General features: G+C 43.5%; 3 protein-coding genes across 13 annotated transcripts; 2 read left to right on the plus strand and 1 right to left on the minus strand.

The window, feature by feature from the left end:
• Positions 1-958: 958 nt before the first annotated feature.
• EXO5 (exonuclease 5) lies at positions 959-6,689 on the plus strand. The gene is made up of 5 exons (XM_067538164.1): positions 959-1,077; positions 1,930-2,198; positions 2,842-2,946; positions 3,621-3,793; positions 5,179-6,689. The coding sequence occupies exons 1-5, from the start codon at positions 959-961 to the stop codon at positions 5,644-5,646; spliced, it is 1,134 nt and encodes a 377-aa protein (XP_067394265.1). The 3' UTR covers positions 5,647-6,689.
• Positions 6,690-9,138: 2,449 nt separating this feature from the next.
• On the plus strand, positions 9,139-23,358 carry LOC137146439 (tapasin-related protein-like). Of its 4 annotated transcripts, XM_067537701.1 has the most exons (9): positions 9,139-9,248; positions 10,168-10,395; positions 16,596-16,871; positions 17,571-17,912; positions 18,926-19,252; positions 20,195-20,278; positions 20,822-20,838; positions 20,943-20,983; positions 21,233-21,338. In XM_067537701.1, exons 1-8 carry the CDS (start codon positions 9,203-9,205, stop codon positions 20,955-20,957), a joined length of 1,335 nt encoding a protein of 444 aa, XP_067393802.1. In that variant the 5' UTR covers positions 9,139-9,202; the 3' UTR covers positions 20,958-20,983; positions 21,233-21,338. The 4 variants fall into 4 exon arrangements, 3 of the variants coding, with proteins under 3 accessions (XP_067393802.1, XP_067393801.1, XP_067393799.1); XR_010917938.1 differs by having other exon boundaries at positions 20,195-20,838; positions 20,943-21,349; XM_067537700.1 differs by lacking the exons at positions 20,822-20,838; positions 20,943-20,983 and having other exon boundaries at positions 21,233-23,358.
• A 2,403-nt stretch (positions 23,359-25,761) lies between these two features.
• On the minus strand, positions 25,762-230,434 carry RAP1GAP2 (RAP1 GTPase activating protein 2). Of its 8 annotated transcripts, none has more exons than XR_010917989.1 (24): positions 136,108-136,300; positions 109,513-109,597; positions 72,870-72,905; positions 70,360-70,404; positions 69,018-69,050; positions 66,571-66,780; positions 64,643-64,746; positions 63,980-64,058; positions 62,593-62,646; positions 57,703-57,786; positions 54,404-54,504; positions 53,235-53,364; positions 52,024-52,179; positions 48,182-48,253; positions 46,507-46,593; positions 46,096-46,230; positions 39,786-39,923; positions 38,535-38,653; positions 37,226-37,339; positions 36,456-36,573; positions 34,823-34,949; positions 33,909-33,985; positions 32,887-32,959; positions 25,762-31,601 (listed from the first exon to the last, which is right to left on the minus strand). XR_010917989.1 is itself a non-coding variant. In XM_067538009.1 (24 exons), exons 1-23 carry the CDS (start codon positions 136,212-136,214, stop codon positions 32,796-32,798), a joined length of 2,220 nt encoding a protein of 739 aa, XP_067394110.1. In that variant the 5' UTR covers positions 136,215-136,300; the 3' UTR covers positions 25,762-31,601; positions 32,766-32,795. The 8 variants fall into 8 exon arrangements, 5 of the variants coding, with proteins under 5 accessions (XP_067394110.1, XP_067394109.1, XP_067394111.1 ...); XR_010917987.1 differs by having other exon boundaries at positions 32,766-32,959; XR_010917988.1 differs by having other exon boundaries at positions 25,762-31,907; positions 32,766-32,959.
• Between the last annotated feature and the right edge of the window lie 32,251 nt (positions 230,435-262,685).

Consider the following 262,685-nt stretch of genomic DNA (forward strand, 5'->3'; position numbering starts at 1 on the left):
CTGACACAACATCTTTATTTGGATTTGCTGTGTCACGACTTCGTAATAATGTGCTGCCTCTCTGCTTCCTTTGAGACTCATTCAGACCCTAGCTCCTGCTTTAACCTGACCCCCAGCGCATGCCAAGAGTGAAGAGGGGAGAACACCTTAAGTAACAATTCCTATTCTCCGAGCCTTGCTGAGAAAACATTGATTCGTAACCAAAGGGCAGGCGCAAAGCCCAGGAAATGTGTGTGCGCCCACAAAAGTTGCATAGTATTAGAATGCTGCCAAGCCTACGCATTCAAACATCAATGAGTCAGACGGCAAAATATCATGAAACTGGCTTACAAACAAAACAATCATATATTTTGGGTTCATTTTTTTTTTTGCCTTCTGCTTTCTGAGCCAGGAAGGCACGCTTGGATCCTGTTTTCAAGCTTTTCTTGGTCAAAAAAGAAAAAAAAATTTTTTTGAAAGATGCAACTCTCTTATGTATTCCCATGATCCCAGGAGCTGGGGCTTTACGGGAAGACACCAAACCCCAGTAGAATCACAGGCTGCCATGGTTAAGGCTGACTCAAGATTTGCTAAATGGGGGTTCTCTGTTTAATAAGACAGGGGGCTCCAGCCCAGGCTTCCTTTAAAGTGGCTCAACAACCTGTAGAGAGGGAAAGAAGCCAGAAACCTCTGGCCTGAGGCCAGGGCCGGGGGCTGGGCTTTCTCAGGGGGCTTGGGCTTTGACCCCCTCCATGCACTGGTCCTTAATGCCCGGTTCTGCGGCGCTGGGTCTTAAGAGAGAGGAGCGCAGAGCCGCTGGGCAGGAGGCAGAGGACGGGAGGGAGTAGACGGGGAGGAAGCAGGAGAAGAGGAGGGTGGGGACTGGCGCTGGCGGGAAGGGACTGGGGCGGGGAGATCCTGCCCTCGCCTCGCCGGGCTCCGGCAGCAGCAGCCGCCGCCAAGCCATTGCAGCGGGTCCATGGAGGGGCCGCCCCGCTCCGAGCCCGGCGCGCGCGGTGCCCCGGAGCCCAGCGACTCCGAGCTGCTGCAGCTGCTGCTGGAGGGGCCGGGGGAGGAGGCGCTGCTGCTGCGGCCGGGGTAAGCGCTGCCCCGCTGGGGTGCGCCTGCAAAACGCTTGGGGGGGGGGGCGGCAGCTGCCCCCGCCCTGGGAGCTCCCCCCGCCACGCTGGGGGGAGGGGGGAAGGCTCGGTCCCACCCACCCAGCCCCGCTGGGGGTGCCTGGCTTGCAATGGCTCTGCCCCGCAAGCCCCCCATGGCGTGGGGCGCTTCCACCCTCAGCCCCAGAAGCCGAGGCTGCCCCCCCGTGGAGAGAAACAGGGGCTGCTTTGGCTGCACCTCCCCCGGCCGCTGGGAGGCAAGCCCGCACTCGGGGCGCATCCTGGGTCTCTCCAAAGCAAGGTAGGGTCCTGTCCCGCCCCCCCTTTCGCGCCCGAAGTCAGGGCACCCACCGAGACCCAAGCAGCGGCACCGCCCTGGGAACAATGCGGGGAGCCTTGTAATCTCCCTCCCCCGCGCCCCCAGGAGTCCTGCAGATCAAATCCCCATCAGAGCAATTGGTCCCGGTTCCCACGCCCTTTATTACCCCAAGTTCTGCTTCCTCCCAGCAGGGCGGCTTTTCTTCTGCTCTGGGCTGAGCAGCACATCTGCAGGGCAGGGTGTGAAACTTGCCCTGGAAGGTAAATGACTGACTGCTCCTTGCTGGGGGCTTCGGAGTGGACAGTAGGAACAGCGCCAGTGTGTTCAACTGGGCATGGACTTAAAAGGGAGACGGATATTGCTAATAAGTTTACAGTTTAAACTTTCTGCTGGTGGTTTGCCGGATCAACTTAACTTTGCACACTGCAAAATAATCCATTGTGTTCTTAAAGCACTTTAGAGGCGAGGGAGGGGAAAAAACCCAAAACTGTTTGTTTATTTAATTAATTATAGAGACTCTGGAAAGCCAAGCTCCTCAAATGACCTGCCTCTGGAATCCTTCAATGAGGTGTTCACCGGCGACGGTGCCGCCCAGAAGGTGAAAAGAAAAAGAGCACAGACTCCCCTGGAAAAATACGACCTGAAGTACCTTTACGTGACTGATTTGTCCACTCAGAGTTGGTGCGAACAACAAATGGTGTATGGCAGGGAGCAACCGCAGCTGCAGGCGCCGGAGACCATCGTGTTATTAAACACGGGGAAGAGCATACATCTGGCGAGAGGTAACCCTACTAGGATGTTGCAGTAAAAACTTTCATTTTGTTTTCTTTCCTCCCCTATTATACAGCGTGGTGTTTTGGTATGTTTTCAGGAAGGATTTTGGAAAGCTTTAATTTGTTGATGTCAACGGGAATGCACAAGTATAGTCACATAAGAGTCTCATAAGAGCCTTCCAAAAGCATATACCTGCATTCAAGAGCAATATAACAAACACTGCATTCACTATCTTAATATAGACCCGCTTCTGGTCTATGTTTAACTTCTGGGTATCCCTGGAAAAATTAAAACGTTCCTTGTAACACTCAGTGGATCGATATTGTGTGCCAGGGTCAAGGAAAGAAGCCTAATTTTGTATCATTTCCTAACACTGGTGATTATTTTCACAGAGAGGGCACTGGCCTGGGGGGTGGGGAGACATGGGTTCTATTCCTGCCCCTCCCATTGACTTATTGAGTAACCTTGGGCAAATCATTTCACATCTCTGGGCCTGATTCCCTCCCATCCGTTGTCTATCTTATTTATTTACACTGAAGCTCTTATGCCATGCTTCACAGGGCCTAGCACAACGGGACCCAGAACTCAGTTGCGGCCTCAAGGCGGGACTGTGATAAACATTAATAATCATTTTTTCTCTTTTGAAATCAGAACTAGAAGTCCATGATGTAGTGAAAGTACAAACGACCAGCAAGGAAGATTCTTGGGCGATAAGAATACTGAATCTTCTTTCTGTGATTCCAGTTTTACAGGCAGGTATGGAGGCAGTCAAAAGGCATTTGTCTTTTTTTTTTATCTTTGTTGTATTCTGTGTGTGTCTTATGTATAAAAATCTGTTGTGATTTTTGTGGTAGCTTAAAAGGATGATAACAATTAGATCTTGTCAAGTCAAAAAATATTCATTTTAAACTCCCTTGCCTGAATTTCTCCTGGCCACCTTCGATTATTAAAACTGAAGCTCCATGGGGAGACGCGCAAACATTCTCCTAATCATGTGTCTAAATGCGAATGCCTCAAATGCAGCAAAGGGTATGTCTTCACTGATGGTGGCAAATTCGCCGCCGTCAGATTGATTTATCTGGATCGATTGAGCAGAAGTGAAGACCCGCTCAATCGATCCGGAAGTTGATTCAATAAAACCACCTCCAAAAAAAGCGTAGTGCTGTGTTGACGGGTACGCATTTCCCATCGGCGCAGCATAGTGGAGACGGCACGCCAAAGAGGATTTAGGAAGTTGACGTAAGTTACGCAAGCTACTCTATGTAGCTTGCATAACTCCTGTCGACTGCCGCCGAATTTCCCCGTAAGTATAGACCAGTGCAATACTACAATTCCAAGGGAGTTTGCAGTGTTACTTAAGGGTGCATTGTCTTCATTCAAAAGCCGTGCTAGCCTCATAAAATATATGGGTCTCCTATTTTGTATTCCAGGTGGTTGCGTGCGGGAGCTTCCTGTGTTTGGAGTAATAGAAGATGTCTTCTTGATTGGAATTATCGATGAGCTATGCTATAATGCCAATGGAGAGCTGGAGCTGAGGGAGCTAAAAACTCGAGGCCGACCTTCTATGCCTTCTGGAGCACAGAAAAAGAAAGATTATTTCCAGGTGGGCAATATATGTTCCAATCCATAGACTGGTGCATCCAGAAACAAATATTTGCCCAGAAACAATCAACTTATGGGTACAGAGGAGGGCGATTGAGCCTACTTTCTTAAGCTTAGCATTATGCTAACAAATAACTAAAGAAGTAGTACAGTGTAATGACCTTTTATATTTATATTGTCCCTCTTCTACCAAAAATATTCTACAGATTATTGTACCAATGATTTGTGAATGCAGCCCTCTCTGGAATGAAAGGGAGCAGCTTTTTGATAGTCAGCAGCCATGTTACATGACCGGTTAGGACAGGAAGTATTCAGCTGAAACTAGAAGGGGAACTCCATGTAGTTGGAGTATAATGAATGTCCCAACCTAGAATTCAGACCAGGCCTCAGAGTTAACAACCCTTCTCTTGGGAAAAGTCTTGTAGGATCTTAAGATGACAAGTTGTCAGGGCGCTGGTTCTACGTCTCCTCCAAAAGTTTGAACTCCAGCAGTCCTTTGCCCCCCAGGCCATTGGTTTCATACTGACTTGTAGAGACAAATGTTACCTATTGAATTATTGCCACCAAATCCCACAGCACTTGGCTTGATTGTGCAATATTACATTTATTTTAACTACAGGTGCATCCTGCTCATGTAATTTGAGATCTGTTTTATGCTGAGAGTCTCCTCAAAGCTGCCTAAAAAGATTTATTCAGATGCCCAATTCCCATTTAAAATTAGGGCAGCTGTGAAAATCCTATCTTTTAAAGTTCAGCGGATTAAGTCCCATTGTCTCAGACTCTCTGCTCAATTTTGAACATGCTTTAATTACACCTAAAAATGTACATGTAAGTAACTTCTATCACTAGATCCTCTATGGTTCAGTGAGTTGTCCCATTTTCACGGGCTACTAATTTATTCTGTGGTGATATATAACCTATGGAGATGCGCGTTCCTATGTATTATGTAATCAGTTTTCAAGGAAGTATCACACTGAGTAGCATTTATGGGTTAGGGTTGGGGTTTCCAATGAAGCGTGAGGCTGTGCCTACGCTACGAGCTAGGGGTGTGATTCCCAGCTCCTGCAGACATATACTCATGCTTGCTAAAAATAGTGTAGCATGGGCAGCAGCCGATTGGAGTAGCCGATCTTAGTACAAACCCCCCTTGGGCCTGGTGGGTACGTATTCAGGGTGGCTGCCCATGGTACATGACTATTTTTAGTGTGCTAGCTCAGAGGAGAGGTAATGGAGTATGTCTACGAAAGCTGGGAATCAAACCCCTAGCTCTTAATGTAGACCAGCCTAAAGGAGTTAATCCCATCTTGTAGCGCTCCTTAGTGCACTTTGCTATAGCAGATTCTTTGATCATCCGTTGATTTTTTTTTTTCCCTCCCTCCCTTTCAGGTCTGTTTGTATAAATACATGTTTGATGCCATGGTGCGGGGCCAACTGAAACCAGATGTTATCACTAGTCACGTCCATCTGAGGCCAGACCAGCCACTGGGATTGCCAATTCGGAAGCATGCTCAGAAGGCAGGATTCATGGTCACCTGCTTTGGGGACCTCCTGGAGCTGATGTATCTAAACCTGACGCTCTCAGACATCCCTAGCATTGACCTTTTGAAAATCGAATACAGCCACCAGGAAAGTCACACTCTTCTCGGGACAGAGGTGGTTCAATTTGCAGAAGAAAAGGTGAGAGAGAGAGCGCAGTACTACCTTGCTTACTGGAAAGGACAAAGGGAAGTACAGGGGGTGGAAATTGAGGAGGCGTGGAAATGCTACTCATGTGTCTACTCAGAGATCTGTGACTGGAGAAAGAAGAGGGCTGAAGGGCTCGTACAGAGAAGTGGACCAAAGAAGAGTAAATGAAGGCAATCTTGTCCTCCGGTGAGGAGGTTCCACCTTATTGAGAGATGTGAAAATATGTGACAGTTGTACATTCAGTGCAGGACGTTAACCAATCAGAATTGAGCGGATTATAAGAGCGAGCCAAACCCATCCCTTTACTATGCATAGATTGGTGCACCAGTTGTGATTCTGGCAGTGTGTTCGTAATGGATACTGTTTTTGATCATACTGGTTGATCCAGAGGTGTAGTCTAAGCACAAGGCAGATTGTGCAAGTTGCTTCACTTCTCTGGGCCTCCATTTCCCCATCTATGAAATGGAGGTAAATACCTATCTCATAGGGTTTTCTGGGGATTATTTAATTTTATCTTTGTGACATGGTTTGAACATGAAAAGCACAATAACTTTTTTTTATTTTCTACTGCTCTAAACAGTTATGTAGAGAAGGTTCCAAACTATAACCCCAGATCCTAACCCACCTAAACTTGATGGTTCATCTTTAGTTCCTTTGGAGTAACTCACCCCTCATCTCTCTCCTCTATCTGCTCTTCCAAAGATCCTATACCAGCGATTCTCTTTGTAAGACTGAAGCTGGACCCAGCTCTCTCCCAAAACCCACTAATGCTACACTAGGGGCAGAGTTACGTGAAGGCTGGAATTTTTCAAAGGATGCCTGAATTTGGCATCTGGCTTCCATAGGTTCCTTTGAAAATCTCAGCTGGAGGACACGCCCTGTAAGGTGCCTGCAGGATGCTAAGTACCCAGTGGTATCAGTGGGAGTTGAGGTCATTCATTGTCTTGCTGGGTCAGCCCCTTAACAGTTAATCTGATTCTATTGCTTATTTGAGCCTTTAATCTGTTTACATCTCGTCAAAATTACATCTTCTAGTAAGTAAGTCATTTAGAATGAGTTTACTATTTAACATATCACTTGATTGTCTGTATCAAGGAAAATGTATTGTTTTTAAAATGTTTTAAATGTTACTGAGTAATAACAAAGGTCGTAATTGTGGTGGTGGGGGAGGGAAGAAGGGGTTGTTTGGGAGTAATAAATAAAATAGAAATTTTCACGATCTGTGGTGGTGAAGCGGGAGCTGAGTTTACAGGTCAATCTACATCCCCATCCTCTCCTATGGTTATGAACTTTGGATAATGACCGAAAGAAGGAGATCATGGGTACAAGCCGTGGAAATGAAGTTTCTCCACGGGGTGGCTGGGCTGTCTCTCCGAGATAGGGTGAGGGGCTCGGCTATTCAGGAGAGCCTCGGAGTAGAGCTGTTACTCCTCTGGATCGCGAGGAGTCAGGTGACATGGTTTGGGCACCTGATAAGGAAGCCCCTTGGTCAGCTTCCTTTGGAACTCTACTGGGCACATCCCACTGGGAGGAGGCCCCGAGACCAACCCAGGACACACTGGAGGGATTATATCTCTCGGCTGGTCTAGGAACATCTGGGAATCCCCAGGAGGAGCTGAAACCTGTTGTGGAGGAAAGGGAGGTCTGGTCTTCCCTGCTGTGCATGCTGCTGCCGTGACCCTCACCAGGAAAAGCGGCATGAAGGAAAAGAAGAAGATGGAGAAATTTTCACTATTTCCACAGCAGGAAGTTATCCTCTTAATTGAAGTTTGAAGAGGGGAGGGAAATAAACCCGCTTCTCCTGTGTTGGAATAAAACCAGCCAATTCTAATTGTGTGTGGGGGGGGAGTTAATTAGAAAGGAAAGGTATAAGTACTGCAAAACTTGTGAAGTTAAAATATTAGGGCTAGAAAGGAATGTTCATACGTGATTAGCCATGTCCTCAATTGGTGTAAATCATAGATTGATTCTTTGGGTACTTAAAGCCTGTTATTCTGATCATTTAGTCTGATCTTTTGTGTAAGACAGGCCAGAGAACCTCACCCAGTAATTTCTGTATCCAGCATCACTTCCTGTGTGCGTTATAGTATATATTCTAGAAACCTATCCAATCTTGAGTGAAAGACTCCAAGTGACGGCGAATCCACCACCTCCCTGGGTAAGTTGTCCCCGTAGTTAATTATGTTCATTGTTCAAAACTTGTGCTTATTTTTCACCTCTGGGCTCATTGTAAAATGAGGATAAGATCTGCTGATGAAAAACACTATTAGGTATTATTTTTAATCTGAATTTGTCATTGTCATCCTCTGCCAGTTTAAAAAGCTATTACTATCAGAAAGCTCTTCCTCACTTACAGATTGTGTTCTAATCACTACTGAGCCTTCCCTTGCATACGTTAACTAGACGGAGCTTTCTTTAGTCTTTCACGGTAAGGCATCTTCCTAACTGAAAATGGTTCTCGTAGTTCTTTTCTGAATGCTTTCCAGTTTTTTAACATCCGTTTTGAAGTGTGGACACCAGAACTGGACACAGTATTCCAGTACGGGTGTCACTAATGGTGTATACCCAGGTGTTATCACCAATATTCCCTTGCTTATACATCCAAGGATCGCATTTGCTCTCCGTTACAGGATTTCACTGGGAGCGCATGTTCAATTTGTTGTCTGCCATGATCCCAAGATCCTCAGAGTTATAGCTTTCCAGGAAACAGTCCCCTATCTTACAAGTTTGACCTGCATTCTTTGGTTCTATTTGAGTGACTTTGCATTTGGCTGTGTTAAAATGCATGTTGTTCAGATGAGCCACAAGCAGGGTCAGTCTGCATGACTGACCTGTTCCCATTGTTTACCACGCCAGCGATTTTTGTCATCTGCAAATTTTACCAAGGATGATTTTATATTTTCTTCCAGATAATTGATAAAGAGATTGAATAGCTTTGGACTGAGAAGAGATTCCCATGGGGACCCTCCCCTGAAAACACCCCCATTAGATGGCAACTCCCTATTTCCAACTATTTTTTGCAGTTTTCTTAACATAGTTGAAAACCCTGGTAAGAAGCAGGGTAACGCAACTTAACAGGGCTTTTCAATCACGTTCCGCTCAGTTGAGCCAATGTGTTGAGGGAGAAAGACCTAAAACCGTGACCTTAAATGCATCACAAGGCAAATAAAAAGAACCAAACATCTATTATCTTATCTTTCATCATTTTAAAACCCGTTTTAAGATTTTTGAGCACTTGGGATTGGCAGCAAAGTACTGATAAGTGCCAGTCGTAGCACAGGAGAGGGGAACTCCTGCCTTTGCTTAGTGCTGCCTGTTGCTCTGCTCCTTGTGGGACAGCATTTATTACAGCTGATATTAACAAAGGTTGTGTGTGGAGCAATCCAGAAGCTCCTATCAGGTGTGACTGCAGCACATTGCTGTAAGCATGCTGCCCCCCAGTTTGCAACAGAGAAATGAACCTTAGCTGCTCTTTGGTAGCTACACCCACTCTTTTTACCTCTGACTGGGCACCATTCTCTGTTGGTGTAACTCAAATGATTATTGCCAGAAGGGAATTTGTCTCAGCTGTTATAAAGTTTGTTTGACTGGGAAATCCCGCCCTGCAGCGTCAAAGATTGCAACAGCCTCTGAGAGAAATGAAAGTGAAACGAAGATCAACCAAAAGCTATGGAGCCAGAAGAGACTCTGCAGAGGGTGGCTGTCTAACAAAAGCAACTCCACTATGAATTTTAGGATTTATATGGCAATTGGTTGCTTCCTATGCACTGGTATGTATAACTAATATTTTTGCATGCATTGTCCTGCTATGTAAAATGAGACCGAATCATTTTATATGCTAAATTCTTGTTGCCAGAGCCTGCTGGTTGCTGAGATGATTTCAATCCTGTTATAAAAGAGAATCCTTCTTGGCCTAATGGTGGCTTTAACTACAGAACACTGCTGAACCACATGGCCTTGTTTTTATGTCATAAAAATTAAGATTTTCAAGAGTGACTAGTGATTTTTGGATACCTCAATTTGGGTCATCCAGAATTCTATAAAATGCCCAGCTGTAAGATGGTGCTGAAGTGCTGACCATTATTAATATTTTATTAGCAGTCCTCCAGCATGTTGTTGTTTGCTCTCCTCATGCAGTGACTCTCCAGGCCTCTGAGTAGCCTGGCTCAATTTTCAGGATCGCTCTTTCTGCTTCTGTCATGCCCTGCATGCTGGTGGGTTGTTTGGGGGGTTGGTTTGTTTGGGTTTTTTGCTCCTTCTAGTCTAGTTCTTATAAAAATGTTGATTAGTGATTTTCTTCATAACAGCACAAAGTTCTATGACCAAAAAGCAAAATGTATTTGCTCAGGGAAAATTCAATATCTTCTGTTAAATCACCCCCACCCCCAAATAATTTTGTGGGTAAAGAGCCTGAATGTACGGTGGATTCAATGGAATTTCAAAATCTGAGGATTTCTGACTGTTTGTTGTACTCCTGTAATTCAGGAAAATGCCCCTTCACCCCCAAAAAAGTAATATTCCAGATGCTATGGACCTAATGGATCTATTAAAACTGCATAGAAAAGGTGATAGCTAAATGCATTAAATTCTTTCACATGGGAAAACAAAACTTAAGAGAGTATTTTTTTTATTGTTAAATGATCAGTGGTATATTTTTTTTAATGCATTTGTGCATGTTTTGCCTTTAAGGAATCCTAAAGCACCGTAATGGAATTGCAACAGCAGGTTCAACCTTTAGTAAAAGTAGGCAGCTTTCCTGCTTGTTTGAGACAAGTGAAACGATCCTGTTGTCAAATGAAGTCAAGTACATCAGACAGAATGCCTGGCTGCTGGTGAGTGGAACCGAATCAAAGGACACTGAGGGACCTCACCCAGAAAATCCTCCTGCTGGTGATACCATCACATTTATCATACAAGGTGAGTTAGCCGTTTAGACACTCAAGGCATATGAGCAAATTTGGCTCCCATTTGAGGTGTCGTAAAATAGGTGCAGACTGAGGCTTGAGGCGACCAAAACTGGGCAGACAAATCTCGCTTGCAGGGGGGTGTGGGGCGTGTCCTTCAGGTTGCTCAAGCAAATATTGGAGTGCCACACACAGATCATCCGTGAGTCTCACATTCCAGAACCTTCGTGGGACCTGGGGGTGATCTCAGAGTGTGGGGGCCTGGCGTGGTTGATGATGATGATCCACCATTGTCAGGAAGCCGGTAATACTTGGAGAGGTCTGAAAGCAATTAGCCAGTAAGAGTGCTCTTGCTTTCTCTTGGTTGGAGGCGCCCCTGCCCCCCCACCCCTCGCCCCCCAAAAAAAAGAGAACTGGTTTATTGCTATGCTTGCATTTTCTTCCTGTCACTGCGGGTGGGCTGGGTTGTCCAGAGTAGCAGCCTGAGTCATTCACTGACTGTGTAGCACAACAGCAGCCTTTCTGATCAAGGCAAATGCTTCCCTGTCTCTGAGGCCATACCTCTCAAAAGTTACCATTTCAGCCTGCTGAGGAATACAATTATACTTAGCGCTTCTGTAACTCTTTACACCCCCAAAGTCCTTTACAAACATTAATTCATCTGCCCAAGTATCATTACCCCCATTTTTCCAGTGGGGACTCTCCTGATCTTCCAAGCCCACGCAGCAAGTCAGGAGGGGGATTCAATGCGTATGCAGCTGGAATTCAAGTGTACAAATATATCTCACTCAGCCAGTCTGGAGCTAAAGCATCAGTGCACCTTGTTCTTTTCTTGTTCAATTACTATAAGCTCCAGTGTCCTCCCCTGGAAATCTAGCTTTCTGCTGCTGTTGACTGGCTGGATGGCAAATACAAAATGAAAGACCTGATATGAAGCAGCAGCCTGCATGTGTTGTCATAGATCCATCTTCTGGCAATGCCACAGACTGATAAGCAGAGGATGCCGCATGTGCATTTCTTTACTTAATGTGTGGGAAAGAGATCAACAGGCAAATAATTATTAAGATGCTATTAATCAATCATATACGTGAAGATAGATTCCTCCCTCGGCGCACGCATTAATAGATCATACAAAATAAGTCAAGGAATCTACAGAGCCATTCTTCATTCCATACATTCCTTCTCATTATGCCCAGCTTGCTTATTTGTGCAAATGAGGTTGCCAGTAAAATGTTGGGAGATTGTGGTTCAGGCAACGTAAGTGCATATGATCAAAGTATGGTTTTTTAATCCCTTATAATTGGGCCAAAGAAGAATGCATTTTCACTAGACAACCAAGAGGTGTGTGTCCCAATTTCAAGCTTTTCCCAAAAGGTATTAGAAATCTTTAAAAAAAAGATGGATCAAAACTATTTAATGGTAGGAGTGTATGTTTTCACTCCATTCATGATCAGAAATGGCTGAGCTGTTATTGTTCAAACTTAAAATTCATCCATGGCCAGAGACCAGAGCTGGAAAACCTCTCTGCAAAATGAAAGTTACAAGCAATTAAAATAAACCCTTTGGAATGGGAATGCTTGGTCAACTTTAATGATGACTATTACTGTGCACTCCAGCTACTGTATTTCTCTGTGTGCACTCACACTGGGTGCTCAGCCTATGGAACTCATTGCCACAAGATGAGATCAAGAACTTAGCAGGATTCAAAAGGGATTGAATAAATATGAATATCCAAAGTTGTAACAATAAATGTTTATATATATATATAAAACCCCGCATGCTTCAGGGCATAACACAAACTCTTACTGTTAGGGGTCAGGAAGAATCTTCCCTGAGGGGTAGGTTATCCCATAACTACTTACTGCAGGGTTTCTTGAACCTTTCTCTAAAGTATTTGGTGCTGGCTGTTGTTTGTGATGGGTAACTAGAAGGACCCCCTGATCTGTGGCTATTCTTACGTTTAACAACATTTTTATATATATTATAAACATGTAATACATGAATAGCAGTGTCCCCCGTTCTGAGCTGGGTTCCCCATTTCCCCACTGCAAGACACAAAGTAGGAGTTCTTGCATGTGTCCAGCTGTGGGGAAAATTGGGCCCCCTGCTAATTTATTAAATGAATAGATGCTGTGCTATATTATAAATTGGCCAGTAGATGTCAGCATAACATCCTACAACTAAGCATGGACTCGTTTGTTTACCGACAAGGGCGTGTTGATCTATGTCAGACTGTTTTCTGTGTGCCACTGCCAACGCACCCTGACTAGTTTCAGCAAATATTTTTACAAGAGAGAAATGTAACAGAAGGATGAGCCTTTCCTTCCGTGAAAGAATGACAGTGAATGGAGTGAAGATCTAAACAGTATGCGTTTGACATGACAGGGTCCGTTATTAGTGCATTTTACTGAAGAGTTTTCCATAAATTCCCTGATTTAGTCTCAGAATATCAAATGCAGCATTTTGAAAATATAGCAGCAGGAATGAAGAAGGTGTTCTGATTCCCACAGTGAGGAGGGCTGTGGATACAGCGGTCTGTAGGAAGGTAGATCTAAGGAAAGGGGGTTACCAAGTACATAGTTTTAGTCATATTATTTTGTAATACTTAATCGCTGTCATGACCCTGTTTTGTCACTCAAGGCAGCTGATCTGACTCCAAATTCAAACAGGGGGCCGGGTGGCTGTGTTGAGTAACTTTCACAATTCAGCATAGATCTATGTATCTGTTAAACTGTTCGGATGCTTAAAGTATTCTTGGTTCATCTCCTTTTCATGGGGGGCAAGAGGACTCCAGATGGGGGGGATTGGCAGTGGGACATGGAAACCTTTCACCTTTAGCCCACAGGTCCAGATCCAAGCCAGCTGATAGTGACTGTGACGTTTGACTCCCATCGGTAAAGGGTTCAGTCGGTGTTTGCCTTGTAACTCGGGATGTCTTGGGGCTCGCCGTGGAGCTATAGTTCAAAACTGACCCAACTGCCTGCCAGCAGCCCGCAAGCCGCACCCTGGCCTTGTCCAGCTTGCTTACTCCTTGCAGGCTGACTTTAGGACCCTTCCAGCCCTGAATTCACCCCAAAATCGTCCTCTTGGAGGGTCTGGTCCTTCTCACTCGACCCTCGGAGAAAAAAAGGCTGAGATTCGCTGCTTCTACGGGAACAGTAAAACACGCCAACCTGTCCGCTTACTAGTAGCTCACGCTTTACTGAACTTACCCAGCACTGATGATTTATAATGAAAGCAAGACAAGTTTATTCACAAAAGAGCATGGATTAGTGATACCAAGTAAAAGAAAGAAAGGTAGAGACGGTTACATGCAAATTAAATGTGTGCTTTCATTTTTCAAGTGTATAACTTTAATCGAGCAAGGTACACAGCCTCTGTTCAAGAAGGGTTCTCCCTTGCCCTCCCTTCTCCCCCACTCCACTGTCCTTTCCAGCTTTTTACTGGCCGGTGTGGCCAGGACCTCTCACAGAGATCAAATCGGTGTCTTTATCTTCTTGAAGTGGAGGATAACTTAGGGCTTCTCTCCCTGTCTCTTTATAGTTCAGGTTACCTTTGTAATTGATTCTTCTGACAGGCCACCTCCAGAAAAAGTTCATTAGTTCATGCTGATTAAAGGACCCCTGAGGTCTGAAAGATAAAGCTCCATGTTGGTTCCAAATTATTTCTTCCTGTTGCAACCTCTGGCACAAATCAATAACCCGTTGAATTTGGGCCACACCTGCTCTGAGGTGTCGGCCTCTTTCCTTTGTCTCGGAGGGGGGGAGAAAACCAGTTTATCAAGTCCCCTGCCACGCCTGGTTTAAATACCTTTTAATCACTGACTTCAAAGTGTAATATCAGTGAGTGTTCATAATTCACACCCAGCTTTGTTAGGTATATTTTACAATGATATTATTGACCAGTGGGTTGTTAGTTTTCAAATGATGCTTCCCAAGGCATATTTGGCACAAGAATCACTGCAGTAGTGTGTAGGACGTGACTCTGGCGGTGCCTAGGGTCACGTGACTGAAAGTTATCCGCGGGTGGCTGGCCAGCCTGAAACGAGTAGGCGGTTCTCGTCCCAGGCCCTAGTGGACAAGTGCCCGTGTCAGTGAGCCACTTTTATAAGTCTGGCAGAAGAGCTGAGTGAGCATGGACATTGGGAACCAGATCCTGAGTTATGGCTTAGCTATACTTGGTGCATTAGGATGGCAGGTGCTGTCAGCCCTCTTCTGGCACTGGGCCTTCTTGAGCACAGATGAATGCCAGACACAAAGCAGAGCAGCCCAAAGATTGAAATGTGAAACAACTCTGAAGGTTGATCAACCTTGTCCCAACTGCCCCACCTTGTCCTGACCGTGCTCCCCTTCTCCCCAGCCACATCTCTTGGTCGTGCTCCATATGCCAGGGCAGCTGGGATGAGAATGACATAAGTCACTACGGCAGTTCTGTGCCATGTCGGGACGGCACAGGCAGGGCTAATCCTCTGCTACTCAGCTTTGCTGGCTTTGCCCTATGGCAGGGAATGATCAGAACCTGACTTTCCTTTAGCGCCTGGTTGAGGCACATTAGTAGATCACTGTGGGTCGTGCTGCAGGTTGTGGCTAAACAGAAGACTTCAGGGCTTACCTACATGGGAAAAGACACACAATCACACTACACTGCAGCCTCAGAGTACCTTTGTGCACCTAGCTTAATACGCTTTGGAAGTATTCTAAGTTAAACCACAATAAGAATGTGCACATGGGGAGCTGAAGTGGAGTAGCTCGCACATTTTAAATTCACACCCTAGCTTAGTGCACACTAACTTCCCTGTGTAGACAAGTCCTCAATCTTCACCAGCATTAAATTCACGTAGTAGATGAATATTTAATCAGTTTGCAAGAGTGGGAAGACGAATCTGCCAGAGTTAATCCTCTTGGGAATGTTGTTAGCTTGCACTGTTCTATCATCACCAGATCAAGTTAATCACAACGTAGGGGGGATACGCAGAGTAAATTTTCCTCAAACTAGTCACAACAATGTAGGAGGATTCGGAGTAAAGATTGGCTTACTGGAGTCATTTCATGCAGTACTGTGCATGAAGGGAGGGGAATCTGAGCTGCAAAATTCAGATCTTGATCCAGGTTTCAAATTCCCCTGCATGTTTGGGTGTTTGCTTTGGGTTTATCTTTAGAAATAACATTTTGTGATTATGATGAAATGTCTCATTGTGTATATGGCAGGAGACGAAGAGTAGCAACGATATACTGCATAAAAAAAGAGACCTCAAGGGGCAAGAATAACCCTATGTTTGCAAAATGTATCTTACTAGAATGTAGTCCCCAAAGTATCCCATTATTCAGTCTGCTAAACTCTATGCTTTGCTAAATGCACTGGAGTGCTGTCAAATTCGTGGAGGATATTTTCATTCTCTGCTGGTGACTGGTAAAAATAAATCCTGACTAGATGAGCCCTGCAGCTGTCATGGATAGCAACCCCTCTAAAAATCAGGACATCTGTCTGTTTTCTTGGACTGATATGATTGTGTCTTTGGCTATTCTTTGAGGCAATACAAGGTCTGTGAACTGCTTAAGTGCTTCTTAAGCCTCTGTTCAGGGATGAGTTTCACTCTTTAAGTCCTTGGATGGGAATAAAAAAAGCAGTTAATATTCAGAGCCGACTACCAAAAATTCCTTAGAGTATACTGATAATATTTGACCGTCTGCCAGCTCAGTGATATTCGTTTCAAATATGCTGAAGACAGTAGATCTGATTCTGAACTCGCTTAAATCTTGTTTCTCTGGTGTAACTCCATTGATTTCTGCATAGTTTCTCCAGATTTGCACCAGGGTAACTGAGAGGAAAATCGGGCTCTGTAATGTCATTACCCTCATAAAGCAAGGGTAATTAGCAGTGAAGGAGAGGTGCATGTGGTATTCATTAACAAGCATATTTATCTTAGTCGTGAGAAGATGCAACCAAATTAGGTCCACAACTCTGCAACTGGGTCCAAAAACACAGACACTTGAGCCTATAAAGAGCATGTTGTAAGACTGAGGGGTTTAGGGAGAAGATTTCCATGCTATTTGTTTGTGTAAATGTGCTGAGAGTGGGTTGCAACTGAGATTGAATAGGGTTGCATAATACTTGCTGGTTTTGGCTGGTGTCCATCAATAGTTCAACTCTCTCTATGATATTTATTAACATGAACTGGGATTCTAACTGGTACATGTGTATTTTTTCATGCAGAGCCCTCACTGGATATCCTTCAACACGTGGATGAGGATGTAGACAAGCTTGAATGTAAGATTAGCAGATATTTTACAGATAACACCCAGATCCTGTGGCCTGGGATACAAACTCGAAGCGATAGAATAGATTCGTGGTTCACCGGCACCATAAAGCACCTGGCTGACACATTCACCGTTACAGTCTTTTTGGTACAATCAGGTGCCAGCACAGAGGCGGAGAACCGAATCCCTGGAGATGTTTCTCAAGGCAATGCAGAGAGATTTTATCTTTCAGGTAACAACAACGCTATCAAAGGATAATCCTAATTTGTACATCTACAGCGCCTTCCAAATGAGGACTTTAAATTTTACGATATCGGTGTGGCATTGTAACTACAATGGGAGTTAGTTGATGCAATAACTAACAGGCTATTTTTAAAGTATCTTATTGGTGGGTTTAAAATATGAAGAAGGTGCTTTGCTAAAGTTGTGTATAATAGAAATAATTAGCCTCATTCTTATTTACACTAGGGCGGTATTGCCAGTTCTTGCAGTTTTATTTTGGGTGTCCTGATATTCGGTGTTTTCCTTAAAACCCCAGTTCCTGTATCTATTTCTTTTTTAAATCTCATAATTTTTAAGCCAATTTCATGGTTTTGAGAAGCATGCCTCATGGTTTTTGAATGCTTAAGGTGGTCAATATAGCCAGGCCTCCGGACTCCATTGTAGCAATCTAAAGGGGCTTGAAAGTAAATGTAAATATAACTTGCGTTGCCAGAAAAGTGTAACATGGCCTTAGTCTAAATGAGAATTGCGGGGGCAGGTGTGCATGCATGCAAACACAATTACAAGCATTCGAGCTTACACAGAGTCTTCTTCAGTTCTGGGAAACTAACTCAGTGTCATAGTACTGATGGCAATCTGTACTATGACTGTGTTTAGCACCGTTCATCCAAAATCTGGTTACTCAGATGCTTTATCATCTGTATTGCAGGTGTGTTCTTGGTACGCACAGGACCCTCTCTAATCCAGTCTGGCTTGAATAAGGATGTACTCCTCAGCTGTGCTTTCTCAGTTGATCACCACACAGATGTCACCATCAAATGGGTATTACAGCAGAAAGGGGCACAAAAGAAGGTGGTATTTGCCTATAACGGATCTACCAGGCAGGTGGAACACAAGAATAAGCGGGCTGAGATGTTCCTAGCAGAGATCCCAAAGGGAAATGCTTCTCTCTTACTAAGAACAGTGGAAATAAGAGATGAAGGAATCTATTCTTGCTCCGTATTTGTGTCTTCGCTTCTTGGGACACAGGATATCCAGCTGGAAATAGTAGGTAATTGACTGATTGTTTTTAAGTATATTGGGCAACAGTCAACATTTTGTATTAGAAGGACGAGGCGTTTGACGGAATCGGCATGGGGAAAACATTGTAGGTGTTCTCATGTACCAAGATAAGAGGATACGTGCCTTGATATGGACAGGTGAGCACATGACAGTGGCTGTGTGGTGTTCTGCATTTATGAAGGGCTCAGCTGGAACTGAGCAGAGGAGGAGAATTTGTGAGGTGCTTTGTCAGGATCCAGTCTCCTTGTCATGTGATCACTATCTCCCACTGCAGTGCTTTTACCCATTGCCCTTCAATTTTGTTTCTGTGGGATAAACCACTGCTATGTCTAACCCCATCGGGGACGCAAGACCAGAGCGACAGGTTGGGACAGATCCAGCAACAAGGATCTGTGCTCTCCGGGGGCTGGAGATGTAAATATAACTTTAATTGCTTTGTCTTTCTATAACAAAGATAGGTCAGCTGACTTTTTAGCCAGTGGAGCATCTTTTGGGAAATCCTGCAGTGCCACTAGGTCATATACAGCAAGCACCTTCTTAAAAAAAGACAATCGCTACACTTAGAAAGGGAAATGACACAAGTACTATGGTAAACCCTAACTTCTGTGTGTGGTACCTGTCAAGGGTTTTTTAATGGTTCCATGCCATTCCTCTCAACCAGCCAGTGCTCAAATATGGATCACAATGGGTCAAAGACCCCCAAAATAAGTGGCGAGGGACACAAATGTTCTTGGTGTAGGAAGCTTTATAATGCTGTGGGATTCCTTCCTTTGGTGGAGTGAATCTGTCTTGTGATTCTGCATTTCTGGTGCAAACAGTTTTCAGCAATATAAGTGAGGGAAACCAAATTTGTGTGGACTGTAATTATGGGGCTAGAAAGAGTGATATCCTTTGAAATTAGGGCTGTTAAATGGTGCCATTTTAATAGCTTAATAAATGATATGGATAGAATTTATGGGCGAAGAGATGCAGCATTGTAATAACTTTTTTTTAATTCACCAGAAAAGCCCACAGTGACCCTCAATGCTGACATGCTGTCTCTGGTGGAAGGAGATGAACACAAGGTGATCTGTGACATCAGTCACTTTTACCCTCATGACGCAGAGGCTCAGTGGCTTCAGGAACCGAAGGAGCAGGGGTTGCTCCCCCATGTGGTGAATCATGTTGTCTTTAGCAGTCACAGGCAGAACAATGATGGGACTTACAGCTTCTCCAGTTACTTCCTGCTTAAGGCCTCCCTCAGAGACGATGGGTGTAGATACACCTGCCGGGTGGAGCATCAAAGCCTGAAGTATCCAATCAGGAAAAGCCTGACGGTGAAAGTGACAGGTACGCTGTTCTCCTGAGGAAACAGCATTGCCTTCTTGACTTCTTAGCCCATGGCAAATCCAGTCAGGAATTTTCTGCTGACATTTTTCCTGACCAGAAAATGGTTTTTCAATGACACAGAAGTTTTCATGACAAAATTTCCATTTCTGTCCAAAAAAAAAAAAAAAAAAAAAAAGTCATTTTGGTTTTTTTTGACAAAAAAAGTGTGTGTGTGTGTGGGGGGAGGGGGGTGTTGCAAAACAAACTTAATTTATAATCAGCTTTTAGGGGCTGGGTGGGGATGGAAATCCTTTCCTGACCAGCTCAACTCTGTGATGATAATTAATTTGTTAAAGAAAAACAGAGTGCCTGGTGCAGTAGAAAGCATGGGAACAAAGGCGGTCCCTACTCTCAAAAGCTTACTGGGAGGCAGGGGAAAAGCAGAGGTCAGAGGAACTCAATGGATGCCTGAGTTTCTCCTTTCCAATGGGCAACGGAGGAGGGGCTCTCTGGGAGGGATTTCAATGAGTGGTTTGGGGAGCCTAAATGCTACCACAACAGAAATTAGTAATAATAACCACCCCTAAAAACTTTGTTTCTGTGGGTTATCTCCCACCCTCTTGTTCAGCTATCAAATATCAATAATAACCTCTGTTCAGGGTACTTCCTGGGGATTAATAGCTAACTCCTCTCAACTTCAGGCCTTTAACGCCATGTGGTCATAAATCCCACCTCAGTCATTGTTACTTTCATCCCCGAAAGTTCCTTGAGGTATCCGCTGTTCTATTCATTTTATTTTGTTTTTAATCTTCTGCAACAGACTGTTTAACACGCACTGGTGTAATATGGCTTCGGCACTGTAGATCGTGTCTGTGTCCTTTAAGAAGTATCATGGGATTTATTTTTCTCTGCAGGTTGTTCTTCTAAAATTGTTCTTTTTCTTTTAAATTTATTTATGGACAGAATCTACCTCATCAACTTGGCTCCTTGTCATCCTGTTTGTCCTCGCTGCATGTCTGGTTGTGGCGTTGTATTGTCTTCACAAAGGTAAAACAAGAAAAAAGTGTGTGAAAACCAGACTTTGGGGTAGAAAGGAATTTGCTGCTGATGGCGTCACTGTCGTCATTATTATTATGATGTACTACATTATTATTATTATTTGTACTACTGTAGTGCGTAGGCGTGTTAGTCGTAGATCTGGACCCCACTGTGCTAAGCACTGTAAAAAGACAGTCCCTGCCCTAAGGAACTTACAACCTAAATACAAGACAAGAGACAACAGATGGATACAGACAGATAGAAGGGGGGGGAAGTACAAGGAAACAATAAGACCAGACTGGTCCGTGTGACAGGCAGTGGTCTCAGCACATCAGCAGCCTAACTGTTGTTCTATTGAAATACAGGGTAAGATCCCCAAGTGGTGTAAGTTGATATCGCTACATTTGAGTCAGTGGAGCCAGGGTGGTTTACACTGGCTGTGACTTTAAGCCCAAATCTTTAACTGTAACTGAGTTGTCTTGTTACGGCTGTGGAGTGGCGTCAGGAGTTCAACATTCTTACTTACCAGTCTCTCTTTCTTTTCTACCCTAGTGAGGCATGCCAGTAAGGTACGTTTGTGTTCTGTTTTCTATGTAGAATACACATTACCTTTACACGCTTTCCATTGTGCTGTTCTCTAATGTGTTTGTCTTTTTTTTTTTTTTAATTTCAGCCAAAACCTTACTAGAGCACAAGACCTTTTGGTCCAGTCAGGTAAGAGGCAGAGGATCCAGCTGGCAATATGAAATAACCCTGTAGTTAGTTCTAGGTTCTTCCCAGAAAATACTTACCATTTTTGACCAGCAGTAGTTTAATATTATCTACACACGCAGTCCAGTGGAGAGGAAGTACAGAAAAACAACGTGCTCTGTACTAAGAATGATGCTCCAATCAGGCAAGGCTTTCTGTGTGATCCTTTTATGAAATCAACATAAAATATCCTTTTCTCTCCCTTGCTTTTAGGACATGCTGTTCCCCATCTGAGAACCGAATCAGCACACAGAGAATGGAAAGAAAGACCATGTGCCTCTGTCTTCAGCCTGCTCTGTATTTGCACTGTTAGCCCTAGATTGTGTTTCTCCAAACATTGGGCCTGATTTTGTGTTGTCTTGCACACATCGTAGTCCTTTACACTGTAAAATGCTACTGCTGGTGGGAGTGGAGAATTCTGATTTGGGGGCATTACACACAAGGCGCAAAGGAATGAAAAACTGAATGAATTCATAAAATGAATGAATGAAGAAGTTGAGCCTGGGCTACACACACTGATTTCTTTTGTACTGCTATAAATGTTGGTTAGCGGCATGAATTTTTTTAAACGGATGCAGCCAGGAGTAGTAATACCAGTACATGCCCCAGGTGGATAGCTCTTCCCCTTATCATATGGTAATAAGAGATACTAAAAAAACTGCCTCAACACCAGCAGGGACTGTAATACTTTTTGGTGATATAGTTAAAGTATACCTTGTATGTAGACAAGGTCATAGATAAGATCCTTAAACGTTATGGCCCAAAATCTTTGTTGCCCTGCCCCTTGTGTAATCATTTACACTCGTGCAAATTGGGTGTGAAATATTCCCAGTCTGGTTTAGTAGCATTTTGCACTGACTTTGGCCAGGTTTACATGTTGTGGGGGGGCGACAGCAGCATCACTACCAGCAGTGTAGGAGTTTTTCCTGTCACTGTAAAACCACCGCCGCCCCACCTCCCCCATGGTAGCTAGGTTCACAGAAGCGTTCTTTTGTCAACCTGGCTCTGGGGCTCAGGGATGAGGATTTTTCACGCGCCCCCCCCCGAGCCCATGATCTAATCGACCGTGCCTTTGGTGTAAATAACTACACAAGGTGCAGGTCAGTGCAGGAGAATTTGGCTTTATAACATAATATAAGTGGACTGCAAGAGTTCTACTCTGTTCCCCCTGTCTTGCCTCTGTGCTGTTGTTTCACCACTGCTGCTCTGAGTCCCTTTGTCTCTGCAGTACTTGCCACCTGGAACAAACTTCCTGTATTTCTCTGGTTTTTCTGATGCTTTATCCTTCCGAATATCTTCAGACGTGTCTTTGCTCTGCTTAGTCCTGTTACTTTTTCTCTGGTAGCTGTAGAAATGTGTGTAATTTAATCTATGTAACATGCAGACAACACCTTTACACTGTTGCTTACTCTAACATGCGCCATCTGGTGCCTGCTCAGTGTCTCTCACGTCTGCCTTGGGGGTACAGTTTGTGTGAAAGAACTTACTCAAAAAGGGGTTGCTTCACACTGTACATGCCATTGCTGGGGTGCGGTTTTACAGTGGTGCTTCTTTCAATGTACTGCACCGCATGTGGGGCCCTGGCTGTCTTTTTATGTGCACAGCCAAGAATTCAGTTCTAGACCTGAAAACGATCCAGAAATTGAAGCTGTTGTCAGAATGTGGAAGCCTGGTAGGTAAGCAGAGAATATCTTACCTGTGCCCCGCCATCTCATGGACTGCTTGTTGGGTTGCCAGGTGATATTTAAGGTATTGGTTTTGACCTATAATGCTTAGGACCTGCCTACCAGAGACGCTGCCTCTGTCCTTGAGCCGTGTGGCTGAAGTTGAGATTAGCAGAGGTGTGGGAGTCCTGGAGGGCTACTGCCTGCATTCTGTGTGCGGACCCCACCGCTTTCTAATCAGCTCCCCACCCCAGTCTGATAAACGTCAGGGCCCATTGCACAACTCATTTTCCCCTCCAGGTATTTCAAAATGGTGGTTGTGGCCAGGCAGGTTGATTATAAGGGTGGGAAATTGTTGGAGAGAGAGGGTTGTTTTTTTTTAAGTTGTCTGCGTCCCTGGTGGTCTTTGACAGTGACTTCTTTGGCTGCACTTGGAATGTATCTTTAAGTCATGGTGACTAGAATGTATGGAAATGTGTGGAGCCCATTTGTACAAATCTAAAATCAATCTGCTTGCTGGTTTTCCTAGTTTTGTTAAATGCAAAGGAGTCCATTAAACAGCAATAAAGAGGCATAAGAGAAACTCCAAATAACTGCTGGTTTGTTTGATTGGATTCTTAAATCTCTGGCTGCTGGTATAGGCTCCATGGATTTGTTACCCCTCATGTCTCAATATTCCCAACCTGGTTTTTATTGTCTGGCTGGCTCAACAGGGGCCCAGAGTTCTGTCAAACACAACTGCAGGCTTTGGCACGTCCATGTGCTCTTCGTTTTCCATTTTGGTAGGTTTGCACCCTCCACACCACAGTTGCACTGTAAGGCCGTGTCTAGACTGAGCTTTTAGCCACAGGTGTCGCTGCATTTACTCCAGTGCAAATCACATTGGCACTTGTGCTAGTGGCTGAAATTCCAGAGTGAAATCCTGGCCCCATTGACTCAAATGGGGACAGGATTTCGCCCCTAATATAAGACAGACTCGGTTTGATATTCTGCTTGCATAGTGCCCTCAGTTTGTGCCTGGCTCCTGCGGGCGAAGAGCCTGCCCCAACCTTTTCCATCCTTGCCCTGAGGGAGAACAAGGACTGCTCCTGGCAGTTGAAGTGGCAGGTGAAAAGCATGCTGCATCATCTTTACAGATGGTATAGCCACAGGGTATAGCAGGATCTCCTGTCTGAGGTACAAAGCCCCCACATAGGACAATGCACTTCATTGTCCCTACTGTAGAATCTGGTGCAAAGCAACTATATCAGTTTGGCTGAGGGTGCAGAAGGGAGTGAGACACCAATCTCCGTTTGGCTTCTTCAAAAACCCCCGTGTTATAATCCTGTGGACCCTGCCTGCTGAATCATAAATGATGGAAGAGACACTGTAGTATAATTACTCCCCATGAAACTTACCACTGTATTATCTTTGAGGCATAAATGGAGGAAGATTTATTCTGCCTGCTGGTTTTGTTCCCCCCCTGAAGATATTAAAAAAACCCAGAAACATTGGAGTAATCCCTTTTTAAAAAATGCCTGAAGCTTGAGCCGCATGGGCTAATTTTCTTTGTTGTTTATTCAGCTGAAGATGTAGGAACAGTTTACTAACCATGTGGCTTCCAGACAACGTCAGATATTTTTCCTGAGAGCTCCAGAAGGAAAGGACCTGGGCACTATTGCCAAACGACAGGGATTTAAATGAGTTTCTGAAAAAAATCCAATTTCATACCTTGCACATGGAGAATGTTCGTATGGGCGCAAGGGCTGGGGAAATACAGGTAAGCTATGCTAGGTGGTTACTGTAATGCTCATGTTTTAGACTACTTGAATTGCTGCTTATTTCCCTTCCCACATGTGGTTTGATTAGTGGTAGGGAATCAATGTTGTTTAAAGCTATCGCCCTAAATTACTGATGATGAGCCTTGAAGGTAGTGGGCTCTGGTTCAAAAAAGTACTCTAAATTCACCTCTGCGGGGCGGGGGGACATAAGAGCCAGATTCTCAATTGGTATAAATTGGCAGAGTTCTAGCAAAGTCAAATGAACTTGAGTGATTTCCAGCAGCTGACGATCTGCCTTTCATGTTGATTTAGGCCCAGCCTACCCCTATAACTGGCCACATTAGGGGGCGAGTACCACTTTCATACCAGTACCCTTAGAAAATCTACATGGCACTGCTATTCAAAAGCTTGTTATTGCAGGAAATGGGGAAAAGGCTTCATTTTGGAGTCTGTCTTTCATCTTAAAGAAACAGTTGTCTGGAGCTTAATATTGTAACAAGACAGGATTCCTGGAAATGTCACTTTGTATTATTCAAGGCATTCATTTATGGATTTTTTTTAAAGCAAATAATTCACATTAAAACTGAGAGAACGCCAAATTTGAGACTGCTGGTTTGGAAAATATACTTGAGGTCAACTCCGCTTATGGAAAGCAAGGGCCCTCCATCCCTGTTTTAATTTTGAATTCTGACGGAACGGGCAGTTCATGTTTAGCACCAAAAATTGATATTTTATGATTAATATCTAGCTTCAGGGGCAGATTTTGAATGCCCAAATATACACATCAATCTGACCTTAACTTTAAGCATATGCTTATGTCCCATTGAATTTAATGGAACTTAATTCAGCAAACCATTTAAGCATGTTCTTGGTCCCAAATTCAGTTCTCTCTTGAAGTAAATCAGGAGTAACTCTATTGAAGTTATTTCAGATTTACACCAGTATAAATTAGCAGGATTTAACAGAATGTTGGATCAATTTTCCATTTTGAAAAGATGTCTTAAAGTGTACTCCACAGCACGGTAACTAGTAGGTTAAGAGCTTCATGTGATGGAAACTGACCCTTGCAATCAGTGGAAGTATACCAGTTTATCCAGATGAGGAGCTGCCTTATTGGTTGAGCCATGCATTAACGTGACTTTTCAGCTTTCTGTTAGGGCCTGATTCTGCTCTCCTACACTGCTGTGAAGCAGGAGTAATGCTAGTGTAGTCTATGGCATTAAACCAGCATGAAAACATGTAAGGGATATCACAAACAACCTTTGCAGGTTGCAGTTGAAGCCAAACGCTTTATCAGTGCACATAAATCCTAGTACGCTTACAGGCACAAAATATGTCATTTATTGTGAACTTTGCAAAGACACGGTTAAGCAACAAAATATACATTTTTTAACTTTTAGAATTAATTTTATACATAACAAATACAATATGCTACCATAGCAATAAATTAAATATACATTATTTACACAAACATAGGCAACCAGTAACTCTACCAAAAAAAAATAATTTTTTTGTCAGATATATCTCATTTTTTTCCCCACACTGTTACCTCTCTTCACATTCTACATTTTAGGAAATCCTTTGGAGGATTCTATACAGTGCTACATTCATGATTTAAAAAAAGATTGAAAGCATGCTTTAAGATTTGGAAAAAAAGAAACCTTTACCATTTAAAAAGGAAACAGAATTTTGAACCTAAATTAAAGCCCCATGAATTAAAGGTCTGATCGCCAGTGGGGCTGAGTCCCCACCATGGCAGTCATACGCACTGAGTGCCTCTCCCAAAGAGAACTAAAAAATCTTTTGCACAGACCCTCAGCTGGTGTTGATGTGTCCCTTTACACCAGCTAGCTATTTTGGTTTGGCCCTTCATTGCTACATTAACCAAGGCCCCAGTTCACAAAAACAGTTATATACGCGCTTCAGTACATCTCTTTTCAGCCAAACACTTTCAGGTCCGTGCTTTCCGTGGATAGCAGTGAGACTTATGCAGGAAAGCACTTACGTACACGTAAGTTTGTTTACACAGCTGCAAACCAATCCGCTTTCTGCTACTGAAACAGCAGCATAGTGAGAGGCAGGCCAGAATTCTCCATTTCAGTCGGCACTTGAGCTTTCCTAGCTGCAATGGGAGGATTGCCTGTTAGCTAGTTGAGGTAGGGTTTCCAGACACCCAGTGACTTAGGAGCACAAGTCCCATCGACTTTCAATTTGCTGTGCTGCTAACTCCCTTAGGAGCTTTTGAAAATCCCACTGTTGACGCTAGACTGAGAACCCCAGTGACGGCTGTGGAAGTTCTATGCAGGTAGTAAGTGCAGTCTGTGTGCTGCACATTAGAGAGGAGAACGGCTTCCCCTTAGTGCTGAAATAAGTGGTGGTAAAGTTAAAGCATAAAACAAAATGATTCCCAACTGAGGGCCAGGCCTTCAGTGATGTCAGTGGAGCTATGCCGATATATACCAGCTGAGGCTCTGGCCCTGAATCTCTTATTTGGAAATTAAAAATAAATATGCAGTGTTTGCACTTCCGTTATGCCCACGTTAATACAATAAAAGATCAGTGCAAGACAGACAGCAAAACACTGTCCTTGTAGCTACAGTTGGAGATTATGTCCCACAGAAATCCCTATATTTTGTTGTCCACATAAAGGATGACAAAAATAACCTTGTTTCTGAATCCCATTTTTCACTCAAACTGATAAAATGCACTGCCCTATTATTTAGTGTATTAACTAGAACTACTGAGGATTTCCTCCAGTGTCTGCAGTAGTTCTCGTCATCCCAGAGTATATACAGGAATCTCTTCACCCATTACTGATGTGCAGATGCCTCTAAGGCAGTGGTTCTTAACCTTTCCAAACTACTGTACCCCTGAAGCCTGAGTCCCACCCCCCAGAGGCATGTAACTTTGCCTGGAGCCACAGGGGCGCCATGAAACTATTACCTTTCTTGCCACCCCCAATACCAGCTCTGCACTTGCGACCCCTCTAAAACTCCAGGTTAAGAAACACTGCTCTAAGGTGTAGCATAGCACACAGGAGGTGAAGAAGAATACCATACCCACTTAAAATGTCAAAGGAATACAAGGCGACTATACTGGCATTGGGCTGGGACAGCAGCATTAAAACCCCTACTCTTATAAAATGTTCCAAAGTGGTGAGGGGTACAAGACGCAGCAGCCTTAAGCTCCTGAAATATTCTGGAAACTTTACCAGACGACCTTAATTCTCCATCTCATCTGAAATTCTGTGAGATTGTCATTTTGAAGAAACAGACACTTGGCTGTATTTAACTTCCTCATTTGCATTACTTAAAAGTCATTTGAATGTGATTTAACTGAGTGTCATAGTCTCTAATGAAATACCACAAGATACCACATCTTATGCTTAAAAGATCTCACAGAGATCAACACTTAAGCTAAAGATGACTTCTGTACATTCAAAGCAGCCCATTGAAATACCAAAAAGGCAAAAGGGGAAAAAAAAGGTGCTCCCACCAGGTGACATTTGAGTGCATGACTTAAAGAAATAGATGAACCAATATCTAAGGGACAGAGTGGAGAAAATATGTAAAAGTGCCACCTTAACATGCTGAAATATGAGCTCTGACCCTTAAAATGTTTTGAACCTGACATAGCTGTAGCTATTTATACCGCCTGCTGCAAAACTGGGCTTAAGAGATTGTTTAAATAAGGGAAAAGCACCACCAAAATATTCATTTAAATTCAATTCAGCGACATGAAAGTGGAAAACATTTTGACTTGGTTGTTTCTGTACAGAGCTGCATGCGTATAAGAGAGGAGAAACCCTCTGTTCTCAGAGAATAATTAATCAAATTTGGCTATTGCCCTTTGCTATGATAATTACAAGCTCTGGTATGGCAATTAGTTTTCTTTTAAATTGGCAAATTCTGTGTAGGCACTGGTAGCCCCTGTGCAACTGTAAGTAGCTGAGTTGTTAAACGGATATGTGGAGCGCTAGGGATTGAAACTGAACATTGGGTTCTACATAGTGTGTGTGTGCCACTTTGAAGTTAGAGCCTTCACTCAGTGTAGATCTAGCATTGGTCCAAAGGAGATACACTGAACTACGGCTGTGGCCCATTGCAGTCCTATTACAACTGCAGTCAGAACATCTCTACGATCTGCCTATCGGAAGCACTCCCCCTACAATGGGCTGCTTGAAAATACGGCACCGCAGGCCCACGGTCATTTGTGATGTACACCTGTATTTTAAACTCTTCTCTGTCACTTTATTTTCAAATGAGTGGGATTGGAGGGGTGTACAATTTTAATAGTAGGGTGCTTAGATGAGGGTGCCCAGTTCTGCATTTATTCCCACAAATTAGGCACCAATTTCAGAGCCCCAATGAGCTTCAAATGTAAAGCTGGATGCTCTAACATTGGACACCCACGTATGAAAATTTTCTTTCCAATTGCAGCTGCGGAACCTCCTTTAACAGTGTGTTTTTAGTGAATCAGCTGGATGAGTTTAAGGAAAAAAATGGTTTTCAGAAAGTCTCAAGTGCAAAATGACAAACTTCTTTTTAGAGAGCTAACAGAATGGCCCCATTGAGTTCATGAGTGGGCAGCTCCCCCCACCCCTGGGCTTTGGATGGGGCCTCCCTACTAACATAAAAGGACTCGGGCAACATTTTATGGCAATTGATAGAGGTATTTAGAGTTCCCAGTATCAAACTCACAACAATTACTTGCACCTCTTCCACCAACAATGAGGTTACCATCTCAGGCAGGGGCTGGAAAAAGGACCATAAAGAGCAGTGGATCCACCACCATGTCCATCTGAAAGGCCACTAAAGCATCTTTTATGGAAGAATCGTTTACTAACCCTTTGCCATCCGTCACAGAACTTACACGGCTCTTTCGCCCCATTTTCTGGATCAACAAGTCAGTTCATATTTTTTCAGTAAGAGTCGTCTGGCAGATGAAACTACAATTTAAAAAGTAGGGCCAGATGGTGTAAGTAAGTCAGCATAGCTCCATTGATGTCACTGGAGCTTCACTGCTGCCCCCAGCTGACGATCTGGCCCGAAAAATGCAGTGGGTGCTTTTGAGTTCTACTTACGATGCACCCTTACTACTCCCAGTTCAACATCAGGGCTCTGAGTGGCCTGTGCCTTGCAGAACACCTTCTTCAGGCAGTTAAACCACTGCAACGGGGCCAATCAGAATTATGCCATTTTACACTGTCTTTGCCCTGGTGTAAATGGTTGAACAAGGTGCAGGACAATGGCCATTCGGACCCCTGGGGTGTGATTAAACTGCTGCAGTTGTATTATGGAACTCCTCACGTCCAAGCAGTGGCCCCTTGAACAGGGACAGGTGAGCCAGGTGTTGGTCCTTAATAAGGCCCTAGATTACTGTAAGAGTGACACAGATTAATTGACCTGAGGGGGAAGTGGAATCTGTTGCCCTGAATCAATTATTAAAGTGGAAGGAAAAATATGGGGGCCTGATTCTTGTCCCATAGTACTGTAAATCTGTGAAAGCAAATGGGGCTGGGCTGAGACTCAACCCCATGTGAAGAAGACGAACAAGGAACTAGCTCCTCAGCTGTTTTAAATGAGTGATCTGGCTCAAGGTGCATATTTATACAGTTTGCTAAAAACATTTTTTTGTCCCTTTTCTAACAGTGTCGTCTACAAACTCTCTGGGGCTGTCTCACAAGAGCGTGTGTTGGGCTCAGGTTATTCTGCAGGCTCTTGTATACCCTCATGACACACACAAAGATACAAAGCACATTGGTACTGCCCAAGCAAAGGAGAACCTGGTTCAAGTACAAGCAAGCCCTGTTTCCAGAAATCAGCCTGGCCCCGGTGCCATGTATGATTATGGGCACATAGAACCCCTAGCCTGAGCGTTGTGGTTATGAGAGAGGGGAGTTTGCTCATGCATCACTCTCTATTCTTGGGGGGTTTTCCCAACTTTATTTTGACTTTGCACAGCCACTCCCCAAGAGCATGTCTGTAATCCATTACTCAGCAAAGAGGATGAACTGCCTCTCAGGCAGTGGGTTATGCAGTCCTGCCAAGCAAGTTTACACAAATACACACAAGCAGGTAAGAAGCTGACTGCTGTTAATTGGCTTGCCGGAGACAGATTCCAGCCAAGTGGATAGTCTCCAGCCCATATGTCCTTCTAAAGAGTGAAGGCCAAATTCTCTAATGTAAAATGGTGGCGCCTCCATTCTTCTTACTATTATTTCTATTATAGTAGTGCCTGGAGTTCCTGTTATGATAGGCACTGAACAAACACATAATAAGATAGTTCCTGCTCAAAGAGTGGGAAGGGAACGAACAAAGAAACGCACAAGTTACTGGCCCACGTTCACCCAGGGTCTTACCAACTAACTCTCAAGTCAATAGCGATCTACTGATTTACAGCAGCACAGAATTTTGCCCTTGATTTTCTCCAGAATTCCTTATCATTTAATGGAGCAGAACAAAATGAAGTAGAGGGGGAAATTCCTCCTGGCCAAGCTGAGAGTCAGGTGTAAGTGTGCATGTCTCCTGCCAAGTTCCCGCCACCCTTTAAAAAAATAAAAGCCTGACAAGTTGTTTTTCATTAAGTAACTAAAAATAAAGCACAGAGACATCCTGAAACAACAGAGGATGGCTGTCCTGCATACTTTCTGGACAAGGAAAATCATATGCTAGCTCACCTGGATAGACACAGAGTTGCAATATGAAAAAGCCTATAGGAAACAGGATTTGTTATTGAAATGTCTTCTTCCAGTCAAAGATCGACAAGATGAACTGCATTATCTTAAGACAAATAGCTACGGTACGTACAAGGAGCACAGGAGGTTAACACATTTCAGTGTACTGAGCAAGAGGATGAAGTTGCTTCAAGTACAGTGGATGCACTACGTGCTAGAAAATGCATCTCCCCCTGCAGTGCAAGAATGTGTTTTGTCAGACAGAATGGGAGTCGAGCAACTTGTTTACCAGTCTGAAATGATGGGTTCTTGTTAGAATATAGAAATTGCTGCTAGATGGCAGTTTCTTCTCGACCTAAAGGTACGGCTGCGTAGGTGACGATCTCACAATGCATCGTGGCAGTTGCTATTAGTGTAGCTAATATGGTTTCCCATTTGATGTTAGAAGAGAAGAACTTTCCCTTCGTTAGAACAGAAATTCACTGTGGGGGGAAAAAAAGAGAATAAAAACTTACTTCAGAGCTTGGTAAAAAAGAAAACTCACCCCAACAGAGAGCAGAGGTCTGTGAAAGTATGAATAAGATGTGCCACTTTTAGGTAAGAGTGAAGGCATGGTCTGATCCAAAGCCCATTGGAATCTTTCAGTTGAGGTCAGTGGTTTTTGGATCAGGCACTTGCCCAACCTATTGATAGCTCTAACAATGAAGGGCCCGATTTTTCACCGGTGCTGACCCCCTCCATCTCCCACTGAAGTCACAGGAGACCTAGAACTTGCAGCATTGCTAGCCCTAAGTATTAAAAAAAATTACATCAGCACAACACACACAAATCAGGAGATTGGCTTTAAGATTTTTTGGTTTTATTATACATTGTGGGATATTTCTGGAGTTTGAGTCTTTAGGACTCATGGTTTTAACCCTTCACCACCACTATGAGCACTATGGAAATGTTTACTGAATGAAAGCTGAGATTTTCATGGGGTAACATGACTCCAAGAAAAGCCACAAATATCACAAGACCGGCAATAAAACCTCTAGAATTTGCAAGATTGGATGGGGGCATCTAGGTGCTTCAACCCTGACTTGGAGGGGGCCCCCACTACGCCAGAAGAATATTCAGGCTCAAACCTGTTGGCCCCTCTGATGAAACAATTTCGATGGAGGCTTTTTCTGCTGTGGACATGCATCTATTCAGAACTGGACTGAGACCTCCAGCTTATTACAGCCAGTAGTTGCAAAACTGCTAAGGTTTGTACAACAGTTTCCATTACAAGTCCACGTTTTAAATGCTCATAAAGTACACCTTATGAGTTGAATGTTTCCTTGCATGAGCTCTGCCCAAATGTTTTGGGGTTTTGTTTTGCAGGGGGGGATTGTGAGGGGGCTTGTTTGAGCACCTATTATTTAGCCTGGGGTTTTTTTCAGTTATGAGAGTGAACAAAACAAAATATACCCTTATTCTCACTGTAAAAATTCAACCCACTCCTTTAAAAAACAAACTGACACAGTGAGATCCTATTAGACCACCGAACAGCCATTCCAAAAGGGAACTAATGGAGGCTCCCTTGGGACTCTAGCCAAAACCCAAGTAAATGCATTGTCAGCGGAATGGAGCCATCAGCAAAGAGCATATTACAAAACACTAACCTTGTACAAGTTCATGATGGCTCTTGCCTGTTAGTGACTCTATATAAAAAGAAAAAAAAGGCAGAACACAGATTTTTTTCAGTCATATAAAGGGACAACTGTGTGTAAAAGGTTTTTTTACCCTGCACCTCCTGAATTTCTTTACAACAGTCCCCAACAGGCCGGAAGGAAGGTCAGAAATTAGATTCACATTGCTAGAATCAGAATAGGTGAAAAAAACAACAGAAAAATGTTGATCAAATTTTTACAATGACAACTTCATCACAATTTTGAAGCAACTGGACCAGCTCTAACAGGCACCCCACTGATGTCGCCCAGGGACTAGCTGCTGGTTGTCAACAGAGCCTCTGCTTCTCCCAGTCCCTTTTTCTGCCCCCCCTCCCTTTTCTTTTCCATAAATGAAACATTGTATCCATTTGGCACAATTGAGCCACCTGACGAAACCAAGTCATCTAGTTGGGAATGTCATGTTTTGGTGACTGTCGCTGGCATTACCCCTGCCGGTGTATCTTAATTAAAAGGGCATTTAAGATGCTGACTGTGGGAACCCATGGTAAGAGACTGTAAACATGCTAGGAGCACATGTTATTTAGTGGGGGGTGGCCTGCGTGTAGATAAGAGGCCATATCTTTTGTTATGGTGCTTAGCCACAGACCCGTGCTCATTCTTATACCTCAACTCCTCTCCCCAGTGTGTGTGCTGGAGCACCAGTGAGTTGTCTCTCTGTGTGCTTGTTTTCTTGTGGGCTGATGTGAGCTATCCTGCCAAAGTTGGACCCTAGGGCTGCAGTCTCAGGTCGGCGAGAACCAGATTGTGCTATATAACTCTCCACTGCCTCCTACACTAGCTGTCCCTCCACGAGGGAGCGTGTCAAGGTATTCTAGGGAGTGGAGCTGCTTGACCTGATTCTTCACTGACATCACGTTGTTTACGGAGCTTATACCAGTGGCAAATGTTAGAGTAGGACCCCCACAGGCCTAAGGGCTGATGGATGCAGGTGACTAAGGATCAGGAAGCTCCCAGTGGCTGCTATTCTCCATCCAAGCACAGGTTGGACATAGTGGAGAATTGGTGCTATAACATGTCAAGTGAGTGAGCTGCCATGTTTAGTATGCTGGCTGAGTAACATATACATACACATACCGTGCTGGAACTGGAATGGCTAAGCTTATCAAAGCGAAACTTTAGATTTGACCTGGGCGAGTTTCTGCTCTTTATATCTGTCAGGAAAAATAAAACAATCATTTCATTCATTTTTTTCTGAAATTTTGGCAAAATCTCCATCTTAACTAATCATCTTTTATTGGTGCTAAATTATATCTCATAATATTTCTGCTAGAAATGCCACTGAAAAGACTATAATAAATGATTGAGCTCCGAAATGCATGGCATGGGTTCCAGCTTGCTAGGGAGGACCAATCTGAAACACAAATTTTAAATACAGGGAATGACTGTTTCAATGCACTCCCAGCAGCACTGCTATGACAGAGCTTCCACAGCTACTACAAGGGTGTATTTTTCTTCACAACAGGAAGATAATTTCCCAGGGCTGCTGGGGCCCTGGAAAGCAAAAGGCAGCATGTTTTGGAGAGACCAGTGGCTTGCCTTTGAAAAGCATGGGAAGATCAGTGCCATTCTGTTCCTCCATGCTAGTGCTGAATGGATTATGGCTTTTCTGGACGGGGGGGTCCAATGACAACCAGTTTGCTATCCCCTGTGGGGCAATTTCCATCCAGAGACCAAAGAACCCCCAAAACAAACCCTACCAAAACAAGACTCTTCACTGCACACGCGTCTCCCCCTGGCAAGAGGATGAGAGAATACACACCACATGACAGTTGTGTAGTCACACTGCTTAATGCACTATTGGTGCTCAGGCACGAGGGTGAAAGGGAAGTATAAGAACCTCTATAGAAAAAAACTGAAGTGGAGGCAGACACTTGGGTTTCTTTCCAAGGGAGCTGCTTAGTCTCTTGCCTTTCTAGAGAAATTGGTACATTTGCCCAACACATATAAGCATCCGTCCCGCTCATGCAATACTACCACGTCCTACAAACCTGTGGGACTTCTGCTCATGATCACTGGCGTAGCAGCCGCTGCCATGCTTGGATTCTCGCTGCTGGGAGAAGAGCCGTAGACAAACACGTCCTGTTTGAAAGGCGAGGCTGTGGATGGCTGGCTGCCCTGTAGGCAGAGATTGAGCAAAGACTCTTTTTTATGGAGAGCTTGCGTCAGGGCTGTTCTATTTCTATTACCCTGCATCTGTGCTCGGCCAAGGCCCCGGGCCGAGTGCCAAGGCGGAGATGGCAAGGTCCTTGGAAAAGGTTGTACTGATGAAGCAAACTCTCTCGGCTGCCTGCTGGTGCTTAGACCCGCTCAGCTGTCCCCAGTCTGCAATACGGACTGTTGTACACAGCACATCTAATTCTCCTCTCGCTTGTGTAAATCAAGTGTCAAGTCGATTGGTATCAGAGGGGTGGGGAGAAGATAAACCAATGCCAAGGAGATCCAATTCAGGTCCAGTCCTGCAGCCTTGAATGGTCCCATTAACCTCAACGGGAGGAAGGGCTGCAGGATTTGGCCCTTAGTTTTTAGTTTGAGTGCAATCTTTTGTAAACCCCGTTGAAGACACTAGGGAACAGCTGAGTCACCTGATAGAGCACACGCTCGCAACACCATGCAGCCAGAGACGCTGCCCCATCCTGCCATCAAGGTTCCCAGCACTGTGAACGTGCAGGAATGGGCCGAGTCAGGAGACCTCAGAACATTCTTGGCTCTGCCACAGATTCACCATGTGACATCAGAAAAGTCACTTCGCTTCTCTGTGCCTCAGTTTCCCCATCAATACAATTAAGGTAATGGTACTTCTAGGCACTGAAGGACCACAGTGATGAGTACCATGTAAATACGGAGGGAGAGACAAGAGCAACAGCTATTGCTTGATTAGATGGCCACTGTAAATGCTGTTACAGGCAAGATTTCCAGTTCTAGCTGCAACATGCAATCAGCTGCAAGGTATCAGACCTGAAAAGTCAGAATTTGTACACTTGATCGGTTCATTGGTTTTACTCCATCTCAGAGCATGTCTGCATGGCAATGCCAGGATGTGACTACAGCTCATGTTAACGTACCCGAGCCAGCTTTAACTCAGGTACTGGCGTTGTAAAGCTGTAGCTACAGAGGTTTCAGCGTTGGCTGTAAAGCCCACCCGGAACCCTTGGTAATTAGTCACACAGCTAGCCCGTGCTGAAATGCACGCTGCCATGGCTTCTCTGCTCCCAATAGCCAAAGTAGCTGGAGTCCGTCTAGCTCAGGTTGTCTACACTAGCTGCAATCGCACCCCATGCCTGCAATGTAAACATACCCTTCATCGCGGCTCACCATTTTACTGCCCGGGGGACCAGTGGACTCAGTCTCGGTGTTAGAATTGTTAGTTAATTGAGATGATAGAAACTCATTTAAAAAGAAGTGAAGGCTAAAGATAAATAAAAGCCTCACGGCGGTAAGATCATTGACATGAGGGTGTTTAGATAAATATCCACGTACCTACAAATATTATGGGCCTAATTCTGAACTTACACCAGTGTAAATTAAGTATAACTCCACTGGAGTCAATGGATTTAGTCAAGTGTAAGCAAGATCAGAAGCAGGCTCTACTGTATATAAGTGGGGTGGTATTTTAATGCCTACCACGCTATCGTATTCTTCCAAGGTTTCACTCTCCCCTGCTGTGCTGCTGAAGCTGCTAGTACTTGATGAAGAGCGTGAGATGTTTGATCTTCCATTCTCTTTCAATTTAATAAATGGCCTAGCAAGCAAACAAGAAGAAAACAGATGATTACAGCAGACAGCTTCATCCTTTTATATTAAGGCTAACGGGAGACATTCATCCTTGATGCAGTTCCTTGACTTTAACAGAATCACGTCAGGGATGAGTTTGGCCTGGTGTTTTTAAATCTACATAATTATTTAAAAAACCCTTGAAGTAAAGTGACTAGTGTATAAGACTAACAGAAACAAATGATCCAAGTCAATTCCCTAAATGCCGAAAAGAAAAATATTTCTGCTGATTTCCCTTCCGTTTTCTACAGCTTCCTACAAGCCTTGCCTTTTAGATATTCTGCAGTCACAGCCCTATGCAATGCTTTTATCGTAAATTCATGCTGTGGTGTTTTGAACAACATTTGCAAAATACTGGGGGGGTTTTATAATAAGCTGGTTCATGAGAGAATTGTAGGTATTTTCACAGAAGTAAGGGAGATGCCTGCATAGTTGTTTTTCCCTTAATACCAAATTGTAGTTAAAGAAAGATCCAATGGTAGATTTGGTGCCAGTGAGTCATATAATAACGTGGTTTTCCTCCCCCATTTGGTAGGCCATAGGCTCCGTACTGAACTGCATTGATACGAATTCCAGCATAAAGGATGACTGCTGCAATGACTCCAGCCTTTTCTATTTACCGTTCTTTGTTGGGGCATATTTCCGGAGAGCTAGGGTTAGATGAGGTTTCAGATTTCATGTCTTGAGAAGAATGTCCCCCATCTGGTGTCTTCTGTGTTCCTGAGACACTGTCACTGAGGGATGGAAAAAAACAGATTGGGCAGATTATACAAGAGACAAGAAACAGTTGGCCAAATTCTGCTCCCTGTTAGGCCAATGTAAATCCATCAGAGCAACAGCTGCTGACTCAGGACCAGAGCCTGACATGAAACCAGTTAAGTGGGATTCAGGATGCTGGCACCTGACATGTGGCAGGGGAGACTTTGCTATCCTGCTTAGAAAAGGACAAGAGTTTGCAAAGTCTCTAGCATCAAGCAATGGTTTTTATAGTATTGGTCAAACTTTTGCATAAATTTAGATGGGTGGAGCATCTTGGAAGGAGGTGTCTTCTGATACAAGCCCCAAGTTCCAACTCCCAAAAAACACTGGGGAAGTTCAGATCCTAACCTAAACTTTGTGTCTGGATCTTCTTTCTAGAACGGGCTGAATCAGTAACTTAGATCTAAAACACCCTGGAAATTTGCATATGTTTTGATGAAAATCTGGCCTGCCTCAGTCTCTGGGTTCTATAGTACAAATATATGGGAATTTTTGCAGTAGAGTTTACTTCTCGGAGAGGTGAAGAATTGTATTTAAAAACCTGCCCCTAACTTTAATTAGGCCAGCCCTGTGCTTGGATTCATTGTATTCTAAGCCCCTCTGTGTACAGTGCTTGTCATATCACTCACTCTGACACAGGGACCAATTTAGATTTACGGCCTAATGATCTTTTTTAAGCAACAGCATTCATACCACTTCCCCCTTTTTTTAAATCTCTCTCAAGCAAGTTTTTTCTTTCTTTCTTTGTTTTACTTTTTTTACTTTTAGCCAAACTTTGACAGCTCATCAGTAACTAGATGGACAACAGAAATGTTCCTTTAAGGGCTAGTAAGGTTGTGGAGGTTAGTGGGGAAGGCAGGAAGCCATTGCAATCTAAGGCCTTGTCTTGACTAGGAAAAAGGTCATGAATGATACTGTGTTTATCAGCTACCACAACCTCATTCATGACTTTGCGTCTAGAGGTAAACACTTCTTAATACACATTTAGCTGAATGTGGTCAACTGACGGGGGTAGCCCAGGGTCAGCCCTGATCCCCTAACATGAGTTAAAAAGTGTCTATGCTAAGGGCAAAGTCACGGTGAGGTTACTTGGTAACAGGCATGTTCTCTTTTCTAGTCAAGACAAGGCCTCAGACACAACAACGACTACTGGTGCACTATAGTGTTTACCATCTTGTCCTGCTTTCGGATTGGCTTTCTGAGCCTGTGTGCAGACGGGGGAACAACCCAGACCGTCGCTTAACAGGACTCCTTGACTGGTTCTTGACTGTTGCTGCTGCTACAGGAGGCTGAAAAACAAAATGTTCCAATTAAAAATATATATATATATTTTCCTCTCCAGGATCCTAGTCCTGCCAGAGCCCAAGAAGAAAATTACTCCAGACACTTATTGCCAGCTGTGTATTTTTCCCCTCTACAAAATATTTAATGCCACACCCCCACAAAAAGCTGGCAAGACAATCTTAAAGTGATAATTCCCCCAAACGCAATGGAATAAAATTTGGTCCAAAAGAAGCAAAGCATCTCAATCTGCCACTCAGATCTAGGCCTTAGTACACATAACTGTCTAGAGAATTATTGGCACCTAATGACTTATACCAGCCTTGCAATCGAAGTTCAGGTTCATTAATACACCTTTTCCATGACTACTTCTGTCTATACGCTTTTAGGTAGATGTATTGTTTGGATAACCAACCATTTAAAAAGGACAGGCTAACTCAGTGATAAAGGGATCTGAAGCATATACTGAAGGGAGAGGAATTTTTTAGGGTGGTTCAAGGGGGTATAACACAGACTAATCAGGTGACATATAGAAAAGGAAAGTATGCCTGAATAAGGAAAAGAAATCTTAATGAGGATGGCCAGACTGACCCAGGTATTTTGGCACCAAAAGCACCTATGGGAGTTAGGCATATCATTACACTATCACTGGGAATTAGGCACCTAACATTTGTAAATCGGGACCAAGATAAGATTTTTGCAACAGTCTCCCCAAGAGAGTGGTGGGTGGAGCCCTTTCACTTGAGATATTTAAACCTGAACTGAGTACAGCACTGGGAAATATACACATCACCTCCAAGCCGCAACTGATACCAGGATCCCATCGTACCAGGTGCTACACAAGCACATATTAAGAAATACTCCCTGCCCCAAGGAGCTTACAATCTAGTGACACAAGATGGACAAAGGGTGGGCGGGAAAACAAAGGTACAGAACGGTGAAGTGACTTGTCCAAGGTCACACAGCAAGCTGTGGATAGACTCCAGGTCTCTTGACTCCCAGTCCAGTGCCTTGTCCACACTGGAGCACACCTCCATGTGAGGGGAAAGGAAGGCTAGCCCAGACCATCTGCCGTTTCAGACCTCGTGCCTCTCTGAGCTATCAAGAGCGACTGTACCATAGCAGATGTGCTGCACTCACCGAGAAGGTGGCCTTTGTTATTTCACCACTGTTGTGTGTGATTCCTCCACTCAGGCTTCCTGGGATCCCTCCACTGTGATGTTTCTTCTGACTCCCCACCATGGTTTCCATTGAGTGACTGCGGACTCGAATGGCTCTCTGTAGACAAGTTAACAGGAAACAGCCTGTTGTTATTAGACCAGACTACTGTTTCCTTGCACTAGCTACCCTTCTGCATGTCCATGGTAGGTTGTTATATTTTTAAAAAATCAGAGCCAGTAGCTACTGAAACCCAGAGTTGAATTTATAAACATGAACATCTACCCCGGGAAACTGACTCTTATTCTAGGAGCAAATCCACCACGTGACCTACATATGCAATTAAATTGACCAACGTATCTCAAATGTCGATGGCTGAGTCCACACAATGAATTGCTCACAAAGGATTAAATTTCACAGTCTCTGCACCCACTAAGTCCTCAAAACAGAACTTAGGTGGATCACATGCTGGGTGTCTTGAATCACCCAAAACGGCATAAAGGCTTCTGCACCCACAACCAAGCCAAGTTCTACTAGACAACAAGAAAAAGGACAAGCAAGGTCATTAAATATTCTTATATCATGTATGCTGCTGGTTCTTAACCAATGAGTCACAACAGGCAATTGGGAGAGGTGCACGTCATTGAAAATTTTATTACACTTTACAGCAAAGAAAATCTCCTTTGGTCCCCGCAATACCCTTCCTGCCCCTTTAAAGATCAAATATTCTCTGACAACCTCTCAAAGCACACACACCAAATTACGTAAGATGATCATTGATACTCTAACTGTTATAATAAATGTCAGAGGGTTGCAGAAACTTTGAATAAGGGGTTGCCAACCTGAAAAGGTTGAGAAACACTAATATATGCCTAGCAGTTAGCCAGGGATCCCCAAAGGCCAAAAGTCCAGATCTTAAAGGTATTTAGGCACCTCACTCCCATTAATTTAAATGGAAATGAGGAGTTTAAATACCTTCAGGCTCTTGGCCGAAAAGGTTCTCCCTACCCACGTAAGCAATTGACCTAATGTAGCAAAATGAACAGCAATCGTGTTAAACATCCCAGCACTCAGTAGTACGCATGTAACTAAAGCATCTGGAAAGATGGATGCTTGTTTGCTGGGTATATTTGAGATGCTGTTTAGTAAACGGCTGGTTGAGCTACAAGTTACAATCCACCCTAAAATGCGTGAGCGACAAGGATATTGCTGTATGGAACATTTCACCTCGGAGAAGCGAGGAAAAGCCACATGACACTTTGTTTTAAATGAAGGTTCCATTTTTTTGTAAAAAAATTCTGAACTAGGTAAGAATATATTCACAGCTGGTCTGATCCTGGGAGGTACTGAACATCTGCAAATCCCATTGCTATCTGTGAGAGCTGCATCTGCCCAGCACCATCCAGAATCAGGACCACTACAAATAACTGTATTTAAGCACTGAATAATGATGGTTTGTTCCTCGCCTTTAGTGGAGCTCATGTAACAAGTAGCCACTGGAGTTAACGGAAAATCAGTTGCCTAAATACGTAGACAACGCCTGAAGCCGAGGTGGGAATACGAGACGTCCACCAACTGCCAGCTTGTTCTCCAGCAGCTCAGCTTTCATTTTAAAACAGAGCATGAGCCTCTCTACTTGTTGCAGTTGCAAAGGAAACCTGGAAAATGTGATTCAGGTGCAACTGATGCAGCGACAGCTGCCTGAGTTGGCAGAGAGACTGAAACGACAGCATTGCGGGACAAACTGCCCCATTCATCTCAGAGACGCAAACAACTTTAAATGGCAACATGGTTAACTATTTCACTGATCATCCAAGCATGCAAGACAGGATCGTTTTATGAAGAACTACACACCCTGCTCGGAGCGACTGCTCATTTTGGGATAGCAGGCGGACGTGCTCAGGAGATACTATGTTTTTTCACCAGTTGAGAAGGAGGCAGGCCCAAGGAGCCTCGCTGGGAACCCTAGCTCGCCCGAGGGGAAGCCGAGCAGTGCATGCAAACCCCAGCAAGCAGGAGCCAGGCCCAAAGAGTTTGCATGATCATTTTTTGAACATCTGCACAAACTCCTGTGAGGGGCAGCTCATTTCTTGGTGTTTCGGGGGAGGAGGGGCCAAGCATGCTTCCCCAAGTGTGCCAAACATGACGATCCAGCACTAAGACAACGGAGTATCTGAAAGCCCACACACCAGTGTCATCAGACCGTGTGGTATGCAAAGTGCTATCATAAAGGACACCTGCATGGCAAGCCATTCAACAAACAGGACGTACATTTTCCTCTTGCTATCGTTATGAGTTTTATGCACACAGCTTACGGACTGAGAACACGTCATTGTTGATCATGTGTCTCTGACAGGTAAGTTTTGGCTTAGACTGGGAGAGCCAGAAGTAAAACCTGAGAGTGTCAGCTGCCAGTCTCCTGGTACGGCAAGACCTAGAAATCCTGCTTCCCAAGCCCCATTCTAACCGTTAGACCACACTCCCCCTGAGAAACCTCACCAGAAACAATGACTTCTAGGAGCTGGGCACTGACCTGTCTTTGGAAATCCCACTAGGTGCCTACCTGCATCTTGAGCGATTTTACATACTGTTAGAAAATCAGCCCTTGGGCCTCAGTTAAAAAGACATATTACTATCAGTGCCACTCTCTGCTGATTGCTTTGAGCTAGAAATGGTATAACCCCAGGAGGCTGTGCATCCCCTCACCATAGCCGCTGCTGGAGTACTGAACTGGCTGAGGTTACTGTGTTTTTTAAACCAGTAGGTGTCAGCTCAGCCCAAGAAATGACCGTTCCAATACATCCCACACGATAATTTAACCCAGTTCCCCTTCCTTCAATCAAAATCAAGCAAGACAAAACATAAATCCATGTTTGGTTTATTATGATTGACGTGTGTACAGATTAACAATTCTCAAAAATACAATTAATTATTGTAACTGACTGTATCTTTGCTATCCATATCTACTCATGTACTGTACATTCAGATAAAGTGCTTTCTCCATTCATGCATTGTACTGGTTCACTCAGCTTCTCTTGTCAACAAAACGATAGCATTGCTTCCTGGCATTTGTTTAGGGATCAGAAATATTATAGCCTGAAACTTGCAAAGACTTACACACCCCCAAACTTAGCTTTGCACCTGTGAGTAGCCCCTGACTTCCGTGGGACTATTCACTTTGCATAAAGTTACGCATGTGATTAATACTTTGCAGATTTGGGGGGGGGGGGGGAAATCTATTGACAGGGCCTGTCCTCCTCTGAACTGGTGACTGTCACCTTGTTACCTCTGTGCATCAGAGTAAAAAATAGTTTCCCTTTATCTCAGCTAATAATGAATATTTATAACCCATATTTCCTAGAAATAAACAGGTTACACTTTACAATCTGAACTCTGCCTGATGTGCTTTTCACACGTGCCACTTGAATTCTAAGAGGACAGATCCCCAGTGTCCGACCTTGCACTCCTGCTGGTTGGTTTGTACTGACATGGAAGGCATCTCATGGCAAGCTGGGCTCTCAAGCGTGATTCAGGTCTCAGCTCCGCTCTGTGCCTGGCTTCCTTGCTGCTCCTGAGCTCCTGGGTGAGGTGGTGAGCAGCGTCTGGGAAAGGACCCGTGCTGGGTTCACAGCTGCGAGGGAGCCAGGAAAGATGCCTGTGGCAGGGCCAGGAAAAGCAGCTGAAAGGCAGGCTGGCAGGCGAGTCAGGGTAGGAAGTAGCTCCTGGGGTTGGTGAGTGATGTGAACTAATGGGGTAGGAGTGGATGGCTGCTTCCCTACATGGGCCCAAAGCTGGAGCCTGATGAAGAGGGAGGCACCAAGGCTCAGATTCTTAAAGGCATTGAGGTGCCTAACTCCCATTGAAATCACCTGATTACACCTAACTCCCATGGGTTTCAAGGGATTTGGGTCCAGCTCCTTTATACCTCAGCTACGCCACCTGGCCATGGTGAGCTGAAAGCCCTGCCGGGAAAGAAGTTTGAAATTCTGCCAGCTGGGGAGAGGGAGTGGGCATGCGTGAAAGGGTTTATTTGTTTTATCCAGGAAGGCGAGGACTTCGGCTTTGTGGTCGGGGCTAAAAGCACCCAGACACCAAATCACTAAAGCCACCAGGCTGAGGCAGCTGCAGAACGTGATGAGCACTAGGAAAGCAGGCCTGGTACAGGAGGCAAATAGAAATGAACATGTACAATTCCTTTCCACCCTCCCCTCTCCCCCCAAACCACTTTATTTACCATTTCTCCTCGCATTTTATATTTACACTGGAAACACACTGGGAAGGAAATAAGCTACCAGGCAGATCAGCAGTGCTGTCCAAAGGTAACAAGGCAAACGCAAAATTACTCTGCCAGCTGAATTCATGGCATGCACTGGGAGAGCCTGAAATGCCAAAAGAGCATAAAAGTCCACATTTTTATAGGCAAAAATATCATGCAACATGAATATCGCAGTAGCTCTCGAAAGAAACGTGTCTAACGAATGCGAGGTGTGAGTGATGTGCTGAAAAACTTGTAGTGGGTCTGCAGTAAAGTATTGCTAATTTTGGTTTGGAGAGTGTATCTAACGGAGTTGAGCCGAGGGACCCCGATAATTGGATTCCAGGGTCGCTGTGCGTTTTTTACATACAGTATTCTACATGAGTAAGAACACTTTGCACTTGCGCAGCTCTTCACCTCTTCTAAACACTGTACAACAGGGGTGTCAGACATCCGGCCCGCGGGCCAGATACAGCCCACCAACCTTTTTGGTCCGGCCCTTGGCAGAAGCCACCAGAGAGCACAACGCCATGATGTCGTGGCATCACACGTTGCCGCGAGATCTGTGTACTCTGGCGTCAGCGCGTGGAGTGCTGTGTGCACGAGACACGGCGCTCCAAAAGGCGGGAGAGAGACAGTGTGGTCTTGGGGCATCGCGGAGTACTATAATTCTTAATCATTGATTGATTCTTTCAATCGTAAAATAGTAGTAGTCGTAGAAGTGAATTTACTGCAGTTTTTATAGCGCTGATATCTAGCAAATAAAATATAATACTACATAAAAACGGTTGTGCCCAGTATTTCGATTTATGGTATGTATGGCCCACTTGAAGTACATTTAATTCAAATCTGGCCCGCCACAGCAAATGTGTTTGACACCCCTGCTGTACAACTATTAATGGATGAAATCTCACAATACCCTTAGGAGATAGGCGAGGAAGCATTATTACAGATGGGGAAAATGAGACCCTGTTGGATTCTGTTTTCAGCAGTTAATTCAATGAAGACAGTGGAGTTATGCCGGTGTAAAAATGGTGTGAAATCATAAACCAGCCAGCAGAGATGTTGCAGCCAAAAGTGTCCACTAATTTTGTGTCTCTTAATTTCTGGGTGACAAAGTGGGTGAGGTCATATCTTTTATTGGACCCACTTCTGTTGGGAAGAATTTCAAGCTTACACAGAGCTGCGCTTCACAGCTGGGAAAGGTACTCAGAGTGTAATAGCTAACTACAAGGTGGAACAGATGAAGAAAAGTTCCGGGACGCCAGCCCTGTTCGGCAAGTCTTATGTTTCTGAACAGCAACCAGGAAAACATCCAGCTTCCACGTAGTCCACAGCCCATGTGCCGGGGACTAACGGGAGACTCACTGTGTCTTATTAGAACAACCCAGCCAGCCAGTGGCGGGAATCAGATTGTCACCTGCGTGACCTAATGACTCAGCCATTTTGCAGCCCCCTCTTGTTTTGGGTGCCAGCATGGCAGCTCTTTGCTACAAGCGCTACGCTCTTCCCCACTTCACCCGCCCAGGCCTACCCGCATTCTCTGTGCCACAGTTCCAGCAAGAAAGGCATATGGAGACACGGCTAGTGCCACCTTCGCGCCTGTGCCCATCCCAGCCTTATTAGCCATTAGCCTTAGTCTAGACATAAGGAGTTGTGAATCTGGTTATCCCCGGCCATGCTTTGAATCCAGATCTGAATAGTGTGTGTGACCGATACTGCAACCCCATGCGGTATCTTTGGGATCCGTTGTTTTAAATGAGTGATTTGTGTGTGATTGCGTTCTACTCCATGCGGGAGGGCTACCACAGCCCCTCCAGGAACTCAGAACAGTGAGTGGTGATTAAGGCAAATCAGCCAACTTGTAAACCCCTCCACCCCCTACCCCGCCAACACAGGTACCACTACCTGGAAAGGATCACATACCCTGCTCCAGACTGGGTTCTCCAGAAACCAACAGACAAAGAAAGGATTTTTGGATAAACAGCCTAAGATTAAACGGATCCTGGGCCTTCTTTCTGATCCAGCTTTTCTTACCTTAAATGACTCCAAGAAACCTCCATGACCTCCATTCTCAAGCTTATCTTCCTCTGGCCCCAGCCCTAGCATTGCTTGTGTGTGTGTATGGAGCTCATCATGGAGATTGTCCAGCAATGCTGCTCGTGTCCGGTCCTGAAAGAATAAAAAAAAAGGACATAGTTGCTTGTGTGTGAGTTGATTTGACGGCCTCTTGGTACAGAGGAACAGGGTCATGTTGCTGCAGCAGTCCAGCCTAATAGCTCTGTGCGGTAGAAACAATCTCTTCAGTGCAGGACGTTCGGGGAGTCAGCATCTCATTGCAACAGCATCAGAATGCACCAAGAACATGGCTACAAACTACAGACCCAGCAAAACACGATGGCGGCTCTTCCATTGGCAGGAGAAAGAGAAAGAATCCACTTTCCTTACCTCCAGCTTTGCAAACTTGTCAGATTTGCAGCAAGCATTCTCAGCATTGATGAGCTTGGTAAGTAGGAACTCCCTGAACTCTGGGTTCTAGAATGGAATAAGAGAAGCAAGGTTAGTAAATCAAAGTCAGTTTAATACTCTTAGCTAGCTAAACCTTCCATAATCCTCCATGCTGTCAACTACATCTCAAAACATCACATCCTGGACACGTGAGCCTTAGCGACAAGTTACAAATCCATTGCAAAGGTCCATCCCCTGCTTTACTTTTTACTCCGGCACTTGATCAGAGACCTAACCAAATCAGCATTCCTTTCAGCATGGGTGAAGACCAGGCAGGAAGGAGGTATCTAACAACAACCCTCTTAAAGGAACAGCCACAGTTTCTTTAGGGACATGAGGTGGAGGGGTCAAAACTTTGGTTTTATGTCCCATCTGAAAAACAACACCTTGAGCATTGCAGTGTGGCCTAGTGGAAAGAGTACTGGGTTGGGACCCAGGAGACCTGCATTCAATTCCTGGGTCTGCCACTGGTCTCTTGAATGACCATGGGCAACTCACTTCATCTCTTTGTGCCTCAGTTTTCCCATCTGGAAAATGGAGACAATGACACCGACCTGCTTTGTAAAGTGCTTTGAGATCTATTGACGAAAAGTAATATACAAGAGCTAGGCATCATTAATGTTATGCTGGACATTAGTTCATTTGTGCCTCAGTGGAGGAGTGCATCGACTAGTGAATCATCAGAACCATTCATTTTATTTGCAAAAGTGTGTGCAATCGGGGTGAAATTCACCACTGTGCAGGGGGCCAGCACGAGGGCCATGTATGCACTTAAGCTTTTAATATAGGCCTTAAACTGGATTGAAGTGGAGACCAGGCCTTGAGCTGATCTTCTACTCAGGGACTAACTTCACTGTCAATTTATTTACACACACACACACACACACACAAATATAATGCAGACTCCACCCCCTTTGTATTAAGAGTTTCCTTAAACATGGGATATGCGCATATAAAAAAATCCTTTAAATATAGGTCTGATTTTACAGAGACAGAGTGGGTGGGATACAGTATATATCATGTTTAATTAGGAAATTGAACATACAGTACATCTAAATTAATTTGTTTTTCTTTAAAAAAAGGATTTGTGAGTGAATTCAGGTCTCATGAAAACAAAAGCTAAATAGCAATGACTACAGCCATTCAGGGTGGGCAGGCACTGGTTCAAGCTGGTCCAACCACCTCTGCCAATGCACTTGCTTCCATCCTAACCCTCCAACAGCTGCAGAATTCCGGTCCTTGGCATCTCTTGTACAGAAACAAATCATGCTCAATTGTGCCAAATTATGTGTTGGCTTGGACTAGATTGAGAACCTCCCACCAAATTCATTTTCATTTGCAACTCAGTTAGGATTTGCCCCAGATCCTTAGAGATCAAAGGTTAATAATTCACTGTTCCGCAGAATTGCCTAGATCCATCACCTGTACTGGCCAGATCATCTAACTGACTGATCTACACCAGCTGAGGATCTGGTGCTATAGTTTTATTCTAACTCTGACCTCAGTCCTACTATAATTTACATAACCAGGTGTGTTTTGAGACAGTTTGGTACTGTCATTTTAGGATTAGTTTTTAAAAAAAAGACTTTGTGGTGCTTTCTATTTCACTCCTTACTTTTTGGAATACTGGTGGGCTCGGCAGAGAAGGACCAAACGAAGGAACATCTTCCCGGGCAGTGACCGACACCTATTAGAACCAAAAGAAAGCAAGAATATACGAGTTACTTGAGCAACCAGGTGCAGCAACAACATATGAGCAATGCCCAGAGTATTCACTTCTCTTGGAGTACCTCATCAGCCATCAGACAAGGCTGCTAGCAAGACACCTTATAACACAGAGGTGCTACAAGGCAAAGTAATACGTTCATTATAATGCACTGTCCATTTACAGCCCCGCCTACTTAAAAAGGCACAAGGCTGTAATGGAGAGAAGCAGAGTGGTTGAGTGGATGGGGCACTCAACTGGGAGTCAGGAGACCCGGGTTCTATGCCAAACTCTGCTCCTGACCAGCTGTGTGAACTTGGGCAAGTCCTTCTGCCTCTTTTCTCCCCTTATCTATTTAGACTCTAAACTCTGTGGGGTAAGGGTAAGCTCTTATAGTGTGGGTATGTATGCAACGGGACTCTGGATTTCAACTGCAAGCCTCTAGGGTGTTACTGCAATACAAATCCTATCCAATAATCAACTCTTCTTATGAAGAAGCAGAAGTCAAACCCTCATTCTGAGATTTAATTCCACTTGTACTGAAGACTCACTGGATAGAAGGAAGTGTTTAGGCTAGTGGCATCATTAGGAGACCTGGGTCCAATTCCTGAGTCCCAATCATGTGCTCTTACCACTAGATCCCACTGCCTCATTATACTACTCACAGTCTAATCACTGATGCTTCATGCCTTCCCCCTTCCGTTTGTCATATCCACTTGTGCTTAGGGTGTAAGTTCCTCAGGGCATGGACCATCTTTTCCTTACACCCATTTACAGCGTCTAGCACAACTGGGGCCCTGATCTCTGACTGGGGCCTGTTGGAGCGACCCCACTGCAAACAATAAAGAATTCATAATAACCCTGTCTCGCTGGTCTGCAACATGTTACCTTTCACACCTTCTCCGTAGTGTAGCCCTGACCTAATCAACACACTGCGATGGCTAGTGTGCGCGTCTGACTTTACTTTTAGTGCCTCGGCTCCCGGTCACAAGCAACACACCCTGTACTCTCACCACGTGTGAACAGGCTGGTGTAACAATTGGGCTGATAATTTTAGCTCTTTATCTGACAAGTAACTTGACGTTGCTTGGTCAATACAGCGCCTACCCCTTTAATTCTCTGGCCTCCTGCTGATGGCTGCGGTGCTTTGGCAGTCACCCAGCTTGTTAGAAGGGTGAAACAGGCCATAAGGACGGATGCTAGTAAATTTCAGTGGGGATTTGCCATCAGATTGGAAGGGGCTCTTTGGAAATAGGAAAGAGAAAGTCAGAAAGTAATAAATCCAGCTTAGCTACTTGCAGACCTGCAGTCACAGAGGCAGAATAGCCTGCGAGAGCCTGATGTTGTGAAATGATGTTTCCAGTCAGATGATTTAATTTACGTGGCTGGCTTCTGTTGTCAAACATCCCTTTCAGTTCCAAGATATTTAACTCTCAAATGTTAAAAGCCAAAGAAAATCATCTGCTTAGCCAAGGAGCAGAAAGAGGGAAGCATGCGAGAACAGGCAGCGTAGTGCGCAAGGCAAGCATCCTTTGGACACAATTTGCAGGCATGTGCAGAAAGTGAAAGGAGCTGACAGTCCCTAGCATATGGGGTGGGGTGGAAACTATATTGCTCTGCAGAAGGTGCTGTAATAGACTCTTCCCATAAGAGGGGACTTAACTAGGGGGACTATTCTCATTTAGTCTGATAAGTACTAATCACAATAAGTACCAGGGCTGCAATTTGGCCTGCCAGGGTACTTTTGCAAGCCGTTCCCATCGTGAGCAGTTCTAACAATGCTCTCAGCCAGGATCTACTCAGAGCCCAATGACGTCAAGGGAAAGGCTGTAACAGAGGTACCGAAGTCCCATCCTGAGAGGTCTGAAGAGACAGGGCTGGATGTGAGGGATGTAAAGGGGATTCTTTAATGAGGCTGCTGGAGACAAACAGCCCCTGTGGTTTGCTCTGGCTTTCTAGATCCCAGACTGTCTAACGCAGCCTGTGTTGCCTAGCGTCACCACCCGGGCTCTCTCTGGAAAAGATTCCATGAAATATTATAGCTACAGGCTCAGGATCCTTTCTTGAACTACCATGTCTCAGCACAATTCCAGCAATGGATCCTGGTCTGTGTAATAATCCTGCTGCATGATCCCTGTCCTCTGGACAGAAAACTCTCAGGTTCTGTTGTAACAATACCAGTTCTATCCCCTTCACAAGCACAAATATTTACCAGAATGCTTAAGCTAAGGATATTCTAGACCCATTCCCACGGCTAATCATTTATTCCTGCATTAAATACATTAATGTTAGGGTTAACTGTAGGTCGCTTTTAATTTGTTTTCATAGGAATTCTATTTTTGTTCATGGCTTCAAGCAAGGTATTTTCAATTTTAAAAATTATACCTTCTAGTGTCTCTCAATAATTATCAGAGAAAATGATATATATAAATTTTGAATCTGTGTACATTTGAACACTGTGTACAGAAGGCTATAAAATGTTGTAAGACAAATTTGAAAATTAAATAGCATACTAATTTAATATCTTCCATTTATAATTAGGATACTTTTAGAGTTAAAACACTTATGTACTATGCATGTATCTACATACTAATTCATTTAAATATATGATGGTTATATATAACATTACTTATTTAAGGTAACTATTTGTGTACACAAAGTATAAATATGAATATGAAATATACATAAATAGTCCACAAAAAGGCAAACTGTTTGTGAACTACTTATTAATTGTCCTTAAATCTGAGGCATGTGCCAAATTGACAATGTGTCTCAGACTAACCATGATTTCACTGCAGGAAGGATTAATCGTTGATTGCCATGGTTGTCTCTTTTCAGATCGGCATAGAGGAAAGTACCTAAGCAAGTGCTTAAACTTTAAACATGCACTTAATTCCCATATGTTTTAAATTAAGTATGTGCTTAAGTGCTTTCTGGAATAGGAAAAAACTTTCTGATTTCGGATCATAGAGCACGTGGGCCAGATCAGCAGATGTAAATTGTCATAGCTCCAATGACATATATAGAGCTATTGACAATTTATTCCCGCTTCAGTCTACCCCCATATATATTCTTTCAGTCTCAGCGACTTTGGCTATTAGCCAAGATGGTCAGGGATTCAACCCCATGCTCTGTGTGTCACTAAACCTCTGATTGCCAGAAGCTAGGACTGGGATCACTTGATAATTACCCTGTTCTGTTAATTCCCTCTGAGGCATCTGGCACTGGCCACCATCAGAAGATACGATACCAGGCCCCCTAGACCATTGGTCTGACCCCACTATGGCCATTTTTATGTTCTTACTTTACATTAAGTCCCTTGTTCCTTCTGTGGGGTTTTGGGTGGGTCCAGAGGTCCAGTTTAGTGGAGAAACTAGCAGACTCAGGGCCCTAGATACACAGTAGCTTTTCCTTAGTATTTATAGTATTCAAGATATTTCCTACAGTCAATATAAGGAAGTACATGGGGATATTGTATATTCCCATTGACTTCAATGGGTTTTGGATTGGGCCCATAGCAAGGTAACCGAGGCCCTGAATCTTTCATAGATTTACATTCATAGTTAGCTTTATGTATTGTGAGTTGTCTTAATCCCGGTACATAAAATTAAGCACACAACCGTCTTTGCGGCCCTAAATTCTTGATCCAACGCTGGCCAGTTTTTAAAGGTGACAAGTGCACATCCATTGTCAGATCTCAGGTGGACTCTCAGAACCAAAAATCAGCCATTTAGCTTCCAGAATTCTCTTACCTTGTAGGATTCCGTGTCTGTTTCAGAACTCTCCACTTGTACAACAATATATGCATGCAGGAAATTGGACGCGATCATGTCTGGCACAAAAGGAGTGTTTTCTTCTTGAAATATAATTGCCACTATGTCGTTACCAATATGTCTCTTTCTCTGGAGCTGAGTGGAGAGCGTAAATATTTGATAGTTAAACCTAGGCATTCACATGTCTCTTGGAAATAAAACCTTAGACCAAACATTTCAAACTTGGATGCCCAAAGCTAGATCTAAAGATACAGTGGATATTCCATCACTTGAAGTCTTTAAATCAAGACATGGTATCTTTCTCAAAGAGATGCTATAGCTCAAACAAAAGTTATGGGCCTGATATAGAGATTATTGGTGAGGTTCTATAGAATGTGTTATACCAAAGGTCAGACTGTATGTTCATAATGGTCCCATCTGGCCCTTAAAATCTATTAATTTAATTCCCTAAATTCATATTTAGACCCATAAACAAGTAACCTGATTTGATCCTGAGCCTCCAACACCTCTAAAAATGAGGCCATTTAAGTGCCTAACTTCACGCTTAAGATTCAGGTATCCAACTTTAGGCATCCAAAAGTCAAAATGGTGACGTCATTAATTACACTGGTTTAAAACATGCTTGGATTTGTAGATTAAAATCAACACCTGTTAAATCTCCATTGCTCAATATTTAAGGAAAATCACTTAGGCCTGATCTACACACATTTGTACCAGGATAACTAGGTTACCTAGGGGTGAGATGGTTTACCAAATAGTTATATTGGTAGGACCCCTAGTGTGGACACAGATATACTAGTATAAAGGTGCCTTATACCAGTATAGTTTATTCCCTTTCCTGTGCAGAAATAATCTTATATAACTTCATCCACACTAGTGAGTTTGTGCCATTTTACCTATAACACAGTTAAAGGGATACAATTCTGTATGTAGACAAAGCTTTAACGTTCTTAGCCATGCCAGTCTCAGAGGGCTTGAATTTAGGGACTATAAAACACACAGTTTAAAATTTTCTATGTAGAACACACAAAAGTGAGAGGTGCCTAGTAGAAATGAATGGACAGTTCTGCATTCATTACAGATACACAATGTCCATTTAATAATTCCAAACTCATTTTCAGTTCTAATATTTAGCTTCTCCTTTCTGCTGACAAGTTTCTCTCTAAAGCAAGGTGAGCTCTCTCTCTTACCTGTTGTGCATCTCCTTCAGTAAAAGGCAACTTTGTGGAGACATGAAACATAATCTCTCTGTCCCTGAACACAGTGTACACAGACTCGGTACCAGTCTGACCATGCGTTACATCCAGACCTCCTCGGAAACTAGATATAAAAGGACAGGTTGGAAAGAACTGAAGAAATACTAACAAAATGTTGACCAAAAGCTATGGCTATTATTTAATGATATAGACTACTAACTCATGTCTCCATATGTACTTAGTCATCATCGTTGTAGATAATTAGCTGATGTATAGTTAGCAAGTGTCATTAGCAGCAATGTGGGCTCAGGATACGTGTTAGCTTAATTTTCAGTGGTTTGGACTTCAGAGAAGCATCTGACTCCAGATGTTTAGCCAAATTATCTGAAACTTCCAAGCCTACAAAACAGCCTTTCTTGGGGTACTTAATCATTTCCAGCCTTAGTCACAGGCCGCACCTGGAAGCCCCAAGCTGTGTGACAGCAGAGGGGGGAGACAAATTATCAGAATGGTTCAGAAACTCAAATGGAAAAAAATAAAAGGTCCACGGCTAGTAGTAAAAATGAACAAAAGTTTGGTTGGGTTCAGTCCCCCGGGGCTACTCAGTCTTTGGCTTCCTTGCAGAGACAGCCCACATGGCTAACAATGGATTCCAATTCGGGCAGTGTGCTGTGGGCATCTGCCCACTAGGAAATAGCCATTGAGGCCTGATCCTGCAATCCTTTATGCATGCATAACTCCTGTTGCAGCAAACAGGAAGGCTTGCTGGGTCAGACTTCAGGCCACCTCGATAGCTCCCCAACAACTCTGTGCCCATTGAAGAAGGTCTGAGCTCTCGAGTAGCCTCAGGGCTGCTCTAATTTGCACCCAGCTACCAACAGACACAAGGGGCCATCCAACAGCAGAGGTGTTTCAACCATGCCCTCTTCCTCCAGACATGCCTCCTGTGGCATGCGACTGGCTATTACATACCACCTGGGGGTTCTGCCATACCAGTGAAGCCAGCTTCACTCCCTTTTGCAATGATGGAGCGTTTGTTTCTGGTTTGTACAACGCAGTCCAGCAATGAAGTGATTTCTGTTTCTAAGCTGTTGGATGTTTTTACACCTTGAGTGGTCTTTTCTTAAATGTATTTATAAAACTTTTTCCTTTATTTTCCTCACCCTTTAAAATCCTGGAGTGTTATGGTATCTCCTAGCAAACACAAGAAGTTCTTGAAAGCAAGGCTCTCTTCATTATTTCCAAACAACTCTTCCTCTAAAGTCTGCAAAATACATCAGAGAAGTTACATGAGTATCAGCCTTCACTGTAGGGAGCTGGTTTCAGCTGGAATGAATTACTCTGTTAAGAGGGACAATGAAAGAAATGAGTGCCTGTGCCTCTGGGTATTGGGTTGGTTGGGGGCAGACGTAAGAAGAGGATATCTATACTGCTTATGAGAGCACTTTTTCATCTTTATTTCCCTGGGTGTTTTTCCTCAGAACTAGCGCTGGTTGGGAAATTTCCAACACAATATTTTTTCCATCGAAAAAACTCAATTCATCAAAACCAAAGCTGTTTGCAAGAAAGGACTGGTTCTGACCAATCTCCCAGTTCAAAATGCTTTTTGGAAAAATTTCAAAATGGTTGAAACAGGCCATTTTGACATCTAAATGAAGTTTTGTTTTTTAAATTCAAAATGACCTTTCATTTTGGAATTTTTAGTTTATACTAAAAAGGGGGGAGGGGGGTTAAAAAAAGGCAAAAATCAAAATGAAACGTTGGAACAAACATTTCAATCAGCCTGAGCCCCCCAAAATGGTCAAATGCTTGCAAACATTTTTGAGATTTCAACTTTTCGTTCCATTTCAGGTCAGGGAAAAAATTCACAATCTTGAAAACTCTCCTGGGACAGGATAGCCATTTCCCACCCAGTTCTACTCCCAACCACAGTGTATTAGCATGACCCAGTGAATTGGAAACAGGAACTGCCTAATTTTTAATCCCAGGCCCATCACTGCTGTGTGGCTAGGCCTGTCACTTGACGTCTTCGTGTTTCAGTTTCCGAATCTGTACAATGGGGTTAAAGATTCTTATATGCCCCACGTAAGTATTGGGAGGTTCACAATAGAAAGGGTATTACTGGACAATTTTTAAAGGCGCCACTTTTACAGCATCCTACATATTTAACTCAGAGACCAGAGGGAAACCTAAAATAAAAAAAAAAAAAAAAAATGCCTGAATCTGACCAGCCCCAAATGCTGCACATGGAAAAGGAAACCGTTGATGTTCAGAACCTGAAACCAGATTTCAAATTCATGCCTCCTGAACTCAAAAGGGCTTGAAATATGGGTCTGCATTTTAGAAGCTTTAACCTCCCTCTCAGAAATAAAAGTTTTTCCCAGCTGATTGTTTGAGGTTCAATGAGAGAGAACCAGTATCCCTGCGCTGCGTGGAAGGTACATTATATCCACACTAGGAAAGAATGACACATTAAAATACACTGACACATTAACTTTAGCTATTAACATTATTACACCCCATGGGCATAAGAGACCCCCCTGATCACTTTTTTTTCAGCAACCTTGGATCAAATTACTCCTCTTTACACTTCAGAGGTGAAAACGAGGCACATAGGTTAAGGGGATCCATGAAAGACGCTGCAACCCAGAGTCAACTCATTTTAGCCCCTTTGCAAAGTACACTGAAAAAGCATTTTCAGCTGCCTCTCTCAAAAAAATAAACCTCTTAAAAACGAGTCAACCAGCAATAGCTGACAGGCAAGTGAACACACAAGTCAGAAAACAATGGTCAAGTCGCTTTTCTTTGATTGTTTCTCTTCTTCTATTTGTGGCAGAGTCAGTAAAATGAATTTGCCTGCACATCATGTTGACTCAAGCAGTCAGCATTGATGGAAGCCTATAGATACTGACTCATCTTCTGCTTTCTAAAAAAACCAAAACCGGCTTGCCTGTCTTCAGCAATCAATCTGAATCAACTATGCTGCTGTTATCTATGTGTGGTCTATCTCCTCAGCATGCTGAAAGCCACTTGGCTGGAGTCATGTAGTACAGAAAGTCACAGGAAAAGGAAAAAGCTATGGTGTGATTAGAAACATCTGACATGGTGGTGACGTCTGCTGAAGTGTGGCCGTAGCTTCTAATTGACAATCTAACATTTATACTCTTCTTCGTCCTGAAGGATCCCACAAGTGCAGGAATCACTTCTCCCAGCACTGAAATGCAACCTGACAGTTGTTTATTACCACACTGTAGTATTAATGTTGCACAGGTCGGGAAGTACACCACCTTCGGCACTGAAACTGCAGGGGGAGGGAGGTTAGGAGAGCACAATTCAAATCTCTTCCTCAAAATCTACCTCTTTTGTGATGCCTACAAATCACTCCCACCTGGCATTAGTCTGGCAACCAGCAAGACAAAACTTTAATTTTTCTGCTAAACTCTTCATTTTGTTACCTCACTCTCCCTCGTTTCCATTTCTTTTTGTCCACCAGTTACATCCTCTCTGACACCTAGAGCACAAGCTTCTGGTGCAGGAACTAAGGCCCAGACCCTCAAAGGTTTAGGTGCTAAACTCCCATTAAAATCAATGGGAGTTAGGTGTCTACATACCTTTGAGGATCTGGACCTAACTTCTTTGTTACTTGTCTGTAGATTGCCTTGGACAATGAGGCCCTGATCCTTGATTTGGTTTCGTAGGTGCTACTTACTACAATCCAAAAAATAAATATTTATAACCCGTAGGCTCACAATATGCCTAAAACCCAAGACATTCTTACTAAAAGTTCCTGCAGGAAACTTTAGATCAAATAAAAGGAAGAGAAAGTATGGCTAATATTAAATACAGATCAATGCTTCATTGGAACACTGGGCTCTTAATCATCCCACACTTTAGTATATTTTATAACAAAGGCTCCTTAATTATGGTCTTTACGTAAGTTATTCAATACAAAATAAAATGAAATATGGAAAGATCATTCAAATGCCTGTCAGAATAATCTCTCCTAAATTCTAAGATTCATCTCTGTATTGCACATGCTAAACTCCTAAATTAATGAAAGCATTTTCAGTGAACACACATCTCCGTAGTCTTGAGTCTTCCAATACAAAATATAATTGTTTGGCCGTCTAAACATACATCTGATTAAAAAATCATGCTCACTAAAAATCCTTTTCAAATTAACTTAGCTTGGGGGATGATTCATATATTCATTTATTTTTCAATCATATCATTTGTTAACGAGCAAGGAACACGTGCAAGTAATAAGCAACACATTATTAGAATGGAAACACCACAACATAATATGTCGTACATTACAAAATTAACTAGGGGACCCAACTTTTAGAGCACCTACCGTTCCCATTGACTTCAGCTGGAGTTTTGGATGCCCAGCATTTGAAAACCAGATTCTCTAGCTACTTTCTAGAACATGCTTAATGACAATCCAGCGGGGGTTACTTACCTGTTTAAATTTTTGATAAATCACACCAAATTTAAATGTGTTATTAACGTCATGCTCATCATAAGACACAATCATCTGGGATGCCTGCAATAAAACATAATTTGAATGATTTAATTCAGTAATTTGTAGAACCGGAGTCTAAATGTTTCATAGATAAACAACGGCATTTTAGACTGGCAGGGTAAATAAGTCTTCCATCCCCACACAGTCTTATCAGTCATTTCTGATCAGTCATTTACGTAGTGTCACACTTGTTCTTGGCTCAGTAGAGTGGAGAGCCAGGGCGGAGGAGATTAGAGGTCACTAGGCTATGCCAATAACTAATTTTTTTATTCACTGGCTGAGCCAAATCTTTTTTAAAAAACAAATGCTTTGGGTAAACCCAAACCTTTTTTTTTTTTTTGGGACAAAACTATTTTGTTTTGGTTCAGATCAAATATTTCGTTCAACCTGAAACAAAATGTTTGTTTCGTCTTCAAGTTTTAATTTTTTTAAACGAGAATTTGAAAGCATAAAGTCATTGCAAATGGAAAAATCAAAACATTTCATTTCAAGAAGAGCAAAACAAAACATTTCTATTTTTCAGAATTTGTGTGAAACAATCTGGTTAATTTGATACGAATTTGCTAAATGTTTTGGTCACCCACAACGTGCATTTTCTGGCCAAAAATATTTCACCAGTTCTAGAGGTAACTGCCCCAAATGGCTTTCAATCTAGGGGCACCATAGTAGACAAAGAGTACAAACAAGAATGGATGGGATGTACATAGAGCGGATGTCACCAAATAGGGTTTCTTTTCCTGTATTTCTTGGAAGTGGAAATGGAAGGATTTTGGTGTATATGAGAGGGGAGGATATTCCAGGCACATGGGGGAGTGTAGAAAAAGACATGGAGATGGACCTGGCTGAAAAAGACAAAGGTGGTGGTCAGAGACACCAAATACAGGTAAATCACAGGACGCAGGAAGGGAGCCAGGAGAACACGAAGATATGGGCAGGGCCAAAATTCTTGAGAACTTTGAAGGCATGGAGCAGTAGAGACCAAGGCCAAGATGAAAATACAGGGACAGGTACAGAGTGGTGAGGAAAAACTGAACTGAAACTTCCATCAAGGGCCAAATTTTCAACAGCAGTCTCAAGTTTTTACGGACCAGCTTTACATTTGTCCCCAGGTCAGAGTAAATCCTCCTGAACTTCAATACACTAATTACACCAGTAGAGGATTTGGCCCATAGGGTCTGTTCATGAAAGGGGCTGAAAACCCACAGCTCCCACAGCCTTCAAATAAATCTGGCTTTGAACTTTCCAAATGTTTGGGGACTATTTGGATGGGAGATTTTGGTTCTCTACCACTGGGTGAATTCAAGGTTCCTCTCGGGTAACAGCAGTTGGAGCACTTTTATTTTTTAAAGGTTTGCATGTTTTTTTAAAGGAACAGAGTTAATTGGAGGCACTCGTCAAAGACATTCCTCTTATTGAACTGTGCAACGGATGTTCTCAACTTCCAAATTATGACAATAATAAAAAATCTTAATGAATAATAAAAAAAGCAAGAATCAAATAATTTGGGCCTCGTTTTACACCAAAAGGTGGTGAAAATGCCTTCCAACGTGCTCTGCCTCCAACATAAAAGATGCTTCAAAATGATGAATATGCTTTAACTACCCAAGAAGAGGTTTCTATGGCAGCACAATTGCATAAATTTATGGATAGTGACAGGGAAACAAACACATGGGATCCAGGTGCTAGATGTCTTTTGAAGAGCACATTGTGTTCCAACCCACATCCTGGGGCAAGTCCTCAGCAGGTGTAAATTGTCACAGCCCCGTGGAGCTAGGCTGAGCCAAAACATGGAGTGGCACCACCCATTTATTCATATTTTATACCAACTAAACCAGCTCAAATATTGAAAACCTGGACATGGGGCAGCCACATGTATATCTGCCTGTTAGGCCCATACGTGTACCCCCACACTCGTATACGGTGTGTCTTTGTCCCCCTCTAATGGTTGGTCCCTATAAGAGGATAGGAACCTACTTCAGCTATCTGCTAATAGAATTATTCCTTTAGTTTAATCAACAGAGACTCATGCTTTCCGCACTAATAGTCTCCAGTTCATTCTCTGCCAACGACTCAAGTGGGGTTATATATGTATCTTCCCACACACACTTCATTGGACTTCACTGCTGCTTTTAAAAGTGGTATTAATGTGGACCACCTACATATAGGCTGAGATTTTCCAAAGACCCAAGAGAGTTAAGTGTCCAAATCAGATAGGAGTTTAGCACCTAACTCCCTTAGACTCCTTTGAAAATCTCAGCCATGTTCAAGGACTGCCAAGGGACATTTCATGGTCACTGGAGAATCACAGCATGACCCACTGAGGTTTGTTTCATGAATGTTCTAACTACTAGGAGCCATAAAATGAGCAATAACCTTTTTCTCCCCTGCATTGGGATTGCAGGTACATCACTCCTTCAACTCTGTCTCCTATCGAGGAAAGTTTCATTGTTACATGAGAAGCACAATTCCAAGAAACTCACTATCCAGGTACGGTTTGTTTTGTTTGGTCTTGTTTTATTCTTTTTTTTTTTTTTTTTTAATTAAATCAAAAATAGACTATGTCATTAAAACATACTCATAACTGCCGTGCTTCTTCCAGTGTCTTGCAATCACGAATATGTCATTAAACCTCAAAGGTCCAAATTATGAATTGAAGAGTTACGTAGTGTTGTGAGAGCTCTCGGCAGCACAGAGAATTCTTCTGGGCAAAAGTGGGTGTGAACTCAGAATTCATAAGCACCTCCTCGCTCATATGCTATGTTTACAGCCCTACATGAACCACCCAAATAAGATATTCCACCCCAAACTGGAATGAACTACCTGCCTATGCATTTTTATAGCAGTTAAGTAGTTTAGGGGGTCACACCTCCACTCGTGCACTGGCATAAATTTGGCTTGAGGCTCGTGACAAGAATTTGATGACTGTCTAAGTGCATATTGTCACTGCATTTTTTGTGGGAAACCTCATTCTCACCATTAAACGCCAGAATTTGGCCCTAAGTCTGTAGAGTTCTGTAGATTCTGCAATCATCACTAGAGAGGTGAGAATTGATAGGACTGCAACGTCATCATTAGAAAGGTGCAACTCTCAAGGGGTTTCGCTTCAAAGCAGTTCAAGTGAACGTTTTCTATGGTTTCACCCTATGTGGGCTATCAAATCCGGAGTTTACCTTTACATTTTGGTTTCAAACAGACCCAAAAATATTTAAGTGAGCTCCACCAAGTTTTATACTGAAACCTACTAGTTCCACATGGTTTTGATACAACACCATGAACTGGCCCCAGGTTTGCTCAAATCTGGGCCCAGATTAGCACAAAAGCTTTGTAAAATCTTAGGCAATGTCTACACTGCAGTGTAAGAATGGGGCTCAAAATCAGGCTCAAGCCTAGCCCCCCTTCTGTCTACACACAAATCATGCTAACTGAAGGCTTGGACCCAGGGTCTCTGGACACTATGGGGGTGGAGGTTCCGAGCCTGAGTCAAGCCGGAACCCAGGGTTCAAGCCCTATTGCTTTGCAATGTAGATGCAACCACACTGGATTCGTGCTCTGCAAGCGTCCAAAGGATCCAACAATCCCACGGGCTGGCTTTTTTTGTCCTTTGGACAGTCAAATTTGGCAGACAATTAAGTTTTACTACATTGTACCATGAACAAAAGCCTTGAACAAAGAGCCAAGGAAGTCTGGGACATGGGTGTAAAAATGACTACAGACGCTCAAGCCCTAGGTTGACAAACCCAGGATCTGCTAACTCAAGACCTACTAACCCAGGCTTATACTGCAGTGTAGACATAGCCTTAGTGAACTTTTCAAGGGATGTAATCCACCTCTGGAGCTTGTACTGAAACCCCAAACCATGTCAGTTTCATGTAGTCACAGATCTACTTGCCAGCTATTTGCATAGCAAAATCATCACACGTCACAATGGCAAACGCTGTAAGTTTCCCCTTGTGCACACAATTTAATGTGTACAGACATTAATGCCAGAGTCTTACTAAAAATTACATACCATCTACAAATGAGATTGTGATGCACTGACTCAAAAGTGGCATAGAAATTAGGAAGTGTGGTGTTCCCCCAAAGATAGAAGCAGCTGTTTGCCATTAAACGTCTTTTTGGTCTGCAGTGGCTAACAGCCTCATCTGTTCTTCTAGCAGCAGAGGGGTTGGGATGTAATCCACAAGGTCAAACACTTCATCTTGAAGAAGGTCAATGTTATTTTAAGTTAAATTAATCAATTGGCATACAGTGCCTGGGATTGACTTGCTACTGCTGTCTACCTATTTTGAGGATTTCCAAATTCACATCCTGACTCATCTAATTAAAAAAACAGTATCTTAGAAACTGCATCTACACATGGTTCAGGCAGAAACTTCCTTAAAGAGATACAGCCACTAAAAGACAATGTTCACTTCTCTCTCTAGAAAAGTATCCATTAGTGTCAATGAACATGAACCCCACACAAATGATAGGGATATTGAACTTTTGTGTCTTTGACCCAGGTCAGGTGACTGAGGCTAGGAAACAAAGTTCAGTGTCTTACTAAAATTCCTGAGTCACACCCTTATTACACTCTCCCCTTCCTTCATCAGTAATAAAGAAAAATACGCTTGCATGCATGTCTCAAGAGTGCCAACCAAAAAAGTTACTTCTGGTTTTACTACTATTAGTCATGCAGCTAACTAGCTAATCATGTTCGCACAGACTCATTTTGCATATGTAAATGAGTGCACAAATTAGGTGTGCAACGACAGAAGCAGTTTTGAAAACTACGCCCTTCAAATTCAGCATCCCCGAGCCAAAGTATTTTATGGTCTTTATCCTCACCTTGGGATACAGGACTGGGTTAAACTTCAATCCCGAGGCATCATCACAGAAAGCCTACCACAAAGAAAAAAAAAATCAGCTTGAGCAAGTAGGACAGTGTTTATAAAAGCATTTGGCTTCTTTTTGCCTTTCAGCAGGGGAAAAAAATAAACATGTGTTGTCTTCACAGCTCCTTCTCTAATTCTAATTCGATCAGCAATGGCATGGTATTCTCAGACTTTTACAGGTGAAAACTATTCATAGGAGCTGACTTCTCACATTAAAAGGTTTGCCCAAATCAGAGCTAAGAGAAAAATGTTTCATTGACATTTAAGTGACATATATATATAATATTTTGCTTCAAAACACATTGACAGCTCTCTTCTCTTTTCACAAAGCTGCATGCAGGTAGACATTTATTCATGGGAATGATCATGGGCCAATGGGAAAGCAAAATTGGTTATAGTCACTTGTTTGTTAGATTAAGTCATCCAATCAAAAAATGGAAAAAAATACCATATCAGAAAGGCAACCAAATACACAGCTCAAATATGAAACTCATGAACATTGACTGTTGGCCGCAAGCTGTTTACAAGCCTGAAATTTGTTCACACAAAGCATTCAAACAAATTGTTAAAAATCACAGTCTGTTCTCAGATAATGTGTGAGCAGAATAAAGGGCAAAATTTGGTCAAATAAATTGCTTAGCAAAGTTTTTGCTTTGCTGAAGTAGGAGCCAAAATAAAGCTGCAGTATCACAACACAGTGCTCTCTGCAAAGAAAGATACCATAGTGCAGGCAAACTAAAACAGCATTTTGTCTATGAATGACACAGAGAGAGAGAGAGAGAAAGTGCATTTACTGCTCCTTATGCTGTGAGGCCAACACATACAATAATGGCGGAAACCTTCACTGCCTTTTCTTTATGGCTTTGTAGACCATTTACATCCCTCTCTTCTGAGTTCATTCTCTCCTCTCCGGCAGCAACAGATCACGGTTGTGCTCACATGTAACATGTAGTAGTAATAATAACCAATAACACCTTCCACTCCCGTACCACTATTCTGCCAAAGATCTCCAAGGTCTTTACAATTGTTAAGAGAACTATGACTCATGCCACTCCAGAGAGGTACATATTATATTACCCCCACTTTACAGATGTGGAAATTGAGGCACAAAGCAGTTAAGTGACTTGCCCAAAGTCATGCAGCAAGTAAGCAACAGTGCCGGGAATAGAGTCCTAAAATCTGGATACTGTTCTCTACTTTGACTATCTGAGAACACCACCTCCTGCCCCAAGACAAATGTGATAGCAGCTTAGTATTTGCATTTGCTCAGCTTTTCATTATGCTCCTGGAGCTTCCATGTCTCAGAAACCAGTTCTCTCCAGGTCATGTAGGCAGTTTACCTTTGCAATCTGTGGAATACTTGGAAACTTGCTAAGTCCTGCCAGGGGGATCCTTTCATGTAATGTTTTCACTTTGGACCTAAGAAAGGAAAAGAGAAGAACAGAGGGTATGAAATAAGTTATGCTAGTAGATATGCCTCTGGAGCTTTCATGCCTACTCACTGTGACTGGGAATGTGCAGTGAAATCACAGCAGGAATCTCTTCCAGATGTTTGGCAATGATACTCTGCTGTGTTTTTTTGGGTATGGCTAATAACGCTTGCCTCAATTTCTTTTACTGTCTCTGCAGCTCTGTTGTGTTAAAATATTCATATTTTGGTGGGGGAATAAGAAGATAATTCAGACACTGGGTCTCATCAGTTTACAGAAGGGATGGTGCTAAATATGATTGATATTATCCAATATCCTTGCAGAGATTTTTATACTCCGTTTCACTGGGCTTGGCTATACATCAAAGTCTAATGTTCATTACCAGAGCAATTTCAAGATACGGTATTTCAAATCCAGAGAAAGTAAAATAATACCTGTGCCTCCCCATGAGGGACATGTATTAAATCTACCAGTAACAGGTTCATCTACATCCGTTCAGGTGAAAAACAGATAAAGGGTATTTAAATAGTGATTATTTTTTTGTTTAACCTGTGGGGGAGAAGAGTCTCGTACCTTAGTATAATCCTTAAATATTCAGTACCATCTGCCTCTTCACACTTAATAGAAAGGATCAGATTTCCTAGGCTGCTGGCTGTACAATAAAAATTTAAATGATCCTAAAAATAGAAGAGATGTGTTAATGTGGTGTGGTAAGGCAACCTTATCTAATGGCAATAACCTGCATCCCTGTTACCAAGAATGCTTCTTAGACCCTTCTTCTAGTCCCTATGTTAAGAGAAAATTGAGGATGACGCATTACCGTCTTAAGATATTCTCCAACACCTCATTCACAAACTCTCCATGTCTCCATCCTTTGGGAAACTGAAAGGGCTTATTTATTTTTCAGCCTGTAGACTTTACTACTCTGTCCTTAGTTTGTTCAGAGGGACAAAGTGCATTACAATATATTGATCAGCAAAGGTAAATAAGGATTTTCCCCCTCAGAATGAGACAATAGATTAGAAACATAGAAATATGGGGTTGGAAGGGACCTCAAGAGGTCATCTAGTCCATCCCCCCATGCTGAGGCAGGACCAATTATACCTAGATCACCCCCAACAGGTGTTTTGTCTATCTTGTTTTTTAAAACCTCCAATGATGGGGATTCCACCACCTTCCTTAGAAGCTTGTTCCAGTACTTAACTATCCACATATTTAGAAAGTTTTCCTGATATCTAACCTAAATCTCTTTGGTTGCAGATTAAATCAAGTACTTCTTGTTCTACCTTCAGCATGTCTGAAAACTCAGACTCTTAGCCAATCAATGGAAGGGTCAGATGTGAATCAAATAATAATATTAATAATTTAACTCACATTTGATCTTGTGAATGTCTGAACACATGGGTCAGATCCAGAGAGCATTCAGCCCCTCAAAAAAAATTGGGGAAGCTTAGCTCTCAGTCCAAATGCTTGTGACTTAGGTTCATCACTAATTTTTTATCTTAACTCAATATAATCATCAAGCATCTCTTCCTAATACTGTAAAAAGCAACTGTATGAATATCAGGGACCAATAACAAATCTCACTAATGCCTAAATAGTACCAGGGTCAAAATCTATACAATTGAGCTAAACGTTTTGGTGGCGTAGAAACGGCTTTTTCCGATGGAAAACTGTTTCTGAGTTCTAGAGACTGGGATCTCAGGCGTTAGAACGCTGATCCAGGATGGGTGACTGGGGCCAGGAAAATCTTGAGACCCTTCCTAACCCTAGTCCTGTGTGATGGGGGGAAGGCACACAATTCCAAGTTAACCCGCTTCTCTGGGTTTCCCACAGTCCATCCTGTTTTCTCGCTGCCTGACAGTGCAAGAAAAACTTTTCAGAAGACGGACTATCTTCATTTATAGATTTCGTACTGCACTGAACAAGCTGTCAGCTCTTAACAGACAAACCAGCCTGAAGGCAAAATGACAGAGATAGCTGGACAAAGGGGCAACCACAGAAAAGTCAAGCAGTGAAACTGCCTGAATTCAGCTGCCATGTTGTCAGGGGAAGTGCTCTGTCTTGTCCGCACCCAAATGACTACATCTAGGTAAACACTAATTACTAGAGATGGCTGAAAAATGAAATGAGATTTTCCCTCAAAAAATTGTGGAAGGGGAATTTAATTCACTGTCATTTAAAATGTTGTTGAAAAATTGTGATTTATTTTCATCCGGCCCAACTAATTATCCTTCCTGAAGAATATTTGTTGGTTATACATGTAATGCCGATGCCTCAAGATATGTTCGCAGCAGTAGGGATCAAACCTATGAACTCTGGATCTTAACGTGTGAGCCTCTATTGTCTGAGCTAAAAGATATCCTTCCCTTAGCCACCACTGTAGCAGGCTCATCAATATGTAAATTAGCTTAGCCACCCCTAGCAGAGGACAGAATGCCACATTAAATAGACATTGCTTATAACAGACCGAGAAATGTAGATGCATATTGACCACTGACCTTCCCTAGAAAGTGTTTTCTGTATGCCCTGGCTTCACCTTTGCACTCTAATTTATATCCATACGTGCTAGGGCTAAGGTTTTCCTCTTCCTCTTCATAGATGCTGCTATCCGATGAGGTGGGCGTGCTGAGATTTTCTGGATCTTCGATCCAGTACCCTCCAAACTGGGGCAGAATGACCAAGGGATAAGGGCTTCCTTTCTCTAAAATCTGAAAAGGATTCCAATACAGTGCAGTGAGGATACAACACAGTGCAATGGGGATAGGATTAGCTGGGGTCTGATCCAGAGCATGCTGAATCGGTGGGGGCGTTTCCCATTGGCTTCGGATCAGGCCTTTAGAGTCTCCCATCACCAGTCAGGAGAAGCAGAGGAGTCAAGAGCTCAGTACCGCCAAGCCCAAACATTTAAAAATCATGAATCAGGTTCACAAAATGATGAGATTGGCTTAAAAATAATGAAGTATTTAAAAAATAATAATAATAAATTGGGGGTGGGGAGTTATTTGCCTTCTGAGTCTTTAAGGAAGCACTTGCGTCACATTTCCAAGCTTTTCTCTACAACTATGAGGGCTAGAAACTAAAACATGCTCTTTTTTAACATGAGAATCTCAGCTTTTGTTGAATCAAGCAGGATTTGAGGCTTTAAGAAACACACCAAATATCACGAGATTCATGATACCGTGGAGAGATTTGGCAACAATCAGATTTTCATGCTGACCACTAACGCTGGGAAACAATAGTTTGCGTTCCAAGCACTTGCTGATAAGTTCATTAGCAACTAATCAATACAGATAGGGACAAGGGGGTGGGGGTGGGGGGCCTTTATTCAACAGTTGCTCACTCTTTACTCCGGCAGAACTCTCAATGACTTTAATATGAGTTTGGCTCTGTTAGGAAGAGTACATCTATCTGTGTAGCTGCAGTAGAAGTTGGATTCATTCTTGACTACCATGGGCCTTTGATGCTTATCACATAATCTTATTGCTTAAAAGATGGGAGAGGAGTGTTGTGCAAAGTGTGCTTGCCATACAGCTGGTAAAAATCATACAACCAGCCACGTGCTTGTCAAATCAGCATTATGAACACTTCCTAGTCTTCTAGGAATCAATAATTGACAAACCGGAGTTTGTACTTCTCTCACTGTCACTAATCAATAGCCGTGCTATCACAGAGTCTGGGACAATACCCAGACTGCCGATGAAACGTCCTAGCTCAATAGCACCAAGTAATGGTGTAGAGTTACCTTTGTTTCATTATCAAAGGTTATTTTGGGGGTGGAGGAAAGCATAAAACACTCATCCTCAAGAGTGGGTCTCTAATGGGAGCAGAATCATGCCTTTAAAGTCAGTTGCATTGCCTTCAGTGAGGCAGAACTGGGCCCTAAAACCATATTATGAGCCAGTTGTTAATGACTTGTTTGCACAATGCCTTTCACCCAGTCTGATCACAAAACACTTTAGTAACTGATTGGATAACCTATTATCTGAAATGCAGCCCTCATCTGGGGTGGAATGAGGCAAGTAACTAATGCAGTGAAAAACAGGGCAGGAACAAGACATACATTTATATAGGACCCTCCATCCCAAGGGATCCAAAAGTGTGTTACAGACTGAATATCAACAAATACAATCATTTCACACACCACTGAAATGCAGCCACCTCTGGGGTGGGATGAAGCGGCAGTTGTTTAGCAGGAGTGCACAGCAACAGAGTGCAATGGTTCAAGACAAAGAGGACTCAGTTGTGATCTGCCTTATGTGTGCAGGCAGGGAGTAAAGAGGTGTCAGGAGCCCCCTTGTTCCCTGGTGCAAGCAAACCCACATCACTGCTACTCCCCATTTCATGATACTGGGCCGGGAGAGGATTCCCTTTCGCTCCACCCCTCACATATGTTGGCCAGCACAGCTGAGCTGCTGTGGAAGAGGAAGCAATCCGCACCAGTAATCTGCTGGTCTCCCGCAACCCCTAGGAAACGGGGAAATAAGATACTAGATAGACTTCTCGAGAGGGAGAATTCAGTCCCCTAGTCTTTTCTAAGGACAGCACAGCTATACACTGCCAGGTCTGGTGATAACTCCATGATCTGAAAAAAAAAATCACATCTACTGGGAACTGCCAGGGGACTTTAGGTAGACTAAATACAATTCCGCACAACGCAACTGAGCAGGACAGGACACTGAACTTATAATTTATTCTCCTCATTTACGAAAATGAGTTGTGGCCTCTAGGCTCATGTACAAAAACAATTATAAAACCACATAACTCCTTCCTACAGACAACTGCCGTTGCTCTAGAGAACAAATGGGATTTTAATAAGAAATGTGGCCAAGATCATGGTTCCACAGCTCCTCCATAAGACAGGAATGAATCTCTACAAATAACTTTCATTAACATTTTGAAACAGGCATCATCTTGCAGCCATCCAACCATCCTTTAAAGCACCTACCTCATCAATGCTGGGATACGGGATGTAATCTTCCTGCAAAACATCAAAACACCACAGGAATGATGGCTCATTCTCCATTAAGCATTTCTTACTTCCTTAACCCTTTTAACACAAACGTTTTGCACCTGCCCTATTACACAGAGAGTAAAATGATGTTTTTATGCTCTCAGTCCTGTGTGCATATACAGTACATTACTTCTGAGAATCAAAAAGTGCTTTTCAAACACAGATTTATCCTCACAACTCCCCTGTTTTGACAGAGGGGAAACTGCATCACGGAGCATTCTTGCCCATGGTCAAACAGAAAGGGCCAGCCAATTGGATCTGCTTGTAAATGGCCAGTGAAGAATTCACTTTGTGGAGTGGAAATCACTAATGTAAACCCATGGGGGAGTCCCAGGACGGTCCAGTGGTTAGGACTCAGGGGACGCCAGCTCAATTCCCTGCTCTGCCACAGACTCCCTGTGTGACCTTGGGCAAGTCACTTATTCTCTCTGTGGTGCAGTTCCCCATTCCAATGCACAGGCACTTCCTCCCTTAGCGGGTTTTGTGAGGATCAATATGCTAACATTCCAGAGGCGCTCAGACACATCAGTAACAAGGGTGATATAAGTACCTGAGAGAGCGCGGGTGGAGCAGGCTCTGGTGCCAGCCATAACCCCTCACCTCAATGCAGGAGATATGGCAGGGAACAGCCCCCCTAGACTAGTCTCACTCATGCAAGAGCCAGGCCAGCACGGATTCAAGGAACTATAACTGGCTCCCCAATGGCAACCTTTTCGTGCCAAGCAGAGCCCAGACACTGGGGAGAATTGAATGCGCAGTGAAGTGCTGTGGAGATACAGATCTCTTCACATCCTATTACCAATACCCTGTGCGTTTCTTTGTGTAGAGCAAGCTGTGCAAATCCTATGAATGAGAGCTGAGCAGAAAGGCAACCAGACCAGCAGTAGACCACAGGGACTGAACTACTGAATGGGGCTTAAAACCGGCCCTGAATTAATGAAGAGACAAGGCTGGGTGGCTTTTCCATTCTTCCTGTGCATCTTTGTTCCAAAATATCCCAGCGCATAAGGATGTCACGGAACCATTTTCCCATCATAAGCTTCTCCACAACGTTAAAAAGGACAAACCTTTTTACACAGATCACTGCAGAAAGACAAACAGGTCTGAGACATAAAAGCTATTTTATCTCTGCAATTCAGTCAGTCCCTTGTTTTTAGATAGCATTTAAATCCTTTCGTTTTTTTAGTCAGTGTCTTTACCAACATCCCCTACAGCCCCTAGTTCTAGAGACAGAAAATTATTTTGAGAGTTCTGCAACATCCATCCCAAAACCAACCTTATTTTTATGGCTTCCAGCTCTCTGGTCTTCAGGTTTCGGTGCCTGTTTTAAACAAAGAATAATACTATGTTAAATAATTAAGACGTTTGCGATGGTATTCCAGAAACAACAGTGATATTGTACTGCAGCGAAGTCTCTCTTAAATGACCACTCTGAGGGCGTGTCCACACTTGGAATGCTACAGCTGCACAGCTGTGCGGCTATAGTGCTTCGGGGTAGACATTACCTATACTGACAGGAAAACCCATCCCATTGGCACAGGTAATCCACCTCCCTGAGAGGCAGTAGCTAGGTCAATGGAAGAATTCTGTCTACACTGGGGGTTAGGTCGGCTTAACTACGCCACCCAGGAGAGTGGATTTTTCACACCCTTAGACAATATAGTTAAGTCAATCTAATGTTCTAGTGTAGACCAGGCCTCAGTGACCAACAAGGTCATCTTGGGCTCCCCACTGTGTTTTTTACCTTGATCTGGTAACACGTGTGAAAACTTTAAACTGCCTTGTCCACACAGGGATTTTACCACATTAGTTTCCACGGGCTGGCTAACATCTTCTAACAGCTAGAGCAAGGTGAAAATTTTTGGCAAAAAATGCAGGTTCGGCTCCACCAAAATGTTTTAGGAATTCATGTCAGTTTTACCACACTGTTTTGGTCAAAAAACACCTATATTAAATTCTTAAGAACATAAGACAGGCCATACTGGGTCAGACCAATGGTCAATCTAGCCCAGTATCCTGTCTTCCGACAACGGCCAATGCCAGGTGCTTCAGAGGGAATGAACGGAACAGCTAATCATCAAGTGATCCATCCTCTCAGCCATTCCCAGCTTCTGGCAAACAGCAATCCCTGCCCATTTGGCTAATAGCCATTGATGGACCTATCCTCCATGAACTTATCTAGTTCTTCTTTTGAACCCTGCTATAGTCTTGGACTTCACAACATCCTCTGGCAAGGAGTTCCACAGGTGGACTGTGCATTCTGAGAAGAAATACTTCCTTGTGTTCATTTTAAACCTGCTTCCTATTAATTTCATTCAGTGACTTCTAATTCTTATGTTATGAGAAAGAGTAAATAACACTTCCTTATTTACTTTCTACACACCAGTCACGATTTTATAGACCTCTATCATATTCCCCTAGTCATCTCTTTCTCAAGCTGAAAAGTCCCAGTCTTATTAACCCCTTTGTTTCCTATCTTTTAACCAGTTACTGATCCAAGAGAGGACCTTCCCTCTTCTCCCATGACCACTTACTTTGCTTAAGAGCCTTTGCTGAGGGACCTTGTCAAAGGCTTTCTGAAAATCTAAGAACACTATATCCACTGGATCACCCTTGTCCACATGCTTGCTGACTCCCTCCAAGAATTCTAGTAGATTGGTGAGACATGATTTCCTTTTACAAAAACCATGTTGACTCTTCCCCAACAAATTTTATTTATCTCCGTTTCTGATAATTCTGTTCTTTATTATAGTTTCAGCCAATTTGCTTGGTACTGAAGTTAGGCTTACCAGCCTGTAATTACCAGGATTGCCTCTGGAGCCTTTTTTGAAAATTGGAGTCACATTAGCTATCCTCCAGTTATCTGGTACAGAAGCTGGTTTAAATGATAGATTACATACCACAGTTAGTAGTTCTGCAATTTCACATTCAATTTCCTTCAGAACTCTTGGGTGAACACCATCTGATCCTGATGACTTATTACTGTTTAATTTATCAATTTGTTCCAAAACCTCCTCTAATGACACCTCAATCTGGGACAGTTTCTGAGATTTGTCACCTAAAAAGAATGGCTTTGGGAATCTCCCTCACTTCCTCAGCCATGAAGACCAATGCAAAGAATTCATTTAGTTTCTCCGCAATAACCTTATCTTCCTTGAGTGCTCCTTTAACATCTCGATCGTCCAGTGGCCCCACTGGTTGTTTAGCAGACTTTCTGCTTCTGATGTACTTAAAAATATTTTTACTGTTACTTTTTGAGTCTTTGGCTAACTGTTCTTCAAATTCTTTTCTGGCCTATTGATTCTAAACCGCATGCACCTGAAAATCATTGCGATCCGTTTCAGGCTGTGTGTGTTTCAGTGTTTGCTGACAGCCTAGAAAGATTGAAAGCCGGGGAGGTGCTTTCAAAGAATTTTTCAACAACAACGTGGGTTGATCACAAAGGGACAAGTCCCTAAGATCTCCTGCTGTTCACCAAGATTCTTCTGGGAAGTTATACATTTTCATCTAATTTCTGATGTTCAGTTTTAGTACCAAAGCATCCTCTGTTTTTTAATATTTTAACAACACGGGACAATATTTTTAATGACACAGTGATATGGAATATGTTTGTGTATTGTAAGATCGCCCTGCCATGTTAAATGTACTTCAAGATCACATTAGGAACTTGCTATACGCACAGCATGTGTCTATTGTCAGTCTGTACAGTTTTCCCAAGGAGAAATAATGCATAATTATAATGCATAATAATGTGTGGTATTGTAACACATCTGCCATGCGACTCACCTGCATTTTTTCCAGCATTTCAAAGAACTCGGCAGACTGAAAAACAAATGAAAGATAAATCACTTGCCTGTTTGGAACAGAAATGAAGTCAAGTTGCACAATTTAGATCTGGACATTGATTTCAAACATCTCCCCAGCTTTGGATATGGGGTTCTGGTTCTGACCCATCTCCAGGTTCAATGGGACCAGAGAGGAGAAAAGTAATTCACTGAGGGTTTTATAAAGAGCAGTTAATTTACACCAGAGATGAATGTTAGATCTTTTCTATTACAAGTGTGACAGTAAAAAAGAAAAAAACTTCATAAAAATTAAATAGCTGAGGTAGGCGGCTACCATTAGTGATGGTAACCCATGAAACCTTCATACTCATATAGTAATAGTCATAACAGCGTGCACACTCTAGTGCCTCCCATCTGAGGATCTCAAAGCATTTTATAGAACGATAGAAAGATAGAAATGTAGGGTTGGAAGCAACCTCAAGAAGTCATCAAGTCCAGCGACCTGTACTGAGACAGGGCCAACTAAGCCAAGTTTACTAACATCATTAATTAAATCTGACAACAGACCTGGAAGGCAGTGTTTTTATCCCCATTTACAAATATAAAGCTAGGGCAAAGAGAGTTGACGTGGCTTGCCCAAATTCACCCAGTAAGTCAGTAGCAGAGCCAGGGGTTAAAACCCTGAAGTCCTGATTCCTACCCCTGTGCTTTAGCCAAAAGAAAAACATTTCCCCTCTCCCAAAATTAGCACCGGTGGCTTTATACCCTCTATGGAGAGAAATATAGTCACACATTTTAGCAGCATCATTACTGTGGTTTGTGTTGTCTCATGAAGCAATCACAGGGCAATATAATTGCATGCACACACACACACAAGCAGATTTGACTTTCCATCTCGTAACGGATCAGTGGTTGACACACACCTTGTCAGAGGACAGGCCAAACTGACACATAACTTAGTGGGTAACAATGTATATGTACAGCGTACGAAGAGCTGCTTTAGGGCAAAAGAGCAGAGATTTTTCTTCCTCAGGTTCAATTTCACAGACTCCTTTCTGCGGGGATTCTGTGAGAACCTCTTGAATGAAGTAGCTCTCTTCCTCTCGCCAGCACAGCATAAGCTATTACCATAACCCACAGAGCTAATCAGCTAATTGCTGAGGAGAAAGATTTGATAAAACAACTGTTTTCTAACCGTGATGATTTAACAGTACCAGTCCTTGCCCTCTTTCGCATTGCATTCTGTCTAGAAACACACAACCTGGTATTTTAAACCTCTTCAATGGAGACAGGAACTACATTTGATCCCAGCTTCACGTAACGGGGCATAAAGACCCTGTTCAAATAGTTAAAACTCACTCCCCGAGCATAGAATCAACCTCTGGTTTGAACCCTCATGGCTACAACTGCCATGGGGCCTAGCTATGAAAGACCCAGTCAACATGAATTACTGTATCCCAAGTGACCATCAGAGGACTGAGCATCAGGGAATCTCGGGGTTGGATTGATCAAAGCCAGAGGAAACCTGGCTGTAAGAAGCCTTTGAGATTTCCTTTGGTTAACTCCAGCTGCAGAAAAGACCTTTTTCCTTCCAAGCACGTGGCTTAAGACCCAAGCACGTGGCTTGCTGGTCCTTTACCTAGCAGTAGGCTTTCCTCGACCTGTCAACCCCACTTCAGTTACCTCAGAACGGTGCTCAGATGCTATAGAGATGAGCACCAGACATGTAGGCAGACAGACCAACAGACAGAAATTTCTGAGTGGTACCTGGTGTACTGTTGAACAGATACGTGTCAAGCGCACCTGCCAGTCAGAGCTCAGATATGTGTACCAACAAGATTGAGTCCAAGGAGCTTTCCCAAGGACAAGTTACCTCTTTATACATAAATTATTCACTCCCTTCAATATCACTAAATTCATGAGATTAGCAGTAGGTGGCTAAATGCATCAAACACACCCCACGATGACGACTCTTTCTTTCCTTGTTTATTGTAATAAGGCCACTTCCCTTCAACTCCCTTCTGCAATTCATTTCATCGCATTACAGTCACTCTTGATATAACAACACTGAAAGTGCTTGGCTCACCACAGGAAGTGCCAGAACAGGGGTCAAAATAAGGCAGCAGGTGGAGCACTTACCCACCTTTATGGCAAAATAAATATAGGGAACATGACAACTCCATTAGCAGGTTAATAACCATCAGTTATTAAATCACTTTAGCATGACTCAGAGTTTGCTTTTCAGTTGTGCAATATAATATTTCACATGATAATCGCCCCTTGTTCAACTAAATACACTATAAAGTAATCTGTTGTCTCAGTTACCGGCCCCAATTTACATTCAGTTTTACAATTTTTTCTTATAACACTAGCAGTATTTGTATTAGTAAACCTAGTGTTCAAAAATCATGACATTAGTTAAAAATCATGAGACCATCAAAATATGTTTGGGGTTCTTTTCATTTACCTTCTGGGTTTTGCCCCTTTAGGGTTCATGTTTTCAGGATAGTTTCTTGGTTTAGTCCCACTTTTTTTTTTTTTTTTTTTTTACTACTTTAAAGAAGTTCCTTTTTAATGTCTGATGCTTTATATATATATATTAACCCAATCACAGGATAGAATGAGCGGTTCCAAAGGTTCACCACGCTGGGAAAATGGGACAGAGAGGGGCTGGGACCATTACTGCAGCCTCCCAGCCACCTCTGCATGCTGGCTGGTGGAAGCCCCCAAACTGGCGGATGGATTTCACCTCCCCAGGTCACCTCTGCATCTCATCTGCACTACCCAGGATTACTTTGGCTTTATGGGTGTGTCTACACTGCACACTGAGCATAGGTTCTGACTCAGGTTTGAGCCCAAGCCCTCCTTCCACACACACACATATCAGTCTGACTTGGATCAGCAAGCACTTAGGTCCCAGGACCCTGCTCTGGGGGTGAGTCAGAGCCCGAGTCCCATTGAGACTCAGATCCAAGGCCTGCCATTTTGCAGTGTGGACGCAGATCAAGCCGCAGGACCTGAGTCAGAAGGTCTGCAATATGTAGCATGGATGTATTAGCACGGCTGTGAGATCTGCGTCCGGCAACTGTAAACCCAGGTTTCCTATGCAGTGTGAACACTCCAGCGTTGAGCTTGGAAACACCACGTCCATTGAAGTGAAGGACCACATGCTCAATGCACCTTTTTATTTTCGTGTCTCCCCATTTGCATGTCAGAGGCCATTTTCGCCTGTTAAGATGGCGCACAGACACAACTGCCTGATCTGCACAAGCACTAGCTGAGAACTGAAAGGCTAAACGAGACAGACTTTGTAACAAAACATACAGATCCCTGCAGCCACAGCCCAATCCAGAACAAATACAGACATAGGCTATTAAATACACGAGTGGCAAGCTTCCAGCAAGCCAGCCCAGCTAAACTCGATTAATGCATCGCTTTGTGAATTTTCAGTCATTTGTAATTTCAGATCTTTTGATCAAACAATCCCAGGGTAATTCAACTGAATGCTCAGTTAGATCCCTATGGGGAAAGGGAGTGGGTGGGGGCTATCTCTTGTCTAAAAATAGAGACAGGCTACTCCTCTGCCCAAAATACACTTGGAAAATATTGGGACACGCCCAATAAACAAACATGTGGCTTTTCCAGAACCAAGCAGAGGAGGAAGCACTTTAAAGGCAGCTTCTGTCCTCCCTCCCTCCTCTCCCCCAGTCTTCTTCATTCCTTTGTTTGCTCACAATGGGCAGCGGTCAGAAAACAGCTCGAGCTCAGGTGCAGGTTACAAGAGGTGTGGGCTAAGGGCTATACAGCTGAGAGAAGGCAGGGATAGTAGCGGCAAGATACAAAGGAGGAGGTGTGGAAGATGGGATTAGCAGCCTTGATTCTGCTCGCTGCTCATTAATGGGTTGAAGAGGTCCCCTAAGCTTGGAGGGCACCAATACTAGAGAGGACGACACTGAAGGCAGCTTTTTAGTGGACTCTGCAGTAAATAACCAGATTTCCAAAAATCAGACAAAAGGATCTGTGTCTAAAAAAGAAAAACCAGAGAGAGGAGAAGAAAGCAGACAACCACTGTATGATCCTTTGGAGACAACATATTAGCCAGAGGATAATTTTCACTATAACAGTAGCCTAGGGGTTGCTCTAGTTTACTCCACACCATGAAGGCTGCAAGAAGCTATCAGCACAACCAAGGAATGGCACAACTTCATGGCAAACCCAGTCTTGCCTCTCTCCTTATGTCTTGCTTCTTTCTACAGTGCTGCACTGTCAGAGCCAGGTTATCAAAAGAATCCAGCGTCCACAACTGGTGCACATTGGGTGCTGAGCACTTCTGAAAATCTGGCTCCTATGGTCGGTGCTTTTGAGAATCTGGTCCCACATCACCTCTGTTCCAGTGGTGGCACGACCCACCCTGAGCTAGTTAAAACGGATTTAGGGCCAGAATACACCGGCAGGGCAATACAAAGCAGCCGATGCCATGTCGCGGGATCTGGCCCACTCTTTAAAGTGGTACAAGCAGACAGTACAATTTGTTAAAAAAAGAATCTATATAAAAAAAAATTCAAGTGGACAGTATTGCCTGTAGCTCCGAAGTACTTCTGCAACCTTAAGCTTGATCATATTATAGTGCACATAAAATCTTTCCATCTTTGACATTGTAGTCAAAACAAATGCGCTTTTCTGATTCTTATCAGCAGGTAACATTGCCTGCTGTAGCGTTAACTTGAGTAGCACAGGCAGTCTACTTTTCCCCAATTCTTGTGCCACTGGTGTTCCAAAACTGAAGTTACTGTATGCCCTTCTCAAATCCTACGGAAAACAAAATGCCACAGTGCAAAGTAATCTCCATTCTTAGTACAGACAAGCCAAACTGGTCTAGTAACTTGGGTTTATAAATGCAAAAATGCACAAGATGAAAATCATTTAGTCTGCATCTCTCGCTCCGTTTCAAATCCCCCCCCCACAGGTCAACATTTCAAGCTAAACTCCAAAAGCACAGAAAAGGTAAAGAGTGCAGAGAGAGTTAATCGTACGTTGTTAGGAAAAGGCATGTTTATTCTATTCACTCAGCATTAGACGCTGTATGTGGACTGTTTATAGCCAAATGGGCTACTGCCGCCCAATATTTATTTAACTCCCACACTACACACTCAGGTTGGTTTTAGTCAAAGTGTACCATGGGTTCGGAACGATTTAATGAAGAAGAAAAATGCAATTAGCATTTGAAATGAAATTCTCCTCGTAAATTATACCCCGAAGGAGTGCTACATGCTGGAAAAAGGCAGCTGACGATCCCACATGGAATGCGCTGGGGCACATAGGCAGTGCACACTTAGCACTCATCTCCCCCTTTTCAGTGCCACACTTACCACGAAGTTCCTTAAGAAATCCATCATCTTCGCAGCATTCCTCTCCTTGCGACTGCCGGGGCAAACTTTTTACACTTTGAAAGCTGCTGCTGCTGCTGAACTTCCTTATTGTGACCAAACAAGGAGCTCCTGAAGTTTGATGCCAGCCTGTCCATCCATGCAGAACTCCCTCTCGAATCCGTCACCTCCCTTTGTTAATGTTTCTCCAAGTAAGAGACATGACAAGACTGTTTTTTTTCTGAGTTAAAGGGTGGGTCAACTCAGAAGGCAGTGTGCCCGAAACAGGTTGTGCAGGAAGCATGCGATAGGGTTTTAAAAGAAAAATTCCTTGCCTCCAACTCACAACTTGGAATGGATTCAAAGTCCTTCTGTGATGTGATGCTGAGTTACAAGGCAACATGCAAACTGCAGTGAGATTTGACATTTAAAGAGCCAAGTAGCATTGTAGTAGAGCCACACAATCACAGGATTGTGAAGTGGGGGGGAGGGAAATAATTGGGGGGTGTGCAGTGCTGGTTGGCCACATGCTGATCTCACTGGCTCCACAATCCCACTGATTTCAACTGAGGTAACTCTGCATTTGTACAAGTGTAACTGAGAGCGGGATATGGGCCTTGGTGTGTCTGGAGCTAGTGCATGGCAGCTAGCATACAGCAGTGATAACAATAAAACCATTACCACTTACGTAGCAACTTTCATATGAGAATAGCATCCGTCTCCTAGTTGGGAGTAGTAGGGCAATGTCGTTACACACATTTCACAGGTGGATAAAGTAAGGCACACAGTTATATAACCTAGCCAGTCCATCTATCTGCTTTCAGAGTCACCATAGCACCCGTCACCATAGTATCTAAGTACCTCACATTTAAATTAAATCTGCACTGCAAGGACTCTCACGGACTTTAGGGTGTTTTCTCCTCATCTGTAACCAGGGTGATGATGGACTACACGACATCATCAGTCCCAGACTGCAAGTAAAATGGTACAGGCAGGGTCCTCTTGTCCCAAATTCCCTGCACTAAACTTTCGCCAATACCACTTTATGTGCTGGAGTGGGAGAATGCAGGCCTCATTTCTATGGATCCACAGGGCAGACTCTATGCTAAGTCTTGGAGACAGTAGCGCCAATGCTGGAAAGGTTTAGTTAGCTGGGGAGAAAAGAGCATCATCCTTGGTACTTGGCAAACACAAACTGTCCAGCCTTGTAATTCCTGGGAAAGGAAACTGAAGTGAAGAGGGGGTCAGCGCTAGAAAGCATAGACTCTGACAGATGTAATTACTCCGAATGAGTTAACTGCTACATCTGTTTCTTTGCTAGCAGCACACAGTGTATGTTGGATGACTAATGAGTTGGGAAACAGACTGTGCTAGAAAAAGTTTTAAAAGTCTGTACAGTCTGCAGCTGTTTTTCACAACTGCAAAGAATCGGAATGTTTGCACCGCTCAGAATAATTTTCAGATAATCCTATGGCACTTCCGCATCTGTCTATAGTCTTTCTATTACCATGGCATCTAAGCCCTAACTAAAGAGGTAAAATACATTCTAACCACTCCTAATCCACTCATCTCTATTCCACACAGTTCGCCATCTACCCAAAAAAGTAGCCATCACTCCCCACCTCTCAGCAAAGGTTTGGTAGCAAAGACAGTTGTGAGCTGCCATATTACTTTTACAAGATGCACTACAGGGCATTACTGCTGTCATAAATAATACCCAGCTACAGCATAACTGTCAAAGCAAATGAGCGAAGGACTTTGGTTCATGTTTTATCCTGGCTTTTCTTTTTACTGAGCTTATTCACTTCATATTTTGCAAAATTCAGAGTGGATCCTTCCATCACTGGGAAGTGTCATCAGTCCCTTGGATTAGAGGACAGCTGCCATTAGTTACTACTGTTCACAATTTAAGGGATGCTTTTAGACCCCCACCTGCTGTTTGATGAGCACATTACAGCCTGGACGTAGTCAGCTTTTTACCACCTGCATTCTAGCTAGGAGATTCGGATGTGGAGCTTGCCACAGTTAACCATGCCCTTGTCATCTCAAGATTAGACTATTGTAATGCGCTCTACACAGGCCTACTTCTCAAAACCATTCAGAGACGGAAGCTGGTGCAGAACTTAGTGGCTCGCTTACTGAGCAGAGCATCTCACAGGAAGCGTATGACTCCAGAGTGCCCTGGAACATGGCACTGGCTGCCCAGTGGAGTTCAAGATTTTGGTTATAATGACCTACAATTACAGTGTCTTCCCCCCCCGAGTTTATTAATTTCATGTTTTGAGGAGTTGTTTTTTTTTTCGCAATTTTCGAGTTCTATGTAGATATCAAAAAATCCGAGGTTTTCGAGCCTCTCTTTCTATATACATGCAGTCGTGTTCCAAACGGTACTACGTTAAAGTGCACTAGGGAACCTTTAATGCACGCCAGCAGGGTCTACACGGACTGATTAACGTGCAACACGTTAGTGCGCTTCAGCAATGACATCCGCGTAATCAAATTGAATTTACTGTATTTCAATTTGATTTGATTGAATTGGATTTATTGTAAAGTTAATGACGGTAGGATGCCTAAAGCCGTGGGCAGGTGTCTATTATTTTAAATACATAAATAAATAGTGCACATTAATGAGGTTCCAGTGTAATGGTGAAAAGATACTGCTAAACAGAACGAAAACTACAATTGCATGGGATGAATTCAGGAACTAGCAGCTCTGAAGGTCCCTTTGGGTACCATCGACAGGAACCCACATTTTGGCTGGCCAACTGCCTTTGGACTGCCTCAGAAGAGAGGTACTTCCGAGAAAACCAGCCAATTATGGTGGCATAATCAGTTATGACAAAGGTAGGTGGGAATTTAGATTAGATTGGGACCAATTAACGTTCTGAATGTTCACCTAGATCATGCGGTATTTAAAAAGTCATTCAGCAATTACTGCACATGCTAGTAATTAATAATTAGTCACCAAGGAGTGGTATCTTTTGATGCAGCAGTGTCATGTTGTTCCAGCTGGTGTTCTGGTAAAGCAATTTCCACATCCCATGTGTTCTGGTTTATTCATCAATATGTTCAGACGAGCAAGAGCCCACAACACATTTCTTCGACCCACTTTAATCAAGAGGAGTTATGCCCATGTCTAGTGGACAATCTGCTTAAATCTGGACTCTGCTTGTTTCCTAAATTCATGAGTCACCAGAAAGGAAAGTTCCTGCTCTTTAAGGATTTGAACCAATTCAGTGGGACTCCTTTATTTGACATAACAGGGGTTGTAGTGGGCTATTAGGAAACATCATCTAAAACAAATCGTTCCCATCTACAGACAATCGCTTCCTTTTGATGAAAAATCTCTCCTTCTGAAACAGTGGTAGTAGCTACCACGTGGTGTAGTTGTATCACAATAGTACCTAGAGACCCAACCAAGAGTGGGGCTCCATTGTGCTAGGCAATTTACAAACATACAGTGAAAGGCAGTCCCTCCCCAGAAGATTTTACAGCTCCATAACAAGAATACTATAGAAACTTACTCAATAAATGTCTTTTCCTTCTCTGCTCCCTTTCTTCAAATTGCCTCAATTGTAAAAGTCCAACTATACTCACATTCCGATACTTCAAGCTTCAGATAGTTCCGACAGTATTAATAGCAACAGCACATCATTTCCCCACTCTTTCTAGTCAACATCAAATTAAATCAATCCAGTCTCCCTTTGCTGGCAATCAAGAATGCATAACACTCAATGAAAGTGTAATTCTAGTCTGCATGAATCGTGCCCTGGATGTAGCAGATTGATAAACAAATACCCATAACATGCTGTTAAATGTGTTTGTATTCCCCATTTTGTTGTGAGGAAGATAATTATCATTTGTAATAGAAGTAATAATAATAATCATAAGAATTAACCACAATATAGAACAGTGGAAGATACAAAGCAAGTTCTGCGTGTTGATGATACACTGAAGAATTCAGTTTCTTACATTTATATGGCACCTTTCATCTCAAAGTGTCAGAATCAAAATACACAGGAACCCACTCACCCACTGCTGGAAGACAGCCGCTCCTGGGGTGGAATGCCTCATCGAGGCAAACAATAAACACACCACATGTTATTGGAAACAGGGAAATTTTGACCAACCGAGCAAAACCCCTGCTCTTACCAAAAAAGTACCTTGGGGATTAAAAAAAGAGGATTGGAAATGTATATGGATAACTGAAATATCCAGAGTTTGAATAGTAAATGTTTAAAAATAAACATAAGCTCTGGAAGAAATATAAACCCACACATTTCAGGGCATGCGTCAGTCACTACCCTTCTCTTTCTTTCCCATAACCAGTTATTGAGGAGTTTCCTCCTCCAATGCAATTGGTGACAGGTTTTTGGACTACATATACTACTAGAACGTACTCCAGCAGACAAAGCATCAATTTTTAAAGTTGTCTAGGAAAGACTCACTTCTATCCCATAACGCATATGGAATTCAGTGTACCTTACGTTTGAACACGTAATCACAGAGACTGAAGTAAATTCACATCTAGGGTGTTCCCTCCAGCTCTTGGCTGATTCACATTAGCTTGGATGCCATGAGAAAAGTTTCTGCCGCTACTAACCATACAGTGTATGGCCCTGATTCAGCAAAAGACTTAAGCACATACCTAAATTTATTTAGCATATTACTTAAGCATGTGTAAGTGGTTTGCTGAATCAATCCCTCTTTTCTGTGAACAAACAGATGACATCAGTTTTCAGTGCAATCAACCCATCATACTTCATCACCACTAATTTTTTTTTTAAGCATTTTTTAGGATGCTGTGACAGGGTCAGACTAGATGGCTACCGGAGAATGCTAGAAGGCCAATATATCAACCCCAGGCTCAGCAAGTCCCTTTTCCCCTGGGGGGAGAATAACCCTGCCCAAAGAGGGCAAAGGATCTTTCCCAGGCCTGGAGGCCTGAGGGAAAAGACCAAGCCAGAAGGGGAAGATAGAAGTGGATATTTGATTCGGCACTACCACGCCCAGTGGGGCTGGCAGAGATCAAGAGCCTCCCCTGGCAAGGAGTCCAGGAAGGGTGCCTGTCCGAGCAGGGTACGGACATTAAGTCAAGGGACACGGGGAAGTAACCCAGGGAAGCTAGCAGCTTTCCTGAAGCCACAGCATGAAGCTGCTACTTGTAGGGTCCCTGGGTTGGGGCCCGGAGTTGAGAGTTGGACCAGGTCCCCCCTACACCTTACTGGCCATTCACTGGAGGGGCAAGAGCCCCAGCGAAGAGGCAAGGGACTGTGAGAACCAGAGACAGGACCAGGAGCCAGCAGGGAGTGGCCATCTTAGAGCAGCTGTATTACCTTCCCCCATCACTAGAGGGTGGAAGAACATTAAGGGGTGAAGCAGTTCCCTGACCTACCGCTAGAAGGAAGCGCTGGACCCACCGAGGTAGAGGAGGGCTTTGTCACAATGCATAACCGGACTTCTTAAATGAATGTCTCTCACTTAAATCAAAGCGGGTGGGGGAGAAGTTTGAATAAAAAAAAATGAAACCACATTAGTAGTCACAATGTATTTTCAGTGTGCAAATGCATCCAAATCCGACTTGCTAATAATTGTTGTCTTGTCATTAGATTCCATTATGATGTAACTGAATTTGAAGGATGCATCCTCGAACTTGCGTCAGAACGATCATTCTGGTTTGTAATGATTGTGACTATTATGGAACAGATATTTTAGGGCCTTATTGCACAATGTATATCTGAATTACAGAGACTAATGGTGCCAGACAATGGTATGGACGGCATATGTACAGAACCTATAGAAACAAAGCCAGCAAAAAGATACAATAATATCCCAGTGACACTTCACTATTAATCACAAGAGTTGGCTGAAAATTTTCTAACAAAACCTTTCCCACTCAGAAAATGGGAGTTTGCCTAAATCAAAATTTTCTGCAAGAAAAGATCAATTTCAGCTGAATTTTCTGTCAGAAAAATCAAAAGACATTTCAGGCCAAGAAACCAAAACAAAATATTTTTTTATATTTTCCAAATGGACGTTTTTGTAAACATTTCAGCCTGTGAAAAGTTTCATCCTGCCGACATTTTGGATCCATCTGAGATGAAAACAAATGTTGAAATATATACATTTCCTGTGGGAAGGCAATTCTATTTTTCTATTAGCTCTGTTAAACACAAACTACAGCCACTCGTTATTGAAAGACCAGCAATATGAACAAATTCTAATGAAACATGAGCCTATTAAGTGCATGATACATAATATGGGCTGTGCCACAAAATAACCTTACTAAGACATTGGTACTCCTAAACCCCAAAGAATCATAGCCAGGGCTGAACTAAGGCAAATGGGATTGTAGTCACAACCCCACACTTTGCCATGATCTTTCCTTTCCTCTGGTTGGCAGCAGGTTTCAGTTAAGATGAATGGGGTAGTTCACATCCCTTGGAGCTACTGCAGACTCAGACAGGTATCAGTTACCATTGGGTCACGTCTTCAAGATTTTGAGTCCATGAGGGCTAGGAATCCTATTTCTTTTTAAAATGAAAGCCAAGAGTCTGGTCCCATCATATGACTACAAAGGACGGGCTCTAAGCATTCTACTATAGCGTTTGTGTCGACCTAGCCCTGATTTCGTTTCACCCAGGGGCACACACTGTGCGCCCTTTAAACCACAAAAGACTTTTAACCACGAAACAACTTCACCCTGATGTCTGTTCCAGTGTACAAAAAATTAGTCCTTCATTAATCAGGATCCTATAGTCAGTCTTCTCATTACCATAACGACCTTCTAAGAGAATGGTAATCAGTTACTAATCAATTTCTGATCTCTCTCTCCTCCCTCACCTTTTTAGATAATTCACACTCACGTGGAATTTGTACCGCCAATAATGCAGGCAGTGGAGAGCGATCTTTGAAGACAAATGTGCATGGCATTCTCTTTTCCACCCGGGGAGAGAGAGATTTTTGTTAGGGATATTGCTTCAGCAAGTTAGCAGAAAAGAACATGATGTTATGGTTATTAATTCTTTCTACAATGCTTCATAAATTTATGGAACATTACAATTGGGCAAAATGATCCTGGCTCTGAGGAGATTCTAAAGGTATGTCTTCACTTCAGATTTAACTCAGCCTTTTACTCAGTCCCTAACCCCGATCCTGTCCACACGCACAAAACTCTCACTTGAGTTTGGTGGTACTTTAAACCTGGGCTCACTGGCCCTGCTATGAATACAACCTGGGGCTGATACATTGCCCTTCTTGATCATGAGGATGCAGGCTAAATCACTTTTGTGTGCTGATAGTTGTCCGTTGCCTTCCCACAGGTCCCCCCATGTTCCTAGAGGGACAGACATTCTCCCACAGTGCACTAGGAAATTATCACAGAGTGGCTCAGGGTACTATAGCACAAAGCATCATGAGTTGTGACCCCAAAATCCCTAGGGACACACGTGGGGGAGCCCAGGAACAGTGAGGACACAGGAACTCATATATGGCTTTGCAGGTGGGTCTGCTCACGCAAGGGCTAGGTTAACCTGGGAGCCAGCCACCCGGGCTAACTCTGCTAACTGCAGAGAAGCAATCTGTTATTCACCTCAGTGCTTGGTGCTTTCATTTCAAGCTATCCTCTAGGGATCCGGTTACTGGCAACAACAACTTTCTTCCCCTCCCCGCCTTTAATTATTACCTAAATAAATACTTCAAGAACACAGCAACCCTGGCAGCAAACGGGGCACCCGCGGCTAACTGCCCTCGCTCAGCCTGATAGTTACGTTGCAAGCTTTGCGTTTCAGGCTAAACAGCTCTCTTTACCACAAGGTGGAGGTCACCAAAACACACAAATCTTTTCACGTGAAGAGGGGGACGACTGTGCCAGCCCGGGGAAGTTGAGACAGCTTCAATGTTTTCACAGGTGCTCAGGCAAAGCAGAGAGTTGGATTTCAAAAAACAGCTTTGTCAACATGTGCTGGAAGAATTCGAAGACCCAAGAGCCTGAGGAGTCGTAGAAGGAGCAGTGGGATCATGTAGTCTGACCTGCCCTATGAGGCAGGCTGTAGGACTGCCCCAAAACAATTCCTAGAGCAGAGCTTTTAGAGAAACATCCAATCTTGATTGAAAAATGGCCAGTGCTGGAGAATCCACCCCGACCCTTGATAAATTGTTCCAATGGTTAATTACCCTCACTGAACAATGTATATCTGGTTCTGGAAGGCAAATGACCTACATCCTGCAGCTGGAAATTACAGCTCCCCTCCCCCTCCACACGCACAAAAGAACACAGCGAGGTTGTAAACTCTGCTCAGTGAAAGGGCAGGCAGGGAGCAGTGAGTCCAAGACAGGGAGAACAGGGGAAACTGTGTCTTGCTAGGTGGTTTTGCTACCTCCAGACACTCTTCTGCTACCCAAAAGCAAACAGGTTTTGCAGAGAAGTTTGCAAATGCTCACTGCTCTCTATCCGGTGTTGTATAAATATAGGAATCACCAGACAGGATCAAACCTGTGCTCTGTATAATCCAGTATCCCATCTACAATGGTGGCCAGCACCAGATGTTTTAGAAGAAGAGGCAAGAACCACACAGGAGGCAGATGTGGGACAAACTGGACAGGTCTGTAGTTCACATGTGACAACAAAAGCCAGTTAAATATTATTGATGTCACTGCTGTATGTTGGTGCTGGTTCTGAACAGGTACAATCTGAACAGCAACTAAAAAGATTCCTGTACTTACTGGGCTTCACCTGGTTGTCTTTAGGCCAGCAGAACCTTGGGCCCACTTCATCTTTGCCCTGCACCACTGTGCAATCATTTATAGCAGTGCAACATGGATGAAAAAAGCTACAGATTCAGAATCGGAGCATTTTGTATTCACTTTGCACCGGTAAAAATGATCACACGCAAAGTGAAAGTCAGCTTCCCGGGTCTGACTTTCAGAGATTCAGAGCACCCAACACCTCCAAGCTGAAGTCAACAGCAGAGCTGGGCAGAAAAGTTTTGTTAAAACCCTTTTTTTAAAACAAAAAATGCCATTTTCGTCAAAATTGGAAGATTCTAAAGCCCACATTGATTTTGAGGGGGGAAAAAAAATCAAAACTTTTGTTGTTGTTTCAGAAAAATTTGCCATTTGCTTTCAAATTTTTGTTTCAAATGTTTGGAATTTCATTTCACATTTTATTTTCTGGCTGTTCTTATTTGTATTATATTTACATTTATTTTTAGTTACATTTATATTTTCATTATTTTATTTTCACATTATTTCATGATAGCTCAGTCATAATGTGACATAGCTGACATATTTTATTCTATTTTTAAAATCACCAAGGGCAGCTGCCACTTGGTGCTGATACAAACATCCTATCTTCTTTTCTAGATCAAAGTGTCTCCTGTTTGTGTTGTAATGAAACAGTCTGACACTTCTCTGGGAGATGTGCTTGCCCAAAGACTCCAGGAGCAGAACTCCAGGCTGTGCGGCAATGTGGGATTCTTGAAAAGAAAGGTGCTATGTAAATGTAAATATTACGGGCCAGCACTTCAGTGCATGTAAACCAAGACAGATCCACTGACATCAGGGAAGCTGTGATGTTTTACACTCGCTGAGGGTCTGGCTGTACTTCTGATGGTGTCTTTATTTTTTCATAATATCGACCTATTAAAGAAGGCCACAACACCACGGCTTTAATCAGAGGATTTCAAAACACTTTACATACATTAAGTCTCACGAGCTCCCTGTGAATAGATGAGCATACTTGTCCTTACTGATAGATACATAAATGGAGACAACATCAGGGATGACACAGTGAATGAGTGGCAGCACTGAGAACAGAACTTGTAATCCCGACTCCCGATCCCTCTCTAATGAGCAGACTGAAGCTGGAATTTGGTCAAGACCGTGAAGCTCTCACCTCTAGTCTTGTGCCATGACATTGCTAATAGGCACAGGTGACTAGGACTGCAGCTGAGATTTTCAAAAGCTCCTAGGGGAGCAAGGTGCCCAACTCTGATTAAAATTAAATGGAATTTGGACACAAAGGACCAGATTTTCAAAGGTATTTAGGAGCCTAAAAATGCAGATAGGCACCGACTGAGATTTTCAAAAGCATAGAACCAGGCTAGGCACCTGACTCCTACTGATTTCAAACTCATTTAGATGTTTTTGAAAATCACTCCAGGTGCCTATCTGCATCGTTAGGTGCCTAAATACCTGGGAAAATAACTCCTTTAGGCGTCTTTGGAAATCTCAGCTCTCATTTCTACATCTTATCCAAAAGAAGGATGACTCACAAAAATTCAGAACTAACCAGTCAATATCAGATCATGAATACAGCTTTTCCACAGACCATCATAAAGCAACAAGTGCTAAATGCAGAAGATCAGATTTAGCCTACTGGAAACTGCTTTCCATCTATCTACATTTAAAAAGGTCACACGTCTTCTGCTGGAGACAAATGAATTCCCAGCCTTAAACACCTGCAAAATCAGGGTTGGGCAACCCAAATCACAGAAGTTACAGATTATCTCTCAGGCAGCACAACCAATTTGCTTCTCGACAATACTGAAGTTTAAACATGTGGGTGCGTTTGCTGTCACAGTGAGCTTCTAATGTAGCCTTTTGCGTTTCAAGGCAACGTTAGCTCGGTAAATGAAGGAGGGCATTTCTATTAAAGCAATATCACGCCAAGCAGTACGTATATAAATGTTACATAGTTTATCCTTCACATGACTTAACTTGCTCTGAATTGAAGCACATACATTCTGGTTATAACAGTCCATTTACTCTCTAAGTGTGTCTGTGATGATCAGATAAATGGCCTGACACACTGTCTTAGACTGATAAGTCACAGTGTTGCATTGAAAAAATAGATTGCATTAGGGGAAAAATGGATTGTTGATATTATTCAAGCATGGAGAAGTCATACACTGTTGATATTCTAAAAGATATTGAGTTGATTTTGCACAGCTTTGACTTTCTAGGCCAAATTTCATCCCATTCACATCCTATTATAGATGGGCAACCATTGTACCTAAAAGCAAAGCTCCATGTGAATCTTCATCTCAAACACCCCCATGAAAAAGGTAGGTGGTGTAGCCCAGTGGAAAAAGCACTGGAGTGGAGTCACCTACAGAGTGTCCTGGGAGATTGGAGTGCTGTCTGACTGGTTTATGGATGTTATCATTTTTTATGTCTGATTTGTGTCCATTTATTCTTTTGCGTAGTGACAGTCCGGTTTGGCCAATGTACATGGCAGAGGGGCATTGCTGGCACATGATGGCATATATTACATTAGTAGATGTGCAGGTGACTCTGTACTACTCTGTAGCTGACTTGAAGTTGCCATACTTCTACAAAAAAAACCTTCAAAAACAGACTTCAGCGAGAAACTGCAGAGCTGGAACTCATCTGCAAACTTGACACAATCAAACTGGGTCTGAACAGGGACTTGGAATGGTTCTCTCATTACAAGAAGTAATTGTCACTGTTCACACACATTCTCACCTTCTAATCAATGGTTGTGAACAGGCCTCATCTACACTAACTGAATGGACTTTGCTAACACCTACCCTTCTCATTGTTGTTCCTCACCCTTGGATGTATATATATATACCCCCTATCTGATTTCTATTTCTTGCATCTGACAAAGTGGGTTGCAGTCCACGAAAGCTTATGCCTGCAGAAATTAAATTTGTTAGTCTTTAAAGTGCTATGGGACTCTCATTCTTTTTGCTTCATTTGAGTGATGACATTTAAAATTCCTAAAACCTTCCTCTAGGGCATTATGGGCTGTTCTCCATATTTGAACAAGAGCAAAAACAAAACAAAAAGCTTATAAATCCAAGGAGGAAAATGTGTGATGAGAACAATTCAGCAGCCCTTCTACATGAAACAGGTCATAATAAACACATCTTTTAAAAAAGCCCATAGAAACCTCTTTCAATTTAGGTTTGAAGAAAACATGCCTTTTGTTTTTATGAACACTTGGCATTTCTGAAGCTTTCTGGCACGCCAGCAAAAAATCAAATCAGACTACCACCTGCAGTTTGCTTAACAAATTGAATGCACTCACATGGTATGTTGTTTCCAGGATCCAGCGACCTTGATTACAATGCATAATTTAGACCAGACTCTGGAATTGTCACTTTCACTTTGGAGCAGATGAGTTTGAGTTTTAGATTTTCACCACATTCTGACTCACCTTTTTTAAAGGATAACCGCATGTTACGTAAAAGATTGTGGAATCCTTTAATCTCGTTGCAAAGCCGAGTAGGTCACTAATCGTCTTTTAATTGCCTTAATTACACAATGATAAAAATGAATAATCAGCAACGAAACAGGAACCCTCCAGTCTTGCCAGTAGGTCTGATCCTGTTTCTTAAACAGAACTGCTTGGTGATTTCTATGGGAATTTTGTCTAAATCACAAGAAGAGAGGATCAGCATTTAAGTTAATGAGAAAGGCTGTAGACGTTCATGTTTGTTTTAAGGCAGTTCACATTATTTCAGACCTATGGAGTAATGTCTTTATATTTTTTCCAGGCTGTTTTTTTAATAGTAACTAATAGAAACTTAGTACATAAGTTTAAAAAACTGTGGAAATCCAAATTTCAAAGTGGTAGAGGTCTGTGCTTCGGAGCTGGAAGTCCTTGACTGAATCCCCATGGATGACCCCTGGTTGAGGCAGCGTTGCCTATGCCACTACTGAAATGGAGTGCAGGCCTTCTGAGGCCCCCTAGAGTATGTCTACACTGTAGAGCCAGGTCTGTGGCTTTGTGGACTCTGCATTTCCAAGGCCACATTTGAGCATTCACATCACATTGTAAACCTGCTTGACTCAGGTCTCACAGACATGCCAACGCCTCCACACTGCACTACATGGATCATTCTGACTCGGGTCTGCAGCTTGAGCTGAGCTGCGTCCACACTGTGAAATGACAGATATTAGACCTGAGTCACAATGGGACTGGGGCTCTGACCCGTCCCCCCAACCAGGTTCTTGGTACCCTAGAGATTCCCCAGGCAACCACTTGATACTGTTTGTCCAAAAAGTCCATTCTTGTCTGGCACATTGTTCAATATAGTCCTTTGAAGTCCATAACCCTTCCCAGGGTTCACATCACATCTCCCCCCTACAGAAGTTACATGCCATCCCGGTCTACAATAATATATAATGGACTCCAAAGATACTTACACGTCATTCCATGAGATTTTTTAAGGCTACTGCAGGGTACTGCCATATCCGTCACAGTAAGCAATGAATTGGTTCAGCTTCTCTCAGCACTCACTTCCTTGTGCAGGAGGTGACACAGGAGCAGTTCCAAAAGCCCCAAGTTAAAGACAGTTCAGTTAACTCAGTCCTTACATACACGGAAAAACTCCTGTGTGCTTAAGAGAGGGCAAAACAAGGCCCCCGTTGTACTGTATGCTGTAGGGAATTCCTAAGAACAGTTTTAGTTGTGTGTCCCAACCATTCAGACAATATCTCACTAGCCCATGTAAACATCCTGCTACTGTTAAGAAAGGTATGCAAAGACGGCTATCCTCTTCAGACGCACAGGAGATGAGAATCTTGGCACTGTGTGCTGAGTGCGCTGTTTTTTATTACAAGCTTTTATATTCTCATCAAGATTTTATTGGGCCTATTAATGTCTCAGTACAAAATTCAAACATTTATTTCTTAGACTTATTGAAATATTGCATTAACTGGGGTAAAACTCTGGAACCTAAAGAATATGCTTCTTTAATTTGGTATGGATGACTTTAGCAAAGCCTTATGGAGAGCCCTGGGGGGCAAACAGAAAATTAGGAGTGTGAACTATAAAGAAATGCACAGTAAATGGGACAGAACTTATGCTACCAGAGAAAATGTGTCTGTGGCTAAATATAACCTGTCTTAAAGATACAGAGCCAAGTTCTGCCCTCATGCAAACCTATCACTAGGCTTGGACTATGTATGAATCTGGGAGAAAGGATGGTCTTGTACCTAACACACTGGACTGATTTTTCAGTTCACTGCCAATTCCAAAAAAAAATTTAAAAAAAATTTTAAATTATTTTGGGATGAAGGAAACATCTCATTCGACTCAAAACGAAACATTTCATTTCAATTCTAAGCTTTTTAAAAATAGTTTGGAAAGTTGCTAAATAAAATTAAGGGAAATCTTTAAAAATGCATTTTGAACCCCCCCAAAAAATCAAAATATTTCATTTAGAAAATGTCAGAATAAAACATTTAAATTTTTCCCCCTAAATAAATAACGTGGCAAAACTGACATGAATTTGTGAAATGTTTCGGTGACAATGAATCTGCATTTCTCATTGGAAAAAAGTTTGGCCAAAAAATGTTCACCAGTTCTATTAGACTTGGGGGGCTCAGGAAATCTGGGTTTAGTTCCTGGCTTCCTAGATGACCTTTGACAAACCTCTGTGACTCACTTCTCCTTCTGGGGATAATAAATAAGGATAAATAAAAAAATAGGAATAATAATGCTTCCTTTGTCTGTCTTATCTATCTAAGGACCGTCTCTTGCTATGTGTACTTACCACACATAGCACAAAAGGACCTTGATCTCTGGGCATTACTGCTGTACAAATAATAAATAATAAAATAATCCCATAAAGCCTATTATTCAAACAGCTGCAGTATTTTAAAACAAAATTAGCACCGGGATTTAGGTTCCACACCTAATCTAAGGCGAGATTTGGACAGGTAAAGCAGTCGTAGGAACAGAAGAGAAACAGTCAGACAAAACAGAGTCCCATTCAATTACATCACATGAAGGCAGACTAAATATTGACTAATTTTATAAGTGCTTGTATACAAAAGCAAGAAGTCTAAATACCAAGATAGGTGAACTTGAGTGCCTGGTATGAAATGAGAATATTGATATAATAAGCATCACAGAAACGTGGTAGAACTATGATAATCAATGGGACCTGGTAACATCAGGGTACAAAATATATAGAAATGAGTAGGTCACACTGGTGCGGGGGTGGCACTCTACGTGAAAGTCAAACATACAGAGTCAAATAGAGTAAAAACCTTAAATAAAACTGTACCACAGAATCTCCTTGCTTGAACAATAAAAGTGTAGAAATATACTACTGACCATCTGCCCTGGATGGTGACTGTGAAATGCGCAGGGAGATTAGAGAGAATACAAAAACAGAAAACCCTGTAATAATGGGGGATCTCAGGTATCCTCATATTGACTGGCAACGTATCACTGGGACGCTGGTAGACCAGGTGCCAGCTCATCGCCAAGACCCCAGGCCTCACTGAACACTTACAAATGCATAGCTGGAAACCAGTCTTGCTTACCTGTGAGTTAGCATTGTCAAAATAGATATTAGACATTAAGTTGATAAGAACGTGCTCTGGGGTCCCTAAACCTCTGACTGCCAGAAGCTGGGACTGGACAACAGGGGATGGATCACTCGATAAATTGCCCTGTTCTGTTTATTCCCGGCCACTGTCAGATGACAGAATACTGGGTTAGACAGACACCAGTATGGCCATTCTTATGTTCTTAAGACATTTACTTGACTAGCCATGAGCTGATTTCTTTCTTTCAGCGAGAAGAAAAGCAACATCAGCAAACTGAACCACGGACAGTGTCTTCTCTCCTGCAGCAGCATCAGCCATCATTTTTTGCTATTTCTGAATGAGGAGCGGCAGCAATCTTTAAGTCATTCTGGGTTTGCTAAGCTAATGCAGGAGGATATAGTCTGGAACTTCTGGACATTGTGTTCTAGAACCCCTCATTCTGGAACCTGATAGTAACCTGCAACGAGCAATCGCAGCCTTAGATGAGGCTAACCAGATGAAGTGACATATGGTAACACAAACCCTGCTGGACTGCTTTCCAGTTGAGAAAATCCTCCTGGGCATTGTACTGACACAAGCTCTCTCATTATTTGGGAAGAGACATTTTTTTTTTTAAATCAGAGATGATTAGGAGGTTATAATTAGACCTGCACAGACCATTCACACTGAGACCCAAAATTATGCGAAACTCTCCGGCTTTTAGGCTTCATTACAAACTGAAACTCAGCCTTGGTTTGTCTAACACTCCTTTGAGTAAGCATGGGCTCAGTTTCCAGAAAAGCCTGGTCTGATATCAATGCAAAATTAATGGTTTTCCAACATCAGGGTGAAATGTATTGGCTTTGGAGGTAGAATCTTAATTTGGAACAGAGAAAAAAAAGTAAAGGGGTTGTCACTTTAAATATGTGGAGTTTTGTAATAGTATTGCCAAGATTTTACATTGCAGATCCATTAAGTTTGTCATACACAAAGGCATACACACTCTGTGTACCATCTGCAGAGGTATCCCTGAAGCAATGTTCTTTCTCTGAAAAAATACTAATCAAGCATTGTTGATACCTATTGCAAAAGCCCATTTTGCATGTGCTCAGACATGCTTCCTAAGGATCCTGTCCAACCGCACTGGAGTTCCATTGACTTCGTTAGGAATTAGGTAAGTCCTATTCCGTAGGCTTCAGAAGTGACCACCTGGATGCCTTTCTCAGATGGAGTGAAATTAAAATCGTTACAGCCACTGAATCCCTCTAGCCACGTCCAGAACTTTAGATGCTTTGGATTTAGTTATGAAAAGCCCATCTGAGCACAGACAATGGTCACCTGGGCTTTTTCCAAAACCCAAATGAAGTGTTGAAAGCCAGACAATACCATGACTGGGGAAAGACACAAGAGGATGATGCAAGGAAATGCGGCAGAGACAAACCTAAAAGGCATACAAATCAAAAATTGACTATTAGTGGTATAAGATACTTATACGTGCCATGAAATTACACGGCACCCTTTGCACAAATAGTTCTCTGCCCTCGCCATCTTAAAATCTAAATAAACCAAGGTGAGAAAATATAGAATCTGATCAAAATTCAGGGGGAGAAAGAGAGAGAGAAATTATTGATAGAAAAGAACAGAGGAGGGATTGAAGATGTGAACTTGGAGGAGAATGAGAGAGTTTGCTTGATGGATGGGAGGGAAACAGGGAGTATGTTCCAGTTGAGGAAGCATGATATCTATCTACCTACCTTTCTATCTACTTAAGCACTTGCATAGCCCTCATCACCATAGTGTATGAGCACCTAGAAGCACCCAGCCAAGAGTGAAAGGAGGACAGAAATGGATCAATAAGGTGAGAGCATAGGGGGCAAGACTGGATGGAGAGAAAAATAAGAAAGGCTGAGAATGTAACCAGACCTTGTTTTACGCTTCCTGTGCTATTACTTACTTATGCCCACCGAGTTGATCTGCCTGGCCAAATCTGCAATGGTTGAAGTGGGTTATAGTTTTTCCTTGTGGCTCACTGATCATATGAACAAACTGGCCACTTTACCATATACATCACGCTTTATCCCTCTGACGTTTGTGATGATTCTCTCATCTGTTAATCAGAGATCATGGAACAACATAGAAAAGACTTGAAATGTTCCCACTCCAGGCAATCAGAAGGCACTGTTATTAGATATACTTTCATGAGCACTGCTCCCATTGCAACACTTCTTTCATTCCGAGATGGGCAGTAAGACGCCCTGTGCATGGCATTATCATCTTTTTATTTAGGAGGAATGGTAAATGCAGAGTAGCTCAGATTTACTGGGGTTCAGAATTCCCTCCTTGCAAATTCATTGAAGACAAAATTTCTGTCACAAACATCATTAAAACAACATCAACAGTGGAACATTTTTAGAGCACAGGCCATATAATAAAATGCACAGACATTCACAATCCACAGAGCTCTTGAGAACTCAGGAGGGAAATTCTCAAAAAGAAGATAATTTAATTGCAGGCAGAACAAACTCTTATGAGACTGTAGGGTTTGGAGAACACACACACACACACACACACACAAAAAATTGAATTTAAGCCAACTGTTACCAAACAATTTAATATCTTTCTGCATCATAAAATAAATTACTCCAACAATATGTTTCTTCTAGCGGAGACAGAGACACCTGATAGAAACCATTACAGTAACAAAGCTTGTCAATTTCAGCCCATGTGAGAAAAACAAACATTCTGTTCTTCACAGTGGGAGAAAGAAGCTATTCAGGACGCAGAAAGGCTTATGCTATGGTTTGCTGGTTTTGCAGTGGTTTGCGACTCAAAGATGAGGTTTGAGATGCCAGGAGGTCTCACTGAACATGATAAAGTTGCAGTTATGACAGAATATATAAGGCTTTCAGCTCAGTTCTCCAAACCTGACTTATGTTTTTCGAATCTGATTCTGGAAGGCTCTGAGCGGGGAATTTTATCACCCTCCTGCCAGTATAAAGTAACCTCAAGGCAGCCATGAGTCCCCCTGACGAATTCTCACTGGCATAGGGAGCTATATCAGCTCTGCTCCATCACCACGGAAGCATCCGCTGCAAGGGGTGAGTCAAGAGTATGTTGGGGGCAATCGGAAAGGGTCCGGGAGGGATCAAGTGCAGGAACTGGTGTGACCAAAGTGGTCCTGTTCTGCACCGATTCCCCACTGCGGCTATGACACTGCGGCTAAGGCAGCGGGAAGTGCAACTGAGAGTCCCAGGACCTCTGAATAGGGGAGACACGAGTCACCTCCCTTCAGTCCCCCCTGCATCAGCGCAGGGATGAATCTGGGCCTGAGTGGCCTCACCCCCCATTAGATATGATCCTGCTCCCACAGAAATCAAGGAGCATTCTGTCTTTAACTTCAGTAAGAGGAGGACCAGGTTCGATAAAATCAGTGGCTCAACCCTGAAGTGCACCAGAGTTGTGCTTTCAGGGGTTGGGGGGGGAAAGGGGTTGGTTTGGCTTATCTTACCTTACCACAGCCTCAAATCAGGCCCATAGCTCTCCTAATGCACTTTTCCGTCAGATTCCCAACTTGTAGCATACTCCATTTATTCCACAGGACAGGGCCTCTCAGGAACAGAGTCACTTGCCAGCATGCAGAATTGTGCCACCGTATGCTTACAAAGTGGCCAGGTCTACTAGTCACCGGGCCGTGACCCTCCCTGTCTCTCCCACTCCCTGTTATTTAAGACAGATTCATCCATGCCGTGAATCCCAGGGGCCTTCTTCAAAACAGAACTATGACCATACGCTCAGTCTGATCTATCAGGAAATTTAGCTCATGGATGGGACTTTATGATCTCAAAGCAAACAGTACACTTGCCAGTGAAGACGCTGGCCAGTTGACTAATACAGCATTTCAGGTTCCTAGTCACCCTGGATCTAGTGACTGACAGATTAGAAAAAATAAGCAGAGCCTGGTTTAAGGAAGAGGCTTAATTCCAGAAAGATTAGCCTAACCTCTGCAAATTGTTTGTAATTTCAATGTGCAAATATTAGTGCTGACACTTTATCTTCAGAGCTCATTTGGAAAAATAATCAGCCGCTCTATTCCATCTGCAGCAATCATCGCAAAGCCAGAAAGACAAGGTTTCTCCACCCCCCCACACTGGCCTGAGTTTTTTCCCTGTTGCAATAAAACCAGAACCTTGTCTTACTAACTCCTGACGTTTCACTTATTGTCATGTCACGATCTTCATTAAAAAGCTGGAATCAACGACCTGTCTTCTACAGGGCCCACTACCACGGAAATCAATGGGAGGTTTTCCCTTGACTGCTACGTGAACAGGATGGGTCCCACCTCCCCTATATCTGTCCTCTGAGGAAGGTCGCTAAGTTATGATGGGTAAATCCTCAAGAGCAACAAAAGTCACATTTTGAACCGGTTTGTAACCAAAAACATCTCTCCTTTACAGGAAGGAGAATCCCCTCCAGGGTCCCTGGACACCTAGACAGATAACCTGGTACGTGTGTGTATATTACAAACAACAGCCAGCAGAACTGAGGAGCATCTGAAGAGGACATTCACGGTGTTATTTTCCATTGTTTTATTTACTCTTGCTTTAAGAGGCAACCCTGCCTAATCAGGGACACTCTCTGCGGGTCAGCCGAATACGTACAGGTTGCCAGAGACGGATTAAGATGTATTGGGGCCCTGGGCACAAAGAACATTTGGGCCCCCTGCACTACCTTTGTCATGGGGCCCCGCCCCCTGCTCCTCCTCTTCCCCCAAGGCCCCGCACCCTGGCCAAGCCAGAAGCCGGGCCATGGTAAGAGCTGCCCAGGGAGCCTGGTGGCAGGGTCATGGTCCAGAAACTGCTTTCAGGTAGCCTGCCACCCCACCTAGAGCAGGTGGAGGGTCTGGGGCTCCCCACAGCCAGGCCAGGGGGTGGGGCCTCAGAGGATAGAGGTGGAACAGGAGGGTGGGGGTCCAGCACCGGTTCCAGTACTAGTGGTCCCCCCATTTCTGCACAGGTTCCGGCATTCCTACAGGGGCCCCCAAATTGGCCCTGGTTAATCTGCCACTGCAGGCTGCTGTACTGTGAAGACTGGATCCTGAGCTCCTGTAAATAAAGGTAGCTTCTCTGAAGTCAGTGGAGCTATCCCAGTTTATAGCAGCTCTGGACGTAGCCCAAAACATTTACCAGCTGCGTGATGGCTCTGCACGTTGCTGAACAGTGGATTGCAGCGAACGAGAAGAAATAGTGACCCAGAATGGAGTGGACCCAGACTCTAAATCGGCCTAAAACGCTTAGTTCTCTGGGTCAAGCAATTGAGAATCTCCTGGGCAAGCTACAGTATCTTGGGCAGAGAAGTGGAGACAGTTTCTTCCTAAGAAAGAAAGGAAGAAAGGTTCATTGCATTGGTTGATGACTGCCCTAACACAGAGCAGATTTGACACTCTGATAATCTGTAAGCATTTTATTACACGTATATTTTTCTGCTCACCTAATAATTCCTGATGACGGATACGCGACACAAAATGAAGTATCGATATGCCAGAACTGATGACTGCTGTAGGAAACGAAGCACCTTGCTGTTGTCAAATGCCATGATTTTAGAGTTAACTGGTGAGAGCTAGAGATGGGCGCAAGCGACTTCCTTAGCTCCAAAAACTTTAGCCTAATGGACAGAACACTGGACATGGACTCTGGAGACCTGTGTTACATTCCCATCTCTGCCGCTGGCTGCTGGGTGACCTTGGGCTAGACCAGTGGTTCCCAACCTGTGGGCCAAAAGTGGCCCGCTGGGTCTTTCAAAGTGGCCAACTGGCTCCCCTCCTGCTGGCTGCGGAAGGGAGCCGCCACCTAAGGAATCAGGCGGAGCGCGTTGCCGCAGGGCTACAAGATGGGTGCAGGCTCCTTGCTGCAGCCGAGGGGACGGGAGGTCAGCGCTCCCCTCCCCCTGGCTGTAGCAGGGAGCATGGCGAAGTGCTCTTCCCGGGTCCATAGGTGCTGGGGTCCCTGCTGGAGCCGGAGAGAGGGGATCACTGATTTCCCATCCCCCTGGCTGCAGAAGGGAGCCACTGCCTAGGGACCCACGTGGAGCGCACGGGGCTACAGGACATGTGCGGTTTCCCTGCTGCAGCCAGGGGGACGGGAGATCAGCAAGGAGGCAGCCTCCTCACCAAACTCCTTCTGTCTGGCTGCAGTGAGGGGGAAAGGGGAGCTGCTGGTGGAGTAGCCAGGATCTACCATGCTTAAGAAGGGGCAGGACTCTCAAAATCAGTGCCTTACAGCTTGGCCTGCACTTAGCAGGCCACCCACCGTGATTTAGCTGCCAGGCCATGTGCTTCAGCGTGCAGTGACAGTCACTCACCTACACTAGTGCTTTGTCTAGGAGTGTGTGAGCGTGTGACGTACTGTGAGTAATTTGTAGGTGTAAAATAGTGAATGTAAAAATGAGCACACTAGCATCAAAGTGTTTACCTTTTATATTTAGTGATTTGTAGTCCTCAATGGTGTATACATCAGTACATTTTTTATGAGTTAAGAGACTGGTGTCCCTCCAGGGTTGCAAAAATGATATTTGTGGCCCTCCAGCCAAAACGGTTGGGAACCACGGGGCTAGACAGTTGACCTATCTGTGCCTCAGTTTCCCTATCACTAAAACAGGGATAATGATGCTTTTTTGCTTTGAGAACTACCGACGAGATTTGGGCAAAATTTTGTTTAAAAACACTGGAACAAAAATCTGGATTTTTTAAAATTTTAAAACGTTTCATTTAAAATTCATTTTATATTGAGAAATGTATAAATGGCCAAAATCTAAACAAGACCTCCAGACCTATGGAGGTTTGCTCATCATCAATGCAATCAACTGAAACTTCCTGTCCTATGAATAAGGTAAACAAAGCGGGGGCGGCATTTGCTTCATTTCCTTGGATGACAGCCTGAATTCAGCCAGCAAATCTGCTTGATGTGTTTCTGTGTCTCTGGCAGCAACACCAGAGAGGGGGGAAAAAATCTGCCACTGGCACATAGTTGTCTTCCTGCAACCGGTTCAGCACACGGTTCTTTCGCAACATCAGTGGTACTCATGCCTGAATAACTGGTTTGGCCTGTCTCCATTCCTCCAAGCTTTCTTTCCATTAGGACGCCAGAATGTATTGCCTACTCTCCGTGCATGTTCTCTGTGCGCTCCATTTCCTCTGTGGTTCCACATAATTGTGGTCCAGAATTTCCCAGAATGCACTGCTTCATACAGTCAGTCAGAGTGGTTGGTGCAGACACAGACTCGATGGACACACGACTGTGCTGTTGAAGAGGCTACAGTGGGCAGACAGCTCAATGCGCTTGTCGCAGCTGGAGCCAGTCAGAAAACATTCCTGTGTGTGAAGATGCTGTTTCAACAAAACCAACATTTTTCATGAAACCATATAGATTTGGGCAAAATTTTGTTTAAAAACACTGGGACAAAATTTTGGATTTTTTTAAATTTTAAAACTTTTCATTTAAAATTTATTTTATATTGAGAAATGTATAAATGGCCAAAATCTAAACAAAATATTTCCATTTATGCAAAATGATTATTTTTTGGAATACTGTTTTTTTTGGGGTGGGGGGGAAATGAAATTCTTGGCTTTTTTTGTTAAATTGAGATTTAAAAGTAATTCACAATTTTTCACAGGGCAGGAAATCTGTTTTCCAGCCAACTCTAGTAATGACTGGATTGAGTGAGAGTGTCATGAACCATTTATTAAACCATGCGAAGAGAAGGCCTAACAAAAGCTTTGTAACTGTAATGCAAATGGTAGCCAAGCATGTTAATGGGACACTATGGGAAGGGAAATAGGGAAGAAAGCCCACCAGTTCAGCTGAGTTCCATACTAGTCCTTGACATTCTGAATGAATAGCAGAGCTCAATGAACATTTCAACAACAGCCCATGAATATTTAACGGGATTTTTTAATTAATTTCCTTCTGCTACACTTGTTGCCCCTTTTATCCTCCCTCTCTGCAAAGATCTTTGAGCTATTATTTCACCGGCATAAACATTCACAATAAACTAATTTCAAAATTCACACTGAAAGCGCTTGCAAGTTTACTGATTAGGGAATGGGGGGAGGGGGGAACATGATTTATCTGACCAATCACAGGAAAGCAATGCTTTGTAAATTTCAAACATATGCTATGAAGCCAAAGAGTAAAAATATTCTAAGAGATGTTAATCAAACGAGCTTGGGATGAGTCCTGCTTTGAGCAGGGGGTTGGACTAGATGACCTCCCGAGGTCCCTTCCAACCCTCATCTTCTATGATTCTATGAACCACAAATAAATGTGACAAAATCATGATCTGTTTCTGGATATGTCTCAAGCAAGAAAAGAGGCCAAATTAAACACACTTATACACAGTAGATTATTCCCTGCTCTAATTACCAGTAATATTGAATGTAGTATGCCGTATATTAAGGGCTCAGTTCAACTCTCACTGAAGTCAGTGGGCTCTTTCCACTGACTGCATTGGCAGTTGAATTGGGCCATAAATGTAAATTTCAGTACTATAAAGCATAGATGGAACTGAGACAGCTGCACACGCTGAAAAGGACCAGCCTTATCCAAAACTCTGAATAACTTGGTTCAGCGCTAGAGATGGTCAAACAAAATATTTCATTTTCATTTTCTGAGAATATTTTTGCAGAAAATTAAGTTTTCTATGAAAATCTGCACTGAAGTTTTTGAGTTTTGAACACTTTTGAACACTTCTGAACACGGCTTTATGGACAGTGTTAAAATAGTACATTTTTTTACTGCCTGTCTGTAGATGTTTGGATGGTTGGCAATCCTGGGCCCTGACTCAAGCAGTGAGGAGCTCCTTAGTCTGAGTCACTGCTCGTTTAGAGTTTGCCATCTCTGCTGATGCCATCTTAGATACCATACCAGGGATTGAACCGGGGACCTCCAGAGTAAATGCTCAAGCTGCTACAGCTGCAGCATATGCACCAAGGCTCTGTAGCTGGGACTAAGCAGACTCATAACCTCCATGGATCGGGCACAGAAAGGGACCTGTACCAGTCACTCACCAGTGAGTTATACTGAGCTTGCCAAAAGAAAAGGTGACTGAGTACATCCACACTGCAGAAAAGAAACTGCAGCAGCCAGAGCCACGGACAACAGACTGGGGCCCGTGGCGCTCACGCCACGGGGATAAACGTAGCAGTGTAGACATTGCTGCTCGGGCTGGAGCCTGGGCTCTGAGACTCTCCTGCTCGCTGGACTTCAGGAACTCTATGCTGCTATTTTTAACCTCATAGTAGGAGCCTGAATCAGTTGCCCCAGGCTCTGAGAGTCACTGCTGCGGTGGGGGCAGGGTAGTTCCAGGGTGTAGACGCACCCAGTGATGGTGCTTTTTGTGATCAACACACCTGTCTGCTGGGACCTAGGCTGAGACCGCACACTCACAGACCTCTGAGCAGCCAGCAGACAGTCACTTTTGTCAATTGCTCAAGCCACCTGCCATCCAAAAACTTCTCCAGGACCATGGTTTGACTTGAAGCTATGCGCTGAAGAATATTTGGTGCCATCTGCACTTTGCTTTAAAGAACAGTTGAGGGGGCGGGGGGAAAGTGATGCTAACCACCCATCCATAGTCTGACATGTTAAGCACTCTCTGATCAGGAGCAGCCTGAAGTTAAATAACAAGACTGAATTCTCTTTCCTTTCAGCTACCAGCCTTCCCCTTCTCCTTAAACTGCTTTAATTCTTAGCCCTCCTCTGCATTTTTTTTAAACTGCTGGGCGTCAACATAAAAAAATACTTACATCGCTTCATGCTCAGGGCACATAAACAAATAGACGTGTTTACAATCGGTTATAAATTTAACCAACAGAGGTCCCCCTCCAGAAGGCAGCTTGGCTCTCTGCAGAGCACAGAAACCATCTATCTTCATTCCCCTGGCAGCAGCTCAGCCTGTTGTTTTGATCTCCATGCCTGGTTGACCTCTTTCAGTTGAATCACTTCAGTTAAACAACACTTTGGCAAACTGGCATGTGAATATGTTATTTTACCACCAAAAAAATAAATATCCTGGGAGAGGCTTTGAAATGGCCGTGCCTTATTTTCAAAGGGTGAGATCTACCTCTCTAGAGAGGAAGGAATATGAAGTTGAGATGCCACCAAGTCCTTAAAATAAGGCTTATGTAAGACTTACTGGTGCGAGATTCTAGCTCTCTTCTCAGGGGTGAATTTCACCCGATGTGTCTTAGCTGGATGATGACAAGTTCTCATAACAATAGGAAAGGTGGGTCACATGACTGTGTCTTCCATGCTGTAGCTGTGCTATCCAGAGCATGGCTCTTTTAGAGTATGTTTCATCTCCAGACTATCTAATCAACTTGAAGTAATTTTCACAACACCCTCAAGTCAGGGCAGTGTTACATATCATCATCCTCATCTGCCACCCTGCCCCTAGGAGGCGCTCCAAAGAGCTTACACCTTGGCTAGGCACAAATTCTCCCAGACTTTTCAGCACCCACCAGGCGAGTACACGCTACACCATCCTTAACAAATGGAGCGTTTGGGGGTCATTGTGCTCCCCACATAAGAGACTGCTCTTGTGCGGCCATGGAAAGGTTTCCTGCATGGCTCCTTCCCCTCCCGTCTTGCATGGCCATCTCCATATGACCCTTTAGATCAGGCCCCAACCATCTCGTGTGACACTGACTGGAAGGGCTCAGCACTCGCAATGCAAGAAATGTTTGTGCTTCGCTGTGAAAAGAACTCCATCTGCACCAGCGAGTTCCCCCCGGGGTCCGAATCCCCCCTCTGGCTCCCGCCAACCTAGCACCCTTTCCATAGTGTTTAGTACCCCAGGAAACCTCTTCCTCTCCCCCACCCTGCTCCCACTCAAAATGAACGAAAGAGCCTCTCTTCCATTTTGTTCAACCTTCCTCGGCCAGCTGGAGCCTGGGAACCTTAATCTGTGCAAACACTCAGCTCTCCTGCTGCAATTGGAAACTGAATTCTGGTTACTCATTAACAGCTCGATGACACATCCAGGTCAGAACTATTGATTAATGGCAGCCCTCCTCCTCCTCAGTTCTATAAAAAATATATATCAATTGATTTTTAAAATGGCATATTTACAACGCAGCCTAGCGCTAGGGATGCTGTGGATGTGAACACCATCCTAATGAGGTGGGCCGTTATTGGCAACCAGAGAAGAAGATGGTTCTGTCTCTTAACTCAGTGGCATCTGGAAAAACTAAAGAGACGCCAGATTATCCCACTTCTAACTACTGTGGGGTTCTTGCACCTTCTTCTGAAGCATCTGGTGATGGCCACTGCCTGTGGCAGGACACTAGACTAAATGGACCATGGGACTGATCTTTAGATTGTAAACTCTTTGGGGTAGGGGTTATCTTTTGTTCTGTGTTTGTACAGCACCAAGCACAATTGTGATCCTGGTCTGTGACTCGGGTTCTTAGGTGCTAACTCAAAACAAATAGTAAATAATAATAATGATAATCCAATATGGTAACTCCTACGTTCCTAGTATCACAATAATCCATAGTGTGTTATTGATACTTTCTATGTCAATACTATCTCATGTATTTATATGGCCCCCTTTACCATAGTATCCGAGCACATCACAATCTTTAACGTAGTTATCCTTGTAACACCCCCTACAAGGCAGGGCATTGCAAGAATTGAGGGACAGAGAGATTAAGTGATTTACCAAAGGTCGCACAGGCAGTCTGTGCCAGAGAGGGACTTGAATTCAGATTTTCCAAGCCCTAGGTCAGCGCTCTAACCACTGGAACATCTTTCTTCTCATCTTCTGTTCTCTAGCCACTATTACACCCATTTCACAGTCAAGTAAATGGAGGCACTGTTTTCACTTGGAGATAATTGCTTCACTGACTGCAGTGGAGTTACACAGATATGGCACTTGTGGGGTTCAGATTGGATGGGCTCAGAGGAATTTGCAAGATGCATCCCCTGCCTGGGGCCTCAGAAATTATTTTCCCAGTGTCCCTTCTGCTTCAGGGCAGCTCTGCACTGCCCTCAGCTCAGGGATGTGCCATAAATGCCCCCTTCTAGGTTCTCATTTGCTCAAGGTCAAATGATCAGTCACTGGCAGAGTGAGAAACACCCACCAGAAAGCCTGGCACCCACTCCGCTGCCCTAACTACCAGGCAATACCAGGGAAAGAGTGACAAACGCTCACCTTCTAAAACCAACTCAAAATAACCAACAGATTCCCCTTATTCCCCAATATTCAGCATTGAGGACAGCGGACAAGCTCCCTTCTTAGTCTATTAAAATGCATCCACCCTGTATTCACAGCTCTGAATGGGTTGTGTCATTACTTTCCTTCTTGTTAACCTCTTCCAGGAAAGCAGAATGGCTTAACTTCAGTGGAAGTGCGTGCCGGTTCTTCAGGCAAGAAATCCTGGTAACCCACTAACCGCTGTTCCTTTGTGCTACGCGCAGCTGACTAAGTTACCACCTCTCTGCCCTCTTTCTGCCTTCAAAATAGACACAGCAAGATGGCCCTAAAACAACCGTAAGGCGATCACATGCCCCCTACCTTAATGTGATAAGAGCAGGGAGAAATCCAGGGGAAAAATTGCCTGGCAAAATGTGCCAACACGTCTAGGATTCATTTCCGTACGGTTACCTCGACTCTCAATCCTCTCCTAATTAGTAATTCATTATTATTTTACAGCTCCCAACTGGGCCTCTGCTCTCAATCTAGTTTGAGACAAGATGCAACAAAGAGACAATAAAATAAGTTGAGTTGGGAATGTATGAGGAGGATGGAGGGGGGAGAGGAAGATAAGATCAACAATATTACACAGTGAGGGCACACACCTAGCTCAAAGGAGGCGATGTTGCCCTGTGGACAGAACACTAGACTGGCACTCTGGAGACTGGGTTCAATTCCTGGCTCTGCCATTGTCCTGCTGGGTCACCTTGGTCAAGTCACTTCACCTCAGTTTCCCCATCTGTAAAATATCTACACCTGTTGTAAAGCACTTTGATATCTATGGATGAAAAGTGCTATATAAGAGCTAAGTCTGATTACTTCTTTTAATCAATGTCAAAATTCCCTGCAGAGGTGTAGGATTGTGCTCTAATGGACAACACAGCATCTTCAAAATATAGAGAGAGTTGCATAGAGATGTAGCTGCATACCTATAAATAATCTGGACGCACAAAATGTTCTCTTATGGCCATTCAAAATGGGTCTCAAGAAGAGGGCTGATTGAGGCAAATATACTAACTGAGCCAGATCCAATGGAATTACTCTGCTGTAAAGCAGCAGTGACATGGGAATCGGGCCATCTGGGTGTCTTTCTTCTGCCAAACTCAGGCTAAAAGTCATATTGTCTGAGCCTTCATTAACGCTTTGTTAGAAAAAAAGAACGCATTGTTCTTGAAACACAGCAAAACATTGGCCCAAACAGCTCATACAAAATTGCATGGCCCGGAAAATATTACTTGATAATTACAACGTAAAGAAAACACCACTCAAAGCTTGCCTGGCAGGAGTTCTCCTTGAAAATCATGTTAATCCCTCTCATAAGGATTACTCTGCAAGGGCTGAGAGTTACTCCACGGATCCTTCTGGGACAAATGGTTTCCTATGGGAAGGCAGGTCTTCTCTTTATTTATACATCAGGGCTCGTTCCTGTTATGAATATATCAAAACAAAGCAGGAGAGAAAGGCCCAGCTGTGCTAAGCAAAAGCAATAAATATTTTCTCTCTTTTCTTTTCTTTTTGAGGGGGCAAGGGGAAGGGGAAATTGTCATAAATATTGTCTTTCTTTTCAGGTCATCTTACAACCTAGAATTTCAAGGAAACAGCTCTTCTCCCTTAAAAAAATCAAGCAAAACTTTGGAACTGAAGAATTTGGGGATGCACATGGATATGCATTAAAAAAGGTTCAATGCCAAATCTCAAAAGCCTAGGGTCAAATGATCAGATGCTGTTAGCGGATACAGCTTCATTGACACAGGTAAAGTTTCATCCATTTACAAACAGCAGAGATTTGGCCCATTGTCTTTTTTTTTTTTTTTTTGCACAAAAGGATATCCCTTTTTAGAGAGAGAAACTTCAAAATTCAATTGCCCATGGGGGGTGGGAGCAGGGGGTTAAACACAAAACTGGACCATTCTGACAATTTAAAACAAAGCACGTAAGACTCCATTTTCAAGGTCTGACTTCAGTGTCACCCACCAGTGCTGGGAGAATCTGCCTTCCTTTTGCAGCCTGCCCTGCCCTTGGCATTTTCAGGTGGCTACCCTAGGCCCGGATGGGTCACAATAATAATGCTTAGCCCTTACATAGCACTTGACACATTCAAAGCTAATTATTCCTTGGGACATCTCTGGGAGCTAAGGGGGAGTGTGTACGCATGCGTGCGCACTCCTCCTGACGAATGTCTGAGGTTTAATTATTGAGGATTTCAGTGGCTGTCTGGGGAAGTCTTCTGCTGAAATGTGCCTTCCCTCCCACAAAAGCAGGAGAAAAGACAATAGCAGAATATTTCCTAACGGTCCCTCGCCACCTCTCTCTTACAATCTCCTTTTCACCTCCCCTTCCTCCTCCTTCTCTCTTTTGCTTCATACCTCTCCCTACTCTTTATCTCTCCCCAAATCCCTTGCCACTCTCTTCCTTCCCTTCATTTCCCCACTTGTTTGCTCCAGTCTTCTACAATTAAAAACAAGCACTCTCAATGCTTTGTAGGCATGCCCAGTAAGGAGCAGTGCCTTCCCCTCCCACCCCCGCCAATTACCAAATCTTCACCATCCCAGCCTCCTCCAGTGCATGAAAGCTGGTGGCTACCCTCAGCCAGCCCCCTCCTCCAACCTCCACTTCTGGGAGTTTCTGCGTCACCCTCCTAGGAATTCATCTGCTCACAGTTCCCTTGCTGACACGCTCTGGCTCAGTGCTGAGCTGAAACGCCATCCAAGAGTTTGTGGGGTCAGAAAGTGTGTGAAGAGAGAGGATGATGTAGGATGACTTGGACTATGCGTTCTGGCTGAATTTCATCACAGGTGATATCGGGCAATAATGCATCCCAGAGTGTGAGGAAATCTTGCATACTGCCACATTTAAGCCAAAAAAAGCAAACAAAGTCCTCCCCGCAGGAGGCCATGTGACATCCCGTCTCCTTGCTCCTGAAGCAACCGCTCGCTCTGCATTCAAATCCCTTCTCTGCTGCATAGCCCTTCAAGGACAACTCCCCCAAGTTTTGAATGCCGCTGGAGCTGACTCAGCAAGAATTCATCCCAGGGGAGCCGGGGCTGTGCACAGTAGCAGGACAGCATCCCCACTCGTGCAGAGGGGTGCAACATGTTTCATCTCCATTAACTGGTGCTGGATGGTGGTGATTGGAGGGTGTCCGGACAGGCACTCATTCTCTTTCCATCACTCCCCATTCCTTCTTTGGCTCCTTCTTAGCAAGGATGCTAAGAAAGAGCCAGACTTAAGTCCCCCAGCCGCTATAAAGGAGTATTAGGGATAGAGTCTCCTTCTGTCCTTGCTCCTTTACTCTGCAGCATGTGCAGTCACCCATGCAGAGGGGGCACCAAGTGCTATCATCCTTCTGATTTAGTATTGTTTTACAGCCACTTTGCATAGGTGTAAATGACTGCCTGAGGTGTAGGGCAATGTAAGGTCCATAGACTTTTGCAGCCACACTCCACCCTAACTCATGGTAGCTGAACAATCTTCAGGCTGAACTCCAGAATCCACTCACTTCTGCTCCACTCGGGAACGCCTGAGACACACAGCTGCTACTTTTAAACACTGATATTAACTGGCTTCAGTTTCAAAACGATCACCTTAAGCTGGGCTGTGTGTATGCAATACAATTCCTTTCACCAGTCCTCAAGAGATACTGCACCCGCACAACTGCAGACAGCATGCACTCTGCAAAGCAGAGCAGGAATAAAACCCAAAGGATGCAATCTGTGGGGTATCACGTAAATGACCTACCTTCATGGTTGCTGGGGCAGTGAATGGTGGCGATAAAGGCCGCTCTGGAATGGTCACATCTGTGTTGTTTAACAGGTCCTGTTTCCTGTAAAAATAAGAGGATCCATCTCAACACTTTTCCTAATTACCCAGCTTTTGAAGAAAGTAGTACAGTCTGGAGGGGAGAAAATTAGATGTGTCTGATTTTTTTCAATCCTGTAAACTTTTAAGTCAAGTTTTGTTTTTAAATATAAATATCTAACCTGCGACAAAACCATTTGATACAATTTTTTTTAAAATCTTGCAGCTTGGAAAAAGATTCTGACCTAACCCAATTATAAATACTTCACTCTACCATAAAGCGGGCCCCTTCTTTCCTTAGAAATCCAACTAAAGGAACCAAAACAGAACCCAGAACTACAGTCCATGCCGCAGGTAAATTTCATTTCAGGTGATTTACACTGCTGGGATAGCGAAAAGTTAAATAAACAGACTTGTGTTTCTATGACAACACCATTGCGACAATTTTTTCTCCATCTTCGCCATCTGGCGTTATCTATTGACTGAGCAGTGTTTGCTCATCTCTCTCTCTCTCTCTCGACAGCATGAACATTATGTACGGTGGAACAGATTTTGATTTTAATCGTACTGGAGTAAATCCGGAATAACTCCACCAAATGCTCTTAGCGCATATCGGCGTAACCAAGATGGAAATGTGGTCTGGTGTGTTTAGCATAGAAAGAAAGCCACATTCAGAGGACTGATCTCCATTAAAAAGTCAACATTTATCCACAAAGGAAAAGGAAATAACTGTAGCGCAGGATGTGGCAACACGTTGATGATCACTGTAGCTAGCCTGCACAGAGTGAGGTGTAGTCAGTGAATAACTTAAGTTGCAATCTGTCTTTTTTTCCTTAGGTGTAGCACCTGGTGCTAGCTCTTCACTGAGGCTGTCTATCCTGCTTTAAATCAGGCACTAGGTGATCTTTACCTGCAACTAAAAACTGGTTCTGCAGGTAGCCAGACATGTCATTTTCACTCCCTCAATTTCAGATGTTTCCACCCTCCACTGGAAACTCCCAGTGTGCAATGGATCTGGGCTGCTATTTTCAAATGTGAGTCCCTAAACCCATATTTAGTCACCTAAATAAAAGAGGAACGATTTTAAAGGTGTTGGGCACCCACACTATGGGTTATCCATAGTACGTTGATGGGACTGGACAATCAAACACTTCCATTTAGATGTCTAACTTTAGGGGCCCACGTTTGATTATTTTAGCACAAGGGTAGATTTTGTTAGGCACAGAGAGCAGGTAGGCATTTAATGCCTATTGACAGTCAATAGAAACGATCTGCTAACCTAATGTGGATCCAGATCTGTAGTATGTCTGATTTGCCATTCCTTTCTCTAGTTTAATACTAGTGTGATTCTCTTCAATTGTGTAAAACTAGCATAAGAGAGCAGAGAACCAAGCCCAGTGCATCCTTGGCTAACTTCTAGCATTTTTGCCCACGCAGTCTTGCATAAATTCAATTCATCAGGACCAGTGCTAAGGCAATGAATACCAAATGAAATGTTTGTGGGAGCACTCCAAATAAATGAGCTCTGTGGTTTCCAACCTGGGGGTCTGCAGACTATGTCTAAGATTTCCAAAGGGGTCCACACGGCCATTTGAAATTTTTAGAGGTCCACAAATGAAAAAAGGTGGAAAACCATTGAAATAACTGAAAAGCAGTTAATGGAATAGAGTTTGTAGGTTACATGGAGTGAGAGCAACAACCACCACCTTGAGAAGAGAGAGAAATTGTGTCTGCTAATTATCAGTCAGAGAAAATACGATAGTACAATTCTGTAACGGAAATCTTTTCAGAATCTTTAACCCACTCCTGCATCTCTGCTAAAGCTGGTTGAAAAATTTTCAGTGGGACAGTTTTCTGTGGAAACATACGGTTTCTGTGGAATTGAAATCTATAGAGGGAATGTGTCCATTTCAATGAAATTTTTGACCCAACTCTAAATGTGGATGATGATCATTCTTCTTTATCTCACAGGGCTGTTGTGAGAATATGCTCATCAATATTTGCTGGGGAGAAGGAACGGGACATAAAGTACTTAGACAGAAAGGTTGACTTGAAATATGTGTCCATAAAATCAATGGCTCACCGTTTATTCACTGCAGTCACTGCTTCAGATATTTGCAGTTTGGACTGTGTGATTGGCAGCTGGAGCGTCTGCACTTCAGTCAGAGGTGCAAATGCAGCACGTGCAGACATATCTTTAACGTAGCTAGCTTGAACAACAATAGCAGAGAAATCGCGGCAGCATAGGCTGTACAAGCTCGCCTGGGACCCTGGGTACATGCTCCAGCCACTAGGCTATGCTGCCGCAGATTCACGGCTATTGTTATTGGCGCTAGCTAGATCAAAGCCAGCTTTCCTAGTCTACACGTGCTGCAGTCACACCTCTGACACATGAGACTGCTTTTGGTGCCTGACTGAACGGTTCCAAAATCAACAGAAAGCTGGCCATGGAAACACAGTGAGAAAATTCACGTGAAAACACATGCTCACAAGTCGCTCCTTTGGATTAAATCCACCACCGTGCAGAGAGCCTGCTCTGGCCTACACAGCACTCAAGACCCTTTTATTACCACAAAGCAGGACTCCACCCTTAAAGAAAAGTTTGGGATAAAAATACCCTTGTACTTACATTTTGAGAGAACAAATAAAAGGGCTCGTGAATACTGAAAGGAAAACTACCCTTGCAGAATATTTCTGTAGTTAAAGTTCCAGCACTGAGACTCAGATCTGGGTTCAGTTCTCAGCTTTGTCACCGACTTCCCAGGTGACCTTGTCAAATCACTTAATCTCACTACATCTCAGTTTTCCATTCCATAGAACGGGCATAATAGCATTTCTTTCTGCTCCACCTCCTCCCCCCTCCCAGACCTATTTTTCCAACTTAGACTGCCAGCTTTCAGGGACAAGGATTGCCTCTCACTATGTGTTTATACAGCACCTGACACAATGGGACTCCAACAGAGGCTGGAGCCTCTGGGTGTTACTGTAACAAAAATATTTAATAATCACACTCAAAACATGGGTTTTATTCAAAGTAATGTTTGCTAATCTTTATCCCCCGCTGTATTCTCACAGCTTTGACCTTCAGCTAAATGGAAATTTAATAATATCAGCTATTGAAAGGAAGGATCATCCTATGGATAAGGTGCTAGCCTAGGACTTGAGAGACCTGGATTCAATTCCTTGCTCCTCTGTAGATCCCATGTGACCTTGAGCAAGTCACTCAGGCTACACCTACATGGAAAAAAACAAAAACAAAAACCTGCAGGAGCAAGTCTCAGAGCCTGGGGGAACTGATGGGCTCAGGCTAAAACTATTAGTGTAGACCACCCTCTTTATTGGGTTTCAGAACCTGGACTCCAGCCCAAGCAGGATATATTTATATATATATATAAATATTATACAAGTATACGTTGCTATTTTTAGCCCTGTGGTGGAGCACTGCAGAGATCTTTTTGCAGTGTGTCTTTGTGCCTCAGTTTCCCATCTGTGTAACGAGGATAACAGCACTGCCTGACCTCATAAAGGTGTTGGGAGGCTAACCTCACTAAAGGATGTGAGGCACTCGGCTACTGCAGTAATGAGTCTATACAGATGTAAGATACTACACCTCACATAATGTTTGTAAGGAAAAAAGCAGCTGCATTAGGAAGCTCTTCCCCCCGGAAAACAAAACCACGACAGCCATTCTGTATTTTTAAGATGCACAATGAGAAATCTATGGTAGATTACTTGATAAAAATACTCTGATTCTTTTTTTTTTTTTAAATCACTTTTAGTCAAACAATTAAATTGTCATGAACCCGTGATCATGCCAGATGCAAGTCCAGGGATCAGAAAATCTGAGATTTAATTCAGTTTACTCTCATCCCTGCCAGGTTAGTCCCAAAGTAACTGGGCCAAAATGTCCAACTGTTTATCTCGCAATAACAAGCCCTTTGTTTCTATGGTAACCTACCATAAGATGGCAAAGCGCAATAATATGCAGCTGACTGATACACCATGACAGATGCATCTAATGAGATTCAGGGGAAATCTAGGTAACAGGTCCTCCTGGGATGTGAACATTCAGTTATGTTAATTTCCAAAACTTTGAAAGGTTTCTATAACAGGAGTGGTGTCCTTCAGAGGGCCCTCGGTTCAGAAAAAGCCACCTTACAGCTATAAATAGATATAGATCTGTAAGACAACTTTTTGTACATACGTATACACAAACACACACGTCTATTTATCTGTCTGTCTGTCTAAAACATTCAGTTAAAAGATCTTTGGAGACTGTTTAAACCTTTCTCCTAATAAAAGAAAACAGGGCCTGATCCGAAGCCTGTCTGAGTGAGTTGAAAGGTTCCTATTGACGTCAATGGGCTTAGGATCAGGCCCACAATAATAATTTACTCTGCTTTTACAAAGGGATGTTATGTATGGAAAGGATAAAAAGAAGCGAAGAGACTATAAAGCAGCAGTTCTTCAGCCCCGTGAAATGAGGCACTGAATCTCATTTCCTGGCTCAAAAGACTGCACATGTTGGAGAAGGGGCTGTTTAAGGGATGGGGTGGGAGGGAGGATACCAACTAGTCTAGCTCTTGAAACTAATTTATAAGAAGCATCTACAATAGCTATGAAGTAGCCAGCCTGAGATATGTTATACAAAGTCGAGGCTGGATCGAAAGCCCATTGAAATCCATGCAAAGATTCCCATTGACTTCATGGGCTTTATATCAGGCCCTGATTAAGGAGGTAGATTGAATGAGTCTATGCCCCATTTTGCAGAGGGGACAGTCAATGAAAGTGAAAGGCAACACATTTAAAAACGGATTTAAAAAAACACTTTCAGCGCATAATTAACCCACGGAACTCACTGCCACTAGATATCACTGAGACCAGGAGCTTAGTAGGATTCAAAAAAACAAGATTAGACACTCATGTGAATAATCAGAACATCCTCCATTAGCCCAGGTAAGATTTTTTTAAAATGTATCCCAAAGTTATTCACTATGGTGGGGTTTTATTCACCTGCCTCTAAAGCAGCGGGTATTAGCCATCACTGGGTTAGTCTTATCTAGTCCGGTAATCACTATTTTCATCAGCTGTTAGCCGAGAGCAGTGGGTAGAGTAAAAGCATAAGTGGGAGGAGGCAGAATGGGGCCTGGAACCTGCAACCCCTTGAGCAGTACTTTCATGTAGACCAGTCCCACTGGGACACTGAGCCTGGGCCAAAATCTCAGCTGATGTAAATCAGCACGACTCCATTGGCTTCAAGGGAGCAAACAGAGATTTAGGCTAGCTGAGAATCAGGCCCAGGACTTTTATAGCAGTGCTCAAATTCCATCCACAAAGGCGCCAGCCGTCACAACCTGAACACGCCAACACGTCTGCTCTTGTAACAGCAGGTGTCTCCAGTGGTGACTTGCCTCGCATCTTATTGACACCAGCTAGGAGGTGTCGAGCCTGGAGATGGAGTGTGGTGTCTGTGCTGATAACACTTTCAAATGGTGAAAACTGAATCAGTACCAAGAAGCAGAGGAAAAAGTCATGTGTCCCCCCCCCCCCCCCCCGTCCTTTCTTCCCCCCAGAAAAGATACAAAGTATTCAAAGTTCCTTTAGCCTTTTGGATCCAAAGTCTATAAAAGGACTTGTGTTCCTGCCCTCTACTACGGACTGCAAATTGTTGCAAATCCTGGAAAATCTACCTAAAGATATGAACACGGTGGCTGATATTCCCAGATAAGCAGCAGTCCATCCTCCATCTCAGAGCCTAGGGTGACTTCCATTCAAGTCAATGGAGCTGCCCTTGTTTACAGCAGCAGAGAATTTGGTCCAGGGATCAGAACACTGTTTGGCTGTTGCGTGGCCACTTTATGGAGCTTGAGCTCTTTACCCCTTCCCGGATATATTGTCAACACAGGGAAATGGAAGACAGAATCTGGGTGAAATCCTGGTCTCATTAAAATTGCTAGCAAAACCCCCATTGACTTCAGCGGGACCGGGATTTTACCCCTGATATTTGCTACTCTTCTATCTTAAAATAACTGCTGCGAATAAACCAATCTAATACAACATAGTTCCAAGCCAGATACTGCTTAGTAGATTATGAATTTATATTAGGGGTCTATTACATGAGTGGGTGAGTGAAGTTCCGTGGCCTGCGTTGTGCAGGAGGTCAGGCTAGATGATCATAATGGTCCCTGCTGACCTTATAGTCTATGAGTCTAAGAAATACGCACTAGGAGAATACCAGACCATGCATTACAATATACTGTGGATGTGACCTACACAAGCCAGAGAGAGAATAGAGCTGCTTTCACAACAATCATTTGTGTCAAAACAAAAGGGAAACACCAGATCCAGAGACAGTAACCTGTCCCTAAGTTTGGTCATAATGGGTGAGGATTTTCCCCTTTCCTTCCAGTAGAACTAACCTAGCATTGTTGGCTTTATTTCTATTAACACTTGATTTTTCTTTTTAAGGCACAGGAGAACACGCATCATGGTGTGATCTGCTCTTTTTTTCCCCTTGTCCTAGTGTTAAGCGAAGCTGACATAACTTAAAGGATTTAAGGCCTAAATCATTTTGCTAAAACGGCGGAGAGAAAGCTTAACTTCAAAGCAATCATAAGGAGATGATTCTCTAGGACAGATCCTGTGCTCGTGTAAGCCCCATCGAAATCACTGAAGTGCTACGCACTGCACATTGAAGTCAACAAAGCTGTACTGATTTACTTCAGTGAGCGTCTGCCCTGCTGTCTCCCCATCAGATTTTCACTACATTCCATTAGTAGTTGTTTGTACCAGTACAAAACACAAATGTAAAACAGGTTCTCCTTGTTCTAGCCATTTCTCACTCCAGATGGCAAACATAAGGCAGGCTTTTCAGTACTGTAGGAAAAAGACATCTCAACCCTAGAAAATGATGGATTGCTAATGCAAAGTCCGGAAACCCAACTAGTAGGCCTAATTCAAAATTCTATCCACATGCAGAGCTCACTCATTGATTTGGGTGCAGAATCGCACCCTAAGATACAAATTCTGAAGCCCTTAATCAGACAAGACTCCCACTGAAGGCAGAGAGCATTGACCGAGTAAGGGATTCAAGATTTGGGCTCAATTTGCTGCCTACTACGGAATCAGCCATAGAGTTGTACTTCATAGCAGATGTTTCTGTATATGGAATGCGGAAGAAAACCGAGAAAAATCATTTTAAAAATAATATACCTGCATTACTTTGTAGTCATTTACAATTATTCAGGTCAACTGAGACAGTTATCCAATAAACATACTTCATGGATTTTCAGGGGACTAAGTGGTGTCACAATATTTAAAGATGATGTAAAGTCCTGGAAAGATCTTTTTCAGGAGATTTCAACAAATAAACAACTTCAGAGCATTGCTGCAGCTCCTAAATCATCTGTCCCAGCTTTTACTCAAAACCCAATTGTATGATAAACTTTGGCCAGTTTCAGTTAGATGTAAATAGCCAAGCTGGGATATACCCATGAACTTGACAGTGCTTTGCTTTAGTACTGTCGGATGAAATCCTGGACCCACTGAAGTCAAGCGATGTTTTCTCATACACCTGAGTTTTGGTGTATGAATTCAGAGTTCTTGGTAACAGGAGATCACAAGTGATTTTTATATTCTATTGTTTTACACATACATTCACAGATCTCTCTGATTTTTGTGTTATTTTTCATTAATTATTTGTATTCCCATAGCACTAGAGGCCTCATCCATATCAGAGCCCCATTGGGACAGGTGCTGTACAGACACCATAGTAGAAGATAGTACCTACCCTGAAGCATTTACAATCTAAACAGACAAGACAAAGAAAGATTGAGAGAAGATAGGTACTATTAACCTCATTTTACAGATGGTGAACCAAGACACGAGAGACTGAGTGACTTGTCCAAAATAAAACGGAAGTTTGTAGCAGAGCCAGAATTAGATTCCAGATTTTCGTAGTCCCTACCCTCTGCCTCAATTACAAGTCCATCCTTCCTCTCTTGCTATTTAGATTTTCTTCTTTGACCTTTGTGACGCAATTAAGTATGTTATGCAGTTTGCAGTGCTGCATCTGTTGTGCTCATTGACTAATTCACAGCTTTCATAAATCAGTATAGATCACAACCATATGGTTAGGCAAATATTTTATCTCCTCCTCAACTGGTTCAGGTGAAATTAAACAAGACCGAAGCCATTTCTGCAGGAAAATGGAGAAGAATAAATACAGGACCTGCTTTACCACTGAACTTACTGTTCTTTTTCACACAGACTGATGCGCTGCCTCAACTACCGTGAGCAATGTGGAGTGGACAGAGAAAGCCAGACTGCTCGGGGCTCCCCACCCTACCCTTTACAATTACACCTGCAGTTTGTCCGCATCTACAGCCCTAATCCTGCAAGCTGCTCCATGTGAGCATTTCCTTGCCTGTGCACAAACCCCCACTGGAGTCAACTGGGCTCCAGCTTCACGGAGCATCTTCTAAGATGGGGACCTCAATCTACGAATTGGAGCTACCCAGGCTCATGCAGAGGAAGAAATTTAGATGGCTCATAATGCTAATGGTTATAAGATCCATAGATCTTTCCATTGTCAAAGCATTTTATGCACATTACTGAATGAACATTTGACTCAGTACACTGTTCTGGTGCATTCTGGTGGGATTCTGATAAACTTACTCACCTTGGGTACTACCTTACATCTCGTTTGGTCCCATTGCAGCCAGTGGGAATTACTGAAAGAGTAAGATACTATCCAACATGAGTAAGGACATCAGAACCTGACCATTAGGATTTTAGTGGCACTCTGGAGCTTCCCCATAATTTACTTTTCGGCATGTCCCAAGAAACTACCAAACCCCCAGATTATGAAGCTGGAACATTACAGGATTACACGTTGTGACTCCTGCGAATACACAGACTAGTTCATGAACAGAGCTTTGCAAGTGACTGATTTTTTGAACCAAAACAAATCTTTAAAAAAAAAAAAAAAAATAGTTTCAAGTCGACCCAAAACAATTCAGCATTTCCAAAAAAAAAAAAAAAAGTAATAAAATTGAAATAAAACATCAAAAGCAAAACGCTATTTTGAATCAGAGGCAAAACATTTCATTTCGCAAATGTCAAAATGAAACGTTTCGACTGTTTCCGAATTTTTGTTTGTTTGTTTTCGACCAAACGATTTGATGAATTCAACACAAAAGTGGCAAAACGTTTCGGTTGACCTGAATCTGCACTTTTCGATGAGAAAGAGTTTTGCCTGAAATATTTCAACCAGCTCTGTGCCTAAATGGCGCCAGATGGACAGCTCTGGAGAATGAGCACGAATAAAAGTCAAGGGAAGGAAAAGGGAGTTAAAAACCGAAGAAGAATCAAGGTCCCAGCAGGCGAGAAGGCGGATAGTGACAATTGATTTCTGGGGAAATACCACTGCTCAACAGATTCTTTATTCAGGAGAAAGGCAGCATGGGGCTGGGGGGGAGGAGGTGCTGAGGCACTGCCAAGGAGGGATCCCTCTGGTGGTAGGATGGTGGGCATGTTAATTTGGATTCTCTTGAGCTCTCATGATTAGGACAAGACCCAAGCGACTCAAGAAATAACAGAGGCACTAAACCGATGCAATGCAGGAGATAAACCGTTGTCTCTCCCTGACCTTTGCCCAATAGCACAAAATAAGAGGAAGGAATTAAGCAGGATTAAAAGGGAATTTTTGTGGAGAAAATTGTTGAGGCAGCTGGCTAGCTCGCTAAGCCAAAGTTCTCATAGGCAGGGATGAGATTTATATTTTTAGAGGTAAGATGGGCTCATGAAGCCTTCCGGGCCACCACTGGATAGAACTATAGCCTTCCGCATCAATAGAAAGACTCCCACTGACTTCAGCTGGGCTTTGGATCAGGCGCCAAAAGAGAAAAGCCTTAAAGAGAATCCTTGAGACTGTTTGCTGAGATGCAGCTGGGCTTTCACGCGATGGGTTTTGATTACTCCAGGCTACAGTCAAACCACAGTGGGAATGTCTACCCTGCAAAAAAACCAAAACACCTGGGGCAGCGAGTCTCAGAGACCAGGTCTACAGACTTGGGCTCTCACGACAGTGCTAGAAATAGGCATGGAAACATTTCGGCTCAGGCTGGAGCCCGGGCTCCGAGACTCACTGCCCAGTCTTGATGCTCTCTGTTCTTCTCTTTGACTACTATCTTCCCACCCCCATGTTACATGATAAAGGATTCCTCTGTCAGTGGCCTTACTGATTTGCTAGCAGTGGTGGGTTCCAAGATCTTCTGTTTAACATCATTCTAAACAGTTCCAAGGGCAATCCATCTTCTGTGTTCTTATTATTATATATTTGGTACAGGGGCCAAGGTTCAAAGTCCAAAGCTGGATCCTAATCTGGCAAGTATGCAAGATGGTTTATAATGATCTGACCCAAAACTGCAGACATGAGCATGTGCCTATGCTGTTTAGGGTAGGAACCATCTTTTAGCTCTGTGTTTGTGTAGCACCTGGCACAATGGGGTCCTGGTTCATGACTGGAGCTCCGAAACACCACCACAATGCAAAAAATGATGGTAACAATCATATTCGGGATATCTGAAATCCTCATTCTAATTCTGCAATTTGACCCTCAGTTTAGGTAAAACAAACAAGCGACTTTATTATTCCCTCCTCAAATTTTCCTACTGATTGTCAACACAAAGACACTAGACTTTTCCTTTCCGCCAACAACACTTCTTTCAGATGACATGACAAACTCAAGTCCTGACTACTCACAGGCATTAAAGATGAGACAGAATTGTTGGTACAAGTGAGGATGTTAAAACCAGCATCAGGGCCAAATTGCAGCGGAGTTAATTACATTTCCTGACCCTAGATTCAGCACTATTAAGGACAGAAAGGGTCCATTTTGATCATACAGAAAATTCCCTCTGCAGTCTCATTTGGATGCAGCATTCTTTGCTTCCTCTCTTTCTGTCTGTGCACTGCTGCTGTGTGCTGTTAAACAGCTGTCATAGTTTATTTCCAGAAGGAGTTGCATTTCTGTGGTGGGCGATTTCTGTTTGTAGGTAGTTTATAGAGCGCTCCAGGACCATTTAGGAGGCTGAAAGGCACTATAAATATAATGGTATGTTTGCTTCCATTGTATCATTCAGCCAGTAGGAAGGGATTTTCAGAACTGCTCGGCAGTGGTTTAACTGTGCTCCCACTGGAGTCAGTGGAGCTCCCATTGATTTACATAAAGTTAGGCTACAGCTGAGTGACTTTTGAAAATCCAACCCTAGCTGTCCCTTTGTGCTGCACAGAGTTCCTAATAGTATGTGGTCCCTGGTAAACAAATGAGACTAAGATGGAATTCAATCAGTGTGGATTACTGCATGTTTATGTCTGCATCTTGTGACAGGGTTAGACCTGATGGCTACAGGAGGGTAGTAGAGGGGGTCTATATTAGCCCCAGAATGAGCAAATCCCTATTACCTGGGTGATCCAGCTGGGGCTACTCTGGGGCAATTAGGCCAATTAAGCCAGCTGAGGCCAATCAAGGAGCTTGCCCCCAGTAGTTAAAAGCCTCTCTGTCAGGCAGACAGGGGCAGCTGGAAGGGAGTTAGGAGAGGGAGCGGAGCTGAGCTGAGCTGAGCTGAGCTGAGCTGAGCTGAGCTGCTACAGGATTTGGAGCAACCACTGCCACATAGTACGGCCCCAAAGGTACCAGAGACGATCAGGGGGGTACCTGTCTGGCTGCGGCCGGGGACCCAAGACACAGGCCTGAGGGAGAACCCCTCCCCACCCAGTTCTGGGAAGCAGACGGCGAGCAGTGGGGCCAAGGAGAGGCGACCCAGGGAAGGAGTAAGTCACGGACGTTTGAAGACTACTCCACACAGGGTCCTTGGGTCGGGGCCCGGGGCGGGACCGGGCCCCCCCCCTGGTGTGCCGTGGTCGTGGCCGAAGAGGGCACCTTACCCACGAGAGGGCTAAACTAGCCACCCGTGCCACAAGCTGTAGTTGTTTTCTTTAATAAATGCGTTTAAGACAGCCTGTGATTGTATTTATTGTGACAACACAAATGTTCTACATTAGCTTCACCTGTATATCACACCACTGATGCAAGGCATTGTTTTCTCTTCACAATCAGTTTAGCCCATATTCTTTAATGGCATTGTTACCCATGTTGAATTAGCAAGACTGAGTTAATTTAACCAAGTCAAGATCTCTTTCATCTGGTAATTTTGCAATCTGAATGTTGCCAGATGAAAGAGATCTTGGAATTGGCACGTCTCCCTGTCGCTGCAGGGCTGACTTCAAAATACAGCAACTGAAAACTGCATGAGACTGCCGTACATTTATGAGTGCTGACCAAGATTAGAGTGTTCCCTTCTGATTTGATGCTAGTAGATGTGGCAGAGAGGCTGCCATTTGTGAGTGTGTTCTGTTAATATAGAGCATTAATGGACTTATCTTAATTACAATATTAACGACAAGAATGAGTCAATTGGAACAAAGCAAAACTAGTGACAACATTCTGAACCATTATTATTGTTTGACAAAACACCATTCTTGGTATTTTATCTACCCTTTTATCTTGTTACTGTATTTCTTCCTTACCATTAATGGCATCCGCTCCTGTCTGGAACTTTCCAGCCCCAGCAGGCTACTGCCATGCCACCATCTTACGCCTCTACATCCACAAAACATGCTGGAAAAATTAAAACACCATGACGAGGGTTACAGTGGATCAATCATGACCTACAAATTAACCTGGTGGTTGCAAGACGAAGTTCACTGCATACACCAGGGGCTTCTTTCATCCCTCCATGCCCCTCACATGTTCCCTGTGGGCCACACTCCCATTCCCCTCTATTTCAGGGACTTCCCAAACCCTCCACTATCCATCTCTCATGCCACAGGCTCTGTGTGCTCCCTCATCCCCCCTCTGTCACATGCCAGGGGCTCTGTGTATGCCCCTTATCCTTCTCCCAGCCTACCGTGCATGTCCCTTCATTTCCCACCATGGCGGGGCTCTGTGTGCCTCCGCATCTCCCCCTTTGCCACACCAGGGGCTGTAAAATATTCCCTGAAATTCTGGAGCTGATCAGACGCAGCATTCAGAAGTGAACGTGTTCTATCCAAATGGACGGACAAACACATGCCATCCAGTTGAGTGTAGGACGTTTTGCTCGGCCAACACTGCGTGGCTGTCACCAAAAGAAAAAAATGTGACCTAAGTCGAATGATAGGCCTAAACACCTTCAAACTTTGGCGACATTCATGGCTAGCTGCTCAGATGATATAAATCGATGCAGGTCCATTGAAGTGTGACGGAAGGTCCATTAGATTGCACTAACTTATCCAGTAGTTTGGGCAGGGGCTGGCCCAGGCACAGAATCTATGCAGGCTTCCTTGATGACTCTCTCCCCTCTGCTGTGTTGAATTCCGGGTTAGGAGAGCAGAGCATCTGGGCTAGCCCAGTTAAAAAACCCAGACAAATTGAAGGGAGCTCAAAGGAGAACAGCAACAATGATTAAAGGTTTGGCAAGTCAGTCCTATGAGGAAAGTTTGAGTGAAATGAGCATGTCGGGTTGTTTAGACAAAGAGGAATGAAGGGGACACATTGTAGCTGTCTATAAATAGATAAAAGCAGGGTATTAAGAAGACATGGATCAATAGTTCTCGTTAGTTAATGAGAAGAGTACAACAAATAATGGGCTTAAGCTTCAACAGGGGAAATGTAGGCTGGATATTAGGGAAAACTTCTGGGCCAAATTCAGGCCCATAAACTTGTCCCTGGAGATGTAATAATATCTCAAACAATGGAGCAAGCAACCAAAGGAGTTGTGGAATTGCAATCATTCAAGGCGAAGACTAGAGGCCTATCTATTAGGGGCGGTTTAGAAATAATGAAGTCCAGACTGACAACACACAGGGGAACGGGCTACATGACCCACTTGAGAGTCTAACTAACCCAAATAATCTGATGATTTTTAATTAAGTGCTGATTGGGGATGAAGTTTTAATTATTCTGGCATTCACAGAATAATAGATCTGTGTAACCAGGCACATGGAGTGCAGGCAGGTTGAATAACTATTACAAAATAATGAAAAGGAGCCCAATATCCTTTTCTGATTGTCAGATTAAACATATTGGGCCAGTTCCTCAACTGGTATAAAATGGCACAGCTCCACAGACATCAGTGGAGAGCCGACGATTTACGGCAGTTGTGGCTCTGGCCCTTGATATTAAGAAGCTTTCAGCTCTTGGAAGAAGAACAAGTACAAATATTCACAAGGAGGTCCATCAGAACAGTTAATCTTAACAAATATTTTATCTCCATCATGAAACCTCATGCAGCCACTGTGCTGCTCAGTAGCTTAACTCTTGAAATTACTGTACCTCTGCAAAACTATCATTTAAGCTAAAGTATTTGAATGTTGCTTAAATATCCTGGGCCCGATCTACTACACTGTTACTCCACTTTCACATCCATTATTATTATTGATAGCGTGATAGCACCTAGCGGCCACAATCACAGACCTGGGTCCCGTTGCGCTAGGGGCTGTACAAACATGTACCAAGAAAACAGTTCCTTCTCTGAGAAGCTTACACTCTAATTGTGAGACAAGAGACAACAGAGAGAGGCAACAAAGAGCCAGAGAGGAGACAATGAGACAAACCTGGACGGCATGAAAAGCACGGGGCACAGCACACAAGCTGTGTGACCTCTGTCAGCTCCATTGCGTAACCCAGCTGATCTCAGCAGAGTTACATCAGTGTCAAAACAGAGTGACCGAGTGGTAAATCACACACGATATTGGCCTATTTCCTGTCCAAATGAACTGAGGATATAGTAGACCAAAGAACTGGGCCAGATCTTCCGAGGGTGTAAATGGGTATGATTTCTACTGAGCTCAATGAAGCTCTATCACTATTCACCAGCTGAGGAACCCCAAACCACACTTTCCAAAGATGGCTTCAAGCAGGCGGTATCTATATCTGAATGAGCTTTTCTGGGGCATTGCTTCTTTTGTATATTTTTTATGGGTACCCAGCAAACAGGAAGTCCTTGATGTATGTAACCTGGAAACGGATGATTCTTCTGGGGTTTCTCTCTACAGTGCAACAGAGAAAGAAGAAGGCTGATGTGAGATCGAAAAATGGATCTTTCTACCTCCAGACCAACGGGGAGGCAGTGTGGAGAGCCAAGTGAAGTGTAAGAAAATCAAGTGGAAGATGCCTTCTGCATTGTGTGGCTGTTGGAAAGAGAGGGGATAATGGACATCTATAAAGTGCTCTAGGGATTGTTTCTTGTACGTGCAAAATAGCAACAGAATGAATGAGATCCGCTTGTCACAACATTTTTTTATGTCATAACCTGGAACGCTCTGAGCCCGATTCTCATTTATATTAAGGCCCCTTTACGCCACTCTGGCAGTGCAAAGTAGGCTTAAAGTGGGCGTAAATTGCATTCACACTGTCAGTCTGATGTAAAATGACCCGAGTGTCAATGAAAACTGGCTCCTTTGTTTCCAAACATTAGATTTATAATCCCTATTTATTAAAAATATCCATCCTCTTTTTTTTAATAAAAAAATCTGTTTTCATTTAATTTTTTCAGGTATTCTTTTAAAAAACTGATTTTTTTCAGTCTCGTGTTTGTTTTTTATGAGAACACAAGAAATTGTCAAAGGAAACACTGAAAATGTGGTCAAAATTATGTGTTGGGGGGAGGCGCATTCATATCCCCAAAAAAGCTCTATTATTTTTCCAGCTCTTTCATTTTCATCTATCAAGTGAGAGCTCACATCTGTCTACAGATGAAGAGAGCTAAATAAGAGCTAAGTAGTGTTCTTTGCTCTTTGATTTGCTGGGATGTTCTGTGTAAAAGCCCAGCCTGGTCTGGAGTAAACCACAAGTTCTTTGCTCCATTTCCTTTGAAGCCTGTGGTCCAACTTGATTGCTCTAATCTGTATTTGGATCACTCAACTGGCGCAGGCTGCTGAGGTTACACAATGTGCCCAAAAGCACAAAGTGTGTCCAATCCTGCTGCTCATAAGGATTGGAGTGGTAGAGACATGTGAGTCTTGAGTACGGGAAACACTGAAAAAACTTTCTTGTATTTCATGATCTCTGCAGCATGCAATAGTCAACAGCCAGCAACCTTCTGGACCACGTGCCAGTGCTTACAGCGCAGTCTACTACAAGAGGGACATGCATGGTTCTAAATACCAAATAGTTTGGATATCATGTTAACAAGAACTCTAGATGTCCAAGAATACCCTAGAGGAACATGAGATTCTTAATTTAATGACACCTGATTTCACAAGGTGAATAACGGCTGGGCTACTAAAAGAAGTCTCAGAGGCTAGCCTGGATACCATGCGAAATGAACGGTGTTTCATAATTTGGATGCCAACAAACACCCCAGAGAAGCATGAGATTTCAATGCGGGCAGGAGAACAGCTCAGCTACTATATGAAGATTTCTGTGTGTCCGAATGCCGGGGTGGAAGAGTTGCCATGGAGTAAGAAAGGGATGGGTATTTCTTGGGATTAAAGGGTGCAGGCCATGGAGTTGGTGTTTCTCAAGGAGAGAAGGGGCTGTGATAAATTACCTAAGCCGTCATCATGGGTTCAGGGAAACTTCAGCTGTGCATGATTTATGATAGTCCTGAGCCCTGGATTATATTGGTTATTCTTAAAAACATATATTTTTAATAAGAGTTCCAACTACATCAAAAACCTATCAGGAAGTTGTAATTTAAAACATGACCCAAGCACATTTTGTTCTCCATGCAAACCCAGTAATTTTCTGCCCACCTCTCACATATGAATTTGCTGAAGGAATTAACCTACTACGGTATTCCACAATCATGGCCACTTGCCAGACCCATCCCATCCCTAACCCCATGCCCAGAGTCCAGGCTAATTCAAGCATCCTGTTCACTTGAAATTGTCAAGGTCTGAAGCAAGCTCCAACCTTTGAGGAGTCTTCCTGGAAACCAACGCACATCATTTCAGTAATGTCATTTGTTCATTGTCCTAATTAGGAAGATTAGCAAAACGACATCAAAACCTACATTACTTAGTAAATCTAATTAAGGAAATACCTTAATGCAGTTACACCAAACCAACTTTATGCTTCTCAATCCACCCCACGACTTATTGTTCTTGAGTATCATGTAATTGAGCTCAGAGTCTCCATTGGGAAACCCTGCAGCCAAATATATCTTTATCATTCCCTTCTTCCCTCTCTCATCCCCTTAGCCCCAGTTTTACTCAATCCTCTAATGATTATCTTGTGCATCATCAATAGGGTGCGATGCCAAGGACCTTCAGTACTGAATACATGGCTCTACCACTAAGGGGTGGTAGCGCTTATGAGGTAGTGGAGCTCCACTAGCTCACAGCTGTAGTAGGCTTTTATCCCATCATTAGCTAGTATGTTTCAATTGTGGGAGGAAGGATGCGGCTTCTCGGCCCTAACGATGAGTTGCACACAGAGAAGCAGCAAGCAGAGGAGTGAGCACAACAGAAGAAAGAAATAAACAAGAGAGGAGATTGGAGCAGAGTACAAGAGGGAACAAAAGAAAGAAAGAAGGCTCAGGATCTAAGAAAAACATCCTACAAGCTACTTCCATCTCCAAGTCTGCTCCTGTATATTGAGAATCCATCAGAGACCGCTTAATAGAATTATGTTTTACCCTGCATTACATGGTAATAGCTTATCCATTGTTCTCTTTTATATATGGTAATGACTATGGGTGGGTGATAAAAGAAGTCTGGTTATGCAGGATGCATATTAAGGAGAGTATATGATGGGTGGGCTGCTTTTATTACTACACCATGATTGTTTAAGAAGCACTTCAAGAGATCTACTATTTTATACACCTTGAAAACTTTTTGGTGCTGACTGTGACTCTGTCTTTCAAAGCCATGCCTATTCTCTGGATTGATTATTGAACCAGAAGCCATTCAACACAAGGAGGCGGGCTATAAAGAAGAAAAGCCACTGGCACTACTAAACTGGAAGATTTTGGAGCTTGTAACTGATAGCACACACTGCTGAATAACGATGTAACACTCTGGCTGAGTATGTCCTACCTCCATCTAATTTCTAGTCCATGTAGAGGATAATAGTCTACTACTGCTACAAAATTCCTCCTTTAGCTCAAGTTGCACAGGCTTGTATTTTTTATAGTTTCAATCTCTGCTAATGACCTATGGTGAAGGTTGCTACAAGTAATGCTTGGAAAATGGTAAATATGTTTTGGGGCAGGGGGGCGGGGAATGAAAATGTTGGGGGAAGGTAATCATTTTCATGGATTTTATTTATTTTTTTTTAAAAAAAAGGAAGAACCAAATGCTGAACATTTGTCACTTTTCAAGCCCTCCAAAATTTTTAAAATGTTTCAGCTTTTGGCTGTTTTTAGTTTTTGAAAACTGAACATTTTTAGGGCTTCAACAATTTTTCATAGAAAAACTTGAACATTTTGAAAGAAACAAGAATTTCCCACTAAAGTTTTCATTTCCATAAAAGGCCATTTTTTGTTTTAAAAAAATGTATTGTTATCTTCCTCTGGTTGCTACATTAACAAGAAGGCTATCTGGAGAATGCATTCTTGTTCAGTTAACCTCTGATATAATGTACACAATGGTGAGTTCATGAAGCATAAAGGACCAATAACCCAATTAAGACAGTGTGAGGCTTTCCACTGTCTTCTGTAACTCTGGATCAGGCCCTAAAATAAAATAAGGACTATCTGAATTTAGTTTTGTAAGGTGATTATTTAAAAAAGGCAAGCTTAAAATATTGAAAGTCTGATAAAATTTCCTTGCTTTATACTATGTGCTGTCCCCTGACCTTTGTATTACACCAGTGGTTTTCAACCTTTTTTCATTTGTGGATCTCAAAAATATTTCAAATGGAGATACCAACTCCTTTGGAAATTTTAGACATAGTCTGCGGACCCTCCGGGGTCCGCGGACCACAGGTTGAAAACCACTGTGTTATACAATAACATAACCGCCTGCCAGCAGCTAAACAGATTGCTTTATTTTACTCTGAAGAGCGGGAATCAAGAACTTATAATGTAAAAATACAGGAATGGTTTTAAAGCAAGTTTTCAGTTAAACAGAGGCCTACAGAAAATGCAACAGCTTCATTGTAAGAAGCCCTGATTTAAAGAATAGATAATGGACCTCAAGTCATCCCTGGCACAACTCCACTGTTTCCAATGGAGTTACAATGGGGATGGATTTGGCTCTGTATGTCTCTGAAAAATCCACCTCACATGGGAAAAAACGTCACTCTTTCCAATAGGCGGTGCGTGAATCTTTCATTGGGGGAGGCTACACCCAGGAGTGCTGGAAGCTCCCTAGAAGTGGGCGGGTCACTAGCGCCCGGACTGTGGCACCACCCCTCCCACCGAGGCTCCACCCTGAGGCCCCACGCTCGCTCTTCTCCACACCCTCCCCGTGTTACTTGCCCTTAAGGCAGGAAAAAAGTAGGAGGGTTATCTTAACAGTAACAACAGGATGGGGCCAGACTCATCCCTGTTCTGACTTCATTGAAGTCAGTGCAGTTACACTAGCTATGGATGGATGTAGCCCTATACCATGTGCAGAGCTACACGTATAATTATAAGAATGTAAGAATGGCCATACTGGATCAAACCAATAGTCCATCTTGCCCAGCATCCTGTCTTCCAACAGTGGCCCATGCCTGGTGCTTCACAGGGAATGAACAGGACAGATAATCATGTAGTGATCCATCCTGTTGCCCATTTTCAGCTTCTGGCAAACAGCAATTCCTGCCCATCTGGCTAATAGCCATTGATAGACCTATCCTCCATCAATTTATCTAGTTCTTTTTGAAACCCATTATAGCCTTGGCCTTCACAAAATCCTCTGGCAAGGAGTTCCACAGACTGTGCATTGTGTGAAGAAATACTTCCTTTTGTTCATTTTAAACCTGCTGCCTATTAATTTTATTTGGTGACCCCAAGTTCGTGTGTTATGAGAAGGCGTATATAACACTTCCTTATTTACTTTCTCCACACCAGTCATCATTTTATAGACCTCTGTCATATTCCCCTGTCATATTCCCCCCTTTTCCAAGCTGAAAAGTCCCAGTCTTATTAATCTCTCCTCACATGGAAGCTTTTCCATACCCTTAATCATTTTTGTTGCCCTTTTCTGTACTTTTTCCATTTCTGATATATATCTTTTTTGAGATGAGGCAAACAGATCTGCATACACTATTCAAGATGTGGGCATACCATGGATTTATAAAGAGGCAATATGGTATCTTCTGTCTTATTATATAGCCCTTTCCCAATTATTCCCAACATCCTGCAGTATAGCAAAAATGTTAGGTTCTTGTTCCAGTATCTTGTGAATAGAGCTAGTCAAAAAACGCAGGAGAAAAAAGTGGGGGAAAATGCAAAATTTGTCAACATTTAAAAAACAAATTGACCATTCTGTATGATGATTGAACAAAAAGTTACAGTGATAACATTTTTGCTAAAAATTCCACAATTTGAAAATTTTTCTACCAGATCAGCTTGTGAAGCTTTTAACCCTAATGCCCAAATTATGCAGTCATGTATATTCAGAACTTTTGTCAATTAGATGGAATTGGAATAAAGAAATCACACACATAGGCACCTATACCATGGTGATGAGCGTAAGATCTAGGATAGACTAGAACAGAATAGAAGTGGAGGGCAGAAATTCTCCATAAATGCTTTTGCATGTAGGTCTTCCATAAAAGCCTAAACTTGAGCACCTGAGACCACACTTTTTTTTTTTTTTTTTTTGGGGGGGGGGGGGGGACGGGGGGACGGACGGACTTCAAAAGGATTATCTGGATAAGGACCTGAGTACTTGTCACGAGGAGATGCATACAGAACATGCACTGTGTCTGGAAGAGGAGGTGGAATTTGGTAGCTTTTCTCATACAGTGACCATCAAGAGAAGCGAAGGGTTTTCTTGAATGTGAACCAACAGATTTCCTGATATAGGATGAGCTTTGAATAAGCATCTGAAATGAAACCTGTGTTGCTTTGGGGATTCTCCCAGCACCATACAGGTTCTTTCTTGGACGGTGTGAACCAAAAATCTCTCTTAAAATACCATGAGCCCAGTTCAACAACCATTACTCACATGGAGTAGGATCTTGCTCCTTGAATAGCCCCTGTTGAAACCAATGGAACTACTCACATGGTGAAGTGCTACCCTGGAATTGGTTTGGGGAAGAAAGATTCTCATTGGCAGGGGTGGCAGAGTGACACTAGTTGAAATCCTAGCCCCATTAAAGTCAAAGGACGTTTTCCCATTGACTTCAACCGGGCTAGGATTCCACTATCACCAGATCCACTGCTCTTTTCTTCCATAACAGTAGTGCTCAAGAACCAGGGTTGCTAGGGCAAGCCAGAGGATCTAAGTGGCTGCAGAGCAGCTGCCCTCTGTGGGATGCTTCCCTCCATTGTTTGTGCAATACACAATCTATGCACAGGGCTCAGGATTTTGTCCTATCTTTAAGTAACTTGCACATACTGAAGCATGAGTCAGCAAAGACACAGAACGGTACCTTTCGGTCTAGACTTCCTTGCAATGAATTATGCATTTGCAAATTAACAGCTTGAATCTGTCTACACAAAGCTTTCTGCAAGGTATAATTCACAAAAGAAAGAACCAAAGCCCAAGTCGGAGCAAGGTGACATTTAACTGCAAATGAGTTAAGCTTTAATTACGCCTCTGTACCTAAGATAAATATTGTTCAGAACAGTTCACAGAGCCCTGCATTCAAACATGCACTGTTGCATATACTGCTGTTTTTATAGGTCACTGAATGCATCGCACACAATCAGATATTACTCCAAAGGTAACTTGAAAGTAGCTAACTTTCGCTTACACACACACTCTCCTAAGTAGTAAATCCTTAATAAATTAAGGATGGCTCACAGTCTTAGCATGTGGCTAATGGTGGGAATAGATTCCTATTGACAATTCTTGTTTTTATACTCTAACTTGAGAAGCAGTAAGAAGTCAAACTTTATAAGCATTAAGATGAAGCATTCACAGAATAATATATATTATGGCCAAAAGGATTCATTATGATCTTCTAGTCTGACCCCCTGGGTAACACAAGCCATGGAACCTCACTCAGTCGTTCCCCCATTGAGCCAATAACGTGAAATAAAGCATCTTTCAGAAAGATATGAAAGATGAAATCCTGGCCCCACTGAAGGCAATGGGAATTTTGCCATTAACTTCAGTGAGGCCAAGGTTGCCCTGCTCCAGTCTTGATTTAAAGACCTAGCATAATACAGAGTCAGTAGAGGGTAAAAGAAGGGTTGGATGACCCAAAACTAAATGACTGGGTGTCATACAAAAATATTTCATTAGCTAGGGAGTTTCTGAGGAATTGCTTCAAGACAGACTGAAAAGGAGAAGGACTTGAAGAGCCCATCCCAAATAAATGAGACCAAGACTAGATAGAAGGGGAGGCGACAGAAAATCTACCACATCCCTTCCTAAAACTATTCCAATGGGTAATTACCCTCACTGTTAAAAATGCGTGCCTCATTTCCAGTTTCCTAGCAAAAAAGAAAATCTAGGGCACAACCCTGGATTCTAGGGCACTGAGCAGAGGCAGTGGGAATTGTGGATGCACAAGGAGGAATAGTAATTAATGTGCTACTTGTTACGACACATTACTTACCTCTCGAGGTCCCTTCCAGCCCTGTGATTTACTTAGCATCAACAGTGACATCCAGGATAGTTTTCAAATGAACAAGGCTGGTGTGGATTGACTGATCAATTGATTGTTTAAGGAAGGAAGGCAGTGGGAACAAGGTAAGTATAAGCCTGGCTGATGGAAAGAAAGCTCAATGAAGTCAATTTGCAGTGCTATACTTTGGTGGGTTGCTAATAAGGACGCAGCATAGGCCACCAGGGAGTCAGCATCTGCTACCAAACCTGACGTACTTGCATACAGCTCATGTGGAGTGAAATTCAGTTCCATATGCAGAACAAAGACTGAATGTTTAAAAAAAAAAAAAAAAAAGTCATTTTAACACCAGGACTAAATCCCATTTTTCCCCCACAGCTATCATATCACTTGTATAGCACTGGAAACTTACATAAGTTTAAACAGTGCAACTAGAACACACCCACCAAAATACTTGCAGCTCCTCTCAAGAAAACAGTCCATAGCAGACAAGAAAAGAGCCAGAGAGGGTCTTGTTCTTCCTTTGAGACTCCTGCGTGACTCCTGTTAGCCTCAATAAACCCTCAGCAAGAACTCAGCTAGGAAAGAGAGTTTGTGCTAGACATGGTACTATAAAATCAGGGACACTCTTTCTGAACCGGATTTTCAGAAGAGCTCAGAGCCAGATTTTCAAGTGCCCAGCACCCACAGTTGAAGCCAGATTTCGCAGAGTGCTCAGTTCCCATCTTTTCCCTGGGACATTTTGGGCCTGATCCAGCAGTCATGACGTAGACAAATCTCACTTGATTTCAGTGTGGATTTCGGCATCAGCAGTTGGAGAACAGGCCGTTTGACATCACTTAACACCTGCTCAAGCATATGCTCTCTTGTTGTTTCCCAGTTTCCCAGCGGTTTGTAGCTGCACTCCTTGTAACCACCCCACCAAAAAATAAATCAACCTCATGATAAAACGCAACATGCTGAAGACCTGATCCTGCAAATACTGATGTAGGCGAATGACTTTATTCACTTGGGGCCCAATCCAGCCCCCATGAAATTCAATGGAAGCCTTTGCTGATTTCAGTGGGAGCTAGAGAGTGCCCATAGGTAGGCCCATGGAACACAAGACCTTAATTAATTTACACTGCACCGCGCAGGGTCTTAGCCCCTATGAGGATTAAGATCGTTTCGTTTATTTATATTTGTTTTCATTTAAAGGGCTGGATTTTGAAGAGAGCTCAGCACCCAGCAGCTCCCATTTAAACAGTTATCACGTATTCGTATGACAGTAGCCCCGAACGTGGCTACTAGAACAAAGCTTACATCTACTCTTGAGCAGGAGGGGTAATTTCCAGCTCAGGCAGACGTACATGCAGTAGCTTTCTTTGAGCTGGTGCGCTAAAAATAGCAGTGCCATCACAGAGGCAAAAGCAGCAGGACAGGCTAGCTGCCCCGAGTACGTTCCTGCCCTGGACCCTAAGCGGGTATTTGAGGGGGCCAGCCTGGGCCGCCACCCACGCTACGCTTCTATTTGTAGCATGCTAGCATGCGTCCATCTAGAAATTAAACCGCCAGCTCCAGTGGAAACATACTCTAAGACAGTGTTTCTCAACGACCGATCCGTGGACTGACGCCGGTCCCTGAGATCCTCCCTGACGCAATTTGACACAGTTTAGGAAGGCAGTAAGCCAGTCCCTGGCATCATAAAGGTTGAAAACACTACTCTAAGAGACAATCCCCGAGCAAAAAAGCTTACAGTCCAAGCCTAAGACAATGCACAACAGGAGGATAAAACAAACAGAAGTGGAGAGGGCAAGGTGACAGAGACACAATACCGGTCACCACGGCTGGCTAGCCACGGTCAAGTTTTTTGTAGGACTCATGGCAGAGGTATTTGAATGGGGGACACTGAGGTGGCTTTGGAGATGTTTCCAGGGAGCGACTCCCATGCAGGAGGAGCACTACCAATGTACTGAACTCTTTGGAAAATCTGGCCCTAAATGGCCAAGATACTAATAATTATTATTTGCTAAGTGCTTGGCACTATACAAGAGTAAAGAGAGTCTTTACCCCACTGGGGGCTATGGGAGACACTCAGCAACCTTTAGGTGACTCCCCTTATGGAAACTTCCTTTAGAATTTAAAATCGGGATTAAAAGGGAAGGATTGTAAAGTAATGTAATCAAGTTGTAAACAATAACCCTAAAAACCTACAGAATTGAATAGAGAATTGGATCTTTTTTATAGTCTGTTTCTACCCATGCTATGGAAGGGATAGACTCCTCGATTACATTCTATAGGATGGTTTTAAAAAACCAACCTGCAGAAAAAGGATCATTCTCTATTTAATTCTATGGGACTATTCCATAAAGTTATGGAGGAGCCCATTGTTATTGTTACAGGGCCAAAAAGAATGCAAGGTGCCTCAAAGGTGCCCTAAAATGGTTATAATCTATTATCCCAATCCTGCAAACACTGACTACTGGGAGAACTCCTATTTACTTTCCCGTTGTGCTCAGGGGCACAGTATGCAGCTGTGAGCCCATTTTAGATGTGATGAGTGCAGATAATAGAACAGTAGGGCGCGGACAGAGTGAAGAAGCATTAGGGCAATAAGATTACTCAGTTCAAGTGTGAGCACATCTTGATAATTTCCAGGCAAGAGCACTGAGTCACATATGTCTTAACTGTTGTTTTTAATGTTATACCCAGGGAAGCCCCAAGGAAAGGAAAATAACATTTCAGCAATACATAGGGTCTACCTTAAAATCCACAAAAGCAAAACTCTGTCCCTAAGTCAACCTGTTGTCTTTTGTGTCTGAGGCACCATATTGCAGGAATGTCCAAACAAAGCAAAACACTACCCAGACCAGGGGCCACACAACTTCGGGACATTGGGGTGAGCCCAGCCTTATCTCTGGATTGCCTTACTTTTGTGGATTTGTCATTTCTTAAATGTAGTTTTGAATAGTTCCATTCTGCCTTCATATGTTTTTCTGTATGAAATAACAATTTATTTTAAAAAGTGCGACCAAGTTGCAGTGATAATTGTCTTGCTACCCACTTTAGACTAAAAATTATATATATTACATAGATTTGGGAGCACATCTTATTATTTTAACAAGAAAGTTGCCAGAACAAACTGCATAAGAAGACAGAGCTTTCTGAATAAAGCCATAAAATAAATCAAATCAATGTAAACCTTTGAGGAAAACAGAAACTGCCATTAACATGCCAAAAATTCAGTAACTGTACCTATCAGATGTCAGCTAACACACTATTCAAAACACACTGTTTCCCCAAACCACAAAGTTGAACACAAAGTACAATCCATGGCTTAGTCAATCAATCTGAAAACCATTTGTCAATTGTTTTTCAGGAAAGAGACAAAGCCGTTAATCTGAGTCAAATCAGTTCTGCAAACACTGCAATCCTGGGAGGAAAAACAGTCTCTTGGTTTTGTACAGCAAAAGAATTGGATGCTTAGGGTCAGTCAGTAAACTTAGAGTGTCTAAGGGAGTCTCATCTCTCTCGCTTTCTCTATATATACACACGCACACATAAATCTTGAGCAATTATGAAAGGGCTTTGAGCATATACATGTTATCAGCAGGTCTATTGTTTTGCTTTGGAATAGTATTGTCAGCACATACAAATACACATTCCTATAATAATATGATCTATGAAATACAGTCATGGATACAATACAGACAGATTGCTGGCTCCACAATTCCCCTTCTTCCCCAGATTTCAGCCAGCATTTCAATACCAAAGTAGTGGCACTGATTGTTCTTTTTCTTTAATAAAGAGAGAAAATACTTAATAAACTTGTGCTTTACCTTTTTTCTTTATTTTGCTTTCTGGATTTGTGCAACAACCCTATAAGTACAACAGCTGCTCGGATCCCTGCCCTTTTAGAATGCATCCTGTCAGCCGGTTGTGACATAGTTAAGGTGACACTTCCACAGGCACGGCTGCCAATATTCCCAACCCTTGGCAAGAAACCTGCTTAAAAAAGTGCAAACTTCCCTCTCCTCACTTACACGCACACTTCTCCTTCTCTCCCCCTCTCTCTCTCCTCTGCCTCCTTACTCCTGCCTCATAGGTAAAGCTCTTGCCTGAATCAGGTGACTTCTCTTACTCCAGCGACCTTCAAGTCACCTGCCTCCCCTTCCTAGCTGACTACAGCCTCTGATTCTGCTGCTGCTCTTCTGCTCGGGGTTGCTAAGCTGCCAGCGCACAGACGGGTGGCATTTCCAAGTCAATTAAATCACTTAAAACTGTACCAGCCTCAGATGTGGTCATCAGCTTTTGACTATCTGTCATGCCTGCGTTCAGCCATCAACCACAATCCACCCCCTGCGTATCCCCAAAAGAACAGAAGTTGGAGGCTTCTCTTCGACGTTTTACAGTTAGCATTAAACCAAAGCAGATGCAGAAGTAACATACTGAGCATTTTCATCAAGCCCTGTAATTTGCTGGACGATACCTGCAAGCAAACTGAACGGAATTGCATGGAGCTGAGACCCACACATAGAGGAAAGCTTTCAAGTTTCTCCTCTGCTATTGCTTGTTAAAAATTTTCTGAACAAAGAGGAATTTTGTGTGTGAGAGCATATACCTGGTGTGTTTTATGAAGGCAGAGGGCATCATTGATTTTATGCTGGGGAAACAAAGATTACTAAAAAGGTGGGTGTAATTAATTACCAGTTTTTTGTAATTCTTCACTAGACTACGAAACCCAAACCTGTGGTCTAAGCCAAACTAAGTTTCCATGGGGTTTTGGATCGGTTGACTCTGTGGTTGTCAATTCACTGCACCAGCTTTAACCAATGGCTTTTAGACTAAATGTAAAGGATATCTTTTTCCCCCAGAGAATGTGATTTCCTGATTGCTGCTGGGGATTAGATGAATGTTAAGAACATTAAAAGAAACGGGGATTCAATTTTTTATGGTTGGGATCTAATGTTGCAACTAAAATAACTCCGTAATTCACACACTGAGGGTTTTATTCAAATACCCTGTATAGTTAAGGGTAAAATTCAGTTTTTATAAGAACCTCAATATGGTCAATTAAGTTAAAGCATCCTTAAATCTGAAAAGGATGAATTGGTTTTTTACATTGCAATTTTTTTTTCAAGACATTAAATTATTTATATACTGGGACAGATCCTCGGCTGGGATAAATTGGCATAATTCCAGAATCTAGCTCATTGTGTTATGTGTAAAATATGCCACACGAATAAATTTTCTACTCTGTCTTGAAGTGCTCTGAGCGGCATCTGTTAACAAGTGCTATAAAATGTAGCCCTCTAGTCTGCTACATACAGGACATGTCAGATTCCTTGTTCCAGTTTTTTTATTAAGTGGACTGTAAAAGATGTACCTCAGAGCATCAGCTTCAACACCTTCCCCTTTCAAAGTATGTTACCATGGAGATAAAACAAGGAAGTCTCTTCCTCCCTCTCTCCCTACCGTTTCCATCCTCCCATATCACTTACCGTTTGTGCTGGTTTAATTTTCACATTAGAAATAAACACAGGGCCAGCTAAATCACTGTAAACATGTTAACTGCAAGAGGAACTAAAACCCAGTCCTTTGGTTTAAGGCATGCACGGTAAGAAAGCAGGCAGGCAAAATTCTAACCTTCTACAAGTCTGGCCAAAGACAGCTATAGTTCTGAATCTCTACAGAGGCAGTATCTTAGTTATAATAAACCTATTAGATCATGTAGTCCGCCCGTGTCCTGAGGGTGTAGAACTGTCCCTATGGTATACGTTCCAAGTCTTTATCCAGTATCCACTGTATGAAGAGGAGGAACCCTTTGGTAATAATAGAAGAATCCGAACCATCCTCCTTGCTGAAGAGCATGCATTGATTGGATACTAAGGGCTTGTCTTATTTCCCAAGGTTCTTATGAGCACAAAGACAAGTGGAATGGCTGCCTACGCTGGTATCTTCCGCAAAGGATACCCAAAGCCATTCACAGACTGCTTCGCTTTGAATGTGGATATCAAGAATGGGCATTGGAGCATCTCTTGTCTTTACGGAGGGGATGTGGGGGAGGATAGGCAAATTTATGCCTATATCAGTCAACAAATGAACTCTTCAGTGTTATTTTGCCACAAAGAGGCAGTCTTTACTAGCAAAGAGCAGATGGGGAAATTGGTGGTATGAATGCATCAACGCAGTCGACCTATGCCATGGTCATCTTGAAGCCAGTTGCCTTCACATCCCCACGTGCTGAGGAACGTGTACACCCTAGCGAAATAGAACTCTACTAATTGCCAAGGAACACTAGAGTTGTGCTAGGCCACATGAGACTGAAATATGATCCTAAGCTACCTAGGAATCTTGTAAGTGGAAAGTCAATCATTAACAGAGTGTAGGGATTTCCTGGCAAAGTCCACAAGAAATATTTTTTGCTCAGGACCAAATAGTCTTCAAAAAGCAACACACAAAGTCTGATGCAGACAAGGAAACTCTTTTAAAAACCCATCTCCTGTGCCTGATACATCTCAACAGTCATTCAAGGACAGTTCATCCATGTGAAAATGTAACCTTGCTATATTGTCAGATTCACTGAGCCCATGCTGATCTTCTAAGTAAGTGACGGATGCACCTGGTCACTTCAACACAGCTTCAGTTTATGCACCCAGTTTTTCACAGATGTTGAGAATTTTTAAGGTGAGGGAATAAGTGCTTCTGACTCCTCTGAGCTGCCTTTGCCAGCATCTATTTTCCCGCAACATTCTTCAGACTGTTACTTTGACTCCCGCTGCTATAGAGTGCATTGTATTTAGTGCAGCAGAACAATCATACTTTATATCTACAACCACTGTGCTCCCATAGGAACATATGCTTCAATACTCTAGAGTCATGGTCCCCAAGTCATGGCTTACGATACTGCTGCTTCTGTGGTTGGGCCTCTCCATTATGAGCAGGGATTCATTCCAGTACAACTGAACAGCAGTCACCTCTGGTGTGGGACATCTATTTTGAACAATTTTATAAGAATCACATGGATATTATAAGTGCAACCATTAGGAGGGGGCATGGAAAGGAACATATATTCCTCAGCCCTACACATACACACCACAAATATTTATTACCCTGATATGCTCCTTATTGTGACTGCAGCTCTCCCATATTTAGTTATCCAAAAAATCACAATCATCCACAAGTACCATGCTTAAGGTTGTCTGTATAACCTTAACTCTGCCCTTTTGTGTACACACATTTTGATACAGTCTTTAGTTATATGATCACATATTTTTATTTCCGCAGTGCATCTCCAAAGAGAAGATACTATTTATCTTTGCTATAATGAATTCCAGTCTCTCAGCCTCTGTTTTAGTCAAATACCTAACTATACAAAGGAGATGTGTTCATCAATGCTCTGAACTAATTTTAACCCCAGAACACACTAGCCATGTAATAGTTCTTACTACCTCACTTGCACAAAAATTTATGCATGTGTGTAATTGTGTGCCTGTGTGTAGTCCCATTGAAGTTAATGTTAAGTTAAGCACAGGTGTAAAAGTCTGTGCAAGATCGTGGTTTAAATCAAGTGACTAATTCAAAGCCCACTGAAGTCAATGAGGAGATTTCAACAGGTTTTGGATCATATGCTAAAAACAAAGCAACAGGGTAAGCGTCGTTCAGAACTGATAACTTCAAATAGCTACTGAGGACACATTCATCTGAATTCACAAGCATCTGGCATAGTGAAAAATCCAGAGTCCCCGCCCCACTGAAAAATCAACCCTATTACAAGCTGGAAGGACTAACACTTCCTCAAAGCAGACATTAAAAGGAGTATTTCTGTCCCACTGGTGCAATGTAACACGACACCAGACTCTCTAAGGCAGCTAGGAGAACTTGGGGAAGCGAGGGGTGAAAAATATAATAAATCCTGATGGTGTCTTAATCATCAGCAGACAGCACTTAACTCCCATTCTGAAGCATTCTAATAAAGCATTTGTTGGACCAACTAATCCCTTTGTTCTTGCTGAAAATATCTGGCTGATCCCTTTTGAACAGGAAGCATCAGAGCCTGATGAATTTCTGAGAGGCAGTCGGAAAAAAAAATTAGAGTCCCTTTTCACGCCAAATTATATCAATTCTCTGGCCCCTCATTAGTTTTCATGGGCGTTCGGAAGTTGGATTTTAAGCCTTTTACCTCTCACTCTAAACAGGCAGCTTTGAATTTCATTGAGTCTCTCCCTCTGGAGCCACTTGCCCCCCCCCCCCCCCCAAGTGCACGCAGACAAGTTAAGTATCAATCTTCTCCTGTTTTCTGCTGAAGTGGGTTTGTATTGATTTCTAAAGATGTTCAATTCTCTCATGTTTGAAAACGGAGAATCACTGAGGTGGGCACACTTAGCCAATATTTTCCTTTCCACCTGCAAATGACAAATGGTCTCTTTTCTAATCCATTTATTTAGGCCTTAATTTTCAGCCTATTTGTAATTTATGTTAATTCAGCCTACTTGTAATTGACATGATCAAATCTAGCTAGAATGACACATTGGAGGAATTTTGGGCTTCTGGTCTGGCACTGGATTGGAAGGCAGGTGATCTGGGTTCAGGCTCCATCTTTGCCACAGACACACCTCCAGTTGCAGTGTAGACATACCCTCAATCTCTGCCTCAGTTGTCCCTGTGTAAAATGGAGCCCATAACGCTTATTTCCACCCTCTGTCTGCTTTTGTCTATTTAGATTGTCAGATCTTTGGAGCAGGGGCTGTCTCTTGTTATGTGCATGCGCAGCACCTAAAGCCATGGGACCCTGATCTCATCTGGGCTATAACACCTCTAGGCACTACTGGAAAAGAAATAAACCATAATATAATACTGCTTTGGAGGAAAATAACTCCACTGGTCCAATTGTTTCTCCTATTGCGGTTCAGACATTATGTCTGTGAAAACATTTGTAGCAAGGGAAGGGAAAGGCAGTAAGTGGGTTTTTTTTAGGGTTTTACTCTTCCTGGGGACATTTTTAAACAACTCACCGTTTGGTGCAATGTGTGAGGATACCAAGGGCAAGAAATATTTGCTCTTATGAGTCAGGGTTAAAAGGCATCTCAGACAGCAATGATCTGGCCATAGCCAAAGGGGAAAGATGATCTTTGCTGGGAAGAAGGGAATGCACCATAGCACAATGTGTTATGTGGGCCGCATCCAATACCATCTCTATGGTCCTGTCACATGGGCCGCAGCTGTGTGCTGGTTGGGCCGCAAGAGGCCCGTGGACCGCAGGTTGAGAACCACTAAACACTGGCCTGCACAATACATCTAATTTGGAAGATGCAAGCAATTCTTGGGTTTGGAAGATGTAGGAGTTTAATCAGCCAGGATAAGTGGCAACTCTCATATGGGAGTTGGTCGTATTCACGCCGCAAGAATTGCTTGCTTTAACAGAGGCTATGCCAGCAAATGTCAGAGCAGATGTCTTTAAGATCCATCCTTGTGTCCTTAGTCAGAGGCTAAAACATTAAAGAGAGAAAAGGAAGAACATGGACTCAACACAGACTCTGGTTGTAGCAGGGGTTTTGATTCATTGCCTCAGAATGGTCATTTATTTATTCCGTCACACAATAAATAGCACTTTACCTTAGCTGAGACTGATGCACTAAGCATGCTAGGCAGGTAACTGTTGGAGAAGTCAGGCTGGGGAGTCCACTAGATAGCTCTTACACAAAGCCAACATTTTACCTGGGGGGATTTTTGGTCAGAAAAGCCCCTCAGTGGTTGGGTTCATAGGTAGGTACCAGAGGAAGATGAGCTGCCGTTTTTGTTTGCTGCAGTCTGATGAAAGCCCTCTAGGCTAGCTAGGTACAGTAAGTCATTAAAGATGAGTGGCAGAGAGCATGCAGACTTATCTGTTGCTGGAATATCTGAATTATTTTCTGTCTCTTTGCTCTCTTTCCCAACAGAGGCGCATTGTGCGCCTCTCTAAGGCACACTCTTTGATCTCCTGCTCCCATTGTGAGTCATCTTCCCAAAGAAATGGCACATCATGCACACTGAGTAATGATTTCTGCTTGATAAATAGACTGTGAAATGGACTACTGGGTCCACAAAGAAAAGCCAGTGCATAAAAGAGAGGGTGTGTCAGGCTGCCGATGGCTCTAAAATGCAAGTCAAGTGTACGTTCTGGCAGAGGCCATACCAGAAAGAAACGTTGGGGGGGGGGGGACTCCATTTTCAGAAGCGGTCCGCATGGGGTTCCTCTCTGCTTAGAAGATGATTCCATATGCCCCAGCCCGCATCTCCTATAGTAACTTCCTCAAAGGACAGCAGTAAGAGTTGCTGGCGACAGCAATCTGTGCGACATATTGCCATGGAGGACAGTCTCCCTCATTTCTGCAGTAGAACATTCCACAGAAAGTGCCAAAATTAAAATGAGTTCTCTCCTCTCCCCAGTAAGAAGCACTTCAATAGACATGAAACATCCCCTGTGCAGAGGAACAGATCAAGGCCTTATGCTCCAATCAAATTCCACTTAAACCCTCAAAATAAGGCTTAAGTGGTTCATGGGCTTCTGTGCTGTGACCCTGTAGAGAGAGGAATTTCCACCATAGAGCCTTCGATATTAGGACCTAATGTGTTATGAGTGATTTAATATTGGCTGGGCAGCAGAGTTATCCCACCCAGCCAAGATAGGCAGAAGAAGGGAATTTATTTAAACATAGCCAAAGGACAGCACTTCTCACAGAGCCGCTCCTCTTTCTAGGTAATGTCTCTTGGTCCTAGCATTGAGCATGAGCCCAAAGGTCAGATTTACAAAAGTATTTAGGCACCTAAAGATGCAGATAGGTGCCTAGTGGGATTCACAAAGGTACATGAGTGCCTAACTCCCCTATCCAATGCCTTTGTAAATCTGGTTGCAAACCTTTATATGGAGAACCTATAAACTTTCAGCCTGGTATTTCGGGGAGTGGGACCAACTGAGCCATACTATAAAACAAATGCAATTATGTTTCTTCCCCTTGTAAACCAGAGAGACTAAAAGGAGCATTTTGGCAGTATTTTACACAACTGTTTTTCTGAATTTTCTGACGAGGCTTTTTTTTCTTTTTGGGGCGGGAAGGTTGGGGGGGAGGTTGGGTAAAAAAATGCCCAATTCATCAAAACCAAAACTGTCTGTGAAACGGGATCATGTTCAATGAATTTCGTGACTCAAAAAAAAATCATGAAGAAAGTTGTGAAAACGTTGAAACAAGACTCCTCAGCATTTTCAAAAGAAAACATTCTAGTTTTCCAGTTCAAAACAATTTTTGTTCCAAAATGTAAGCTAATTAGACAAAAAAAAGAGATCAGAATAGGGGAAAAAAAAAAAAAAAAGGTAAAAATAAAAGCAAAATACTTTGAAATTATTTAAACAAATTGTTTTGATTGACCCAAAAATAGTTTTTAAATCAGTTTTTGGTTCATGAATATTTAGGATTTTGACTTCATCCCAGTTCAAGCCAAGAAAAATTTTCAAACTCTCAAAAATGTTTACAGGCTGGCAAAACCATTTCCTGCCCAGCTATACCTTTAATGTATCTAGTAATGTATATAAGTCATAGATTTATATGCATGCCCATCATTTCCATTGTCACAGCAAAGCAGTTCACTCTTGTATCAAGAAGGATGAAGAAAATTTGAGCCTTTGGCAGAAGTTTAAGGCACAGTTGACTTGTGTCCTGCCTTCAAGTTCTCTAGTCCTCATATTCTGTTATCACTCACTCATGCCACGGTGGCACAGTATGCTCATGCAAGACCATTAGACAGAAAACTTTGAGCAACGCTGAATCTTAGCTATCAGCAATTTCCAGCTTGGTGATGATCAAGAAGAAATCATTCTGGACAGCACTGTAACGTTTGGGAGGAAAGGGATGGGATTATTTTAGCCACCCTGTCAATATTAGAAAAATCTTAATTAATCTTGGGAAATGGAACAGAAGTGGAATCTTGTCAAGATTGCTTCTATTTATGTAACATTGCACCTTAGGAACTGGATTTTCCTGTCTCCTGTCCCTTGTCCTTGACTGCTCATCACTCCACTAGTGAGTAAAATGATTTCCTTGCCATAGTTTGACTGTAGGATAAAGGTGGCTAACGAATGCAAATCAGAACACAACTTCATCCGTTTGAGGGCCTGATTCGAAGGTGAAAAGATGCTCACTGACGACAACGGCCATTGGATCAAAGCCTTCAAGGTGGTTTCAATCTGGATATAATGTCAATGGAACGAGCACAAAGCATCGAAGCATCGTTGCTCATTGGAATCCACAGGGGAGTTCTCTTTAAAAGTTGATGATACGGCCTCTATTGTTTATCTTTCAAGAGCGCACAAGAGAGATAGCATGAAAAGCAGCCCCCGTGCATTCAGCTTTGCCAGCACTGACCAAATCTGCATTGTGCTAAAAAATATCAATTCCGACCTGCAGCAACACTCTTAATCCATGCCAGAGTCTGCCGACTGTGCTAGATCTTCCCAGATTCTGCAGTGGCGTTGTGCTGTGATCCACTAAGAGATTCACTGAAAGTACCAGACTCTTTTCCCTTTTGTTTTTCAACTGAGTTCAGATCTCACAAACTAAAATGCTAGGAAAACTCTGCTGGGCCAGATTCCCCAATGAGGATAGGTTCCAATAAAATGACACTAAGTTCGGTCCAGTGGGTAGCACAATAAGCAGGGACTCAGGAGAATTGGTGGTTTCTATTCTCAGTTCTGCCAGCATCCTGGTGGGTGACCCTGGGCAAATCACTTTCTCAGTGCCTCAGCTTCCCTATCTGTAAAACGGGGCTCAAAAGACTTCCCTCCTTTGTAGAGACATTGAGTTCTACGCAGTGCTTGAGCCAATCCTTTGCATGGCCTGAGGGATGGGACTACCAGACCAAAACCCATTCACCAACAGATGTAGAGACTCATAGACTTTAAGGTCAGAAGGGACCATTATGACCATTTAACCTGACCTCCTGCACAACGCAGGCCACAGAACCTCACCCAACCACTCCTGTAATAGACCCCTAACCTAAGACTGAGTTACTGAAGTCCTCAAATAATGATTTAAAGACTTCAAGGTACAGAGAATCCACCAGAGAATCCACCAGCAAGTGACGCATGCCCCATGCTGCAGAGGAAGGTGAAAACCTTCCCGAGCCTTTGCCAATCTGCCCTGGAGGAAAATTCCCTCCCGACCCCAAATATGGCGATCAGCTAAACCCTGAGCATGCGGGCAAGACTCACCAGCCGGACACCCAGAAAGAATTCTCTGTAGTAACTCAGAACCCACCTCATCTAACATCCCGTCACAGGCCATTGGGCATATTTACCGCTAGTCGTCAAAGATCAGTCAATTGCCAAATTAGGCTGTCCCATCATACCATCCCCTCCATAAACTTATCAAGCTCAGTCTTGAAGCCAGCTAGGTTTCTTGCCCCCACTGCTCTCCTTGGAAGGCTGTTCCAGAACTTCACTCCCCTGATGGTTAGAAACCTACATCTAATTTCAAGTCTAAACTTCCTGATGGCCAGTTTATATCTATTTGTTCTTGTGTCCACATTGGTGCTGAACTTAAATAACTCCTCTCCTTCCCTAATATTTATCTCTCTGATGTATTTATAGAGAGCAATCATATCTCCCCTCAGCCTTCTTTTGGTTAGACTAAACAAGCCAAGCTCTGAGTCTCCTCTCATAAGGCAGGTTTTCCATTCCTCAGATCATCCTAGTCGCCCTTCTCTGCACCTGTTCCATGTTTAAGAAAGATTAATTCAAACTGGGAGACCAGATGCACAGAAAAGAACCAGTGGCACAAGCTTAGCGCTCAAACAGAGCCAGTCTATGAATTAAAATTTGTCTCTCATAAGAGGACAGCCTTGTGTATCCTTTTTCTTAAGTTCTTTTTTACAGTATTATCATTTTAATGATTAAATGACCTTTGAGGAAATACGGCTGCAATTGCTACACAAAAAGTCAACATCTGTTTAAAACTGCCCTGACATTTATGCTTCTGAGAAAACAGTTATGCAGCTAAACAACAATTTTAATTTAGAAGGGTTAGGGAGAACTCATTTTAGGTTTGGACAATTATGTGCCATTATTAATACATCATTTATTTGTATGCCAAACTCTTTTATGCAGAATTTGGTGTTTTCTTCCGAGCAGGAGTGCTGCTCTTTCCTGAGAAAGAAGTACTGGGAAATACCACTTTGTGACAAAGTCCAATCAAAACTTCACCCTTGGTATTACAGAAACACACACTGATTTTCATTTATTTCTAGGTGAGCCATGCATTTGTAGAATAACACAGGTCTTCATTTTAGCACTACAACGAGATTAAATCACAGTCCACTCGGAGCAGCCTACTGATGTCCTTACACTGCTTATGGAGGCGAGTTATGTACAAAGCATTAAACACAGAGCACTGTCAATTTAACTTAAATGGGGGAGGGAGTGATTAGAATAAATGAATCAGGACTTCCTTGGCCCAATTCTCAGCTGCTGTAACTGTAAATCCACTGACTCATTGTATGACTCTGGTTAAGTCACTTAACCTCTCTATGCCTGATTTTTCAGTCTCTATACAATGGATACACTTAGGATTAGGTAGCTCATGGGTGCAGAGGCATAAATATTTAAGATTGATTCAGCACCTTTTGATTCTCAGATGACAGGCTCAAAAAAAAGCAAAGTACAAGTACAGTCCCTAGTACAATAAGGCACAGACCCTTAACTGGAAACCCTAGGCATACCAGAGGAAGATGAAGTTATTGGGCCTAATCCCAAAATCCTTACTCAAAACTCCCACTTTCACCCTCACTCTCTGCTGTGTTTTACCACATGCAAAGAGCAAAACATGCATTTGTTTTAGTCCAAGTGATTTTATTTCAGATAAAAGGAAAGCAACCAACAAATAAAGAACAAATGTAAAGTCTGCCTGTGTATGTGTGTGTGTATGAACACAGTGACCAGGCCCAGATTCTCTAAGACAGTTAGGCACCTAACTTCCACTGAAATCAATGGAGTTAGGCAACTAAATACCTTTGAGGGTCTGGGCCTTGGTCTGTAACAATCTGCGTCTGAATTAAAACCATCCTCCTCCTCCAGCCATTTTTTGAAAGGCCAGAATTATCTGTGTCAAATTCACAACTAATTTCAGGTTGTCCAAAATGGCATTTTTTCTCAAATAAACTATTCATCTGAAAAATTTCACCCGGTTCTATCCAGACATCAACCCCTTACCTCCCCTTGCTCTGCAAGAGAATCTACCTCGCTTTGCATGCCTACACTTGGGTATTCTTTTGCAGACAGAATGATCCAAGGGGTAGAGATGGAGAAGAGAGGGACAAGAGAATGACAGAAGTGAGACAGAGAAAAATCAGTAAGTGGTTTTATGTAAGAGGAGCAGTCACATTCCTGTGTCTCTGGCAAAGGAGAAGGGGGATTCTAGGTAAACTACGGGAAAGGCGATTACCGTGCCTCAAACATGCAAGTACCACAAGAAGTACCACAAGAGACCTATTGCAGTGCTTTGGATTATGTTATATACAGCCCTAGGCAATCTGATTATAGATTTGATGGCCTCAGTTAGAAAAGCAGAGAGTAAAAATAGCAAGAATGCCCTAAACAGACATTTTCTCTTGAAATGAAATATTCCTATGCACCAGCAGACATGAACAAAACTAGGGAAACCACACGGACAAAGCTGTGCGAGTCAAGAATATGGTAGAGTATAGACAAAGTAGTATTTTAAAAAATAATAATTTGAAGGTGAATGCAGAACAAACTATTAAGGCCTGGTTTTCCAGGGTTTGCACCTGATACAGTGATTTACACTCTGATCTGGTAGTGTTCTGTACCCACTTGATTCAGGTGGAAATAATTATACAAAGTGCAAGGCAATGGAAAAATCAGGCCCTTCAATGGTGCAGTCTCAGGCTGACTTGCATGTTTCAGACAGCACCCGGTCCTCCAAAAACTTATGTACGGGGAATGGAATTTTTCAAATGAGTTTAAGGGAATTAGATAACCATGTCCCATTGAATTGGGTGCCTAACTCTCCGACGCTACGTCTTCTCTAAGAAAGAAAGACATGTTTTTAACTCAAGTTAGCTAACACAAGGTCAAAACCAATGAAGACAAGGCACCTTGTAGTGTTCCCACGAGCTAGCATAGCAAGTTAAAGACAATAGGGAAGACTAGGTATTACTGTGATCTGCTAACTTGTGCCCATATCTAGATGAGAATATGAATTTAATTCACATACTTCGAGCCTCAAATCTACTGGCTTGCTTGCAGAGTTGTATGAAAGTGATGGAAGGTTTTAGGGAAATATTCCCTTGAAAATTATTGTCATATTGGTTTGGGATATTTGGGATATGATTTTTTTTAATTTAGAAAAGGAATTTAACATATTGTGGCTGTTTTCAAGATCATGCCCACATATATTTGTTTAACTAAACAGTTCTGCATGCATGATCGTTATTTGCACAAAAATGCCACAAATGATGCGTGCACAACGATTCAGGAACATGTTTTCTTCTGTATTTGCACACTACCTAGCACAATGGGGTCCTGGTTTATGACTGAGGATCCTTGGTGCTACCCAATATAAATAATAGTAAGCTTTAGAGTCATTACTTACAATTTGTCCCATAAGGGTTTTAAATGCCAATCTTAGAAGCTTTGTTGGTTAACAAAATCAAAAATATGATAGTTTTTTTCTTAATATGGGGTAGTTTATAAAAACACATCAAATGTAGAGGAGAGATTGTAAATTATATGTTGTGTAAATCTGTTAAACTGAAAAGCAAATATTTTTATGGCTTAAATCTTGCAGCTCAAGATGTCCTGGCCCATGATTTGCTTCCATGTGGACCATAAAATGCACAAATTTAATATGTCAAGTTTTATTCCTCTGTGAAACTGTGGAAGACCAATGGCACAAGCCATTAGCAAGCTTAACATTTAATCACTTTATTATATTGCTTTGAAAATCCAGTTGACCACTTTCAAATGCTAGAACTAAGATCATGGGATAGCAATCCCCAGGGGGTGGCGTTGTGAACAGGTGTCAGAGAGTCACAATTGTCAAGCTCTCATTCTATTGTTAAATGGGACCAGGGTCACAGTCAAGTCCCAGCTGGGCTAGGAGGGGGCCTGAGACACAGAAAAAGGGGTCCAGGTAGGAAAAAGGATGAGAACCATTCATCTAAAGTAAGTTGGGTGGTTTCTGTACATCCTTCATTTGACAGGAGAGTAGATCCGCTAAATAAAGATGAGACGACCTCGACGTTTTGATTTGCATGGGCTCAAGGGAACATTTTACGCATCATTTTGGTTTGCATTAATTCTTGAGCCTGGAGTCCAGGGGAAATGTGGAACTCAACCAAACTCCCAAGCTTCACCCAGATTTGCATCACGAAAGCATGCAAATAGCACAAGTTATTCTTGACTGGGATGTGAGCCCCAGGTGCACTCAAAACTAGCCTCGCTTTTGCTCAAACTTAGCAACATTTTTTGTCAAACCTCCTTACAGGTGATGGGAGATCTAGGCTTTCCTTTGAAACATCTAGCAGTGGCCACTGTCAAAGAAAGGACGCCTTTGTGATTAAGGCACTGAACTGGGATGTAAGAGATCTGAGTTCATTTCACTTCTGCACTCCGCCACAGACTTCCAGTGTGACCTTGGACAATCACTTAGTCTCTCTGGGCCTCAGTTTCCCTTCTGTTAAAAAGGGGATAACGATACTTCCCTACCTCACAGCGGGTTAGGAGGACATATGCAGTAATGACTATGAGGTAGACATAAACTATGATAATAGAGGCCAGATAAGTACCTTGGTAGATAGAAATATGATGATCGACTAGGCAGACCAGTGGTCAGCTTCAGTAAGTCTGTTCCTGTTCCAAAGTTATTGGGTAATAAGCTACCTTGTTATAAAGCCCTACACTCATGTTCCAGGGCTGAATCAGCCCCCTTGTGTCTTATCTCCTTGGTACCATTACCCAGCTTCCTAGGAAACAAATGGGGAGAGCGATCAAAGTAGCTACAAAAAGGATAAAAATCTTTATGAACAACAACAACTGACCTTCTGTTTTGCAACAAACCCAAAGCTGGGTCAGTGAGTTTCCACTGCTGCTGAAAACAGAACAGGGCTGCATGTGAGTGCCAGGCATGTTTGAAGAGCAACAAAACTTAAGATAAGCCATCGCTAATTGCTGTGAAACAGACAGAACAGATGAACGGCTAATGACCTGGGCTATAATGTGTGCACCCATTTTGTGGTTAGAGAGGCTTAAAAAGATTCTCAGCAGTATGTTTTGGTTAATCACAAAGAAAAAATAACCAGAGGATTAGAATGGGCACAACACTGATATTGGATTTACCGAATATCTTTGTTTAGAAGCCACAGTTTCTATTAGAATATATTTCTTTCAGCATATTACCTGGCTTTCCCCTTTTTCAATTTGCGTGGCAAGGTGAGGCTAATGTTCTGAATGAGGACGATTGCTAACAAAGGCCAGTTTCTAAACCAATTTGATCAGATTTTCTTAAAAGACGGAGCCACAAATAATAGACTGAGTCATTAGTGGTTTTTAAAATCAGCTCTTAATCCTGGAAAAGGAACCACAACTCAGCACGGCGCTCATCTAATGTTTGGCTTACACTGAGATTCTCTCCCAATGATTTTGCCAGTCAGCTAGTGCAAAGGGTCTCTAAGTGCTGAGGGATCCAGCCAGCTGGCAATTGCCCTGGCGTGGGAAAGTCCCAGAGTAAAGAGGTGACATAGCTAGTTCCAATGCCGACCCCTTCTGTCTTCCTTCCATACCCCCTGGGTAGGGGACATGGCCAAGAAAAAGGGGGTGTGGGTAGAGTTTTGCTGCACTCCATCAATCTCCAGCTGATGCAGTGGCCCTGATGCAGTGGCCCTAGCTAGCACAGTTTAGAGCAACTTGAAGACCGACCCAAAATTATGCCAGGGACAGTGCCAGCACAGAACTGGCTTTTGGATCCGGGAGCTGCAATCAGCATCTTTGTGGGCTTCCACTAGCTATCCTTGGTGCATCCTGAACACAGCAGAAAACCTAGCCCGGATATATAAACTCATTTTGCCTAATTCGGAACCCACTCAGCATGGTGGATTCAAAAACTTGACCCAAAGTTTATTGGGTTCACGTGTCACTCGGGACTTTCACGGGACCTGAATTTGAGTAGGAGCTACTGTATCTCTTGCCAAGTGGCACCCTCTGACACCCACTATCATTTATAAAAGGAAGCAGCCCTATGGGACCAAGCATAGTCAATTTACCTATTTATAATGGGTAACATTTTCAAAAGCGACTGTGATTTAGGAGCCTGAGTCCCGTTGACTTTCAGTGAGCTCTGAGCTCCTAAGATGGATAAACGTTTATGAAGTTTTATCCGAACTCCCAGTGAAATCCCAGCCACCCTGGTGGATTTGCTCTGTCTGACAAGCAAATCTCTGCAGGTTTGAAGACGTTAAAACTCCAATTTTATTAGAACATCTAGCTTTAAATGTAAACAATGCTCACAGGACCCTGTCTGAATACAAAACAAAGTGACAAAAGCAACCGCAGGGACTCTCTCCTCAGACAAAACCAGCCCAAGGTGCAAGACAATCCTTGCGTTATGTCTGTAGTTTAGCCTGCTTCTTTTTCAATCCCACACACCACTTTAGCTATAGCTTTCAAATGGGCTTTAAGAAGAGAAGAAAGCCTTTAAGGCCTTGATCTTAGCCCACTGAAATGAATGAGAGCTTGTCATTAACCAGAATTCAGTTATTCAAAGTCAATGAAGCTACACCAATAAATACCAGCTGAGGATCTGCTCCTATAAACTGTATTACTACCAGGCTTCTGTACAGTACATTTCCACATGGGCAGATGTCCAAACTCAATACATATAGCTCCCTATCCCCTACTATAGCCCTTAAAAGTAGATAAGAAGCCATTCTAATTCTAGCAGCAAGTAGCAGATGCCATTTTACTTAAGTACAGGTGTGTAAATTGTTCCTATCAGAGAACAAAGATACCGCATGTGCATCCCTTCTATAGCCACTGCTTTCTACCTTGATTTCTACTGCACAGAAAACAGCTGGTCAAATTATCCACTATAAATAAATTATCCAATGTACTTAGCCCTTTTTTCTGCTTGTGAATTAATCCCGGTTTCTACAAGGGTCTTGTGGTTCATAAATACCGAGTGAACAGGATACGTGCCCAGCTTTCAGCCAACACAACTCACAAACTGCTTGCTTTGACTACTTGACTCCTATTCATTATTTGTGGCATGTGTTAGCACACTCCCAGAACCGAATGATTGAATAGTTAATGTCTGTACAGTCCTTTGAAGATGTAAAGCAGCACATAAGTGCTACATTATTAATTATGAGTAGTAAGACTTTAAAATACCCTTGAAATGCGCAGTCATTTTCAAGATCATTCAATTTAAGATAATAAAAGCTATAGGAAAATTACTAACCAACAATATCTGTACCCTTAGATGGGTTTTTATTGCCGATACAAAATACACTGAAAAGGCAAGTGGCTTTTGTAACAAAACCAGTTAGTTTTTTTTTTTTATAGAAGCGCCATTAGTCCCTTTGATGGTGCTATATATCATTGTAATATGTAAAGTACATAAGGAAGTTAATATCTATGTTAGTATAGCGATAAACATGAATTAGCATTTATCGTTTTGGTACTGAGCTTAGAACAAACACAGTAAGAAGTGATCAAGGCAGTGTAAATGGAGGGATTGAGGAGAGAACGGGACAGGAGAGGGCTCCAGGAGGAAAGAAGTACTGAGATGTGGAGAGGGTGGAGCTGTACCCAGCTTTGAAAGTGAAACCAAGAAATACAAACTTCATGCAAAATTAGACAGAACATCCTTGACTGGTTTCCAGAAAGGGTAGGTGGGTTATTTGGTTGGAATGCCAGCATGGTATTTGCTGGAGCATTTCGGCTGGAGATGGGAGAGGTGGGAAGCAAGGAACGATTTAAACTGTGCCATGTAAATTCTGGGATCTCAAAGTGTTGTAACAAAAAAATTATTTAACCTCGCTATACCCCTTTGAAGTGGGCACATAGTTTTAGCCTCATTTTACAGATAGGTAAGTTGAGGAAGCAAGAGGTGAAATGACATGATCAAAGTTATACGGCGAGTCTGTGAAAATGCCAGGAGAAGAACCCTGGTGTCTGAACTCCCATTTGCTCTTGCACTGGTGAAGGAGTTGCACCACGAAGGCACGAGTAGCTTTGTCTAACAATAGAGGGAAATCTATTCTTCTGTTCACAGCTTCATGCCGCAATGTTGGGGTATCTGATATGAGAGGCTTTAAAAGAGCCCGATATTAAGAAAATGCTGAGCACCTGCCCTCTGAAAAAGGGGCCCCTTTAAGGCGAGTCTAGGTGGGGTGCCCAAAATCACTAGTCACGTCTGAAAAATGTTGATCTGCATTTTCCCCTTCCCAAGCCTGATCCAAAGCCCACTGAAGTCAATAGGAGTCTTCCTACTGACTTCAACTAGCTTCAAATAAGGCTCTCTGGTTGCACGGAACCAAGCATATCTTCTGCGTTCAGGAAATAATAATGAAAGGTATCTCCAGTGTCCAAAGATTGTGATCTTACAATATCAACGAGTGAGGATGCCTTGAGTTTCTGTCATTTCTTATCCATGTTCCTCCCCTTATTATTATGAGAAATTGGGCCCACACTGTGATATCTCAACCTTTTAAATATTCTCACTCCAAATTATCTAGTTGTTCCTCTTCTCTATCCCATCTGCCTGCCTGATTCTGCTTTGCTCTCCCCTCTTACCCCCACCTGGTTACTCTGACCACAAAAGGAGAGACCAACCAATCAAAGCCCAGATCATTAAAAAGGTCGGAACGGCGCCACGTATCGTTGCCCGTCACAGAGCAGATGAGCTATTAGGAAGGAAAAGCCCTCGTTCTCGGTACCACAGGTCATAATGAGGACAGAAAGTGGGACTACATCAATCCATTCTCCTGGCAATGAGAGCGGAGAAAGCCTAATGAGAACGGGAAATGGCACTAATGTAACCCATTCTCATTAATGGCCCTTCTAGGATACCGTATGCAAGGCCCATGTCATTAATTCTGCTAAGGACGAAACATCAACCCTAGGCACATGTTTCAGCTTTCTTGGGACTCATTAGGCTAACACAGCTGTCGTCTCAGCCACAGAAAGCCTTAGCATCTCATGGTATTAAAGATTTATTTAGCCCAGGAAGATTACCAAAATAATAACCATTTTAAAAGAAAATCTTACAGCTTCCTGGACAATATAATGTAAATTATTCAAAAATGCTTTATCAATAGCTATTCAACTTGCAATTCATAGATTCATAGGTTTTTCAAGTCAGAAGGGACCAGTACTAGATCATCCAGTCTGATCTCCTGCATTATTTATTTGTTTGAAATCCTAAGCATTTAGATAGCTACATCTACCTTTATCTAAAAAATCACCACAACCTATCAACCAGAACTACATCCTCATTCTCATACGTTTCACAACTCTCACCCACTTTCGCAGCAGGAAGAAGTGAGCAGGAGATGCCATACAAACATGTGAAGCTGGTGGACTGTACCAACGCCACACAGCAAGGCAGCTTCCAGAGTGTTTCCTGTGATGCCCAGAACCTGAGACACCACCCCTGAAATGGTAGCGCTAACGTTGTGTAACCAAAGTGGCATGGTGGATGTGGGTATATGCGGGTACGCAGCATTATACCAATCTCCAGCACAGCACTCAGCGTAAATACGGGAAACATGCATGAGCATGTACACAGTCAACTCCTGAGCGCACACACAAGTGTCGAAATACTCCATGAGGTTCTTGTGATTTTCCCTCTTTAACAACTTCTTCAGCAGCCTCTTTAAAACACGGGATTGATAATAACTAAGGCTGCGAGTTGGTCACGGATTCCGTGACTTTCCACAACCTCCATGACTTCCACAGCTGCAGTGGCCTGAGCATCAGTCCGAGGTGGTGGGGGACAGCCCTGGGGACCACTGAGACAGCAGCAGTCCTGAGGCGACCTGAGCAGCAGCTGGAGCAACAGCCCCATGGGCGACTCCCAGAGGTCTTTGGAAAGCAGTCCCTGAGGGCGTCAGGGCAGTGGACAGCCAGGGACATTCAGCCTCCACCGCCAGAGCAGGGGCCAGCCGTCAGCCCCCGGGCAGACCCAGAGCAGCGGCATCCCCAATAGTAGCTAAGATTTCCTCAGGGAGTCCATGACTTTTACTAAAAATACCCATGAGCAAATCTTAGTGCCTTTCAGATCTCAAAGTGCTTTGCAAAGGAGATTGTATCCTCTTTGGAGCAGGAGCTAACTTTTTGTTCACCGCACAGCAAGCACCCTGATCTACCACTAGGGCTCACAGGCACTACAGCACTACAAATAAATAATAATGCTCATTAGCTCCATGTTATAGGTGGGGGGGAATGGAGGCACAGAGAGGTGAAGTGACTTGCCACCAGTAAGTCAGTGGCAGAGAGGGGAATAGAACTTGTACGGCAGCTTAGTGGCAGAACCTGGACTAGAACTCAGGTCTATTCTCCATGTCCCGTGTCCTAGACACTGTACCAGTCCACCTCCTTAAAATAGCACAACGTCTCTATTTGGTTATATGCGGTACACACTGTTCATGGGTATAAAAGCAGCAGCATAATTAAATGAAGTTATGTTCTTGTTCGTTTGGTGTTTTTTCCACCCATGAATAAGGCTTTCAGAAGAGACAAGTTCCAAGATTTCAGCATTAAATTAAATCAAATCAAATCTGTAGAGGAAATAAGTCTTTACAGTTTGAGCAGCTCCTTTGGATTTTACTAGCAAATCAGTGCGCTAAATGCAATCACTTATCATTAATGTCACTAATAAAACCTGATTTAGGATGCACAGTAAACTAGCATACAGTAAAGCTGTATATCTGATGGGGCCAGAACTACAGCAAGCTTCTTTACCCTTGATTCCTTCTCTGGCCTTCTGCATTAAAAAAGGCCCAAATCCTAAAACCATTATTCAGCCAAACTCCCACTGAAACCTCAGTAAAACTGAAATGGGAATATCAGGATTTAGCATATAGATTTTCTAGCCACCGTTTGAGAAGAAGCTGGCAACAGATTTGGGCGCTTTCTAGTATTCATGACATTGATTTACAGACTCAGACTATCGCAGAGAACCTGATGCTGGCTTGAAACACTCCACATAATCTGCCCATTAAAATCCAATGGTCTCTTCTGATTAGGAGGAAAATCTTCTCGGATTCTATTTCTTGTCGTCACCATGCCCAAGTATATAAGGGCTAGAGCTGTGATCCCTATCACCACAGCACAGTTTGCTACCGTATCATCCACTAGGAAACAGGATAGTGGGCTAGGCTGGGAGTCCATGGGGCCAGATATTCCAAAGAGCTCAGCTCCCATGTAGGCACCCAAGGAACAGAAAGGATTTCACACCTGCTCGAACGTACTGAGCTCATTTGATAATCTGACCCCTAGTTCGGTGCCTCAACGGGAGCGGAGTTCTTCTGAAATTCCGGGCGCTGAGTGATTCTGAACCTTCCAGCAGCAGCGCCCGGCCAGGCTGCAGTCCCAGTTCATGTTCTGAATAGGGCTGGTCGGGATTTGGTCATTGGAACGATTTTTGGGATGGAAAATGTCCTTTTTTTTTTTAAACAAAATGTTCTGTGGGGAAAATTCCAATTTTGTTAAAACCATTTGGTCTTCCCTTGGGAAAATCAAAATGACAGCTCCCCCACGTGAGGTCTTCACCTCCTCAGCTCTCTGCCTCCCCCCTCCTCAGCTGCGAGAGAGGCAAGCGGGCTGGGGAGGAGACAGGGAGACGAAGAGGCAGGAAGGAGAGCCAGGGTGCTTGGCCTCCAGCCGCCAGACTGGAAGGCGCTTGGGGAAACTGGCAAGAGACAGACAGACAGCTGAAAAATTCCATTTAGGTTCTCCCAAATTTGGAATTTTCTGGAAATCTTTTCCTTAAAAAAAGAAAAAAAAATTAAATTCACAATTTTGGTTTTTCTTCCTGATTTAGGGCACTCTTTTTTTTTTCTTTTTTGGTCAAAAACCTGAAATTTTTCATAGGAAAAATGCTTTCAAATGTTGTTCTTGGTTCTCAGGACAAGCAGATTCTGGGAGTCCTGCTGAAGCACTTTTCTCTGTCCCTGGAGAGACGGGAGAATTGGGGATGGAACAGGTTTCAGCTTTCCTCCAAAACAGAGGGACCAGCCATCACAGTGAAGGTTAAGGGGTGCCATCTCAGGGCTCGGAAAGGGTAGGAAACTAACTTTATATCAGTGCTGCAGTTTATGGAACCGTGTGAAACACTAGATTGATTTTTCTCCTGTGACACTTTGTACTTCTATGAAGAAATATCCCAGGTGAGATGAAAGCAAAGTTGAGCTTTTAAACGATCGCTGCTCTCCAAAATGTCTTTGTCCCCTACTGACATGACAGCAGACATCCATCATCCTCTAGCTCACTATACATAATGCCAGGCTACTCAGGATCTGAAGAACTCACAAGGACAAAGACACCGAGTAACAGCATAAGGGCCTGTAACTGGGGGTAGAGACTCTAAGCCACTGTTTGACAGAGAAGGGGTTAACCTTTGCCTTCTGCGAGTGAAAGGGCCACAGCCGCCTGCTCAGAGCACAGAGAACTACAGGGGAGCAGGTGTGGGGAAATGATTAACTCCCCAGCTCATTGCGGGTCTGATCCCAAACCCATTGAAATCAGTGATAGTTTTTCCACTGACTCGGACACGCTTTGGATCTGGCCTAAGAAGAAGAAAGGAAATGCTGTAGGGCTAGAGTTTTCCCCCTCCTTCTTCTCCCTCTCTAATACCAACCTGGACTGAGCTGTGCTTTAGATCTTTGTTTTAGCCTTTAGTTGAAGCAGGCAGTGCCTCTCACCTCTACGTTCTTGGTGGGAAAGCGTCTTGCATTTGTCATTGCCCCTCAAAGGAGCAGGACATTCTTGCCAGGTACTTTCTGATGTTACAATAAACTCCACTTATGCACCTAGATTCTTACCTCCAGTCACAGAGAAACAGAAGACAAAAGTACAAAAACGTCTGTGTGTCTCCCCCCCGCCCAGTGGTTTCCCTCACAATCCTGTGAAGCAGTAATGCTAGAGCTTAGGAGAAAGCCGCCTCTTTATTGCTGGAAACAAAAGCTGAGGCCTCACCTACGCTGGAATATGGCAGCCACAGAAACCAGCTACCAGTGTAGCTACATTAGTTCAAACGCTGACCGTAGATGGGCAAATCTGACCTGGCCCATGATTTGCACTGGTGCATCTCACACCAGTTTTACGCAGGGTAAGGCTGGCCGCCCATGACTGAAATCCCTAGTCCAGGATTGTTCCCCGGACAGGGTAACTCAAACCAAGGGAATAGCTAAATCCATTCATGTCCATTTGTAGAACCTGAGGAATCTCCCAAGGTTAGATGTTCCTGAACTATCAAGATTATCCTAGGGCCTTTCAGATTGTTTGTTCAGCCGTATCGCCATCTTGGCAATTCGTATGGCTTTTAGCCCACGGGCAGAAGGAAAACGAACTGTAGAACTTTGACCAGACAAGGGCACAAACCCTTTCTAGATGGCTCCAGGAGAACGGATGGAGTTTGAAGAGATCAAGCCCTAGAGAATTTGACAGTGCTGTGTAAATCTCTTAGGTTTCTCTTGAAACCAAAACACAGCCTGATGTGGTCAGCAAAGCCTTCGGAAGGAAACAGAAAGAGGTCCTCTGGGCTAAAGAAAGTATATAACCTTCTGGAAAAGGGATAGGGCTGGTCATCACCTGAACAAGAAAACAAAAGTGAAAAAAGCAGTAGTTGAACATGGAACCACTGACTATTCAGCTCTCTCAGTAAGGCTTTACTCTTCAGAAATATGCAAATAGCTTTATCTGAGCGGTAGTCATAAAGTCACATAAACTGCTTTAAATCAGGCTACAGGTCCTTGAGTCACTATCTCTGCCTGAGCCCCACAGCAGCAAAACAATGAAATAACTAATTCTGTCCCTCCAAAAATATCTGGAGAGGCAATTTGACCTAGTGACATACCCACAGACTGGGAGATGGGAATTCCCAATTTCTAATCCTGTCTCTGCCACTGATGCATGGGGGGATGCTGGGAAAATCACTTAACCACTCAGTCTTCATTTCCTGATCTGTCAAGTGCAGATAGTAATATTCAATGAAGCCAGGGAGACAAATATCTGTTTTGTACTCCTGTGTCTCTCATATACTCTGGATCTGCTTCTGCCCTCCACAAGGAGGGAGGCCTCATGAAATATGTAGTCACAGCTACACACTAAGGGCTTTATTAACAGAGCTATAAATCATCCCAATAATTTAACTTGTGCATTAGCACATTTTATAGCGAACTAAATGTGCATACAATTAAGTCGACCATGTTATAAATCAAACAGGGGCATGTTCAAGGCAATATATTTTGCAGACAGCAAGATACTGTATTTGTTATGCAAAATGACTTTGGAAACTCAGCACCCGTCTCTCTCATATACATGGAGAATGTTAGGAGCTAATTCTGCCCTGACCAACACCCGTTTTACGTGGGGTAACTCCATTGACTTCAGCAGGGTTACTCCTGATTTGCACCAGCGTAAGCGAGATGAGAATCAGGCCCAAGCAGATTGCAACACAGAGGCACAACATCTCCATTCAGGATGGCATGGCAGCCTTAACATAGAAGGAGCCTGAACATGTCTCAGGATCAGGAGGTTTTAAAACTAGACGCTGATGTGAGCAGGTTTGCTACCCAGATGGTTCTGACGGGCTCTGGACACTGGGGCGGATATCACCCAAGAAGGGCCTGACTCAAAAACCCCTTCCTCTCCCGTGCTTGCTCTCTGGATTCAGGATTCGGCTATGGGCCTAGATAGAAGATCAAGGCAGCTGGTGCTCTTCAGGCAGCCACACTCAGCTGCTTTATGTACCAGGCAGGGAAAGGAAGCTCCCATAAACAGTCACAGGATAAAGAGCCCGTGGTTCCGAATCCCAGAGCAAGGCAGACTGTTTATTCTGAGATCGTGCGTGGAGAGCCTTTGCTTTAGAGCTATAGTTGTACCAGTCAGGGCAGGCTAGGAAGGCAGACAGCAAAGATGGTCACTGGACAGACTCAGGGGGCCTGAGTTCAGTGCCTGGCTCAAGTCACTGACTTCCTGGGTGACTGAGCAAGGCATATACTCAGCCTGCATCCACATCACCACGTGTGAAGGGATCGTGCCCTCCCTATCTCCCAGGACTGGTGTCTGTTGCAATCTGTATGCAATCGATTAAGGAGTGTGAGGTGCTCACATACTATGCTGATGAGGGATGTGTAAGCAGATGGATGGGCCAGGACAGCAACTATGGGGGGTTGGAAGAAGCCTCCCTGTGATGAACTCAAAGAAGTCACTGGGACCAATATCAAGGAAGCAATACTTGTTACCTCGAACAACCTCTGATTGAAGAGCCGAACCCTGCTTTATTGAGCAGTCTGATTACAAACTACAATAAGCTTGTCATCTGTTTATGCAACAAAATGCCACACTTCCTTCTAGCAAAGGCAATTAGAAGATGACACATCACTTACTTCAAGGCTTCCGCTAGACAATGCTTTTGAATTGTCTGCTGCTCCCCTTCAAGAGCCTCAATTATTATCTGTCTTGCATAAATATGTTGTCTGATAGGAGTACATTCATAGAGCAAAAACACAGATTGTATCTCAATGACGCATTCTCACAAGAGGGAATTTGCCGCAGACCATCACTTTCAGAAATTGCTTTCACACATGTTCTCTTTGCCACTCTTTCTAGAGCGGAAAGGGGGAAAGGCAGTATTGCCTAGTGGTGAAAAGGAAGAACTGGACATTTTACCATCTAAATCCCCGCCCCCTCCTCCAGAATCTGGGGAACTCCCAAGCTCCTGCAAGAGAAACAAGAGACAAGAATCACTGCACAGAGGGCTTGTGCCTACATATACACACGCACCGCTCAAGCTCACAGGAACTGCATTTCCAAGGCTACTTCTATCACCTGCTGCCCACTCCCCTGTGCACATACATACGCTCACACACAGGATTTCACAGCGAAATGAATGCACTCCAACTGCAGTGATTTCCCCATGGATTCCCCCACGGGCAGTCTTCTCCAGGCTGCCCTGACCTCCATTGACTCCAGCCAGACCTGGGCTTTACACGGCCTGGGGCAGAGACAAGGCTGATGAAGCACCTTCCTCCCTCAAGCAGAGAATCTCAAGGGGAGCCAGGCAAGCCTTATTGCTCTGCACCAGCAGAGACTTGAGTATGTGTGGAAGTGGCTTCCCTAGTCACAACTGGAACACAGCTCCGGCCGCGCTGAGTACAATGCACTCTGCCCAATTCTGGCAGCAGCAGCACGTGGTGGTACAAAGTGAAAGGCAAAAGTAAAGGGAAAACTCTGTCCTCCTAGAACATCCTAGTCTTTTTTCTGCCATATTAACCTGGAGACGGCCACAAAAAGGAAGGAGAAAGGAACCCAGCTTCTCATTTCTCTTGCCTGTACACACACACACCCCCTGCACCTGTCCTCCTTCACACGCCCTCAGGGGGCAAACTACTCAGCAAGTGTCGTTTCACTGAAGTGAATGGAGCTATGTCAATTTACACCAGCTGAGGAGCTGGTCCTAAATGTTTTCTCTTCCTTCCTCTGACTGCTGGAGGCTCTAATACGGCTCTTCTAAATTATTAACAACATTAAAAACTTAGAGTAATTGCAAATATGTTAAGTTTCCCTTATCAGTGACAAGGATGCAGAGTTCTGCGTTCCAGTTAAGGGGAGACTGAGCCCACGTTACTTGTACAATGTAGGAGCTGTCTTAGTCCGTGGTCTGACACCAGTAACATTTCAGAGGAATATGAAGGGACGCTATATGAAAGGAATGACCTTTGAGTGTTCCTAGAGATTTCATAATACAACCATAACCTATTCAACTACCTGTCAACCATCTACATATAATTTTTGGGTCGGAGGCTGAACGGATCCAGAATTTTAAAGCGGTGAGCTTCTGAAATATCATGTGGACTCAGATAAAATGTTATCACTGTTTGCTCATTGCCTGTGAAGTCTGTAAACTCGTAGCCAGGTATTATAAAGTCTGCTGAAAGAAAATGCCAGAGATGTTTCTTGATGTGTCATCACAAGATTCTCCTCTGGCTTATACCAGCATAATTCCATTCAGGGAAGTTACTCCTGCGTTTTATCAGTGCAAGGGGGAGCAGAATAGGGCCCACATTGCATTTAGCTCCTCCAGAATGGTGGGCAAGACAGCAAGAGCTAATACCCTGTCCAAAACTGTCCCCCAAACTCTCCTTTATGAATCTAAATTCACCAAGAGATCAAACCTAAAGGCCTACTCGTCCTAAGGGCTTGTCTTCACTGCACTGTTAGCTCAAGCGCTACCTCTAATCAACCCCTCTTCGACCCCGGAAAATCTCGAGCTTGAGTTAAGTGGTGCTTTAAGCTCAAACGAGTTGGCCTGGCTGGGATGGGGGATTCATACTGAAGTGCTGCTGATGCTTGAGACAGCAATGCAGCGGGGATGCAGCAATTACCACAATTCGTCAGCAGCTGATCCAACGACTCTGACAATCCAATCACCCTCTGCAGCGCGAGCCTTGTTGCACAGAGCAATCGCTCACACGAGCTAGGTTAGCTGGAGCTGACTGTTGCAGTGAAGACAAGCCGTAACATAAGCAAATAGCCTCATTAACGTCTGTGGGATTTAAGCACCTTTTTAAGGTTTATCAGGCCTGAGAATGGGTTTGCTGGATCAGGCCATCAAGCCAGCATTATTATTTATTATAATGTTACAACAGTGCCTAGTGAGCTCAAATCCAGATCTGGGCCCCGTTGCGCTAGGTGCTGTACAAACACATAGAGGAAGAGTCCCTACCCCAACAAGTTTACAATTTCAACAGACAAGGCAGATAAAGTGAGTAGGGATGGGAAAGCAGGGAGCACTATTAGACCAATTTTATAGGTGGGGAACTAAGGCCATGTCTACACCAGGGGTGCTTTCCTAGTATAACTAGACCTGTAGACTATACTTGCAAAGCTCTCTTAGTGGGGATGCAGCTTATACTGGCAAAACTGGGCCTTACCAGGATAGTTTATTCCCCACCCCCAACGAAACAAACTACACTGGCAAACATGCAGTTTTGTGGGTATAGTTGCGTGTGCACAGGAACGTCGAGCAGGCATCACACCCTCACACACCCCTGACCAACACCACTATGCCGGCAGAAGTCCGTAGCGCGTACAAGGACTGAGGTGTAGAGAGATTAAGTGATTTACCAGCACAATCCCCTAGTGGCTTATTCTGCATCAGAAGATCTTTGTCGGTATAGATAAACCACCTCCCTGAACGACGTAAGCCATAGCTGTCTACATGCGGGTTTTTTTGCCAGCATATCTATGTTGGTCACAACCCGTAGCCAACACAGCTGTGCCTGCAAAACTTTGTGGTCTAGATCTAGCGTAGGTCACAGAGTACCCATCCAGTGTCTTAACCAGAAGGCCATAAAAAAAAAAGAATCCACGAACTTAGACAAAACTCTCACAGACCTGTGACTGGATAAGGACGTTAGAATTATACCTGCTGCACTCTGGCCCACATGCTGCTTGCTTTCCCATCTGAGGAAGCCTCCTGAATGCAATGAAACTATTCTGTTGAGCAAAGCAAAGAGGCTTTGGGTTCTGCACAAACTTTTAATTGCCACTGAGCCAGAAAAAAGAGTAATTTTGTAATCTACAATAAGATACGTCAGGACACTTGGCTAGACGTTCACTAGTTGCGTGCAGGGGAGAGAGTCATCATAAGGCATGTCTACATTGTAGCCAGGGGTGCGAATGGCAGTCGACGAAGAGGTATCCACACTAGCAATAGTCTAGAAGCTCGCCGAAAATAGAAGCAAGGACACTGTGGTGCAGCCTTCAGCCCGGCCTGACAAGCAAGTCCACACGCAGGGTGGTTTATGCAGCCTACGCTGAAGCCTGCACTGTGGCATCCACGCAAAGCGAATTAGAGCATGACTATTGCAGGTACATCCACATGAACTCTTAGTCACCTCCCTGGCTGCAATGTAGACGCACCCATTGTGCCAGCATGACATGTACTCATCTGCACTGAAGTGTGAACACACGTGTAGAGTGGACCCGTGAAATACCTATTCCTTTTCACTCCTTACTATGCTGGCTAACGAAGATTACAATTTAGCAGACAATACAACTCCCACTGAAGTTGGATCCTTCCCTAGAAAAATCAATTCCACAATTGTTTGGGTTTTTTTAGCCAGTTGTAGGAAGCCTTTGTCTTGTATGAAACAAGGGGGCTGGTCCGATATCCCTACCACTCATGCAAATCTTTTTTTTTTAAGAAAATGTTTCTCTCACTTATTTTCAATCTTCTGTTTCACCGTTGAAACTGACCATTTCTTTAAAATTGCCTCCAACATTGGATTATTCTGGACCGTTCGACACAGCAAAACATAAGTAAGCCACTGGTATCAATAGCTGGACGGAGCCTTAATTATTTTCCACTGAACTCAAAGCTTGACCTTTTCAATGTGTTGTTTTTAATACTGGCTTTATTAATCCCCCATGAACACTTCCCTTACATGAACCATGATGGAGCCTATATAATCCATAACAGATTGCATCCCTGTATATAGCACATCATGTCTAATTATATGATGGTTTCCTATGAAAAATATAGCTACCCACCCATCAGAAGACCATCTGAAACACCTTCCTCAACTATTTTACTTAGACTGTAAGCTCCTTGGGGCAGAGACCATCTTTTGTCTCGTGTTTGTACAGCACCTAGCATACTGGGGCCATGGTCCATTACTTGGTCTACTAGATGCTACAGACACACAAATAATAATGTGAACTATCAAAAGATCATGTATTTGTTCAATACAGGCTTGACCCACAACCCATTGAAGTCAGTAGAAATTGTAAGGCCCCTGGGGTTTGAACTGTCTTCTTTGTTAAATATCTGTATGGTGCCTCGTACAGTGTTATCATTTGCATTGCTATAGTGCATAGGAGCCCCAGTCATGCCCCAGGACCCCATGGTGCTAGGTGCTGTACAAACACAAACAAAGATATTTGCTGCCCCAAACAGCTTACTTTCTAATGAGGCCTTGATCGGGGTTCCTAGTCCCTACTATAAAACAATTAATTTATTATTGGACTTCTATTGACTTCAGTGGGTTTTGGATCAGGCCCTCTATTCTTGGGTCTGAATTTCTCTCACCCTCTTCTCCTGGATCTTGTTTCAATATCAAATTTTAAAATTCCTAAAGGTTAAACCAAAAACAAATTACCAAGCTTAAGCATTAAAATAGCCTGGGAGACACCTACTGGTATTTTAGGTGGGATAAAAAACTCGATATAATCTCATCTCTTTATGAAACGAAAGGGGAGCGGCTTACAAATATTAGGAATTCAGTTGTTTTCTTTTATTGATCATCCCCCATCACGCAGAACATTCTAAAGCATCCCATGTGGACTTTTGTTTTATAAGCTCCAGCTAACGCAATAACCTGTCTACATAAAAGCATTTTGTCCTCAAAACTGAGAGATTTGGGAGCAAATATCTATAACCATATGGTATCTTTATCTCTCTAGTCACCAAAAAAAAAAAGCCCTACAACTGATATGTGCTTTTATAAGGTTGTTATTCTTTTATGCAATCTCCCTTTGATTATCTGCAAACAGCACTTACTCTGACAAACTGTACATGGAGTGGGAGGGGTGAAAAAAGGGATATATAAACTAGGACAGTTTATGACTTGTGAAACACTTAAAAATAAACCCGAGTAGTGATGATAAGTAAACTGGGCAGATGTAATTGTGGATAATCTAGCTTTAAATATGTGAGGGCTGTTTAAAGAGCATCAGTAAATATTTTAACATATGGAACTTGGTAATCCATGGAAACAGAATGTTTCACAGAATGTCTTTTTTTAAAGCACAATTTGCATTGCCAGGATCCCAATGTATTGCTTTAAATCATGTATTTTGAATGTGACATTGTTAACAAACATCCACAGATGTTAGTAGCAAGTTACTGAGACGGAAGTAACTAAAATGGAGAACCTTTTTGCTATATTGATTTCAATGTAGCTGTCCCCCGTTTAACAAAGCAGAGAGATAGGCCCATGCTATTTAACACAAACAAACTGTACCACATGAAAGGTCTGAAACATAAATCTTTCAAACCAAGGGCATCTTTGTTTTCCTGCTTGTTCTGAAGAAACTTTCTTCATCCCAGAAGTGTGTTCAATGTGCTATCGCAATTCTTCCACACTGGTGATAATTTGCGGTTTCATGTCCCAGCTGTGACCACAGTAAGGGCCCCTTCCCTACACAGTAACTAGAGATAGGGGAAGAAATGAGGGCTGCAAAACCTCAGATGGGTTGGGGTTTGCCAGAGCATGGCTGCCTCAAAACCAGGTCTCATTTTAGCTGAAGCTCAAGCACATCAGATGAATGACCTACCTATTGTCTCATCTCCAATAGTGGCGTTCTGTGTCCCTCCGTACCCTACAGACTCCCAGATACAACCGTTTGGCACTTACTCAATTTTTACTCTGAAGCTAAATGCCCCCTTATCTTCCATCAGTGCACTTTGTGGTTTGTCCATTTGGTTTATCTTTCCCTCACCAGCTGTCACATTGCTATTGTGCCTCCATTCATCCCTATCCTAATACTTTGCCCTTCCCCCCGTGTCTTTCATCTGCAGCTCTCAAAGTGCTTTACAAACCCTAGTGCATTTTTATAGCACCCCTATGATGTGCAGTAAATCAGTTTTGCTCCCATTTTACAGACAGGGGCAGGAAATGGAGACAGAGAGGCCTAGAAAGGCTTATGGGAGCAAAGTGCCTAAATCCCTTTGAAAAAGTGGGCCTAAATGACTTGCCAAAGGTCACACAGTAAGTCAGTGGCAGAGAACTCCTGTCCCATGGCTCTAACCACTTTAAAGTTGCTCAGAGAAGGACCCACAGACATTTTGCCCTGACACAGTTCTCACCCATGGACTCCATGAACAAGACACGTGCTAGGTTAAAACAGGCAGAGACCCTTGTCTGATCAGCTTTAAGTCAGTAATAAATCATCGTTTTGCTACACCCTCTAGACTGGGCTGAATTTCCCTTTGGGGAGTCTGCACTCCCATTACATTTTAGTTTGTTTGGAGTTTGCTCCGTCCTTTAATGGGGAGGCTGCACATTTTTGAGAAACAAAAACCTCAGCAGGTGTAAATTATCATAGCTCCACTGAAAGGCTATGCCTGTTTACACCAGCTGAGGATGTGGTGCATCAACTGAGTTTCTCTGATGCCTCCTGCTCCATTATTTGGTTTTAAATGCAGGCTGTATGGGGATGGATTGATTTTTTTGGAACAGAGAGAGAGAACATTCCATGACGGGCCTGATCCTCAGCTTTTGCAGATGTGTGCAGCTCTTGTTTTCCAACGAAACCTATCCCATGATTGACCAATGAGACATTAGCAGAGGTGGGATTAGAACTCAGAACCCATCCTCAGATGCTGCAAACAGACAAATCTGTTGAAATCTACAGATTTATGTCCGTTTCCAACTGATTTATGCCTGTTTCCAGCATCTGAGGATCCGGCCCCATATTTGTAAAGACTTTCACCCATGCATCTCTGGTGTCTAATATGCCTAATTAAGACCATATCACAATTCCTAATATTTTCGACAGATCCTCCTCTGAGATAAATGGGTGTAGCTATGCTGACTTCAATAAAGGTATGTTGACTTACCCCAGCAGATGATCTGATCCATAGATACACTCTCAAAAGTCCTGGGGGAAATTAGAAGCTGCCATTTCTTTCCTTTTGCCCCTTCTCTTTACAAACAGCCCATGCAACCTATGCCAGACTAAGGGCTTGTAAACCTGACTCCACTCTGGTGGCTTTTGACTTTTCCAAAAGTAGCTTCAACGTGACATTTTCTTTTAAGATTACATGCCTCAGCAGAAAACTACCCGTTGTGCTTCCGAAGAGCCATTTTGTCCATGGGGAAAGTGGGATATTATTAACGGGCCCCTCTTTTATTTTTTCTGGCAAATAAGTGAGATTTTCAATGTTAGTTCTACACTTTCAGACCAACAATTAATATTTTTTCTAGCCAAGACATCTGCTGCACTACTTTGATCTCATTCGGCTCCTGCGCTGTCTGAGAAAACATTGTCCACAGTGTCTTACCACTGTTCGGATTTCTTCAATATTTCTGTGATAACATATTTGTGGGTCCAGCTGCAAAGACACATGTGGTATATCTTGTTGTTTTAAATTATATGACCCTCTAATATAGACAACCTAAAAATATCTTTGGATTACTCTCTCTTATGTAAGGCCTTTATTCATCATACTTATTTTACCTCCAGATTCCTGTCACCTTGGGTAATCACAGCCATGGTCTGAAAAATGGTAGCAATTTATTTTTTCTCATTTCACACATGTAGTGAGCCCTCTCAGTCTCCCCATTTATTCCTCCTTGTGCAGCTCGCTGCAGCAGTACCAGTGAACCACCTTGCAGGAAGTGAACGAATGGTTTGCAGAAATCCCCCTTAAATAGCCCACAAATACAGCCCCTTCATGATGTTTAGCAATGAACACTGGTTCATTAAACCCCATGAGAGCCCTGTCAAGTAAATATTACAATCCACACTTTAGAAATGGGGAAACTGAGGGAGAGAGGTCACGAAACCTGTCCCATAATTGACCAATGAGACATTAGCAGAGGTGGGATTAGAACTCAGTACCCATCTTACTCATTTAGACCTTACCCATCTCTCTGTTAAAAACTTAGCTATCACAACATTTCCCATGCTGATTTTATGGTATTTCTATCCAAAACTCTTGATTCAACAAAATTTGCCTGGAAACCTCCCGAGAACATTATAGGCCTGATTCTGATCTCACTGACACTGGGGTTAATCCACTGAAGTCAATGTATTACACAAGAATAAGTCAGATCACAATCACCCTGCATATCTGGGCTAATTTCTGGCACACTCAGTACTCAAGCCAGCCACCATGGACCTGAAACTAGAACGAGTTCTGCAATGGTATCTATCATCACACAGAGCCTCATTGAAGCCAATCGTGTTTCCTATTTGGGGGGAATAGGAGTCTGCCTACACAGAATTCATTGTGAGCTCAGGACCTTCGAAAGTCGCCTTTCTTACAGGTATTTTAGCACTTCCAGTTCTGGCAGAGTTTGGAATGGCAAATGCCTATGGAATTGAAAATATACAGAATGCAAACGTTTCAACACCTTAAAGCAAGCTCTGCTTTGATTCTAAAATAAAGATCATAGGCTTTTATTAGGCGCTGAGATACTAAATTGCTAAGTGCAGTATAAAAATACCTAGACTGGATAGCTTCCGTTATGTTATAGTGACATGACTGCTAACACACAGAAGTTGCACCAGTTTAACTAACGTCAGCTTAAGAACTGATTTAGTTAAACCTGTGCAATTTCTGTGGGGACACTCTCCTATTGGTTTAAAACTAGTTACATCAGTTTAGCTTGCACCTATACCTTTACCAAGGCAAGTTAAACGGAGATAGCCAGGTTTAAACCAATATATGGGTATACTCCAAAACAACCTGGTTTATACCATAACTTCGGTCCTACTAGCATATTTAGAGCAGCCCCAAAAATCACCCTCCTGGTTCGTTCATTCCAGCGTCACCCTCAAGACTAAACTTTTCCAAGACCAGAATATTTCTTAAATGATCGTCTCCCCCTGGAGTGTTGAAGTTATTTTGTGGAACTCCCCCGTCATATATAGCACCAGACAATCAAACGCTAGCTCTTGGCAGGTGTTATTTATCACACACGTCTCTTCTTTTCTTTTCTCTCTCAGAGTTCAGGTGTTTTTAGGAGTCACACTGACTCCCGCTCTCCTTCCACTCGCAAATAACTGACACCTCCTGGGCAGAATCATTATTTTTATGACATACACTGTATCACATAAATAATGTTGTGTCACCAGGAGACAAAAAAATCTCACGTAGACCAAGGTCGATGTCTACGGGATGAATAAAATGCTCAGCAGGAGGACTGCCCAAAGTACAGTGTGTTCTGTTTAAATACAATTCAATCCGCCTTCGCGCTGCCAAAACACATCTAGATTTGTTTTTACTCCAAACGTAGCTCCAGAAGTGAGAAGACAATTCAGTATTCAAATCTTAAGTCATTTCAACCTTCCCTGTATTGAAATACTAATTTATGTTACATCAGCCTTCCCAGGAGAGAGGCGGGATAGGCAAGGTCAAACACCAAAGTCCTCTGTTACGCCACAGGAAGGTTATAGCACCAGCAGCAGTACTGCAAGCCTTCATGACAAAGGGTCAGATTCACCAGAGGCCAATCCCATGACACTCAACTGAAAGCAATGAGACTGCAATTCACCTAGATCAGGTTCTGCGGAACCTTCCATTGAAATGGGAGCAGGATCCCTTGGACTGGAACAGTTTGTAGCAGGCACATTGAGCCAAATTCCTTGCTGATATAAATTGGTGCAACTTTCCTAATTCGCACCAACGGGGGAGCTCAGGAACTTGGATAACATTGTCAAATGTGTCTAAGTGATTTAGGAGCCTAAGTTTTCAAAAGTGATTTAGGCTCCCCATAAACTTCCGCAAAACTAACTTCTTATCCTCCTTCAAAACTCTCCTTAAAACTGAGGCCTACAGAAAACTTGATAATGGTTAGGCTACTAGTGTGCTGAGACCACAGCCTATCACGCTGTCCAATACTGTCTCAATGTTTTTTAATTCACCTTCATCTGCCTGTATCCATCTGTCGTCTCTTGTCTTATACTTAGATGGTAAACTCTTAGAGGAGGGACCATCTTTTTGTTATGTGTTTATACAGTGCTTAGCACAACAGAGTCTTGGTCCATGAAAGAAGCACCTAGGTGCTATGGTAATACAAACAACAAATATACAGATCCAGATGGTATTTATTGTATTTCTGGATATCCTAATGTTTTGAATGATATTTTGGGTAACCACACTAGGCGATGTTATCAGATTGTAAAAATCTCTTTGATGGAATATATATATTACAGTAGGTACTTAAGCCCTTGTGATTTATTTGTTATATTCCAGTGAAACCACAGGATTAATTCCTTAATATCCCTGTTTACATTCCCGTCTAGGAGAAAATAAAGAGGTCGGGAAATTGGCAGGACTCCAGAATTATCCATGCACTCACGGTTTCTCTCCTAACAAAACATATAATTCATGTTGCAAAATATTGCTTAGTCCAAAAGGTACAGACTACATCTGTGATTCAGCACAGATCCCAGTAGCTACCAGGCAGCATTTAACTGCAAATGTAAGCAGTGTACATATATTTCCACTTCCCTTTACCCTGGGATAGCTTTTGAAGAGAGGCTGCTAAGGACTACACCGGCTGGGTTTACAGAACACTGTGTCACATGCTCTTCACAAAGGAGCTAGAAAACATCCATTACTTTGCAGAGGAGCGGGAACAGCCAATTAACGCACGGATTTATGCAGCCAAGTGGTAAGTAGGTCCCCAGTTTTCAAAGCCCTTGGTCTGTCAATAAGCTACAGTAGAAATTTTCATCAACTTGCCTCCACCTTCACCAGAGGTTTGCAAACCTCTGCAGTACCACGACATATTACGTGTCTTCATGGAAAGAATTTATTTCTGTGTGAAAGCTGAATTCTTTCCTTTTACTCATGTTACGTTGAAGAACCTCATCCTGAAGACCTGAAGGTCAACTGCCTTAGCATATTGACAAGGGGACTAGGGAAATAACTCATGAATGCTAGGAAAGTACCTGAAGACAGAAACAGAATGACATATTACTACACCATTAATGAACCAGGTGTGCTACAGTTGTGTCTGTCTAGAATGGCCACAGATTAATGGGAGAATAATATAATCTGCCTCTATGGACTCAGGACACCTACTGTTGGAACATAAGAAGCGCCACACTGGGTCTGACCAATGGTCCATCTAGCCCAGATCCTGTCTTCTAACAGTGGTTGGTGCCAGATGCTCCAGAGGTAATCAACAGAACAGGGCAATTTATGGAGTGATCCAGCCTGTCATCCAGTCCCAGCTTTTGGCAGTCAGAGGTTTATGGACACCCAGAGCATGGGGCTGGCATCCCTGACCATGTTGGCTAATAGACATTGATGGACCTACCCTCCATAAACGTACTTAATTTAACTGATTCCGAACGGTAGCCGTGTTAGTTTGTTTTCAGCAAAACAACGAGAGTTCTGTGGCACCTTAAAGACTAACACATTTATTTAGGCCTAAACTTTCGTGGGCAGAAATCCACTTCGTCAGATGCCGCAGAACTCTCGTTGTTTTACGTTAACTGAGTTATACATTTGGCCTTCCCAGCAGAAGTCTAGCAGAATAAACCTCACTCATCTATACACCAGTGCAGTTGCAGGGCTTTTCCTAGACTTATAGCAGACCAGGTTCTCAGCTGGCATACACTGGAGTAGCTTCATTGAGGTCAATGGAACTACACTAATTTACACCCATTGAGAATTTAGCCCACCAGCCTGTTTCATAATTAATTTGTGATATTCTCATATACCCTGCCAGCAATACTTGGCAAACCTTTATGCTATACTGTACATGGTTTTCCACCACCATGCAAATCCCCAAGCAGATGACAGTCAAGGTTGGAAGTAAATAGAGATAACCAGACTAATTTAAATGCTTCCCAGCTTTTGGACATTTGCCCATTTCTAAAACCGACTTCAGCCAAACGTCTTTATGGGTCTGAAATGTTCTGGTCTGTTTTCTAGCTAAAGTATTACAAAATGAGACATTTTTTACTAGCATTTCATGCCCTTTCTATAGTATTTCAGGCTAAGATCAGAAACAAAGGCCCAGGTGGGAGTTAGGCACCTAAATATTTTTGCTGATCTGGTCCAAAGTGCTGAAAAAATCTCAAGAGTAAGCTGTGGTCGTGAGACATGCAATTCAGTGCTGTAGACTCTAGAAGCTTGAATGAAAATCTAAACTTTTGGGCACTCATCCACATTGAACCAAACATTCTGAAGTTCACCTACCGCCAAAAAGAAGGCCTCGGTGAGAAATCAGTTTCACAAGGCCAGACTGTAATCCCAACAAGACTGCTTCATGTGAGTAACTGCACACTAGTATGAGTAAGGGAAAGTCACAAACTAGCTGATGATAACTGCTAGCTAAGGACTCCCTGGGCAGCACAATCTCAGGGTCACTTCCTAGGAGACACAAAGCTGTTTAAATATGCATCCAATTAATTAAATAAAGAACTACGTCAAGTTGTTTTTTGGTTTTTTTTTTAAGAGTGGTACAAGATGTCTAATGAATTAAGCTCATCATGGCGTTTACAGTGAGCGGAGATCTTACTCAGCACTTAGCAGCACGAGAAAGAAGCCGTGTCCAACACCAGCCAGAAATTCGGTGGCACAAGAAATTCGGAGAGCAGGAATGTGGCTCACTGGGTTCATTGGCTAGTGAGGAGCACAGGAAGGGAAGAATCAAGCTGGCTTCAATTCGCTCTTCACTTAAGCTCTGAAAGTGCTGGCAACAGACCGGCTGCGGTCCGTGCCAACACTCTTGGAGTTCAAAAGGAGATTTGTTCTCCCACTTTAAGAAGGGCAAACAAGAGCGAGCCAAATGTAATGGCGCCCAACTGGATGGTGAAAAGATGCATGATATGATGTTCAGAGGGCCAGATTCTGATGCCCTCACTCAGGTCGGCCCAGATACTCAGCTGGTGTAAAAGGAACTACATTTACATATGTAAGCTGTGGGTGTAGCCTGTTGAGTAATTCCTGACACTGAAAGTGTTCGCACTGGAGCCAATGAGATTTGTTGTGGAGAAAGGGCCTATTAAGAATGAGTAAGAATATCAGAATCTGACCCACAGTGATCAGAAGACTAGGTCTGGGTCTGCTCCAGATTACACCACTGTAAATCAGGAGTAAGACCATTGGATCAGTAACATTACACAGTAAAACCAGGGAGATCAGACTGAATCCTGTACCATCCATCCACCACTAATGCACGGATGAATCTAACACTGGCTACTACGGTACAGTCCGGGTTCTGATCTCAGTTACAGCACGGCAAACCCAAAGTAACTCCATTGACTCCCTCAGCATAATTGAGATCAGAAGCTGGGCCATTCGCTGCTTTTAATTACATCGTTACCAATTCTCAATCCTTAAAAAAAATGAAAAATACTAAATAAATACCAAAATTGCTTCTTCCCCCATCTCTGCCACATGGCATTTTGTTAATTATTTACCTCAGTGTTCAAAGCTGAAGGGGTCAGGGCGTTTGACTGACAACTCAAGGTTCATGATTTACAACAGTTTGGCTATCAACCACCAAAAAAACCCTGGAAAAATAACCTTCTTCCCCTAGGGCTAATCAATTAAGTGACAGGAAAGAAACAATGTTATCACTGTTGCTTTGCCAACCCACTTATGAACCTTCAGCGACCTCCTTAGACAGCCGAGAAAAGTCAGGTTTTCCCAATGACACTGACCTCGAGGGCAAAAGCTGGTCAAGGTGACTCATCAAATAACCTTCCACAGACAAGAAGCGTCAAATGAAAGGCCTTCGATCCATGAGCGTAAGCTTTATCGACATCGGCTGGAATTCCAAAGCAGATCAAAGGAAGTCCAGGTCCCTCAGCGTTTGATAAATGGATGCGGGTATGTGCTTTGTAGTCCGAGTCGCATTCCTGCCTCCTCGCTCAATATTGTGCTTTGTCCTTTTGGGGCTTGGAACCAACTGCCATTTTTAAAAACTCCAGCACTGCTCCATGGTATCAATCACTCTTGGACGCTTTGGAACGGCCGGTAAACGAAGGTTGCAAAATAGACTAATAGATTGAGGGCTGTCAGTGTCTCCTGGTCTCTTTCATTCTTTGTATTTCAATTTATGGCTTGTGTCTCTTAGTGAGAGTTTCCTTCTCCCTGTGCTAATTGGGGAATAATTCAGCACAACTGAATGTGCCTGAAATGAAACACCTGGGATTGAAGGTGATCAGCAGCTTGCTGGATCGGGCCTAAAAACAAGGCCTGATCCTGGGGCATCTAGCTTCCAGTGGCAAAAGTCCCCTTGTTTCCAATGGAAGAAGGCTAAGGCCCATAATAAGTAACTGGATAAAGGGTCTTTATGATCTTTGTTGTACCTCCTTCCTACTTCCTGACAAAAAAAAAATACAGCATTGTACAAGTATGGTTGCAGTTATACCAAAGTTTCCAGAGACAGGCTGATAATACAGTCTTATCAAAAATCACATTTATTACAATAGTGTCAAGGGGCCACCCACATTGTGCTAGGAACTGCACATACACAGAGAGTAATGGATGGCCAGCCCTGTCCCTCTCCAGTCTAAATGCACAAGACAGATGAGGGAGTTGCGACAGGGATCCAGCATACATGCCCTTGGCTAAGGGAAGCAAGTCACTTCCCTGTCGGTGGTGTTTTGGTTTGATTTTTTTTAATTTATTGGATCTTATTTGTTTTGGTTCCAGTCTCTAAAACCAGACAAGGCCTATCTCAGGGTTATGGTGCCCTCAAGAAATAATCAAGGTCCCGATGCTGCAGCTGGATCACACAAGCGGGCCAATGAGACTAGGCGAGGCCCCAGTAACTTCAGTGAAGAGGGTCCTTCCTTGCAGATCTCATTGTAAAACTGGAGCTTTTCCGTGCCACCCAAAAGACACAGGGCAGTAGGGGCAACCCAACAACTCAGCTCCTCAGACAAGGAGTGTGAGAGTCAGACAGTGCTTAATTTGCGCCAGGGCTGAGCCCCGGCACCTCCGTGCTTGGCAGTTCGTAGCCCCGGCACCTCCGGGTTTGCTGCATCAGTTATGAACGTAAAAAAATTGTTTGAGCCCCGGCACCTCTTTCATAACAAATTAAGCACTGGAGTCAGAAAGAGAAATTCACCCTCCAGCATAACTCCGTTCACTTCACTGAAGAGATGAACTGAGCCCCAAGAAAGCATCCCACAAATTCTCAGCTCTAGGTGGAGTCCGCAGCACCGACCATTAGAAAAATCTCATACAAGGACGAGATTTGATCTGGACTTCACAGAGGGAGAATAGCCAACTGCTGCTGTTTCCACTGAGTCACTGTAGACCTGCATATTAAAGAAAGCCAAATGTTGGTCTGCCCACCGGTGGCCATAAATGAGAACACACAAGCAAACAGCCACACACCTGTGGATAAGCTAGCTGAATGTGTACCCAGGCCTTTACTGTGAGACCCGAATCAGGACTCCTGAGCATTACAAGCAGCCCCACCACGCAATGAGACAAGCCTAGCAGTGAAATGACTGGCGGCACCAAGCCATGCTAAGCGGTACACAATTGGAAGTCACCATGACCGGGAGAGTTAGTTATACGGCGTTGTTTAGGGCGAGCTTTATAAACCTTTGGATCAAAAGACACTGCATCAGATCGATTTTAGGACCAAGGGGGCAGATTCTCAGTGAGACTCTCAGTGAGTGCAAATCAAAATTGCTCCACTGACGTCAATGGAGCAATGCTGCCCGAGGATGGGGCCTGCAGGGTAGATTTTACAAAAGCTAAATCAATACCAATGTTTCGAGGAGGTGATTTTTTTTGTTTAATTCCAATTAATTTCATTTGCTTGCTGGTTCATTTGCCCAGATGAGTGTGTTCCTCTGCAGCGACTGTAACACTAAAACATGACATCTTTGTGCTAGTGCACAAGGAGCAGAAAGTCGAAGTGACGGGGGGGGAGAGGAGAAGCAGCAATGTGAAACTAACTACTCCATGTCCAGTGTTCATGCTGATTTTCACGCACAGAAGTTAACAGCACTAAAAGTGAGACGTGAACTTAGTATTTTTAGAATATCTGAGCTTGAATAATGTAAGTTATTGTTAATATCACAGATGAGGATTTTCCTTATCTCTATGGGCCATGCTCACCATTATTATTATGATTTATTTATGGTGGCAACCACAATGTGCTGATGTGAACAGCAGCATCAAGCCTGAACTGTTTTCAGAAGCTGAAGACCTGTTTCTCCACTGCCCTTAGCCTTTGTGCTGTCAGTAACCCCTGTGCAGAGCAGCTACCTACTGCACTCCCTTTGGGCAGGTGTACCTGACAATGTGCGGAGGGATCAGGCACTACCAGGAAGAACATGCTTTCATTTCCACCAATTACACCATCCTGTTTTATTTAATGAGATGTCGCCAGGGCTTGGTGCTTTCGTGATGCCCATTTCAATTGCTAGGAGACAAGTCAGCAGAGATTTGGGTATGGTCTGGTTAGAGCTGACTGGTGGCTGACAATTCTGTTTCACAGCAATTTGCAAGGATTTGCTACGTTTCCCTTCGGCACTGGAACGACACTCCACACCTTTTGAATCTTTTTGTGAAACTAGAAGTGTGTTGAAATGTCCATTTTCAGACTGAAAGTTGAGCATTTCCATTTGGGAAGGACAGGTGTCTGGGAGGCGCTAGCCTGAGATGTGGGCGGCCCAGGTTCACATCGATATCGGGCAGAGAGTTTTTCATCCCAGATCACTCTGAATCAGGCAGAGCAGGGACATCCCACATCCCAGGCCAGTGCCCTGATCACTGAGTGTCTCTCTCTCTCTCTCACACTCACACACACACACACACACACACACACACACACAGGATGAAGTTTTTGTCGAAACGGATATGTCAAAACAGCATATTCTGGCAAAATGAAATTCTGCCAGAATTTTCAACCAGCTCTAGTTCTGGTACCTTGCTGAACCAGGAACAGCTTAGTGAAATGTCTAGGATTGTGAGGTCTCCCCTTGTCTTCTCCAGCATTCCCTTAGCCTTCCTGATAATCTCCCAGTCCTCTTCTCAACATCACCAGCAAAGACCAGTCAGTGGTGTCCTTCCTACCTCCTATCATGCAACCAGGAGCCATTGTCCTCATTTTGTGTTATGATGGTGGCTGATTTTTATATATCATCTTTTACCCAAAAATCCCAAAGCCTCCAACTAGGGGTCATGTTAGTCATCACTGAAATACTCATCAAACCTAATTATAAGAGCTGAGGCGATCACAGCATGAATGGAGGGTCCATCTACCTTTCTGCCTATGCCTTTCCAAGATGCCCATCACCTGGTCAACAAACAATTAGGAATTGCACTAAAATATTCTGTTAAGGGCCCTTCTCTTCACCTGTCCTCACTTCAGCTGCTCGTCCTGTCCCCTTTGTCTACCGGCAGGAGACACGCTGCTGGGATTATTATTATTGCAAGATCTGTGGGGGCTTTGCATTGCGTTCTAGAAACATAAGGATTTGTTTCTCATCATGATCAGTTATTTGGGCTCAGGCCAGAATAGCCCGTCTGCATGGGCACATGTCCAAGAACTGCCCTTCTTGATGTTCTCACATCCCTTTTCCAAGCCCGCCCTCTCGTCAAGCAATTAGCTATGCTGTGAAGAAGAAAAAAAATCCCACACACACACACACCTTAGTGGTTTTGTTTAGGTAAGACACTTAGCTATGAGGCACTGTTAAGGACATAATTCATGTTTAAAGGCATGAACATACTAGCATTTACATGCAAACTGGAGGGCAGTTAAAATGTCATTTGACTCGGGCTCTGATGCAAATTGATAATGCAGGGTTGAAGCCTGTTATCCCAAGTATCATGTTGGTCTGAATTCAAGAGGAGGACTTCCAGGGCAAGGGGAAAGAACTGTGCATTCAACCTAAGTCACAGCCAGTGAAATCCTGGCCTCATTGAAGCCAGTGGGAGTTTAGCCATTGCTGTCAACAGGACCAGGAGTTCACCAGTTACCATAGGTGCTAGAAATCGGGGTGCAGGAGCACCCCTGGCTTGAAGTGGCTTCCATGATATACAGGGTTTACAGTTTGGTGCAATGGTTCTCAGCACCCCCATTACACAAACTGTTCCAGCTCCCCCCCCCCAGTCACTATATTCTGCAAATGTAAGTTGCTGCCTTAGGCTCGGCTTTTCCAAAGGGGCTCGTGGAACTAGGCACCCAATGACTTTCAATGAGATTGGGGCCCCCCAATCTCCCAGATCCCTTTGAAACTCTCCTCTTAATGATTTCTCCAAACGGGCTCTGGATCTATATGAAGTCATATCCATGGACACCGAACTATGGTGTAGGCTACCCATCTAGGTCCCGTGACGCCCCTACTCAGCTGGGCCAGGTGGCCCAGGCAAAGACCTCTGTTTTCCTTGTCAGGTCTGCAGGGTAGAATCAGGCAGGAGATTTGAGGCACCCCGTACTAGTAGCTCCAATTGTCATACATCTGGGGGGCGGGGAAGAGCGAGGAGAAGGAGAAAATGATGCTAAAAGGAATGGCCAGTTCTTTTCTGCCTGGGGATCCGAATGATCTGGGGACATCAGCAGGCTCTGGCTCTGAGAAGGAAGAGAAGCCACTGAGCAGTCACCCGTGACAGAAAGGCCCCGGTACTCAGATACTGCAAGTGACAAACTGGAAACAGACCATAAGTTACAAATAGGAACACACGTGATGCCCACAATACAGTGGGCCAAATCCCCAGGTGGGATAAAGCGAGCGAGCTCAATTGTCTTCGAGTGAAGCTAGGTCCTTGTGCACCACTTGACGATCTCGTCCAACATCCTAACTCAGCGTGACAGGTTTGGACTTATTCCACTCCAAAACGTCGGATTTTTGTCAATGGCTGGACCGGAGCAAAGTGGCACCAGCAGCCACGTTGTTGTAATGAGCCAGAGTCTTTGTGCGTGGTGTGGCGGAAAAGTAATGAACCGGAAATCTACCTCAAAGTCTACCAAAAACCAGTACGAAACATGGGCTCATAGCTGAAGCATGAGTCACTTAGCGCTCAGTGAAGGGAGGTGAAGTTAATGGTGGAAGAAGGAAAGCTGTTCTTAGGCGAGGTGATGTTAGGAGGCCCTACTGAGATACAATACATTCAGATGCCTAATAGGTGCCCTTACGGAAGTGACAATACATAACTTAGGCGTCCAACCGAAAAGCAGAGAGACTCCAGTGTGGCTATTAGAAACGTAATCTAAAAATCTCCCTTCGTCTTCTCATTATATTATTACAGAAATGTTCATTTAAAAATGGCACATTGAAACTGGTGCCGAGGTCCTGCACGTTCAGTTCCCAGCTACTGGGAGCCGGTTTGAATCCCCAAAGGCATCAATTACCAAGAGGTTTTTATGCACACATTTATCTCCTGAAATTATGGCTAGGCCCAAGGATTCTATCTCGGAAAAGCTTTTTAGATGCTTGTAAGAGTAGGGCAGAAAAACACATTGGTATCACTTTGACCTTCAGAAGCTACAAGCTCCCACAGGAGAAAAGAGGAATAATTGGAAGTGAATTCCTTATTGGCTTTGTAGTACAGGGATGGCATTACCTAATGAGAGAATACACACACCTCACTTTACCTACCACAGAAAGGCAGCTACCTCTGGGGTGAAACAGCAGATGTTCAAGACAGGAAGTAAAAAATACCATAGCCCGTTGGAAGTCAGGTGGTCAGAATGCAATTATCTGAGCTAAAATTTGTCCAAGGTACAATGACTGGCAATCCTACTATAGTAAAATGTACTATGGGATCATTAATGACTATAGGTAATCAATACCTACTTAGATTTAGATGTCAGCTATAAAATGGGCTAATAAAGGTAACAATCTGGTTCTGTGTTATCGCCATTCTTTACAGGGTAGTGACTCATTTTATTTTATTTTATTAGGAAATTGGGGCATAATTTTACAATGTAATCTTCTGCCTTCTCATCTATAGTTGTCTTTGCAAAAGCAATAGCCATAGGAGAGATACAGAAAATCAACCCAAACAAAAAATTGCATAGGAAAACGTGGCTCACTAATGACCCCAAATTACAGGTCGTTTCAGTTGCCTACAAAACATTATGGATTTATAGATGAGATTATAGTCAGCGGGACCAGGAAAGTTGACATATGTAAAGCTCAGAGGATTTTGCTGTGATTAAATGAACCACATGCACATCAACAGAAATTAGTATCATTGATGAAAGAAACATCAGACATGGAGAAATTTAGCTTAAGGGTGAGAAAAGCGTGCAAAACAGATGAAAATTATTTAACATGCATCATCTCTGTCTCAGTTGAATGTTCAATTAATTCTCCTCTGAGATTCAAAGTGAATTAAAGGATTCTGCACAGGATACAACTGGGAAATTTAAGAGTTCTTTGCAAATAACGTACTACCTTTTTCCCCCCCCTCAAGGCCCAACCGCTAATTTTTATTCAGATCACTGGCTCTGCCAAAGAAAATCATCTCTCTGATACCATCTCCTCCTTAATCATATGCTGTGGCCCATCGCAATATGCTCATTTGGATCCAAATTGTCTGTAGTCAGTCAGAAGCATAAGAGAAAAAGGGATAGTCTTGTGGTACTGGATTCTTAAGTCTACAGGGACTTAAGAAATCCAATTCAATTCCTGGGACAGCTGGCTGGGAAATGGGTTTTCTCCTGCAGAACATTCCAATTTTGTTGAAAAAACAAAAGGTTTTTGGAAGAAAAAATGAAAATTCAGTTTTCATTTTTTCAACAAAAAGTTTACATTTTCTACAGAAAGCAGAAAGTTTCTGCAGAAAATTTTGTTTAGTTGAAACCCAAATTTCCTTTAAAAACTCCAGCTTTAATAAGAAATATTTGACCAGCCCTAATTCCCTGCAGACTTCCTGTGCAGACAAGTCATTTGCTTCCTCTGTACCAAAATCTCCTATCTGTAAAACTGAGATAATACTACTTCCCTATTTCACAGGGTTGCAGGAGGACAAATCAACAGAGCCAGGATTTCACTTGGTTTAATTCCATGGCAAAATTCCCTTAGACTTCAAGGGGGCCAGGATTTCACTCATTATCTTTTCTGAGGGGTTCAGATACTGTGATAACACAGACCCTATAAGAACTCTGGTAAATAGCCACAGCAGGATCCTTTCCACAAATGTTTCTCCTTGTGGTATAGACTGTGAAATCTGTGGTCTTTATGTTACCACTGAGACTTTGATTGAATAGCATTTTAACAAACACCACTCCCTGGGCTAAGGGACCGGTCAGCAATTCATCTATTCCAAGACACGGGCCAAATTCTGTTCTCACATACCTTGGGTCAGCTGCAATCTGGCAACATGGAGGTAACGAAGAGCAGAATTTGACCCATTATCAAATGTGAAATGTGTCGCCTGACACAGGACACCAACCCGGTATTTGCCCTGCCAGTTCGGACCAATGGTCCACAACATAAAGACTATCAGTAGTGTATGCACAAAGCATCAGAGGAAAGTGAAAATAAATCCATGCATGTAGTCAGTTGTGCAACGCTGGAGGAGGAGGAAAAATCTCTTTTCCCATCACAGACTCCCTGATCAATAATACTTTGCATTTAGATAGAATTTTTACTCATCTACAGACCTCAGAGTGCGTCACAAAGGTAACTAAACATCATTACCCTTCCTTACGTGGTAAGCTCTTTGGAGAAGGGACTGTCTTTTTGTTCTATTTGTACAGCACCTAACACAACAAAACCATAACAGGAGTCCATGACTGGAGTCAAGTCCGTGACTGGAACTCCTAGATGCTACCCGAATACAAATGATAAATCATCATCATTCTCAAATGAAGCACAGAGATTAAGCTGTTTGCCTATAGCCACACAGAGAATCAGTCTGAGGCGGCAGGAATAGAAAGTAAGTCTTCTTACCTTGTTCTAATCTAATTGGATTGGAAGAGGTGCGAGTACAGATCACTACAGGAAGTAAAGAAAAAGACAATTCTACCATCGTAACTTGGGGAGCCCTAGTACCAGTTAGAAAATAGACTCAACAAGCAACAAATCGATGACTTTCATCATTTCCAGACTTGGTCCTAAGCCAAATCTTTACAAAGTTGAAACTGGCCTTTTCAAAAGATGATTATCTAGACACTCATATAGGGTGTCCGCTCACGCATTCTGGTACTTCCGGGAATGGCGGGGTCCCACCCCCGCCAGCGGGACCTCGCCCGCGCAGCACGTACGAGGTCATGCAGCACGGAGGATGCAGTTTTGAAGAGTGAACCACTCCCCCCGGCACCGACGTGACCTTGCATGCACCATGCCAGAGGGGACGCAGCAGCACACTCTTCAAAATCTGATACGGGACAAAATCATATTTGGTTTTGTCTCAGTACTGGACAGGGGACAAACCATTGAAAAAAATCGGACTGTCCGGCTTAAAACTAGACAAATGGCCTACTGACACTTACACGGCCTTGAGTGGAAAAGTCAATGGGAGTTCTCAGGTCCCTAAATGGCCCCCATGGCCTTTGTATCTGAGTAGCACATACCTTTCTGAATGTGCTCTCACAACACCCTGTGAGATAAGGAGGTAGTGTGCCTCAGTTCTCCATCTGTAAAATGGGGAACTGAAGCACAGATAGATTAAATGACTTGCCCAAGGTCACACAGGAAGTTAGTGGCAGAGCAGAGAATTGACCCCAGGTCACCTGAGTCCCAAGATCGTGTTCGAACCATTGGACCCTCCCTCCTCTCACCACAGTCCCTTAGGCATGTTGAGAGTCCCACTCCTCATTACCTCAGCCTCTGGGCACCTTACAAACATTGATGCATTTGTCCTTACGATGCGAGGAAGTGTCACTGTCCCCACATAACAGATGAGGAAATGGGCCACAGAGAGACTAAGCGACTTGCCAAAGGGCGCACACAGCCCGCCCGTCACAGAGCTCAGACCTGAATCCAGGCACTCCAGTGACCCAAGCAGTGCCTTAGCCCCAGAACTATCCTCTGTTCTCGGACACCCATTTTCCGGTCTGATACAAAACAGGAGTCACTCCACTAAAGTCAATGAAGGCACACGGGTGTTTAAAGGGGGGGGGCGGGGAGGGAGAAGATAAGTAGCAAGAGAACCAAGCCCCCTCTCTACATTGTTTTTGTCCTGCTCGGCTCATGGGTGGGAGGTTTATGCTGGGGGTGCAGAGATGGCGCGGGGAGGGGGTGGGAAGGAGGGAATTGGTCAAGGCTACTGGGGCAGGGTGGGGGCAGTGGGCGGACAGGGCCAATGCTGGGGGTGGCGATAGCCGGGCTGAGTAAGGGCATTGGTCCTGGTGGGGAGGCAGGATGTGGGGTAGGAAGAGCGGTGAGGGGCCTGGATTGGGACACGGAGTGAGCATGGTGTGGGGCGTCCGGTTGAGTGGGGCATTGGGTCCGGCAGGCAGATGGATGGGGACGTCAGGCCGGGCTTGTTCTCTTGCTCTAGGAATTGTTTCGGGGAAGTTCTCTGGCCTGTGTTGTGCAGCAGGTCAGACGGATGATCCCAATCAACCCTTCTGGCCTTGGAATCTAGGATTCTCCTCTACTAAAACCACCCGGTGCTCCTACCGATCAGTCCAGCAAAAGCACATCTAACGCCATCTCGTGGTATAAAATATTCTTACACACCAGCTTTTCTGATCTATTTCTTCCCTTGACAATGTTCACCCCTCACAATAGGCAGCACGATTTGACATTCTTTATACATTCTTTATACCAGGGTTCGGGCAGCCCATTTTATTGCCATAGTGCATAAACTCAGTCAGAAATAGAAATCAAACCAACAGAGTCACAGCAGTAGTTAATTTATAAATTGTACATGGCAAAAAGAAATCCTTAGGAACCTTTACAGCTTGGGGGGAGCGGGTGCACAATCCAAGACTGACCTTTTGTGGCAATTTGCATTTTTATTGTCTTTCAAACAACTTTCTGGGGGTGGTTTTCTGGAAGATTTTGAGGGGAAAGCAAGAATCCGCTAACTAACTGCCACTGTAATAGATATGGCTGGTTTTGTGTGCATTTACACGTCGTTCAAGAGTTTAAATTCCACTTCACTCACAGGGAGGGCCTCACCATTATTCAATGAAATACACCCTGCAAGGTAGGGGGGTCTCCGTCAGGACAGAGAGAAGCTGAAACTTGAGAACCAGATCAGTATATACAGGCCAAGCCTATCCCTGGTGTAATTTCACTGGAGAGGAAAGAAAAGAATTACACCCAGAATAAATCTGGTGAAACAGGTGACGATGTGGGAGGCTTTGAAGCTTCTACAGCTGCCAGTGTGGGGTGGTTGCATTACTTATTAGGGGTGCGGCAGCAAGTGAGTTATGCAGGATTTTCCAAACAGCTGTCGGTATAAACCTTCTAGCACCCCTCCCAGTACCGTGGATTTTGTCCACGCCGCCTGTCCCTGTTTTGTCCTTTTAATAGTCTCCATTCGCTGGTTCCCAGCTGAAACACAATATGTTGGTTACTATGGAAACAACAATGGTCAGGGCAAAGCTTAGCGGCATCTCAGATCAAAGCACTGAGAACATTAGTGTGCAGAACGGTTGTATCAAAGGTTGGTGAATAGGGTATTTACACAACGGTCCCCGTGCGGCGTATACAAGACACAGGAGACTGGATGTAGACAAGCAGGAGTAACTGGCACGCGTGCACACGATAGGCATACGTGCCCCTCGCTTAGAGCCACGTTAATAAAGAAAGTCTACCCCAGCGTGCCCCTATAAAACGGTATTTCAGTGCAGAGGTGATGCTCCTTATTTGTAGATGTCTCCCAGTGTGCTGCTGCTTTTTTTTGGTGGTGTCTAAGTAGTAACTGTACCACAGCACCATCTTGTGGACACTACAGGCGTCTAAAAGGAATAAGCAAGAAAGAGACCCAGACGAGAGAGAGAGAGAATTTAGGAGCTCTCTCACGAAGATGCTGAATCCAGTTTATCCACATAATAAAAGTGCTCAGGGATTCCTTGCTTTCTCAAGATCACTGCAGCAGGGAGTAATTCCTATAACCACCGCTGCCTCACCCCCTTAGAACCATCTCAAAAACTTGAGCCACCCCAGCAGCCTGAACCAACAAAGGTCAGTATCTGCATTTGCTCCTTTGCTTGGTATTTGCAGTGGTTCTTTATGCTTTCTGTGGGCCTGACAAGAGGGAGCAGCATCACTCACTCATACCAACTTCAGGCTGCACTACATGCACTTCACCGTGTCAAATATGGTGACTGAGCCATTCTGTGCCTGTAGAAAAGTTCAGTGTTCAGAGACTTCACCATTCAGTCTTCAAAACACACCTCCCCTGACCAAATTTAGCCAGAGCTACAGAAATACCCCCCCTATTGCTGCAAATTTCTACCCCCGGTTTGCAAATTAACAAGTAAATGAGGAAATGAGTTTGCTGTAACATTTCCCCGGTTTGCTGAGGTGCCGTTTAATCTAGCAGGGTGGAGTCCTTGATCGCTGTGGTTGAGACAGGACTGATGTGAAAACAGTTGGAGACTCAAACTGAAAGTACAAAAAAAATGTAACTTTTCAGTTTCACTTCCTGCATTTAGCACGTGTCCAGCAGTTAACACCAGTAATCCAGTCCATCCCCCTAGCCCTGGAAGCAACACCATGCCAGCCCGAATGCTGACATTACTCAACTTGCCATGTCGATGCATCCTCTCATTGCCAACGAAGCTGAGCAAAAACAAAACACAACAAATTTGGGCTTTTTGCCAGTTGCAAACCAAGAAATCAATTAATAAACAGTGGACCCATCATCACAGAAGTCAGATATGAGAGATGTATTAGTACTGATGTATTTAATACTCACGGGACTTCAGTTTTCACCATTAGATGCCCCATCCAGTACGCAGACAAGGTTTATCCCACTATTGTGATAGCAAGATGCAAGTTATTGCTCTTGTAACCCAATCCGTAGCTCAGATTTACTCTTCAAACCCTCCCAGCTCTCAGCCCTCATTCCTGAGCTATAAACACCAAGATATTGATAGATATTCAGCAGGTGTACACCAGCATACAGTAGAACCTCAGAGCTGCAAACACCTCGGGAACGGAGGTTGTTCGGAACTCTGAAACGTTCGTATCTCTGACCCAAACGTTATGGTGGTTCTTTCCAAAGTTTACAACTGAACATTGACTTGATACAGCTTTGAAACTTTACCATGCAGGAAAAAAAAATGCTGCTTTGCCTTTATTTTTATAGTAGTTTTATGTTCACTGCACTGTATTTGCTTTTTATTTTTTTGGTCTCTGCTGCTGCCTCCTTGCGTACTTCCGGTTCCAAATGAGGTGTGCATTGACCAGTCAGCTCATAACTCAGGTGTTTGTAACTGAGGTTCTACTGCATCTCCATTGACTCCAATGGAGAAATGCCAGTTTACATTAGCTGAAGATTAAGACCCAGAAGTCAGTGTTAAATAAAACCTTCTATGACCTCTTCTGCTTTATAAAGAGATTGCTAATAAATCTTTTCTCTCTTCTATTATACAGCAGATTCTGTTTTAAGAGACTACCCAAAGGAACAACAGAAACTGAATCCCGAGCAGAGGTGGGTCTTTATATACATATCAAACTAAAACGTACTGGAAATAATAGGAATGCTTTCCAGTGGTCTCAAGATAGGACAGTGTCTATTCAAGGTGGGCTGTATTATGAGCCTTGCTGTACAGGCTTGTCTAAGAAAAAATGTGTTCATACCATGCATGTGTGTGTAATTCTCTTACAATAGAAAGCAAAACTGTGCAACATCCATAACAAAACCCCAAACCACAAGAAACTCATCTGGTTTTGGAATCTGTTATATATGCGCAACAGCCCAGGTTTATCAAAGGCTCATGACCCTGTCAGCAAAACTCGGCAGAGTTTGAACAGAACATCGGGCAGATTCTTTTATGGCTGAGCACGCAAAAATCCATGCAAAATCCTTGGGCCACATCCTCAGTGGCCATAAAAGGGTATAGCTACATCCAGCTGAAGAGCTGGGCCTGGGTTATGATCCCAAACACAGATGAAACTCAAAGGGCCTGACTGAGTTTTGCTTTAAACTTTTGGCTTCTTTGGAGCCAGAAACTCAAAAAGAAAACTCGAGGGTCAAGAGATGGGGAGAAAGAGGGCGAACAATGAAATTGTTAGCACAGCCTCATACCAAAACCAATGTTTATTGCATACCCTAGACCGAAGTTCTCAAGCTGTAAAGTTCATATCTGAGTTTGGATCCATGTTTTCTGGGTATTTGTCGGTGGATGCGATGTGCTCAGTACATGGAGGATAGGGGTCTGTTACAGTTCTCAGCTAGAGAGCCTGGCTCTTCACTTCAAGGTGTGGCCATTCATGCTTACAGCTCTGGAAGTCAGCGGTTCAATCCCTGAGGGGTTGGCCAACATGGCAGTCATCACTTGAGGGATTTCGGGCAGTTGCAAGGCATGACTGAAACATGCAAAGGCTTTTTGCTGTGTTTGCAGAAATACAGAGCTGTTCTTCTGGTTCCCCCAGGGCCTTATGCAAGTCTCCATCCAGTATCATGATGAAGAAACACTGCTTATGTAGCAATCTACGGGACTAGATCCTAGCTGTCTCACACAAGCAACACGTGAACAGCTATTTTCCCCTCACTCCTATACCATGGCTTTAATAATTAATTGAACAACAGACCGGGTGGGGTGGAGGGATTTCTTCTAGAAATTTCACTCAACTGATTCCACAGCCAGAAACAAAACAAGAAAAACACCAATAAAGCCTGCCTGTCATCTGTCTGTTGGAGATCGATGCTTTGCAAGAGTTTTATGGTTCATGTATGTCTATTTTCCAGCCTTCAGTGTTTGAATAAAGATTAATTCTGATCCTCCTATAGCTTAATAAATCTAAGTCTCTCAATATTTTCCTTTAAAAACTTTAGTAATAAATGCCACCAGGTTCCAGGGTGAAATGTACCCCATGCAGAAGGCATGTGCACCACCTGAATCCTACTTTAGCCCAACCTTCGTGTTCACACACTTGCTGTGCTCATAACTATATTTTGGAGGAGGCGTGGGCATGGCAGGCTGCTATGGAAGCTGCAGAATGGATCATCTTTCACCAAATTTTTTTTCAGGTGGTGCTTAGAACTTTCTCCGGCTTTCCCCACAGAAATGAATGTCACCCATAATGCCTAATTCACCAGTCTCACCATCTCTAGTCTCTCTCATCCTGTGGCGTTCAAGAAGAACACATGGTAGTACATTTGCAGGAGTCTCTGGTAATATTGCACCAGCAAAATGTTTACATGCTAGACATGGGCCCAGGCTGCAAATTGGAGATCCAGATTGAGACGTGAATTTCCCCAAAGTTTGGACTTATATGGATCCAGGGTTTTGGTTCAGCCCACTGTAAATCAGCTACAATGTTCTGATCTCCATCCAGCCTGGATTCCACAATTCTCCAAAGTTTCAGGGTGTTTAGGTGTGGGCCAACCTTTAGTGCACACACTTATCCACAGGCAAGTGAACATGCAAAACACACATTTGCACAGGAATGGCAGAGACAGGCATATTTGCATATAATTCCCATTCTGAGAGGTGGCAATAAAAATCAGCAAAATTTGCTTGAAGACAATCCATTCTACAGACCCTGCCCCAAAGAACATAGACGTAAGTGCAGAAAGATTGCAACAACGTGTTAAGCTACATCATTCCCAAGTCTGACATTAGCTCTGCTCTTCCCCGTCAAATATTAAAAAGCCCTGAGACTGGGCACATTTCACTTTATAAAGGTTAAGCGAATCACTCAGTATTTCTCTGCTTCCATCTTCAGTGCTCTTGATCCCATTATCAGCAGCCATTCGCACTTGTATTTCATCTGAATTTTCACTTGCACACACATTAACGCTCTCGGTAATTTGATGTACAGAGCTCTTCCTTCTCACATGATCACTGCTATTTTTACAATACAGTATGTTCTCCACAGTTTTATAGGGAAAAAATTGGCTCTCTTTGCAGGTTATATTTTAAACCCTGTGATTTCTCTTTACACCCCACCTGTGGCTATGAGCAAATTCCCTATTCTGGCAATTCTCCCTTGCTATAGAATCAACAGGCAAGGACTTAACCCCCTGACTAAACTACGTGTCCATGCTCAAGCCAGTGGCAGAGCAAAGCTCCTTATTAACGGGAGAGGAGTCCATGCCTGGAATCCATGTGGATCTAGACACTGGGACCTAGGCACAGATCTAGCTGCTGAGTGCCAGTTAGTAAGGAAAAGCATTAGCAGCATGAAAGCAAAGCAAAAAGCCCAAGGAGATTGTGAAGGACAGTGTGGGCCAAAATCATTTGCATTTGTGCAGGTGTCAAGGGCATCATGCCAATGATGTCAGTGGAGCTACAGCAATTCACACCAGCTGAGAATCGAGCCAAGAATTTGGCCCTTTAAATTTAGCCCTTCTGGCTACAAACATCTTTGCTTTAAACCCATTTCACCTTTGAACTTTGACAACCCCAGCGCTCTGAGAAACACTTGTCCAGCCAGATTAGGTTACTCTCTGGTGGCTGGTAGTTCCACCCACCCGACACACCTCTAGATATCACCGGAGCAGATGACTCACCACATTCCATGTCACTCACTGCGCCTGAGCGGCAACAGTTAAGCTCTGAGAAATAAGGCTCCAACGTCAACCAAAAAATGACGAAAGCAAAAGACCGAGGAGCACAGGCGAAATGGGTCTGTACCAAAATCCCAGGTCCATGCATTTTAAGTTTAAAACTTGATCTGAATCTTTAAACCTCCCTAAACTGCCAGCAATACAGTTCTATGTAGGTCTCCCAATTTATTTTATTGCTTTCAATTTTTAAAATACAGCCAGACGGCCCCATTAAGTGTTCTGGGAACCCATCCCATACATTTAAAGTCACAATATTAAAAAAGGACTGCCCATAAATATATCCACCTCAGCTCACCCCTCTCCTACCTCAGCTGGCTTAGAGAAGAGGAAGAGAAAGACGGGCTTTGCAACGAGCCGGAGAGGTTCACAGATCTAACCTCTTGCATCGAGCAGAATGTGAAGTATAAAGGTAACAATCGTTCTGAGCCATCCCTGTGCATTGAGATGTTTGCAGAGTTGTGTTTGCAGGTGAAATAGGGGAGCACAGACACACACGCTGCAAAGATATCAGTGTGCTAAAATGTTTCCCATAAGAGAGTGCAACCTCCCAGTTCACCCAGCAAATTTTAAGACGATTAATTTTATCATGTACGAGGACACCATTTTGTTCTTGGTTTTTCATTCGTCATAACTCATCCAGTCCTTGTCTTCTTACATGAGACAGCAATTGGTGTCAACTTTGGTAATCATTTTTGTGATGTGGATACTTCTCTACTGAGAGCTATCAAACTCGTTTCACAGAGTCCACAAAGCAGCCATCAGATAGCATCATCATTAGGTTATTAGTGACGTGGGATGCTTTTGATCTGCCCACTTCGCAATGAAAGAAGATGGACGGCACAGCAGAGACTAAGTGCAATTTCTATGAGGGCCCAATTTTAGGGTTTGTCTATATATGGAGTTATTCCGGAATAAGTGTGTCCACACAGGGAGTCAGTCAGGAATAGCTACTGCGCTTAAATTCACACCCTACCTGAATCCGAATCAACTTTCAAGTGTAGACAAGCCCTTAGATCAAATGTAAAAATTCACATTGATGCGATGCGAAATATTTTCCTGTTTACAAAGAAGGAACATGAGCTGCCTTTTTCTCTCCCACAAACATTACTGACCTCAACAGCAAACCTTTAAAAGACAGTTTTTCCCCCTGGATCTATAAGGTAAAAGCCATCTGAGTCTTTGCAAGTATCCCATTGCAACCATAGATGCAGGAGTTCTCCCCTCCCCCAGTATCCCAAGGACGGCATCCCAGGATCATGAAGACTGTAACATCTAGAGCAAACTGTACAAGGCAATCATTAAGCCTCTGTGAATGCACCTTCAGAAAACAAAGGACATGATGCAGCAGTGTACTTAGCCACCGTCAGAGTCCTACCTAAAGCTTTATCGAGTGCCACAGCAGGCCACAGCAATAGAATACACTAAAAAAAGAACAACTCACCAGAGCTTCCTGTGCATTTTGACGGCTGAATGGGTAATATGACAGGTTATCCGTGCCTAGGGTGCTAGCAGGAGGCAGCAGCCAGAATACGCTCAGACTTCATACAGAGTGCCACGCGCGAATTGCCTCTCACGGTACGTCCCTATGCGTACTTTAATAAAATTAGGCCAACCAGATTGCTGCCGAAGACGCCAGCGGTATCAATCTGCTTTTTCTTCTCCAGCGCTCCCACTTCGTAATGTCTACTCATTTTCTCTAAGTTCAAATCCCTCACCAGGCATGTTCATGGTTACCATGGTAACTAATGAAAACCAAATTTGAAAAGGAAAAAAAAAAAGAGAGAGAGAGAGAGAGACAAAAAATGCTTTTAAGTCTGGTGCCACCTGTGTGTCTGAGCCTATTAATTCGAACGATAACAAAACATCTCTCAGGATAACAGATCAGGGCAATCCAAGATTTATGCTGTCTGCAGGCTCCTCATTTGGTGAGGGGGTTTTTAAACAACGCCCCGCTGGTAAACTTAGTTCTGCGGAGCACTGGTTTAGATTATGATCTAGCCTGAATTGCCTCATTTTTACTTACAGATCGTAAGGGGCAGCCACAGCCCACTGTTACTCATCCTCCTCGGAGCCCAATCCTCAGCGGAGGGACGTGTTTTCAAAAGGCACCAGTGCCGAAGAGGCCGCTAGTTAAGGGTGCCCAACCTGAAACACCTCAACAGGCCTGACTTTCAGGGGCTGGGGACTCAGCCCTTTCTGAAAAGGAGGCGGCTTTACAGGGGGTCTCAAATGGGGGACCCCAACACTGAGGCACACAAAATCACTAATAATTTTATTTAAATTTTGGCCTACTTAGTCCTTTAGCTCAAGAGGTTGAGGCTGAAGCTTTAGCTCCAGAGTTCCAGGGTTCAACAAGCAAGACGACAGTGGTGGTTTTGCACCCCACTGTCCGAGGAGCTGGGGTAACTGAATTACAAGAGCAGAACCCCATCGTAGTGGATCTTCTGAGGTCATAGAGCTGACATGCTGCCGCCCATGTTGGGGATATGGCTGGAGTAAAGGTATTATGGCTGAGGTCCTTCTATGCTGGAGCAATCCCCAGAGGCAGCTGATGTACCGTAGAGCAGCCCTCAAGCTCTAACTTACCCTTGTGCAGCTGGCAGCCTCAGAATTCGGAGAGGGAGCAAATGGGGGTAGGAGGCAGGGCCTTATGCCACCTTCGTACCAAAGCCCCCAATCTGCACTGCATGCTCTTTGCCTGCAGCCTAGGATTTGGCCTACCACTGCAGTTAAACATACACACACACACACCACACAATTGCGCAAGCTGATTTGATTTCTGAGTCCCAGGTCTGTGAGTCCAGCTCCAGTTGCTGGATGGAACATACTCGGTACAATTCACCCACATCTATTTCACTCAAGTTATCATTCTACTCACGCACTTCACATAAGCACTTCCTATGGACAATCAAAAGGCGACAACAAAAACGCAGTATTCTGGTACTACAGATCTGCAAACTCACAAAGCAAACATTATGAGAACTTTATCTGCGGAGCCTGCTACAGCAGACACTGCGTAATATTTCATCGTGAGTAAGCAATACATCTTGCAAAGACTTAGGTCATCCTGCTCTCCCATTGGTCCTCTCATTCTCCTCCCACTCACATGGGGTTAGCCCAGGGAAACTTCACCGCGGTGGGAGGGAACCCATTGTGTTCAAAGGGACTACTCACAAAAATAAGGATTTTACATGAATAAGAGGCCTCAAGTTTTTATTCCCATCATCCTGATACTGGTCTCCTTTAATGTAATTTCCTACTTACAGGAATGATAAAAGAACCACCAGGATAGGCTAGTTTAATCTTAAACTTTTATTTTATACATGCTGCAACAAATCCAAGTGTGATCTCCTTTGGAAGACAGAATGGCGCTGGAGATAGGCTCGAAATCTCATTACCTCTCCCCTTTAATCGGGCAATTCAAATCAATTCCACTTTGGTTTTGGCAGAAAGTTGCCAGCTGGTGGGTCCTGGGGGAAGTGAATTTGTGATCACAACCCAAGTTTCCCTAGCGTATTTGGCACTAATTGACAACACAATTGATAATCTAAGCAGAGCACCTGATTGGGGCCTTGGCATCTGACCTGCCTTTTCAGCATGGTCTCCCCAGGACAAGGCTGAAAAACAACATGGACTGGAAAAATATAGCAAGGTTTCCTGGCCGATAAGACAAGGTATAGGCCCCAACACGGCCCTTTTCCGTGTTTCAACCCAAAATGAATGGAATTCTGGGAGCTGTAGTTCCCAGGGCTGATGGAGTTGGTAGGGCTTTCAGTAGTGCATGCTGGGAAAAGGGGGCAGGAGATAAAAGGAGCTCAATTTTCTTCACTGCAAGAGAACTGGGGAAAGAGCAAGATGTGTTGCAGTGGGACCAAACTGTGCCCCCTCACCGACCATAGCAGGGAAAGAGAAATGTTAAAAGTGACCCTTCCATGTTTTTCCAGGACCAACTTAACTAGCCACCACAGTGAACTACTCCTGCTCCTGAATTCTAGTCATTCATAAAAGAATGAGGTAAAGATGCCGTCTATTCTGACTCCTAAACAAAGCTCTCGTTAGTTGTGCATGTAGTAATGAGAATATAAACAAAATTCAAAGGGAGACATATGAGGCGACAGGCCCTACAGTCTTGAACAGAGCTGGGATAGGATTGTGTCAGTCAAGCGTCAAGAACAAACCACATTCTGCAAACCACACACACACAAGGGAAACAGCGCCATATGTTGCGGCGAGATATCAGTGTGTCATGACTCAAATCATTCCATACAACCATTAGGCCACAATGAAACAAGGTTTGACTCTCCCCCATCCCACACACACATCAGTCCACAACTTGCTTTCCTGAAATTCATGTCACACAAACAGCTGTGTTCACATCTCTGGGCAATGAGCAAGATCAGGCTCCTCTGACATCTGCTAAAGTACATCACATATTCTGGTATCACAAGTAACATGGATATAGGACTTGATTCTGAACTTCTCTTGCTCAGCAACTGTCTTGGGCTCAGGATCTTAATAAGGCCCCATGCTAATTAATTTAATGGTGCATTGCGACCAGCATACTTTTAGAATTAACCAGACATGAGCTCTATTTATACAGTAAATATCAATCTCCAGTTTCTATTTTAGGTGTTTCTAAGATGCCCGTTGCTGCAGTATCCAAGCACCCAAAATTGGGTTGCGTGGTTTTTTTCAATGTTTCATGCAAGAACATGTGAATTCTGCCCACACAGAGAGGCAATTATGGCAGCTTTGTACCAGACCTGCCCCTGCCCATTTATTTCAACACTGACCAAGGTCGTAGGCTGGGATTATCATCAGGCAGCATAATTACAAAGCACAGAGGAGTCAGGCATACGTCCGAAGGCAACACAGCTGCCTTCAAAATTGAGTCTGTCAGACCCATGTGTGTCTTACCGTGGCTTGCACAGCGTAAGGACGCAAACCTGCCAACGCTTATCGTCTATGCTAATGGTCACGAGGAGTTCCATTACCGCTTGGTGGTAAACGTTAACAGGATTGGGCTCACGGACGGTGGAAGCAGGTGGGCCAATGGGAGGGGTGGGGTTAGCACCCTGCAATGGAAATACTGGGGGGTGAGGGCCAAGCAATGTTTCTGCCCCTGTGGGTCATTCCCCATAAACTGTGCATATGTGCAGGAGGTGGAGGTGTGAGCTGGCCCAGAAGGGCTGCACCAGTTGCCGCGGCACCAGGACCAGGCCAGGGAGCGGGTAGGAACCCACCCCCACCAACTTTCAACATCCTGCCCCCACGCCACCTCCTATCCCTGACACCCCAACCTCCCCCTGTGGCGAGCATGTCCACTCCCCACCCTGCTCATTCAAAGCGAGCTTCTGCCACCACTGATCAGGCCCTGTGTTTGGAGACTTTGCAGACTTTATTATAGGAAGCGGCCTTTGGGCCATGACATGCACTAAGGGCCTGGTCTGGCTCCCTTTGAAGTGAAGAGCAAAACTCCCTCTGACGTCCGTAAAAGCAGGACTGCTTTACTGAGGAACTGCACAGTGGGTGAAGTCTGCCAGTTACAGACTGCATTACTAACTGGGACTCCATGGCACCAAAGAACCACTGGGGTTGGGGACCCATTCGGAAAGGTGATGTATGAACATGTCTTAGTAACAAACAGCCCCTGTCCCAAAGGGCTGAGTGTGTAATGCCCCAGTCCTCAGCTGGATCCAGGCAGGCGACCCCGCTACTCACATGGCGTGCCAGTGACCTTTACCAGGGTTTCACGTGGGGGCTAGGATTGGCCGCATAGATGCAATTGCAGGACCAGGGCCAAAATTCGCAGCAGCCAAATGTTCATTCACTACCGCACCTTTGCAAACGCACACTGATGTGCTCTGTATCCTACAACTGACCCCTGCCTTCCATAAAGCAGCTTGTCATTTTATTAGCAAGATACAGAGGAAAAAATGCCTCATTTATTCACCTTTTTTAATGCAGGATGTTATTAGAAGCTTCATACATATATCTAATGTGGCTCAACCTGGGCACAAAGTAGAGAAGAACATGTAATGAGGCAATCTGCCCACAAACCAGCAGTATTGGGAATTTGAGAAATTCATTAGCTGCAAATAGCGTGGATAAAACTAACTTCTCTGGGTGTTCACCAAAACACACAGCGCCAAACCCGTCTCTGTGCAGAGGGGCAGGACTGGGCATACACACCGCACAAGAGGTGCGGGGGTTTGAACCGACCCTGTGCACCGAGATGACTAGCACCCACGCTGGGTCGGTGCACCGCCATGCTACCCCAACCCCAACCATTCCTCAGCAGGCTCTCCCAACACGGCCGTGTGCTGCCACTAGTCAACTGAGCCTTTCATTCTTCTTTGCTCCTTCAGTCCGGATTAGCCAAAATCCTGGTCGTCGAGATTGCGGAGTGCAAAGTGCAGAGCAGTCAGCGTGCAAACCATTGGCGAGTCTGTTACAGTCCCACCAAGAGGGTCTTTACCGCCATGCTTTTAGCTCTGGAACTCTCCAGCGGGCCAGCCAAGATGGCAGCCATCCCAGTAGCACCACTGCCAATGCTAGAAAACCCAAACGAGGGACACAAGGCAGTCTGAGGCCACGCTGGAGGGAAAAAGAACACAGGCTGGGTCCGTTGAAAGGCGTAGCAATTACGGCTTCACTACGAACTTCCTCCGCTGTCAGAATGCTTCTAGGAACTGCCGCCGGGATAGATCCCCTCTACAACTCATTATACAACCATGGTTTCTAACGCCACAAAACAGCCCTGGGTTTGCATTAAGGAGGGCAGGGCAAGAGGTTATGATACTATCCACTACATCTTCGGCTGAGGTGTCTGTGGAAGAAACCACAAAAACACTACCCACGGTCTCTCCTGTATCACAGGCAGCTCCATTTAATGGTTCCCTAGGAAACAAGGGCCAGATCCTTGGCTGGTGTATGTGGGAATAGCTCTGCTGGCATCAATTCCCACCACCGGAGAATTTGGCCCCAGGTCTCTAGTCTTGCTTGGAAATTATCTACAGTGTACAAGATCTCAGGGAAAGGGCTTTTGTTTGGTTTATACATCGGCGACCTGACAAGTCACCTTGCCCTTCCTCTGACAATTTGTCACACCGTATCACATCAGCTGGATGTCACACAACGCAGCTTTGAATGTGAGAGTCAACTTGAGTCTATGGGATGTGACACAGTCTAGACAGGGGGAGGGGAGAGAAAGGGCTTTTGTTGGGTTTCTTTTCTTTATTGTGTGTGAAAAACTTGCATTTTTTCTGTAGGAGGATCAAGTCATTCCCAGGAGCATCACAGTCCTCATACAAAAAGGAAAGTCATGCTCTGCCCCTGCACAAGTTGAAATGTAACTTTATACAAAGAGCAAGCATAGGCCTCTATAGCCCCACTGCTGGCTTTCTGCACACAGGTGAATTTTGTCTACCAGACATTGCACCACAGCTTATCCAAAAGCCTGCTTCCTTTAAAACAAATGGGAGGTTTCTAGGGCCCGGCCTACACACAGATTTTGTATCAGCTCAGCTAAGGATGTGATATTTCACCCAATTAGTTACAATGGGACAATCCCTAGTGCGGAGTCAGCTCTGTCAGTGAAAGCAACGCCCCCCCCAGTCAACATAGATATGCTGGCAAAGTCCCCACTGTAGATGCAACTATGCCGACAGAAGAGTGTTTGTCACCATAGCGAATCTTGTTCAGGGAAGCAGCGTTACTGTGCCAGTATAATTCCTTCTTCTGTCAGCATCTGCTGTGTCTACACGAAGGGGCTATGCCACATTGCCAGAGTGGCCCCAGTTCAGTAGCATAGACATGGCTGATATTGTTAGAGTAGCACAACGTTTGCATTTAGACAAGGTCTAAGACATTTGGTAAGCCGGGTTTGGGTTGCTTATGATCCTGAAAAAAGGAACGGACTCTAAAATGGACTGTTTCAAGACAGAAGCCAACAACATATATGATTCCTACAGGGAAACTCTGGGAGCTTCAGGCAACCAAGGCATGCTCGTCTACATTAGCCCACTACAAGAGCAATTAAAAAAATCCTTGCTTTAATAGCTGATCTCCTCCGCAGGTCATAATTCAAATGCACCTTGGGTGATATTTCACAAGTGTTTAAAAGATCATTTCTTAGCTACCGCCTGTGAGGTGATTGTTTTCATTTCTCTGTCATGACTCGATAAGCTTCATAGGCCCACGGAGTCAATTTCCTTCCAGCATCTCCGCAGGCTGTTTGAGGGAACAAGCATGGCCGATGTGACACTCTCATTCACCCCAGCAGCAGACAGACAATCTGATTGCTGACATAAATGAAGCTAATAATGCCAGAGAAGAAGAAAAGCGGCGCAATCCCCTGATTTCTGAGTGCAGAAGAAGAAGAGAGGTCTCCTGCTCTGTCTGGTCTCTGTTATGTCATGTGAGTGCACATGTGTGTGTATACATGTGAGAGAGAGAAAGCACTCACACAATCAAATAATTTTGCTGGGATTAAACATGTATTTTGAAAAAAGAATGCCAGATATTTGCGTGCTCCGAAGAGGGAGCGAAGTCAGAAGTGACACGCAGATGTGATGCTGACAAGTGATGCAAACTGAAAATGATGATTGACAGTTCAACGTAACTAGCCCTCAGAACTGATGCCGGGGCTTTGTTATAATAAACAACCTTAAGCAGGAGGAACAAGAATGAAATTTCACTTGGGCAACCCCTGGAGGTGAATGAATATCATCTGGATGGTCCATCCAGAAGACAATCATGAAAAGCACACTTACCCCTCATAAAAAACTGCAGAGGTCAGTGGAAAATTGAAGCTGATATCCGCAATTTATTATGGGCCTGATCCAAAGCCAATTGTAGACCATGAAAAAAGGATTCCTATTATCTTTCATGGGCTTCACATCAGGCCCTAATTTTTCACAATGACGGAAACTGAAGCTGTCATCATCCAATATTTACAGCCCTGTGAGTTTCCTCTGTGTGGTAAGAGTGAGGGGGAGGAAGAGGTGGAGGGAACCTTAACTTTTCAAGTCTCAGAAAAGAGAGGGGGAAAAGACTAGAGGTGTTTGAAAATCTTCCATCCAAAAAAAAAAAAAAATTGTGACAGATAATGGCTTTTTGAGTGAACTAATTTTCACAAAAATATTTCCATTTTCATTTAAATTCTCAAGGTTTCAATGAAAAAAAACAAACCTAAAAACTTGACTTTTTCACCCATCAAAACCTGGGAAAAATTGGTTGTTTGGGGAGGTATGAAATCCTGGAAAATATCAAAGAAAAATGTCAGGAAACAACAAAAAAATTAAATTTCATCGACATTTTTCATAGGAAAAATAAACTCTTTCTAACTAGCCCTTGGCAAGACACATCCAATCCACACTGTTGGTCTCCAGATCTTCTCTAATGTTCTGTACAGTGTTTTCTGCTGCTTTGTCCATTCTGGTCTTCAATAATTAGCTTCACAAGGCTTCCACCACTTGCCTTGTGATGCTCTTTCACAATCTAACAGTTTCCTCCATTAGGATTTTCTTTTCTGATATTCACTCTGGGCTTGATTCTGCACAGTGCTGAGCACTCTGATGCTGAACCAGCAAAGCCTATGAGTAGTCCCACTGGCTTCATCTTCTTACAATGACAGATGATTAATATTTAAAATTACAGACATTTGAATGCTTCGCAGTCCTGTACAGCAGGCAGACCCGAAGTTCTCAACGCCTTGTGAGATCCAGACTTATTCACTTGAAAGTTTTCTTTCGCCTAACTTCATCCAGTGACTCCTAATCATACGCCTTCACACCACTTAGCCAGCTCCTCCGTCTGGCTTTTACACTCCTCACTCACGGGGTAAGTCCACAAAGCAATCGGGAGCCACAACTGCGTCACGTGCAGTTAGACCTGAGCTAGCTTTGATCAAGGGAGAATGCTAAAAATAGCACAGTTGGGCAGCCAGAGGGACCAGGCATCCCGAGTACAATCCTGTCTGAAAACCTAAGCACACCGGGGTCAAGCTATAAAATAGACCCTTACTGTTACAGGGACTACTTCACTCTTTTCCTTTGCCATGCAGTCACATTCTCAGGAGGTTTTGGAAGCCCAGGGTAGCTGATGTTCTGATCACTAACAGTGTCACCTGCAACATGGGTCTGGTGCAATAAAAATAATAATAGTGAGCACGCACACAGCCTAGTGAACACAGCGTTGTACAGCCATTCAGGGAAATGGCGTTCTTGGAGAGAGAAGGTTAAACCCGAGTCAGTGGCAAATGAACAATTGACACAGCCCCTACAAATGCAACATTGCACCATGCAGCACAAGAGAAACAATTAAATCACTCTTGGCACCATAGGAAAAACTCCATAGGGATCTTTATTTTTCAAAGCTATAAACATTGGATCCTGATTTAAACTCCCCATTAATTCTGCAAAAAAACACTAGTGTTGAGCTAATTAATTCAATTTCTGTTGGGCCATTTATGGTGGGCATTGCAGGCTCAAACAGTAGGTTCCCAAAGGGGCTTGTGCATATTTTTGCATTAAATAAAGAATAACTCTGCAAGTAATGATTTTAGGGGAAATACTTTGCACTCAATGTGAGTATTATTGCATATTATAGTACTGCATAGAGGCACCCATTGAGAGTGCAGTCCTATTGTACAATCCCGACCTCAAACAGCTTACAAGCAAATAGATGGGACAAACAGTGGGAAGGAAAAACAGAGGCACAGAAAGGTTAAGTGACTTGCCCTAGGCCACTCAGCAGGCCAATGGCAGTGTCAGAATTAGAACCCAGATCGTCTGACTTTTACTCCAGTGCCCTCCCCACTAGACCTCATCATCTGAATAAGGAAAGGGTATCAGATCCCTTTGCCAGAATTAGGACCTGAGGAAAAGCCTCAGGGTTTGGCCTGCATCGAACACATTATACATGCACCAGAAGTATTCGCTATTACTAAACCCTCAATAGCACTAGTTTTTCATTCTCCAGAAACATATCCAGCAAGACAGAAAGGGCAAAGTCCACAGAAATCACAGTGCATAGAGAAAACACTCTCCGTTTCAGGGTGTGAGGCAGAACTTGTGATTTGAGGTCAGGAACTTCACACTAGTTAATGCCATGACCACCTCTGGGCTGGCCCAGCTAAAAGGAAAGGGGCTGATGCTCTGTTTCTGTCTAATGGGTGAGAGCTATTTTAGAGTAGATTCAATTCAGGCTGGCAGATTTGGGATACTTAACAAGAGAGTAAATAATATGAGTTAGGTAAACTCTGGGCAATTGATATAATTTGCATCTGACTCAGTGTGCTATTCTTTTTGCAGGTGGTAATCAGCCCTTTGCAGTTCAGGCCCTGTATTTCCAGCCATTGCTCTTCTGTTCTAAACTCATATTTCACGTTATTATTACGTGAAGTGTGATGCTTTCTTTGGTCCATTTCCTGAGGGGCTTCCCTGTACACGAAAGGTCACATTGTCTTGGTGATGTCAATGGACCTAAACACAAAGAGCTTATAATGTCCTCAGACATGGGGAGAGGCAACTGTTTACTTTAACTAACAAACTTCCAGAGTAACACTGACAAAATGTTATCAGAATACAGTTCTGACAATGCAGCAATCACACTGGGAAGATTTCCCGTGACTTCAACTGGCTTTGGATCAGGCCCTAAGCTGTGCAGATACTTAGATTTAAAAAGCAGATGTAACGGTAGCTGCTATAGGGCTAAACAAGTAACAAGCATAACCGTGGATAGATCTAAAGCAAAACTTACTGGGAGAATTCATGGACTAGCCAATGACCATCAGTGTTACTCAGCAAGGCAATTGGACAAAACTTGTTCAAATTTTTCCAAAATAAGAAGGTCTCCAATTCATAGACAGTGAAGTGGACACATTAGTGAGGGTAGCTGGAAAGCGTGCTCAAAACCTAGCTACCAAGAACAAGGTGAAAATCTGTGAGCCGAGATAAGCAGCAATAGCCTGAAGTTGGCAATGCTATGAATCAGTAAGCTAAAGCAATGTGGCAAATGTCCAGGATGTGATGAATCTATCCATAACAACACAGAAATCCAAGAAGTCATCAAAAGTTTACCAGGAGGAAGTGGCTGTCCGTCAACTTAACAAGGGTGATTGGACAATCTGTCAAGGCAAGATGCCACGGATCCATGAGCAAGTGTCCCACAAAGTGTTGCGGATCCAAATTTGGCCAAGGATCGTTGTCATGGAAGAGGGCCGTGAAATACATTTTGTAACATTTGTAGTAATAGCACTAGGTTTTTACCCTGTGTATTCATCATCCACAAAATAAATTGACAATGCCACTTTTACACCTTTTCATTGCACTCTGTGGCTGTGTCATTATTAGCCTCTTTTCCATAAGACTTCCCAACATTGCTACTGCCAGTACAGCTCCACCAACAGCAGTTTCAGGGAAACGTTCTCGTAGACCAGGCAACACTGTCACACCTAACTTGGCTCTGAGTAGATTTAGCTCACCCAATGACTACAAGACCAGATGTTGCCGTTGCCTGGTTTCCCTAATGTTCCCACTCTATCACCACCAATAATAGCCATGATGGGAAGGGATAGCATCGACAGGGACAAACAGTCACAAGAGTAGACTGAAAAAGAGCAGTTGTACTGGAGTTTTGATTCGTTTCAAGGCCCTGCCTACATGACAACAACTGTGGTAGCTACTTGTTTACTGATGGCAGAATTCTAGCCCAGTTTCCCCAGCCAGTGTGGAAAGGGGGCTGGATTCCGGTTTCCTTTTGCAGGGAGGTAGCTCCTAAGTAAAGTCAATGGAGTGACACGGATATCAGAAGGTGGTCCAGGGATTCTTTTCTGAGAACCATGCAAGCCAAGCAGTGCTTTTGGTTTCCTGGTTGAGCTGAATATGGCACATCATTTTATAACACAGTACTAACATGTATCAGACACAAAATACCCTGTCCACGCTATCAGACTGGATCGAAGGTTAGAAACAATTGTATTTACATACATTTGCACCTACCATGGTTCTGTACCCAACAGATACAGCATGGGGCGAGGGATGAATTTTTGTCCAGCATAACGGGATCAATACCAAGTTCTTCCATGTATAAATAACATTATTTCCAATGCAATGCAAAAAGCTGTAGAAAGAGTTGCTAGATACCATCACATTTCAACTGGGATTTTCCAAGAAGCCTCAGGGATTTGTGGAGTCCAGTGGGATGTAGGCATCTTTGAAAAAGCCCATCCCTAGTGCATTTAAAATAAAGAACTTGTGCCTAGAAATAGAAGGCTGAAGAAGCTAAGCAACCCAACGACATCATATCCCCATTGAGGGGCACATCTTTTAAAGGCAGGCCCATTTTATTCTGCGGTACAACAAAACATAGCACATAAAGATGTAGAAATTACACACTATAAGTGCCACTTCAATAGATTTATGCCAGAAAGATCAGTGATGGTCAATGCAGTTGCTTTCCCCCCGTCCCCCGCTCAAAGCAAAATTGACAGATTATAAATTATACAGTACCTGCCTTAAAGCAACTTAAAAGACAGTAATTGTATTTATTATAATCACTTAGTACATGAATCACCTTGAACTTCAAAGAAAAATAAGCAGTGGGCTGTGCATAAAAATAGCACTGTGAAAGGAAGAAGGATACCACAGAAAATAGAGATGGAAAAGACCGATTATTCATCTTACCTAAGCATTCCCGCTCCAGCAGCTAGTGACTACAGTATACTGAGATCAAACTAGATCATGGTAATGGTCTTTACTGGCCTTAAAGTCTATGAGTAAAATCCTGGCTCCATGGAAATCAATGGACCAAGGATTTCACCCTATGAACCTATATACTCCAGTGCTTCGTCTAGCTTTAAGTCATTCAAATGAGTGAGCTGCCACCCCTTCCCTTCGGAGACCTTTCACCGGTCTAGTAGATCTCACTGGTAAGGTCATTGTTCCTAAAATTCACTCCTGTGCAGAAGTCTGGGCCACACTCAAGCGCTGTTATGAGGGTTTAAATGGGATTTAAAGTCATGCTTATGTCTTGTAACAGGGCTTTTGCATAGAGGTCAGTTTCACCCTAATCGAGCAAGGACTGCAGTTTATTTGTAAATGGATAACAGCTACAAAAGTCACGTTAGGCCAAACTTGGTATTGTTTTTTAAAGTCCTGAATGCTTAGGACCGGAGACGCCAACTGTCTCCCTGAACCATACAGCCATAGCTGAGATCAGCAGAAGCACTCAAGCTAGAGTGCCATTGGTCTAAACCAGAAGGGACTACACTGCATTTCTATACATCTAAATAAACTAACCCTATTCAGATAAATCAGGAAGAACCAGATTCTGCCACCTTTACTCACATAAGTAGCATATTACTCTGCAAGCAGTCTCCTTGCAATCAATGGGATGACTCATGGAGTAAGATGCCATTTAACAGGAGTACATGTGGCACAGTATGATCCTGCATGATTTTCACTAACCTCTGACATCTTATCCAGCCAGTCCAACTCCTTATATTACACAAGAACACACTGCTCAGCAAACCAGTATTACTGACCTTAAGTTAAAAGGGAGCAAATGAATCAGTTTGCATGGGCTTCCAAATCAAGGATTTTTATGTCTTATTCTACAAACATATGCAAAATGCACCAAAAGGCTGGATCATGGACTGGAGGGGACATAATCAAAGGAAAGATAGTGGTTGGGAAAAAATGAACTGACAATAGTTTGTTGGGGAGAGCTGGTATTCTCTTTTTTAACTAAATATTGCACATGCTAGTGTTACACATACAACTTTCCAGAATGGAATTTTTTAGGCCACCTTCGTTTATCTAATGAAACCTGGTTTTGCCAATCTAAGATTTACGAGTCACAGTAAGCTTCTTCCAAGCTTGCATACACAGCAGGCGAGATTCTGATTTGAATTACACTACTGTAAACCCACTGGCGTTAACCAAGTTGCTTGTAATTTACACCAGAATCTGGTCCACAGATTGTAAACAAGAGGGGAAAAGTTGATCAGAAACCCCAGTTCTCTGGATCTGCAGGTCTGGTCCCTATTTAGGAGTTTTACAAAAATTTGGCTTTATAGCAGAGAAAATTCTGATTACTTACTTGATCTTCAGACTGGCGAGCATTTTTTTGTCAATCCTGAAAAAAAGAAGAGAGTATTACTAAGCATCCAATGGTTTTCGATCTGTTAGACATTCTAGATTTCTTTTTCCTCGTGCACTTTGTGTCTTAGATGACCCATGGGCTGCTGATAAAATTGACTACACCGCCATTCTCCTTCTGAAGTTTCATTTATCTGACCTGGTGTCTAGTCTAGTCATGAAACAGCTCATTAAAATCCCAAAACAGAGAGTGTGCTGCTCGATTACACCATAAAGCAAGTAACCCAATATCCCATGAATTGTTTACTGATTGTACTCAATTCAAAAGCACCATCAGATCATTTAACGTACTAAACACCACATACAGCACCAGGGAACAGAACATCCTTTGGCAACACAACTCAGAGCCTTAAACAAATCCTTCCAGCAGTAACAGACAGTAGTAAATTGTGCATCCACAACTCAATAGTAAAGATGGATTCTCTCTATACTACTATGGAGAATGAAGGTCCCTGTAGCGGATGCCCCTAGCCTATGATTGATTGTCATTCACACACTGACCAGTAATGATCCACTTAAGTCCACCTCATTCAATCTATATTGATATATATACACAAACACAGAGTAAAGTAGCTCTTCTCATCTGCAAGTCTCAAAGCTCTTTAAAAAGGAGGAAAGCATCATTTTATAGGTGGGAAAGTTGAGGTACAAGGAAGTAAAGTGTTTGTACTAAGTCAGCAGCCTAGTGGCAGAGGCAGGAATGGAACCCAGTTCAGGGCCCGGTCTGCTGGACCGGGAGCCGCCCACAATGTACGTTTTCTCAGATACTGACTACAACCAACACACATGCACTGTGCGACAAATTCAGACTCATAATTGAATGATGAAAGGCAGTGACTATATCCTATAGGAGAGCCAATCTAGAAAGGTTTATGCTTTCCCCCCCACCCAAAAAAAAAAAACAAAACCATGTGCACTCTATGGCTTTATTTTGTGTGAGGATTAAAATATAGGTAGGAAAAAGTTCTGGCAAAATTGAACATACCAAGAAAATTCTATCAAATCCTACAAACTCGGACCTGCAACTCTCCAACTACCATGAACAGGTAGCTAGAGAATACGGAGACAGCAATACTCCTGAATTTTATACCAATTTGCTGTGTTTCCTTGGGATCGTCATTGCTCTGCGCTTCAAGAAATACACCTCAGCATGGCTGTTTGTAAGGTGTAATTAATGTTTGCAAAGTGCTTTGAGGTCCACAGACAAAGGTGACACATTGTATACCCACAACATAGGATTGTCAAGTTGTAGCTTGAGTCTGATAATTAGTGGTTTATGAGATCCCAAGCCATTATTTATTTATTTGCCACTTTTAATAAGCGCTTATCTCCACAGAACACGTATTAAAATAATATTTATATGAATCAAGGCAACTTGTATTAATATCTCAAAATGTAAAATGAGGTCTATTGGCAGTGACTGCAAATGCAAAATTATCTGTCATGTGGAATTAAATCCATATATCCAAAAATCACTCTCTCTAACAACATGAACACAGAAAATAGTGAATGCTGATGAAATGCAGTTTCCCACCTACAGTAACCTTTACAGAAGTTCTCTCCAACGACTGAACTGCCCCGGTGAATGCACCCTGCATGGGCTAATTATGTAACACCAGTCTAGATTCTGATTGCAGTTATATTCCTATAATTCTAGTACAGGTCGGTTGAAGTTGATAGCGTTAACAACAGAGGAGCACTGGGATGAGATTAGACTCGTTTCCATACTTTACATCTCACATCAAAAAAATAGGGCAACGTAAAGCCACATTTCCATCCCACATGTTAGCTATTGCACAATGTCCCACTGCCAGTTATGCTAAATTTAACCTTCCCCTGAACTATGTGGATAAACTTTTTGCATTTCCTCCCTTCCTCCAGAGAAGATTTCACAAGTGTAATAAGAGCATAGTGCAAGTTTATTCTTTTCCGTCACACAAACTACAATAATCTTTCAAATCTCCAGATTTAGATTGTTTTCAGAACTCAGGATAAACCAATCTGCAGTCTGTGTGACAGTCATCCAGGCAGGGCCTGACTGATGCAAAGTCTATTCAATTCAATTTCAAACCTCCCACACTAACTTTGATGCGCTTTGGATCACACCCATCAAGTCCACATGTATTGTAAGACTGTGCAATAAGGTTTCTCTAACGATTTTTAAGTTCATTTCTTCCCCCTTGTTCGTAGCATCAAAAATGGCTGGGACTCGGTAGATTTGGATTCTATTTCCCAGACACTGGTTCATTCCGTGCCTCACTTTCCCTACCTGAAAGCGGAAAATGATACACACCCGCCTTTGTAAAATATTTTGAGAGCCCAGACAAGAGGTGCAACATAAGTGCAAAGTGGTGGTGTGAGTCCATGGGTCCCCTACAGTTCAGTCAAAATCCCCCCTTTACAAGGCGCATTTCATTATAGCACATAGAGGCCTTAGGGTCCTAAGAAAAGTGTGTTACCGAGCTGTATAAAACACAGGGACAAGTTATGCCTGTATTCTGTGTCAAGGGGCTAGTGGAGGGAGTTTCTTGTATCCCCTCTGAGGGGGTCTCTCTGGATGAAGTGCGGCAAGGCAACAGCTCTCCCCACCCAGGCCTACATTGTACACGTGGTAGAAGTTGTAGCAAGAGCCGCTATTCATCCCCTCCTGCCCAAGTCAGACTTAAACCTCTCCCCACACTTCAGGTTAGCCCTGTCAGCCTCTCCCGTCGCAGACTCACACAGCTTGTGCGAACCCCTGCACTAGTGGGCTGGGTACCACAGGGCCCAATCTCTTGACGCTAATGGAGCTACTCCCCTGAGTAAGGCCTACTCTCATGAGTCTGGCTTGCAGGATATGACCCATCATCTGGAATCTCAAGAGCCCTGGCTCCAGGTCTCCCTGAAGTTAATGGACATCTCCCCTAGGTTTTAAAGGGCTTATCAGTCATTTAAACTATTTCCCCTTAACATCTACTCATACTCTCGGCTCCCAAAGAATGGGCATATTACTGTTTCTAAAAATAAGCCTGCCATGAGCTGTATACTCCTGAATTAGCTCCATGCAAGGCAGATTTAAAAGCATGATTAGTTATTACATGATAAAGCTGTTCTCAGGTCCGGGTAAATCAAGTCGAACCTTAAAGCGTATTTTTGGGCTCAAATTTCTCTTGCCTAAACTTCTTTACTACTGCAAACGAGCGAAGTGGATTGTGGGTACATGAGACTGTTAGCCCCTCCAGGATCTGTGCTGAAATATTTATAGACAACGCAGCAGAGCTGCAGCAAATGGATTTCATAGCAATGCAAATGCAAGAAGGAAAACGTCTGTTGCTGTTGTTTTGCTTCATAGAAAAAAACAAATGCACTTAAGGAAACCACAGTTTCAAGATAACTAAAACTGGGACCTGTTTTAATCAGTAGCCTTCACACTGCTTGCACTAGCCCACGTGTGGTGTGGGACCGCAGACTCCCCACCAGGGCCCAAGCATAATTTTTTCAGGCCCAGTACAAACTTGAAACACAGGCCCCCTTCCACACACATACCCATGGGGGCTGCAGCCTGGGCTGGGCCGGGTTCCAGTAAAGTATGCAGCAAATACTCAGTGGTTCTATTGCCAATAGGTCCTTACACAACCACGGAGGCAGAAGCAAGGATTTGCCTCCCACTGAAGACACACTGCCCTCTCATTCACTCAGAAGGTTGGCAGCTGCACTCACTTTCATGGTGCAAGAGAAACAGGCTTGAGAAAAAAAAATGTGGGTCATTCACTTCTAGGCCAGCCTCCATTGGCATCAGCCTGCAGAAAGATCACAGAGATAGTGCTTTGTTCAGAGCCAGCTCTTGGAAGTGCAGGGCAGGGAAGAGAATGAAAGGGCGTCAGAACATATCAGGAGTCCATCATATGAACCCTGGCGTTTTGGGGCCAGATGTGTAACCAATGCATGGAGATTGAGTGCTTGTGTTTTGGTTCTAATTCCGGTTACAAAAAGGTAACGTCATCTTGCACAGCTTTGCTCGACAACTGGACCGTGGACCAGTGCCGGTGCCGGAGATCTCCCTGACATGGGTTAGGAAGGCAGCGAGCTGGTCCCTGGTATCAAAAAGGTTGAGAAACACTGAAGCAGACTGACACTCAGGAACTTTTGAGTACTAATCCTGGCTCTGCTGCTAACTCACTGACTAGCCCACTTTCCTGGTCTGCGACTCAGTTTCCCTTTCAGAGAAATGGAAAAATAATAATTAACTAAATCCTGTGAGGTGAGGAATTAAGATTTGTCCAGCATATTGACTATGTATCACCAACAGAAACAGACCCGAAAGCTGTGGTGTAAACGCAAAGGGTCCTGAATCTGGCCAATGGGCACATTTATTCTGTGCAAAAAAGATTGCAGACAGAAAAGAAAACTGCATCTCTGCTGGGCCCAGTGCTGGAAGATGAGTTCAGGTCTGGCTGAATGCTCCGCAGTGGCCAACGGTAAATCTCATTCACATGGTTCCCACAGAAAGGGTGTGTCTGTTGTTACCAACAAGTCAAGATCTACAGATATACCACTGTGGTAAGATAAATAAGTACAGGTGCCGGGTGAATTAGCAGATCACTTCCTTTCTAGTAAACAGACACAGAGATGGCTCTTCCCAGGGTTGTCTTTTTAATTTAACACTCAGCCAAATGTCAGCTTTGGAAACCAATAGTATCACATAGGAATAATTCTTTGATCTACGGTGGCTATAGAGCGCCCAATCCTGCGCTACTTACTCCCATTGGCTTCAGAAGCTACTAAATTTCTCCTGCCACAGTAAACCCTAAAGGCAGATTTTCACACGTGAGTTTCAGAAGACAGCACCTACATCCATGTACACTGTCATGTGTGTGGATAACAAGAATATCCAGGGTTAATAATAATAAATACTAGGAAAACAAACAAGGTTTTGGGAGGGATTATAAAGCCTTGTGATTCACTGCTTAAGGCAATGCCAAAGCTATTGTGGATTAGGAGGAATCGTCCCTGTAGAAGATTCCCATAACAGCATAGCTGCTATCTGCAGCACTTTTAGCGTCCTCCTCTGCAACACCTGCTACCGGCTACTCTCAGGGACAAAATACTAGGCTAGACAGCCCCCTGGATTGATCCAGGACGCCCACTCCCATGTTCTTACACACCCGTCTTTCTAACAATGGCCTGATTTGGGGAAGAGCTGTGCATCCACAGCTCCCACAGACTTCAGCGCGTGCAGAGCCACTTTCATTTCTGACCCGAGTGACTGCAATGGCATTAGAGGCGTTCAGGCTGGCACACCAAATTCACACCGCTGCTCCTCCGTATGCGCAATCTGTTGTAAGAACAGAAGAAGCTCACCATCACCTCAGGACAGATCAACAAGGTTACCACAAACAGAGGGCAGCAGGAGACACATCACACTGCAAACCTTATTCTCAGGTCTCATGATTCGCAAAACTTCCTATTTGATCAGAGGGCTCGATTATAATATACACGCCTGCGCATCTATATTCAAGGTGCTGTTTACCACCCTTACTCACCTGATTAACCCTTTACTCCAGGAGTCCCATTAGAATCCAGCCTTAACCTTCCCCCATGCTTTATGGAGTATGTGGATCAGCTACGGATCAGCTCCAGTAATGAAGTTATATAACCTCCTGCCCTTCGAACAAGCGCTCTGTTATGCAACAGATACCATGAGAGAGCCAGATTCTGCAGGCCGAGTCGTGCATACTCGCACATGGTCACATGGACTTCAATGAGACGCGAGTAAGCACAACTCCGCGGGAGAGCGAGGGGAGACCGGAGAAAGAGGCGGCAATGGACCTGACATGCTACACTCAGGTCTAATCCAGCATGGCCTAAGCGTGAGAAAGATGCTCTGCCTAAGCCAAGGATTAGTATTACTGATGTCTTAATTCTGAACAGCTGCCAACAAGTCATTAACCTTCCCTGCTAAATCTCCCAGTGATTTATGGATCAGTGGTGTTTCTCCCATCTACTTCATTTGGGACCTTTCCTATGGGTCTATTCTCCCCGCCTCCCAAAAAACCCAAAACTTGTGGCCCACATGTCACTGTCTGCTAATCAGTATTATAGCACATATCCCACATGGACTGTGCCCAGATAAGTTTGCAGACTTTCCCCTACTTCTGACAATCTCAGAACAAAGGAGACATGGATCCTCATAGAGAAACCACAATCCATAACCCTGTTTAAAAAGAACCAGCATTCAGATGGCACCACAAGCCAGATGGAGGCAGGAAACTCAGAGTTACAGCTGATGCTTTGTCCTGCATTACATCCTGCGGTGAAAGAAAATGCAAAGGTGCAGTGACTACCTGTTGTTCAGTTCCACGCTTTGTATTTTATCCATTCATAGCATCAACCAAGGTTCAAAAGGAATGCAATCTGAATAAGGACTGGATGATTCAGAAAACCAGTGAGGAAACAGATCTTTCAACTCATGGAGCTGCTTTGAGTTTGAGCTAGCTTATCAATGATTGAAATGGTTAACGTCTGATAGCCTACGTCAGATGGTGGGATCTTGATCTAGTTGTCTGTGGGTAAGTGCCTGGCCATCTTAAAACTAGAGCCGGTCAAAACCCTGGTTCCACAGGAAATTCTGACCTCTCTAAGTTTCCTCCAGAATCAGAACAAGAAGTCAACATTTCCTGCAAAAACAAAAATTCTAAACACTTTTGGCTTGGAAATATCTAAATGACCTTCTCAAAGCACTTCATTTCAACTTTTATTGTCTATATAACATACAAGTCTAACCAATCAAATCAAAATGAAGCACGTCAGTAACTTTTCGTCAATTTTTTTTTTTTTTTTTTTTTTTTTAAACTAAAAGGAACATTTCTCGGAACATCCTGGTTTCGTCTAGTTAGCATTTTCTGACCAGCTCTACTTAAAACCAGAATCACAACTGGCACAAGTTTAACAGGCCCCCTTGCCATCTCAAGAGCGAGGCTCAGGACTGAATGTGCAATGGAAAGTGAATTATGCTCTCATCCCTACAAATTAGAATGAATGACATTTGCAGGGTGGCCTGAAGGGAACCTTCTTCTGCCCAAGCTGTACCTGTCCAGTGGACAAAGACAGACCGTAATGACTGGTTAGATGATAAAATTGCTGATACGTCCGTTAACTGCTATGGCCTGATCCCAACATACCACAGGCAGACTTCTTAGAAGCAGAGAAGAGGGTAATAAATTGTCAGCTGGTAAGAAATGTCAATCAATCCCTTATAGAGCAACGTGTCCCTGGGAAAAGAGATGTGCTTCTTTAAATCAGGAGACACATGACAAGTCCAGCACTAGCTAGTAAAGATAAAAGGTAGAGCAATGAATCAAGGAGTCATTCACAATCCATCCTGGACTCAGAGGCCATGGTGAATCAGGCAAGACTCCTGGATGCACATCATAAGGTTTAGGAGAAAGATTTGAAGCTTATCTCTTGGTGGGAAGTGCAATAAACTCCTTGTATACTGTATAGTATACGTGTATACTGTTAGCACAGTGCTCTATTAAAAGAAGAACAAGAAAGGGGAAGAGACAGAGAGACTACATGGCTAGGTTAACTATAGCATTACACACCTAATGAGGAGTTACTGGAAGTTCATGCAGATCTCTCTTTGCCATTTTGCATCTAAGTGAACCTGCTCGTGCCAAGGCGAACGGACTGTAAAGCATCAAAGCAATAAGCTAAGAGAGGTTTCCCCTTTCAAATCTCAGAAGGAGAAGAAAAAAGAAAACCAATTCCCTAAATGAAAGGCATTCAGCTACTTCCCTTCTCACAGTGCACCAGGATGACACTTTCCTTTGCAGGTTCTACTTCAAAGCGGGACATTGCCAACGCCAAAGGGTTTCCCCCTTTAAATTACCACAGAGAAACCGAAGATGGAAACAAACAAAAAAACCAGAACCTCTCCCCGTTACTCCACAAAGTGAATGATAAAAGTCACCCACCATCCGTAACCTCCAAACGAGACGCTGCGTTTCCTCTGAAACATCGTGGGCTGCTCAGCCGTTCTCACTCTTCCTAGTGTCGCTGGCAACGTCCTCTGCACTTACACCTGGGATCCAGTGCGCGCAGCCGGGTGGAAAGACGCGGCACTTCTGCGAGTGGGCACCGGCCGTGCACAAAGTGATCTGCCCCCCAGCTGTTCAGCGCCTCTAGTTCAAGCTCCGGGTGAGGAAAGCCACCCTGACCACTTCCTCTAAGCGTGCGCTCAAGTTCTGTGCGAGAGCTGATTATAGCAGGAGCTTATCCTCTGGGTCAGTTGTTGTTGACTTGTCTTCTTTTAAAAAGCGCTATAAAACTTGAGTTTCCTTTTTCTCACGCTTTTCAAGACAGCAGGCAGCGAGTATCGTATGTCTCCTAGTACAGGAGCATACGTTTTTGGACCGCCTGAGGTGAAGCCAGGGTTCACGTGCCACCCGTTGAGTGAGACATTTCCCATGCCAACTGGTCCGCAGCATCGCATTGAAATCAAAAGCTTGTTGTTCAGATAAGGCCTGTTGGCTGATGACAGACTCCTCTCGTGGAAGAGCCCTATCGAATTGAAACGGTCACCTTGCTGGTGGTTTTCTTAGTCTTCATATGGAATTTAATAAAATTCCAGCCTTTTTCATAGCTATAAACACTTTAAAAAAACCTATAGAAAGGATCTCACTCACTAACATCTCAGTTAGGGCCAGATCCTCAGCTAGTGTGACCAACTGAAGATCTGGCTCTACAGATTTTTAAAGATTTAATGGAACCCAATTAAATTTCCATAGAACCCTATTAATTTCATGCCTATTAAGTTCTATAGGATTTTTGCATAAAAGCCTCTGGTCTTATTTTCCAATGGAAAAAGACCCTCATTGACTACAGTGGCCTTTGGATTAGGCCCATATGAATGGACAATATTTATTACACCTTCTCTTATTACACTTTCATATTTCTCATCCCCAATTCCGTTGGGTTATACTTCTTTGTGCAATCCTAAATAATCCGTCTCCTTTCTTCTGCTTTCATCCTCTAATCAAGATACTGCAGGCGGTCTAACAAGAGCATAGCATTGAACATGTTTGTCACTCTTCTGGGGGCTGCCGCATGCATTCCTGGCAAAATTTCTTCCCAACAGCTTTAAATGACAGGGCATCAAAAATATCACTCCAAAACCAGGACATGGCAGTTTCCCCACCTGTACTGAGCAGCTGCAACCAGTTCAGTTCTCTCTTTCCAAGTTCCTGTTCCCAGCCCCAGTGAAAGAAGAAGTGCGTAGCGTCAACCTGCAACGATTTTAAAAACAAAAGTCTATGGCCCTTTTGTGATCTGATTTCAAAACTCTCTTTAAATGTAAATGTTGACCTTTAGCTGCATATGAAAGTCTAAATTACCAAATGGCGGCAGCAGCAGCAAGAAAATCACACCGAAGCCAATGTTTCCCTACCACCACTCTTTTCTCTGCATCTCTGCTTTTGGTCACCATTTACATATTGCAAGGTACAATAGAATCTCTCCTGACCTGTGCTTTGAAGCAAGCTCAATATTCAAAACAATAGGATGTTTCATCAGCAAATGACTGTGTCCCTTCTCCATATTCATCATGTAAAAAGCTAGGGCTGTTCACATCATGCTTTCCTCTTTTGGGGTCCATGCGCAAGCAAAGTACTGAAACTTACGCATCTCAGACAATAATATTTGCCACCCATGTCCATGTTACAAAGGACAAAGCTATTTTTTGGCAAGTTTAAACAGGAGAGGAAACACTGTAGGGGCAGGAATGCATTGCCCGGGTCAGTATCCAGACAGTATCTGCTTTCAAATCAGGTGAATTTTCATTGCATCATTAAATGTTCCAGCCTACAGAGAATGAATTGAGAAGGCAAAGTAACCCTTTTGCCTTCCTCACAAGGCGTTGTGCTGGGCCAGAGTCTCTGATGTCATGCTAATAGAGTAAAAGCAAGACGTCGTACTAAATATATTGGGCAGATCTTCAGCTGGTGTAAATTAGTACCATCCCAGTGACTTCACCAGAGGTGTGCTCATTTATACAGGCTGAGGGTCTGGCACCCTTGGAGTGCCATTACAGATATGTACATATGTATATTTTGTGTGCGCGCCCAGGCGTGTGTGCATGTATTTAACACACATAGACAAAACATGCTGACAAAAAAACTACTCATGCAGATTCGTTCAAAACACTGGCATCATTTATTCCACTTAATCATGCCTCTCAGGTAAATGCCTAAACGCCAAATTCTGCTCTCAGTTACACTGATGTAAATCCAGAGTACCTCCATTGAGGTCAGTTACTCTAGATTTTTACCAGTTAACCAGAGCTTTTAGTTTAGCCCTGAGTAAATAGATTAACCTTATATATGAAATTGCACCCTCTTTGTGCTAGGTATCTTAAATTGATCAGCTTAAACTCCTTAATTCCAAATATCCACATTTCCCAACACTATTCCTCATGCAAGTAAAACTGCCACTGAAGTTAATGGAACTACATAATTTGGCCCAGTTGACCTCTACATGAGATTTTTATTAGCTGGGCCTTTGAACTTGGTTGCTAAAATTGACAGCAAAAGAGTCTAATTCAGATCTCAGTGGCCCCAGTGAGAATCCAGAATAACTCACTGATTCGGAGTTGCATTGGATTTACACCAGTGTAGCCGAGTGGAGTCTGGCCCTATGACTTTCAATGCCAGATATCCATCCTCTCCAAGAATGCTAAATTCTCCTCCAGAGGTTAGCAGTGCCGGCATATCCAGACAGCAGGAATAGTGTCACAATTGCCTTGAAAGTGTTACAGCTTTAGTACACTAATGGAAAAAGAAAACAGAACACTAGCATCCTCAAGAAGAAAATTCTTCCTCCTCCTAGGTTCAAGACCCTGAAGATAAGTCTGAGGGCTGGACATACCAGCAATGTCTGAATGAACGAGTGAATCCAGCCTGGTTCTCAGGGGGTGTAAACTGGCATCGCTCCCTCATTGGCTTCACCAGCTACGAATCTGGCCGAACATCTATGTGCACCATAGGAATTTATATTTTTCGCACTGCTGCAACGTAACCACTTGTTATTTTATCTACCAAAGCAGCAGCAAGCACCAATAGATACCTAGCAACCTCGCCAGAAACAGCTCACTGAATTAAAAAAACAAGCAGTTTTGTTCTAAGAATTGAAGCTTACGGGGTTTTAAGATGCAATTATTATTGTTTTACCCTGAACTCCAATCTTTACATTTACAATTATGTCATGTATAAATAGAGAGTAAGAGGACAGGTAAGTGAAGTCACTGCCAATTTAGGGCCTGATCCAAAACCCACTGAAGTCAGTGTGGTTTAGGGACTACACCAGGCTGGGACGCAGGAGATCTGGAATCTGTTCCTGGCTCCATCACAACCTGCTGTGTGACCTTGGCAAGTCACTTCCCCTCCCTGTGCCTCCATCTGCTGTCCCATCCTTTGTCGGTCTTGTCTATCTTGATTGTAAATTCTTTGGATTAGGGCGCGTCTCTTAACGTGTTTGCATAGCACCTAGCACAATGGATCTATCAAAACAAAAACAGGAGCCTTTCCGTCAACCAGGTCAGGGTGATCCAATCAGAGCCCAAAACAGAAATTTCATGTGTGTCTTCAAGACACCACTGCCTGACTTTCTCAACGGATGAATTCCAATGGACACAGAATTATGCAGTACAACCAACAGAAATCTGGATAGCCACAGGCTTACAGCTTTCCAAACAAAAACCAAAAGCAAAGGACATCCGAATGGCACATGCTAGCAATATACCACCCTACCGGACACAATGGCTGTGCAGAATTTCTTCAAACTCTGTCTGTATCACTGGACCTTAATTCACCGAGATGCTATTTAATTTGCCAGTCATCAAACATCCTCCTAATTCAAGGCTATCACCATCGGTCAATCGAAATGCCTTTGCTGTGAAAGATGATGATTATGTCTTGTTCGCCGTACAGCTTTTCTGATGGAAAAGAATAATCCGAAAAATAGCTTTGAAACCATGACAAAAAGTCTAGAGTTATAATCACACACAGGGCCTGATCCTAACCCCATTAAAGTCAATGAGAGCCTTTTGACTGATTTCACTGGGCTTTGGATCAGGCCCACAGGACATGTGTTTCCCCAGCACTGTTCAGGCAACACACCTCAATCCTGACCAGAATTAATTGGTCTGCTGGGACATTTTCCTGCCCCAGGAGTATTTTGCATGACTGCAACCAAGGTGGGGGAAAAAACGTTCCCTTCAAAATGGTAATCGCCAAATCATTGTAATCAATCAACTAAAATTAAGAAATGCAAAAGCTCCAGGGAAGATGAATCCTTGGCACCATCTGCGATATCCAAAATTAACTACTCCTCTGGGGTTCGGTAACGAAAGCACCGGGGAAGGAAATGTCAGACCATTCTGTACTGAGTATGTGAGAGGCTGATCCTGCAAACGCCTGAGCCCTCTCCTCTTTCATTAGCTTCAGCCAGGGTGCTCAGATTCTTGCCGGATTGGGGCCGAGCGTTTGACTTTGGAATGGGTTTATGCCTTGTGCTATCCGGGCCAGACCCTGCCTGGCTGAAGTCAGTGGGAGTTTCGCCAGTGCATTCCAATGGAGCAGGTCCTGTAGGTATGCCTAAAGAAGCAAAATAATTAAATAACCTTAGGACACCAATATGCTGCCGGGACCAAATCTCCAGATGAAGTGTTGCCAACAAAAAAAAACAAAAAACCTAGTGCTGGTAGAATAACATCACTCCCTGAAAAATCCATCCCCAGAAATACATTTTTAAAAGCTCCTGTTCAAGAAAATAGGGGAAAAAAAAGGGTCAAGTTCTCCTGGAATTCTTCTTTGTCTCTTGTCTCTACTGTGCTTCAAACAAGGCGGCTCTGGATCTTTGATTGGCGTGCCTAAATGCCACCATAATTTGAATAATTGTACAAACTATCCCGGATCAAATTCATCCCGGGAGTAACTCCAATGGTGTTGGATTTGGGGAGGGAGGGGGAGATATACCTTGCACCCCTATGTAGGCATGCAGGGGTAAGATGGCCCTTTAGATCCAGACATGCAGGAGTAAGAGACTCTATGCATACATCTACTCCTCTCCAGGGCAGGTATGGAGGGCAAACGGACAAATCCCTGGCTACCCCCCACTCCCATTCAATGGCCGGCACAGCTCAGCTGACTGGGGGCTGTATCATTATCAGCTACTGATATAGGCCAGCAGAAAATTGCTACACCAGCTCCACCTACAGGAAGAAGGGGAAGAATTGTGACGTAGGGGGTCACAGTGCACCCGAGAGCTATTTCTGGGATGGTACAACTCCCGTGGGCTCCTCCTTGCTCAGGCTGTGCTGAAAGTCACACTCCATCCCCCTGTGAGGTTGTGAAACTCCACTGATGGCAACGGAGAAAGAAAGTCCGCCGTTGTTCCGCTACATTGCAATCTGCAGATCGCACGCCCAGTTGCCACTCAACATCAGTTCTAAGCAGAAGGTTTTGCATGGTGAAAGAAAGATGCCCCCACTCTAAGAAGGTTCCATTATTAAGATACATAATAAAGAAGTGACAGAGAGAGGGCGACTATAATAATAGGAAGGTACTGATCAATGTACAGTATTACATTTGAATGGGAACAAACTGTTGAGTTCAGATTTTGTTTACCAAGACATGCCAACTCTATCTGGAGTCACGTGTTGCCATGGACAATAGGCATTTGATTGGTCTACTTTTTTGTACTCGTGGGTTACGTAGTCAGGTTTTATCAGGGTTCTTCAAAGCATAAAACCCACAGCTGACACGGAACTACAAACATGCAAATGAAACTTACATAAAGAGATTAATGAGGCTTCCACTGACGTACAGGCAGATCCTCAGCTGGTGTAGATCAGCATAGCTTCATTGAAGTCAATGGAGCACTATCAGCTAAGGATCCCTTGAGCCCGAACTGCATTTGAAAAGCTCATCTGCCACGTTTCTACCCATGTCGAAGGAAATAGCAAGTCAGGTAGCTTACATGTTAGTGGGATTTACAGATGAGGTCCCTTCTGCATTTAGGGTTAAGCTAAAATGCTCAATATGGCTCCAAACAAGAATTAACCCAACTGTGATACTAGAGGGTCACCCACTTCATTGCTGATTCATGCAGAGATGGCAGGTGTCAGGAAAGGCAGGAACACAGCCTGTATGCCTGAAGCTGTAGCGATTTCACAGGATTCTGCCAATAAACCTACATTTTATTGTTAAATCTAAGCTACTCCGCTCCCGTTCTTCTCTTCCTTCTTGCATTGATTTCCCAGCCACAACCTCCTCTCGACTGGGGCCAAGTGATGCTGCAGGCAGAGGGACCTGAGCAGCAGTATTGTGACTCAACCACTAACCTCTCTGCTTGCCATACCAAACAGGCCCTATGAGCTACGACGGTTTTTCCGGGACAGAGGCAAATGATCCTGCCTGAGCCAAGCAAGGAGGGAGCCACAGGGGAAATCTCCAGCCCTGCCCTACTCAGCCAATGTAGCTCCTGCTCCAAATCAGCCCCAGATATTCCAGTCCTAAACCCCACACAGCCCCAAACCTGTCAGAGCACCTCTAGTCCCGACCTGCGTTCATTTGCCAACTCATTTCAACCCGGGGGATTGAAGCATGAAAAGAACCGGAGGGAGAGGATGACGACTGGCTGAGTTACCTCTGACGTCACGAGGCCCCTTTCGCCTGCCGCACCAGGTGGGCATGCGCGTGGTCAGGTTTTTCGGTCCTCACCGCGATCGATGGGGTTCTGCTCCAGGGAGGCCGTAGAGCTTTCCTTGAAATCCTGGAACTGATCGGAGCTGGTATTTCAAAGTCCATGCAGACGAGACCAAGAAATGCCATCAGGAGCGAGGCCTCACTTCGCTCCGCCTGTGGGCGACGCGTGCGGCGTGGCTTTTGTCTTGTGGAGACTCGTTTGGTAGGAACTAGACCGCCCGCCCATTTCACAGCGGCTGTCGGATGGTAAAGTGCTTTTCCATCACTAGCACCCGGGGCTAATTTCAAACCAATGAAAGGTTCCTGAGCCCACTATTAGCCCCCACCGCCATTCAGGTGGTTAAGGCACTGGAGTACATTCAGGATATCTGGGATCAGTCCCTAACCTCCCCATGTGACCCTGGCCCAGAAAACCTCTACGGCTGAAATTCGGCCCTGCGCAGAGAGCCAGCCAAGCATGCGAGCCCGTAAGCGACGCGTGTGTCTGGTGCCGCCTAGGCGAGTGGGTACGGAGATGAAGCACGAGCAGCGTCTTTGGTCTCTGTTGAATCGGCTCTTGCTCCCACCTTCTACTCGTCTTAATTCGATGCCCCGCTGCTGTCAGCGGCAGGGACCGCCACCCACACAGCGTCCCTCTCTGCATCTCAGATTGGGGGGGGGGGGAGAGAGAGAGACATGCTGGGAAAGAGCCGTAAATGAATCTGTGGGTGTGAAGGAGAAATCAAAGACGGATGGATGCACCAATGCAACGTGACACAAAGAGGAAGGGAACAGAGAGGCTCCATGGCAGAGCATCGTCTGGCAAAATGCAGCGGTCCGCGAAGAGGCGTGGCACGGAATTCTCTCTGCTATCCAGCGGGGAAGTTGTGTCACCCAGTGGATAGGGCAGGGAAGCGGAAGCCAAGAGATCATCTTAGATTCCCAGCTGGCCTCCAAGGTAATTTGGGCAAGTTATAATCAATTCCTTCTCTCTGGGATTCAGTTCGAACTCCCCAGCAGTAAAATGAGGGCATTGGCACTGAACCTCCTTCGTGAAGCACTTTCAGATCTGCCAGTGAGGAGCATTAAGTGTTATTAATGAGCCACCGTGGTCCCCTCCCATTTATACTGACCACGGAATGCCACCGTCCCGCGGGAGTGAGATTTACCACTCGGCTGTCCGCTCTCCTGGATAGACTCTAGCAGCCGTAACCGCCCTGCCAATTATGCCCCCAGCAACGACCAACGTATCTGAAGTCAACGTATCTTGCAAGTTGGTGTTCATTGCCTTGAGCAATTTGAGTGCAAAACGAGAGGATTGAATCATGGAGATGTCTATTGCAGATGGGTTTTCTCCCCCCCCCCCCCCCATCTCTTTCTCTATTTTCTGCACATAGTTGTGGGCCACGAAGACTCCAGCTCTCCAGCTACCTAAAGTGAGCGTTTACATCTGATTTACACCAGTCTGAGAGCCTTCAATGCAAAGGTTCTGTCTGAGCAAAGGGCCAGCGCGCATGGCTGCACTAAATAACCTACGACGAAGCTGTGTGAGAAACGTGAGACTCTGAGATACCAAACTCACCAGCAGCCGCTGCCTGATAACTGTGAATCACGTGCGGTTTCCTGCAGAAAACGAGGCTGCAGTTTCCATTCAGGACAGATAAAGAATTTCTAGTCACCCATCCCATCTTCTCATTCACCCTCCCTCCGTCTCACACATTCATTTACACACCGGCAGAGCAAACCAACCTTTGTAAACATGCATTACCACCTTGCTGCAATCTCCAGTGTAGAGATGGCCTTAATGGCCTGATCCTGCAAGGTGCCAATTGCCTCCAGCGAGGTGCTGAGCACCCTCAGTTCCCATCTTCCGTGAAATAATGGCAACTGAGGGCACTCAAGGTCTTGCAGGATTGAACCTTACTTCCTGGCTGTAGTTCTGTGCAACTAAAGAGAGAGAGAGAGTCAGCTGATCATTTCAAAATAAGGGTTTTTTTAAATGAATACTTAACCCATTACAAGATGGTAAGTGTATGCAGGGCAAGGGGAAATAATACATTTTTCCAAATTAATATATGCACAGTATAAGCTGCATACACAATCCATTAAACCTAGAGGGGTCCAGTCTAGTAGACTGATCAGAGGAATGGCAGCCAGGAAGTCCTGAGTTCTAATCCCAACTCTCATTAGGACCAATGGAAACTTCAGCACTCTGGCCCAGTTTTCCTTGTTCTATAACTGGAGGTGATAATATTGCTTGCCTCACAAGAGGGCTGTGAGGAAAAGCTAGCTAGTATTGGCCCAGATTCTGCACCGAGATCCTATGTACGCCCTTTGAAGTCACTGAAGTGCCCACTGGGCTCCAAGCCAACACAGAATTTAACTGCACATTGGTAAACAATTTGAAAATGAAAAGAAATATAGTCCTGGTTCTTCCCCTACTTACACTGGAGGGACTCAGAAGTGACTCCATTTAAACATACGAAACAATATCAGTACAGAACGGGTGTATGAAAAAAATCAGGCTGGCACATAACTTTTCCCCACCTGGATTTAAAGGAGATGGGGAGAAGATATAGGGTGTGGGCTGAACAGTCTTGAGGGAGGAGCCCTAGGAGCAGCCAAGCCTGGCAAAGCATCAGCTGAACTTTATTATCTTATTGCTGTTTAGTGTGTTAATAAATCAAGGTCAGGAAGTGGCATAAGTTTGCATTTTACATAGCGTATGAACTGTGTTTCTAAAGCAGGTTAGGATGGGTCTCCGGTTTTAGTGTACTAAATATTACGTTGTTTCCAAGTTTAGCCAAATCCAAGGACAGCATTTCCATCAGACGACTGCACCTTGCACAGATTTGTACTAATGAACCTATTAAAGAGGATCTATCAAAAACTGGGGTAAAATGACTGTCATTTGTTTTCTAAGGGAGCAAAATAATCCTCTCACAGCTGCAGCCAGCCCAGGCTAGAATTAGCCAGACCTTGTGCTGTGTTAAGCCAGATCACTTAGTGTTATTGTAACATAGTTTGCACATGAATAACACAGCATCATGTTGAGTTAGCAGTGTAATCAGCTAATTAATGTGCTGCAGATCAGTGGCTGTGTCATGCAAACAACGCCCCCTGCTGGCTGAGATTGCAGCAGCTGTGTATCCTGGCTTCCCCTTGGTTCAAGTGATAGAAGAAGGGTGGAAATGTGCTACAGAGAAAAAGAACAGACATGGGAACATGAGCCCGCACCTCAGGCAGGAAGAGACAGGGTTTGAACCCTGGGTAACACCTGCAGGGTGTTGAGTGCCTTTAACTCGCATTGAATTCAGTGAGAGCTCAGCACCATCCACAATGAGGCGTGTATAGATGCAAATCACAGACACTTCCCAAACCTAATGCTGTAAGTGAAGCATGGATGCTCCCAATGCAGTGTGAGCGAAACGCAATAGGACTGATTCTCTGTGATTTAGGGCTCTTGGATGGGCTTTTCAAAAGCCGTTGCAACCTCCAATGACATTTCTAGCTTCGTGTTCCTGCAAATATGATGAATCCCAGGTAGACAGATTTGTAGACAGATTTTAATGGAGATTTGAATTGACTTCAGAGTAGAGCTGGATGGGGCACTATTTTTCCATCTACAAAAATCAGAGGTGTCAACATTTTCCCATCCTCAATCAGAACAGCAGTTCAACTTGGGGTTTTTAAAATCAGAAATCTGAATAAAAGGTTTGCTTCCGAACAAAATGTTGTACTGCAACAATTTCAAAATGTTTTGTTTCAATTTTGACTCTTTTCTTTCTTTTTTAACCTTTTACTCCAAATCTACTAAAATTTAATTTTGTCTCAAAAAAATCAAAATATTTTCTGAAGTATTAGAATGGGGCATGTTGACAACTTAAACGTTTTTTTAATAATTTGAGTCAGGAGATTAATCAAAACCGTTTCGTGAACACTTTTCATTCTGACAAATCACTATTTTTTTTGGCAAATGGAGAGTTCATCAAAAATTCTTGACAAACTCTACATCAGAGATGCATCCACTTACACAAGGTCTGAGCTTGATTCATTGTATTGAACAAAACCACACTGGCCCCACTGTGAACTCTTCGCCCTTTGCTCAGCCTCTTCCAAGACGTCTATGGAAGTAATTTGTCCTACAACAAGGCCAAAATTTTCAGAAGCGTTCTCTAATTTCAGATGTCCAACTTGAGAACATGTCAAAGCCATCGCAGGACACCCAAAATTACAGTCCTCCTTAGCATTTTGTTACCAAGTCTTTTCCATCTCAAAATTTCTACCATTGCCAAAATGCTGGCAAGTATCACCCTACTGGAATTCATCAGGAGGAAAACGCAGATTTATTTTTTCCCCAAAGTGATTCTTCGCAAGCCGTGCATTTATTTCTGATTTTCAAAGAACACTTGGCATATATCTTACCCACCTACTTGTATATGGAAAGGTCTGTGCTAGATCATATTAAATACAGGCAAGGGGGGAGATGGGGATGTTAGCTAAAGTCTGGGAGTATCTTTACTGATAAGCAGTCCGCACAGCTGGTGCTGAAATTATGTCTAGGAAGGACAGTATGATTCTTTCCTTTACTACCTTAGCTGCAGAAGACAGATTGCATCCTTAATGGTATAATACCTCATGCACTGCAGTAGCATTATTCATCTTTTTATTACGATTATATATAAAAAGGTAGTGTACATGCAGGAATGTGATTAGATCAGATCATGGCAGCTACAAGACACACTACATTCCAGCCCTATCGAAAAGGTAAAGGAAGCCAGCATAGAAATGAATTGTGTATCAAATGAGGCTGCCTGCTATTTTTCCCCATGCTACTGCTACAGGGGAATCAGGCTGGAAATCTGCTAACATGCCTTGAGCAGTGGGTTCCTGGGGATAAAAAACAATGATCTAAAGCCTGTTTTTTGCAGGTTGCTCTTTGTGACGCATTGCTCATTAACAGGACATATTATGTGAGATTAATTAGAAGACACGATGCTTTCTCAGGTCTAGTGAAACCTATCTCAGGCAACCACCAAAGGCGATCACAAACACACTTAGTTGCCCAACAGGTGATTATTAGCTAAACATCGAACAAAAATAGTGCATGTTTCTGAGAGCCCTTAATATGGTTTATATAAGTCAGAGGACCACCTAGTTGTGGAGATTTTCATTACGAGCCCCCCTGCAATGCATTTCTGTAATCCTGTTCACACTTTTTATTGGAATGTTGTGTAGGAGACAGAGGAGGAATATATAGCAACTCACAGTACATCCCACCTACCCAACTCAACTGGGAAGGTTCCCTCCATGTCGGAAGTTTACCCCTGGGACTCAGGATACAAGAAGATAAAAGGGTTGCCAATGTGCACATATAATACTGAAGATCCAATTCCCCTATATAAATGTTAGATTGACCAAAGGAAGAAAAATACGATAAGACGTGCAGGCATTTATTTGCATTAGCACCTACTATGTGCCAGGCACTTTCCTTGCTCCGAGAGCTCAGAATTTAAGAACACGGGAGAAACAAAACACAATGCAAACGCTTCTAGGCTTTTCCCCTGGGTACTTCCATTTTAATCACGCTAATGCCCAGATCCACTAGGCTGCGCTCATTTAAACAAGCTGCACAAACCCATGCTGCTGCAGTTTCACTGTTCTGGTACCCAGGATAGCTAGTTTAAAGCTAGCACAGGTACACACGCTGCAATCACACCCCATGTGTTTACGCATACCATTAAGTACAGAAAGGTCAACTGACTTACCAGTGGTCGCACACAGGGAAGTCAAAACCTCAGCTCAGAATGGCCTTTGTGTTTATCCAGGCTCCCAACTGTTTTGCTCTAACTGCCCGTCCAAACAGCCTCTTTTCACCGTCACTTATTGCAAGTCTGCATACCAACAAATTGAATGGAAGAGTGAATGGAAGCTGAAGGCGTGGGCTATGGGGTCACTTTAGAACCAGACTGAGTTGGAGATTGAAACGCTTCATTTTTCCTGAGATCACCCAATAAGAGGCATATGAACAATACAATACAACCCAAGGTTACACTGGATTTAGTCCAAAATCATTAGATGTGGCCAAAAGAACACTCTGCTGATTACAGAAATTGATTTGTCCTACAGTGTTGGAAGCCTTTATAGGTTACTCTACTGTTTGAAAAACCAAACTCAATCAGGAGATTAACTATTATTTCCATTTGTGACTTGTGACTTTTTCCTTTTTAATTTAAATTGCTGCTGGAAACATTCCAGTTAACGTATCTCAGTCCAGCAGGGATATAAAAAAGAGGGGGGGACATACATGAACCAGGATGCGACCCCAATAAATGTGCAGGTGGCTTTTTAATATTGTTGATCACAATATATTGACTGTGAAGTTACACTGTAAATACAACCAAGACACTAGAGAGGTTTGATTTATTTCTGCCAGGTACAGTGGAGTATCAGTGCGATGATTTGGGGAACATAAGTAAAAGTTCTGAATTCAGGTTGATATGACATTAAGCAGTTGTTGATATGAAAACAGTTGATCATGAATGGCCCTCTGTCTCTCTGTAGCCACCCTTGCCAACAGGCTTTATAAACAGGTACACACCAGACTGAGGACAATGGGAAATACCAAACTATAATGATTGTTCCTTGACGAGCCAATAGATATACTAAGAGGGATTAACCCAAACTGGGAGATTATTGCACTTGGCATTGGCCATAGTCTGAAGACAGGAGACTGGGCTTGATGGACCATTGGTCTGACCCAGTATGGCCATTCTTAAAATACTTATTCTTCTTCTCTAAAGGCAGGAGCAAAGTGGAGAGAGTGTAAATTCTCCAAGGAGGCCAAAGAGACGGAAGTGATTAAGCAGGAGTTAACAAAAGGACTTGTAGGGGGATGACTCACAGAGCAGACAGACAGACACACAAAGTTTGGGCAGGAGAGGGGAAGGGGACAGACCAGCCACGGTCAAAGGAGGCTGAGGGAGAAGTCTCCGTGTTTCAGAACCCAACCCATGCACTACAACAGAAGGATGCTGGACAGCCCCAGATGATCCTGACCCCAGCTCAAAGACTACTCTTGGGTGGTGAGGAAACTGAGGCAGGGAAAAGCACATAGGATTTATTATTTGTGTATATCTGTGTATTTCTTATGCTACTGAAGAACAATGCTGGGTGTTTGACTCCTGTGCAGCATGTGTGTGTGTTTAACCCTCTCAGGTGGCATGTGATTAGATGTATCTGTAATCCAGGAGGGTCACATCATTGGTGGGTTCTGGGAGAGGATGTGTTTAAGATAGGGAAGAACCTGCGGGGTTAGCATGGATTCAAGGGTCCTGAGAAATGGGCTGCATTGTGCACACACTCCGAATGGGGTGCTAGATCTGCACCCCAAGAGTTTGTCTAGGATCTCCCCAGACAGACACTGTGCATGACACACACCAGATCCATCAGTTTACTGAGTGACCAAGAAGGGGCACTCAACATCCTTACAGATGTGAAGACATCCTTACAATCTATCTTTTTGGGACATACCATAAAACCTTCCATTAAACAGCTAACTCAGAAGCAGGGCAGATCCTTAACCGGTGTAATTCACCCTGACTCCCTCCATTGACTTCAAGGCAGCCAGGCAAATTTACACAAGGTGGGAATCTGGCTATATATGTCAGGAGTGAGAGAGAGTTGGTTATGTACACAGATGATGCAGTGATAAAATAGCATAGATTCAGCTGAAGCTGTTGAAAGTGACAGGACAAAGGACTTTGCTCAACTGGACGTGTGGTCACAGAAAAAAATCAGCTTTTATTGAATGCCTAGAGTATTTGTACTTCTGCTAACCTCATTCTTAGCAGAAGATAAGGCAAAACAATTTAAAGCCTGAATTTCTCCGGGGCCATAGCCAACAGGATTGTAGTGAAGATCAATATGTTTAACTATTTCAGCACTTAAAGTCAATTGAGGCTAATCTGTCTTCTCAATACAGTATTGATCTCATTTTTTACCTAGGAGCTTTTTAAGAGGGTGAAAGACTGTCTTCAAGCTGCAGAAGGGGTGCCAAATCCGGAAGCTCTGTTCTCCTTCCACACAATACAAGTAACTAGTTACTCTCACACCCTGGGAGCAGAAGCATGGAGTTCTCTCGGGCAACAGTCCCAAGTAAATTCAGGGCAGAAGAGGCTTCTCCCACTCTGAATACAGAGATCCTGCACATCAGGCAGGGCCACGGAGATATTCTAACACACTGTGTAAAAAGTTAGCTTGGTTCATGTCACCATGCAAGCCAGGTACACAACACTAGCACGCTATACTGGGCTCTCCCTCGCTGCCAGGAGAAAGGGGCTTTCTCCAACATTTTCACACTAGGGAGGCCCAAAACCAGGCACCTACATCAGTGACCTGATTTTTCCAGGGGTTCTGAGTACCTGCAGCACCCTTTGAAGCTGAAGGATGCTCAGCATTTTTCAAGTCGGGCTACTTAGGATCTTACCTCTAGGCGCCCACGTTTGAGTGTTGGCTGTTGGGGCCCTCCCCCTTTATAGAAAGTGCTGGGATAAACAGGTGCCCCATTACTAGTCTTCCCACTTCACCGAAAATATGATCTACCCTCAAACAGCTACTTGCAACGTAGCAGTCAAGAGCCTTTTAGACACCCAGCAACGCCAGGGACTGTGGGTGCTCGAGTAACAGACGGCAGAGCAATGTGGCGATGCTGAATGTGCAGTTTTCCACAATGCAGTTGTTTAAACAAAAGGTCTTCTTTGGTTTAACGAGTGTTTAGTCCACATTAGAGATGGGCCCTAACCTAAACCCACGTCCGAACACTCCTCAACTTTGAGAAAGTTTGGAACCACGGGAGTGCTTAAAAATATTTTTAAAAGTTACAGACCATTATTATTAGACCGGGTTTTTTTAAGTACCAGGCACTGGAGTGACTGTCCTGTGTTTATTAGCACTGCACTTTTTTCCGACTAGTAATGACGACAGTAAGAGATCCCAGGGTACCTGACACAGTCTTGACTTTAATTTGGTTACTCAGAAGATGAAAGCGATACTGGGAGGCCATCTCTCTTGAATGTACCGTGCACAGCCCTTACACCCAAGTTAATCTATTTAAAATACAAACATTTGAGTTTATAAACCATGCATGTTTTCATTCAGCATGCACAAGATTCACCCTAATGCAGGCACATCATGCAATATTTAAATCCAACTACTTACGCCACTTACATGGGGCTTCATTGGTGCCTAGGAGGAAATTCACTTGTCATGGGGATGACCAGCAGGAGATGTATACCTGAAGCAGCAGCTGACACACTCTGCCAGCAGGTGCACCCACGACCTTGATTTCTTACCCATCAAGAAAAACTCCCACACCCAGCACTTTTGAATTGCCACGCCCCTTCTGGGGTTTGGTTTATGCACATAAAGGAAGCTTCACTGAAAGCAAGTCGTCTCACCCCTTTCCCCCAGCTCACTAGCTCTTTCTAGCCCTTCCCAAAATCCTTTCAGACCTCCACTGCCCTTATCCTTCTCTCCAGATCTTCACAACCCTAGATCACCTTTCCAAGCTGAGGCTTACCCCCACCATTGCTTGCTTCCTGCAGGTCTATCAGCTCAGATTCCCACCAACAAACTCCTGCATCCCTCTCTGCTTTTCTGAGCAACAGGCTTCCTTTATATAGTGTGGCAGGTCACATGATTGTCACCTGCTGTTTCCTTCCCTCCCCCCAGCTCCCTCGGGGAACTACACATCCCAGCATGCCTTGCTCTTAAAGGGGCTGAGACTTGGAACATAGTTGTCTGGCCCTGAGACATCACTATCCTTAAACAGGGTACAACCCAGAGCTTAATTTGTGCCATAGGCTTGGAAGTTCATAGCCCCAGCACCTCTGGGTTTGCTATATCAGTTATGAAAGTAAAAAAAAAAATTGCTTGAGCCCGGGCACTTTTTTCACTACAAATTAAACACTGGATACACCAGAATACTGAATCTGTGTAATTCAATGGCTGTGCTCTCTATAGGGTCAAGGGTCTTATCTGATCTTAACAGATGATACATCAGGAAAATTTCACAGCCTTCTACTCTCTCATTAAATGTATTCTTTGACCGTTATTAACATGAACCCATTTAACATGCAGCACTACTCTGCGTTTTATGGCCATAGTGCAAACCACATTCGAATCCCATCCCTTCAACCATGATTAAAGAGCAGCTGTAATTTCCTAGAGGACCATACTCTTTAGAAAGAATCTCTTCAGACATCGCAGATTTTCTGTATTTCTTTCCTCCCAGTCTTTGTTACTGAGGGTATCTCGTTCTCGGTGCCTCCTGCTCTCCCTCCTATGTGAATGTAGTTCAGAAAGGATGCACCAAAACTCTGATGGCACTTGAAAGGAGCAGTGCGTGCACACACAGGCACACACCCTCGCACACTGCATCTCCAGAAGATTCCGATTGCAGTGGGGGCACACACACGAGCACTCATGTGCACACGCATTCAGGCACACACACAAACTCCAGACAATCCAGTGTGCAGCGCACACACACGCAGTACACACTCAGAAGCAACACACAAACACACACCAATTTATCCCCAGAGGGCAGCTTCGCCCACAAAATGCCGAGTCCAGAGCACACCACCCCTTCTCCTATGCAGGTAAACAGACTAGTACCACTGCAGGACATAATCATAGACCATGACTCCCTCTGACACTACCATCACCATAGCTACCTATATTTCAGGACGATTCCATCCTTGGCTATGGTCACTTAGCTACTGCTGCTCAGAGTACTGTTAACTACCCAGATGCTAGGACTGGACATCAGGGGATGGATCACTTGATAATTGCCCTGTTCTGTCCATTGCCCCCAAAGCCCCCGGCATTGGCCACTGTCAGAAGACAGGACACTGGGCTAGATGGACCATTGGTCTGACCCAGAATGGCCGTTCTTATGTTAAATTGCAGTGCATGTTTGCCTGTATTTTATAGAAGACAACAGCTGAAGCAGAAAGGGCTTGTACGGACTCCTTTCCTTTCTATCTGACCATTCCCCTACAAACCCACTTAATGGTCCTGCTGCACTGTTGCCTTAAGATCTGTGTCTTTTTATGGGTGATGGCCAAGTAAGCATTTTTCCACTCATGCAAGTGGATTTCTGGTCACTTTTCTTATTAAGCTGTAACATTAGGTCTATCCTCACTCCGCACCCTTTAACCAAGGGGAGTATATAGCCAGAAAGAGATGGGTCAAGTGAGACATGTTCTGGATCACAATTAGGTTTAGGCAGGGTTCAGGGTTCAGAGTTCTGATTCAAGGCCAAATCAGGGCTACTCTTTGATTTTGTATTGGGTTATATCGAAATCATGTACTTGCAAAATTTTAGCCCCTGATGTCAGAAATCTCAGTAAATCAGCCTATTTCGCAAGATCTTGAATGTTCCTGTGAGATTTCAGCTACATCCAAACCAGAACCAGAAAACAACAGCCCTTTCTGGTTTAGCCTCCAACTTGGAACCAAGGGGGTAGGCTTGGATCCGTCACCCACATGAAATTGGAAGGGGTTCAAATTTGCAGCCCTAGTTTTCGCCAATCTCTAGCTCCTCATGGCTCACGTTGCTCTGTTTCTATCACAGCCAATAGTCTGACTTCAGGTGCAGAATACGCAGCAGAAGCAGATGGACTCTCTTTAAAAAAACCTCACCATTCTATTTTCACGCAAATAGCCTTAGCGAAAAAGAATGAGGGAGGAAAGATACAGAAAATATCTGGTATAGAAGCAGAGCATTTTTATTCCTCAGGTACCCGTTAAGAAACATGTACTGTGAAGGAAGAAAAGGAATAATTAAACCTGCTTCATGCAAGTTATGCTGTCTGGATCCCACTTCTTGTTGAGTCTGAATTTAGAATCAGTGGCTGATTTCCAATCCTGAATATAATGTGCTGTGTGGGCAGATACTATGTCTCTTGCGATACTATAACAACAAGACAGGCAGTGCCTGGAATACACAAAATCAGGCTACAAGACAGAACCTGGCAGGATTTTCTCTCATTCTCCTTTTACACCTGGGATGCAAATGACCCTTTCTCTCAGCCCTTATCACTGCGGTGGTATAGCTCATGAACTCGGTTCATCACTTGCACTGTGCCCACCGAGATGCGAATGACAAGAGAGATGCAGTGCACTGTATATGCTTTATGAGCAGGCATTATACCCTGTCTTCACAAGATAAGCTAGAGATCTTCCACAAACGCACCAAAGAGAAAGGGGTCTCTACTGAAAACATTATGCTGTGATAGTAGAGAGAGATATATTCAGAAAAAGCTTCTCCATTGTCCTATTTATGTCAAGCATATAGTACTTAGAGCTGCATGGTAGCAGAGGAGGTGTTTTTCTGTAGGCAGAATGTCCCCTTACACAATTCCAGTAAAAAGCCATTTGAAAAGAGCCCCAACAATCAAGAATTCCCCGTTGATATATCTGAGCAGAGCACTGAAAAGACCTTTTGAAGTTGCCTCCCTTGAATTTTCAAATTTCCACATAAGCCTTGGAATCATTCGCTGTTCCAAATAAACGTGGCACGCGACGGTAGTTTAGACATAGATCACAAATTCATATCAAGAAGGATATTTTTCTTGATGTACACACTCCTCTAATGTATAAAGCCTTCATGTTCAACAGTAGTCACATTTACCACAGACATTGAAATTGATATCTGTCAGGCACTGAAACAATAGCCCTTCCGGACGTGCCTTAATTTATATGCATACAACCATACAGTATACAGACAAGGACAATTATGTATTTTATACAGGATGTGTACACATTTTCCATTTAGGAGCTGCTATGTATACATTTTCTATTTCACATATGGATAGCCACATGCTCCTCAGATACTGCTATATATATTGACTACAGATCAAATTTAGCAAGACTCAAATGGTATCTTACCTTGATTTCCTTGCTGTTCTCTCTATGCAAAATGTACACTTACTGTTACCATCAGGGCAAAATAAATGCAGAGAAATGTAAATGTTCCAGCCACACAGTACTCCTGAAGTGGAGCTGCAGCTATTGCATTGTTGATTTTAGTAGATTATGTGTCTGGCTTTGCTAACCTGCTGTTTTAATGCTCCACGGGCTTTTGGCAAAATACCAGCGATATTCACCACCACAAGGGGGCTTTAACAGCTCTGGTTTACTGTTGATCAATCCTTCTATGTTTTTAAAAGGAAACAAAGAGTTGTTTTTAAGTGTTTTGACTGCATTAGGGCAAGAGTTGTTGGATGCAAAAGAATATGTTTTTAAAATATATCTGTGCCAATCCCATCTATTTCACCCATGTGGACTCAGCCAGCATGGTGTTTTGATTCAGAAAAATTGGAATAAAGGATGTGCATTTTAAAGGCCGGTGGCAGGCTGCAGATCTGGGTCTTTGTTATTAGGGACGGTTGCGCCGGAGTGGGGGAACAGGGGCATTGGATTATGGGGCCAGATCCCCAGCTCGTGTAAATTGATGTTGACGTCAATGGAGCAACACCAATTTACAAAAGCTGAGGCTCCAGCCCACTGAATCGTTTTGTTTTTCTCTAGAAAGGAAGAGTTCAGCCTTTATTAAAAAACAATACCCTCTCATTGAATCTGGAAAGCAGACTGATATTGTACATGCACCGTTTTAGGGATGGGACGTTATGACTGAAATTACGAGAGACATGGATCATGACCAGATTTCAAATAAAAGCCCTTAGGGCCAAGGCTTGGTCCCGCTAAAATAAATGGCAAACATATTGGCCTCATTAAGAACAAGACTTTCTAAATCTCAGCACAGTTTACGCAGCATCCCCTCTGTTGGCTGTCCAAATTAGGCGGACAGAGTAAAGCTAATAGTGTAACACTGTCATGTTAATCCTGGTCTAGACAGAAATTGCACCAATTTAATCAAACTGGTTTATAAATGGATTTAGCTACGTCAGTGCAGCCCCCTTGTGGGGTTGCTCTTAAATCAGTTTAAAAGTGGCTTAATTCGGTTAGCAGAGCTATACCAATTTACACCAGCAAAGGATCTGGCCTCTCGAGCATTAGCCTGCCCTCTGGAGGTCGGTTTAGGCAGCTTTCTGGCATTTTGCAGAATATATAAAGCCTCTACAGTGGATAGTGGATTAGAACTATTCATCCTAAATTTAGCACCATGTTTAAAGCCCCCACACTATAATCCATTTCACCTAGTCCCCAAACAGGCACTGGATGGTAACTACTTCCTGTCATTACTTAGCTGAAATGGTGATTTACAGATGAAAGGCTTGTGTGTCTCATTCCTAGTTCCTCAGGCATATTTATTCCTGAATTTGACCCTTTTCTTTTGCATTTAATGTGTTTCAATGCCTCTATAAAGAAGACTCTGGATAAAATCAATATCTGACCAAACATTTGAGAGCTATGTAATACATTTATGTACGAATAGAAAACATTTCAGACTATATGATCACATGGCAAATATCATGATGTCATCATCTTTCTCTGCAGTTGTATTGGTTTCATTATTCATTTCCATACAAAGAAACAGCCTGCCTAGAGATAGCAATGGGTAAAGAAACAGTCAGCACAAGTTATATGAAACAGACAAACACTAGCTAGGTAAGGAAAGCAAGAAGTTGACACAATTTTTAAAAAGAAACGAACTTGGTTTTATGCAGTCCCCCAATAACCTACAGGGAGAAAGGCCACTGGTACACTAAACAAATAAAAGGTGTTGTGCATTCTTGAATATTAAGGATTTGGAAGACAAATGGGATCTCAGCATCTCACTGCTATGCCCCCTGGGTAGTTGTTTATAGTGGTGAAAAGTAGTCCTTAACTACCAAACCAGAATTCTCCCATCACTCACTCATACAGGTGGCAGCTTTTTATACCCACTTTGTACAGGTGGAAGTGAACACAACAACAGCACAAGGCTCTGGAGCATCAGGCCTAAGCCAGCTTTTCCATCTCAGCTATGGTGGACAACTTACTCAGCTAGTTTGTCTATATTTATTATAGTCAGGTAGTACCGCAAGACCCCAACCAGAATAGAGACCTCATTAATCTAGAACCTATGCAAACACAGAATAGAAGCCGTCCCTGCCCCAAAGAGCTTACAATCTAAATATACAAGCCACAGTAAGCAACACTGTAAACACCACTGAGAGCAGCGAAAAAGGAAAATGGGTCTGATTGTCCTCTCATGCCAGCTTTATTCTAGGAAAGTGCATTCGCTTTACATCTGTTTGACAGCAGAATTAGACTCGATGCGAGTCCACAAGAAACCAGTTTTATAAGGTAATCTTCTGCCTCAGGATTCCCAATTCTGTGGAATATAATTCTGTTCTACCTTTATTAGAGACTCCTCTAAGCAACAGCTGGTTATTTGAGTGGTCACTTAAGATGGGTTTCACTTTATTTTGTTTACATGCCTCTTAGGTTGGGATGCATGGTATATTTTGTCTCCTTTTCTCTTCCCCCTTGTTGTTTTATCCTTGCCCTATAATACAAGAAATTATAGATTTCTGAAAGCATGCCGTACACTCATGCCAAATGAAAAACAGGCTGTACACACAGGAGAACATAAATACATATTTGTGCATGAAATTCAGATAACCTGGGGAGTTTGCTGGCCTTAATTGCTTTTGAAAGCCTCCTGGGTTAGTAAAAGTTTCGCTCACGCTAAATTCGATGTGGTGTATTGATTTCACTTCCATTAGCTTATTTTCAGAGATGTTGTGGGCATCATCCAAACCCTTAACTTAGAGTCTGCATTGTTCTCCCCTTGCCATTGCAGTGATGCTGAATCCTGATACTTCAAAAGGCATGTCTTCCCAGAAGCCCTTTACCACCCAGATTGGCTGGAGTCTGATGTAATAATTCCCATGAGGACCGCCTCTAGATTTTGTGGCCCAGATCATGAGGTGACGTCAACTGATGCATAGCCAACAAAGTCAGTGGCGCTGTACCAATTCACACGAGCTGAGGATGTGGTCTGAATTTCCAAGCAGAACATTACAAGACAGGGAGCTACTTAGCTACTTGTGGGAGCACAAGCAGAGAAATTTGAAACATTTCGATAACCAGGTGATGTGAAATCCATAAGCAACGATATCCATGTTCTTATTACCAGATGGCCAAGATGGTTTTTCTTGAATAGGACCATTAAGTGAATTTATATAAAGCATACCTGCTATTAATCCGTCTGCCAAATTGCACATCCTCTTTTCAGGACCATGTCAGCTATCATTATGCAAAGAAAGCAATGGCAATACAGAGGCTCTGGTATTATTACTGTGACAGATGATCAGTGTGACAGCCCAGAACTCCTTACAGCATCTTGGGACTGTGATGCCACTTGAAGCACTTAAAATGTTCTTTAATTGAAGCCCTGTAAACATCACATTTTGGCCAAGAGTGTTATTATGCAGAAGAAGTGTCACTGCAGAGGTATGTGTGATTGTCAGCTCTTCATGACTGCTTTTTCCATCAAAGGGAAATCAAGCCCTGTCAGGACTCCATGGTGTCTGGAAATTGCAAAGAGCCTTGCTGTGAAGAGAGATAAAAAACCCGCAATGCGATATTCAGAAGTGGCCATTACCTTGTCAACACCAATTCATCCCCTTGCCTTAATAATGCAAAGTGACATAATTTGCACCCTTATCAGCAAGTATGTTGCATACTCTACAGAGAGAGAGAGATTGGCAGGAACCACTGAAATAATGATCAGCAGACTGACTTTCTGGAGGATGGGCCTTCCTCACTTCTGGCTTTCTTTGAAGCTGGGAGAAGAGATAAGAAGATCTCAACGCATCTGTGGCAGTGGCCACCAGCCCCTGATGTAGCACTGGGAGACTGGGGGAGGGATAGCTGTTTTCCTTCTCATCCCTGTACTGATTTTACTGAGGTAATGGACCAAGCGGCACATTCATTTAGGGTGTCTGACTTGTTTTAGCAGGGCTTTGGGGCAATACATCGACCTTATGCTGGCTCTCTGCACAGGGATGGATTCCACCATCCGTTTTTAGTTACTGAGATGGGCTTGAGTCACAAAGTCTGGATCCAGCTAAGAGCTTCTCCAAAATTCAGGGTTGTTGTGAACCGCGAGTTTCAGTTCAGTTCCAGCACTGTTTTCTTTACCGTCAATGACTGACTCTTCCTCTGACAAAGAGAACATATGATTGCCCGTTTGACTCACTGTTCTGTAGCTTATTCCTACTCACTTCTTCCCTATATGATGTTATAATGTTTGAGGGATGCTGAACCTTTTAGAACAGGAAGGGACCAGAAGTGGTGGCCAGAAGAAGCCAATGGGCAAAAGCACTAGAAAATGTACCATCGTGAGCAATGCTGTACTCGTCCCTGAGATAGGGATGACAAGACCTAAAAGGTCATTTTCACCTCTAACTTCTTGGATTCTATTGTAGGATTTAATCTCGCTTCCTCCCAGCGCGTTCTGCACAGTGTTATCCCTTACACCGACGCAGTCAAAGCTTCTGCTTCACATTACCCAGAGAAAGTCTCGGTTTAATGATGAGGAATTTACCAATGAGCATCCCATTTCTGATGGAAGTTCTGGCCCATTCATGTACCATCCTAAGTCTTTCAAAACTTGTTTAAGTAGCAGACTTGATCCTTTACCATGAGCATATTGCAAACTAATTGTAGCGATAGAAAGGAAAATTATGTTACAAAAGATGTACTAGCTTTCTAGATTCTATGTAGGCTTTTCCTGGCAGTAGCTGTTTTCCTATGTGTTTCTAGAGCATCAAGCACAGTGGAGCCTGATCTTGATAGGGATCTGTGAGCCCTACTTCCACACAAATAATAGATCATATTAAGAAATACATACTACAAGCCTGCAGCAATCTTAACCTTAATTTGACTGGGTGTCAAATGGGGATAGAAACATTTAACCATCTTTAAAAAGCGTTTTGAGGTCTATAAGTGATGTGGGTTATATGTGTTAGCACTGATTGTGCTCTGGCTATTTTGGTCAGACAACTGGAGGTTAAGTCCATCGAGACTCTCTTAACCCCTTCAAACGACTCCTAAACCAAAGGAGCAAAGTGGTCCTAGTTATGGAATCTGTCTACACCTTCAGTATAGAGGCAATAAATGAACTGAGATCTCGCCCCCCGGCTAATCTCTCAGAGCTTTATTGATTAGAATCCTGCTTTGAAATGTGATTATGTCCCTAGTCGGGGGGAAAGGCACACACCATTCCACCCCAGAGGCAGCTGCCTGGTGTGTCACACATACAGAGCCCAGCCCAACAGACCTGCTAAATGTGTCGATGTCTAGAATTGCAGCAAGAAGCAGCATTTTCGCCCTTCTACGTACTCACGCACAGTGCTTTCCATGCAAGGCTCTCAGAGCACAGAGAGGTTCTGACTTACACCAGGTCATAGACTGCACCTGCGGCAGCATCAGCACTAGAACTTGGTTTTTCAGATGCATCATCCTGCACTCTAATGCCTAGCACCTGCTGTATCTACACTGTCAATAATCTGCAAAGGCAGACATGAAAACAAAATATGCTCTCTGCTACAGCAGTTGGGTGCAATTAGCTATAGAGATGCAGCCGTGCATTAATAAACCGACCAGCAAAGACCAAAAATAAACAAGGAGTCACTTCCTCATAGGAAACACGAAGCCCAGGAAATTAAAACTTTGGCATCACAGAGTACATGGTATAAAGTGTTTCTTTGAAGCATGATTTGAATTGCGGGTACACAGGCATGGATACAACACACCAGCACTACTCCCAAACTAACTTCTTACTCTCCAGAGTCCCAGCTTTCATTTTAAAAAAAAGGTAAGTCTCTAAATGCCATGGTTATAAAGAAACCTTTGAAAATGTGAACTAACTGCAGCCAGTCCAGGGACGACAGCCTGAGTTTTCAGGGAGCCTGACGCAACAGGTCCAAGGTTTGCACTGTCCTATTCATTTCCATGGGTGCTAGTTCACGACGATATTTTCAATGTCAACATTGCTAACTATTTCATTGCTGTTTCATTGCTCAAGCATGTAAAAAGGGAGAAAATGTTGTACTACGAAGACCTCCACAATCGAATGTGAGTGCAAATTTTGGCATGGGTGGACCCTAGTCAAGAAGGAGCCAAGCAGACGAAGCCTAGCAAGGGATCTGAGCCCCACCAAGAAGAAGCAGACCCCAGAGAGCATCTGCAATCATATATTGAACAGCTGCACAATCTATTGAGGGCAGCAGCTCAGTACTGGCATTTTGAGCAGGCAAAGCTTATTTTATGGGCGGAGTCTGGAAGAGGATCATCGTCTTTTATTCTATTTCAACCCCTGCTTTGGATGCACTGGTTTCTGCAGTCTCCACTGCACTCCATTAACCATCATTATGTTGATCTCTGCATCACATCACGTCACACAACTCACCACACAACATTCCAAAATGGATTTTACAGAGACACATGCATCACTTAATTTGGCCGTTGACTTTCTACATCTTTGATTAGATTTTCCAGGTAGCATCCCAGCCCACCAGGAAATCAAATCATCTAGCGGAATTAACTCTAACGGTACTGAACATTAATTATGGATTACATTTCTTGCACTTAAGTTCTGCATTCATCAGGGTAACAATGCATCAACAGCAAGATTAATGGAAGCAGGGGTAGTGATTTGCAAAGATCAGTTAAAATTAACAAGCAGCTTGGGAATTTAAATAAAATAAGCACTGTTTACCAAGTGCAAGATCATATGGGGGCAATTGCAAAGTCCTTCTGGATGGTCCCTTGCTGAGAAATCACCATTTGAAGAAAACCAGTTGTCAGTCAAACGACGTGTATTCCAATTCATGTCTGATCTTAAAACAATAAGGGAAACTGTTACGGCTCATACACAAAAGAGAGACGTTGGAGCAGCCCTCTTGTTACTAAGACTTGAGAGAGAATTTCTTTTTGAAGAGGTCAGCTTTCTAGGTGCTGGTCTCTTTCGAAAATCTGACCCCAAGAGGAGGTGCTGAGCATTTTTGGAGGAGATTTTCTAAGGTGTAAAGGGCTCCCAAAGTCAATGGGAATTGGGAGGTCTCACTCTGCCTATGAAAAGCTCCCTTCTTGACCATCAGGCCCCAAGCTACTGTGCAAATTTGGCCCTTAGTGCTAAATCTCGCCTTCTCTCCACATCATCATACCCCTCTCCATGGTATTTTCCTTCTCCACTGAGGGGAGATAAGGTATAACAGGCCTGATTTTGCGGTCACTTCACTCCTTGGCCTTCCTGCTGAGCGACACACGTATAACCAAGATCCGAATGAGGCCCAGCCTGTCTGGTACTGGGACTTAATGCTGCTCCTGAAATTCCTCCCCAAAAGTTCGCACAAAGCGATTAAAAAAAAACCTCGCCGCACACAGGGAGCCCTTCACCAGCACCCAATGGGCTCACACAAGGGCTATGCACCAAGTCCCAGAGGAGCCGTATCTGGAGGGCCTATGAATGGCTTATGCTGGCTCTTTGTCTCGCTTATGCTGGCTCTTTAATTATAGTCCTCTCCTCCCCAGTTAGAATGGGATCTCTCTTTCTGAACATCCAATTCAATTACATTCTCTTCCTTTTCAGCTCTTCTTCGCCTGCCTTGATATTTCTGTATATGTGAATCCATGAAGGTAAATACTTCAGATCTCTTAAGGGTGCTTGGAGCAAAACTGCTCCAGAAATAAAGAAGGAAAAGCCTTGAGCCATGTATCTATGCAGAGATGTTCTTCAAGGCTCTTGAAAAGCAGGAAAATAGGTTCTGCGCTGGGTGTTGCTTGAGGCTTTTATGTTCATTGGTGTTTTATCACAAAACACTCAAATTAAAATGACAGCCATGCATATGCATTGTGGACAAAGAAAGCTATAGCACCCATCAGATCAGCAGCTCAGAGATGTACTTTCAGTGACTTTGAAGGAAAGAATGTAGGCGTTGAATGAAATCTCTGTATTGGAACAAATATTCTTCAGATATTTCACGTATCTTGACACTCAACAGTTCAGTCTGTGCGATCTCATAGACTTTAAGGTCAGAAGGGACCATTATGATCATCTAGTCCTGCACAACACAGGCCACAGAACCTCATCCACCCATGCCTGCTGCATTTCATTTTTAATATGTACCGCAATTGTGCAAAAATCATGAGTCACATCCTGAAAAATCATGACTGGATTAAAATCATGAGACTTAATAATCTGGGATTCTTTTTATTTAACTTCCAGCTTTTAGCCATTAGGGTGCACTTGTGTTATGTTTTTAAAGCTTTTCTCTGCAACCATAAGGGCTAGAAACCTACTTTTTTAAAAAAATGGAACTTGAGATTCTCGTGTATTCACATGACTTCAGGAGCTGGGACATTAACCAACCAAATATCATGAGACTCAAAACAAAATCCTGAGCGTTGGCAAAACTGCATATATGTGTATATGTAATAGAACTGGTTGAACTGCTTGGTGGAATTTTCAAAAGCTTTTAATGGGATTTGGGCACCTAAGTCACTTAACAGCTTTTGAAAATCCCACCCATTATGAATAACAGGCAAAGCACTCTGTTAGAATGAAGTCAATGGAGTTAAAGCAGTTCCACCAGCAGAGACTTTGACCCAATATTTATTAGAGCTGGTTGTATCTCTGTTCTTTTTGACAGACTGTAAAACTGACTAAGAACTTTGGCTGGGATTTTCAAATGAAATCCCCCTGGGGTGCCTAGCTCTGTAAATTCCAGCCTTCGTCCATACAGAGTTACGTGAATTTACTTCAGCAGAGGATCTGGCCCTCAAAGTTCCATCGTTGCAGGTCCCTTTGGTGCATTCCAGAATCTTGGATGATTTGGATTTAGGGTCCATTTATCTGTACGAATACTGTGGGATTCTCAAAGGGAAGGTGCTAGAGAAGCTCTGAGGGCTTCTCAAATAAGAATTTAGCCCCTCTGTGCGGTAGAGAAGTATTTTTAACCTCAGATGAAGGAACAAAGAGATAAAGGACTGATTCTCCATTACCTTGTACTATGTGTCACCCTCACACCTTTGCTGTGTGGGAACAAAATACTAGCATCTGAATGAGTGGAGAATTCTGATTTACTAGTGTTTTAGTAGGGGTGATACAGAACCTCTGTGGCAAACAGAAATAGAACCTGGATTTCTCATCTTCGATTCCAGGGCTTTACCTGCAAGAAAAGATTTCCTCCCAGATAAATGGCTCTGTTTTTTAATCAAGTTCCCACACACATTGGCCCTGATTCTCCTCTCCCAACTATCTTGGTCTTCCGTGTAGTTACTCCTGATTTACGCTAGCGTGAGTGACAAAAAATTCAGACCTCTTGTATCTGCTTTTCCTTCATTATTTATGACCATAACTTGTGAAACTTGTATATCCCCAAGAAGCAAGTATAAAAACCAGCATGTCCCTGCTGCCATGGAGGATTTGCAGCAGCAGAGATTCCTATGAGTGATGCAGGCTTCCCATCTCAAGGCAACTTGTCTTGGCTCCTACATACAGCAATGCAACTGGAACCCAACCTTCCCAAGCAGATGACTTGTCATTTGAACAGATGGGCCTCTAACTGAAATCAGCTGCAAAGGCAGCGTAGGAGCGGCTAATGTGTTTGCTGAGCGCAAGACTCCAGGGCAAGGATGTTGAAACAGCCATCTGCGAGGAGTGAAGGGGTTTTCATGGTTGTGCTGTTTGCTGCTACTTCTGGGCTAGCTGATTCTCATTCCACCAAGGTCCCTTTACACCGTTCTAGAACCACAAAAGGGTCTTTGAAGGGGATGTAAATTACATTTGCACTCACCTTAACACCTCTGTACATTACCAGAGCAGTGTAAACAGGCCTTAGTGTAGCAGAGAATCGGGCCCAGCGCGTGGTCTCTCTCTGCACCTCTCTCGCAGCACCCATTCTATGCAATGCTATGTTATTTTATTTCGCTTTTTTCTTACAACCTGTACCCCAAAATAGTTTGGGCGAAATCCTGCCCCAGTCAGTGCAATGGGAGGAAGCAGGAACATGGATTTCCAATGCAACTCCATTTACAATGTAACCTCTACGAAAGGATACTTGCCAACCAGGGTCAGATTGCTCATGGTAAGCCAAAAGGCAGGCCAGTTTTGGGGGGCACTTTTCTTCTCCTTGAAGTGGAAGCAGCATGTTAGTGCTCCTTGGCGAATCCTGGCCACTTGCCATCCAGGGGCTAAGTCCACCCCGCATCCTGTAAACCATGCTTCCGTGGGGATATGCTGAAGAAGCTACCCTGTCAATCTGCCATCATAATGGTGGGACCCTGGTCTGGGAAAAGAAGCTTCCTATTTCCTCTTCTTTCCTCATTCACGCTTGGGCAGGATTTTCCACTGGACAGTTCAATAAAGCAACAGCAGTGATAAATAAAACATTGCAGCCGAGGGAGCAAGGCGCTCGGAGGCATCAGAAGGGGTTGGACTCGGAATAGATGTGAAAGCAGCGGGAGAGTCAGGAAGGTGGAGACCTGCCTGAAGCTGTTCCGAACTGTAAGAACTGCAGAGGAGATGCCTCTGGCACCTGCGGCAGAGAGGAGATGGATGCTAAGTGAGTGGAAGGAAGGGAGTAGAGAGAGATAGGGTCGGTGAGACTGGCTAGAATGAGTCTCAGGAGGGTTTTGAATACTGAACTCGACTCCTGAAACGACTGAGGAATAAGCCGAGTTGAAAACTTTTGGTCAAAACTGGGTTTTGACAGAAAATTGGGTCTTCAACTAAACATTATGAAAAGCAGACTGCGAGAAATATTCAGGGGCTTTTGGTTGAAAAGCTGAACGGCCAAAACTCAAAATATTTCAGCTGTAAACCAAAATATTTGATTTGGATATCCCGCTACTGTCCTTATGGGAGCTGAAGATCGGTTTTCTCAGGGCCCTGTTCTCTTCTGCGGGCCAGTCTCCATTTCCCAGGTTGGCAGTGATTGCCACAGTGCAACCACTTCCTTTCGCCATGATGGGAGAATTGTGGTGCATTATGAGAGATGCATCCAGGGAGCTCCGCCAATAGACAAGACGGAGTATATGACTCGCATGAGGCACTGAGGCAGCCTTTCTGAATCTAAATATTACATTTTTTTGGCCAAAAGAATCATTTTTTTGGCTGAAATTTTTCAATTTTTGGCTGAAAAGTCAAAACATTTTGCTGGGGGGAAAAAAAAAAAAAAAAAGCCCATTTTCCAGCCAGTTCTAATGAGGAGGCAGTAGAGCTGCATGATGAGTAGGCTGCCATGGTCGGACGTGCTTGTAGGTGTGAGATGAAGGCAGTTTGCAGCCCTTTGCACCTGATAGAGCCTGAAGAGCTGGGGCTTGTGGGATCCGCAGAGCAGAGAGCTGCAGCGCCCGATTGGTAGTACTAAAACAGCTTCCTGAACACCCCCAGCCTCAGAGCTTCCGCCAGGCCCGCGGAGATCAACTCATAATGCCCTGCTGGGGACGGGGAGTCAGAGACCAGAAAGATTTCCCTGAAGAATGCCCTCTCACCCATGGCACACGTTGCAACTGCTTCTCCTTTTTGTGCTCATGAAAGAATGGTTTTGCTTTGTTTGTTTACCCGCTTGGGGATTCCAGATCAGCTCGGATGACCATGCCATGCTGCTGCAGGGAGTACAGCCACTGGGAAGCCATCAGCGTTCTCGCCTCGAGCCGAAACTGGCCTTCCTTGACATGCCTAAACAGAACAAGGAGAAGTACCCGGCACGGAACTATTTATTAGGGAAGAGCTGTCGAGAAGAAGAGCGAGGTAGACACGAGATCAAAAGAACGGCTGGCTCAGGGAAGCTGCTGAGAGTTACAAGGTCACGTAGAAATGTCATCGTTGGAATTACCGTACAATCCCACCTCCTCCTCGGGTGGCCCTTTTCCGTTTATTAGTGGAGGTTTGCCAGGGCCTCTTGTCCTACTTACATCGCTGCTCACGCTGTGCTCATACATGAAGAAGCCCAAGAAGGCACCCCCAGGAGAGCGCTGAGGGTTCTCGCCTCCAGCGCTGTCAGTAGAGCAGGCCCCTGGCTCAGCAGCAGACGAGACAACCCAATATTTTGCAAAGCCATAGTGCCTCAGATCTCAGACCCGCTGTAATTCAGCCAGATGGGCAGGCACTGCTGGCCCTCTTTGACAGGTGGGGAGAGAGGAAGGTACAGGGAAGTTACAGAACTTACCCAAAGTCCCAGACATAAGGGGTAGAACTGTGGCTCACGCCCCAAAGTCCCGACTAAGGGTAATGTCTATGCTGTAATCACAGGGGGCAGGTACAGCTCGCACCAACACACCCCCAGCTAGCGTTAATCTCACCAGCTCACCCCCCCCCAGAACGGCAAAGTCATGGCAGCATGAGTGTGTCATGGGCTAGTCCCCTGGGTGATTGCCCAGGGTTACGGGCGGGTTTGTGCAGCCCGCGCTGAAGTTTGCACCGCGGTGGGTGCACTGGCCCGCGACTCAGGCGAGTGAGATCAAAGCTCGCTCCCTGCGTGTCAGCTCGAGTTGCAGTCACAGCCGGTCACTGCAGTATAGATGCACTGTAAGAGTGTGAAATTCAGAGCCAGGTGTGACAGTGAAACCTGTCCCCAAATACGGACTACAATAGAGCTGGGGTGAGGTCTGGACCCCATTGCAATCAATGGGAGTTTGGCATTGACTTCAGTGAGACCAGGATTTGCCCATGGAGTTGGGATTTCTGGGTTCTGTTCATGGCTTTGTACCTGATTCTCAGCTACAGTAAGGCCCCTTCTCAGTGCTGGCCTTAAAGTGAATACAAATATAATTTGTGTGTCCAATTTATATGCCCTGGTGCCAGGAGGCCTTAGTATAAATAAGAATCAGACCCTCCGTGACTAACTTACTCTGAGACCTCAGGCAAGTCAGTCAACCATGGAGTGCCTCAGTTTTCCCATCTATATAAGGGGGATAAGCATAGTTTTCTGCCAAGAAAGCTGAAGTGGTGGATATCTGCTTTGGTATCTTTGGTTGGACAGTGCTACAGAAGTGCAAAGTCTTTTATAGTAAAAAAAGATACTTCTATCGGGCACAGTATTTTGTGTTCATTTCCAGAGCATTCTGCATTCACCTGAAATCACAAGTATTTCAGGGAACTGCTAGGATGAGCTCCTATGGATGATCGAGAACTACCTATGCCCTCTAGTGGCACTGGATGCTCCCTGGCTGCTATAAAACATCCATTACTCTTAAATACAAGTCACATTTGTAAAGTTATATTTTCAAACTTACTTGTTTTATAAAAAATTCACACCACACAGCTCCTTAAACGGTTCACGGTCACACCCTCCCGACTATCCCCAGTGCGTTTGCTTTCAATGCCGAACACATAGGGCCCAATTCTGGTGTAATTCCATTTCAGAGCAATTGCTCCTGATGTCCACGGATGTAAATGAGTGCAGGATCAGGCCCAACGATCATCCGGACAATCTGTGAAATTGGCTAAAACAGCAAATTGTCCAAGGTGCTCTGCTGGATGACATGGAAAGGGTCTCCAATGCAGCCCTGCGTAAGGTGGGGGCAGAAAGCCCACAATGGGATCAGATCGAGGTGGGCAGGGGAAAGGGAGATGGAAGTGGTCTTTGCATGGATCCAGTGCACAACTGTCCATGCAAGATGTGAGATGGGGCTGCTCACGGCTCTCCAGCCCCAGGTGTGAGGGCATATGTCATCTCTGCACTCAGGCTCTGTGCAGGGCAGGCGGATTTCACTCAGAGTAGGGACCCACCTCTGGATGGACATTGTCAAATTAAGTAAGATCCAGACCAGTTACCGATGCTATAGCAGACAGCATGATTTCTGAATATCAATGATTTATAACAAACCCGTCCTGACCCCCATGAAAACCATTTGAACAGCCCAGGATTCATGCTGGTTTAGTTTCTTTGCTGTCCCTACTGTTTGTACAGGTCCCAGTTAATTTAGGGGAGCTATGCGCCAGATTCTCAGCTGATGTAAAATCAGCATTTACAGCAGCTATAGATCCAGCCCTATGGCTTGAAGAGACATGCTGCTTAAATTAATTTCTTTGTATCTGCATCCTGTGCAAACTGCTCTTTAAAAAAGAGAGTCCTGGTGTTTACTGGGGGATAAAAAAGAGTGAATGTATTTAAATATTCTGCACCATAAAATCAGTGCATATGCACAGAAGACACCTAAGATATAGATGCATCTACAGTACACACTGACTGCTGCCAGTGATGGAGAATGGCTCTCTTTACATTCCACCCGTGCCTTCCATTCAAGGATCTCAAAGCATTTTACAAACATTAAATTAGTTACGCTTCAGTGCATTCTTTTCCAGCAGCTGAGCATGACCAGAACCTCAGCTGGTGTAAATAAGCAGAACTCTTTGGACTTCAGTGGAGTTCCAGCGATTAACAGCAGCTGAGGATCTGGTTCATTATAGATATATCAATCCTTTGGGGTGCAGAAACATCAGGTGGCTTGTCCAAAGTAATTCCGCAAGTCCTGTGCAGAGCCAGCAATAGAATCCAAGGGTCCAAGATCATCCTAATCTCAATCACAGGAGTTTTACACCAATGTAACACCACTGGCTTCGGAGAAGTTAATCCTGGTTTATACCCATGTAAGCAAGATCAGAAGCAGCCTCTGCCTGCTCTCGAAAGCATTGGAGCATCTGCTTTCCAATCAAATGCTAACTCAGATGCACAAGGAATTAGTATCCATCAAATGTTTGGTGCCTGATTCTGATCTCACTTACACGGATGTAAATCATGAGCATTTCCACTGAAGTCATTCAACCCGATGCATGGGATCAGATTCAAGCCTTTTGGTTCTGTCCAATTATATCCTGGAAAGGAAGGAAATGAACTTGTATTTGGCTGCTGATCCTACATATACCTGAGAAACGGTCACTTGATCTTGTTTTGTTTCCCAGTAACGTGTTTTAAAAACCTTTCCACAGCACGTCTATGCAGGGCTGGATTTGCAACTACTCAGCAAGGGCCTTCGCCACCAATGTGCCAACAAATATTAATCTTAGTCTAGATGGGAATAGGATATAAATGCCACACAAATTGTTCTCACCATCCAATCAGTTGCCTCCACCTTCCAAAGATGCAGATGTGGGGCCCACTCCTGCATCTCTTTCACATCCAAAACTACCTGTGAAGGGCCAGAGTTTGCTGTCCATTACATCAGTGTAACTCTGGAATAATTCCATTAATTTCTCTAGCCAGATCCTTCCCTGGGTTAAATCAGCATAGTTCTACGGATTCCAGTTTGCACCAGTGAAAAATCTGGTCCATCACCTTCTTCCACATTTACATCTATGTAATTGTGCATAATCTGGTTTCTTAATGGGAGATTTGGGTGTGCAAAGAATTCAGGACTGGGCCCTAGATTAGGAAAATAGACATTTGGGTTTGTTTATGGAAACCTAAAGTTGATTCCAAGCCTGAATATATATAATCCATACTCTGAGTTTATCTTCTCCACCTCAAATAGATAACATTACTGAACTGTTATCTCTTCTGTTATAATAAATTTTGCATTTCTGATCCATTGAACCCAAGGATCTCACAGTTCTTTACATCATTTAAGGCTCACAAAGCTCCTATAATTATTTTATAGCAGTTTTATACATAATAAACTGAAGCCCAAAGAGCAAGGTTTCCAAAGCAGTCAAGGGGATTTAGACACATCTCTTCCATTCAAATTGAAACTGATGCAAGAGATGTGCCTAAATCCCCTCCATTGCTTTGAAAAATCACAGCCAAGTGATGTGCCCAAGATCACAAGCAAGTCAGTGGAAGAGCTGTGAACAGAACCCAGGAGTCCTGATTCCCAGTGCCTTAAACTCTGTGCTGTATCCCACACTTGATACCACTTCAGTAAAAGGGACATGAGAAACAAATCTCCCACTTGCAAAGTGACTCCTCCCCGTCCATGCTATAGCACTTTGTACCAGGTAATTTCCCACGTGGCAGGATGCTTGCATTCTTCTTCTCAGGCAGAGGAATTGAACAAAGAGCTGAATGTAACAAACCATCTTTTATTCACAATAGAGTTTCCATTTCTTTTAAGTTTTGCTGTGAGAATTCCATGCATCAACCCTGTCCCCAGTTTTATTATTGGCTCCACAGCCAGGCTAATGTCCCTGATACATTATTTAGGATGTCAAGCCAGATGTTGAAGCTTATTTAATAATGTTCAAGTGATGAATCATGGGTTATTATTGCAATTACAGTTGTGCACATTCTTCAATGCCTGAGCAAAATATCTGTAATTACAGTTGTTCCCTTCTTTTAGAAAAAAAAAATCTGCTGTCTAACTTGTTCCAGATAATCAGCGGCACTTAATATGCCCTCATTTGAATATGAAATTTCACCATTGAGTGTAATTATTAAAGCATCTGTAGAGCCGAGGGGAAGGGGGGGGGGGGGATTTCACATTCAGTTGGAAAAATGGAAATCATAGCTAACGCTAATTTGAAAAATGTCACATGCTTCACTCCAGACAGGCTGTTTGAGCTCGGGAGATCAGTACACCACACACAGCTGATGTGTGAGTGACGCCGGCTAAGGTTCACACTTCGGGGACAAACTAAAGGCCCCCACCCTGCAAATACGCATGCGTGAGTGACTTGATGCCTGTGAGTACGCCGTTAAAGGTTGGAATCCGAACGCTGATCAACAACAGAGTCATTAACCAGAGCTCTGGGGACACAGAGTGAAGTGCTGACGTGGACCTGGGTAGCTAAGTCAGGCACATGCCCGTATTTGGAGGTGGTGCAGATCCTCAACATCAGCTGTGCCTTCTATCCATGTTACCTGTGTGACTTATATTGTATCACCTGAGCACCTCATAAAACCCTTGTGAGGTAGGGAACTACTATTACACCTGTTTCACCATCAAGGAACTGAGAGGTTAAGTGACTTGACTAGGGTTACACAGGAAGCATGAAGTGAAGCAAGGATTTGAATCCAGGACTCCCCAGTCCTTGCATGGTGCCCTAACTACTGGATTATCCTTTTTCCCAGCTCATTGCAGAGTACCAGGAAGCAAAAGGGGAGTGTGCATATCTCACCTCCAGTGCTGGCTAGCTGGTGGTGCAGTAGATAGGGCAATGAGATCATCCTCACCCTCTCTCATGCCTCTGGGACAGTGCTTGTGCCAGGGTAGGGAGCTAAGGAGGGGAGAATGAAATGGGACTAAGCTTGTGGCTAAGGAGTACTTGCGAATAAGGGCTTGCGGGACCATGCTCATGATTCCCAGAGGAGGAATTCCCTGTAGTGCTCCCAGCTTTTTCCTAGCCCTAGCAGAGACTGTGGATAGTTAATCAGAGTCATTAACAGTGCCAGGTGGTAAAATCAAAGACAACAGATGACGCAAGACTCTGTGGGGAGGCAGATGGGTTGTGATACTTTATCTTCAGCCACTACACAAGTGCCAAGGCTGCAATCCTCTTTTACTTGAGTTCACACACAAAAACCATCTGGATTCCAAGAGGCACAGAAAAGAATAGGAAGGGGTTGGATGGACTGATTTGTGGGGAAAGATAAAAGCATTAAACAGGCCTATTTCTCATCTCTCATCACTAGTGTAGCTACAAATAATACTTGTGATTTAGAATCTCGCACAATAATTTCTGTTAATGACATTTTAACTTGATCTAACATTCTAATAGGTTTGCAATGTGGGAGATATGATGTGTTCAGTGGGACTTCTCCACGTTGGACTGCCCCCAGTTCCTCAGTTCAGCAGAACATCCAGCCACTAAAACTCCATGATCCCGCTGAACTCAATGGATTTAAAACTGATACTCAAGAAGGTGATAAAGAAACCAGCACAAAAAAAAATTGTTATAGAAGTAGGAACTGACAGACTGGATCAGAACCAAGGCCCATCTAGTCATGTATCCTGTTTCAAACCATGGCCACTGCTAGATGCTTCAGATGGTTTGTAAAACAATTGTAAAATCTTGTAGTAGGCAGATGTGGGATAATCTGTCTCCCATATTAGGTCTCATTCTGCTCTCTGATAGTTGGAGGTTGATTAAAACCTGGAGCATGAGATTTAACATGCCTCCTAAACTGCTCATTATCATGAATTATATCTCTGGATATTCTTGTTCTCCACTCAAATGTCCAATCCCTGTGAATCTTTGCCACAGTGGCTTCCTGTGGTAATTAGTTCCACAGTCCAATCACACTTTGTGGGAAAAGGTATTTCCTTCCTTTGGTTTTGAACTTGCCACCTTTTAATTGAATTGAATTTCCCCTTGTTCTTGTTCAAGCTCAGGCACAAATACATCCAGAGGCATAGCACCGGTCACTTAGCTGCAGCAATAGTTATTTGAGCATCAGCACCTCTCTGGTTAGTCAGCACTCTAATCATTTGCATCACTAGATCCCATCTGCATTCAAGCCACGCACAGTCAGGAGAATGTCACTGCGATGCCGGCGGTCGAAACCATGCAGTTCACTCAAGCCGTCTTGTCATGGCTCTGATGTGTTTGAGACACTGCCTGAGGCATCCTTTTTTTTTTTATGATGCTTTGTGATGCACCAGAATGGACCTAGCTTTGTCACCCCTTGCAGAATCTTCTGTGCATTCCTGAAGGACATCATAGCATGGATTACATGATATCATGGCTTCTTGTTTTCATGGCACATTGGCAAAAAAATAGACATTATTTGTTAGTAAAACAACAGATTGAGGGACAGATTGTAAGGTTTTTAGGGCAGGGACTGCTTTTTTATCCTCTGTTTGTACAGCGCCTAGCACAGTAGGGTTCTGGTCTGTGACAACGGCTCCCTAGTACTACCACAGTACAAATAATAATAAATCCTTGCTTTTCTTTTCACACTGGGCATTCACCTTTGTGAACTCAGTCACCAGTGAATACGGAGGCATCCTAGCTCCAGAATAAGCAAGTTTGTCTGCTAATGCATTGTACCTCCTGCACATTCTGCAGCAATGACCCAAAATGCTCCAGTACTATATTATCTAGTGGTTTGCCAGTATATATTTACATACAACTAATTAGTTGGATTATCTATTTTATTTATTACATGGGGCTTGCAAAAACTAAACCGTAGAACCCATTCAAAATAATGTTACTGAATTAAGCTACTGGATGCTGCAAAAGTACAGAGCTTTATGAAAGAATGCAGAGATGGGTGCTTCAGCAGGGAAATATTTTACTGCCATTTTCAGAATCAAGGCACTTAGTACTTAACCCTTTCTTTCTGCACTATTGAGAACCGATTTCATCATCTTTGATGAAAAGCTGTGGTGCTTTTTTAATTTTTCAGTGCTCCTTTCATGTAGCTGACATTTGGAAAATGCCAATATTCGAAGATCATGAGATTCAGAGCCAGATTTCCAAAGTTAGGCAATTCCTTTGTGAGCATTTTGTGCATGTCAATCTTATGTAAACCAGTACCCGATGTGTTCCCCCAACCAGTCTGCAAGGCCACATCAGGTACTACATGCATAGGCGAGGTACACACAAATATGTGTGCGCAATTTTAGGGTCATAACCCTCAGATTTTCAACTTAAATAGGAGGAGAAGCTTATGCTTGTCCCCACAAACATACAGAATTTATTCCTATTCTTCATTTCATCCATTTAAAAGCAAAGAAAAACCAAAACCACACAGTATTCTGCACACACAATTCTCCCCAGAGAACAGGCTGAGGGAGAGATGAAACCACATGTTCACAGACAGATGAGAATCATGTTGTTTAATGCACAAGTGGAAGATGCTCTGATACTGTGGTGGTGAAGGCAGTATAAGAACCTACATAAAATAAAACAGAACAGAATTCTAATACACAGGAGAGATACCTACAGACTAAGTGCCTGGTCCAAAGTCCATTAAGTCCGTGGAAAGACACCCATTGATTTCAATGGGCTTGCTTGCCATTTGGAGCAAGTCAGATGTAAAACTCCATGTATTTCCCAAGGAAATAGATCTACATTCCCTGGCCAGCTCCCTGGATCCATTCAGCAGAATGGCAATTTTGCAGCAGCATCATTTAAAATCAAACACTGAGGTTTTTCAATCTCTCTTTTATCTGGTCCCCATTACCATACTGTGGCAACTATTAACGTGTTTCTCTCTCCTGACACCTCCGTGAGGTGGAGAAATACTCTTATGGTCATCTGACACATGGGAAAGTGAGGCACAGAGAGACTACGGGACTTGCCCAAGCAGGGTGAGCAGGGACTTGAACGTTTTCTGCCTGCCACCGTTTTCTGTATTGTGACAAATCTAGCTTCCTGGTGAAGGTTGTCCAGGGAAAGCTGGAGGCACAGTCAGCTGACTAGGGGCAGTTTGTGCTTTTACATTTGAGGCAGCATGGGAAGCAGTCTGGAACAAGCGCATCAGCTGGATATTTTGGAAGCAATCATCAACCGGCAGTTGACGCCTGAATTGTCACAACCAGGGTTCTGGGTTAACAGCCCTTTGAGTGAATAGGGTCCCACCTCATCCAGTTGTTGCTGCAGGCTGTCTATTGAGTTAAGAAGACAACACTGGATCCAGTTCATGTTTTCAAGGTCACCTTCACAATCAAGAAGATATAAAAACATAGGCCTACAAAGACACACATGCTTAACTTCATGGCTTATGAGTAGTGCCAGGGGAATCAATGTGACTAGTCAATTAGGTCAAGCTAAGCATGCGCACAGGTCTTTGCAGAATCAGCACCTTCATCTTACATAAAAGAAGGTAAAAAGAGCTTAGACTAGGAAATGAAGGATGGATCCCATGGCAAGTTCTGTGGCAGAATACACAAAGGATCAATCATATATGCCTTTCAAAGATGGGTTTCCCATACAATTCAATGTACACATCCTCTATTTAGATATTTATTTATTCTGATTTTATAAAGCCTGCCTTAAGCTCTAAGCACTTTTTTCCTGTTTGCATCTTATCAGAAATGCTTATACTATTTGACGGATGTATTTTCTGGCTGTTTATAATGTTCACAAAAAATGCATGAAGATTATTCATAAAAGCGATCACCCAAGGTTGGGATCCCACTGCAGTAATCATCCAGCATAAGAAAGTACCCTTGTCACACGCCCATTATAAATTCACAAGCCAACGTAAATGAGGTCTCAGTTCTGCCAAGTGGTAAAACTGTGCTCGCTGCTACCTCAACAATAAAATGATGTATAACGTACAGAAATGCTTTTCTTATTATGCAGGAAGTGACACATCCTCAAGAACTTAGGCAAAACTCACATTGAAGATAAGAAGTTTTCCAGGACAGGGGCTCTCTCTCATTATATATATGTTCCACGCCTGACATAGAAAAGTCCCAGTCTTGGTTGGGCTCTATAGGATCAACTGGAATACAAAGAATGGTCCAGGGACTAGGATGCTAGCCTGGTCTCAAAAGATGTGTGTTCCATTCCACGCTCTACCACAAGCTTCTTGTGTGGCCTTGGACAAGTTGTTTTGGCACAGATCCTCAAGAATATTTAGGGGCCTAAATCCCATTGAAATCAATGGGAGTTAGGTGTTTAAATACCCTTGAGCATCTGTGCCTCAACTAGTTACCTTTAAACATAAAGATAACAGCACTTCCCTACATCACAGAGTATTCATTGTAATGCTAAATACGTTATAGACAGGCTTGGAAGGATTTGATTTTTACTGGAAAATGTCAATAAACGTTGAGGACACATACAAACTGATGAAAAAATGTTTCCATTGATAATTATCAAAATTTACAGATAGGCAATGTGAGAAAAATGCTGCTTGCAAACTTAGAGTTCGATTTAAGTACATTTTCTTTGTATATTTTGACATGCGATGTTGACAATTTGTGTTTTAACGGTTATGCAGCTTTAACTTTTTTAAATCTCAACGTCTACTGTCATTAAATAATTATTGTCTGACACCCTTATTGTCTGATACACACCCATAATTTCCCACAATTGTGAAAATGTTAATACAAAATTTAAAAAGCTTAAAACCCATAATTTTTCGCAGCTGTGAACATTTGACAATTTATAAAAAAAAAAAAATCCTGTAAAAAACAAACATTGATATTATCCACTGAAATAATTTTAAAAATTTTAAAAAGTTCTGCCACGCCTAATTCTAGATTGTGTGGTGCTTAGATAACGAGGGGGGTCATAAAAATACCTGAGATAGAAAGAAACACCAATAAAGTCTTTTGCATAAATCTGGTCAGAGTAAAAATCATGGACATTAAGGCCCCTTTACACCACCCCGGCCAGGTAAAGGTACAGTAAGGGCATACGTTGCATTGACTCCCACTTTCTAGTCCTTTTACACTGCCGGAGTATTGCAACTGGATCTGCACAGGTGGGACCTGTGTCAGCAAAGAGCATCGCTGATTTCAGTGGGGCACAACGGCCTGCCTGCCTGGATCTCACGGCAGGACCAGGACTTCTTCAGGATTCTGCCTTATTATTCTTTATTTTCCAAAGCTGGGTGCATTGCAGTTGCATTTACCCTTTTAAGAATACCATCACTGGCCTTGGTATGCCACCACAACCATTGAACAAGATTGCTTAGGTTAACTGCATCTGTCCTCTTGTGATTGTGCAGAGCAGGATCTCTCTGAAGGATGGCAAATTGCATTCATTAGCTCAAGCAAATATCCTTGAAAGTCTCGGATATTTTTTAAATCCCCATGGAAATGTTAAGCTAATGTTCAGTTTCTCACAACCCTCTAGCTTTCAGTCCTGCATATTTTAAGGAGTTTCTTCTGAAGTTCTTCAGAGCCATTAGGAGACCAGACACCTCAGTAAGGCTGAGAAATAACATTTAAGGCCAAATTAAAGTCAAATTAATTATATTCAAGCAGAAGCTGCCCTAAAGACTACAGTTTTGGGGAGATGTAGGGCGCTAAATACATACTGAGTCCCTAATCCAGTAAGACACTTAAGCACAGGCTTAATTTAAGCACATGCTTAAGCCCACGCCTACTCAGCAAAGCACCTAAGGGTTTGAGGCTAGATTTTTAAAGGTATTTAGGCACCCTGGAGAAAAGCACCTAATGGGATTTGCAAAAGCACCTAGGTGCCTAGACACTTTTGAACAGGCACTCATCTGCATCTTCACATGTCTAAACACCTCTAAAAATCCGGCTCCTGATTTTCAGTTACATTAAGGCCCTGTTATACCACTGCAAAGGGATTTTGGAGTAAATCTAATTTAGTCCCATTTTAAGATCCTTTTACAGTCCCAGAGCAGTTTAAAAGTGGTTTAGGCCTTGTCTACACTAGAAAATTGTACAACTCCCCCCACCCATCCCATAGTGTGAATGCACTTATATTATTATGAAGGCCTTTTATATCAATATAGCTTCCTTTATGGGAAGGTAAATAAAAATTCCAGTATAAGGTACCCATTATACCATAGTAACTGCATGCATGCTAAGCTTTTACTGGTATAATTGTTTTGGTAAAAAAAACTATACTCCTCACTGAAATAATCATACCAGCCCGAAGGGTAATTGAGAATCAGATCCTAAAGCATGTACTTAAAAGCAAGCATATGTTTAAGTGATTTGCTGAATCAGGACGTTCCACACGTGTTTAACTCTCAGCACAGGTGCAGTCTCCTGTACATCAATAGGACTATTTGTGTGCTTTAAGATAAACACATACTTAAATGATCTGCTGTTTCTTGCATGATAGGACCGGGAGTCAGATTCCAATACCTTTACTGATGTTGAGAAGGGCCTTACTCGATCAGCGGTCTGTTTGAGATCAGTGGGACCACTCTGCAGTAAGGTGCTACTCAGCATAATTAAAGGAATCAGAATCTGGGCACGGGCTTCCCTGTATGTATGTTCCTTGATTCAGCCCCCACTGAAGCGAGCTAGTTGCAGTACAGGATCTATTTCTTCCAGCAGCAGCCACCACACAATTAGAGGGACACTTTCAACTTTCTGGATAGCATCATGGACTGGCCCCACACAAGGTCCTGGCCCCTGGGCCAGATTTACTTTTAAAACTAAGAACATACCCGCCTGCAACCCAAACATTTGCACAATTAAGCCCTGAATAAATTGGCATGATGAATACTTTTGAGGAAACCACAACCTGCTCGTGGCTGTTCCACAAGCAAAAGGGAAGACTAAATTCACTAGACAAAGTATTCAGTGTAAATTATTCCCTCAACTCTAATTCGCTCTCATCGGGTAAGAGCATCTATCCCATACAGCCCACTTGTCTTCCACCTCTAATTTACACACAGATCAGCCCCAGGTCAACACAAAGGCATCCTTTAAAAAATGGAAATGAAATCTTATTGAGGAAAATAGAAAGACGCATAAACTCTGGCAAATGAAGTGTAAAAATATAGTTAGGATGGCCAAAAAAGAATTTGAAGAACAACTAGCCAAAGACTCAAAACGTAACAGCAAAAAAAATGTTAAGAACATCAGAAACAGGAAGCCTGCTGAACAACCAGTGGGGTCACTGGACAATCGAGATGCTCAGGGAGCACTCAAGGAAGATAAGGCCATTGTGGAGAAACTAAATAAATTCTTTGCATCAGTCTTCATGGCTGAGGATGTGAGGGAGATTCCCAAACCTGAGCCATTCTTTTTAGGTGACAAATCTGAGGAACTGTCCCAGATTGAGGTGTCATTAGAGGAGGTTTTGGAACAAAATCGATAAGTTAAACAGTAATAAGTTACCAAGATCAGATGGTATCATCCAAGAGTTCTGAAGGAACTCAAATGTGAAATTGCAGAATTACTAACTGTGGTGTGTAACCCATCATTTAAATCAGCTTCTGTACCAGATGACTGGAGGATAGCGAATGTGACGCCAGTTTTTTAAAAAGGCTCCAGAAGTGATCCTAGCAATTACAGACTGGTAAGCCTAAGTTCAGTACCAGGTTAATTGGTTGAAACTATACTAAAGAACAGAATTAATCAGACACCTAGATGAATACGATTTGTTGGGAAAAAGTTAACATGGTTTTGTAAAGGGAAATCATGCCTCATCAATGAACTAGAATTCTTTGAAGGGGTCAACAAACATGTGGACAAGGGTGATCCAGTGGACATAGTGCAATTAGATTTTCAGAAAGCCTTTGACAAGGTCCCTCACCAAAGGCTCTTAACCAAAGTAAGCTCATAGACTCATAGACTCTAAGGTCAGAAGGGACCAATATGATCATCTAGTGTGACCTCCTCCACAACGCAGTCCACAGAACCTCACCCACCCACTCCTGTAATAGACCCCTGACCTATGACTGAGTTATTGAAGTCCTCAAATCATGGTTTAAAGACTTCAAGGTACAGAGAATCCACCAACAAGTGAGCTGTGCCCCATGCTACACAGGAAGGTGAAAAAGCTGTCATGGGATAAGAGGGAAGGTCCTTTCCTGGATCAGTAAATGGTTAAAAGATAGGAAACAAAGGGTAGGAATAAATGGTCAGTTTGCAGAATGGAGAGAGGTAAATAGTGGTGTCCCCCAGGGGTCTGTACTGGGACCAGTACTGTTCAACGTATTCATAAATGACCTGGGAAAAGGGGTAAAAGTGAGGTGGCAAAATTTGCAGATGATACAAAACAAAACTCAAGATAGTTAAGTCCAAAGCAGACCGAGGACCCTAAGTCTCATTAAGATTTTGTCTCAGAGAAGGAGGATGGTCCAGCAGTTAGGGAACTAGCCTAGGATTTGACTTGGGAGACCTGGATTTACGTCCCTTCTCTGCCCAGGATTCCTGTGTCACTGTGGGCAAGTTCACTCTTGGTAAGATAGGGATAATGACATTTCTCTACCCCCCAGAGGGGCAGTGAGGGTAAAGACAATAAAGATTGTGAGATGCTCAGATACTATGGTAATGGGAGACAGGTAAGTACCTAAAATATATATTGAAAGTCAATAGGATGTAGGCATCTCAGTCACTTTTGACACTAGAATTTAAGTTCCTGTATCTCTTGGGCACTTTTGGAAAAGTTACTCACCATGTATCACTCATAGCAAAAGGAGAATACCCTCTATGATCATTTTATTTGTGTGTGTGCCTGGTGAAAATTACATTTCTCCTGGTAGAGAGACAAGATGGGTGAGGTTCCCTCTTTTATTAGATTAACTTCTGTTGGTGAAGGAGGCAAACTTTCAAGCTACACAGATCTTCTGCCAGCTACAGCAACACTGTATATTTCCCATGTGGTCGTGAGTGCTTTTAGGGCTTCCCCCTACAGTGAGCTCCACCACGACAGATCTCTACACCTCTGCAGAGCCCAATTGACTTCACTGAGGCGCCCCGTGAGCACAGAAATTCCCCTGCCCAGCATTCATTGCAAGACCGAGGCCTTGGATGGGTAACGTGATAGTGCAGAACTGAATTTCTGTGATCGTTTTGAATGGTGGGTCATAACTGAATATTATGTCAGTACCACTAGAGGTCAGTGTCAGGTAAGGAACCCCGCATGTGCTTGGCTGCTTGAAACCCAGCCAGCATTCCTCTATAGTGCCTGAATTATTTATTTCGTAGAGATTTATTGAACTCTTATAGGACTGCTTTCAAAATAAAAAGCAATGACTATTAGCAAAGAAATCCCCTGCTGAGGAACAACAGAGCAATTCTGTTGACAGGGAAGTAGATTCAAAAGGCACCTCCCTGCATCGTTACTACAGTGTAAACACAATACTCGAGCACGTTTCCAGAATTGGACACTCCTGCTCTAGTTCTTTCAGTGCATTGTAGAGGGGAGATTGTAATTCTAGCTCTAATGAACTTCTGTATATACAGCCATACCTCGATCCCCTTGGTGTTAATATCCAAAGTAGCTTTGGTTTCAATAGGCCTGTAGCCTATAATAACTTTCTTACAAGAGGTTCCCCTCTGATTTATGGGTTACCGTAAGGATGATCATCCATTGCACTGCAGAAATATCATTCCACAGAGCCTTGAGAGCAACACATTATCTGACAGGTGTGTTAGATGAATCCATAGTTTGTTCTTGAGGTTGAAGGAGTATCTTTAGTTGTGTGTCACTGGAAACTTTTTTTTTATAATTATCATCTTTATTGCAGAGCTCCATTATCTTTAAAGCCAAGAAAAAGTATGTGATGGTGAAGACATTTCTATGCATTCAGTGTAATGTAATTAACATATATTCAATTACATATACTAATGCAGGTTGACATTCACTCCATCTCCTCATTTGAGGACTTAAGGGCGACTTAAAATGAGACGCAGGATTCGTGCAAGGACTCTGCATACGGTGAACTTCGCCCTAGCACTGATCCCAGCTCACCAGGATGCCTGTCAGTAAAGCAGGCTCTGCTTAACACACGAATAGGACACACTCAGAAGGGTCATCATGCTAATTGGTTGATTTGAAGTAGTACTAGGCAATGGGGCACTGGTTGGAGGCTTTAGCCGAAGGGTCTTTATGTCAAATCCCAATCAAAAACGGAGACTCGGCTCCTTGAGATTAACAGCCCGTTAATCCAGTGCACTACACCACTGCTAGAGACAAAGGATTAGAAGATGTGTTAATAGCATGTGTGCATTACGGCTGAATCCAGGCTGCTATGTAATCACTACAGAGGCAGTATGCTTTATCCACACTTAATTCCAGGCACAGAGGATAGATTGTATTCCACCACCACCCCTCTCTTCAGTCTGATTGTATCCTGGAGCGATGACCTCATTTAGAAGGCATCTGTCTGTCCCTGAATGTCTGACCTTGATCTTGTGCAGACTTGTTTTTTATACAGTGGAAAAATCAATGAAGACTGTACAAATCCAGTGAAACATGAGGCATTCAGAAATCATCCCCTTGCATTTCTTCCTCCACCCCCCCTTTATACAATTAATAGCTTTCCAGTGTAAGAACAAAATAATGTAGGAAAGGGGAAGAGAGACACTAAAAATAAACCCTCATGCAGAGCAAACTATGAATAGAAACAGAATTAATGCACTGGCAAATGCGGATCTGATTGTTACAAATGAGAGTATGGCAGTAATAATGCAACAACATTTCTCTCAATTAGGAAATCTTCATTATGCTCATTTTAAATCTATCACCTAACAACTCAGCATGCCCAAAGATACTCATTTGTGATAAGCACCTTATTTGGAGAAAAACCTCCAGGAGCTGTGTGATGTGAATGTGTGAGAGGAAGAGATGGAGCACCCGGTTACATTTGCAGAAGACTGGGTCTTCCATAGAGAAGCTTGAATAATTCATTGCAAAAAATGGGGGAGAGAGGGGATTCCATTGAACAACTATTTACAAATAATGTTTTTATTTGACTATTTTTGGATTAGTGTAAATTAGGCTTGCTCCATAAAAGAAATGTGACTCCAAACTCTCAGTCAGGTCCTCAGTTTGTGTAAATTAGCATTACACCACTGAACAGTGCCATGTTGATTTACACCAGCTAAGCATCTGGCCTTTTGATTATTAAATCAGTCGCAGAGATGGAACACACCTATGAAATTACACCTATGGAGCTATGACAGTTTACAGTAACTCAGGATTTACACACCCCCTCCCCATTCCATGGCTTGGTCACTGTGCCCCAGATCCTCAAAGATATCAATGGGAGTTAAGTACCTAAATGCCTTTGAGAATCAAGACCTGTGTGACTTTGGGCAGATCACTTCAGTTTTCCTAACCGTTAAATGGAGATAATGATATTTTGCTCACCTTTGTGAACTGCTTTGAGATCTAGGAATGGAAAAGTGTGAAGAAGAATTATTAATTACATTTGCAATATTCAAAATAGATCACCTGATTGATGCTGCCTTTCTGACTCCTAGAAGCTACAAACTCTTCCACCCACTGATTATTCGGTGACAAATTTTTAGTATCACATAAATGACTTGCAAAAACACTTAATTGATCATTTGGGGGGCTGAGGTAGCA

Source organism: Emydura macquarii, unplaced genomic scaffold (genome assembly GCF_026122565.2).
Source record: "Emydura macquarii macquarii isolate MOO-44397 ecotype Brisbane River unplaced genomic scaffold, CSIRO-AGI_Emac_v2 contig_450, whole genome shotgun sequence".
Classification (NCBI taxonomy): domain Eukaryota; kingdom Metazoa; phylum Chordata; order Testudines; family Chelidae; genus Emydura; species Emydura macquarii.

What these genes read in the sequence shown, in the direction of transcription:
- RAP1GAP2 (XM_067538007.1), bottom strand. Translation starts at nt 136,214, where the DNA reads ATGTCACAACCGGCTGACAGGATGCATTCTAAAAGGGCAGGGATCCGA. An exon ending in CGTATCCCAGCATTGATGAG is followed by an intron (nt 66,781 to 69,017) that starts GTAGGTGCTTTA and finishes AATCCTTTTCAG; the next exon opens with ATTTTAGAGAAAGGAAGCCC. An exon ending in TATTTAAGGATTATACTAAG is followed by an intron (nt 64,059 to 64,642) that starts GTACGAGACTCT and finishes TTCCTTTCTTAG; the next exon opens with GTCCAAAGTGAAAACATTAC.
- EXO5 (XM_067538164.1), top strand. Translation starts at nt 959, where the DNA reads ATGGAGGGGCCGCCCCGCTCCGAGCCCGGCGCGCGCGGTGCCCCGGAG. An exon ending in GCGCTGCTGCTGCGGCCGGG is followed by an intron (nt 1,078 to 1,929) that starts GTAAGCGCTGCC and finishes AATTAATTATAG; the next exon opens with AGACTCTGGAAAGCCAAGCT. An exon ending in GAGCATACATCTGGCGAGAG is followed by an intron (nt 2,199 to 2,841) that starts GTAACCCTACTA and finishes TTTTGAAATCAG; the next exon opens with AACTAGAAGTCCATGATGTA.
- LOC137146439 (XM_067537698.1), top strand. Translation starts at nt 9,203, where the DNA reads ATGAATTTTAGGATTTATATGGCAATTGGTTGCTTCCTATGCACTG. An exon ending in AGAGAGATTTTATCTTTCAG is followed by an intron (nt 16,872 to 17,570) that starts GTAACAACAACG and finishes TCTGTATTGCAG; the next exon opens with GTGTGTTCTTGGTACGCACA. An exon ending in TATCCAGCTGGAAATAGTAG is followed by an intron (nt 17,913 to 18,925) that starts GTAATTGACTGA and finishes TTAATTCACCAG; the next exon opens with AAAAGCCCACAGTGACCCTC.